Source organism: Mobula hypostoma, chromosome 4 (genome assembly GCF_963921235.1).
Source record: "Mobula hypostoma chromosome 4, sMobHyp1.1, whole genome shotgun sequence".
Classification (NCBI taxonomy): Eukaryota; Metazoa; Chordata; class Chondrichthyes; order Myliobatiformes; family Myliobatidae; genus Mobula; species Mobula hypostoma.
Window position 1 is genome coordinate 112,683,575 of NC_086100.1, and position 244,570 is coordinate 112,928,144.

Here is a 244,570-nt window from a genome sequence, read left to right on the forward strand (position 1 = left end):
CTCTACATGTTCTACGACGTTTGCAGAGACCGCCGCCTTGACCGTTAGACCTTCCATTGGTCTCATCTGCTCAATCTGCTGGAGTCTGTCTTCATATGCTGGGATAGACAACTCCCTATCACACCAAGGGTTTGAGACCCATCGGCTACCCTCACCTGGTTTAGCCGGCTTGTCGAAGTCATTGCCCGGGGTGTGGCTGCTGTCGCATGCAAACAGCTACGGGGAGCCACAGGTGAGAGCTGAGTGCCAGGTGGGGACCAAAGGTGGACAAACCGCCTTGAAAAGGACGAGACATGTTCCCCCACCAGAGGTGCTACCCCTCCCTGACACCCCATACAGCTGTAGCATGTTTGCAGCACCGTCTGGTATGGAGGTTCTAATGTCCAGGATCAGAAAAGGCTGCAGTGGGTTGTAAACTCAGCCAGTTCAATTATGGCATTCGCCACTACCATTGAGGAAATCTTCAAAAGGAGATGCTGCAAAAAGGCAGCATCCAGCGTTAAGGATCCCCACCACCCAGGAGATGCCCTCTTCTGATTGCTACCACCAGGGAGGAGGTACAGGATCCTGAAGACACACACTCAACATTTTAAGAGCAGCTTCTTCCTCTCCACCATCAGATTTCTGAGTGGTCCATGAATGTATCAACACTCACTCACTATATTGTTCTCTGTTTGCACTACCTATTTATTTTTTAAAATATTTCTTATTGCAACTTATAGTAATTGTTATGTATTGCACTGTACTGCTGTTGCAAAATAACAAATTTCACAATATATGTCAGTGATGAGGGAATTAAATGCAGCATCTCCAAGTTTGCGGATGACACGAAGCTGGGTGGCAGTGTTAGCAGTGAGGAGGATGCTAAGAGGATGCAGGGTGACTTGGATAGGTTGGGTGAGTGGGCAAACTCATGGCAGATGCAATTTAATGTGGATAAATGTGAAGTTATCCACTTTGGTGGCAAAAATAGGAAAACAGATTATTATCTGAATGGTGGCCGATTAGGAAAAGGGGAGGTGCAACGAGACCTGGGTGTCATTATACACCAGTCATTGAAAGTGGGCATGCAGGTACAGCAGGCGGTGAAAAAGGCGAACGGTATGCTGGCATTTATAGCGAGAGGATTCGAGTACAGGAGCAGGGAGGTACTACTGCAGTTGTACAAGGCCTTGGTGAGACCACACCTGGAGTATTGTGTGCAGTTTTGGTCCCCTAATCTGAGGAAAGACATCCTTGCCATAGAGGGAGTACAAAGAAGGTTCACCAGATTGATTCCTGGGATGGCAGGTCTTTCATATGAAGAAAGACTGGATGAACTGGGCTTGTACTCGTTGGAATTTAGAAGATTGAGGGGGGATCTGATTGAAACGTATAAGATCCTAAAGGGATTGGACAGGCTAGATGCGGGAAGATTGTTCCCGATGTTGGGGAGGTCTAGAACGAGGGGTCACAGTTTGAGGATAGAGGGGAAGCCTTTTAGGACCGAGGTTAGGAAAAACTTCTTCACACAGAGAGTGGTGAATATGTGGAATTCTCTGCCACAGCAAACTGTTGAGGCCAGTTCATTAGCTATGTTTAAAAGGAAGTTAGATATGGCCCTTGTGGCTACAGGGGTCACGGGGTATGGAGGGAAGGCTGGGTTCTGAGTTGGATGATCAGCCATGATCATAATAAATGGCGGTGCAGGCTCGAAGGGCCGAATGGCCTACTCCTGCACCTATTTTCTATGTTTCTATGTTTCTATAATAAACCTGATTGTGATTCCCATTCCAGCATTAATGAGTGTAACTGTTGGAATACTATATACAATTATGGTCATCACATGACAGGAAATGTGTCATTAGAAATGTTAAATCTAGTTTATCTAGTTTATCATCTGGTTTACAAGGATGCATTGAGGAATGGAGAATAATAGCAGTGAGTAGCGACTGTCTAACCTGGTGCTGTTTTCTTTAGAATGAAGAACATTGAGATTTCATTCAAGTATATGGTGTATATAGATTTTAGTAAGGCATCTGACAAGGTTCCCCAGGTAGGCTCATTCAGAAAGTCAGGAGACATGGTACTCCAACATAACTGCGGCATAATGTCCCTGTTTATTTCCCTCCATAGATGCTGCCTGACCTGCTGAGTTCCTCCAGCATTTTGTGTGTGTGAATCAGAAATAACGCTGTGGAAGATGAAATCATGAACAGTTGTAAGTATTTATTTTTAAGACCAATATACTGAGGAAACAGTTGGGGAACTGGCAAGGACAAGAAAGTACAAGAAATCTCTGCAGGTTGCTGCTTGATATAGGGAAAAGCAAAATAATAAGAAAATCTTACAACTGGACTTTTTTTCTGTTAGAACAGATTGGAGAGGATTGTTGAAACTTACGAATGGGGTGAGCCAGAGTAGATTTAACAAAGTGTAACTGATGATTGACACTTCTGGAACAATAAAATAAAATTCAGTTAGAAATAAGGTTAAATGTAATACATTTAGGTCAAATAGGGCTTTTTACACAAAGGTCTGCAAGGCTGAATAATGTCAATGGTATTGTCCAATTTAGAATCCTAACTACCATTTAGGAACTCATTGAAAGAGAGAGGATAAAGAGTATGGGAAAAAAAGCAGACACATAGATTAGGACTACTGTTATATCGAAGGCAAGCAACAACTTGGTCTGTTGAAAGCTATTTCCAAACATTAATTCCTATTTATATAGAAAAAAAACTACATATAGAAAACAATCTACGCATCAAAAGGAAGTATTTTATAGCTTATAAAGTTGTTAATTAGTTGGTACTTATTCCAGTACTAACTACTTGCATTATAGGTTAATAACATTCTTGAAATGCAATCCTTTTATATGTAAGGTTTCATCCATATTTGATAGTTTTGCAAATGTATTCAAATATACTGACTATTTCAGAAAGTTCAGAAACAGTTCACTAAGGATATTTTTAGATTATCGATGAATATTTAACAGTCTAAGAGAAATGGAATTCAAGTAGTCTCATTTGCTTAGAATAAAATACAGAAAGAGCAGAAACTCTCAGACCTAAATAAAACAGGTGGTGCTGGATATAGTCTGCATGTCAGGCCGCTTCTGATCAGAGGAGACTTGACCTGCCGAGAATTTCCAGCACTTTCAGTTTTTATTTCAGATTTCCAGCGTACGCAGTATAAAAAATCAACTTCCAAATCTGTAATCTGCACTATTTATGATTCTGGCAACAACTACGTGGAAATATCATCACATTGTTTTTCTCCAATTATGATTCACCTTAACTTGCATAGGTCTTAATTCCTAGAACTCTCTACCCAACAGCATTGTATGAGTACTGTTACCACATGGCTTGCAGCAGTTTGAAAAGGTCTGGCATAACTTATAGCTTCTTCACATAAACTAAGGATGGGTGAGGATGCCACATGATCAGTGTCATACACATCCTGTGAATGATAGCAATTTAAAAAGTAGAAATTCAATTCAATATATTGTGTCATTAAATTTTGCACAATGCATTTGTTGCTATGTAACTGTTCACGTTTTCATTCATTGCAAAAGTCCATCCACTGAGCTTAAAAAAAACTTCCATTTGAACACGGGTAATGATTATGTAATTGTTCAATATAAATTCACAAGAGAATTCAATGTTCGCTTGTGGGTTAATGTTTAAAGATTGCATAACATCTTCTAGTGTGCTTCAATCTTGCTATTTCTGTCCAAAGAAATGACTAATAATAAATAGTACAGAAAATAACTTCAAATTAAATAAAGTTTACATTTCTCTTTGTTAGAGCAACTGACTTAAACCAATCTGATGGAGCTTCTGAACAATTCAAATTTAAGTAACTTCTCCACAGAAATAAATGTTTTCCAAGGAAAGTAGGAAAATTGTGTTTTAAGATGAAATGTTACTTGATTTAAAAATGCTGCTGAAAGATGCTATATGTTTTTTTTATCTGCAAGTATTCCTATTTTGTTATAAAGAACTTGAGTCAAAAGTTAGGCAAAAAGAAGATGGTATAGCAACAGGGGACAAACAGTGCAGACCAAGTCCAGTGCACTAGCTGTTCTTAAAACATTAAGCCATCTGTCTGTAGCTTTTAGATTTCTTATTATGCCTTAGACTGCATAGATTGACATAAACATTAAATTGAAGTATATTAAAGTTCTGATCTCAGCAAAAATTATGTTGCATTTGTGCAAGAAACTAGTGACTGCGTGGAGATGCTTGGTGCATTGTTCTCAAACCTAGTAGAAAGATTTTGCTATGAAAGCTTGGACTGGAGAAGAAATGAGGTTTGATGCTTGGACCCCACAGGTTGTGATTGTGCAATAACTGGTTCTGCTCCAGATGAAACCAACTAGAGGCATACAGTTGAAGAAATCCTATCAGAATTGGTGCCTCAATGTGTTTACTGTGATTTATTTAGAGCTTTTAATAATTAATTTAATTTAAGGTTTTTGTTTGATAATTTTGAACAACTTTGCTGCAGTATAGAATCTAGCCCTGGTTTCCATTTATTTCAAGCCACTGTAAATTACTGCCTGGCAAGAAATATTTAAATTGATCATTTCCTTCCCGATCTCAACAGCGCAGTTCAGTTAGGGTGCACATGTCCTAAGTTGTTAACGAGAGACCGGAAAGGTTAAATACCTCATACTTGGTGTTTATATTCAAAACGTACACTACCTATTCGTCACTCGCGAGTGGACACAACGACAGCTATAGTATTAATTTTAAAAAGTGCCAAGAAGCAATATTTGGAAGAAATATCAAAGGTTGTTTGTAAATAAAATCTGTGACTCTAATACAGGAGCAATGCACTCTGGGGGTATTTTAACTGGTTTAATCTAAGTGGATATTTCACATCAGGAAATATCCAAATCTTTATGCTCCGACTATTTAACAGCAATGCGTGAAATAATTACTAATTATGAACACAGCCGTTTGAAAAAGACGATTATATATCACAAGTAACTGGAATTTGGGAAATGTGTTCAGTGAGTACAGTATTGTTCAGTTAACCAACCACACAGTGAACTTCCTCACATTATTTTTGCCTGGAATATACGACCTGTTAACATGTCTCGTGATCACCCTACAGTTTGGTGGATTTTGTTCTTCTAGTTTTGCATGACAGGTGCTTGAATCATATCAAGCTTTTCAGAAGGATACTTAATAAGAATTAAATTACTCCAGACTGCAGAAACACACATCAAACGATAGAGTCCATGTTTGATCTTACTTTGGGCACCCCAGTAAATTGGAGGTGGTGGGGATACTTGTGGCAAAAAAAGTCTCTTTTTGACATTGACTCTTAATATTCTGTTAATATAGATTAGAGAACGAAGAGACATTGGATTTTAAATCGGGGTAGTTTTTAAAAAGAGATTCTCTTCGCCGTGAATGTGAGAGTGAATGACGGAACCATTAATGACTGAGCCGGCAAACAAATACGATTACTAGCAGAGAGTCTTGAGTCAGAAAGTCTCATAGACTTTAAGATGTTAATCCTGAACGTAATCCTTCCTTTGCCGTGTAGAAATACTGCAGCCACAAGAGTTGTTTTGTTATTTATATTGGCGTTTAATAAAACTCAGCCAGGGTTGAATAGGACCCTTACTCTTGGATGGTAATTAATTCCTTATTTCTGTGACCCAATTGTGTTGGTATAGAGCAGTGGACAGTGGCAGTGCCCCCCTCTATCTTTGTCCAAAGACACAGCTCTCGTGCTTCAACAGCTATGGGAACTCGCTCTTTTGATGTTATTCAAGAGTTTTTCTTGGGTATCTTCTACTTCAAGGCTTCTGTTTTTTTCCTCTTTTTTTTAATTCGTGAAAATCTTCCAGCTTGGCCACCTCAGTCGAATTTAATGATTCAATGGCTTTGGGGGGCGGGGTGCTAACGTGTGAGCATAATAGCTTGGCAGTCAGCTGCCTAAACCGGGGACCAACAAACTGTAAATGCGTACAGTTACAGACTTCTCAACTGTTTGCCTTGACAAATGCAATAGTATTTACTATTCTTTAATATGTTTTATATGGCAGGATGTCATATCTTAAGAGTAATTACAGAAATATGTTTAATACATAATTACGTATTGGTTTTCTAAAGGTGTTACGGGACTCCTATTGATTTGAACGGTTTGAAGCAGGAAAGCGTGCGCTATTGTGGGGTTCCGTCCTTGTCTTTGTCGTTGTTGAAATCTCGCTGCAGAAAAATCTGTACTTTATTCAGCTATAATGAATCTTGTCTGCAGCAGTTTTTTTTGGACGAGAGACCCTCGAATGAACCATATGGCCAGGGTGACTCGAGCTGGCCGTGTTTCGCAAACAAAGAGGGGATTGAGAAGCTGAAGGAAGGCAGCAAACTTCTTTCCGGCTGATGGAGCTGTTGTCTGAAGCCAATGATCCCAGATCTCCAGGCTTTATTTGCAGCTCAGCCTGGGACGTGATGTGTCATATCATTAGAATCTTTCATATTTACTACAAGTGTGTAGACGGCCAGTCTGCAAAGAGAAGGGCGCATATGTGAGGTAGATTTAGCATCTGAAAAACCCCACCGGATAAATACACTTGAATGGGGATTTGTTAGTTTTTGTTGCAGCGTGGTTCTAATCGATTGTTGATTGAGATTTTAGGACGATCAGCAAGTAGCTGACGTTTGAATTACAAATCTGAGTTGTCTTTGAAACATTTGAACAACTCTTTTATTCCAATATAGATCACTGGAACCTCCTAATTTTATATTAACAACGCCATGGGAGCAGACGCAAACCTCCAGCGAATCATTTAGTGCAATGAAGTTAGCTGTAAAATTATATTTGGAAGTGATACAAATGCCGCTTCAGACAGATGTTCACTCCAACATCCACACATAGTTACTGCATCACACTGCTTATGTATGAAAAACATATAGTTTGGATGTTAATAATTTCAGATTAAAAAAAAGACGGGCGGTCAAGGCAAAATTTCCTGCAAAACGTAATCAGTTTCCAAGTTCCCCGGGAGAGAGAGAAAGAGAGAAGGCGACGCCTAATGGAATGACAAGGAAGTTATTCATGTGTACGGCTTCAGTAAATTGCGATGTACTACTGTGCCTCCGAATATTAATTCTGGAACAGAAACATCTGTTCGCCGGCTTCAGTTTATGATTCCTGTTGTAACAATAGCATACCACGCGGCGCCCCTGTTTCAAGACTCCAAAATATATTTTGTTAAAGTGTGCGGGTTGTGTTAAAGATCAATATTTCTTGCAGATCGACGACAGTGATCTTCACACACCGGTATGATCCTATTTTGTAGGGAGGTCCGGGATTTAGATCCAGTGACTAAAAAGAAACAGACACATATTTCTAAATCAGGAGGGAAACCTGAAGATACGCCGCTTCCACGCTACTTGTTCTTGGATAGAAATCACGTTATTAAGATGTACTGTTGTAATAGCCTAGGGAAGTTAAAGGCAGTGCATTTTACACCATTCCATGGTATGCCAGCGGTGGAGGATGTAAATAGTTGATTTTGCTTGGATGCTGTCAAACTGCTTGAGTTCTGGTAAATTAGAAGGCAATGGGCTTCTAACCGTCTACACCAGCTACCCTCTGAAAGATTACAAGGGAATCTTGATCAGATAGGCATGTAGGCTGAAGATTGCTAAACAGCTTTCAATACAGATAAACGGTATTATATTGTGTTTAGGTAATCAAACCAAGGCAGGATTTATGTGGCGAATACTAGGGCTCTAGTGAGTGCTATGAAATAGAGTGCTTGCTATGAGTGCAAAGTGCATTGTTCACTGAAAGCAGCACCTCAGGTAGGTAGAGTGGTGAAGAAGGCATTTAGCGCCTGGCCTTCGTCACTCAGTGCACTAACTATAGGAATTTGGAAGTTATGCTGCAGTTATACAAGATGTTTTTGAGGTCCTACTTGGGAGTATCGTCTACAGTTTTGGTTGGTCTGCTATAAAAAGGCACTATTAAACTAAAAAAAAGTGCAGAAAAGGTTTACCAGGATGTTGCCTAAAACTGGAGCCTGAGTTACAAGGAGAGGCTGCATAGACTAGGATTTTATTTCCTGCAATATAGGAGACTGAGAGGCATACAAGATCATGAGGGGCATAGACAGGGTGAAAGCACATTATCTTTTCCGCAGGGATGGAGAGCTAAAATCAAGAGGGTATAGGTTTAGACCATAAGACAAAGGAGCAGAAGTCAGCCATTCAACCCATCGAGTCTGTTCCGCCATTTTATCATGAGCTGATCCATTCTCCCATTTAGTCCCACTCCCCTGCCTTCTCACCATAACCTTTGATGCCCTGGCTACTCAGATACCTATCAATCTCTGCCTCAAATACACCCAATGACTTGGCTTCCACTGCTGCCTGTGGCAACAAATTCCATAGATTCACCACCATCTGACTAAAAAAATTTCTCACATTTCTGTTCTGAATGGGCGCCCTTCAATCCTTAAGTCATGCCCTCTCATACTAGATGCCCCATCATGGGAAACAACTTTGCCACATCCACTCTGTCCATGCCTTTCAACATTCAAAATGTTTCTTTGAGGTCTCCCCTCATTCTTCTAAACTCCAAGGAATACAGTCGAAGAGCGGACAAACGCTCCTCATATGTTAACCCTCACATTCCCGGAATCATTCTAGTGAATCTTCTCTGTACCCTCTCCAACGTCAGCACATCCTTTCTTAAATAAGGAGTCCAAGTGAGGTCTCACAAGCGCCTTATAGAGCCTCAACATCACATCCCTGCTCCTATACTCTATTCCTCTAGAAATGAATGCCAACATTGCATTCGCCTTCTTCACTACTGACTCAACCTGGAGGTTAACCTTAAGGGTATCCTGTATGAGGACTCCCAAGTCCCGTTGCATCTCAGGACTTTGAATTCTTTCCCCATTTAAACAACAGTCTGCAAGTTTAGTTCTTCTGCCAAAGTGCATAACCATACACTTTCCAACATTGTATTTCATTTGCCACTTCTTTTGCCCATTCTTCCAATCTATCCAAGTCTCTCTGCAGACTCTCTGTTTCCTCAGCACTACCGGCCCCTCCACCTTTCTTCGTATCGTCAGCAAACTTAGCCACAAAGCCATAATCCAAATCCAATTCCATAATCCAAATCGTTGATGTACAATGTAAAAAGAAGCGGCCCCAACACAGACCCCTGTGGAACACCACTGGTAACCGGCAGCCAACCAGAATAGGATCCCTTTATTCCCACTCTGTTTCCTGCCAATCAGCCAACGCTCTATCCACGTATGTAACCTTCCCATAATTCCATGGGCTCTTATCTTGTTAAGCAGCCTCACGTGTGGCACCTTGTCAAAGGCCTTCTGAAAATCCAAATATACAACATACACTGCATCTCCCTTGTCTAGCCTACTTGTAATTTCCTCAAAATATTGTAATAGGTTTGTCAGGCAGGATTTTCCTTGAAGGAATCCATGTTGAGTTCTGCCTATCTTGTCATATGCCTCCAGGTACTCTGTAACCTTATCCTTGACAATCGACTCCAACAACTTCCCAACCACCGATGTCAAGCTAACAGGTCTATAATTTCCTTTTTGCTTCCTTGCCCCTTTTTTAAATAGTGGAGTGACATTTGCAATCTTCCAGTCCTCCGGAACCATGCCAGAATCTATCGACTTTTGAAAGATCATCGCTAATGCCTCTGCAATCTTCAAAGTTACTTGCTTCAGAACGCAAGGGTGCATTCCATCCGGTCTGGGAGATTTATCTACCTTTAGACTATTCAGCTTCCTGAGTACTTTCTCTGTTGTAATTGTGACTGTGCACACTTCTCTTCCCTGCCACCCTTAAGTGTCCGGTATACTGCTGATGTCTTCCTCAGTGAAGACTGATGCAAAATACTCATTCAGTTCCTCCGCCATCTCCTTATCTCCCATTACAATTTCTCCAGCATCATTTTCTATCGGTCCTATATCTACTCTCACCTGTCTTTTACTCTTTATATACTTGAAAAAGTTTTTAGTATCCTCTTTGATATTATTTGCTAGCTTCCTTTCATAGTTAATCTTTTCCCTCTTAATGACCTTAGTTTCCTTTTGTAAGCTTTTAAAAACTTCCTAATCCTCTATCTTCCCACTAATTTTTGCTTCCTTGTATGCCCTCTCCTTTGCTTTAACTTTGGCTTTGACTTCTCTTGTCAACCACGGTTGCATCCTTTTTCCATTCAAAAATTTCTTCTTTTTTGGAATATACCTGTTTTGCACCTTCCTCACTTCTCGCATAAACTCCAGCCACTGCTGCTCTGCCGTCTTTCCCGCCAGTGTCCCTATCCAGTCAACTTTGGCCAGTTCCTCTCTCATGCCACTGTAATTTCCTTTACTCCACTGAAATACCGACACATCAGATCTCGGCTTCTCTTTTTCAAATTTCACAGTGAACTCAATCATGTTATGATCACTGTCTCCTAAGGGTTCCTTCACCTCAATCTCTCTAATCACCTCCAGTTCATTACACAATACCCAATCCAGTACAGCCGATCCCTTGTGGGCTCATCAGGGAGTTTCTCACAGAAATGGTCGTGTGTATTTAGAATAAGCTGCCAGAAGTAGTGGTTGAAGCAGGCACATTAGCAATGTTTAAAAGTTGTCTAGACAAGAATATGGATAAGAGTTTAGAGGGTTACAGGAAGATGGAACTAGGTTACTGGCCAACACAGTAGGCATGGATAAGTTGGGTCATTGTACCTGTATCAATGGTGTTAAACTCTATTGTTAAGACTTGCACTTATCCAGCCAATGGAGGATATTGTACCATGTACCTATGTTGCACTTTGTGTATGATAGAAAGGCTTTGGGGCGAAGGTGACCCATTCCAAAGCAGGATACCCAGCTTCTTACCTGCTCGTATGTGCTAGTCCTGTGAGGATTTGGTCGGTGGTGATTGTCCCCACCCTTTACCCTCCAAAATAAAAAGTAATGGTATTACCATAGTGGAGTATCCTGGGCAGTTGATAAAAGAGCACTTGTTGATGTTAATGCCACAGAACATCTAAGGTAAGTGGTCAAGTTCTTTTCCTGGAGGTGGTTGTTGTTTGGCACATTTGTGGCAATAAAATTATTTGTCACTTAGCATGCTATGTGCCAAGGTCTTGGGCTGCCTCATTTGCTGGAGAGTTGCAAATGAAATTGAACACTAATCCCTGGTGTGATGACTGGGATGATTAAACTCCAACAGCCATCTTCCTTTGTGTAAGATAAATCCAACCAATGCATTCCACCTCCCTCAAGCCCACTGGCTTCCAATTTTACCAGAGCTCCTTGATTCCACATGTAGACAAACAAAGTCAAGTCACTCCCACCTCTCTGTTTCAGTTCTTTCGCTCATACTTGAAATGAGGCCGTGATAAGATCTGAATCAGAGCACTTGGCAAAGCCTAAACTCAGCAGTGGCAAACAGGTCACTGGCAAGCATGAACCACATAACTGTAGTGTCATCCACACTGTTAATACTGACAGCACATTGAGTTAATGGTAAATAGTTGGATTAGATTTAATCAGCTTTTTTGTGAACTTGGGCTATATGTCAGGTGAAGGCCCGTGCAATGGAACAGGTTTGTATAGAGGCTTTTTCTGGAGCACAGAAGGATGCCATCTGTTTGCTTAACATTTCTGTGTCTGTACCATTCTGGCTGGATGTAGTTGCAATTATATCCTCCTTGTTTTTAGCACTTACACTCAGTGGCTCTTTATTAGGTACAACTGCTTGTTAATGCAAGTATCTAATCAGCCAATCATGTCGCACCAGCTCAGTGCATAAAAGCATGCAGACATGATCAAGAGGATCAGTTGTTGTTCAGAATAGGGAAGAAATATAATCTAAGTAACCTTGTGGAATGATTGTTAGTGCCAGATGGGGTGGTTTGAGTATCTCAAAAATGGCTCAACTCCTGGGATTTTCATGCACAACAGTATCTACAATTTTCAGAGAATGGTGTGAAAACAAAAAAAAACAAACAAACATCCAGGGATGCTGGATGTGAGCAAAAATACCTTGTTAATGAGAGAGAATGGTTAGACTGGTTCAAGCTGACAGGAAGGTGAACGAGGGCTGTTCCCCTGGCTCCTTTTAAATGTAGTGAAGGATGCACTGCCTCATGAAGTTATAGACTGTAGTGGTGTATGTTTCAGCTGAACAGTGGATATCCAGATTTGATTTGTCACATCGGTTCTGAGTCTATCCCATTCAGCATAATGATACAGGAGGAAGGGTATCCTGGAATCAGAGAATGTATGAAACAGGAGGCCAGTTTATTTATGCCTGTTGTAAAAGAGGTACCCAGCCTAATATCAACTTCCAGCATTGGGTCCATAGCCTTGCAGAACACAGTTCTTCAAATACATCTATAGATACTATAAACATGATTAGGTCTCTGCATCCACCGAATCCTTTTCCTCATTTCCTCTATAACTTTTCTATCAATTTCTTTAAATCAATGTCTTCTCTCCTTTCAGTAACATGTGATTTCTACGTATTCTCTCACGCCCTCTCTCCAGCTATGCTTTGGTATAGACCATCCTCGTATTTCTATATTCACTGGCATTTGGTACCCAGTGTAATCCAGAGATTAGTACCTTTGAGATCCTGATTTCTAATTTTCTCTCCAATAACCAATCTTGATGCAAATATATCTTACTGCGCCCAGTATGGTTGATGCAAATAACAAAAACTTGGTAATAAAAATTACATCAGATAGCATTCATGAAGAGAGAAACTGTGTTAATGTTTCATGTCAATGATCTTTTATCTAAACAAAGATACAAATCAGCTGGTTACCAGTATTACAAAACTATTTACAACACTAAGGGAAATGTTAGCATTTTCCATTACTTAGAACAAAGATTGAAAGTACTTACAGAAAATAAATTTTTATTTTATTAAATGTGGTCTGTACAATGTATAATTTTCCTTTATTACCATACTTAAAATATTTAATTCATATCACAGTAAATTGCAGTAATTTTCTTAAAACTTCTAAACATTGATTTCTAGCTATTTAAACAATTAAATGAAATGAATAAATGTCAGAAAAATGCAATTCTAAGATATTTCTCAATTTTCTGATTATCTAAAATATATTATTTCTGCATACAAATAAATATTTACGAGCTACACTGCAAATTTAGTTCTGATTTTATTTATTCACCCCAAGTGTTTGTTGCTCATACCTGCTTATTACAGCTAGGTTGAATCTATTCTCTTTTGGGTAGATTGGTAAATGGAAAGCTTAAATTATTAAAAGAATGAAAAAGCATGCTGAAACTGGAAAGCAGATTATCACTTTGTTCATTTCTTTCTGAGACTAGTATTCAAGACCAGCCCAGAAGTGGATGAATGAATTTTTATTTTGTCTGATGTTAGCCTTACGTAAAATAAATATGGGTAAGTATAGTTCTGCTTCAAGAAAGAAACGTTAACCAGACTGCACCCGACATGAGTTACTGCCTTTGTAGAAACAATGTTCTTTGCCATATCAGAATAATGAAAAACACAATTTAATGAGAAGGGAAACTTCACAAGACAAAAAAATTCACCAAGCCAAAATCATGAAATAGCGGCTGCAGAGAAAAGTCTACTACTAAACCCTCCTGCTGATGGGGATTTTGTTGAACTGCAGGAATGGAAGCTAAATGTTACGTTACAACATAACGGCATCTTATTGATTTATTACTTTGCAGGACTTTGGTTTGCAAGGCAGATGTGATTAGAAAATGTGCAATTAAATACAACCCCACCACTATTCTTTGCATTCAGAAGGAAACATCTTCAACAAGAAGTCAGTTCCTACATATATTTTAAATTTGGCTGCTAGAAGGCAAAAGGTTATCATTTTCCATATCCACCAGACAAAATTCTATTTGATCTTGAAATGTTCCTTCTTGCCACTCAAGATCAAGCTGCGTGTTCCTTTCAGACCAATCAGTGTAAAATTGATACATTTGTGTCAACTTAATTCACTCTTGCTGTTGTCATTCCATACATTTGTGTTCTTCTCTGCTGTTATGTAATGTTATATGTTGTTATCTTTGCCTTTTTAATGAAGTTTAAAGCATAAAAATGTGAGGCAATTCATACTTAAATGCTCCTATTCTTATACACCAACCAAATGAAATGTTTAGAAGCAGGCTGAAGGAGAATAGTAATGATAAAATGTGAAATAGTAAGGAGCAAATGGTACATGGAGGAACAGGGAAAAAGGAAACTCTGGAAAACCCAATTGTGCTCCTGAGGTGTCAGCCGTTCTTCATTTCACATGGCTCTCTATCTACTTGTTCCAGGCCATTAAATTTGGTGGACTCAGGAGGACATGCCGTTTCAACTGGAAAACAAGTATGATGCTTTTGTGGGTTTAAACTGACATTTCTGTTACACATGGGACCAAACTGGGTTGCTTGACTCTGAGACATTCCATGGTTCTGAGGTGAACTGGAGATCAGGTTGTACATCAAAAGATCTCCTGCTCTACAATTGGATCTATCACTGAATCAGAAATATTGCTGGCGGTGGGGGTGGGGAGAGAGTCCATATCTCACCCCTCAGTTTCATACTACAAAGGTCTGGGAAAAGTGAGCGTGCACTATAGGTGGCAAGTCTGCGATGTGGCTGGGCTAACACACTGTAATTCAGTCCTTTAGCTGCCTTATAACTAGTTCAAAAGATACATCTTAATTCCTCCCCTTGGTACATGGACAATCCTCCTGCTGTATGGATAGATATATATAAAGACTGAATTCTCTAAATGATTTGGGAGGTACTCATGGGATACTTGCTCCAAAGAAGGAGTAATAAATTAAGTGACTTGCCAGTGATTAATCAGTTTGGATAACTTAGCCAATCCTACACCTCTTGTGTTTCATTTACTTCAGAAATTTCTGAGGTATTAACTGTCTGAAAAATAAAAGAAAGCAGATGTTAGATTGCATTTAAATTTTCTAAGTATTCTAATTTAATCTACAAACTGTATTATAGAAATCACTGTATTATTAGACATAATCCAATCTATCCAATACATTATAACTCTATGCATTTATATTTTCAATACCAAGTTTAAAGCTGCACTTCTTCAAAGTGTTTACCAAAGCAAATCTTTGGTTAAAAATCTATACACCAAAATGTCAATTAACAGTACTTTAGAGTCACTGTTTTGCCCCATGATTAAATGACAGAGGTGTCCATTAGGTACAATCAGCAAGTTAGTTGGAACATGCTGAACAAACAATAACAGAAAAACAATGTGCTACATTTTAAGAGACTTAAGTAAACTATATTGGAAAAAGATTAATACAGAAATCCAAACACGAGGAAATCTGCAGATGCTGGAATTTCAAGGAACACACGTAAAAGTTGCTGGTGACCGCAGCAGGCCAGGCAGCATCTCTAGGAAGAGGTACAGTCGACGTTTCGGGCCGAGACCCTTCGTCAGGACTAACTGAAAGAAGAGCTAGTAAGAGATTTGAAAGTGGGAGGGGGAGGGGGAGATCCAAAATGATAGGAGAAGACAGGAGGGGGAGGGATGGAGCCAAGAGCTGGACAGGTGATTGGCAAAAGGGATATGAGACGATCATGGGACAGGAGGCCTATGGAAAAAGAAAAGGGGGGGGGACCAGAGGATGGGCAAAGGGTATAGTGAGGGGGACAGAGGGAGAAAAAGAATGTATATATGTGTATATAAATAAATAACAGATGGGGTACGAGGGGGAGGTGGGGCATTAGCAGAAGTTTGAGAAGTCAATGTTCATGCCATCAGGTTGGAGGCTACCCAGACGGAATATAAGGTGTTGTTCCTCCAACCTGAGTGTGGCTTCATCTTTACAGTAGAGGAGGCTATGGATAGACATATCAGAATGGGAATGGGACGTGGAATTAAAATGTTGGCCACTGGAAGATCCTGCTTTCTCTGGCGGATGGATTTACAAATCCACACATTTAAACAGAAATGGAGAGGGTTCAAAGGAGGTTCATTAAAATGATTCCACGATTGAAAGGCTTGTCATATGAAGAGCATTTCTCACAACACGCTGGAGGAACTCAGCAGGTCGGGCAGCATCCATGGAAACGATCAGTCGATGTTTCGGGCTGGAACCCTTTGTCAGAACTGTAGAGGGAAGGGGCAGAGGCCCTATAAAGAAGGTGGGGGAAGGGTGGGAAGGAGAAGGCTGGTAGGTACTAGGTGAAAAACCAGTAAGAGGAAAGATAAAGGGGTGGGGGAGGGGAAGCAGGGAGGTGATAGGCAGGAAAGGCGAAGAAGGAATAGGGGAAAACACAATGGATAGTAGAAGGAGGCGGAACCATGAGGGCAGTGATGGGCAGCTGGGGGAAGGGGCAGAGTGACATAGGGATAGAGGAAGGGAGGGGGAGGGAATTACCGGAAGTTGGAGAATTCTACGTTCATACCAAGGGGCTGGAGACTACCTACACGGTATATGAGGTGTTGTTCCTCCAACCTGAGTTTAGCCTCATCATGGCAGTAGAGGAGGCCATGTATGGACATATCTGAATGGGAGTGGGAAGCAGAGTTGAAGTGGGTGGCTACTGGGAGATCCTGTCTGTTGTGGTGGACGGAGCGGAGGTGCTCGACGAAGCAGTCCCCCAATCTGCATCGGGTTTCACCGATGTAGAAGAGGCCGCACCAGGAGCACCGGATGCAATAGATGACCCCAATAGACTCACAAGTGAAGTGTTGTCGCACCTGGAAGGACTGGTTAGGGCCCTGAATGGTGGCAAGAGAGGAGTTGCAGGGACAGGTGTAGCACTTGCGCTTACAGGGATAAGTGCTGGGTGGGAGATCCGTGAGGAGGGACATGTGGATCAGGGAGCCGCGGAAGGACCGATCCCTGCAGAAAGCAGAGAGGGGTGGAGAGGGAAAGATGTGCTTAGTGGTGGGGTCCTGTTGAAGGTGGCGGAAGTTGCGGAAGATAACGTGCTGGATCCGGAGGCTGGTGGGGTGGTAGGTGAGGACAAGGGGAACTCTGTCCCTGTTGTGGTGGTGTGAGGATGGGGTGAGGGCCGAAGTGCAGGAAATGGAAGAGATGCGGGTGAGGGCATCACCAATGACAGCAGAAGGGAAACCACAATCCTTAAAGAAAGAGGACATTTGAGATGTCCTGGAACAGAAAACCTCATCCTGGGAGCAGAAGCGGCGGAGACGGAGGAACTGGGAATAGAGAATGGCATTTTTGCATGTGGCGGGGACGGAAGAAGTAAAGTCAAGATAGTTATGAGAGTCAGTGGGCTTGTAGAAGATGTCAGTGGACAGTCTGTCTCCAGTGATGGAGAGCATTTGATGGCTCTGGGGCTGTACTCTCTGGAATTCAGAAGAATGACGGGTGACCTAATTGAAACCTATCAAATGTTGAAAGGCCTTGATGAGGAGAGGATGGTTCCTATGGTCAGAATAAAAGGGTGTCCTTTTAGAAATGAGATGAGGAGGAATTTCTTCAGCCATAATGGTGAATCTGTGGAATTTTTTGCCATAGACGGCTTTGGAGACCGTCTTTAGGTATATTTAAAGCAGAGGTTGATAGATTCTTGATTAGTCAGCCCATGGAGGGATACGGGGAGAAAGCAGGAGATTGGGGCTGAGAGGAAAATTGGATCAGCCATGATGAAATGGTGGAGCAGACTCGATGGGCTAAATGGCCTAACTTTGCTCCTATAACTTATGGTCTCATGAAAGTATACTTAATTTAAAATGAATGTACTAATAAACAATGTGTCCTTTTGGAAGTTAAAGAAAAATACAAGTCCCAGATTGGTCTAACTTCCAAGAGGACCACAACTTGTCATAGGGTTTGGAGGCTTGCGTGCCTTAATGATCTGAAGATCTATGTTGCCTGGAGTCAGAGCCTTATGTGTTGGCTCTTGGTAGGGTTACCATTGCCAAAGAAGTCAAAGGGTAGAAGCCAGGCTAAGAGTGGTCACCTGGTCCTCCAGGTTCGTGGGTTCAGCTTAGGGCTAACAGCCCTAACTGGTCAAAAATACTGCTCCAGAAAGATCAATGAAGATTCTTTCCATATGTGTGTTACGGTATACCCAAAAACAACACCTGGGACACAATGGAGAAGATAGCCAAGGACAGACAGATGGAGTTGCTGTCCTAAACACCAGAGGTGTAATGAACAGTCAGTAAGTAAAACCAGTCTAAGCAGTGATCTAACTTCATCCTTTTAATGTTCTCCATTTCTTTTTAAAAACAGAACTTCAGTAGTGGGCAAATTATTAGAAAAGATTCTTAGAGACAGGTTTCATGAGCACAAGAGATTCTGTAGATGCTGGAAATCCAGAGCAACACACACTAAATGCTGGAGGAACCCAGCAGGTCAGACAACATCAATGGAAAGGGTGGGTGATGAAATGAAAAGCTGACAGGTGATAGGTGGAAGAGGTAAGGCGCTGCAGAGGGGTGCAGGGAAAGGTAATGGGTGGGGAGAAGCACAGTCTGATTCGGGATAGTTAGCATGGCTTTGTGAGTGGCAGATCATGCCTCACAAACCTGACTGAATTCTTTGAGGATGTGACAAAACACATTGATGAAGTTAGAGCAGTCGATGTGGTGTACATGTATTTTAGTAAGGCATTTGATAAGGTTTCCCACATAGTCTCAATCAGAAAGTCAGGAAGCATGGGATTCAGGGACACGTGTGTGTGGATTCAAAATTGCTTCGCCCATAGAAGGCAGAGGAGGCTGTGGATGGGCGTATTCTGCCTGGAAGTCTGTGACAAATGGTCTTCCACAGGGATCTATTCTGGGATCCCTGCTCTTTGTGATTTCTATAAATTGGTTGGGTGAAGAAGTGGAAGGCCAGGTAGTAAGTTTATAGATGACATGAGTTTGGTGATATTGTGGATAGTATAGAAGGTTGTTGAGGGTTACAATGGGATATTGATAAAATGCAGAGCTGAGCTAATAAGTGGCAGATGGCATTCAACCTGGAAAAAAGTGTGAAGTGATTCACTTTGGTAAGTCAAACTTGAAGGCAGAATACATGCTTAAATGCAGGATTCTTAGCAGTGTGGTGGGACAGAGGGATCTTGGAGTGTATGTCCATAGATTCCTCTAAGTTGCCATGAAAAGTGATAGGGTTGTTAAGAAGGGCTGTGGTGTGTTGGTCTTCATTAGTCAAGGGAAAGAGTTCAAGAACTGAGCTAATGTCCTATAAAATCCTGGTTAGACCACACTTGGAATATTGTGTTCGGTTCTGGTCGCCTCATTGTAGGAAGGATGTGGAAGATTTAGACAGGACAGAGAAGATTTACCGGCATATTGCCTGGATTGGAGAGCATATCTTATGAGGATAGGTTGAGCAAGCTAGGACTTTTCTCTTTGAAATGAGGGATGAGAAGTGACTTGATAGAGGTGTACAAGACGATAAGAGGCATAGATCAAGTGGACAGCTGAAGTTTTTTTTTCCCTCAAGGTGGAAATAGCTAATATCAAGGGGCATAATTTTAAGGTGATTGGAGGAAAGTATACAGGAATGTCATAGTAAGTTTTTTTTTATTACACAGAGTGATGGGTGTGCAGAACATGCTCCCAAAAGTGGTGGTAGAGGACTTTTAAGAGGCTCTTAGACAGGCGCATATTATGATAGAAAATGGAGGGCTATGTGGGAGGGAAGGGTTAGGATTGATCGTGGAGTAAATTAACAGGTCAGCACAACTTCATGTGCCAAAGGGCATGTATTGTGCTGTAACGTTTTATGTTCTGTGTATGTACATATCCATTACAAGGCATTTCTTCCAACTTTGTCAACAATACAGTGGAAGAATGGGCTGAATTTTATTCTGTATGCTCTTTTCAAATGGCATGCGCCTTCAGTGTGATCACTACTATCAAAATTACTATTGAGTTTTGCAAACATGCCATGTTTAAAGGTGCACAATTTCATAACAAGTGTGCCTTCCTACAATAAGCTATTATTATCAGAGTTATTAGCTCAATAGAGGGGTATATTTCCATGAGTTCTCTTCAGTCCCTTCTATTGTGACAACAGAAGATCTACGAACCCTTTGGAAGCACTGAGAACAGTATCCTATGTTAAAAGGCCTGAATTATAGAATACATCACTGACTTGCTCTTATTAGGCAATTGGGAGGTGATCAGACTGTAGTTAAATATAACAGCTTATTGGAGAGAAAGATCACCAGAAACTAAATGACAAGAATAGGGCAAATTCAAAGCTACAATAAAAGGGAATCAAAAACTGAAAATCTGAAAACTAAATGAAGGCAGGCAGGTTCTATGAAGAGAAAACCAGAGTCAAGCTTCAACACAATTGAAAGAGTGCGAAAATGAGTACGCTTTAAACAGCAATGAGTGGGAGGGATGGAGAGAACATAGGAAACACCTACGATAGGGTGGAGAGCAAGATTGTCCAGGTGACACACTATCTTAGCGCTTCCTAGTTAAAAGAGGAATAATAGCAGGTACAAAAAGTGAAGAACAATGCCAAAATAACATGCCAAAAGAACTATGAGACAGAAACTAACAAATGTTGGAAACACCCAGCAAGTCAGGCAGCAACTGGAAGTGCAGAAAATATGAGTTTATGTTGCAGACAAATAGTGTTACATCAGAATTGCCCAGTTCTGATACAACCAAGGAAAGCAGATTATTTTAAATTGTTGAATTCAACATTGTTTCCCGAATACTCTGATGTACAGTACTGTTCAAGTTCTCAGAATCTGGTAACCATGTCAGATAATTTTGTGTATTATATTGTCTTAAAAATGGAAATCACATTAAATAAATAGATAGCAACTTGAGAAGATAACTTCTTTCTCATTCTGTTTTACAACTTAAACAGTCACAATTTTGTAAATCATTACATCTTAACTTATCATGAACAGTCAAATGATTTGCAAATCAGAACAGTTTGCCAGTCCTCTTTATTTATTTGGTTTAAATTGGAATGAGACTCCTAACAGACAAGTTGCTATACAACATTAACAACAATATTTTCAATTGTACAGTGGAAAGTATAAAGCATTGAACTATTGGCTCACAAAAACTGAATAAAAGAAAATGGGCCAATTCTCATGATCAGGGATAATTCACCTTTGGGCTATTGGTGTTTACTACATGGCAGGAGTAGTAGCTGCTCACTGGAACCAAATATGGGGAGTTGAATAAAAACAACTTCAATGAAACCAAAAATGGGAGGCAAATCCAACCGTAGCTGTTATACAATGATTTAATGCCGGTAACAGAAGACATTCCTTGTTCTATCTTTGTTTCAACCCCTTAATCTTTTTGATTCCTGACAACTTTGCAGTGCCACCATCAGGGAAGTACTGATACTACAGCTATTTTGGTAAATCAACCTTGCATGGCCTCTATGCCACCTTTAATTAATGTACAATAAAAATAACCAAAATAATCCGGTACATGATTTAACAGCAACCAATAATTATACTAGGTGTGAGTAAGGAAATGAATGGAAAACATTTATCATATCTTTCTCAAAGGAAAGGTGGATATCCAGTAGAAAAGTAAAAATATTATGGACCAAAGTTAGGGCAGCTGAAGAATATCCATTAAAACAACTTTTGAAAACAGAGGCATGGTTAGGATAAGATTTCAGAAGAGCTTCAGTGAGCAGTGATGTAATGAATGACGACATGAGAAATATATCAATGAAATGGGAGTGCAACCTCAGAGTAAAATAGCTGAGGCAAGACAGCAAGAGGACCCAATCATAATTATTCAAACATCTAAAGAGTAAAGAGTTATACTGGAAAATAGCAAATGTTACACTCTTTTAGAAAAAAACAGTAATTACAGATTAATCAGCTTAACCTTGATGGCAGGGAAGTTCATGCTACCATGGTCCTCTCTATGGGTTTCAATCTTGATCAGAACTTATTATTTAGCACTGAACCAAATACCTTATATACTGTATATTGCATCAACCACATTTTCCCATTGGACCTTCTCCACTACTTCAGCAACAGTATTAAGTTAATTTGTTATGATTTCTCTTTAATCAGTTGAAGTTGGATTTCTCTAACCAATCCACTCTTGTACATACAACACTTATCTGTCCATGAGTATTGGTGAAATCACAGGAACCAGAAAATTTCTAGGCTGGATGGATGTGTATGGCAGTTTGCCATAGATTAGAACCAGCTGTACAGGGCACAACTACCAAATCTGTAAAAAATTGGGGGAGTGTAGTGAATTGTGAGGAGAATTGTCATGGATTTTAAGGGGATTCAACCAGATTGATGAAGTGGACAGAAAGACAGCAGATGAAATCTAATGTGTTTCTCATTTAGGAAGAATGATAATAAACAAGTTACACAAGAGTGCACAATTTTATAAGAGATTCACAAACAAAGGGATCTGGTGGTATATGTGATTGTTCATTGACATTGAAATACAAATTGAAACAGTGGTTTAAAAAATAAATCTGGAGCTCTTGATTTTATAACTAGTGGTGTAGATTACAAGACCAAGAAAGTCATAGTAAAACACTTAGAGCAGAAGATGTCTGTGTGTGAATTCTTTTACATATCGTGGTTGTTACATACTAGCTACTACACAGGCATGTCCATGACATAGCAAGGTCTTGGTCCAGAGGTAATGGGGACCAAAATGCTTGGACTCTAGGCTCTGTTGTACTTACAGGTTATGCTGAATCTCTTACAGAACGAGCGATTTTAAAAACAAGACTAATACATGAAAAGAAGTTAATACCAGAATATTGAAGCTCTTACTTCATTGTTCACTTCAGGCAGAACAAATCTGCTTCTGGACTTTAGTTTTCTTTTTCCTTTCTGGCCATTTTCTGTTAACTTCTGGTCATCATAAGATTTTAAAATCTTTTCTAGCTCTGGTTCACACTGCCATGCATGCTTCAAGCCATTTTCTTCTCCTGGTAATGGACATATATTTCACTTATATTAATTACTGTCTGCCCAGAGTACAATTACTTTGCTTTTTTATAGAACAAACCTTGTTTAGGAATATTTTAAAATTACACCAAATTAGTATGAAACAGCTGAAGATATTTTCTTACTGAGAAAAATTCATTCGCACACATACTTATATATAAAAGCTGACAAAAAATTATATTGTGAAGTGGGAGGAGCAGGTGTAAAAAGATCTCACTATAAACATTAGTAGCCAAAACATAATTGAATTTTCAAGCTTGTTTACACATAAAATGCAAAATAAAAGTACATACAATTATATTTATTTATAAGCTTGGAATTGGCTATATGTCAATAGGAAGATCCCCACAAGGCTATACTGGGACAATGACTACACCATAATTTGATGTCACCCAAAATAAGTTTAGTATTTGTCTTTTGACATTTGCACATAAAGACCCCTTTGTCTAAAAATAATGAACAAAATGTAAACTCCAACAGCAGGTAAAACTATATAAAATTGGAATCATAACCTACCTATACGTTTAAGCTCTGAGGCACTGGATTAAATTTTCATTTTTGTATTGGTGTAAGTTTTTGTCAATAAAACTTGGAGGACATCAAATCTTATCTTCAATAAAATCTTTTCTTCTATAAATCAACAAACCTTTTCAATAAAACATGCAGGACAACAAATCTTATCTTACCTTCACAGTGATGAATCACTTTTTCCCATAGTCTATTGTTTCTAAGACAAGTCAGATTGCCTACTATTAGCAAATGTCTTTTTCCTCTGCTCAGAGCGACATTCATTCTTTTCTCGGAGTCTATAAATCCAACTTGTCGAGTCCTCACGCAAGACAACACAATAATTTCTTTCTCTGCTCCCTGGAAAGCATCCACTGTTGAAACCTGAACAGCTTTAATCTCAGCTAGGTCACATTGAGCGGTGTAATTAAGTAATCCACATAACTGCAAGTGTACAAAAAGAAAAATTGCAAATTGGCAAGTCGTTCATTAGTAAAGATTTAGTTAGTGTTGATAAATTCTTCCAACAAACTGTACAACTCTGATGATAGGTGGACATGAAATGTTAGCCCTATTGCTGTCCATAATGATCGGCTATATATCTTCATCATTTTTGTTCATATTTCTCACAAATAAATTAATTTCTTAAAACAAAATATTAAGAGCATATGCATGGTTGCAACAAGGTTGATTAGGAGTTGATAATACTCAACTTACAATGTCCAGTCTCAGTGTCACATTTGACTCGGGGTTCAGTGTTGGACCTTATACCATGCCATGAATAGATTTCCATATTTGTATCTTTGTCCTTGTCCTAGCTCATCTGCTGCTAAAACCCCCATCAATACTCTGAGCAATTATTCCAATGTACTCCCATATGGGATCCTTTGTTCAACAACTGTAAACTTGAGATCATTTTGTCCGTGACTAATTTTGAACATCCCATTCACCTGTTGTCCCCAAAAAACTGGCTCCCAGTTAAACAATAGCTTGGTTTTAAATTATTATTCTTGATTTGAAATCCCTTTATGTAATCATCCTTCATTATTTCTGAAATCTAATTCAGAAATTAATACCCCACTAGTTTCAGTCTCTTGCTCATCTTTAATTTTAATTGCTCCAGCAATCCTGGTCAGAATTTCAGCTCTGAAATAAATTCCAGAAATATCAACACCTTCCTATGCTTTTTAACACTACTTCTCAGCAAAGCTTTTAGTCACTCATATTAATATCTCACTGCCAGCCTAGTACCTGATAATGCTCCTATGAAGCTTCCTGAATGCTTTGGCAATGTCATAAAAGAAAGTAGTAGTATGCTATTGGGCCCTTTGATCATACCCGACCTTTCAATTTTCTCTCGCTTCCACAACAGTCTGGGATATAGCCCCCGGGATTTACCTACGTTAAAGCCTTCTACAACATTTCTTTTCTTTTTACTAACAATTTGCTTGAGAACTTCACTGCCTGCCTCCATGGAGTCTTCAACTACAATTTCCTTCTTAGTAAACACATCCTCCTACTTACAAGCAGCCCCTTTTGAAAATGTCAAAAACTTGAATAGACCAAAATGTAGGTAGGAATAATTTGAAGACTGGATAACATGTTGCCTGTGTGCTGTCCTCAATTTATTTAAACTGTTAATTAAGCAGTGCATCACTCTCCCACTCATCCCTTTCATCGAGAGATAAAACACTACAGTACAGAAACAGGCCCTTTGGCCAATCTAGTCCATGCTGTTATTCTGCCTAGTCCTATTGACACACACCTGAACCACAGCCCTCCACACCCCTCCCGTCCATGTACTTATTCAAACTTCTCTTAAATGTTGCATTTGAACCCACATGCACCACTGCTGCTGATAGCCTGTTTAATGCCCGCATCATCCTCTGAGTGAAGAAGTTCCCCCTCATGTTCCACATAAATATTTCACCTTTAACCTATAACCTTCAGTTCTAGTCTCATCCAGCTTCAGTGGAAAAACGCCTGCTTACATTTACCCTCTCTATACCCCACATAATTTTGTATACCTCTATCAAATCTCCCCTCATTCTCCTACACTCCAGGGAATAAGGTCCTAACCTATTCAACCTTTCCCAGTAACTCAGGCCCTCAAGTCCCACCAACATCCTTGTAAATTTTCTCTGTATTCTTTCAAAACTCATCCATGAAACTTTCAAAAAGTCTTTTTTAAATTGTGTATGGTAGTACATAATTAATGGTGTGTATGTGTCATTAGCAACAGAAAGCCACAGGGGAGGTGAATTATTTACCCTCCCTGACGGGTAAGCACTTTAGCATCTAGACACAAATTTACACGTACTTTCTGTCTATCTGTAACAAACAGAAGTTGCTTAACTCTGATTTCCAATCTCATATAACACATCTTAATCCAGTAAATGTCACATTCAGATTTTATTTTTTTCCTCAGCCACCCACACTGTAACTTATTGGAATGCATATGTTTTACCATCTTTTTTGGTAGTTATACTGACATTGCACATGGCAAATCAGTTGCTGCCATCAAAGTAATATAAAAGTACTTTCACAAAACTAATACTTTCAGCATCTAAATGCTTTACAAGTGAAACACATCAGGGTAGATATACATGTTTAGTAGTTTGCACAAATCAACCAAGACAGTGACGGATGTGGTAGAACTCCACTTCTAAAGATCAGTTCCATTGAAGTCAAATTCTATTTCACTGTCACTAAACATGTTTTCTAATCTACAGTAGTCTTGTGTTACTCTGGATAATTATTATGCTGATTCTCAGGTTTCCTAGCAACATGCCCAATTCAATCAAACTATCAATCCATGAGCATTCAAGTTAACCAATCTGAATCTAGCCATTATACAGTAGAATAGATTAGATTATGAGGACACTCAATTCTCGTTTATTGTCCTTTAGAAATGCATGCATTAAAAAAGTGATACAATGTTCCTCCAGAATGATATCACAAGAAACACAGGACAAACCAAGACTAAAACTGACAAAACCACATAATTATAACATATAGTAACAACAGTGCAAAGCAATACCGTAATTCGATAAAGAGCAGACCATGGGCATGGTAAAAAAAAAGGTCTCAAAGTCCAGATAGCCTCATCAGCTCACGCAGACAGTAGAAGGGAGAAACTCTCCCTGTCATGAACCTCCAAGCGCCGCAAACTTGTCGATGCAGCACCATTGGAAGCACCCGACTGCAGCCGACTCTAAGTCTGTCCAAAAACTTCGAGCCTCCGACCAGCCCTCTGACACAGCCTCTCCGGGGACCATCCTCTGCCGAGCGCTTTGACCCTGCCCCGGCTGCCGAGCAACAAGCAAAGCCGAGGACTTGGGGCTGAAGCAGGCATTTCAGAAGTTTCACAAAATGTTCCTCCGTGCTCTCACGTCCGTCTCCATCAAATCAGGATTGTGCACGGCACCCTACTTGATAAATAACAGACATCACCACCGGAGTGGCCGCTGCGAGCTGCATCGTGCCGCCATCTTCTCCTCCCTCAAGGATATTCAAGGATACATAAATACAATATCATATTTTAATGGTAATTATATTCATACTCCTTTTTTTTTAACCAAACCCCTTAGTCCCTTACATATTTAAAAATCATTCCTCATTTCCTTCAATTTACTATGGGCAGAACAATACAAGTATTTTAAATCACCTTGAACATCTGAGATTTGTATAATGTTATCACTCCAATCATAGATCCCTTGATTCCACTAGCTATCAGGGACTGGATGAGTTTTGCAGTGAATGTTGCTTCCTCCAGATTATGGTAGCTGCCATCCATCTGCACCTGGACAGTTCAAAACATAGATCACATTATTATGCAATGAGACAACATTTTGTACATTTTACATCAAGTTTCAAGGTTTGTGCCAACTACTGATATTTGAGGGAAGATAATTTTGCCAGCAATTATTTGAACAATGATCTCAGTTGGACTGAGTGCAAGGTTAAAATCAAATATCCCAAACTCAGTATAGGTAATGAGAATGACCTTAGCTAAACAAAATTTAATTTAGCTGTTTTCAAGAGGGGAAGCATCAATTTTCCATTAAGCAGTTACTCAGTGGCCAGACTTGCATCAGAATTTATTATTTGAGGATGCAGCAAGAACAAATGTACATGCTTGATTACATAACACTCTTGCATATACTGTATGCATGGATTCCCACAGAACTGCTTACCAATTAGGGAAAAACACATCTGTAATTAAATAAAGTATTTAAATTAATGATGGTATTCAAATGATATAAATACTCCTGGGTCAATTTAAACAAAGCCTTCATGTAGCTTCCCCAGATAAAATAGTATTATCATGCCATTGATAAAGTTTTAATTTTGATGTAGAATACAAATCAGAATAACTTATATTAATTTTGAATGGTTAAAAAAATAAAACTGCATTTTGCCCTTTGACCAAAATGCAGATCCAGATATGGACTCCATAGTGCATGGTTGCAACACAGGACCTAAATCAGAATATCACACATTCAAAACATATCATAGCTAATGTGAACACAAACTTAAAGCAAGTGCGTGAATCCACTAGCCCACACCGGAACAATTGAATGCACAATCTTCGCTTTGTTATAATTGAGACAAGTTCCCATTCTTATCTAGAGCAAAACCAGTCATAATAATCAAAACAGATCTGCAACAAGCCAAGAACGGCACATCAGCTATTATCACACTAACTACAAAAGTCAATATGTGTGGTTCAAGCATTGGAAACGCTCTAGACTCTACAACTTACAACTCAGTAGAACAACAGAATGTGCAGGTGTACACGAATTGAGTGGATGCTCTGGCAGCAATAGATATTCTACTACTGCTCTATCTCCTCTCATGTTTGTCAGTTCTAAAGTTAAACTGTTGATTAAAATGTTATAAGTAAAGAGTAAGTTTCAAGAATGTATGCACTCTTTTCAAAGAGTTTCACCTAATAGGTGTGCAATCATGAATTATCACACATACACATATGTAATAATTACTGCAAGATTGTATTTTTCTGCCGCACGACTTGTCATCGCATGTAATGCTTCGTAATGTTACGACACATTGCTGTTTTGCAATCCTGATTTATTTCAGTTTGGTTTCACTCATTGTAGGCAAGTATTCAATCCTGCAAATAATGATGGGCATGACAGCATCCCAATTGTTGTAAAAGAAGTAATGTCTCGTCACCACTGCATTCATCTGATGAGTTACAAAAATCCCCTCATTCTTTCATGAAGAACTTAAAAAAATGAGCAAATATACATAAAAATGTTTATACCAAAACTGGGAAAACAATTATCATTCTAGATTAGTCAGTCATGAAAGGTTAATTGGAAAATGAAGAAATCCCATCATTTAAATTCAATCAATTATCAACCCTCTTCCACTCAAGGCTTTGAAGTCAATTCTACCAAGGTGGAAGAACAACATAAATAAGTTGGCCAAGTGTAGCCCAGAATACTTGTCATTAGATTACATAATTAATGTTTTTCTGGACACTCTAGATAATTTCTTTGCAGTTAAGACAGAGAGAAAGATAAAACAAGGCCTTTTTATTGCTTGATAAACTTAGAGACCAGAATTTAAAATATTTTCTCCGATCTCTTTGGATCTCTGCCATTATGAATAAATTACCAAATGATTTTCTTACCAAATTCAAAAGAGAAAGATGAAAGTGCATATGGTGATGGATATGCTTGTTTGTCTATACCAACAGCTGATGGTCTAAAAACAGCAAATTAACATCTTCACCCCATAAAGAAGGCAGCAGGGGTAAAATGTAGAAACACACATTTTTTTTCAACAATAAACATCCGAAGTATTTTTTTTAAACTGAAGCCATGCGTATGATATTGGGAGTTTCTTAAATTGACAGATTACTCTAAAAGAAAGATGAGGCTAATATATAAAATATCATTGGACTATAATATGTAGCACCATTACGCACTATCAATGTTATTACAAAGTTGGGGAGGAATAAAAAAATACTCATTTTTTGCCTTGTGTAATAGGTTTAAGAAATTGTTATCAACCTGAATAAACCATTAAGATTTCAGCAACCACTGCAGAACATTTACCTGTTCATGTCCTTTGACATTATAAAAGCAAAGTGTAGGCAACCAGTCCAATAAAGGTTTCAAGTTCAAAGTAGAAAGACCATCAATAAGACTATCATCATAGAAGAGTTCATTGGTTATAGCACTTATAGTAGGATGGCATCTGTACTGAGTCCTAAGCATAATAGGTTTATGACCCTAGGTTTAAAAGAGAAAAAAAATCCACATGATTATAATATTTACACAAACAATATGCACCCACATGAATTGTTCTCAATTGCTTCCAAAGAACAGTAAAACTTGTGTGCCATCAATGCTTTGTTTATCCTGGGTATGAACACTGACAAACAGCTTTTTTTAAAATGAATTAGAAAGAGGCACTTATCAGATGATGAAAGACAAAGCATATACCATCATTAATGCAAACCTGTCTGTGTTCTAAACAGAGTTTACATATTCCTTTTGTGCTTTCTGTGCACTTGGCAAAACGAGCACACATTATAAATACAATGTTGGGTGCAGCTGGTGTTGCCCTGTAGATTCCACAGCTGAGACGGTTGGCACAGATGGCAGACTACACCAGTAAAACTGTATGAAGCTTGGATGGGACTTAGTGCAGGCAACACAGAAAACATAATTGGGATTATGGACACACAGGCAGGTTTGTGCAGATGGGATGGATAATTCTATGACTCCTTCCTCTTTAGAAGTATAACTAAAATGCATCAATTAATACACCAGATGCAAATAATAAACAACTTTTCCATTTGTTATTTTACTGATTATAACATTTAGACTGATTATGGAGACAAAATATTTTTTCAGAAATGCAAACCAGTGAATCAGGAATATAATAAACATAAGTAAATTTTAAAATGAAACACTAATACAGAATTTCATGTCATTAGATCAGTTATGCAATTTCCTCCAATAAAACTGTTGTGCAGTCTTTTGGCTGCAGAAGTTTTTCTTTGTATTATATATACTTTGATATGTAATACTATAATTCAGCAGAAAGAATGATCTATTGTGATGATAATTCTTAAAGGGTGATTCAATCGCCAAAACTTCATAATTAAAATTCATAAATTACATGGCAAAATGGAGACAAATGGTGAACACAGGACTGTATCACTAGATTCTGGAATGATTGCAGGGGACTAAAAAATCACAAATGTCCCTCCATTCTTTAAGAAAGGAGGGAGAAATAAGAAAGAAAATTATAGGCCAGTTACCCTAACTTCAGTGTTTGACAAGATGCTAGAATACATTATTAGGGATGAGGTTCTGGGGTACTTGGAAGTAAAATAGGCCAAAGTCAGCATGGTTTCCTTAAGGGGAAATCTTGCCTCACAAATATGTTGGAGATAGCAGGCAGGATAGAAAAAGGAGAATCAATTATTTACTTGGATTTTCTGAAGGGCCTTTGTAAGGTGCTGCTTAAGAAAATAGGAGCCCATGGTATTCCAGGAAATATACTAACATGGATAGAAGATTGGCTTACTGGCAGAAGGTGGAGTATGAATAAATGGGGTCTTTTCTGGTTGGCTGCCAGTGACTACTGGTGCTCCGCATGGGGCCGATTTTTTCACGCTATATGCTAGTGATCCGGATGACTAAATTGATGGCTTTGTATCCAGGTTTGCGATGATATAAAGGTCGGTGGAGGAGCAGGTAGTGTTGAGGAAACGGAGCCTGCAGAAGTACTTGGACAGATTAGGAAAATGGGCAAAGAAGTGGCAGGTAGAATTCTGTGCATGGTCATTCACTTTTGGTAAAAGGAATAAAGACCTGGACTATTTTCTAAATGGTCAGTGAATTCAGAAACCAGAGGTACAATGGGACTTGTGTGTCCTACTGCAGAATTCCATAAAGGTTAACTTGCAGGTTCAGTTGGTAGCAAGGAAAGCAAATGCAATGTTAGCATTAATTTTGAGAAGACTAGAATACAGAAGCAAGGTTGTAATGCTGAGGCTTTATAAGGTATCAATCGGACTTCTGGTACTGTGGTACATCTGGGGTACTGTGAGCAGCTTTGTTGTTGAGTACCGTCAAGTCGTCATTGACTCATGGCGATGCTATGGATAGTGTAGTTGTCCATAGGATTTTTGTGAATGGGACCTGGCCTGATTCGAACTCAGAACCATCTGTCTTGAAGTCCAGTGCTGATGCCACTACACCACCAGCCAGCCCACACAGTTTCTTGCCCCATATCTAAGAAAAAACATGCTGGAATTGGAGAAGGTCCAAAGGTTTATGAGAATGGACCTGGGAATGAAAGTATTGATATATTAGGAGCGTTTGATGGTTGAAGTTTAAAAGAATTAGGGGGGGGAAACCTATTGAGTATTGAAAGGCCTATATAAAGTGATGAGAGAGGATATTTCCAATAGTGGGTGTGTGCATACTTACTTGACGTGGGTTGATTCAGGTTATAAAGGATAAAGATGAAGGATGCGTCACTGCATCTTTGACATGAATGATATTTCAGTTTTTAGCTTTAAACATATTATAAAACAAGTTAAAGTAAATTGCGGTACCATCAAGCACATTCTGTCAAAGAGAGTCTGTTCCAAACCAGTGTCATGAACACTTTCAGAGCCTTGGATAGTAGGTGGCAATTGCTTAGGGTCTCCAACAAGGATCAACTTTGCACATCCAAACCTAAAATGAAATGGCCTATTTAAATTATAAAATTCACTTATATTGCAGCATACATTTTGAACCAATAACTCAAGTCCTGAAGAGGTCTTGAATTCTAGCATATTTCAATGGCTATTTCATTGTTATTCAACCACAATGCATTAACAATGAGAGCAATTACTAATCTAGCAAACAGATTAGCAGAATTAGTCATCAGGAAGTAATTGCATCAGGATAAGTGCATTCTGCAAAGGGAAAACTATTGTATTCACTGCTGCAAACTGCCAACTTGGGATGCACATTTGGGAAAATTCAGCGACATCTGTCCTATGAACATTTTGGAACTGTCCAATCTCTTACCACTTTGCATGGTGGAAATTGAAGAAAAATGTGCACTATGTAGTGCATATTGCATAGCCTCAAATTATTGACAGTTACTGTATAGAAGCATAGTTAAAATTTGGCAGTAACAATCTCAGAACTCTCAAATGCACAATCACGAAGCTATCCTGCTACATAACTCATGGTCATTTCATATGAATTGAATGGAAATCGGGGAACAGTTTTCCCAATGTGCAAGGAATTCAGTAACCATACATTTACATCTTTTCAATGAACTTGGAAAATTAGCTTATTCACTTTCCCCAAACATAAACACTTCAATAAAAGTGAAATTTCCTTTCTTGCCATGTATACATCTGCGCCAAGTGCATCGAGATGCAGCTCCTAAGGGACCGCGTTACGGAACTGGAGCTGCAGCTCGATGACCTTCGTCTGGTCAGGGAGAGTGAGGAGGTGATAGAGAGGAGTGGAAGGCAGGTGGTCACGCCGGGGCCACGGGAGGCAGACAAGTGGGTCACGGTTAGGAGGGGGAAGGGGAAAAGGAAGGTGATGGGGAGTACCCCGGCGGCTGTGCCCCTTAACAACAGGTACTCCTGTTTGAGTACTGTTGGGGGGGACAGCTTACCCGGGGGAAGCGACAGTGGCCCTGCCTCCGGCACAGAGTCTGGCCCTGTAGCTCAGAAGGGTAGGGCAAGGAAGAGGAGGGCAGTTGTGATAGGGGACTCGATAGTAAGGGGGTCAGATAGGCGATTCTGTGGACGCAGTCCAGAGACTCGGATGGTAGTTTGCCTCCCTGGTGCCAGGGTCCGGGATATTTCTGATCGTGTCCAAGATATCCTGAAGTGGGAGGGTGAAGAGCCAGAGGTCCTGGTACATATAGGTACCAATGACATAGGTAGGAAAAGGGATGAGGTCCTGAAAGAAGAATATAGGGAGCTAGGAAGGGAGTTGAGAAAAAGGACCGCAAAGGTAGTAATCTCGGGATTACTGCCTGTGCCACGCGACAGTGAGAGTAGGAATGCGATGAGGTGGAGGATAAATGCGTGGCTGAGGGATTGGAGCAGGGGGCAGGGATTCAAGTTTTTGGATCATTGGGACCTCTTTTGGCGCAGGTGTGACCTGTACAAAAAGGACGGGTTACACTTAAATCCTCGGGGGACCAATATCCTGGCAGGGAGATTAGCGGGGGCTACTGAGGTGACTTTAAACTAGAATGGTTGGGGGGTGGGAATCAAATTAAAGCGGCTAGGTGTGAGGAGGTTAGTTCACAACAGAGGGATGGGAACCAGTGCAGAGAGACAGAGGGGTGTAAAGTGAGCGTAGAAGCAAAAAGTACAAAGGGGAAAAGTAAAAGTGGCAGGCCGACAAATCCAGGGCAAGCATTAAAAAGGGCTAAGAGAGTTGTAAAAGAGTGCCTGAAGGCTTTATGTGTCAATGCAAGGAGCATTCGTAATAAGGTGGATGAATTGAAAGTGCAGATTGTTATTAATGATTATGATATAGTTGGGATCACAGAGACATGGCTCCAGGGTGACCAGGGATGGGAGCTCAACGTTCAGGGATATTCAATATTCAGGAGGGATAGACACGAAGGAAGGGGAGGTGGGGTGGCGTTGCTGGTTAAAAAAGAGATTAACGCAATAGAAAGGAAGGACATAAGCCGGGAAGATGTGGAATCGATATGGGTAGAGCTGCGTAACACTAAGGGGCAGAAGACGCTGGTGGGAGTTGTGTACAGGCCACCTAACAGTAGTAGTGAGGTCGGAGATGGTATTAAACAGGAAATTAGAAATGTGTGCAATAAAGGAACAGCAGTTATAATGGGTGACTTCAATCTACATGTAGACTGGGTGAACCAAATTGGTAAAGGTGCTGAGGAAGAGGATTTCTTGGAATGTATGCGGGATGGTTTTTTGAACCAACATGTCGAGGAACCGACTAGAGAGCAGGCTATTCTGGACTGGGTTTTGAGCAATGAGGAAGGGTTAATTAGCGATCTTGTCGTGAGAGGCCCCTTGGGTAAGAGTGACCATAATATGGTGGAATTCTTCATTAACATGGAGAGTGACGTAGTTAATTCAGAAACAAAGGTTCTGAACTTAAAGAGGGGTAACTTTGAAGGTATGAGACATGAATTAGCTAAGATAGACTGGCAAATGACACTTCAAGGATTGACGGTGGATATGCAATGGCAGGCATTTAAAGGTTGCATGGATGAACTACAACAATTGTTCATCCCAGTTTGGCAAAAGAATAAATCAAGGAAGGTAGTGCACCCGTGGCTGACAAGAGAAATTAGGGATAGTATCAATTCCAAAGAAGTAGCATACAAATTAGCCAGAGAAAGTGGCTCACCTGAGGACTGGGAGAAATTCAGAGTTCAGCAGAGGAGGACAAAGGGCTTAATTAGGAAGGGGAAAAAGATTATGAGAGAAAACTGGCAGAGAACATAAAAACGGACTGTAAAAGCTTTTATAGATATGTAAAAAGGAAAAGACTGATAAAGACAAATGTAGGTCCCCTGCAAACAGAAACAGGTGAATTGATTATGGGGAGCAAGGACATGGCAGACCAATTGAATAATTACTTTGGTTCTGTCTTCACTAAGGAGGACATAAATAATCTTCCAGAAATAGTAAGGGACAGAGGGTCCAGTGAGATGGAGGAACTGAGCGAAATACATGTTAGTAGGGAAGTGGTGTTAGGTAAATTGAAGGGATTGAAGGCAGATAAATCCCCAGGGCCAGATGGTCTGCATCCCAGAGTGCTTAAGGAAGTGGCCCAAGAAATAGTGGATGCATTAGTGATAATTTTTCAAAACTCGTTAGATTCTGGACTAGTTCCTGAGGATTGGAGGGTGGCTAATGTAACCCCACTTTTTAAAAAAGGAGGGAGAGAGAAACCGGGGAATTATAGGCCGGTTAGCCTAACGTCGGTGGTGGGGAAACTGCTGGAGTCAGTTATCAAGGATGTGATAACAGCACATTTGGAAAGCGGTGAAATGATCGGACAAAGTCAGCATGGATTTGTGAAAGGAAAATCATGTCTGACGAATCTCATAGAATTTTTTGAGGATGTAACTAGTAGAGTGGATAGGGGAGAACCAGTGGATGTGGTATATTTGGATTTTCAAAAGGCTTTTGACAAGGTCCCACATAGGAGATTAGTGTGCAAACTTAAAGCACACGGTATTGGGGGTAAGGTATTGGTGTGGGTGGAGAATTGGTTAGCAGACAGGAAGCAAAGAGTGGGAATAAACGGGACCTTTTCAGAATGGCAGGCGGTGACTAGTGGGGTACCGCAAGGCTCAGTGCTGGGACCCCAGTTGTTTACAATATATATTAATGACTTGGATGAGGGAATTAAATGCAGCATCTCCAAGTTTGCGGATGACACGAAGCTGGGTGGCAGTGTTAGCAGTGAGGAGGATGCTAAGAGGATGCAGGGTGACTTGGATAGGTTGGGTGAGTGGGCAAACTCATGGCAGATGCAATTTAATGTGGATAAATGTGAAGTTATCCACTTTGGTGGCAAAAATAGGAAAACAGATTATTATCTGAATGGTGGCCGATTAGGAAAAGGGGAGGTGCAACGAGACCTGGGTGTCATTATACACCAGTCATTGAAAGTGGGCATGCAGGTACAGCAGGCGGTGAAAAAGGCGAACGGTATGCTGGCATTTATAGCGAGAGGATTCGAGTACAGGAGCAGGGAGGTACTACTGCAGTTGTACAAGGCCTTGGTGAGACCACACCTGGAGTATTGTGTGCAGTTTTGGTCCCCTAATCTGAGGAAAGACATCTTTGCCATAGAGGGAGTACAAAGAAGGTTCACCAGATTGATTCCTGGGATGGCAGGTCTTTCATATGAAGAAAGACTGGATGAACTGGGCTTGTACTCGTTGGAATTTAGAAGATTGAGGGGGGATCTGATTGAAACGTATAAGATCCTAAAGGGATTGGACAGGCTAGATGCAGGAAGATTGTTCCCGATGTTGGGGAGGTCTAGAACGAGGGGTCACAGTTTGAGGATAGAGGGGAAGCCTTTTAGGACCGAGGTTAGGAAAAACTTCTTCACACAGAGAGTGGTGAATCTGTGGAATTCTCTGCCACAGCAAACTGTTGAGGCCAGTTCATTAGCTATGTTTAAAAGGAAGTTAGATATGGCCCTTGTGGCTACAGGGGTCACGGGGTATGGAGGGAAGGCTGGGTTCTGAGTTGGATGATCAGCCATGATCATAATAAATGGCGGTGCAGGCTCGAAGGGCCGAATGGCCTACTCCTGCACCTATTTTCTATGTTTCTATGTTTCTATATATTTTCATTTACTGTTACTTTCCTTGCTGAAGGCCTACTTTGTTTACCAAGTTTTGATCATGTGACTTTTAGTGCAACTTTGACTCGTGTTTTATTTGGGACCTTTCACTATATGTAACCTCAAATAATTTATATGTTGTTGCTGTAAGATAAAGCTCAATCAACAAACAAATATGCATATAATATTTCACAGCCAAAGTGTCTGGGTGCAGCTTTGAGCACAGGATTTTGCCACTCCATTGCTTCACCACATTTCTCTCTCCTTCTTCCTCACATTTGCCCCTCTCTGTTGTTGTTGTTGAGTGCCATCAAGTCATCGTTGACTCATGGCTATCTATGGATAGTGTAGTTGTCCAAAAGGTTTTCATGGCAAGATAGGGAAGTAGATTGCCAGGCCTTTCTTCCACGCAGATACTGCCGTTGCCGAGGTTGGGACCCGGCCAGATTCAAACTCAAGACCATCTGCCACTAGTGCTGATGCCACTACACTACCAGGCAGCCCCTCTCTACAGTCCCCATACTTTTGCTACCTCTTTGCCCAGAAGCCCCTCTTGTCCCTCCATCGCTTGCAATAGTTTCATTTCTCACTTGTCTCTATTAAAAGCAAAGAAGCTTCCTCCAGCATGAATTGAATACTTTGTTATTCCACTGTTGTTTAGCAGTATAATTTTTTTTAAATCATTGATAACAGTACCTTTTTTTAAAGTTGTTGGTTCTTTTCCCCCTAAAATAGTTTGACAATGCTGTCTTTTAATAAAAAGCTCCTCATTTTTAATCTGTCAAAATAGGAACTACCAAACAGCAAAACACATTTATTGCAGGACCTTTCCTTCACTAGTTGTACTAATCGCTGTGACAAATACCTATGTTATCAGCGAAAGTACTGCCCTGCGGAGAGTTGTGAGGCGATTATAAACATTAGAATGAGTTTGCAATAGACATTACCTTGCAATAGGAAGGAGAGAGGTTGGTTCTGTAATTTGACTGCATTCGTCCAGTAACACCAATGGAAAGCTCAGGTTGTTCATACACTGAAAAGGGCATGCAGCACATGTAGCTCCCACCACTCGCACCTACACAAGTGTGTGAGCAAAAACAGAAAGGGACAGTGAATAGTAGTTATATGTATATAGATTTCAATATTTCAATATTTTTAGGCATTCAATTAAGTTATAAAGTCATCACTTATAACTCAATTTTCCAAGACTACCTCATATAACTTGCTATGGAAATGGGCTAATGTTGTCCCGGTATACAAGGGTGACCACACTCACCCTGTTAACTATAGACCAGTAAGCTGAACATGTATCATAGGTAAGTTAATGGAAACATTAATAAAGAATGAGATGGAAAAGCAACTGATAAGAACAGGCTTGTTAGCAGAAAGCCAGCACGGGTTCAGAAAGACTAAGGAGCTGGTGCTAGACCTGAGGAGAGCTAAGGTACCGGTGACCCCTGTTTCCATCCGGGGGGTCAGTGTAGACATGGTGGAGGATTACAAATACCTAGGGATACAAATTAACAATAAACTGGACTGGTCAAAGAACACTGAGGCTGTCTACAAGAAGGATCAGAGCCGTCTCTATTTCCTGAGGAGACCAAGGATCTGCCGGACGATGCTGAGGATGTTCTACGAGTCTGTGGTGGCCAGTGCTATCATGTTTGCTGTTGTGTGCTGGGGCAGCAGGCTGAGGGTAGCAGACACCAACAGAATCAACAAACTCATTCGGAAGGCCAATAATGTTGTGGGGATGGAACTGGACTCTCTCACGGTGGTTTCTGAAAAGAGGATGCTGTCTAAGTTGCATGCCATCTTGGTCAATGTCTCCCATCCACTACATAATGTACTGGTTGGGCACAGGAGTACATTCAGCCAGAGACTCATTCCACCGAGATGCAGCACAGCGTCATAGGAAGTCATTCCTGCCTGTGGCCATCAAACTTTACAACTCCTCCCTTGGAGGGTCAAACACCCTGAGCCAATAGGCTGGTCCTGGACTTATTTCATAATTTACTGGCATAATTTACATATTACTATTTAACTATTTATGGTTCTATTACTATTTATTATTTATGGTGCCACTGTAACGAAAATCAATTTCCCCCGGGATCAATAAAGTATGACTATGAACTATGAACTATGAAAGGGGAAATCATATTTTACTAATACACTAGAGGTTCTATGATGAAGCAACTAAAATTTATAATAATAGAGCAGTTGATATCATTTACATGGACTTTCAGAAAGCTTTTGACAAGGTACCCCACAAGAGGTTAATAATCAAATTACAGGAAGTAGGGATTCAGGGTAAGGTGTGCAGATGGGTGCAGGATTGGCTCAAAAACAGAAAACAGTGATTTATGATGAGAGGAACATTTTCACATCTAGATGATGTTAAAAGTGGGGATCAGTTTTGGGGGTCACCGCTGTTTTAATTTATGTTAATGATTTGGGTAAGCACATAACAAATAAACTAGTAAAGTCTGCAGATGACACAAAATTAGGGGGACAGGCTGTTAACATTCAGGCAGCAGAATCGACACAGTTAGATTTAAACAAAATGCAGATAAATGGCAGAAAAAATTTAGTGTGTAAAACATTACATATAGAAAGTAGAAATATTAGATATGAATATATAATGGGGGTCTTGAGTTAGGAAGTGCACAGTATGAGAAGGATCTGGGTGTCCTGGCAGACTCATCACTATCCATAACTAGAAGATGCTCAGAAGTGATTAGGAAGGCTAATAGAATGTTGGGCTATATAATGCGCTCAGTGGAGTTCAAGTCTCAAGACATTCTCCAAAAGTTGTATAATGTGCTTGTGAGGCCTTGAGTACTGTGTACAATGTTGGTCACTGTATTTTGTGAGAGATGTGAAGGCACCAGAGAGAGGGCAAAGAAGGGTGACGAGACTCATTCCAGGTCTGCAGGGTATGAGCTATGAAGAAAGATTGAAAGAATTAAATCTTTTTAGCCTAAGTAGACACAGAATGAGAGGATGACATGATAGAAGTGTTAAAAATCATTATGGGTAAGATGGATGCCAACTGCTACTTCAAAACTAATCCATCAATGAAGACGTGGGACCATTGGTGGAGACTGGTTAAAGGGAGATTTCAGACTAACATCAGGAAATAATTCTTTACACAGTGAGTCGTGGACACATGGAACAAACTACCTAGTTGTATAATTGAGAGAGGTAGCTCAGAGACTTTCAAATCTAAACTCAATAGTTATTTCAACACACTACGTGTACAGGAATTTGACAAGCTTTGTTGGGCCGAATGGCCTGCTTTTGTCAAAAACTTGCTAATGCTCTAATATTGTAGTTGCTAAACTTACAAAAAGGAACTACAGGCAGTCCAGTATTCTTGCAGGAAAATTTGTTAGTATTATATGGGAAGAGAGGTTAAACTAGTTTGGCAGATGGATGGGACTCTGAGCAGGAGCAAGTCATGGGATAAAGCAGTAAGCCAGCGGGAGCAAGTTTAGTAATCAGGTCAGCCAGGGGCACAGTAAAGGGAGGGAAAGAAATACTCAGTTAAACTGCATTTATTTCAGTGCCTGAGGCCTAACAGGTACAGTGGATGAACTCAGAGTGTGGATTGGCTCTGGGGACTGGCTTGTTATAACCATAACAGAAACGTGACTGACGGTAGGCAGGACTGGTAGCTCAATATTCCAGAATACAGAATCCAGGCAAGTGTGTTGCCTTTTTGATAAGGGAGGATAAAACAGCAGTGGCTAAAAACAACCCTTTTTTGGGGGATTGTCCAGTGAGGCCATTTGGGAAGAATTTAGAAACAAGAAGGGGAAGGTCACTCTACTGGGGTCTATTATAGACCCTCCAACAGTCAGCTGGACATTGAGGAGCAGGTGCACATAGATGCAAGAATAATAGGGTTGCATAAGTAGGAGGTTTTAATTTCCCATGGCACTGCTGGGCCACCCTGAGTGTTAAGGGCCAAGAAAGGGTGGAATTCATGAAATGTGCCCAGGAAAGGTTGGCCAGTTTAGGTCCTTATTTCTTGGAACATAGAAGAATGAGACTTCTAGAAGTGTTTGAAATTATGAGAGACATAAATAAGGTGGATTGTAACAACTGTTACCCTGGAGAAGGGGAGTGCAAAGCTAGGATCATAGCTTTAGGGTGAGTGGGAAAAGGGACTGAGGGGCATCTTTTTCCACACGGAGGGTGGTGAGTATATAAATGAGTCACTAGAGGAAATGGATGAAGCAGGTACACCATTTGACTGTTGCCACAGTTTCTACAATTTTCTGTGCAACTCATTTTATACGTGACAGTTGGCAGATTTCAATGCCCAGTTAGGAAGGCAAAAATTAACAGAACTTTCACACATAATTATCTATGTTGGAAAATGATTAAACACTTCTCCACTGATTTGCTGTCAATGGATCTGCATACCTGCAAGATTATGCCTGCTGGGAATATTAGTAAACATTACATGTTCCTGTGGGGAACAGGAAGTCCTGATCACTATGGGTTTGACTGCACTTAATGTTAAATAGTGAAATATGAATAGGGTCTCGGCCTGAAACGTCGACTGCACCTCTTCCTACAGATGCTGCTTGGCCTGCTGCGTTCACCAGCGACTTTGATGTGTGTTGCAGGAATTTGGGCTAGTTGTTTTTTTTGTTATTTACACAATTTTATCTTCAGAAATAAGTAAAATTATATCAATCTTGTTTGCTTTTTTTTGGGTAAATGGACTTACAAATCATATAATCATAAGTTTTAGCGCACAAATTGTAGTAACAGCTACATTGAAATGGCTGAATGCAGCTGGAGCCTGGGAACCACAGCAGGGCCAAATATGCAGCTGGATTTGAGGTCCAGAATGTGGGTTGTTGTCCTGGCAACTCTGCTATTTGTAATTTTAATACTTGTTACCAACTTTCAACAGCTATGTGGTTTGAAAAGTCCAATGCAAATCCTTCCCGTAAGGGTGCATTAAATCAAGCTTGTTTTCACAAGATGACACATGCACAGAAGTTGAACACACAAAAGACTACAGATGCTAGAATCTGGAGCAATAAACAAATTGCTGGAGGAAGTCAGTTGATTAAGCAGCACAAGTTGACAACTCCTCACCCCCCACACTTCCCCCAGATGTTATATTGCATGGAACAGTGTGTAGAGTTGATGAAAAGTGGGATTTGATGGCAATACATATCAGATCATTAGCCTTATTGAAACAAAATGTCCAGGTCTTTGGTACTGATTTCTTGCATGGACCTCAAGAACGGCCTCATCCATCTGTTATTAATCCAACCACCTGGAATTCCTAAAGTCCTTTAGGTACAGGTCCCTCTTTCTTCTCAATCACCATGGTCTCTAAAATAGAGTTGGAAAATCAGGGTTCCCACAGTCATCTATGTCTGTCTGTCTAGGTACCATATCCGATGCGGACGTTGGTGACCATCCATATAGATCTATCCCTCGTTCTTTGGATGGCTTCCATTTCCTTGACATGTAGCCACCTGGCTAGGCATTTGATGTACATAAGCCGAAGTCTTCCTCTAGGTTTGCTCTCCTTGATCTTTCCAGAGAGTATGGGTTTTTCTAGTTCATCTTTCCACATGATGTGTCCTAGGAATCTGAGTTGTCTTTCTCTTATTGTTGGTATGAGTGATCGAACTGCTTGGGCTCTTCTGAGAACTTCTTCATTTGATGTGTGTGTGGTCCATGATATTTTTAACATTCTCCTGTAGTCATCTATGTACTGTCATTTATTCCAACAAGCTTGTGAAATATTTGTCCCTGGTCCCTGCCAAAAGGTACCTCTTTTTAAAGATGTGCCTTTTGGCAGGATCTCGAGACAAATATTTCAATCAATATTAGCTACCTTGAACTGTAGTTAGCCATTGACAATTTGTTCCCCTTGGATATGGAGTAACATGAGAAAAAAATGTCACATTTTGGAAATGGGTAAGGGTCAGATCCTCTATTTCTCTTTTTCTTTCCTTTTCATTTATTTAAGGACATTTCTATATTCCCGTTACAGGAGACATTTTGGTCCACTGAGCCTCTGCTGCTCCCAAATCAAGTTTTGTTTGAAACCTATCCCCTATTATTATTATTTGAGGAGACAGCTAATCTTATATTGTAATTGCACTGCAGGTTTTCCAACACATTGCTATTCAAAATGCTGGAAGAGCTGAGCAGATCAAGCATCATCTATGGAGAAGAATAAAGACATGACTTTTCAGACAAGAACATTCACCAGAACTGGAAAGAAAGGGGGAAGAACTTAGAATTCAGAAGGAAGAATCTGATAGGACAGAAGAGTGGACCATTGGAGAAAGTGGGGTGGGGGGGTGCAGGGGTAACCACAGGGAGATAATAGGCAGTGAAGTGAAGAGAAGGTGTAACAGGAGAGCCGGAATGGGGAATGGAAAAAGAGAGAAGGGGGAGGTGGAGATATTATAGGAAATTAGAGAAATCGATGTTCATGTCGTCAAGATGGAGGCTACACAGATGGAAACAGATTCCTTCTTCTTCAGCCATTTACTTTTTCCACCTATCACCTCTCAGCTTTTTACTTCATCCCCCCTTCCCCACCCACCTACTTTCCCCCTCAGTTGCCTTCACCTATCACCTGCCAGCTTGTACTCCTTCCCCTCCCCCCACCTTCTTATTCTGGTTCCTTCCATCTTCCTTTCCAGTCCTGATGATAAGTTTCAGCCTGAAATATTGAATGTTCATGCCTCTACATAGATGATGACTGATCTGCTGTGCCCTTTCTGTATTTGTGTGTTATTCCGGATTTACAGTATCTGTTGAACCACTTGTGTTTATATTTCTATTCAATACTCCAAAGTTCAAGCAGAGGTGTTGGGAGTTCTTTCGGCAGTCAAAAATTTAGCTGAAAGCTGAACTGATGGACAGATCATAGGGTAAATTCCACTGAAAGAGCTATTGGCATACTTGTTGAAAGCAATTGGCATGATTATTGAAAGCAATTGGCATACTCACAGTTTCGGTAAATTCTACAAATGCTTCCAGTTGATGTGGTGGTTACAGTATGATCAATTAGCGTCAGGAAATAGAATGTGCTGTGCATTCATGAGAGCCAGGAAATAATGAAAGGATTTTCTTTCAGTAAAATTTATATGCTAAAATAAAGTACTGACCTCTTTGAGCATTGCTCTGTTTCTGCCCAGTTTATGCTGTTCAATACACCTCCTCACATGCATTTTTTCTACTGGTGTCAGATCATCCTTGAGGAGAGCCCGTAGTTCTCGTATTTCTTCAGTATCACTACCTGCATGTAAACTAATTAAAACCTTATAAATATTTATCATAGCCAGAAGGTAAACCATTTTTCCTGAGAACACTGGACTCTTGAACATTAATGACAATTAAACAGAGATTAGTCATTCCTTCAGGGAGCAAGTAAACATGAAAGCCTAAACAATGCAAACGCCCTCTTGTGGCTGGCAAACTTACAAACAGCAGAAGGAATATTTCAAAAGTTCATCATGAACTTTGGAAACACAAGAGATTCTCTAGATACTGGAAATCTTGAGCAACACACACAAAACACTGGAGGAACTCAGTAAGTCAGGGAACCTCTATGGAGGGGAAAAAACAGTTGACATTTCAGGCTGAGACCCTTCATCAGGACTGACTATTTAATGATCTCTATGAAGAAGAACACAAATTATTGCTTCAGAAAAATTCAAACATAGTACATGCAACTGGGAACCTGATTCAGAAAATGGTATGGTGGAAAGGAGATTATTTTCAGTACACCATCTGGGCTGGGACAATCAGGAATAGACTCCATGTATCTCAAATAAATCTACACTCTCCCCTCTCCTGACTCCAGTCTCTTTCATTGCTGCTCTTATCATAGATTATCTCTCCAATTCCCAAAAGCACCAATATTCAGCCTTGCCTTCCTGAGATGGGCCTTTCCTTCTGCCATCCTACTAGCAATCTAACATGGCCTGATCTCTGGACTGCCTTCCCTTCTGTTATTGGGATCATCTCCAAGAGTCCCTTGTTGTGGCCATCTGCAGTTGGTGATTCCATCAATCATCCAGGAGAAAAATAAAATAGAGATCTGTCACAAAGTCATCAGGATATCCCTAGTTTGATGGATACCCTGTTCATTTTCACTTGCTCTGTGTACTCAGGGCCTAGCCAAGTTTGAATGGTCACCTGGTGACAGCAAAGATCATGAGCACAGCTTATATTAATACAAGACCTTCAACGTAACATTTCACACTAAGAAGAAACAAAGGCAGGTCTACAAGAAGCTTTAAAAGAGGAGATATAAATATTCCAGAATCTGTGACCAAATTGGCAGAAAATAGATTGGAGAAAACAAAATTAGAACAAAAAGATGAAAAATCCAAAATGAGAACAGAGAAATTTTTCCATGTCTGTAAATAGTGCAGCAGTCCTAAGGTTAATGGGACGAGGTGGAGGAACAGTGGTAGGGGCGGCAAGAGGTAGAAGTTCCTCAAGAGGTAGAGGTAAGCATAATAAATTTAAGCATCCAGTGTTTGAGGTTGTCAGTTGATAGATACCCACTTAATGGGTTTGATGATTTATAGATTAATGCATATGTATGCTTCAGAGTGATGAAGTAATTGTTAGAGTATCTGCTTTAATACCACCATTATTATTTCATAGTAACGCAGCAATATTTTGTGGGGGGCGGGGTGTAGATGACCAAGTAATTTGAAGAGGTAGGTTTGAGGGGAGTTTCACAAATGAAAAGAGATGATTATCTTTTTTTTACTGGAGGCATTCAGAAATTAATTCCTCAACAGTGAAGGCATAGCTGCTAATGTTGGAGCAGTTAAATTCGGAAATTATCATAATTGAGGTGGGGATGCCACTGTGAATGGGGGAAATGACAAAGGAACTGAGACAATGCAGAGGATGAGGGAGAGGATTTAAAAACGGGTGCATTGCTAAGATTAGACAGCACAACTTCGTGCAAAGAGGGCTTGATGCTACTGTAGGTAAGTTGCTGACGAGCAGAGTTTTGAATAGTAAAAATGAGGTTGAGCAGCAATGTATTAGAATAGTTGGAAATTGACCAAATAAAAGAGTTTTAGGTGCAACTGGGCATTACTACAGAGATAGAAATAAGTAAATCTTAATGGCTCAAGTACTAGTGTGAAACTTATCTTAGCATCAGGTGGCGAACAGTCTTGTTAATGGTAAATCCAAGGGGAAGGAATGTCATTAGTGATGTGGGCCAATAATGGTGATTGCTCTAATGAATGTTCATTTGGAGGAAATTTTTCCTATTTGCTGTAATGTGAACAAATTCACCGGAGAGACCCAGCAGGTTAGATATGAACTAGCATTTTGTTTGATAAAATGAGACACAACAGGCATCATATTGAGACCCTTTCAGAGGAAGAGGCTTGTTCGACCTAATATTGCATGGCATTTTATATGCTAAAGATCAAAATACAATTCTGTATTTACAATGCATCTACAATGTTTTTTTTTTGAATTACATACAACTTTCACGCCTATTCTGCCTCCCAAAATGAATGTTAGTCAATATTGTATGGGTTTTCAATTAACTATTGTTCACAGCTCTAGGAACCTGTTGTCCAGAATTGCATTCTCTATTTAATATACAGTCCATGTTCAGGCCTAGAGATTGCTGAAGTTTCTGTGGATGTGCATGGGATACCCAGATGGTATGTTGCCTCCCAGGTGCCAGGATCAGGGAAGTCTCAAATTGGGTCCACAACATTTTGGAGGGGAGACCAGCCAGATGTCTTGGTACGTATTGGTACTAATGACGTAGGAAGGAAAAGTAATGAGGTCCTGAAGAGAGAATTTAGAGAGCTAGGCAGAAAGCTGAGGAGGAGGACCTCCCAGTAGACATTTCTGGATTGCTACCTGTGCCACGCCACCAGTGAGGGTAGAAACAGGATGATTTGGCACATGATTTCGCCTGTGCAAGCAAGCTAGCTGGAGTGTTTGCTGACATCTTCAACTGCTCCTTGCTTCAGCGTAAGATCCCCTCATGTTTTACGAAGGCAACAATGATCCCAGTGCTGAAGAAGAGCAAGGTGGCATGCCTGAATAACTATCGACCTGTGGTTCTGACATCAATTGCTATGAAGTGCTTCAAGCAATTGGTTATGGTACACATCAACCACAGCCTACCGGTCAACCTCAACGCTTTGCAATTCGCTTACCGGAGCATCAGGTCAACGGCAGATGCCATCTTTCTGGCCCTTCATTCCTCCTTAGAACACCAGGAGAATAAAGACGCATATGTAAGGCTCCTTTTCATTGACTACAGCTCTGCCTTTAATACCATCATTCCAAATAAACTGATTCCTAAGCTCTGGAACCTGGGCTTTAGCACTCAGATCTGCAGCTGTATCTTCAACTTCCTCACAGACAGGACCCAAGCTGTAAAATAGGGGACAAGCTCTCCTCTACAATCACTCTGAGCACAGGTGCCCCACAAGGCTGTGTACTCAGCCCCCTGCTGTACTCACTGTACACCCATGATTGTGTAGCCAAGTTTCCATCGAACTCAATATATAAGTTTACTGATGACACAACAATTGTAGACGGTATCTCGGGTAATGATGAGGTTGAGTACGGAGAGGAAATTAAGAACCAAGTGGCATGGTGCGAAGACAATAACCTATCCCTCAACGTCAGCAAGACGAAGGAATTGGTTGTTGACTTCAGAAGGAGTAGCGGACCACATGACCCAATTTACATCAGTGGTGCGCAAGTGGAACAGGTCAAAAGCTTTAAGTTCCTCGCGGTCAATATCACAAATGACCTGACTTGGTCCAACCAGGCAGAGTTCACTGCCAAGAAGGCCCACCAGCGCCTTTGCTTCCTGAGAAAACTGAAGAAATTTGGCCTGTCCCCTAAAACACTCACTAATTTTTATAGATGCACTGTAGAAAGCATTCTTTTCGGGTGCATCACAACTTGGTATGGAAGTTGTCCTGTCCAAGACCGAAAGAAGCTGCAGAAGATCTTGAACATGGCGCAGCAAATCACACAAACCATTCTTCTGTCTTTGGACTCACTTTACACTGCACGCTGTCGGAGCAGTGCTGCCAGGATAATCAAGGACACGACCCACCCAGCCAACACATTTTCGTCCCTCTTCCCTTCGGGAGAAGGCTCAGGAGCTTGAAGATTCGTACGGCCAGATTTGGGAACAGCTTCTTTCCAACTGTGATAAGACTGCTGAACGGATCCTGACCCGGATCTGGGCCGTACCCTCCAAATATCCGGACCTGCCTCTTTTTTTTTTGCACTACCTTACTTTCCATTTTTCTATTTCCTATTTATGATTTATAATTTAAATTTTTAATATTTACTAATTTTTACTATTTTTAATTTAATATTTGTAAACCAGGGAGTGGGAAGCGCAGAATCAAATATTGCTGTGATGATTGTACGTTCTAGTATTAATTGTGTGGCGACAATAAAGTATAAGTGGGTGGTTGAGAAGCTGGTGTGGGGGGAATGGCTTCAGGTTTTTGGATCATTGGGATCTCTGGGGGAAGTATGACCTGTACAAAAGGGACAGGTTGCACCTGAACCCAAGGGGGGTGGGCAATATTCTCACAGGTAGTTTTGTTAGAGCTGTTGGGGAGGGTTTAAACTAATATGGCAGGGGGATAGAAACTGGAGTGAAGGGACTCAGGATGGAATGAATGGTAAAAAAAGCAAAGATAGCGTGCAGTCAGACTGTCAGAAAGGGCCGGTAGATGTTAGGACAAAATTGCAGCCAGTAGGATGAATGTCAGAACATTAGGGATGCAGAATCAAAAAAGGTAGCAAATAGAGTACTCAAAAGTGTTATATCTCGATGCATGGAGTATAAGAAATAAGGTGAATGATCTTGTTGCACTTTTACAGATTATTGGGTATGATGTTGTGGCCATTACTGAATTGTGGCTGAAGGATGGTTGAAGTTGGGAGCTGAATGTCCAAGGTTACATGTTGTATTGTAGGGATAGGAAGGTAGACAGAGGGGATGGTGAGGTTCTGGTGGTAAAGAATGGCATCAAATCATTAGAAAGATGTGACATGGGATCAAAAGATTTCGAATCCTTGTTGGTTGAGTGAAGAAACTTCAACGGTGAAAGGAACCTGATGGCCTCCAAACAATAGCTGGGATGCGGACTACAGATTGAAATGGGAAATAGAAAAGGTGTGTCCAGAGGTCAATGTTATAATAGTCATGGGAGATTTTAACATGCAGTTAGATTGGGAAAGTTAAGTTGATAATGGATCTCAAGGGTGGGTTTGTTGAATGCATACAAGATGGCTTTTTAGAGCTGTTTTGTAGTTTAGCCTTCTAAGGGATCAGCTATATTAGATTGGGTGTTATGTAATGAACCGAAGGTGATTAGGGAGGTTAAGGTAATGGAACTCTTAGGAGACAGTGATCACAATGTAATTGAGATCAACTTGAAATTTGATAAAGTCTGACATAGCAGTATTTCAGTAGAGTAAAGGAAATTACAGTGATATGAGAGAGGAGTTGGCCAAAGTAAATTGGAAGGAGATGCTAACAACAGGAATTCTGCAGATGCTGGAAATTCAAGCAACACACATCAAAGTTGCTGGTGAACGCAGCAGGCCAAGCAGCATCTATAGGAAGAGGCGCAGTCGACGTTTCAGGCCGAGACCCTTCGTCAGGACTAACTGAAGGAGATGCTGGCAGGGATGACAGCAGAGTAGCAATGGTTTGAGTTTCTGGAAAAATGAGGAAGGTGCATGGTAGGTGCATTCCAAAAACAGATACTCAAATGGCAAAATAGTACAACTGTAGCTCAGAGGGATGTCAAAGCTAATGAAAAGGTAAAGAGAGGGCATACAACAAAGCAAAAGTTAGCAGGAAGATGAAGGAATGGAAAGCTTTTAAAAGCCTACAGAAAGCAAGTAAAAGAGTCATTCGAAGGGAAAAGATGAAATATGAAAGCAAGCTAGCAAACAATATCAAAGTGGATAGAAAAAGCTTTTTCAAGTATATAGAAAATAAGATGAAAGTGGACATAGGACTGCTAGAAAATGAGGCCAGAGAAATAATAACAGGGGCCAAGAAGATGGCAGATGAACTAAATAAATACTTTGCATCAGTCTTCACTATGGAAGGCACTAGCAGTGTGTCAGATGTTGTAGAGTGTGAGGGAAGAGAAGTGAGTGTAGTTACTATTACAAGGGAGAAAGTGCTCAAAAAACTGAAAGGCCTAAAGTGCGTAAGTCACCCGGACCAGATGAACTGCACCCTAGGGTTCTGAAAGGGGTAGTGGTAGAGATTGTGGAGACGTTAGGAATGATCTTTCAAAAATCATTGGACTCTGGTGTGGTTTCGGAGGACTTCACTCCACTCTTTAAGAAAGGAGGAGGGCAGCAGAAAGGAAATTATAGACCAGTTACCCTGACCTATGTGGTTGGGAAGACGTTAGAGTAGTTTGTTAAGGGTGAGGTTATGGAGTACTTCTTGACACAGGACAAGGTGGTACAAAGTCAGCATGGTTTCCTCCGGAGAAAATCCTGCCTGACAAACCTGTTGGAGTTCTTTGAGGAGATTACAAGTAGGGTAGATAAAGGGGATGCAGTGGATGTTACAGAAGGCCTTTGACACGGTGCCACACTTGAGGCTGCTTCCCAAGTTAAGAGCCCATGATATTGCATGGGAATTACTAGCATGGTTAGAACATTGGCCAATTATGATGTAACTAGTAGAGTGGATAGGGGAGAACCAGTGGATGTGGTATATTTGGGTTTTCAAAAGGCTTTTGACAAGGTCCCACACAGGAGATTAGTGTGCAAACTTAAAGCACACGGTATTGGGGGTAAGGTATTGGTGTGGGTGGAGAATTGGTTAGCAGACAGGAAGCAAAGAGTGAGAATAAACGGGACCTTTTCAGAATGGCAGGCGGTGACTAGTGAGGTACCGCAAGGCTCAGAGCTGGGACCCAGTTGTTTACAATATATATTAATGACTTGGATGAGGGAATTAAATGCAGCATCTTCAAGTTTGCGGATGACACGAAGCTGGGTGGCAGTGTTAGCTGTGAGGAGGATGCTAAGAGGATGCAGGGTGACTTGGATAGGTTGGGTGAGTGGGCAAATTCATGGCAGATGCAGTTTAATGTGGATAAATGTGAAGTTATCCACTTTGGTGGCAAAAATAGGAAAACAGATTATTATCTGAATGCTGGCCGATTAGGAAAAGGGGAGGTGCAACGAGACCTGGGTGTCATTATACACCAGTCATTGAAAGTGGGCATGCAGGTACAGCAGGCGGTGAAAAAGGCGAATGGTATGCTGGCATTTATAGCGAGAGGATTCGAGTACAGGAGCAGGGAGGTACTACTGCAGTTGTACAAGCCCTTGGTGAGACCACACCTGGAGTATTGTGTGCAGTTTTGGTCCCCTAATCTGAGGAAAGACATCCTTGCCTTAGAGGGAGTACAAAGAAGGTTCACCAGATTGATTCCTGGGATGGCAGGACTTTCATATGAAGAAAGACTGGATGAACTGGGCTTGTACTCGTTGGAATTTAGAAGATTGAGGGGGGATCTGATTGAAATGTATAAGATCCTAAAGGGATTGGACAGGCTAGATGCAGGAAGATTGTTCCCGATGTTGGGGAAATCCAGAACGAGGGGCCACAGTTTGAGGATAGAGGGGAATCCTTTTAGGACCAAGATTAGGAAAAACTTCTTCACACAGAGAGTGGTGAATCTGTGGAATTCTCTGCCACAGGAAACAGTTGAGGCCAGTTCATTGGCTATATTTAAGAGGGAGTTAGATATGGCCCTTGTGGCTACGGGGGTCAGGGGGTATGGAGGGAAGGCTGGGGCGGGGTTCTGAGTTGGATGATCAGCCATGATCATAATAAATGGCGGTGCAGGCTCGAAGGGCCGAATGGCCTACTCCTGCACCTATTTTCTATGTTTCTATGTAACCTTTTAGGCAATGAGGACAGAAAAATAATATGATGTAGATGAGCAAGTAGAACTTAATATTAGCCAGCACATAGATGAAGGGAAAAGCTCACAGATGAAACATCCAGCAATTCCACATAGTTCACAAGAACTATATGCAAATGCATAAGTGGAATTGGTACAACAGTTTTGAAGAAATATCATAATTAACAATTGCAGGAAATACCTGACCAATATCATGTACAATAGCTGGAAGAAATTTAACATGCAGTATATTTATCCATCAGGACACTCATTTAGAGCATTACCAGGAGCATAATACTACCAGCCGACAATGTTAGTATTAATCTGTGGCCATTGTAGTTTATTCCAGTCCAAAGACATAAGGATTTCACTGTACCATACTTTTATTGACAATAATAGAGAACAAGAATTGTGCTTACCCATACGGCAAGATGGATTTAGCAATCTTCCGAATGCTCCCAACTCTGATAAATTTATCAAATCCAAGTTCGAGAAGCCTAATTAATGCAAACAAATTATGCCAATTTATTTTGCAACAGAAATCATGAATAATAACTTAATTTCTCTACAGTTTTGTCAAAAAAGATCATGTACCATGATTCACAGAACTGCAAAATCGAATCTATGTAAGTTACTTCCAAAAATCCCATATAAACAAGGCAAGCATTACAAGCTGCAAAAAATCCACCTGGTAAGTCAGATCCTTCCAGGTAAGGTAGTTGTTTACATTTGAATTGATCAGTGTTGCTTATTACACCTCATTGTGGCCTCCTTTACCTCAGCAAAAAAATGATGCCGATTTGGGGAAATCACTTTGTCGAGCATCTTCGCTCCATCTGCCATAGCAGGCAGGATCTCCTGGTGACCAACCATTTCAATCCCACTTCTCATCCCCACATTGACATGTCTGTTTATGGCCTCCTCTAATCTGTACAGATTAGAGGAACAGCATCTCATATTCCTCCTTGGTAGTCTCTAACCTGATGAATATTAGTTTCTCAGATTTTACTCCCCTCTGTCCCTCCTTTTTAAACTCTTATATCGCCATTCTCCAAATCTCTTTTCCCTGCATCCATCCATCACCCTCTCCACATATCTATGACCCACACAATCCTTCTACTGGTTACCCTCCCCTCCTCCTTCCCTTTATTCCAAGTCCACTGTCCTCTTCTATCAGATTCCATCTTATTTAGCCCTTTGTCATTTCCTCCTATCTTCTCCCAGCTCCTTACACCATTCTCAACTCTCTTCACTCAACCTGTTTATCACCGCCATCACCTAGATCCACCCATCACCTGCCAGCTCTTGCTCCATTGTCTTCTACGCTTTCACTATTGACTACCTCCCAGTTGGTTTTCAGTCCTGAGAAAGGATCTCAATCCAAAACGTTGATTTCCATTTCCATCCATAGATGAGCTGAATTCCTTCAACTTATAAATTTTACATGCAAGACATGCTTTAAAAAAAAAGATTTTTCTTCAGCCTCATCCCCCTTTTGCCCCCTCCCTCCATCCCACTCTGTACTATTTGGGAAAACAGAATATTAGGAAAGCTGCTGGCCCTGGTGGTGTCTCACCTGGTACTCTAAAACACTGCGCGGATTAGTTAGTAGCTGTTTTCACTATGATATTTGACATCTCCCTGCAATTATGCAGGATTCCAAACTGCATTAAAGTTACTAGAACCATTCCAATTCCCAAGAAAAACCAGATCACTGGACTTGATAATTATAGGCCAATTGCTCTGACTTTAGTAGTTACGAAAACCTTTGAATATCTGATGCTGGCCTACCATAAATTCATGACTGATACTCTTTTTGACCCACTAGTTCGCTTATAGAGCAAATCATTCATTTAATAATGTAATTAACTTACACCTTCATTACATTCTTCAACATTTGGACTCCCTCAACACCTTACGTGAGGAACTTGTTTGTGGATTTTAGCTCCACTTTCAACACTATTGCTCTAGAGTTGCTCCACAGCAAGCGAACCGAGCTAGCTGTACCCTACAGTGTCTGTCAGTGGATTATGAACTTCCTGACAGGAAGGAAGCAGAATGTATGGCTGGGCTCCTATTTGTCTAATCCAATGTCTATAAGCACAAGCTCTCCCCACAGCCTTGTTCTGTCACCCTTCCTGTTTTCACTTTATACAAATGACTGCACCACCATAGACAAATCTATTAAAATACTAAAATCTGCAGATTGTAGTTGCTTTCATCTCTAATAATGATGTAACTTGTTATCAAAGAAAGGTAGACCATTTTGCAGCATGGTGTGCTCCTAACAACCTGGAGCTTATGCTAGGAAGGCAGAGGAAATGAGGATTGACTTCTGCAGACAACCCTTTATCTGCACCACCCTCTCCCCCGGAAATCAATGGTCAGGTTGTGTCTGTGGTCAAGTCATTCACATACAAATGTATTGAAAGTACATTATAACAAGTACGTTATACTCACCACAGGGACAATCCAAGCAGAGATGAATTTTTGATGAATTTTTAATTCCTGATGAATTTTCACTCAGCCATGATTAGGAGTGTTGTGACCACCTCTATTACCATTAGAGAGGGAAGAAGTGGCAGGAAACCCAAGTCCAAGTTGCAGTGAGTGGTCCACTCAGCAGAGAAGATCATTGGCTGTCAGCTACCAACATTAAAACAACTTTTCATCGCCAGAGCGAAGAAGAAGCTGAAAAAAATTACTGCTGATTCCACCCACCCTAGCAGTCACCTATTCACCAAATCGTCATCAGGGAGACGCTACAAGTTCATCACTACCAGCACTACACATCATCTCCGAAGCTAGTTTCCTGTAGTTATCCAGCTTCTCAATAAAATTCACTCAGGTGTAATACCCTGACGGTCCCTGCACAACATCTGTTAAATGGTCTTTCCTGCTCTCTTTGTTATCTGGATGATTACTGAGTCTGTTCATATGTTCAACATTTATTTAGATTTGATTTGTACATATTATCATTCTGCTAATTGTTGATTGCTCATGGCTGTTTGCACTATTCTCTTGTAAATAGTTGGTTGCTATTGTGTTGTCTGTTTCCATATTGTCAAACCATAATGAATTCCGATATGTTTCACAAACTGGCAATAAAGTGATTCTGATTCTGAATAAAGCCATAAACTGTCTAAGGTAATGACAAAAACAATTTTGTGGCAGAGGGAGTCTCCAAAGGGGCATAACATTCTTCAGGATTCCAACAGTACTCATTCATTCATTCATTTATTTATCTTCTTCTATATTATGTATTACATTGAACTGTTGCTGCTAAGATAATAAATTCCACCTTACATGCTGGTGATAATAAACCTGATTCTGATTCTAATATACAATGCTGCAAAAGCAATGATAGTAATAGCAGACATCTCACCTCTCCTGGAACTTCCGGGAGTCTCCTGCATATCAATAGTGGCTCCCTGATGCCCGCAAATTATATACAATATCACGGAAATCAATTTTTTTGAGAGCGAGCGAGAGAAAAGCAAGAGAGAGCGCGCGAGCGACGACGAGAGAGAGAGAGGGAAGGAGGGAGAGAGGCATGGCAGAGTGTTCCAAAAAATATATAAAACGTACGTCACCCCAGACTACACTAAAGTGTACTCCTGCCTAATAGGGGTCAAAAATAATGACAGTGTTGCTCGCTGCACTGTTTGCAACAGTGACTTTTCTATTGCCCATGGTGGGTTAAGACTGTAAAAGGTGTCATTCGTTCATTAGCATAGCTAACGTTATTTAAACTAGCTGGCCAGCTGCTAAGGAGCTACTGTATTGCAGACAACCCACCTATCCCGGGAGTCACCCGCAAATTGATGGTGCTACCTCCCTGACATGAGTTTTTGCAGGGTGGGATGTCTGGTAATGGTCAGGAAACACTCTTACTTCCTATCTGTCTAGGTCACTGAGGTGCATGCATTTCCTACGAAATCGTTTTGAGAAGCAGCAATGATAAAAGTCAGAAACCATCCAAATTGAGATGCAGTTTATAAATAGGCATACATAATTTTCTGAAATCACAAACCAGGGTTGAAATTGCAGAGAAATTTGTGGCAGTGTTTTCACTTAATCAAATATCATGCATTTGGATCTAACCTACATTTGTTGAGCCATTCAGCTGATTTTTGAGATCGAACTGGTTTTTATAGCGAGTGAGAACATTTGTAATGTAAATCAGGCTGCAGTTGGCTCAGAAAATAAAATACACTGGAGGTTTAGTGGTAGTTTGACCTTGGTAGAGGTGCAGAATTCCCAGAGGTGGTGTCAACATTAAATATTAATGACTCAGAGTTTAATCGCATAATAGTGAATGAAAAAATTCTTCGCATAAAACCTGGGCATCTATCTCTAAATTTGACTAAAACATGGGTTATTACTGCAGTTCAAATACTTGTCTTTCAAGGAGGGCAGTTACATACACATCCACCCAAACTGGAGCAAGGTGAACTTAAAATTTGCCATTTGGAGCTGAATGTTAACATTTCCACAATCCTAACCTGTTAATTGCACCAACACAAGTGCTCATCAATAATAAAATTCCTTCTGTATTCTCTGTCAATAAAAGAATTATTTTAGGTACTACAAGATCCTTTAATACTCCAAAATTATTCATATCTCTCTATAGGATTTCACACTGGTGAAGATCCTTGATACGCTCAATGAAAAAGTACTATAACAGTATGAGTCAATCAATTGTGACATTGATCTTACATCAGCACTCCCATTTTAAAGGCTGATAGTCGAGCCATCACCTTGATTAAACATACGCAGCTGGACATGTATTCAGAATCTGGAGGGACACTTACATCATTGTTAATTTAAAAGGTGATCGACAACTCACAGGTTTGCTCTCAACTGGTTTCTTCTGGTTATTGGAAGGGTTCTATAGGTATTTAGTGTGCTATAGAGTTGTTTCATTTGCAAAAGTCTAAAGAGTGTAGTGTGGCAGATGCAGAATGACATTTTACTAATCTTAAGACTTCTGTAAAATCCTATTCTTCCACACACAAATAGAAATGACCTCTTGGAGCTTTGCTTCACTAGAGAATGGCAGAGAACACTCAGAGCTGGACATACACATTCTCAAAACTGCTAATTTGATATTGTGACGCCAAACCAAGCTATCGGACGATTGATGCTAATTGGAGAGATAAGAGAGACAATGGAGGAACATTCAAAATGCTAATAAGAGAGGAGAGAGGGATTAATGGAAAAGAAACACAATTCAGAATATTGACAGACCGGTTGCTTTGAACCTGAGCTGTTTTAAGTTTGATGGACAGGCGATACCCCAGCAGGGGGATAAAAAGAACAGGTTTGCTAAGGCACGGGACACACCACGAGATCACGAGATAACGAGACCCTGGAAGAGCGGTGTGCCCCCACAAGTTGGTGGGAGTTTGGAGGTCCGGTTCGCGGGAACCGACCATAGACTCACAGGGTGTAAAGGTACGATCGGTGGGAACCTGGGGTGTGTGTCCGCCCTTGCCTGGGTGCCGGGTTCACCGTGGAAGAATGGTCATATCCAGAATGGAGGGGGTCACAGTCGGTGACCACAGCGGGATAGAAGACATAAAAGGGTCCGCCCGAAAACCAACTGCGAAGACATCAAAGGTCTGCCTGAATCAAATTGCACCCCCCCTCCCTCCAACGGCACAACAGCGATTACTGCGAACTGCACTAAACTGAACTGAACTCTGCATCACTTAAGACTGATCATTTTACCCCTAGACTGCGATAGAGCTTGGTTGATTCCTATTACCCTAGTTCTGTGTACATGTGTGTATTATCATTGCTAACCTGTTGCATTTATATCCTTACGATTAGAGTACTGTGTTACTTATTTCTTTAATAAAACTTTATTAGTTCCTAGTAATCCAGACTCCAACCAGTGGTCCATTTCTGCTGGTTTGGCAACCCAGTTACGGGGTACGTAACAATATCAAGTCTAGGTGAAAATTAAATTCCCACACAAATTACTACATTATCTCTTCAGCAGGAGAAACTGTTCAACTACAATCAAACAGATGGCAAGATAACCACTTTCCCAAATTCAACACTATTTCTACTGCTACATTGTCCAAGATTGGTAACCTGCACAGATTAGAGACTGAAGAAAAATTTTCACTGTTTCACTTCGGTGTGTGCATATGTGCCTGTCTCTATGTTTTAATGCAGTGGTTATGAAAAGTCCAACTGAATTCTTGTCAAAACCAACCACATTCGTTTCATTGTTCTGATCTTTGTCTCACCCAAGTAGTACTCTGTCCACAGCAACATTGGTAGAGGCAGAGATGAGAAGTTTCCATTGAACTTGTTTGGGGCCTTCAGTTGCTTCACTTTCTTCAAAAAGACGTACAAGGAACAAAATCATAACAGCTAGCAGGTAGCTCTTCCCAGCTCCGTAGACACCTAATGAAAAAGATCATAATGATCTACTCAAGAAACAAACAGTTTAGTTTAAGAAACACACACAAAATGCTGGAGGAACTCAGCAGGCCAGGCAGCATCTATAGAAAAGAGTATACAGCTTGATGTTTCGGGCAGAGACCCTTTGGCAGGACCGGAGGAAAAAAGCTGAGGAGTAGATTTAAAAGGCGGGACGAGGAAGAGATAAATATAAGTGATAGGTGAAACCTGAAGGGAGAGGGATGAAGTAGAGCTGGGAAATTCATTGATGAAAGAGACAGAAAGCCATGGAAGAAAGAAAAGTGGAGAGGAGCACCAGAGGGTTCCTTTTTCAAAAAGAGGAACCCCTTTTTCAAAGAAAGAGGCTTCCCTTCCTCCACCATCAACGCTGCCCTCAACCGCATCTCTTTCACTTCACACACGTTTGCTCTTACCCCATCCTCCAGCCACCCTACCAGGGATAGCATTTCACTTGTCCTCACCTATCACCCCACCAGCCTCCGCGTCCAGCACATCAATCTCCAAAACTTCCGACATCTCCAATGGGATTCAACCACCAAGCACATCATTCCCTTCCTCCCACCACCCACTTTCTGCTTTCTGCAGGGATTTCTCCCTACGCAACTCCCTTATTCATTCGTCCCTCCCCACTGATTTCCCTCCTGACACATCCCCGCAAGCGGAACAAGTGCTACACCTGCCATACCTCCTCCCTCACTACTATTCAGGGCCCTAAACAGTCCTTCAAGATGAGGCGACACTTCACCTGTGAGCCTGCTGGGGTCATATACTGTGTCCAGTGCTCCCGGTGTGGCCTCTTGTATATCAGTGAGACCCAACGTAGATTGGGAGATCACTTCCCCGAGCACCTACACTCGGTCTGCCAGAAAAAGTAGGATCTCCCAGTGGTCATCCATTTTAATTTGGTTTCTCATTTCCATTCCAATATGTCTATCCATGACCTTCTCTACTGCCACAATGAGGAACAACACCTTATGTTCCGTCTGGGTAGCCTCCAACCTGATAGCATGAATATCGATTTCCTGAACTTCCGGTAATGCCCCCCACCTCCCTCCTCCTTCACCATTTCCCATCCCCTTTTCCCTCTCTCATCTCATCTTCTTGCCCATCCATTGCCTCCCTCTGGTGCTCCTCTCCATTTTTCTTTCTTGCATGGCCTTCTGTCTCTTTCACCAATCAACTTCCCAGCTCTTTACTTCATCCCTCTCCCTTCAGGTTTCACCTATCTCCTTGTGTTTCTCTCTACCCTCCCCCCACCTTTTAAATCTACTCCCCAGCATTTTTTCTCCAGTCCTGTCAAAGGGTTTCGGCCTGAATCATTGATTGTATATTCTTTTCCATAGATGCTGCCTGGCCTACTGAGTTCCTCCAGCATTTTGTGTGTGTTGCTTGGATTTCCAGCATCTACATGTTTCTGTTTATTTTAAGAATGCCAGAATTCCAACACAAAATGAAATTTATGGTAGTTCCCCCCCTCCCAAAAAATACATACAAATCAGAACATTGTGTAAAAGGTTTCCTTTAGCAATATGGAAACACTTCTTATTCTAATACCAGGACATAAAGCCAGGCATAAAAATAAAAGTGAATATAGTTGAAGAAGTATAAATAAGAATGACCACGAGGGCAATGCTGCTTTTGCAGAGAAAAATCAACAAAGGCCAGAATGTACCTTAAAAATAGTCTCATGCTCAGCATTACTTATGCACAAAGTGAGCAACACCTTTAGGCGAGAACAGACAGGCTAATGAAAACAGGATCTGGAAACTGCTGTCTGAGGTGCCCTGATCTTCTGCAGATTATATGACAACAACAGCTCATACTCTGGCTACCCATTTTACAATTTCAACCAGTCATAGGTTCACAAAAAAAAAATAATTCTTGGTAAAAATATCTATGGTATAATAGGTCTTAACTATAACTACACCATATATCTGGCATCAAATACTAAATTTAAACATGGAATCTCAAGGGGTCAACTTTTAATTGATGTTAGAGTTTTTTTTTAACTTTTTCTTTCTTTATTTCACTTTTGGTACTTAATTTAATGTCAAGTTATATTTCCCATATTCTTTCACATTATAATCTGCTATTGTAACAGATGGTTCCTGTTTAAGACTCTACGCTGCTTATGAGAAGGCAACAAAGGGTTGCAGATGATGAAATCTAATAGGATGAGATCAAATAAGGTAGGTAGGGTAGACAGTGCAAAAATGGGTCTATCAATTGCAAAAAGACAGAATGTATGGTGATATCCAAAAAGAAGGAGAGTCCTATCTGCAGGCTGAGAATAAATGGGGAAGATATAAAACAATTGAAGAACTTTTGCTACTTAGGAAGCTGGGTGACATCAGATGGCAGGTGCGACTTAGACATCAAAAGCAGAATAGGGATGGCAAAAGACACCTTTACAAGAATGAAAGGTATACTGACCAATACTAAGCTAGGCATGACAACCCACCTCAGAGTACTGAAATGTTACGTTTATCCAGTTATGTTATATAGCTCAGAATGTTGGACAATATCTAGTAACATGAGGAAATGAATTGTAGCAGCAGAGATGTGGTTTTTGAGGAGGATGCAAAGAATATCACGGACGAAATGAATATCTAACGAGGATGTCATGAACAGAGCAAACACAAAAAGAGAAATAATGTAAGAGATCAGGAAAAGGCAACGTAACTTCATTGGACATATGATTAGGAAAGAGGAGTTAGAATGCACGGTAATTATGAGAAAGATTGAAGGGAAGAAAGCAAGAGGAAGACAAAGGCAAATGATGATGGAGACAGCAGCCAGAGAATTGGAAATGAATACCAATGAAGTGATCCACTTGACCTGAAACAGGAGTGTGTGGGCCGTGGCAGTCAAAGCTCAAACTGGGCATGGCACCTGATGATGATGATGATGATGAGGAGGGTAGACAGATGAGATTAGCAAGGTTTGGGGATGGTGATAGGCAGATGGAGTGGGTGAAGAAACGGGAAGATACAGGTTGATATATGGGCTATATTGTGTATAGGAGGAACTCTCCCTTTCGCAAATTGCCCTGCTCCAAATTTAATATTCTCCTGCAAGGTTCATAATAATCTATAGCTATCTTAGAATTTAAGGAGTTCTGATCATTCTTTCCCAACTGCTTTCCCACTAAAAGGTCTTTCACCTGGCCAGGCTTATTACCCAACACCAGTCAATTATAGGCCTTCCTTTTGCTGGACTATTTATACATTGTTCCAAGAAACCCTCTTGAATCCATGTAACAATCTCTGTCTCATCTAAACCTTTTGCACTAAGGAGGTCCCAGGCTAAATTAGTGAAGCTGAAATCCCTGACTACAGGTCTTGGCCTGAAAAGTCAACTGTTTACTCTTTTCCATAGATGTTCCCTGGCCTGCTGAGTTCCTCCAGCATTTTGTGTGTTGCTACAACAACCTTGTTGTTTTTGCACTTTTCGTAATCTGACTGGCACATCAATTCCTCAAAGTCCTGATGGCAACTTGGGGGGGGGGGGGGAAGCTCTGTAGTATAATCCCATCAGTGATACTGCCTTTCTTATTTTTGAGTTCTACCCATATAGATTTGGTGCAAGAGCCCTCCATTATGTCCCCGCTGAGTGCAAGAGGCCCTCCATTACTGCCCTCTAAGTACTCAGATCAGACAGTCTACCTTGCATATAACAACTTGAAATTAATCCGCGACATAAAGTAAACTCACTTTGACTGCAGATTATTCCTGAAAATGTCACTTGAGTTTCTACACTATATATTTTCTTTCATAACAATAGTAAATTCCTTTCTATTCATCCTTTACTACTTTTTGTTAATAGATGCATACCTGAAAAAAAATGTACTGTGCTTCATTGAGAAAGTATGAATAATTAGAGCCAGATCTTCCTTGGCACATTTCAGATCTGATAGGAAATTGCAGCTTATTATCAGCATTTTGGGCATCGAGGGAGAAAGGAAGAGGAGAGCCATCCGCAGTACCACCGATGCGGCAGAGAGGGCCTCAAGATGGCTGTGGCTCAAAAGAGGGGAGCCATGGAGTCATAAGTAGCTAGCCATCTGGACACAAGCTGGGGTCTGATCAGCCCTGGCTGGATCACCTGGAGGAGGTTGTATGATGTTGAAAGACCCGAAACACCCGATGATTCCAGGAACATCACTGAAGATGTGTCCAGAAGCATCAATAGATGTATGTACACAGCTTACACCCTGAGTTCATCAGTGACAACCAGGAAAGACTGGGTGACAACCGCGAAAAGAGTGGTGACGACTGGAGAGTCAGTGACAGCCTGGAGAGACGGCAACCGGGGCAGAACGGGCTGGCAACCCAATCTGTGTCCTCTGAGAGGAGGACCCCCACAAAAGCTACAATGAATCTAAGGGAAAGATACTCCCAGGGGTGCCCGAGAGGGGGGGGGAGGATGAGCACCCCAGTCGGATGGACACAACAACATCAGACCCAGGCAATGAACAAACGACGATAAGGAAGCATGTGGCAAAATCTGCAAGAACGATCGCGGCTTGAAGATCCACCAAGCGAGGGTGAAGTGTTTGGAGGGAGCAGGAGCAGCATAACGCGCAGGTATCCAAGCTGGTGAGACGAAGGAGGGGCCAGGCCCGGAGTCACCCCATGGTGCCTGGAACCTCCAAGTATTGCAAACTAATCCCCCTAACATGAAGTCTAACAGGAGGCGGATCAAATGGCCTGCAGCTAACATGACTTCACTGTGGAAGCAGTTTGATGAAGATGTTAACCAAATTCTGGAGGCAACGGCGAAGGGAGGGGTTGATAGGAAGCTGCAAGCCATGACAACAATTATTGTCAGTATCGCAGCTGAACGGTTCGGAGAAGAGGAGAAGGAAGGCTCCAAAACATCTTACTCAAAGAACCAAAGAGCATCGAGGATCCACAACATCAGGCAAGAGATGAAAGCGCTGAAGTCCCAATACAAGGAGGCAGGAGAAGAGGAGCGCATTGGCTTGGCCCAGCTGATGTGCATACTACGAAAGAAGATCAGGGTCCTCCGCCGGGCAGAGTGGCATCGGAGGCGTCGTCGTGAAAGGGCTCGAAAACGTGCTGCCTTTATCGCCAACCCCTTCAAGTTCACCAAGGAGTTGCTGGGGGAGAAGCGCAGTGGGAAACTGGCCTGTTCGCAGGAAGACATAGACCAACATCTGAAGAAGATATATAATGATCCTGAAAGAGAGGAGTTGGGAGAGTGCGACATCCTAATAGACCCACCTGAACCGGATGTGCAGTTCGACATGTCAGAGCTGCAACTAAAGGAAGTCATCCGCAAAGTAAGGGCAAGCTCGGCTCCAGGACCAAGCAACACCTCGTACAAAGTGTACAAGAACTGCCCCAAACTCCTGCTGCGTCTGTGGAAGATCCTGAGAATCTTCTGGAGAAGGGGGAAGACCCCAGAACAGTGAAGAGTGGCTGAAGGGGTGTGGATCCCGAAGGAGGAAAATGCCACCCAGATAGATCAGTTTCGCATCATCTCCCTGCTGTGTGTCGAGGTGAAGATATTCTTCAGTGCAGTTTCTAACCAGCTGTGCACCTACCTAGCAAAGAACGCCTATATTGATACATCAGTCCAGAAGGGTGGCATTTCAGGAATGCCAGGCTGTCTGGAGCACATCGGTGTGGTGACACAGCTCATCAGGGAGGCCAGAGAGAACAAGGGCAACCTGTCACTGTTGTGGCTCGACCTGGTAAATGCATATGGTTCCATTCCGCACAAGCTGGTGCAGCTCACACTGACCAAATATCACGTCCCCAGCAGAATCAGAGACCTCATCGCTGATTATTACAGCAACTTCAGGATGAGGGTCTCTTCAGGAGCAATTACATCAACCTGGCACAAGGTGGAGATCGGCATCATCACAGGGTGCACTATCTCAGTGACACTGTTCTCCCTAGCCATGAACATGCTCACTAAGTCTGCTGAACCAGAGTGCAGAGGGCCCAGAATGAATTCCGCTCAACGGCAACCACCTATCAGGGCATTCATGGATGACCTCACAGTCACCACAGAATCAGTCCCAGGCTGCCGGAGGATTCTGCAGGGGCTCGAAAAGCTGGTGGAGTGGGCCCGGATGCGTTTCAAACCTGCCAAATTAAGATCGCTGCTGCTGTGGAAAGGGAAGGTGGAGAACAAGTTCCAGTTCAGCATCGCAGTTACAGCCATCCCAACCATCACAGAAAAGCCAGTCAAGAGCTTAGGCAAGTTTTTGACAGCTCTTTAAGGGACACAACATCCATTCAGGCAACCTGCACCGAGTTGGATGGCTGGCTGAAATCTGTGGACAAGTCTGGCCTAGCTGGGAAGTTTAAAGCCTGGGTGTATCAGCATGGCATTCTTCCCAGAATCCTGTGGCCCCTCCTCGTCTATGCAGTTCCGATCTCGACGGTCGAAACCTTAGAGAGGAGGATTAGTAACCACCTCAGGAGATGGCTGGGGCTGCCAAAGAGCCTGAGCAGCATCGCACTCTATGGACACCACAACAAACTGCAACTGCCCTTCAAATCCCTGGAGGAAGAATTCAAGGTAACAAGAGTCAGAGAAGCGCTACAGTATAGGGGCTCAAGTGACCCGAAGGTGGCTGGAGCAGGGATCCAAGTAAGTACTGGCAGGAAGTGGAGGGCAGAGGAAGCTGTTCAGGAGGCAGAGGCGAGGCTGCGTCACAGGAGGCTGGTGGGAGTGGTCGCACGAGGCCGAGCTGGGTTAGGATCCTTTCCAACTCCCCAAATGGACACCAGAGGGAAGGAAAGGCGTCGTCTAGTTCAGGAGGAGGTGAGAGCAGTAGCGGAGGAGATGAGAGCCTGCAAGGCGGTGGGAATGAAGCAACAGGGAGCTTGGACAAGATGGGAGAATGCGGTTGAGAGGAAAGTGACCTGGGCTGATCTTTGGAAAGCCGAACCACATCGCATCCAATTTCTCATCCAAGCAGTGTACGATGTGCTTCCAAGCCCATCAAACCTGCACACATGGGGCAAGGCAGAGTCATCTGCGTGCCCACTGTGCTCCAAGCGAGGAACCCTGGAGCACATCCTTAGCGGCTGCGCAAGGGTACTTGGTGAGGGACGGTACAGGTGGAGGCATGATCAGGTCCTGAAGACCATCGCTGAAGCCGTCAGTGCAGGAGTTGAGTGGGCAAAGCGGTCCCGACCCTCCAAGCAGACCATTGCCTTTGTCAGAGCTGGGGAGCAGCCAATACCTGCCAAAAGAACATCTGCAGGCATTCTGACCTCTGCAAGGGACTGGCAGCTGTTGGTGGACCTCGAAGGACAGCTGAAGTTCCCCAACCATATTGCAGCCACCACTCTGCGACCAGACATTATCCTAGTGTCTGAGTCTACTAAGCAAGTGGTGCTGCTGGAGCTGACAGTCCCATGGGAAGATAGCTTGGAAGAGGCCTTTGAAAGGAAGCTCTCCAAGTACGTAGGACTGGTCAGCAGGCTGGATGGAGAGCAAGGTGTCTCCCAGTGGAGGTTGGTTGTAGGGGATTCGTAGCCCGTTCCTTAGAGAGAGCCTTCAGCATTTTGGGCACCGAGGGAGAAAGGAAGAGGAGAGCCATCCGCAGTACCACCGATGCGGCAGAGAGGGCGTCAAGATGGCTGTGGCTCAAAAGAGGGGAGCCATGGAGTCATAAGTAGCTAGCCATCTGGACACAAGCTGGGGTCTGATCAGCCCTGGCTGGGTCATCTGGAGGAGGTTGTATGATGTTGAAAGACCCGAAACACCCGATGATTCCAGGAACATCACTGAAGATGTGTCCAGAAGCATCAATAAATGTATGTACACAGTCATCATAATTACCTAACTGACGATACTTGACATACATCAGGGAAGAAATTAAACAATACAAAGTTCGAAATAAATTTATTATCAAACTACATATATGTCACCACGTACCAAGCTGAGAATCATTTTCTTGCGGGTATAGATAGTAAATACAAGGAAACGCAATAGAATCAATGAAAAATTGAACACTACAAAGATGGACAAACAACAAATGTGCAAATACAAAAATAAAACAAAATAATAATTATAAATAAATGCGCAATAAATATTGAGAACATGAAGTCCTTGAAACTGACTCCATAGGTTGTGGAATTACTTCAGAACTGTGGAGAGTTAAGTTATCCTTACTTCAAGAGACTGATGATTGATGATTCCTGAACCTGATGATGTGGGACCTAAGGCTCCTATATCTTCTTCCTATTGGTAATTGTGAGAAAGGACCATGGATGGTGGGAGTCTTTAATGATGGATGCTGGCTTCCTGCAACAACGCTCCTTGTAGATGTATTCAATGGCGGGGAGGGCTTTACCTGTGATGAACTGGGCTGTATCCACCTCTTTATGAAGGCCTTTCTGTTCCGCTGAAGAGGATTGGCTCATGGACCTCTGGTTTCCTCCTCTTTTAGTCAATAATTAGCTCTTTGTCTTTGTGAGAGAGTGTTGTTGTGGTAGCATTCAGTCAGATTTTCAATTTCCCTAGATTGATCTTTGGGAATCTCCTTACATGATCCTACAGAACAGTCACTGAATGTTCTGATTGGAAATACAGTATTTTGAGCATCTATAGTTCATCAGGCTTCCTTGCTTGTTTAACTTGAAAGTTTGCACTGGAAGTTGCTGTTGATCAGAACTATGCATCACACTGTACAGGGCAAACAGGACAAACAAATATCAAATTGTCCAGTTTCAGGTGAACTGTTCTTCCTTGTTCCTTTTCTCTCTCCTGCTCATCTACCAGCTGTTTTTGAGCAAATCCGCATCTGATGCGGAGGGTGTTTAAATACCAACTACATAGAGTACAAGACAGGTATGTTCCAGCAAGAAGGAAGGACAAGGATGGCAAGGTAAGGGAGATGGCAAATTTAGTGAGGACAAAAAAAAGGGAAACATACGCAAGGTTTAAGAAGCTGAAAATGAAGTTAATGCCTTGAGGATTATAAAGAGGCCAGAAGAAAAAAAAAATCAAGTAAGTAATTAAGAAAGCTAGGAGGGGCCATAAAAACTCCTTGGGAAAGAGGATTAAAGAGAATCATACAAACATACATTGAGCAAGAGGATAAAGAGGGAGCAGATCATAGCACTCAAGAATAAAGAAGGGGACCTATGCTTGGAGACAGAGGATGCCTGGACATCCTAAATGAGTACTCTGCATCAGTATTTATCAAAGAGGAGGATATGGATGACAATGAGATCAGTGTGGAGCATGTGAATTTGCCAGGGCTTTTTGAGACAAAGGAGTTAGCATCAGGTCTTATTGCAAAAAAATCTTAGAGACAGTATTTGTGTGTATCTGGAAAACCATGGTCTAATTGGGGACAGTCTGTATGGATTTATGCAGGGCAGGCCAGATCTTACTAACTTGATTAAGTTTTGAGAAGGTGACATAGGAGATAGATGAAGGTAGAGCTGTGGATGCTGTCTGCACGGATTTTACAAAGTTTGTAGTAAGGTACTTGGCAAGATCCCTCATGGGAAGCTCATCCAGAAGATTAAGATGGATGGATCCACAGTGAACTGGATGTTTGGATTCAGAAATGGTTTACCCATGAAAGACAGGATATTGGTTCATGGGACTAGCTCCAAACCTCTGATTGGAGGTCTGTGGCTAACGGTGCTCCACAGAGATCCTTACTGGTAATTCTGCTGTTTGTGATCATTTATAACCAGCATCAAATCATCAGTGGCGGGGTTAGTAAATTTACAGATGATATGAAGTTTGGTGGTGTTGTGGATAGCATAGAAGACTGACAAAGGATACAGCAACATATCGATCAGTTGCAGACACGGGTGGAGAAATGCCACATGGAGTTTAACACGGCCAAATATGATGTGTTGCATTTTGGAAGATCAAATGTATAAGGACAGTACACTGTTAATAATAAGATCCTTAACACTGTTCATATGCAGAAGGATCTTGGAAGTTGAAGTTCATAGTTCCCTGAAAATAACTTCATAGGTTGAAAGGTGGTAAAGACAGTATTTGGCATGCTTGCCATTGTTAGTCAAGGAACTGAATTCAGGAGTCAGGAAACTACATTTCACCTTTATAAAACTAGTTAGCCTGCATTCAGATCTGGTTACCCTGTTATATTGAGCTGAGACTTTGGAAAGGATGCAGATATTTACCAACACAATGCCTGATTGGAGGGCACGTGCTATAAGGAGAGGTTGCTTTCTCTGACAGAGGCTGATGGGAGATCTAATAGAGGCCGAGAGGCATAGATTTCTTTTTCCCAGCATTGAAGTATCTAGTACCAGAGGACATGCATTTAAGGTAAGGAGGGCAAGTTCAAAGTAGATGTGCAGGGCAATTTGTTTAATATACATAAAGAAAGTGATTGATGCCTGGGACACGCTTCCTGGAGTAGTGGTGGAGTCAAATATGATAAAGGCATTCACTAGGCTCTTAGATAAGCACATGAATGTGTAGGAAATGGAAGGATATAGACATTGCGTAGGAATAAGGGATTAGTTTAGTTGGGCATTTGATTACTAACTTAATTAGTTCGCCACAACATTGCGGGCCAAAGGGCCTGTTCCTGTGCTATGTTGTTCTATGTACTAAATAAATTTTGCCTCCAAATTGATCTGACAAAAGTGTTAAATTCACAATTCAACTTAAGGTCAATTGGTTTTCTAAATGAATCTCTTGATGATATTGGAACATAATAAATCCAAATTAACCATAAAAGTTTAGAAATTATGAAGTTGAAAAAATACAGGAAAAAATATTCCACAATTTACCATGTATGACAGTGACTGGGAGAATGAGATCCTGGGAATTTTCTTCTTTTGCCATCATAAGAGCTACCTGTCTGAATGCAGCTCCTTGATCTGTATTCAGGTGAAACTCCTGTATCATTTCCATTGCCAACATCATTGTCCTTTCTTTACATAACAATCCACTCATTACTGCTGGCTTCACTAATGCAGGAGAAACAAACTGTTGCCTTGCAGAGTTGTTTATTGTTTCTCCTATGTGACTAGGCCTATACATCGAAAACAAGAAATTGTATTTTTTTTAAATAACACTGGCAAACACCTTAGAAAATGTAACAAGTATGTTGAAACTTGCCATTTTAGGTTTCATTTATGTTTGGTTAAAAAAAACACAGCAAGCATTAATCAACCCCCCCCCCCCACCCCGTACCCCCACCATTAAGTGAACTGGAAGATTGTTTTTGAATTTTCACAACCATCTCTGGAAAGAAAGACATTAATAAGGCATATTGTAATATTAATCTTCTGCAGCAAACAACAGCTAACCTACACACTCCCAGCACAACCAGAGATTATCAGAAATTCACATAATATGCAATAGAAATAAATAAACTGAACATTACATACCAAAATTAATATAAATTTTATTTTACAATATGGGCAATTGTTATAATTGTAATATGTAGCACTTCATGAAAGATGCTCAATATTATGCTCATCAACAGGAGAAAAATGTAAACAAATCTGGAACTAACCATAAGATCAAAAGACATAAGAGCAGAATTAGGTGAGTTGGCCCATTGAGTCTGCACTGACATTACAAAATGGCTGACTTGTTATCTCTCTCAGCCCATTCTCTTGCCTTCTCCCTATAACCTTTGACACCCTTACTAACGAAGAACCTATCAACAGGTGCTTTAAATATACCCAATGACTTGGCTTCCACAACTATCTGTGGGATTGAATTACATAGATCTTCCGCAGACTTGCTGCTTCCTTAAACTACCTGCCCTTCCATCTATCTTTGTAGATGGCTACAAAGCTATCAGTTCCACCATCCAAATCACTGACATATAACGAGAAAAAAGCACTCCCAACACATACCCCAGAGGAACACCACTAATCATCATAGCCAACTAAAACCGGTCCCCTTTACCCCCTTTATCCCCACTTTGCCTCATGCCAGTCAGCCAATCTTCTGTCTATGCTGCTATCTTTCCTGTAATAAGCAACCTCATGTGTGGTACCTTGTCAAATGCCTTCTAAAAACCCAAGTAAATAACATCCACTGACAACGGGAATTCTGCAGATGCTGGAAATTCAAGCAACACACATAAAAGTTGCTGGTGAACGCAGCAGGCCAGGCAGCATCTCTAGGAAGAGGCGCAGTCGACGTTTCAGGCCAAGACCCTTCGTCAGGACTAACTGAAGGAAGAGTGAGTAAGGGATTTGAAAGTTGGAGGGGGAGGGGGAGATCCAAAATGATAGGAGAAGACAGGAGGGGGAGGGATGGAGCCAAGAGCTGGACAGGTGATAGGCAAAAGGGATACAAGAGGATCATGGGACAGGAGTGCAAAAGGGATACGAGAGGATCATGGGACAGGATCTAACTTCTCTAACTTCCGCTAATGCCCCACCTCCCCCTTGTACCCCATCTGTTACTTATTTTTATATACACATTCTTTCTCTCACTCTCCTTTTTCTCCCTCTGTCCCTCTGAATATACCCCTTGCCCATCCTCTGGGTCCCCCGCCCTGCCTTTCTTCCCGGACCTCCTGTCCCATGATCCTCTCGTATCCCTTTTGCCTATTACTTGTCCAGCTCTTGGCTCCATCCCTCCCCCTCCTGTCTTCTCCTATCATTTTGGATCTCCCCCTCCCCCTCCAACTTTCAAATCCCTTACTCACTCTTCCTTCAGTTAGTCCTGACGAAGGGTCTCGGCCTGAAACGTTGACTGCACTTCTTCTTAGAGATGCTGCCTGGCCTGCTGCGTTCACCTGCAACTTTTATGTGTGTTGCTTGAACATCCACTGACTCTCCTTCGTCTATCCTGCCCATTACTTCCTCAAAGAATTCCAACAGATTTATCAGACAAGACATCCCCCTTAAGGAATCATGATGACTTTGGCTTATTTTATCATGTGTCTTCAAATACCCCGAAAACCCACCCTTTATAATGTATTCCAACTTCTTACTAACCACTGAAGTCATGTCAACTGGCCTATAATTCCCTGTCTTTTGCCTCCCTCCCTTAAAGAATGGAATGACATTTGAAAATTTCCAGTCTTCTGGAACCATTCCAGAATCTAGAGATTCTTGAATGATTACTACTAATGCCTTCACAATCTCTTCAGTTATCTCTTAAATAACTCCGGGGTGTAGTCCATCTGGTCCAGGTGAATTATACACCTTCAGATCTTTTAGCTTCCCAAACACCTCCTTTTTATTGATAGTAACTACACTCACATCTGCTCCTGACACTCTTTAATTTGTGGCATACTGCTGATGTCTTCCACAGTGAACGCTGACACAGAACAGTTATTAATTTTGTTCACCATTTCTTTGTTCCCATTACTACCTCTCCAGCATCAATTTCTAGCAGCCCAATGGGCCATAATTCAGCATGGTTTCCTCAATGGAAAAGCCTGCCTGACAAATCTGTTGAAATTCTTTGAAGACGTAACAAGCAGGATAGAATCAGTTTATGTTGTGTACGTGGATTTTCAGAAGGCCTTTGGCAAGGTGCCACACGTGAGGCTGCTTAACAAGCTATGAGCCCGTGGTATTACAGGAACGATTCTAGCTTGGATAAAGCATTGGCTGATTGGCAGGAGGCAAAGTGAGGGATTAAGAGGAGCCTTCGGTGACTAGTGGTGTTCCACAGGAGTCTGTGTTGGGACCGATACTATTTACGTTACATGTTAATGATTTGGATGATGGAATTGATGGCTTTGTTGCAAAGTCTGCAGACAATATGAAGATAGGTGGAGGGTCAGGCAGTTTTGAGGAAATAGAAGGACTTAAAACAGATTAGGAGAATGGGCAAAGAAGTGGCTGATGGAATACAGTGTCAGGAAGTGTATTATCATAAACTTTGGTAGAAGAAATGAAAGGGTTGACTATTCTCTAAATGGAGAAAAATACAAAAATCTGAGGCTCAAAGGGATTTGGAGGCCCTTGTGCAGAATTCCCTAGAGTTTGCAAGTTGAGTCTGTGGTGATGCGGGCAAATGTGATGTTAGCATTCATTTTGAGTGGACTATAATATAAAAGTAAGGATGTAATACTGAGACTTTATAAAGCACTAGTGAGGCCTCATTTCGAATATTATGAGCAGTTTTGGGCCCCTTATCTTAGAAAGGATGTGCTGAAACTGGAGAGGGTTCAAAGGAGGTTGATGAAAATTATTCCAGGATTAAAGGGCTTACCATATGAAGAGTGCTTGATGGCTCTGGGCCTGTATTCACTGGAATTTAGAAGAATGAGGGGTGACTTAATCCAATGGTGAAAGTCCTTGATAGAGTAAATGTGGAAAGGATGTTTCCTATGGCGGAGCATCTCAGACCAGAGGACACAGCCTCAGAATAGAGGGACGTCCTTTTAGAACGGAGATGAGGAATTCCTTTAGCTAGATAGTGGTGAATCTGTGGAATTCATTGCCACAGGCAGCTGTGGAGGCCAAGTCTTTATGTATACTCAAGGCAGAGGTTGATAGATTCTTGGTTGGACAATGCATGAAGGGATATGGAGAGAAGGCAGGCGATTGGGGCTAAGATGAAAAGTGGATCAGCAATGATGAAATGGCAGAGCAGATTTGATAGACCAAATGGCCTAATTCTGCTCCTACCTCTTATCGTCTTACTATAGTCCTAATATTCACTCCCACCTCTCTTTTACTCTTTACATAGCTGAAAGAACATTGGTATCCTCTTTTATATTATTGGTTAGCGTACCTTCATATTTAATCTCCTCTCCTAATTACTGTTCTAATTTTTGCTGTATTATATGCCTTCTCCTTTGCTTTTGTCTTTGAAAGTCTTTGTCCTTCAACTTAACATTGACTTCCAACTAATATGTCAAGTTAATTAACATGAAAGCAATATAACATAGCATTCTGTGTTCTACGTACAATGACACTATTACCACTGACAAACGTTGTATTGTACAACTGCTAGAGAAGCTAGCAAAATGTGGACTTCCCATATATTGTGCAGACGTTAATAAATAAAGAGCCTTTCTTTTATTATTGTTCTTCAATTACAGTTGCTCATTTGTTTAAAGCAGAGGTTTCCAACCTTTATTATGCCATGGACCAATACCACTAAGCAAGGGGTCTGTGGACCCCAGGTTGGGAACCCCTGGTTTGTAGAAATGCTGAAATTATAAGCTCTTCCCATCCAATACGCAATTTATTCCTTCATGCACTAGACATAAACAGAAGCTTTACCATAATTATCCAAGTGGTTCAATCAGTATATATGGAGGTACAACAACAGTAACTAAAGACACCTGCACAGGATTGCTATACAGGAGTCTCCTACTTGAAAATACTGTAGTTTGAAACAGGATGATATGGACTTTCTGCTGAAAACTTTGGCACAATGCTGGAGGAACACTGGAAATGCTCAAAAATATCTCACATTATGAGATTAATTGCATAAATTCTAATCCCAATGCTTTGGCCTTGGTATCTCTAATATCCCAGTTAAAATTACCATGCCCTTCGTCCAACTAAACTAGATAATTGTAGTTAGCAGTTTTTCCAATGGAAATCTATTTTACTAACCAAAAATCTATTGATCATAATTCCAAAAATTATTAAAGTTTCCAAGACAATATCTGCTTTAATAACCATTAATTACCAATCATGGTAATTCAACTACCAGTGCAGAATAAAAATATGAATGTCTTACATTTTGAGTAAGTACGGCATCAGAGGAAGGGAAGCTGGGTGAACATTTTCCTGCAGGTTTCTCAGAGAAGTTAGTTCAGTGCTAACATTACCAACGAACAAGGCATGAACAATCACTGGAAAAGCAAGACAAAAAAATTAGCTGCCTTCCACACAACTGTAAAGATTTTAACCAGATTTTTTAAAGCACTGACTTTATTTGATGAACAGAATTACAGACAAAAATAGCTATATATTTTTGCTTAAATTTTAAATTGACAAAAGTGATGTAGGAGATATTGCTAAAATCAATTTCCTCATCACAGCCCTGTTGGACAAATTCAGTGAAGCTGGTAAAATCAAGGAATTGGTTTTTGCACTGTCCTTTCACCTTCAAGACATTATTTAAATTGTATCATAATCAAGTAACAATATTGCTGAAAGCTAATACAGTCAAATTATATAATCTTGCAAAACTTTTGTGTATAGCAATCATAGAATACCTTTTCCACTTCAGATTAAGTGTATATTTAAAATTAAGATACTTACTTTTACATCTGCACTTAATCTCCTCAACCAATTAAGAACAAAAACATATCATGGGCTCCATTAGGGCAGCATGGTAGCGTATGGGTTAGCACAAGACTTTACAGAACAGGCAACCCAGGTTCATTGCCCGCCACTGCCTGTAAGAAGTTTGTACGTCTTCTCCATGACCACATGGGTTTCCTCCAGATGCATTGGTGTCCTTGCACAGTCCAGACACATCAGTTACTAAATTAATTAGTCACTGTAAATTGTCCCATGATTAGGCACAGATTAAATTGGGGATTGCTGGGTGGCATTGCTCAAAGGGCCTGTTCCGTGCTGTTTCTCAATAAATAAATAAATGATGCTTCTTTAGCTCAAACTAGTTAATGCAGTATCATAACATGTTATTTGATAAGATAATTGAAATTAAAAAAAAACACTTTTGTACGTCTTCCGACCAAACTGTAACTGGATGTGTATAGTAAAAAGGTGAAAACCCATGACAATGGTTACATACCTGGCTGAAGTTCTACACCAAATTAAACATTCATTTTACTCCTCCATTTTGCTCCATACCATTCTATTTTAGAAGCATGACTTCCAGCTATAGTTGCCCTTTTTCATTGAATGTGCCATAACCTTGCTGATTGAGACCTTCTACACAAATTACTCACTGAGGCATTTACTGTATGATATGTATGCATGATAGCTCATTCCTGATCTTGTCAACCAAAGATGTCAAAGCAACATATCAATAATAATGCACTGCCATCAAGGTAATAATCTTGAACAATAAGTTATTTCCACCCCCACCTCCACTACCATTCACCCCAGCCACAGACCCACAAGTATCTCTGAGCTACGTCAACAATATCAACAACCTTCTTATCATCACTGCTGAGACAAATGACCAGGAGCCATTAAAGGGCCATTGGATCAAAGCCATTCTCAGCAGCAAGACAGAAAATCAACTGGAGATTAGATTGATGGGTGGGGAAGAGGGATTCAATATTAAAGTCTGGATTGAGAATGTAGTAGGAAGTAAGGAGCTGGTTGATTGGAGGGGGCAGAATAATAAAAGATGAGAAGGCGCTGAAATGAAAAACATTGCAGAGCCTAGAAATCTGAAGAAAAAAAAATTGAAAAGAGTCCAGAGATCAAGAAGTACCTGAAGAGGAACAGTTAAGATTTTACGTGAATAATTTTTATTTAAATCAGAGCCAGGCTATGATCCCATTAGAGTGAGGAAACTATGTCCAGCATTTCACTTGTGACTAATGATAATCACTCCAGGAATAAATTGTACAGCATGGAAACAAGGAATTTGGCCCAATATGCCGATGTTGGCCAGGGCGATGTCTTCCATATTAGCCCATCGCCCAGTACTAAGGTTGCAGCCCTCTGGCCCAAGGGTTTCAACCAGCTTCAACTGCTCTCTCAAGTAGTGCATTCCAGATACTTCCACTCTCTGGGTGAAGAAGGTTCCCTCATATCCCCTCAGAATCTTTTCTCCCTTACCCTAAATCTACATCTTCTACTTTTATCTATATCTGATATGGGAAAACGTTTCCTGCAGATACCCCTCTTAATCTTATATACCTTAATCATGTCTCTTTTTAAACGTCTCTGCTCCAGGGAGAAACAAATCCTAGCTTCTCCAGTCTCTCCTCAAGATTAAACTGCTCCATCTCAGGCAACCTCTAGGTGAAGCTTTTCAATGCTACTCTTCATGACTAGAACTGATGCGCGAGACCTGACAGACTGGGGAGACCGGACAGACTGGTGCTTCGTTGAGCACTTACAGTCTGTCCATCACAAAAAACAAGATTTCCCAGTGGCTACCTATTTCAACTTCCCATTCCCATTCTGACATGTATGTCTAAGGCCTCCTCTACTGCCACAATGAGACCAAACTCAGGCTGGAGGAGCAACACCTTGTATTCTGTCTGGATAGTGTCATTGCCAATAATAAAGTAAAATTAAATTAAATAACTGAAGCCAGAACACATGCACTCTTGCCACACTTTCTTTTACTTGTGCACAAGGAGAACAACATTGTGCCCATTACCACACTGTTCTGAAGCCAGGACAGAAAACTTCTATTTTTATAAAGAATTGGTTTATCAGTGACAGATATTAACCACTGTATACGTTTGAGTTCATTATTTGGAAAATCAATTGCCAATCACAATAGAGCTGTTAAAAGTCAATAGAAACAACAAGCTGGCAACCGATGCTTCCTGGAAGATAGTAAAACAATTGTCCATTTGTTGTTGGATGTGTTTCACATCCTTCCGTTATTCCTATCTCATCTGTACTGACTACCCAATATTGTACAAGGCTTCACTCATCTGGCCTGACTACATTCTGCTGCAGTCACTCTGACCTATTTTGTCTGTAAGCAAGAGAATCTCTGGCTGTCTTACTTCAAAGGTCTCCCTTGTCTGGGTTTGACTACACACCGCCACAGCCATCCTCATCTGGATGTGGTTTTTAACCCTTGCCTTACCATAACACCTGCAGCAGCCTCAATCTGATGGCATGAACATTGATTTCTCTAACTTCCAGTAATTACTCTCTCTTCCCTCCTTCTTTCTTTTTCCATTCCCTATTTTAGTTCCCCTCTTACCCCTTCTCTTTACTCCCATCACCTCCCTCTGGTGCCCCTCCTCCTCCTCTCTCTTTCATGGTCCACTGTCCTCTCCTATTGGATTCCTCCTTCTTCAGCATCTTCCACCTATCACTTCCCAGCTTTTCACTTGATCCGCCCTCCCCCCATCCAAATCAACTTCCCCTCACCTGCCAATTTGTTCTCCTTCGAAAATCAGTTTCATTTGTGAATGAAAAGTATTCAGTTAAGATATTGCCTAAACCTTCTGTTCCACACACTGATGTCCATAAGAAGACCATAAGACAAAGGAGCAGAAGTTGGCTATTCGGCCCATCGAGTCTGCTCCGCCATTTTATCATGAGCTGATGCATTCTCCCATTTAGTCCCACTCCCCTACCTTCTCACCATAACCTTTGATGCCCTGGCTACTCAGATACCTATCAATCTCTGCCTTAAATACACTCAATGACTTGCCCTCCACTGCTGCCTGTGGCAACAAATTCCATAGATTCACCACCATCTGACTAAAAAAATTTCTTCGCATTTCTGTTCTGAATGCGCACCCTTCAATCCTTAAGTCATGCCCTGTCGTACTAGACTCCCCCATCATGGGAAACAACTTTGCCACATCCACTCTGTCCATGCCTTTCAACATTCAAAATGTTTCTATGAGGTCTCCCCTCATTCTTCTGAACTCCAAGGAATACAGTCCAAGAGGGGACAAACGTTCCTCATATGTTAACCCTCTCATTCCCAGAATCATTCTAGTGAATCTTCTCTGTACCCTCTCCAATGTCAGCACATTCTTTCTTAAATAAGGAGACCAAAACTGCCCACAGTACTCCAAGTGAGGTCTCACCAGCGCCTTATAGACCCTCAACATCACATCCCTGGTCTTATACTCTATTCTTCTAGAAATGAATGTCAACATTGCATTCGCCTTCTTCACCACCGACTCAACCTGGGGGTTAACCTTAAGGGTATCCTGTACAAGGACTCCCAAGTCCCGTTGCATCTCAGAACTTTGAATTCTCTCCCCATTTAAATAATAGTCTGCCTGTTTATTTCTTCTGCCAAAGTGCATAACCATACACTTTCCAACATTGTATTTCATTTGCCACTTCTTTGCCCATTCTTCCAATCTATCCAAGTCTCTCTGCAGACTCTGTTTCCTCAGCACTACCAGCCCCTCCACCTATCTTCGTATTGTCAGCAAACTTAGCCACAAAGCCACCTATTCCATAATCCAAATCGTTGATGTATAATGTAAAAAGAAGCGGCCCCAACACGGACCCCTGTGGAACACCATTGGTAACCGGCAGCCAACCAGAATAGGATCCCTTTATTCCCACTCTCTGTTTCCTGCCAATCAGCCAGTGCTCTATCCACGTATGTAACTTTCCCGTAATTCCATGGGCTCTTATCTTGTTAAGTAGCCTCATGTGTGGCACCTTGTCAAAGGCCTTCTGAAAATCCAAATATACAACAACCACTGCATCTTCCTTGTCTAGCCTACTTGTAATTTCCTCAAAAAATTGTAATAGGTTTGTCAGGCAGGATTTTCCTTTAAGGAATCCATGCTGAGTTCTGCCTATCTTGTCATATGCCTCCAGGTACTCCGTAACCTCACCCGTGACAATCGACTCCAACAACTTCCCAACCACCGATGTCAAGCTAACAGGTCTATAATTTCCTTTTTGCTTCCTTGCCCCCTCCTTAAATAGAGGAGTGACATTTGTAATCTTCCAGTCCTCCGGAACCATGCCAGAATCTATTGACTTTTGAAGGATCATCGCTAATGCCTCCGCAATCTCCACCGTTACTTCCTTCAGAACACGAGGGTGCATTCCATCTGGTCCGGGAGATTTATCTATCTTTAGACTATTCAGCTTCCTGAGTACTTTCTCTGTCGTAATTGTGACTGCATACACTTCTCTTCCCTGCCACCCTTGAGAGTTCGGTATACTGCTGATGTCTTCCTCAGTGAAGATTGATGCAAAATACTCGTTCAGTTCCTCCGTCATCTCCTTATCTCCCGTTACAATTTCTCCAGCATTATTTTCTATCGGTCCTATATCTACTCTCACCTGTCTTTTACTCTTTATATACTTGAAAAAGCTTTTAGTATCCTCTTTGATATTATTTGCTAGCTTCCTTTCATAGTTAATCTTTTCCCTCTTCTTAATGACCTTCTTAGTTTCTTTTTGTAAGCTTTTAAAAACTTCCCAATCCTCTGTCTTTCCACTAATTTTTGCTGCCTTGTATGCCCTCTCCTTTGCTTTAACTTTGGCTTTGACTTCTCTTGTCAACCACGGTTGCATCCTTTTTCCATTCAAAAATTTCTTCTTTTTTGGAATATACCTGTCTTGCACCTTTCTCACTTCTCGCATAAACTCCAGCCACTGCTGCTCTGCCGTCTTTCCCGCCAGTCTTCCTTCCCAGTCAACTTTGGCCAGTTCCTCTCTCATGCCACTGTAATAATGGGCCCTGGTTACTCTTTAGTCCTTAATATACATACAGAATACCTCTGGATTTATCTTAATCCTGTCTGCCAGTGATTTCCCATGACCGCTCTCTGCCTTTCAAATGTCCTTTTTTCAAAAAAAGTGTCTTCCTCCATTTTTTTTTTAATACTTGTGATAGAACTCTCTCATGATTTGCTCCCTATAGCTGACATATGCTTCCTCCCCTTTTTTTTTAAACCAACCCTCAACATGCTGAGACATTCAGGAGTTTTCTATACTTATTTCTCCTGGCTTATACCTTTACAGGGTCATGTTTGCCTTGAACTCTTGCTGTTTCTTCTTTGAATGCTATCCACTGTGCAAATGTAGACTTGTGTGCTCATAATCTACCTTTGCCAGGTCCTCTCTTTACCCCATTTAAGACCTTAATTACTAGCCATCCCTATCGTTTTTCATAACCACCTCAAAAATATATGGAGTTATGGTCATTATGACAAAAATGATTCCCCCACGTGACCAGCTACATTCATCAAGATAAAGTCTAGTAATACTCTTTCCCATGCAATTCCAATTAATATATGGGAAACTGAAATCCACTAATCCAATAAAATTACATTTATTGCATCTCTGCAATAGCTGCCTACATGTTTATTTCTGCCCTGTTGACTTGTGAGAGCTCTATAGCAAGTGAGGACATATCTCCTTTACCATAAAGAATGATTTGAGAAGTCTTCCATGACATCCTCCCTCATTAATAATGCAGCACTATCTTTGACTAACTGTGTAATGGCTCCTCTTTTTTATAACCTCCTCTACTTCATTTGAAAACTCTATACCTTGGGATATTGAATTGCCAATCATGGCCACTCTTCAATAATGTTTCCGTGGTGGCAACAGTATTGTAGATCCCTCATATTAATTAAAGGTATGAATCTCCTTTATTACTTGTATTCTTTGCAATAAAATAGATGCAATTACACTTTGAATTCTCTTACTGTTCATTTATTCTCAAGATAGCTGGTCTCACTAGAGCTTCCCACCTTTTTATATGCTGCTAGAAGGGAAAGAAACTCAGTAGCTTACTCCACCTTTTTAAACAATGTAGGCCAGTGGCCCTGGACATGTTTAAAGCTCCAATAATGGTCACTATCATAAACATGAGAAATTCTGCAGATCTGCTGGGGTCACCTATTGTGTAGTGTTCCCAATGCAGCCTCCTCTACATTGCTGAGACTAGACGCAAGTTGGGGGACCACTTCATGGAGCATCTCTTCTCCATCCACCAAAAGTGGAACTTCCCAGTGGTCAAACATTTTAATTCTGATTCCCCTACCTGTTCCAAACAAATTAGTCCATGGCCTCCTCTTGTGCTAAGTTGAGGCATCCTCAGAGTGGAGGAGCAACACCTTATATTCTGAATGGGTAGCCTCCAACTTGATGACATAAATACTGATTTCTCCTTCAGGTAAAAAAAATCCTCTCCCTCCTTCTATTCCCCACTCTGGCCCTTGCTTCTTCTCCTTTTTTCCCTTCTCCTATGATCTCCTCTTCTATCTGATTCCTTCCTCTCCAGATCTTTATCTTGCCTACCCATCTGACTTCACCTATCACCTTCTAGCTATCCTCCTACCCACATCCCCGCCCCAGCTTTTTATTCTGGCACCTTCCCTCTTCCTTCGTAGTCCTGAAGAAGGGCCTCGGCCTGAAATGTCGGCTGTTTGCTCATTTCTATAAATGCTGCCTGACCTGTTGAGTTCTTCCAGCATTTTGTGTGGTCACTATCATGTTCTACTCAAGGCAAAAAGCATTTTCTAAATGAAAAGATGATTTGGACTCCAGCAGAGAGACTTACAACATTAAGAAAATCTCATAATGTACACATCAGAAATTTTTAGGGCTGGAACTGGTTGGGAGAGAATAGAAATTGAATACAAAATAAATGTCTTACTGTCTGCAGGCCAGTTAGAAGAAGAATAGCCTTTCAGTGGGAGAAGTTCTATTTCACCGGTTGATGATGGCCCATAGAAAACACTGCATGCAATGAAAGTGTCAAATGGATCAAATTTCAATGTTTTTGATATAACCCAGAGATCATCTGTCAAAAATAAAAATTGGGAAGAAGCGATAAATTAGATATAATCGCAGTTACATATTTTCAATATTTTGTTTTAATATTCAGGACAGATCTAATGAAATAAATTGTATGCCTTTCCTTTTTAAATTACTTTTAAAAAGTACAACTTGCATTTATTTTGTTAACAACACAATTATTTCAAACTTACCATAATAAAGACATTATGACACATGGGGAATACATCAGTGAGTTCACTGGTGTTTTACAGCAGCTGATATTTTTAAATAGCATCTGTACCAATGCTAAAGAAGAGATTCTGCAGATGCTAGAAATCCAGAGCAACACACACAAAATGCTGGAGGACCTCAACAGGTCATGCAGCATCTATAGAGAGGACAAAACTGTCAATGTTTTGGACTAAGTCCTGAATTAGGGTCTTGGCCCGAAATATTTGCCGTTTATACCTCTCCATAGATGCTGCCTGACCTTCTGAGTTCCTCCAGCATTTTATGTGTTACTCTGTACCAATGCTGCCCTGATTCAAGGGATATAACTGCCTCCCTTATTCTCACCAATCAGAAAACTGAACTCACAGCTGAACACAAATCTACATGTGAAGTTAATGTTCTAAATTTTCCTGAGAGCATATCACTGGCAACCGAGAAATGTTTTCTCAAGTGAAACTAACTGAATATTCTACAAAACAATATATCGATGCAAAATTAGTATTTATTCCATTGCTGGAACAGTTTATGCACCTTTACTGTAGACTGATGAGTGCTCTTTCCTGCTCAACCAAAGATACAATTTAGTCTTACAGCAGTTTTCCAAATTCTCATCCTTTAATGATTCTTTCCACCTGCCACGATAAAATTGTTTTCTTTGAAAACCAGACGTTTTTCTAAAGATAGTCAATATGAAAAATAAGTCTTTCAATATATAAAAACAGTATATCAAAATGAATGAAAATAAGTAAAATTAAAATTTTACTTGAAAAGCAACTTAAATTCAGTAAAGCATTGCATGACATCTTTAAATAAATTCAAGTTTAATTATCATTCAACCATATATGAATACCGCCAAACAAAACAATGTTCCACTGGGGCCAAGGTGTAAAACAGAGTACCAACAGTTGTACATAGCACAAGGCACATATAAGATAGCAGTAAACATGCAGTCACACAAAAATATATAATATAGCCCAAGTCCCCGAGTGACTTGTCCTGTTGATTGATGGTGCATGATTGTTGCTGGCAAGAACAAAATTTCAGTAATCCGTAGACAAATGCATACAATCGATCCAGCTCGTCTTCTGCCAAATAATCAACTAAAATGCCTGTAACACCCAGTAAGTCATGCAGCATCTCTTGCATGAGGAAAGAGTTAAATGTTGCAGATCAGGGCCCTTACATCAAAACGGTGAAGAGAGGAAACAAGCTAGCTTTCAGTAGCAGAAACAGTAGTGGAGCAACAGGAAGAATAAAGAATATCTAAATGGCTGAGACCACTTGAATAAACTTAGAAGTAAGAATAGTGGTTGAAACACATTAAGTTTCTTTGTTTCGGTAGTGTGTTGTTAATAGCTTGGTTTAGGAACAAACCTAGCATGCTTTGGGATACCCAGAGGACTAAATTATACAGGTTTATAAGAAACTGAGGCAAAGTGATGTCAGACAATAACAGCCAATTCTGATAAGTTCAGAAAGCAAGGATAAATTACCTTCAATTGGAGAGATCAATATCAAATCTGGAAGACTAAGATGTACCCTGACAAGAGATCAGGTGCTGTTCCTCAAGGTTGCATTAAGTTTCATTGTAAAGTTCAAGAGGTCAGAATGGGAGAGGAAAAGTGACAGTTCAACATCACTCCTGCAAACTGAAGATAGATGCTTGGCAAAGTAACCAGCTAAATGTGCTTAGTTTCTCTAGTGTAGAGGAAACCACTTGGTGAGTATCAAATGCCACACAATAATTAGAAAAACAAAAAATAAATCATTGCTTCTTCTAAAAAGGCTGTTTGAATCCTTGTTTCTTTGGATCATAAACCAGCTTTGACATGGATATAGTATGAAAATTTTTTAAAAATTACGGTTTGATTCTGAATCACTAATACTAAATACAACAGAATGAAGACACACCTTATGTGGAGTTGACATTCACAGTATAATGGAACATTTTGACTTCTAATGAAGGCACCCAAACTCCGGGCATCAGTCAGCTCCAATTTTGACTGAGGCTCTAATTTCTGACTCAATTCAATGGGCTGAACATGATCTAACCACTTGAAAAATTTACACTGGTCAGTTTTTGAAGCATCACAAGTATAAAATAAACGACCCTAAAAAGAAAGAAATGCAATTCATATTTTAGAATTACATTCAAATGGAAGAAAGCAAATATCTGAACAGAGACTAAGTAACTCAAGTCATACAGAAAATACTAGATGTTTGAAGAGATTTTTAAAGTAGATCATGGGTATGGGAACGAATTTTAAATCTTTTAACATTTTAGTACAAAATCGATTAAAAATAGATTTGAGCTTTGATGTTATTTTTCACTGTTTTGAAAATCTTTACGTTTTTAGTATGAAAAATGAAAATAAAAGCATTTGATTGTACAAAAATCTTTAAGGTTTGAGAAATTATTGGTTAACTGAAAATATTACCTTATTTGGACCTTCCTTTTTAACCATGACAAGCTTGGCGGGCTGTTGATGTTGACAAAGGGGGACATAATTTCCTTCTTTTTTTGTATTGCTTGCTTTTTCTGAAGAATATTGAGACACGTCAACCTTTGACAAAGCTTTGTGAAATTTTTGAGATAATTCATAGAGCAAAACGTTGAGATGTTCTGAAAAATAAATTCAGAGCCTAATGACTTCAGTGAAGAGTAGAACCCGTTTTTGAAATGTTAGCCAAAAAATACTAGATAGGTGAACGAACATTGAAATAGACACCATACAAATTAAAGATCACACCTCGTAGCTTTTAGTCAAAACCTAAGTACTCTAGATCAATTTGACAATTATCAAAAGTTCTGATTGTAAACCATGCCTGCCTCAAAATAATCCCTTGCATCTATAGTTACCTTTAGCTGGAGAGCGCTTTAAGAATTATCTACTGTACACGTATACTTTCAGCAGTAAACCAGAACCAAGGATCAGAACTTAAATTTAACAATGATGAAACTGTCTTTCCTCATCCACTTCTATATCCCAGATTACGCATGAAGGTAATCAAACACAGACTAACCAGGAATGTAAATAACAAGTGGCTCAGATCCTAGTTGTTAAATTCAAATAAACACACCATTTCTCAAAAGTAAATTCCAGATCCTTTTTAACATCTCCAAGTGTCAGTTCATTCAGAATGCCCAATTTCTCTTAATAATGCCACATCGGAGTAAGAAAATTTGATGAAAAAGTATTATGCCACACCCGTTTTAATCCAGTAATAATGCATTGCTGGATGTGGTTCTCATCAACGATTTTAGACAAATAAAATAACACAGAGCACTTCTGAAATAACTGGCATAATGTAAATAGGTTCACAAGGGAAATCAGCTATATTCAACCCAAATGGTTGAATGGAAAATGCAAATTAAGCAAAAAACATGCATAAAAGATATATAACCTACAGGTTTTCACATTTTAAAAATATATACAGTAGGGATATAGTAATATGCTTCTATTGGTAGAAGGCTTAGAACGAAAAATGTAATTATAAAAAAGGCTTCTGAAAAATGCAAGATCTTGGGCAGTAGAATCCAATGAACATTTGGTTCATTATGAGAATGCCAAGGTCAAGAAGTGAATTTCTAAGGAGAAGAAGGTACTTGGGAAGCTGAAGATAGACTAGATGGACTACACCCCAGGGTTCCAAAAGAGATAGTTGAAGAGATTGTGGAGAGATTAGAAGTAATCTTTCAACAATCACTAGTTTCTGGAAAGATAATGGAGACTGGAAAATTGCATATATCATTTCATTCTTTAAGCAGGGAGGGAGTCAGAAGAAAGGAAATTATAAGCTATTTAGCCCAATTTCAAGAGTTGATAAAATGTTGGAGTCCATTAAGGTTGAGGTTTTGGAGTATTTGGAAGCACATGAAAAAACAGGCCAAAGTCAACATGGTTTCCTTAAGGGGAAATTTTACCTGATAAATCTGTTGGCATTCTCTGAGGAAATGATAGGAAAGATAGACGAAGGAGAGACAATGGATGTTGTTTATTTAGATTTTCAGAAGGCCTTTGACAGGGTGTCACATGAGGCTGCTTCACAAGCTAAGGGTCCATGGTATTACGGAAAGATACCAGCATTGTTATCAGTATGCACTTGGGTTGAGTTTCTGCTGGACATATTCTACAAATATTATTCTATTCAACAAGTAAAATGCAGACAAATTTTTGTGGGGAGCCCAACTGAAAAGGATTCCATTAATAGAGTCAATAACATCTGTAAGGTTAAGAAAAAACATGTTTAATGGCTAATGCTATTCCATGCATATTTCTTGGAATATTAAAGAATGTGTGTACATTACATATAGTCATACTTTATTGACATCTTGAGGGCATCCTTTCCTGAAAGCAGATCATTGACAAATGGATTCCCAATTGTGATCATGATTGCTGTCCAGAGTTTTCATCTTCTTTTGGTTGCTGAGGCCAAATATAAAAGCCCTTAATTGACCCCTTTTTTATTTGTTTAACTTCTACGAACTGGCTTGCTCTGTATTTAATAAGGAAGTTAAACATCAGATCACTGTGGGTCTAGAACTGTATTAAAACATCAAATAGAATGGCAGATTTCCTTTTTTGAAGAACAAGTGAACAATTTGGTGGCTTTGTGTCACCATACCTATATTTCATTCCAGAATTTATTTATTTAGTTGAATTGAAATATCCTAGCTGTTAATTATTCTCCTAAGATTAAACCAGTTAACAATTGGTCCTTGCTAGTGATGGTCCAAATTTATTGAAAACAACACTTAGAGACTTCTGAATTGGATTTGATTTATAATTAAAGATTATCACTATTGGGTTTGGTAATTACAGGACTTGTAAATCAAATGATAGTACTTGGCTACAATGATACTAACCAATCCACAAACAACCACTCATGACTATATTGCAAGTTTTGCATGAAATTTAATATTGTAAGAAATAAAATCCAAGAAAAAGGTTTTCAAGCCTGATTTTTTTTATTGTTTGATTATAGGATTTTTCTAACTCTATATATCCATCCTAGTTTCACGTCCTTTTATTTCCTTACTCTACAAAAATACATACCTGTTATTACTGCTATGAAAACATCTTTATAATGTGCAGCATTGAGGAAGGTGGCTGGAATAGTTACTTGTCTCTTAAGAGTTTTCACTCCTTGTGCTACATCAGGTTTGGGGAAGTGCAACTCAGAAAGTGAGGTGTTCTGCATAAAAAAAAGTAGAGACAACAATCAGAATAAAATTACTGTGTACTGTTTCCTGAAATGCCTAGAACATCCTTTGCAATATGCTTGCATTCCAATTTTGTTTGTTACTTTAATGATAATCAAAATAGAGGAAAAAATATCATGAGAAATATTAACCCCAACAACTTAATAATCACCTGAAAGCCATTACCATCATCATAAACCCTGGCAGTAGAGAAAGCCAATCCACGAACTGTGTTATTATGGTAATAGGTGCATTAAACACCTAACTTCATGTATAATTATAATGCATGTTTAACATTATAAGCTTAAACTAATTTGGCAGATGAGATGGACATAAGAATTATAAGGAAAAATAATGCATAAACAATTGGAGGAGTTGGTATCAAAAAATTTGTATGGTTTCAGAACGAATCTGAGTAACAGCACGGGACGGTCTCAGATATTCTTACAGTACATAGAGCGAGAATTTTTTTTCGTGTTAAGAGGAACATTCTTGACAAGCATGTTCTTGGCCAAATGAGGAAGGAAGCATTATTGGTTCTGGTTTTTGGAAACAAGGATACAAAGTGAAGCAAGTAAAGAAGGGCAAAAATACAAGGAATAATGAGGAAACTACAAGTTTTTAAAATAGCTATCAAAATGTCCATGGAGTACACAAGGGAAAATGTAATCAATAGAGAAGAACCAGCTCAAATGGGAAGAGTTCTGATGTGGATAAACTGGAATCAACGACTGGCTGGCAAAGCTATATAAGTGAATGATGAATTGCCCTTAAACAAGATATGAGATTCAGTAATAGTGCAGCAATGAAGAGAAGTAAGATAATTAAAGTTGGAAATCCCTGGGCGATAAAAAGATGGAATGACATACAATTGAAAAGGATGTATGAGGAGTCTAGTTGATCATCAAAATTGAAGCCATTGGAATAAAATCTGTCATAGCAAGATCTCAATCCTACTTTTGGCATTCTCGCAAGTTTTACTCCCTAGGCTGGAAACTTGTTGATGCCCTGTTGCAGACCAGATGCCAGGGTTGTTACAAAAGAAGAACTTTCTTGTCACTTTTTGCTTTGTAAAATTACCACTCTTATTTTGATACCCAGGCAATTAAGATCAGCAGCTGCAAAACTAGCCAATTCGACTGTTGGTCCTGGAAGTTAATGAGACTGAATGCCCACTTGAACTTCTAATTTGCTGTCATTAAACAACAACTTATTTGCTCACAGTGCTCCTCTTGACATCAAAAATAAGAAGGCCACAATAGCTACGAACTCATCTAGGCCTTTTCTTAAAAATTGTCCCTCTACTTCAGCTTCAAATCGCCCCCTGATGGAAGGCACCTCCTCCATGAGTTAGTGTCCCTAGCTGTCTTACAGTTTTGCATGCTCAAACATAGGGCTTAAGCAGTAAATGGAGAGCTACTCCAAAAAACAATAATAGAACTGGGCACAGTCAGAATTTACAGGAGAAACTACCAATTAAACTTTATTGTTTTTGAGGTTAATAAGAAGAATAGATAACGGGCATTTTGATTTTCATAAGGCCCTCAATCAGGTACCAGACAAAAGATCATTTTAAAAGGTATATTATGAGGTAATATACTAGCTAGATTGTGAATTGGATAATGGACTAAAAACAGAAATAGTAGATGGGTCACTGTCTGGTTGGAAGGCTGTAATAATGGGATGCCACTGAGATCACTGCTGGATCTCCGGGGATTGAGTGGAAAATGCTCCAATTTGCTGATGATACAAAGCTAGATGGCAGTATAAGCTACGAAGAGAATGCAGATACTTGAAGTTGTGACTGGGGAAGGTTACAGCGGATGGAATAAAATATGAAAAGTGTGTGGTCATACACTTCGGTAGATAAAAAAATATTTTCCAAATAGAAAATGAAAGATGTCAGTGTTCTGAAAGAACTGCATGTCCTACGTCAACCACTGAAAGTTAATACACAGGTAAAACAATCAAATAGAAGACAAACTGTACATTAGGCTTTTTGACAAGGGGGATTTAAATACAACAGTGGAAATGTCCCACTACAATTATCTAGGGCTCTGTTAAGAGTGCAATGTAATTAATAAACTGGTTGGCCTTCCAATGTCAAGATGAATATGCTCACAATAGGAGAGCAGCAAAGGTTCATAAGGTTGATTCCTGGGGTGGCAGATATGTCATACGAAAGAGATTGAACAGACCGGGTTATACGATCATGAACTGAGAAGAATGAGAGGTAACCATATTGAAACATGCCAAAGTCTTAAACGGCTTTGCATTGTGGATGTGAAGTTGATATTTCTCCTGGCTGGAGTATCTAGAGTTACGGTTCAGTGTGCAACTAAGGGGAAGCCATTCAAGACAAAAGTCAATAGAAGTTTCTGTACCAAGGTAGCTTTGATAGTTATGAGCAACAGTCGAGACAAGGGCCTGAATAGCCTACTCCTGCTTATTAAGGTTTTTTGGTACACTTTCAAGCTCAGGTCTTACTTTTATTTATCATGGCCTTCCTGTTTCTGCCCAGATACAAGCTGTTGCTTTTGCTCCTGAATGTTGATATTGTGTGTACCCAAGCTCTCCAGTGGAGAATTGTTCCTAAATTTAACTCTAATGTCCAATTATTTTCATGTCTGGTTTGTTAAATAATTCACATAAAAATATCTATTATACATAACTTATTTATTTGCCAAAAATCCCACAATTATGATGAATGACATTTCACATAAAATCTTGTGTTTATAAAATGTAAGATGCAAATCAAAAAAGAACAATTGGTTAGATTAATTCCAGAACAGAGAAAATATTGAGCAGAAGATACAGAAAAACTGCTGGAACTTCGGAGAAAGAGGGATTAATAGTAGAGCTACTGGGACTTGATGTTTCAATCCCTATGGTATGTCAGCACTCTCGATGTTGGCAGTGGGCTTGGAGTGGTGACAAGGAAGGAGGGTAGGTACGTCATCAGGGTCATCAGGTGGGCACCCTCCTTCTTTGACATTTCGTTGATAAGCCCACAATGTCTCCAGAGGGCTCAACGTTAGTCAGAGAAATAAACAGTGCAAAGTCAAACAGATATAAATATGAACAAAATTATGTGGGGTCATTACAGGATGTAGAAGTTGTATACTGTATAGTACACTGAAGAATAACTCCCAAGGGTTTTTTTTGGCATACATCAAAAACAAGAGGGAACCAAAGGAGAGAACAGAATTGATCAATGATTTAAAAAAAAGAGAACTTCTGCTTGGAGTCAGAGGATGTTGGCAAAGTATTAAATGAATTGGTATTCACTAAGAAGGACATGGAGGAGAGCGAGTTCAGTATTATGTATTCTAATATGCTAAGGCATTTTGAGATCTAGAAGAAATTGGTGTTGGGTCCCTTGAAATGTTGAATAAATTCCCAAAGCCTGATGGGATCTATCCCATATTATTGAGACAGACATGGCAGGAATAGGACAGGAACACTCGTGCTTGTTTTTGAAGAGCTGACCAAGGTAACTGATGATGGTAAAGCAGTGGACGTTGTCCACACTGAATTGGTAGATGGGATGCTGAAATGACTGAGCAACAGAAGACATTGATCAATACCCTTCCATCACAAGGAATGGTGTAATATGGACTACGTACAAACATGGTGTACCAAAAGGCCTACTCCTGTGCTGTACAGGTCTATATTGTAAGTAAAAATGTTACAGATAAATCAAATTAGTCACTTACGTTAGAACATTTCCTGTTAAGAATACAATTTGCTTTGCGTGGTACACTGTACCCATTATATATGGAACTTGTGCTTGTTGCAGAACAGGTTTTATTTTCTGTCAATATATTTCCATTCTGTTTGAGCAGTTTGTCTTTTATTAGCTGAACAGAAAGTGAATCTTTTATATTTTCCTGAATTGTAGGTGCTTTTTCATTTCCTTTCTTAAACATATGATTTTCTTCCCTGTGGTCATCATCATCCAGGGATACTGGATTGGTTGGTGCTGAAATTTGATATTTCAGCCACTTGCTAGACCCATTTTGTAAAACTGAATAAAGGTCTATTGGTTTTGAATATTTATTCATGTAAGGATCGGTGCTTTCAGAAATATTGCAATTATTGGTCATGTACTTTTCTGCAGAGTCACATAAAACCCCATGACTATTCACTGTATAAATAGTTGAGCACAGAGTGTGGGGTTCAATTACACTTGAAAAGTTGGCAAAGAAATCTGATGGAAGAGTCTGACTGGTGCTTTTGTCTGTTGCAGGCAAAGTTACAAGAGGACTTCTTAGTCTTAAAGTTGGTTGGATTCTCGACCCTCCATCCTTCACAAAACTATCAGCCGTTTCATTACCTGCAAATGACAAGAACATGGACACAAGGTAGTCTACAAGAACATTACGGGTTGTGAATATAGTTAAATCTGTCCTCACTCACTAGATAAATAAATTGCATGCAAGACTCATTTCCTTTCTTACCTTAGCCTCTGTCTTTACCCTCCTTCCCTTACACTCAAACAATGTACTAGGAACTTCTGAATAATTTTCCAAGTTATATAGTATTAACAGTGGATTCCGGCTAATTGGGTAGTATATCTTGGGCCAATTAAATAGCTGCTTCAATTAGCCGAAGTTTGATGAAAATCGTTAAAAAGGTATAAAAAAAGATAAACTACTGTTTAACTGAGTAACAAATTATGTATTTAAATGAAATACAGAACAAATTAGAACACTACTAATACAACTAGTCTTATAAAACTGCACATTAATTCCTAATAGTTATTGCCGGAGGAATTCATTGGCGTATGCTGTGTTCTTTTAGTTGACTGCAAATTTTCAAAATCTGTGCAAACACCCAGTGCAGATAATGGACAGCCATCATAACATGCTTTTGATGATAACATCTTCCAAATCTTCATTTTTGTTGTAACATTCAAGATGATTGTCGATACCTTCAAATTTTTCACAGTTCCTAACTTTTTGAAGTAGTGAAATAGTTTCATTTTCACTCTCACCAATTTCTGACATCTCCAAGCCTGAACGTTTGAAACTGCAGTGAGCAAAACAGTTCTGAATTGTCTTACCGCTTGTTTTCACCAACTATCAGTGACAGAAATCACTGCTTTTTCAACACAAGCACATGCAACTGATGCTATTTAAAAATGCTGCCTGGCCTGCTAAGTTTCTCTAGCATTTTGTCTGTATTGCTTTGGTTTTCAAGCACCTGCAAGTTTCCTCATGTCTGTATTTTCACGATTAGCTTTTGTCCCAAATAAGCAGCTACCCTGATTAACCAATGGCCCAGTTAATCAGAATTCATCCCTTTGCTATTCATCCTATCTTGTCTCCTTAGCCAATCCTTTTCCTAGACTCTCCTCTATTCCATACTTAAGTGGCATTAATTTCTTACCAAATTCCTACTATCCATCCTTTACATTTCATACACAAGATGTATATTCTGCTTGCTCAATCAAATTATTAACCACTCAATTTCCTTGCTTGGAAGCTGGCATTGTATATTAAACTGTCAGTTACCTAATTCACTTCATATAATGAACATCATCATTATATTGCTGCTAAATATCCAAATCTTCCACCCCTATGTCCTTGAAACCTAGTATCAAATCTCAATTTCCTTTCCCTCCCTCAATTCATGAACAGTATTACCCAAACCTTGAGTTCCTTCTTTTCATAACATTTGCTTTTAATCTGCCCAGTCAGGTTTCTAACTTTCCCGATGGCAGAAAAATCCAAACTAAATCTGATACAACACTGCAGTTATATGTGTGAGAAAATATTAATCTTTATTCCTTGGAGCTCCACAGAAATGTTATGTCAATGGTCAATATATAAGGCTGGAGCAGAATTAGTCCATTCGGCCCATTGAGTCTCCGCCATTCGATCATGATTGATTTACTTTCCATCCCAGGCCCATTCTCCTGCCTTCTCCCCATAACCTTTGGTGCCCTGACTAACCAAGAATCTATCACCCTCTGCTTTAAATATACCTAATGATTTAGCTTCCACGGCAATGAATTCCAGATTCACCTCTCTCTGGTTAAAGAAATTCCTCCTCATCTCATTTCTAAAGGGACATTCTTCTACTCTGAGGCTGTATTCTCTGGTCCTAGACTCTTCCACAGTTGGAAATATCCTCTCCAAGTCCACTTTGTCGAGGCATTTCAATATTTGCTAGGTTTCAATGAGAACCACCCCGCACACCAATTTTTCTAAACTTCAACAGGTATAGTGCTCAATGATAAGCTGCTCTAAAAATCCATTCTGTTGGCATTCTACAAATTCCTTCTCTTGGGATCCAACACCAATCTGATTTTCCCAACCTATCTGCATATTGAAAACTCCAAGACATTTTGCCCTTTTTTAGTCTCCCGTTGAAATTTTTACCACACATCCTGGCTACTGTTTAAAGGTCGATAACTCCCATCAGTCCTTTTAGCCTTGCAGTTTCATAACTCTACCTTCTGATCCTATGTCACTTCTTTCTCAGAATTTGATTTTTTTTTAAATCAACAAAGCCACCCCATCTTTTGATACGATGTGTATCCTTGGATGTTAAGTTCTCAGCTGTGATCTTCTGTCAACAATAATTTTGAGATGCCCACTAAATTATACCTGTCAGTTTCTAACTTTACCCTATTTCATATACTACATGCATTCATATATAACACCTTCAGTCCTCTATTCACCAGTCTTCTTTTCAATTTTGTTTCCACGTTGTCTGAAGATAAAATTCTTATTCCTTTCCAAACATTTTGTTTACTCTTTATTTTGGAGACTTCAGTAACCTCTCCTGCACGTGCCTTCTTGTTTTATTTTATCCATATTTTTGCAAACTGTTGAAACTACCCCTGCCCCTACTTACTTAGTTTAAAGCACTACTCACGGCCCTAGTTATGCCTCTCTGATGCATCAGTGTTTGAAGCTCAGATTCCACGTCATCAACTTTAAGCCAGAGCTCCTTGAGCAACCAACATTTACTGCAGATGTAGTCATCAGGAACCACTGTTGTTGCGACAAAGTTACCGGAGAGAAGTAGCTGGTAGATATGAAGCAGTCTCTTTATTCAAAAAAATGAGACACAGCAGACTTCATATTGAGACCCTTTCAAAGGAAGAGGGCTGCTCAACCCAACATTATATGACAGTTTATATGCTAAAAATCAAAGGACAATTCTATGTTTACAATGTATCTACAATGCTTTCCTGTGAATTACATATAGATATCACACCTTCACACCCAGACTACAGACACCCAAATGAATCTTAAATCAGCATTGTCTGGTCTTCCAATTAACTGCGGTTCATTGCTCTTAGGAACTCAATGTCCAGAGCTACATTTTAAATTTAATCTACCGTCCATATTCAGATCTGAAGGTTGGTAGCTGAAGTTAATGTTTTGCTGTACACCCCAAGTCCAGAATATGATATAACACCACAAAGGGGCCCACCAGCTCCCATATCATTCAGCTACAACACATAACCTGATCCTACATCCCTACTTTATTTAATTATTTGTAATTTGGCATTGTTTTAAGTTAATGGCTGTGAAAAATCTGATCTGTTTGTTAGAGTGAGTTTTTTTGAGTAGATGATTTGTTTACACTTAAATGACTTTGGCCACCAGACTTCTATTTGACAAAGTACTGCAGATTAAGTCCACAACAATGTGCTTCCTAAAAAGGTGTGAATACCAGATGCTTCTGGTGCTGTAGTTTGACCAGATGCTGTAGTTTCAAAGACAGTATTATCTATATTTTATAATTATTAATGGTTTTCTATGTTAGCACGTAAAATGCCAGATAAATGTATCGTAGACTTAACTTGCATTCTTAAAGGCTGTGGATACCAACCCAGACATGTTGGCGTCGGAAGGAAAGGACTGTGTGATATTTTGTATGTAGCTTCAATAGGAAGCATTGTCTATAACTTTTTAAGTAGTGATTGCCTTTGTGTTTAGCATATAAATATTGAGCCCACATTGAGCTAGCAGACCTTTCTCCCGAAAGTGTCTCCGTCCGTATGACGCCTGCTGTACCTTGTTGTGTCGAATAAAGAAGCTGCTTTGTATCTACCAGTGACTCTGTCTCTCCGGTGATTTCATCCACGCTACAACATTTGGTGTCAGGAGTGGGATACTTTGTGACCCCTCGTGTGGCCAGCATTCCTAGCAGTCTAAGTTGGTGAGTATTTTTCTAAAATAATGCTCACACTTGGATCTGTTCGGTTGGTGGTACACGGGATCACAAGGTATCACGAACATGGAGAGCTGAGCAGGTAGATATAAAAGTAGTGTGTGCGTGTGCATGTGTGTTTATATATGTGAGAAATCTTTGCATGTTAACCAGGTTAACTTGGTGAGACTTGGACCACCAGTTGCGAAAGGTGGTAACCAACGGTACGGTTCAAGACGCCAGAGTAGGTGCGGGTATACTCGTTCGGGGAGCTGCATTTTAGTGTATGTGTTTGCAAGTGTGATGCAGGGGAATACAGCAGGCATCATGAGTTCAGGTACTCAAAAGTGGCAGATTGTGGAATACATACTCTGCTGTTTTAACTATGTGTTGTTTAACTGGCACCCATCTTTTATATTTTGCATAGTGCAGGAATTAGTGTGGGGATATCTTAGGGAGAGGTTTTACCCAGATAGATCTGCCAGAATGGCACCTATTGAGGTCAGGTAACGTCAGGTTGAGAACCCTGATGATCCGAGCCAGCCTTTGACCTTGATTATGACTATTCATAAGCCCTTCACTCCTGGGGAGAAACAGAGCATTTTGCCGAGTTGCCCTCACTTAGTCACCTGTGGGAATTCAGGGTTCTGGCGCAAGCTCGAGAAAATGGTTGAAATTCACCAGGTGCACCCTAAAGATATACACGTGTTAGTGAAAACAAAGTGCCTGAGGAATATGTGGGACAGGATGGCCCAGGGGGTGTGGGATGGTACATGGACAACTACCGGGAGTGCCAGTAATGAAGAAAGATATCGTTCTTTTAAAGGGGAAGTGAGGCAGCGGCTGGGGGAGGCGAGAGTAGCTGGGAAACGATAATGGCAATGATTCAAAAAGCTGACGAGACAGCCATGGATTATGCAGAACGTAACTATCGAGCGTACGAGGAGTATTCAGGGTTGGATAATCCAGGGAGGGATGACCAAGTCTTCCTAAAAATGCTGAAGGAAGGCATGAGCTCAACCCACCAGGAAGTTTTAGATTTAGGCATAATGGTAGGGTCCACCCACTCTGCAATAGTTTCGTGGGCCAGTGAGATAGACCAGAGAAAAGGCAAGAGAAATCATGAAGTGGGTATAGTGAATGCAGCTGCTGTGATGTCCTGGAGGGCTTGTTTTGCTTGCTGGCAGCCAGGGCACCTAGCAAAGGACTGCTGTACCACGTATAAAACAGTGAAGGAGTTGAAATGCTACAGCTGTGGCCTATCGGGACACGGCTAGAGACAGTATCCGGGGGGAGGGAGAAAACCCAGGCGAAGGTCACAGCAGACACCCAGTCACTCACCCCAGCAGCAACCAGTCTGACTATTGATCAGATCAGAGTTAGTAACGGCGCCTCTTAAGGCAGAAAAAGATGTGGCAGCGGGCTCCACTGCCAGCTCTGCTGACTCATGGATGTACATAACGGCATTGTTAGGGGGACGGCAATGCAACATGTTAGTGGACACAGGGGCATCAGTATTGATAACAGGCTTTCCCTTACCAACAACTGGACAGGCCAGTTATATCACGGGTGTAGGAAGGAAAACAGTAAAAGCAGAAAGAAGTGAGAAGCAAATACTAGAAATCGGGGGAGTGCAGCTTCCAGTGTATTTTTTGGTACGTCCAAATAATGAGGGCACGATCCTTGGAACAGACATCCTAAGGGAAGCAGGAGCTGTTATAGATTCAGGAAAGGGAGAAATAATATGGACAAGTCATGGGCAGTGAACACATACAACCAACAGAATACACAAGCAAGATTGTGAGCAGGTAAAGAAAGACCCAGTTATAATAGGAGGGTCTGTATAAACCCCCTAACCAGGACCCTATACAAACGGACACACTGACCACTGTTCAGGGTATAGCGAAGGAACAAAAACACCAGGGGATACTCAGAGAGACTGCGGCCATTCCAGAACAAAGTTTTCCCAGTTCCTCCAAGGGCAGACATTACTGCGAATAAAGCAGCAGGGAAACAAGAGGCAATTGAAATTGCAAGTGTGCAGGAGGAAATGACAGAAGCCAGCTTAGTAAAATTATATGAAGAGGTAGAGGCAGAAGAGAAGGAAAAATGGAGGAGAAAAGGAGCAAAGGAGGGACCAGATGGGTGCTGGACACATGGGGAGGAAAGAGTTACGGTGGCCCCACCCCGTATTAGACCGATACTACTAAGGTTATATCATGGGGTGATGCATCAGGGAAGGCAGAGCATGATCACAACCCTCCGGCAGGACTGGTGGTGGCCAGGGATGGGCGGGGATGTTGAAAAATTCTGCTGTTGTATCATCTGTACCCAGCATAACCCTGGTAAGGGCAGAAAGCTGCAGCTGGCAAATCAGCCTCAGCCGAGGGGTCCCTGGGAAAACATCCAGATAGACTTCACAGGGCCCCTGCCAAAAAGCAGGGGGAAAAACTACTGTCTAGTAATCATGGATCACTTCACCCGGTGGACAGAGGCTTTCCCAACAAGGGACTGCACCGCCCGCACCGCTGCATGGATCCTAGTTCAGGAAATCCTCCCAAGGTGGGGAACCCCAGTTCAGGTGGATTCAGGTCAGGGTGCACATTTCACGGGGAAAATGATGAAGGAAATGTGTCAACTACTAGGGATTCGACAGTGGTTCCACATACCCTACCACCCCCAGAGTTCAGGGATGGTAGAAAGGATGAACCGAACAATCAAGAATGCATTAGCTAAAGCTATAGCTGAGACAGGAAAGACATGGGTGGATGTATTACCAGGAATCTTGATGAGATTGCGCGCAACCCCGAACCGCACTTTGGGTCTCAGCCCCTAAGAATTATTGATGGGGCGAGCAATGCAACTCCCTTATGGGGTAATTACGGGTTGTGGGGAGCCTGGGGCTTACAGGGATAGAACGACCCAATATGTGAAAGACCTTTGTAACCAACTTAAAAGTACAGGTTTCCCCCACCATCCAAAGCTAAAGCATTCCTATGAAGCGTTTCGTAAGCCGGAATGTCGTAAAGTGAAGAAACAATTACAATATGGGAAAATTTTGTGAGCGTTCGCAGACCCAAAAATAACCTACCAAATCATGCCAAATAACACATAAAACCTAAAATAACAGTAACATATAGTAAAAGCAGGAATGATATGATAAATACCTAGCCTATATAAAGTAGAAATACTTTTCCACAATCATTGCCTGAACTGTTTCTCCGTAGCGAAAATCTCACGCAAGTGCTCTTGGCTAAAACACGGCGCAAGCGCTCTCCAGTAACCTTTAAGCTATGAAGCTGCTGAATCATACCAAATAACACTTAAAAACACAGCCGATATGAAGTAGAAATAATGTATGTGCAGTGTAGTATCACTTACAGGAATTGGGAAGATAGCGCAGAGCACACTGATGGTGGTGTGTTAGGCTGAGTCGGAGTGGTGCAGTGGCCCCCACCCTCCGGGCTGCAAACCGATACCGATCCACGAAGCATGCAGGGATACAGCAGTAGCCGGGACACATCCAGCACATCTTTAAGAAAAAAGCCAAAACAAACAAGCTAATTAATTAGATGCCGCCCGGCACGTAAATGTCGGCCCAGATCAGAGGCAATGCAATCGTCCTCTGATCTGGGCCGACATTTACGTGCCGGGCGGCACCTAATTAATTAGCATGTTTATTTCAGCTTTTTTCTTAAAGGTGTGCTGTGTGCCTCCCGGCTACCCTGCATTCTCTGCGAATCGGTATCTGTCTGCGGCCCAGGAGCTGGGGTGGTGGGACACTGGGGTGTCATCCTCATTGATCAGGGCAGGCAGGTCATCTTCTCCTATCTCTGCCTGCCTCGATGTTGAAGGTCGAGGTTCGTCGTCTGCTGTAGCTGATGTGGAAGGCTTGCTTGACTGCTTGGCCTTGCACATTTTTCTATCATACAGTTCTTTGTAAGGACTCAAACCATGTTGCAAATATGCCCAAACCGACGTACCCTTTCAAAATTAAAGTCGTACTTTATCATTACTCATTCAGTTTCGATTGTTACCCTTTCCTCTTCCAATTACATCAGCTCTTCATCTATCAGTTCTTGGTCATGGGATGTCAAAACCTCTTCAACATCATCTTCATCAACTTCCACAAGCCAAACTCACTTTGTCCTTACTTCGTTCACCACAATCAAAACGCTTAATTATGTCTAGTTTTACGCTAACTGCAACACCCTTACAAGCTCTTTTAGGCTTCTCCAATACCTTAGAACTTATCTTGCAAAGGGCTGCTCACAGGCACACGTTAAAGCAATGCCGGCTAGAATGCAGTTCCGTATCCGGGGGGGAGCGGCTGCTCCGGGCGCGCACTGATTTTTTATCGCATGACGCCTTTTATTGCACGCTGCCTTTTTTGGTAACAGTGAAAACACCTTCTGTTAGCGAAAACAGGTAACTAATGTAGGTCTTTCGTAACAGTGAGGTTTCGTAAAGGGAGCATTCAAAAAGCGGGGGACACCTGTATTAAAGGACCGAGCGAAACAAAAACAGCAAATCGCTGATCAGAAAGAGCCAGAGGGAAAGGGTAGTCCACAGCCCGGCAACCAAGTTATGGTGAGGGTGCTGCCAGAAAGGCCAGGGTTTGCCCCCAGGTGGATAGGACCACAGACAGTACTCTTAACCAATGATACGTGTGTCTGTGTACAGACTTGACGAGGCAGCCAGTGGAAACACTGGACTCAGGTTAAAGCATACAACTCACCCTCTTGTTGCACCCACAGAGTGGGGAACCAAGTGTACCCAGTAACCATGTAATTACAGAGAACCTAAGAGAGGAACACCAGCCGGCTATGCCAGACCAGACCACAGCTGAGGAAAACATACCAGGAGAAAATGCAAGGGCAGAAAACGTCAGGAGCGTGGCAGAAGACACTGAGAAACATGTTGGAAAACCATGAATAGCCTGCTAAAGTGTGATGATGATGGTTCTCCGTAAAGAAGGCTGGTTGCTGAAGGTCGATGATTAATTTTATAGCATAGTATAGAAATTTATTGGGAAATAGACGGGGAGGGATTTTTGAGTGAAAGCAGAGATGGCCACTTCGATGGCATTTCAGACTACACACGGCATCTGAAAGCAGTCACCCCGAGTCTGAGAAGCTGGGCCCTTTTCAGCAGTTGAGCCAGTGATCGACGGAACAGTTCGGAAGGGGGTGCCACTGGGGAGAGGTCCTTACAGACATTTACATAGCCACCCCAACCCCTTCCTGTACATCAATGATAGAGCCTGTGGGTGCTCCTGGAAGGAGAGTTTCAGCAACCAGAGGATAAAGGGCTGAAGACAAAAGAATGTAATTAAGCTGCAGTCAGCCTGCAGGGAAAGAGCAGGCACACCAAAGGAGCCGCATTTCTGAAATACTTGGAACAGCCTCTCTGCTTAACATTTGGTAGGTAGGGATTAGGTAATGCTAGGATAGATAGAGGTACATAAAATTTGGGGGAAATTTCGAGACAGAACATTTTTGCTGCCCTATTTGAGCAGATCCTCCTAGGTGGGCCTTCCCCGATACAAATTTAATTTTGTCCAGGACAGCCAAGAGGAGGGACTGTTACAGTGAGTTTTTTTGGGTTGATGATTTGTTTACACTTAAATGACTTTGGCCACCAGACTTCTATTTGACAAAGTACTGTGGATTGAGTCCACAACAATGCACTTCCTAAAAAGGTGTGAATACCAGATGCTTCTGGCGCCGTAGTTTGATCAGATGCTGTAGTTTCGAAGGTAGTATCTAAATACTATAAATATTAATTGTCTTCTATGTTAGCACGGGAAATGCCAAATAAATGTATCGTAGACTTAACTTGCATTCTTAAAGGCTGTGGATACCAACCCAGACATGTTGGCGCTGGAAGGAAAGGATGGTGTGATATTTTGTATGTAGCTTCAATAGGGTGTGGGCATGTGGCCAAGTGGTTAAGGCATTGGACTAGCTACCTGAAGGTCCTGAGTTCGAGCCCCAGCCGAGGGAATGTGTTGTGCCCTTAATCACACATTGTTCTGCGACGACATTGGTGCCAAGCTGTATGGGTCCTAATGCCCTTCTCTTGGACAACATTGGTGTCATGGAGAGGGGAGACTTGCAGCATGGGCAACTGCTGGTCTTCCATACAACCTTGCGCACTGGAGAGTGAAGACTTTCCAGGCGCAGATCCATGGTCTCGCAAGCTTCAATAGGAAACGTTGTCTATGCATTGTCTATAACATTTTAAAGTAGCGATTACCTTTGTGTTTAGCATATAAATATCGAGCCCACATTGAGCTAGCAGACCTTTCTCCCAAAAGCGTCTCTATCCGTATAATGCCTGCTTGTTGTGTCGAATAAAGAAGCTGCTTTGTATCTACCAGTGACTCTGTCTCTCCGGTGATTTCATCCACGCTACAACACTGCTCTTATCTGCTACTCAACTGTGCCTCTCGCTAGTCTCTCAAATAGAGTCTCACAGTCCCACTGGCCTATCCAAAATGGCTTCCGGCACCATGGCATCCGTTTCTTCTTGCCAAGGCCTTGAGCCAAAGCCTCAGTTCCCCACTCTAAACCTGTCTAGTCATACTATGGCCACACCTCGAATGTCTCACTTTTTATCAGCCCAAATGAGACTCACATGCAACAAGACTTGCTTTTTTGACAGAAAGATCTGCTGTCACACAGATTTCACGTTGTTTGTGATTATCTGTCATTTCAACTGCAGGCCACAGTTCTTCAAGTGCATATTTAAGTAAATTTTTAATCTGACAAGGATTTCTGCCTTCACCTCACCACCCTCTGAGTGAAATCATTTTCCCTTTTCTCCCCCTTAACACTTCCTGGCATCACTTTAAATCTATTTGTTCTCATTTTTCCTCCAATATGAGGACTGTAAACAAATGGCTACCCACTCCAGAAATTAGTTATTAAACTCAGAATTCCTTGTGTATCAAGAGCTAATAGCACAATTTATTCTCTTTTCAACCCAGTGAAGCTCAGCCTTCATTCTATCATGTACAAAATTTTGTTCTTACATGGAATTTTACATTTATTTACATCAGAATTAAATAGTGCAACAATTATTACAAGTCCTGCATTTTCAGCAACTACTATCAATTTTCAGTCTGTCTCAAGATAAGAAAGTTAAGAAACCAAGAATAATGTTCAAACTACTCAGATATTTCAAATAAAAAAAGATTGTGTTAATTAGGAATATCCGAGTAATTAAAATCAGAATCAGTTTTATTATCACAGCATGTTACATAATATTTGTTAACATAGTAGCAGCTGTACAATGCAATACATAATATAGAGGCAAAATAAATCTTATTCGGTATACTTTACACAGCATACGCATATTGAATAAGTTAAAATCATGCAAAAAGCAGAAATATTATATATAAAAAACTGAGGTAGTGTCCAAGGGTTCAATGACCATTTAGGAATCGGATGGCAGAGGGGAAGAAGCTGTTTCTGAATTGCTGAGTGTGTGCCTTCAGACTTCTGTACCTCCTACCTGATGGTAACGGTGAGAAAGGGGCATGCCTTGGGTGCTGGAGGTCCTTAATTATGAAGTATAGCCACTGTCTTGCCTTCTTTATAACTACATCGATATGTTGGGACCAGGTTACAACATCCTCAGAGATCTTGACACCCAGGAACCTGAAATTGCTCCCTCTGTCCACTTCTAATCCCTCTATGAGGATTGGTATGTGTTCCTTCATCTTGCCCTTCCGGAAATCCACAATCAGCTCTTTCGTCTTACTGATGTTGAGTGCCAGGTTGTTGCTGCGGCACCACTCCACTAGTTGGCATATCTCACTCCTGTATGCCCTCTCGTCACAACCTGAAATTCTACCAACAATGGTTCTATCGTCAGCAAATTTATTGATGGTATTTGAGCTATGCCTAACAACACAGTCCTGGCTATACAGAGAGTAGAGCAGTGGGCTAAGCACACACCCCTGAGGTGCACCAGCGTTGATCATCAGCGAGGAGGAGATGTTATCACCAATCCACACAGATTGTGGTCTTCTGGTTAGGAAGTCAAGGATCCAATTGCAGAGAGAGGTACAGAGGCCCAGGTTCTGTAACTTCTCAATCAGGATTGTGAGAATGATGGTATTAAATGCTGAGCTATAGTCCATGAACAGCATCCTGACATAGGTGTTTGTGTTGTCCAGGTGGTCTAAAGCCGCATGGAGAGCCATTGAGATTGCATCTGCCTATTGTAGATCTGTGGCATTCAAGTCTGGCAATCCAGGCCTGTGCCTGATGTCGAACTATTGTAGCGATAGGCAAATTGCAACGGGTCCAAGTCCTTGCTGAGGCAGGAGTTCAGTCTAGTCATGACCAACTTCTCAAAGCATTTCATCACTGTAGATGTGAGTGCTATTGGGTGATAGTCATTAAGGCAGCTCACATTATTCTTCTTAGGCACTCAGATAATTGCTGCCTTTTTGAACTTTTTTTTTACTCTCTCCAGTTCCGCCTTGCAAGGAATCACTCTCTTTAAAGATAGGCTAAAATCGACCTCTGAGATAGAGATCACAGGATTATCAGGTGCAGCAGGGATCTTCACAGCTGTAGTTGTATTCTCCCTTTCAAAGCGGGCATAGAAAGCATTGAGTTCATCTGGTAGTGAAGCATCGCTGCCATTCATGCTATTGGGTTTTGCTCTGTAGGAAGTAATGTCTTGCAAGCCCTGCTAGAGTTGTCGTGCATCTGATGTCGCTTCCAACCTTGTTCGAAATTGTCTCTTTGCCCTTGAAATAGGCCTCCACAGACCATACCTGGTACAGGCCTGGATCACCAGACTTGAATGCCATAGATCTAGCCTTCAGCAGATGACGTACCTCCTGGTTCATCCATGGCTTTTGGTTTGTGAATGTTCAGCAAGTCTTTTAGGCACACACTCATCCACACAGGTTGCAACTGCAGCATACTCATCCAGGTTCAAAGATGAATCCCTTAATACAGTCCAGTCCACCAATTCAAAGCAGTCCTGTAGGCACTCCTGGGCTTCCTTTGTCCATACCTTCTTGGTCCTCACTATTGGTGCTGCAGTCTTCAGTCTCTGCCTATACTCAGGGAGTAGAAGTACAGCCAGGTGATCAGATTTCCAGAAGTGAGGGCGTGGAACAGCATGGTAGGCATTCTTGATGGTGGTGTAGCAATGGTCCAGTGTGTTGTTTCCTCTGGTATTGCAAGTGATCTGTTGATGGTAATTGTTTAGTGGTTTTTTTCAGACTGGTCTGGTCAAAATCTCCCAAAACAATGATGAAGGTGTTAGGATGTGCAGTTTCATGCATGTTGGTCCCATTGCTCAGATCATCTAAAGCCTGACTGACATTGGCCTGAGGTGGAATGTATACTTCTATCAAAATGACCTCGGCGAACTCCCGTGGTAGGTAAAACGGACAGCACTTAACTGCTAGATATTCCAGGTCTGCTGAGCAGAATTGGGACAGCACTGATATAATTGTGCACCAAGAAGAGTTGATCATGAGGCATACTCCTCCACCTCTGCTTTTGATAGAGTCTATAGATCTATCCTGACGGTGTATAGTAAGCCAGTTGATCTGAATCGCTGCATCCGGTACGGAAGGGGTTAATCAGGATTCCGAGAAACAAAGGACATGCACGGTCCCTCTAATTCAGCACCCTCACTCTGAGATCATCGATTTTATTCACCAGAGACCGCACGTTTGCCAGCAAGATAGTTAGAATCAGATTTAATGTCACTGGCATATGTCGTGAAATTTATTAACTTTATGGTAGCAATACATATCTTCTTGGTCCTCACTACTGGTGAGCAGTCCTCAGTCTCTACCTATAGTCTGAGTAGAGGTACAACAGGCATATAATTAGGTGGCTTCTTGTTCTCCCATTCTTTTTGTGGAAATTCATAATCAAAACTGAAAATGGGCTTTCAAGATTACATTTGACATTGAATAAACTGCCATCAGTTAATCCTGGCCTGCACTTCAACAGTGGAATGTAATCAAGAGATCAATGATGACTAATTCCATTGGCACAAGCTTGCACATCTGGCAAAATACCATGTCAGTTTCATTTTCAGGTAGTTCAATACGCAGCCCAAAATTAATATTTATGTTTTTTTTAAAAAAGGCTTCTTTTTATTGTGCTATCTTTGTTTAATATGACTAGAGGAAATATTAAACAGTTAGATTATGTTGAGATGGTGCAGAAAATATTTGGAAACGGATCTGCAAGAACCGCTTGTTGGGTAACTCACTAGAGTTGTTTCAAAGGCCAGAATTTGAAGGCTCACACCAGTGTTAAATTCTGCACTTGAATTATCACAATGCTGTTAAAGACAGCCAAAAAAATTAAACACAATTTTCAAAAATGTTTTCTCGTATTACACACAAGTAGCTTGATTGTAGATTGGATGAGTGAAATACAATACATTAAGTATTTGGTGGCACATAGTAATAGGTGACATTACAATATCTTTATAGTTAATACCTACAGAGTACATGTTTTTGTGTTTACATGTTTACAGGTGGGTTTAAACTATGTCAACAAATCTATATTCATAATGGTGGAATGATTATGCAATAGTATTCTATTATGAATTTAAAATTGTTCTTGTATATTTTAAAGATTATTTCACTTCAACTTTTTCTGTCACAGATTATCATTCAATAACAAATGACTTACCAAAAGTACATCTGCTGGCTTGCAGCTGGTGATTTGGCTCTGAATAATTAAGTTCTCCCACATTACTGTCACTTGAGCAGCTGAGCACATTGTCCACAAATGGATCCACTGAAGGCACTTGTTGCACTGGAGATTTTACCTTGTAGTGTAACAAAAACAATTGATTTTGGATTTTACTTTTCAGTTGCAAACACTTTTTAAAATTGGATATTCAAATTTAATTTTCAAAAATTGTTTGACGGAGGGAGCAAAGAATAATATTGCATAGTGAGAAATGCTTTTAGCTTCAGTGGCAAATACACAGTCTGTGCTTAAAACAATTTAAGTATTAAATAATAAACTATAAATGTACCAGTTTTAACAACACCATTAAAAATAATTCCCTAATTTGGTTAAGGGATGATACAGGTTCCTTACTCTTATGGCTCAAATCCAAATACACAACTACAAAACAGAACAAAAATTCAGATGCATTAAAAAAAAACACTAATATGCAGCCTACATAATATTAAATAATTATATTCGGCTTAAGTTATAATTAAACAGAGGACTTAATACTCTTCCTTTAAAGAAAATGATGGTGTCAGTTTTTCCTTGAAATAAGAAGCTTCCAAGTTGATATGATTTGTGATGTTGAAATGTGATTTGGGAACATAAATATGTCAATGGTGTTTCTTTATTTTGTGGAAAACAAGAATTGTTTCTTTATGGCTTAAGTAGAAGTTCGAGTCTCAAGTAAACATCTCTATTGTTTCATAATGATATAATTCAAATTAATTTAACCTTGTGAAAGTTCCACTGCATGGGTTCAAAATCAGAATGCGAAGCAGAAGAATTAAGCCGACCAGGAATGTATGATGATAAAACAGGATCCACTGGTACTAGGAAAAGAAAACGTAGGGTATAAAATGAAAGAAAAATGTTAATAGTTATTGAAAAGATTTGGTCATTAGACAGAGATCAACCTCAAATGAAAACAAAATACCTTGATCATCTTCATACCAAGCACACATGTCTTCTGTAGCAGCTTTAAAATTGCTCTCATCTTGGAGACTTGGTGCATCCATTGGTAAATCTGAAATCTTTTCAAAATTTTGCACTTATAAATCTGAATACTATTTATTTACTGACATGCAGTGTGGAATAGGCCCTTCCAGCCCTTCAAGCCAGGTGGCCCAGCAATCCCCCAATTTAATGCTAGTCTAATCATGGGACAATTTACAATGACTAATTAACCTACCAACCGGCATGTCATTGGACTGTGGGAGAAAATTGGAGCACCCGGAGGAAACTCATGCAGTCGTGAGAAGAACGTAGACTCCTTAGACAATACTATAGTTTAAAAATGAACAGTTCTAGGATTAGCCCTACCTTAAACAAGCCATTGTTTGAACTTCTTGATGATACAAAACTGGTCTCTGTTGTAAAATGTCTTGGAATTTGATGCAAAGTGTCAAAGTCTTCGTCAAGTTCTAATTCATCTGTTGGAACTCTGATCACTGTGTCACTGGTCGCTGAGCCCTTCACCTGGTACCCTTTAAATTCAGCTGCCTGTGTAAATGTGCTAAACTCTTCAGAAATTTACTATATACCACAAAGGTTTTATTTCAAAAGTAGTATCAATAACGTTTTTTTTGAAAAATGTCCATGCATTGATTTTTTTTAAAACTAAAAAAGCAAACAATAATATGAAATTATCCTGGTAATAAGGATGACTAAAACAACTGCCAAATAATAAAATAAATGTGAGGCTAATTACCAAGACTTGATTAGCCATGAGATCAGTCAGGTGACCGCTTTGATTACAGTGAACCTCACTGCCAAGGACAAGGGAAAAGGAAAGAATCTGAACTGCTTTAGGACCTATTACGACATTAAGAGTACTTTAATTTGTTGTTGCTATCAATGCTGAGTCACATTCATTACAAATAGCTTTTTAGATCAAGTCACTGAGGCACAGTGAAATTGCTCTTTCTTAAATACATCAGGGCCACCTATGTGTGAAGCTACAGGAGCTGACATAAGATTGTTAAGGTCTATTTCCCCTCGGTGTTTACAAAGGAGAAGACCATGGATGTCAAAGAAATAACAGTAATTATCTACTGAGGTCTTGGATCACATGCATATTAAGAGGAAGGAAGTATTTGCGGCCTTGAAGGGCATTAAGCTGGGCATAACCCCAGGGCCTGACCAGGTGCACCCCTAAAGCTTATGGAAGGCCAGAAGGCAAGGGAAGAAAATGCAGAGGCTTTTACAGAGATATTTTCTTCGTTATTAGCCACTAGTAAAATTCAGAAGTTTAAAGGGTGGATAATGTTATTCCACAGTTCAAGAAGTGTAGTGAGGATGGGCCAGGAAAATACAGGCTGGTGAGCCCTTTCAGCTGTAAGGCATTCATTCAAGGGAAGTCTGAGGGGCAAGATGTACCACCAGTTGGATAGTGAAGGTCTAACTAGGAATAGTCAGCATGGTTTTGTATGTGAGAGGTCATGTCTTACAAATCATTTGGAGCTTTTTAAAGAGTTAACTTGGAGATGAAGGTAGGGCAGTAAATGTTGTCTGGTGAGGTAAATTAAGAATTGGCTCGACGATAGAAAACAGAGCATGACGATTGAAAGTCAATTTTACGACTGGAGGCCTGCGACTAGTAAGGTGGCCCAAAGGTCAGTGTTGGGACCTGTTATTCATTAGTTATGAAAATGATTTGGACATGAATGTACATGGCATGATTAGCAAGTTTGCTGATGATATTGAATTGGAAGGTTTGGTTGAACATAAAACATGTTATAATAAACTACATGGACATCTTTATCAGTTAGGGAGATGGGCTGAGGAATGGAAAATAGATTTCAACTCAGATAAATGTGAGGTAATGCATTTTGGACAGTCAAACCAGAGTAGGACCTAGGCAGTGAAAGGCAAGGCAGAACGTAGGGGCCTGGCCATTCAAGCATTTTGAAAAACTCAAACAGATAAATAGAGGGGTAGCTCAAGCGGAGTGGCCTGTGGGAAGCAGCCAGTGAGTGAGTGGGCCAGTGAAGGAGTGGAGCTTTGAGGCTTTGACTCAAGAGGCAGAGGACAAGCTTGCTCGCAGTTAGTCTTTACAATGCCTCCTGAGACGGTGAGTGTCTCTCATGTGAGATGTGGCAGTCTTGGGGGAACGCCCCTCTCCCGCAGAGTCACATCTGTCAGAAGTGCATGCAGCTGGGCGAGCTGGAAGACCATGTAAGGAATCTGGAGCAGCAGCTGGATGACCTTCGACTCAATGGAGAATGAGGCAGTCATAGGTGAGAGCTACAGGGAGATAGTCACACCTAGGCTACCGGAAGCAGGTCATTGGGTGACAGTCAGAGGGGGGAAAGTGAAGGTGACTAGACAGGGAGCGCAGAGCACCCCCGTAGCTATTCCCCTGAATAATAAGTTTACCATCCTGGATACTGTTGGCAGGGATGACTGACCAGGTGTGAGTCACGGTGGCAGGGCCTCTGGCACTGAGTCAGACCCTGTGGTGAAGAAGGGTGGGACGGAGAAGAGGAAAGCTGTCGTCATTGGAGACTCTACAGTCAGGGGAGCAGACAGGAGGTTTTGTGGACATGAGAAGGACACCTGCATGGTTTGTTGCCTCCCGGGTGCCAGGGTCCGGGATGTCTCTGACCGGGTGCACGTCATCCTGGCACGAGAGGAAAAGCAACCAGAAGTCGTGATACATTTTAGTACCAATGACATAGGCAGGAACAGGGATGAGGTCCTGAAGTGTGAGTTTCGGGAACTAGGCAGGTGAAGAACAGGACCTCAAAGGTGGCATTCTCAGGATTGCTACCAGTACTACGTGACAGTGATGGTAAGAATTGGAGGAGATGGTAGTTGAATGCATGGCTGAGGAGTTGGTGCAGGGAGCAGCGTTTTAGATTTTTGGATCATTGGGATCTCTTCTGGGGAAGGTGGGACCTGTACAGATTGGATGGATTGCACCTGAACTCAAGGGGTAGCAATATCCTTGCAGGTAGGTTTGCTAGCATGGTTCGGGAGCATTTAAACTAATTGGCAAGGGAGATGGGACCCGGAGCGATAGAGCAGTGAAAGAAGTGCATGGAGTAAAGCCAGATCTAACATATAGAGAGGCCTTGAGGAAAGAGAAGCAGAATAATCAGTGTAAAAGGTAGAAAGGTAGAAGGGCTAAAGTGTGTGTACCTCAATGCAAGAAGCATCAGGAGCAAAGATGATGAACTGAGAGCTTGGATACATACATGGAATTATGATGTAGTGGCTATTACAGAGACTTGGCTGGCACCAGGGCAGGAATGGATTCTCAATATTCCTGGATTTCAGTGCTTTAAAAGGGACAGAGGGGGGAAAAAGGGGAGGAGGGTGGCATTACTGGTCAGGGATACTATTACAGCTACAGAAAGGGGAGGGAGCAGGATCCTCTTTTGAGTCCGTATGGGTGGAAGTCAGGAACAGGAAGGAAGCAGTTACTCTATTGGGGGTATTCTATAGGCCCCCTGGTAGCAGCAGAGATACACAGCAGCAGATTGGGAGGAAGATTTTGGAAAGGTGCAAAAATAACAGGGTTGTTATCATGGGTGACTTTAACTTCCCTAATATTGATTGGCACCTGATTAGTTCCAAGGGTTTAGATGGGGCAGTTTGTTAAGTGTGTCCAGGACGGATTCCTGTCCCAGTATATTGACATGCCGACTCGGGGAATGCCCTACTAGATCTAGTATTAGGTAACGAACTGGGTCAGGTCACAGATCTCTCAGTGGGTGAGCATCTGGGGGACAGTGACCACCGCTTCCTGGCCTTTAGCATTATCATAGAAAAGGACAGAATCAGAGAGGACAGGAAAATTTTTAATTGGAGAAGGGCAAATTATGAGGCTATAAGGCTAGAACTTGCAGGTGTGAATTGGGATGATGTTTTTGCAGGGAAATGTACTATGGGCATGTGGTCGATATTTAGAGCTCTGTTGCAGGATGTTAGGGATAAATTTGCCCGGTGAGGAAGATAAAGAATGGTAGGGTGAAGGAACCATGGGTGACAAGTGAGGTGGAAAATCTAGTCAGGTGGAAGAAGGCAGCATACATGAGGTTTAGGAAGCAAGGATCAGATGGGTCTATTGAGGAATATAGGGAAGCAAGAAAGGAGCTTAAGAAAGGGCTGAGAAGAGCAAGAAGGGGGCATGAGAAGGCCTTGGCGAGTAGGGTAAAGGAAAACACCAAGACATTCTTCAATTATGTGAAGAAAAAAAGGATGACGGGAGTGAAGGTAGGACCAATTAGAGATAAAGGTGGGAAGATGTGCCTGGAGGCTGTGGAAGTGAGTGAGGTCCTCAATGAATACTTCTCTTCGGTATTCACCAATGAGAGGGAACTTGATGACGGTGAGAACAATATGAGTGAGGTTGATGTTCTGGAGCATGTTGATATTAAGGCAGAGGAGGTATTGGAGTTGTTAAAATACATTAGGACAGATAAGTCCCCGGGGCTTATTCCCCAGGCTACTCCACGAGGTGAGGGAAGAGATTGCTGAGCCTCTGGCTAGGATCTTTATGTCCTCGTTGACCACGGGAATGGTACCGGAGGATTGGAGGGAGGCGAATGTTGTCCCCTTGTTCAAAAAAGTTAGTAGGGATAGTCCGGGTAATTATAGACCAGTGAGCCTTACGTCTGTGGTGGGAAAGCTGTTGGAAAAGATTCTTAGAGATAGGATCTATGGGCATTTAGAGAATCATGGTCTGATCATGGACAGTCAGCATGGCTTTATGAAGGGCAGATTATGTCCAACAAGCCTGACAGAGTTCTTTGAGGAGGTGACCAGGCATATAGATGACGGTAGTGCAGTGGATGTGATCTACATGGATTTTAGTAAGGCATTTGACAAAGTTCCACATGGTAGGCTTATTCAGAAAGTCAGAAGGCATGGGATCCAGGGAAGTTTGGCCAGGTGGATTCAGAATTGGTTTGCCTGCAGAAGGCAGAGGGTCGTGGTAGAGGGAGTACATTCAGATTGGAGGGTTGTGACTAGTGGTGTCCCACAAGGATCTGTTCTGGGACCTCTGCTTTTTGTGATTTTTATTAACGACCTGGATGTGGGGGTAGAAGGGTGGGTTGACAAGTTTCCAGACGACACAAAGGTTGGCGGTGTTATAGATAGTGTAGAGGATTGTCGAAGATTGCCGAGAGACTTTGGTACGATGCAGAAGTGGGCTGAGAAGTGGCAGGTGGAGTTCAACCTGGAGAAGTGTGAGGTGGTACGCTTTGGAAGGACAAACTCCAAGGCAGAGTACAAAGTAAATGGCAGGATACTTGGTAGTGTGGAGGAACATAGGGATCTGGGGGTACATGTCCACAGATCCCTGAAAGTTGCCTCACAGGTAGATGGGGTAGTTAAGAAAGCTTATGGGGTGTTGGCTTTCATAAGTCGAGGGATAGAGTTTAAGAATCACGAAGTAATGTTGTAGCTCTATAAAGCTTTGGTTAGGCCACACTTGGAGTACTGTGTCCAGTTCTGGTCGCCTCACTATAGGAAGGATGTGGAAGCATTGGAAAGGGTACAGAGGAGATTTACCAGGATGCTGCCTGGTTTAGAGAGTATGGATTTTGATCAGAGATTAAGGGAGCTAGGGCTTTACTCTTTGGAGAGGAGGAGGATGAGAGGAGACATGATAGAGGTGTACATGATATTAAGAGGAATAGATAGAGTGGATAGCCAGCGCCTCTTCCCCAGCGCACCACTGCTCAATACAAGAGGACATGGCTTTACGGTAAGGGGTGGGAAGTTCAAGGGGGATATTAGAGGAAAGTTTTTTTACTCAGAGAGTGGTTGGTGCATGGAATGCACTGCCCGTGTCAGTGGTGGAGGCAGATACACCTAGTGAAGTTTAAGAGACTACTAGACAAGTATATGGAGGAATTTAAGGTGGGGGGTTATATGGGAGGCAGGGTTTGAGAGTCATCACAACATTGTGGGCTGAAGGGCCTGTAGTGTGCTGTACTATTCTATCTATCTAAGTGCATAGTCTGCTCCTACCAGGGGGCCTATAGAATACTCCCAAAAGAGTAACTGCTCCCTTTCTGTTCCTGACTTCCACCCATACTGACTCAAAAGAAGATCCTGCTACATTACCCACTCTTTCTGTAGCTGTAATAGTATCCCTGACCAGTAATGCCACCCCTCCTCCCCTCACCCCCATCCCCTTTAAAGCTCTAAAATCCAGGAATATTGAGAATCCATTGCTGTCCTGGTGCCAGCCAGGTCACTGTAATGGCCACTACATCATAATTCCATGTATGTATCCAAGCTCTCAGTTCATCACCTTTGTTCCTGATGCTTCTTATATTGAAGTACACGCACTTTAGCCCTTCTACCTTACTACCTTTACACCCTTTATTCTGCTTCTCTTTCCTCAAAGCCTCTCTACATGTTAGATCTGGCTTTACTCCATGCACTTCTTTCACTGCTCTATCGCTCCGGGTCCCATCCCCCTTGCCAATTAGTTTAAACGCTCCCGAACCATGCTAGCAAACCTACCTGCAAGGATATTGCTCTCCCTCGAGTTCAGGTGCAACCCATCCAATCTGTACAGGCCCCACCTTCCCCAGAAGAGATCCCAATGATCCAAAAATCTAAAACCCTGCCCCCTGCACCAACTCCTCAGCCATGCATTCAACTGCCATCTCCTCCAATTCTTACCATCACTAATCACGTAGCACGTCTTTTCCCTGGGTTTGAGATTCCCAAACTAGAGGGCACAGATACAAGGTAAAAGGGAAAGATTTAAAAGAGACGCAAGGTAACTTCTTTACACAGAGGGTAGTGAATATCTGAAACGAGCTGCCAGAGGAAGTGGTCAAGTGGAGTATAATTGTAATATTTAAGAAGCAGTTGGAAAGGTACACAGAAGGGAAGGGCTTGGAGGATTAAGGGCTGAACAAGGGTAACCAGGACTAGCAGGGAAGGTGCTACAGTTAGCATAGACCAGTTAGGCAGAAGGGCCTATTTCTGTGCTGTGTTATTCTATGACTGTAACATAAAGAATAAATTGCAAAGGAAAGCAGCAGACTAAGACTTATCATTACACTAATTTATCAACAGAAAGGAGATTTGGGCAATGCATAAAACATGCAACCTAACTGATAATGAAAATAGCAAGAAGGAAGGGAGAGGATGAATAAAAGGGTGGCCATTTGTTAAAGTTTTAGATGCTGCTGCTACACCTGGACTTACAGGCAAGTCAGCCTCTTCAAAAGAGTAGAAAATAGTGAAGTAGAATACAGAGCAATTAACCCAAGTACAGTTACTTACTTAATACTTACTGAATTTAACTTGCTCTCAGTTTGTATTTAAAGGCAGTTTTCAATATCAAAGCATTTCAACAAATTTCATGGAGCATTATTAGATGTTAAAAAACTCAAAAGATACTTATTGGTTAGCAAAGTAAATGTTTTATATTTTAGCATCACAGATATTGTATTCCACTTACACAATAAATATACATTATCTTACCTGTAGTGCTCTAAGTGGTCTCTCAGAAACTGTTACTCTTTCAACACAGTTATCATTTAACTGTCCTTCAAACAGTCCAACATATTTTGCAGCCTAAAGTTAAACATTTCATAAAATCATTTTCATGATTTAACTAGGATGTTGCTGCCTAACACATTAATCTTGTTCTCATTGGTTAGTTAAAAACTACAAATAGTACAGAGAATGCAAGTGAACTTCAATTTTGCTGAATGGTTATTAATTAAAATAGCAAAATGAATGAAGAACATGCACTATTTTTATTACTGTAAATGATATACAGTTTGTAAGAAAGATGAAAAACATATGTGACAGTTTTCACAAAATGCCTATTATTTACTTGAATTGTTGTCACTGTAGTATTGATTAAAATATTGTAGTAGGTCAGTATGTACTCAACAAGTTGGTACAAACAGTGACATGAAATGACCAGACAAAATATTATTGCCAAAGGAGGAATACACATTGGTTGAAGCCTTGGAAAGAAAAAAAACAAAGTAATGTGGTTTATATAGATATTTTTGGTTTATTACTTTCATGTAAATTACCACTCTTTTTCTTTCTTTCAGTCACCTAGGACAGTTACTACACCTTTAGCTGAGACAAATAGCAAGTTTCCCATTCTGTGGTTCCTTGACATCACTATAAGTATGCAAAAGCAGACAGAGGTAACTCATTCTAACCACAAGTTATGTGGGCTTTACTCAATATAATCACCACATAAGAAAATGGTCGGAAATACTCATATATTTCTACAATATAGCACTATTAACTGTTGTTTTAAAATATTGAAATTTTTTTTCAAAATATGGTTGTTGTTTAACAAAATCTAGACAAACTCATAATCATAGAAGTAGAGGTTTCAGAACCAATGGCCCAAAATGGACAGCATTCTGGCATTTCCAATTACCAAATTAATGAAATCCAGAAACTTCTATCAGAGATGTCTTGCTCTATTACAGGAAGTTTTCAGCTTTTGTCAAAAGAATGGAGAGTGAAATGACTGTTTAAACTGATTACTACTAAAAATTGCTGAAAATATTAGGGGTGGTGCATTCCAGATTAAACAACTTTTTCAATGGAACGTACTGCAATAAAGAATACTCAAGTGTGTTCATTAATAATTAAAATAAATGGAATACTTTTTAGGGAAATTTTTCCTAGCTGTGAGAAAAAGAGACAAAGAAGAATGCTTTAAGAATGAACCAGTGTATGGACAGTGGACTGAAAGACTCTTTCTGTGCTGTGCGATCCCAAAACTTCACTGTTTATCCCCTTGCTTGCTGACATTAGTCCCTTTGAGAAGGATCCTACTTTAGCACCAGTGACTAATGACAGAAGGTTTCCACTCTAAAACTTATCCATTCCTTGTTATCCTCTGGAAAGTAAACAAGAGGTGTTCCTTCATCAGGGCCAAAGAAAATTCCTGGTTAGATACTGGCAAAACTGTTACATAACCGAGCCTGACATTTAATTGGAGCATAGATAGACTTATCAGAATTCATACACGAAGCCAACAATTTTAAAAGACCACAGCAAGCACCAACAAATGTAATCTAATTACTGCAGTCTTCTTTCAATAATCAGTAAAATATTGGAAATAGTAATTGACAATGGTTACAAATACCAACTACTCAACAATACCCTCACCGATGCCCAGTTTGTATCTTTTTCAGGACGACTTGGCTTCAGACATCATTACAATGTTGGACTAAATATTCAATGGTTCTTCATCTCAGGTTCTCAATATTTATTGCTTATTTATTATTATTAATACTTTTTTTTCTTTTTGTATTTACAGTTTGTCTTTTGCACATAGGTTATTTGTGCCCTGTTGGGTGCAGTCTTTTTTAGATTCTATTGTGTTTCTTGTACTTACTGTGAATGCCCAAAAAAAAATCAATCTCGGGGTTGCCTACGGTGACATAAATGTACTGTACTTTGATAATTCCAGAATATACCAGGAATAAGTCAGAAGCACGAAATGAAACAAAAGATTTTGTAAATGCTGAGTCAAAGAGAAATACAAGTTATTTTTAAGTTGCAGAGGGTTTACTTTGAACTTTGAACCAAATAACTAATTTTGTTTAGATAGATGAGTAACTGCTCATCGTACCAAGATAAGATGAGTAAATATGGCATCATTGATGCTGTACCAGACAATGATCATCTCCAACAAGAATCTAACACTTACCCTTGGCTGCATAGTAGCACAGGAGGGGGTTCCAGGATTCTGCAAACCCTAGGACTCAGGTTTCTGTCTAAATTTGTACTCACTGGAAGATTAACTGGCCACTGCTATAGATGGATAGAAGAAAATCTGCAGAATCTTTATTCCTTTTCATAGATGCTGCCTGACCTGCTGAGTTCATCCAGCATTTTGTGTGTGTTACTATAGATTTCCAGCATCTGCAGAATCTTGTTTAGGAGCTGAAGGGAATGTTATACAGGAGAGATTTAGGATTGATCAGATTGTTCTCAGAGGCAGCATGGATGAGTCAAATGAACTTCTTTGAAATCCTATGTCATTACCATTGCCAAGTCCCTTGCCATCACATACTGAAGATCACACTGACCAAAAGCTATGTATTGTGGCTACTAGAACAGGCCAGAGGCGAGGTATCCTGCTGCTAGTCGCTCAGCTCCTGATACCCTAAAGCTATTCCAGAATATACAAGGTACAAGTCAGGAGCAGAAGATTTTTTAAATGCTTTGGGTCAAAGGCCCTTCACCAGATCTGGGCAAAGAGGAATAGAAGTTATTTTTAAGTTGCAGAGAGGGTTGTGGAATGATGGAAAACAAACGAAGGAACAGCACCTTATATAGAACATAGAATAGTACGGGACAGTACAGGCCCTTCGGCACACAATGTTGTGCCGACCCTTAAACCCTGCCTCCCATATAACCCCCCCACCTTAAATTCCTCCATATACCTGTCCAGTAGTCTCTTAAGCTTCACTAGTGTATCTGACTCCACCACCGACTCAGGCAGTGCATTCCACGCACCAACCACTCTCTTGCGTAAGAAACCTTCCTCTAATATCCCCCTTGAACTTCCCCTTACCGTAAAGCCATGTCCTCTTGTATTGAGCAGTGGTGCCCTGGGGAAGAGGCGCTGGCTATCCACTCTATCTATTCCTCTTATTATCTTGTACACCTCTATCATGTCTCCTCTCATCCTCTTTCTCTCCAAAGAGTAAAGCCCTAGCTCCCTTAATCTCTGATCATAATGCATACTCTCTAAACTAGGCAGCATCCTGGTAAATCTCCTCTGTACCCTTTCCAATGCTTCCACATCCTTCCTATAGTGAGGCAACCAGAACTGGACACAGTACTCCAAGTGTGGCCTGACCAGAGTTTTATAGAGCTGCATCACTAACTTGCAACTCTTAAACTCTATCCCTCGACTTATGAAAGCTAACACCTCATAAGCTTTCTTAACTACCCTATCCACCTGTGAGGCAACTTGCAGGGATCTGTGGGTATGTACCCCCAGATCCCTCTGCTCCTCCACACTACCAAGTATCCTGCCATTTACTTTGTACTCTGCCTTGGAGTTCGTCCTTCCAAAGTGTACCACCTCACACTTTTCCAGGTTGAACTCCATCTGCCACTTCTCAGCCCACTTCTGCATTCTATCAATGTCTCTCTGCAAACTTCGACAATCCTCTACACTATCCACAACACCACCAACCTTTGTGTCGTCTGCAAACTTGCCAACCCACCCTTCTACTCCCTCATCCAGGTCGTTAATAAATATCACGAAAAGTAGAGGTCCCAGAACAGATCCTTGTGGGACACCACTAGTCACAATCCTCTAATCTGAATGTACTCCCTCCACCACCACCCTCTGCTTTTCTGCAGGCAAGCCAATTCTGAAACCACCTGGCCAAACTTCCCTATATACTCAGTATCAAAAGAATTTGGTGAATTTGAGAGAAAATAAATAATTCCTATTTGTATAAATAGAACTTCCCTGTAAAAAGGAAGCCTGTATGATCAATTCTTGGTAGGTAATTAGTCTGCTCCTTACAGAACATCTCTAAAGTTTATCTTATACACAGTGAAAATTAAAAGGCAAACCTCCTTTTAAATACTTTTTTACAAAGAATACAACTAGTTAGCCACATACCATGATTAAAACTGAAATAATACCACAACATGAAAATCATTCTGTAGCACAAGAATTTTATTTCACTTCACATTGCAGTAATATTTCACACTCATTATATGGTCATAACATTTGTAGATTTTAATAATAAATCTTAAAACATTATTTTCATAATACTGAATAGTACTTAGCTCTGTCATTATGGGCATGGATCGTGCTATTTTTGTATTATCCATCAGAAAGGCAACATGTCTATACACATCCAAAGCAAGAATAAGCTTTAAAAGAAGCAATACAGTATTTCACCGCGTGGTACAATTCTTTACAAGGAAAATATGAAACTGCAACTTGTATCCAAACTAGAAGCATCTACCATACCTCAGCCAGATAGGGGAATTCCGTGGATGAATTCCTTCGACAATGGGAAGAAGGTTCTGCTGAAACTGAGAAAAGATATTTGTAATCATTAGTGAACAATTAAGTAGCAGACTTTCAGAGACAATATATGTCATGAAAAAAAAGTTGATTTCAAAACTTTCACTTCTAAAACAAAAAGTCTAATTTCTAGAAATAAAGTTAATTTAGTTATTTTAGTTGTGCAAGCTTTCTGTACAGCAGAATTAATAGCTTTACTCATGTTGAAGCAGCAACTATTTAATATTAAATATCATATTCAATGAAAACACTTGTTCCTTCCTTTCCTAAAAATACCAATTAATTTCGGACAGAATTCTAGAGGTGCTAGAAATCCTTTGAAGTTTCACCCAGTTGATCACTCTTTAACAAACTCACACAAGATGCTGGAGGAACTCAGCAGGCCAGGCAGTTGTATAGTACAGTCAACATTTCGGGCCAAGCCCCTTCAGCAGAATGGGGGAAAAAAATGAGAAGTCAGAGTAAAAGGGTGGGGGAGGGGAGGGAGAAACTCAAGGTGTTAGGGGGAGGGGAGGGAGAAACTCAAGGTGTTAGGTGAAACCAGGAGGGGAGGGGGGAGGAGGGGTGAAGTAAAGAGTTGGGAAGTTGATTGGTGAAAGAGATAAAGGGCTGGAGAAGGGGGAAACTGATAGGAGAGGACAGAAGGCCATGGAAGAATGGGAATGGGGAGAAGCACCAGAGAGAGATGCTGGGTAGACATGGAGATAGGTGAGGGAGGGAAAGGGGGATGGGGAATGGTGACGGAACTGGACGCTCAAGATATCAATGTTCGTGCCATCAGGTTGGAGGCTACCCAGACAGAACACAAGGTGTTGTCCCTCCAACCTGAGTGTGGCCATATCGCGACAGTAGAGGAAGTCATGGATGGATATATTGGAATGGGAAGTGGAATTAAAATGGGTGGCCACTGGGAGATCCCACTTTTTCTGGTGCTTAGTGAAGTGGTCTCCCAATCTACATCGGATCTCACTCTTTATTATTTGTCAGTGACATTTGAGTTCTTCAATTATGGAAGCTATTGTTTGAGCTTGTCCGATTATTCATATTCGTAAGAATATACACTCAGTGACCACTTTATTAGGTACTTCCTATACCTAATAAAGTGACCACCGAGTCTATGCTTGTGGTCTTCTGCTGCTGTAGCTCATCCCCTTCTAGGTTCAACATGCTGCTCATTCAGAGATGCTCTTCTGCACACCACTGCTGTAACACATGGTTATTTGAATTGCTGTTGTGTTCCTGTCAACTTGAACCAGTTTGGCCATTCTTCTCTGACCTCTCTCAAGAACAAGGCATTTTTGCTCACAGAACTGCTGCTGGCTGGAATTTTTTTTTTTTTTGTTTTTCTACACCATTCTCCATAAACTCAAGAAACTGTTGTCTGTGAAAACTCCAGGAAATCATCAGTCTCTGGATATACTCAAACTACCACGTCTGGCAGCAACAATTATTCCATGGTCAAAGTCAATTGGATCACATTTCTTCCCCATTCTGATGTTTGGTCTGAAAAACAACTGCATCTCTTGATCATGTTTGCATGCTTTTACGTATTGAGTTGCTGCCACATGATTAGCTGATTAGATATTTACATTAAAGAGCAAGTGTATTGGTTGAGTTTTCAGAAGAATCACTGAAGAACAGAAGAGAGCAGGACTTGCAGGACTTTTGTTTATTCTTCTTACTAACTAAGCCAATCTTAGATATTTTGCAGTAATTATACAGGTCAGACAGCATTATTTATAATATACACATTGACTGCCTATCATTTCTTGATTAAGATCCTGAAATATGCATGCCAGCCTTAAAATGTTCCCCTCCATTTTGTAGCCCAGTGCCTGCTTTCCTTTCAATTTATGAATTAGCAATCTGTCAAAGCAAACCAGATTCTCTTTACCTCCAGCATTTTGTGAATGTTGCTCGTATTTCCAGCGCCTGCAGGTTCTCTTGCTTGTGGTTCAACCTGAAAAATTGTTTCTCTTTCCACACATCCTGCCTGACCTACTGAGTACTTTAGAGATTCTTGATTTCATCTTAGATTTCTAGCATCTGCATTTTTTCATTTTCACATAATAGTTATGCTAATACTGATGTTCAATTTATTTTATCCTCCAGAAATACACCACTGTATCTTCAGAAAACAATGTAGATGAAGGCTGCATTCAACATGCAGTAAGTGGACGGTGTGAATAGTTCTGAATGTTTACTGCTAAGCAGCTAATAGAGACCAAACTCAAAGAAAATTTAGGAATGTAATCATATGGTTATTATATTAATTGATGACATAGTTTGACACACCTCTTTACCAAGATTTTCTGGCTCCAGGAGTTTCAGAATCAAAATCAGGTTTAATATCACTGACAAATGTCATGAAACTTGCTGTTTTTCAGCAGCACTATATACAAAGAAAACATTAAATAAGTAGCAAAAGTTTAAAACAAGAAACACAGATTTGTTTCATTTACTCTGTAGATACTTCTAGAAGATCTATATCTGCTCAGTCATGCTTCTGTAGCTTGAAATTATGGACAAATACATTGTTCTCATTAATATTTAATTCACCTATCTTACATAGTAAGCAAAAATTTAGTTGCATACACACCATGTAGTATGTAGTGCCTGTTAGACTTGTACTTGTTTTACAGTTTCTCACCTTTAGCTGAAGTATAATCTGGAGGGCAGTAACCAGGATTCTGGCTTAAAATATTACAGTACTTTAAATCCTCATTCTTGGCACTCATTCCTAAACATAATTTTAAAAAGTAAATCATTCACAGTTCACAAAATCATTCTACAGTACTTATAAAGATGGGTAGTAATGTGGGATGTGAGAAGGGTGCAGAACTTTAGGGAGATATAGCCAAGTTAAGTGAATGAGTAAGGGCACAGCAGATGGAATATAACATGCAAAAAATGGGAGGTTATAATTGTGCAGAAAAAAAATTAAAAGCCAGTTTGTTTTCCCCCACAAATGGTCAGTATTCAAAAGGAATTGATGGTCAAAGGGATCTGGATGTCCTTACACACAAATCACTGAGGATGGTGTGGCGGTCTTTATTGCAAGACTATTAGCGTATAGAAGTAAAGATATCTTGCTCCAATTATACAAGACTCTGGTGAGAATGCATTTGGTATACCATGTACAAGTCTGAACTCTTTACCCAAGAAAGTGCACCTGTGACTGAGGAACTGCTGCAAATGTTCCCAGATTGATTCCTGGGATGTTGAATTTTGTCACATGACAAATTAAACAGATTTATCCTATACTCAAATTTAGAAGAATGAGAATTAAACTCATTGAAGCATTCGCAAAGGTATCTGGAACTAGGGGATCACAATCTCAAAATAATGTGTTGGCCAATCAGCACATGATAAGAATATTTCTACATCTACAGGGGGAGTGAATCATCAGAATTCTCCATCCAAAACAGCAACGTAGAATGTTAGTTAGTATTTTCAAGGGATGAACATACTGTTGAACACGAAAGGAATGAGCAAATATAGTATTGGTGCAGGAACAGGGCACAAGGCACAAGGTAAAAGACCAGCCACAGCTTATTGAACAGCAGTGAAGGCATAAGGAGCCCAATAGCTCCTCTTACTTGCATTTCTTATTCTTATGAACAAATCGTAAATTCACATTCTTACCCCCAGTAATTGCTTCTGACTTATTAAATGCTTGTTCCAGGTCCCCATTAATTGCACAGTCTACATGTTTTTGTACATTAAGCTTTTCTAAGCTTTCTATTGCAGTGCTATGTTCAGCTAAAGACTTTAACACTGAGATGGTGTCTTCTAGAGGATGAATGAAAGAGCAGCCATCAGTTTTTGACCTGCGCTCTTTCAGTTCATGTAAAGATTTCTTCCACGCATCTGAAGAATATTTTTCTGATAAACTTGCAGTGTCTTGGAGAGTTCTGGATTTAATTTCAGTTTGTTTCTCTCCATGCAAAACTACATCCAAATCCTTCTCTTCAGCAGCAGGTGACTGAGCTTCCAATTCTATGAGTTCGGCTTGATGGACTTCCATACCTTTAAGTTCGGAAAGTGCTGGAATGGATTCAGAAGAGGTACCAAGCATGTTCAATGATCTCTGTGGTAATATTTCATTTTCATTCGGATTAGTTGTTCCAATTTTCTCGAAGATACATTTACCGAGTAGATCAAAGTTTATATTAGCAAAATTATTAGCGTTCATGGTGTCCAATTCTACTTGTGCAATTGGTTGCTTAAAATGATCACTGTCAGTTGTAGAAAGCAGTTCCTCAGATGGATTATCCACTTTGATAAAACATTCATTTACCTTGCAAACATTACCCACTGTTTCTCTGACAGTTGTACAAATCGCCCTTGGTTTGGTCTTCTCAATTGTGCTTAAATTAGATGAATCTTCCTTCTCCTCACACTTCTGTTGCATTTCTTGACTATTCCAAGAACTTCCTCTACCTAAACTTTCACACAATTTTCCAGTTAAATCACAGTCTGTGAGCAATTCCATATCATGATGTGGCACCAGTCTGGGATCCACTGTTTCACAAGGAGGAAAACCAGTGTGACGGTCAGGTACATCTGTTGTATGAGCAATGCGAGGGTCAACTGTAGGCTCCTGTGGATTAATTTGAAGAGCTTCTAACGTACTACAGTTTGATCCACTTTTTCTGTCAAGAAGTGCTAAAATTTGTTCTTTGCTCCTCTTATTTTCATGTGTTCCATTATTATGGGAACACCCTACTGAAATGGAAACCATTGTAGTAAATCCAGCATCTGTTGAATAAGAAGTGTTCATTTCTTCACTGTCCTTCAACTTAGGGTAATGACTCAGTGCCAGTGTGCCAGGTAATTTAGAGCATAGTGTGTTTTCACTTTTTGAACATCTTTTATTTGTTTCTGAAGATTCCTCTTGAAAAGTAGCAGAATAACTTAAGGTTTCCTTTGTACACATAGTAGAAAAAAGGGGTGAAGTAGCATAAAGATGATGGTGTGAAGTGATTGGTTGCAGGGATTTAGTCATTTCACATAATTCATCTTTCTGCTCCAATATCAGTTTCTTTGATATCTCCCGAGGTCCTTGGAAGCCCTGTAATATTTACATTAAACAAAATTAAAATACAATATTAAAGAAAATAATTATGAACATACAAATATATTGCAAAGTTACAACAAATTCATTACTTACAATATACTTTCGTTTCAGACCCACAGGCAAGTGACATCCAGCTGGATTTTTGAGAATTACATTAGTTCTGACAGGTTTTGTGACTTCTTGACTGACAAAATTAGTGCCCTGTTCCTGAGATATTTTCTCCTCTTCAATGGTGATTAAATATCGATCGCTTTCAAATTCCTTGCCTGATTTTATCTACCAAGCAGCAGAAAACAATATCGAAATTATTTGGAAGAATGAGAGGAAATTTAATTGAAGCTTACAAAATTCTCAAAGAGTTAGGCACAATTTCTTCATTCAATTTTGAACGTGCAGAATTTGCTATCATAGAGGCCAAGTCACTGAACATATTTTGAGGAAGAAGATAAATTTCTAAAAGGAGATGACATCAAGGGACATGCTGTTGTGATGGACTACTCCATTACAATGAGATACAACAGAAATATTTTACTGTGTTTGACGATCATCCATGATTATACTGATTGACATAGCTTAAAGGCCAACTAGCTACTCTTGCCTTCATCTTTCTTTGTAATTAGAAGCCTCTAATTCCATTATAAAACATTCTACAATTTAATTGGAGTACCAAACAAAACTTCACACCATGCCACCAATGCCTGATCAGACAGATATATTATGGGGAAGTACAGCTGATGAGTAGAGACATTATTAGATCTTAGGAATTGGGTAGCTGGAGGTCATAGCATAATACAGTATGAAAACAGGCTATTCAGCCTGACCAAGCTGCCCATTTGGTCACATTTCCCATATCCCTCTACATCTTTCCTATCCATGTACCTGTCCAAGTGTCTTTTAAGTGTTATTACTGTATGGCCACTATAGTAGAACAATTCAATTTACAGATAAGGACATCAAAACTGAAGGAGTAGAGGTACTCAGGAAGTTCATACAGCAAGAGAAAATTACAGAGCTAGGAAGGGAAAAGACAATTAACAGCTTTCAAAGTGAACAGTCATAAATAAGCTCAAGTTTAAAGAGGGTAGATCATTCCAGTTTCTCAGAAAAAAATAGAATAGTCAACCTCAAAAGTAAAGATAAGGCTGAAATTTCTACATTAGATGAACTGATGCAGCACACAATGTTACGAAGGTAGAAATAGCCACTCTATTGTATGGATTGGATTGTTAGCCTGATGAAGCTAAATCTGCAGTTTCAGAATGAGCAAAGACAAGGATGAAGTCAATGGCTGAAGAACCGATTTCATGAAAGGATCTAAAAACGACAGTATTATAATATTTAGATAAGGAAAAATTCTGCTCAACCAACATAACTTACAGACAGTTGAGAGTTCAATATATGAAGTAGAATATAAATTACAAAACATTTACAAGACAAAAACAATTTGAGAAACAGATTTATTTGGCTGCTAATGTGCAACAGAAACTCTCTTACTTCTCTTCATTTAACCCAATCAACATATTCACCTGTCTGTTTCTCCACGTGCTCTTCTTACCTGCTCTTAACTGTATTTAAACTGTTTACCTCAGTAACAATGAGGTCATAAAATACAAATTCTGACTATTTTCTATGAAAAGCAGTACTGTTTTTTCACCTTCAAATAAACATTTTCACTTTGACCATTCTCTTATACCATACAAAGTGCACAAAGATTTCAAACTTTAGATGGAGATAATGACTCAATCAGGTATCATCAAACTAAACTAAATAATGTAAATTGAGGAATTGTTCATTATTGTATGTATAACTCCTCCATAAACAAAACATTCCATTACAGAAATGAAAAAATTGCTTTAAATAATAATAGATCACCTCTCCAAATTTGATATAAATGTGATCCAGACAAAGTCCTTTATCGTCATACAAAGTTGCCTGAAAGGGAAGTAAAAAGTTCTGATGACAGCTCATCAACCAGAAATGCTACAACTACTCCTCTCTTCAAAGACAATGCTGAAGTACTTTCTATGCAAAATAAGCCTGACTTTGGTCTCCAAAATTTCACTTTGCCCAAATATTTGCTGATACAAATATTATTTATGGATATTATTTATTATTTATATTATTACTCTCACAACATTAATCCACTGTCAGATACAGACAAGTTTATTTTTATTTGCGCAACTTGGGAAAAACTGTTTTTTTTTAATCATTTAGCATAAAGATATTGATCCAAGATTAAACTACAAATATTGAGAAGAGTACATGTCTTAAAGTAATATTTCTACAATGACTCAGATAACAACCGTCACGTTTTCCAATCATGTCTCAGATTTGTTCATTCGGAGCTTTATGCTGAGTTAGCTAATTGCAGATAAATCTGCAACTGGCATTGGTGAACTGTGATGAGAAAGGAAAAGTAGCAGCTAATTTCTGATACCTATCTAGTCATGCACGCTATTAGAATTAGGTACAAACACAGTATGAGAAACCTGGACACGATGTACATGTGTGGAAAAGTCCCATCAAAACTGAAAATGACATTTCAATTGAAACATTGCAAAGCAATGGACATCTGAGAGTTGGTAATTAAGCAGGAAGATGGAAAAGAATAAATAATTTTAAAAATAAAACTACAATTCTTTCATCAAAAAAGGGGAAACTGATTTCTTTCTCTGAAATATTTAGCTAACTCGACAGTCACTTTTGAACGTCAGTTTCATTCAGATGCCATCTAAGCAAACATCTACAAATGAAACTAAGTTATGCGTACACTCTCAGCAATTACACTGAACGACAATTTTTTCTGAAAGTGTTCCTTCCTCAGAATTGTTTTCTTCTTTATGGTAGACCCTTTGAAATAATGTGTTCAGCTTCAGACTACTAGTAGGAATTTGGAAAAACAAGAAATGAACTTTTAATGAATATAATGTGTTTTACTGCATAACCCTACTGATGCTTTGCAATAGTTCAACTAAGCTAAAAATGTTTTATTGATGATTTTCTTTTGTACTCATTGTCTGAGGCTTCTCGCTTAAGTGTCTATCATTGATGACCTGTTTGATTTGTGGGCCAACAAAAACGCTTTCCTTCATCTTGGCATCAGTTATTCTGGCTTGAATTATGAATTGAAATAACAAATGTAGGTAAATGTTTTTTAAAAATGGTGCCTGATAGGGAAATTTCACAGTGGTTTTCATGATCAGCAGCCCAAAATCCATAAGATACACCCAAAAGTATTCAGGAAGCAAAATCTTTGTTGTCCAGTGTTATTTAATTGAATGTTAGTTTTTTACATGATATAAGATAAGTATTACCCCATATATTATGATATTAAACTATATTTTAGTTGAAAATCTTACAGAAGTACTCCATTATTTCACTACTTGAAGATCGAACCTTATTCCCAGAAGAACTGGTCTTTAAAACGCCATCATGCCACTTCTTTGTTTTTTGTTTTTTCTGAATAGTGTACAACACCTGAAATTGAAAAACATAGCAAGGATTAAGTGTTCAAACGATTCACATTTTGTCAGGAAATGTAGGGGAGACTTGACCCAAAAGCAGAGCAGCAGAGATGATTTAGCAGTAAGATATTTTACTAATAAACTGCAAAATAACAAGCTACGAGGGGTCACAAAACAAGAGAGAACAAATACTTGATACAACAAGGCAACAAGGTAACTGAAGGCTAGGTGCAACTGGTTTAAGCTGGCTGGTTTGATGGGTGAACAAAAAACTTCAGATGAGAGCTGGGTTTAAATAGGCTGCAGGTAATGAGTTGGCAACGAGTGGCAGGTTAGCTGGGTGGAAACCGGGAGGTGCCTGCCTATGCAGGCCTAACACTCTGCACTTCAGTCTAACAACAAGTTTTTAAATTAAGATTTCTCAAACTAAAATTTACACTTGGAAGTTTGAGGCAATAACAAAGGATAAACATAACAAAAATAATTATCAAGACTTCCACATATCAAAGGAAGAAATGAAAAATTTGGCTTACTCACAATAAACTCACGGCAAGACATCTTCTTTCCCACTTTTCAAATTCCAGGTCACTTGAGCAAGCCTAATTCAGCTCTAGGCAGAAGAAGAATATAGTGTTTATAGACATAGCAATTTCATTGAATGGTGTAAAATATTTGGTGTAACAGAGACGGAGAGATTAACCTTTTGAGCTGGATTATTTTATGCAATGATCAGCTTTTCTTACTTGGAGATAGGAATCTGATAATAAAGCCCAGTTGCAGTAGGCATTAAGAATAGTACTGAGATCACCTTAGGCCCCTAGTCCTCAATGTAATCTCGATTGTTGGAATCAAGGGAATACAATGTTTTTGTTTAAATGAAAAAAGGCAAAAGGAAGTGGAATCAGATTTGAGAACCAATCACTGATGATCCTGAGCTTTCATGGGACTAGGAAAGGAACTTAGATGGCCACATGCTCAGAAGGAATAGACACAAGAACAGTATTGAGTAAGTCTCATTAACAAGATTATCTCAGAAACAGGAAAAAGGCACAAGTTCTACGCTTGGGGGAAATTTGATTAAGTTTGCTAGACAAGAAAGAGGAGACTGTGATGGAGACAACTGACTTTATCCTGTTAATATTGACACAAATGTGTCCATGATCTCTTCTTCACTGTAAAATAATATCCCACCTTCAGTGTCCCTTTCCTCTCTACTGTCTGACCTTCAGCAGAATGGTTCTGAATCAGAAGGTTGTAGGTTTCAGTTTCCGTCCAGAAATTCAAACAAAAAAAATCTGGCCTGAAGCTTTAATGAAGTATTTAGACAATATTTCAGTTTCTGAGGTATGATCTTACAGATTAGACATTAAAATACAGATCTTTTACATTATCAATTGAATGTAAAAGATCTTATGGCACTACTTTAAAAAGTGCAGTAAAGTTACCCTTAGTGTCTTGTGGAATATTTAACCAATTAATACCACAAAAAGGATTCGCTCATCACAATGATGATGGCAACAGCAAGTTGTACATAAAACAGCAAGTTGTACCTAAATATATTACCCTGCTTCCTGAATTACAACAGTGACATTTCCAACAGTACCTCATCAGCATGTAATGCTTTAGCATAACCAAGATCGTGAATGACCCTATATAGATGCAAGTGTTTCTGCTTGAAGTCCTGATAGAGCTATCACCTCCTATATTTGTGCCCATTCTGCTCACTATTCATTGTCTGACTCTCTCTAACTAGGTTCCCAGGTTTCCACTCCAACCAAACTTGCCGCTAGCAAAGGCATTGACAATATCCTGTGTAACTGTCATATCACTTTGACGAAGGTGGACTGCACATAAGCCTCTTTCCAATAATTTTCACTATTGCCCACACAAATAGTCTACTCTTATCTAACCAGTCACAGCCTGAGCTGCAATGATCTCTGTTCCTCCTTCAATGTCATTAGCTCTGAATTCCCAGGATTTATCTTGCTCTGTTCCTGTTTTTCATGCACATGTACTTTTGCCTGAGAATACACCAGATTCCACATGTAGTCTGATGACACCCTTCTCTACCTCACTACACTATCAACAACTGTAACACTGCTCCATAATTCTCAGATTACTTCATTAATACCCACTCATTCATTATGGATGAACTTTAATTTCACTTAACTGCAACTATCATTCTCAGAGTCTGCCACAAACCATTTCCTCAACTAATACCAATTTCATCCCTCTTCTTGGCAATGAACTGAGGCTGTGCAGACAATAAGAAAAATAGCACTCCTTTTGACTAAGAGCTGAGCCTAAAGTTAAACAACACAGAAACAATTCCTTCAGCCCAGTTTTTTCGTGCTGATCAAGGTGTTTCCCTGAGCCAGTCCCATTTAGCTGGCCCGTATCCCTCTAAACTTTTCTTATCCATTAACCTGTTCAAATATCTTTTAAAGTTCATATTAAGCCCATACATACTACTTCCTCTGGCTATTTGTACCATGTATTTACTCAACTATACATGATTTTCTCTAAAACCTTAAGCTTTGCACTGTCTTCAGACTCCATCATGACTCAACACATCAACTGCAGAAACTTCATGTCATTGTTACCACCAGAATAACTATTGCAATGAAAATTTTGGCTAGCTTCTCACCCTACTCTCCGAAAATGTGATTATCTAAACATTACTGCTTAGATGTCTTGCTTTGCATCATTCCTTTCAGCCACTATCGCTACATTCATGAACCCCAAATGACTTCCAGTTAGAACCATAGAACATCACAGCACAGAAACAGGCCTTTTGGCCCTCCGTGGCTGTGCCGAACCATTTTTCTGCCTAGTCCCACTGACCTGCACCTGGACCATATCCCTCCATACACCTCTCATCCATGCACCTGTCCGAGTTTTTCTTGAATATTAAAAGTGAGCCCGTATTTACTACTTCATCTGGCAGCTCATTACACACTCCCACCACTCTCTGTGTGAAGAAGCTCCCCCTAATGTTTCCTTTAAACTTTTCCCCCTTCACCCTTAACCCATGTCCTCTGGGTTTTTTTCCTCCCCTGGCCTCAGTGGAAAAAGCCTGCTTGCATTCACTCTATACCCATCATAATTTTATATACCTCTATCAAATCTCCCCTCATTCTTCTACACTCCAGGGAATGAAGTCCTAACCTATTCAACCTTTCTCTGTAACTCAGTTTCTCAAGTCCAAGCAACATCCTTGTAAACCTTCTCTGCATTCTTTCAACCTTATTAATATCCTTCCTGTAATTTGGTGACCAAAACTGCACACAATACTTCAAATTCGGCCTCACCAATGCCTTATACAACCTCACCATAACATTCCAAATCTTATACTCAATACTTTGATTTATAAAGGCCAATATACCAAAAGCTCTCTTTACGACCCTATCTACCTGTGACACCACTTTTAGGGAATTTTGTATCTGTATTCCCAGATCCCTCTGTTCTGCCACACTCCCTAGTGCCCTACCATTTACCTTGTCTGTTCTACCTTGGTTTGTCCTTCCAAAGTGCAATACCTCACACTTGTCTGTATTAAACTCCATCTGCCATTTTTCAGCCCATTTTTCCAGCTGGTCCAAATCCCTCTGCAAGCTCTGAAAACCTTCCTCACTGTCCACTACACTCCAATCTTTGTATCGTCAGCAGATTTGCTGATCCAATTTACCACATTATCATCCAGATCATTGATATATATGACAAATAACAATGGACCCAGCACTGATCCCTGTGGCACACCACTAGTCACAGGCCTCCACTCTGAGAAGCAATCCTCTACTACCACTCTTTGGCTTCTTCCATTGAGCCAATGTCTAATCCAATTTACTACCTCTCCATGTATACCTAGCGACTGAATCTTCCTAACTAACCTCCCATGCAGGACCTTGTCAAAGGCCTTACTGAAATCCATGTAGACAACATCCACTCCCTTCCCTTCATCCACTTTCCTGGTAACCTCCTCGAAAAACTCCAATAGATTGGTCAAACATGACCTACCACGCACAAAGTCATGTTGACTCTCCCTAATAAGTCTCTGTCTATCCAAATGCTTGTAGATTCTGTCTCTTAGTACCCCCTCCAACAATTTACTTATTACCGAAGTCAAACTTCCCGGCCTATAATTTCCCAGATTACTTTTACAGCCTTTTTTAAACAACGGAACAACATGAGCTATCATCCAATCCTCCGGCAGCTCACCCGTAGATACTGACATTTTAAATATATCTGCAACACACATCAAAGTTGCTGGTGAACGCAGCAGGCCAGGCAGCATCTGTAGGAAGAGGTGCAGTCGACGTTTCAGGCCGAGACCCTTCATCAGATAAATATATCTGCCAGGGCCTCTGCAGTTTCAACACTAGTCTCCTTCAAGGTCCGAGGGAATACCCTGTCAGGTCCTTGGGATTTATCTACTCTGATTTGCCTCAAGATAGCAAGTACCTCCTCCTCTTCAATCTGTATAGGTTCAATGACCTCACTATTTGTTTGCCTCATTTCCATTGACTCCATGACAGTTTCCTTAGTAAACACAGACACAAAAAAAACCATTTAAGATCTCCCCCATTTCTTTTGGTTCCATACATAGCCAACCACTCTGATCTTCAAGAGGACAAATTTTATCCTTTACTATCCTTTTGCTCTTAATATACCTATAGAAACTCTTTGGGTTATCTGTTTGGATACCTGTAGAAGCTCTTTGGATTATCTGTTTGGATACCTGTAGAAGCTCTTTGGATTATCTGTTTGGATACCTGTAGAAGCTCTTTGGGAAGTCCAAGGTGGTTTGAATCTTGAACACGAGTCTGTGCAAGGATTTTCATTGGCGTCTATTTTAGGGGCTTCGCTCCTCTTTGCATTTACTAAATTGAACAAACAAATTACTAACCCAATAATTAAATATACAATACAAATATGGTTCCAATTTCCTAAATTTTTTGATTTGAATAAATTTACCCTTCCTTGCCCTATTTTATTTAATTTCTTTTTTCAACCATCCAGAATTGATCAGGCCTTTCTTTTTTGGAAAATGAAAGGAATAAACTGTTTTCGTGATTTATTAACGGATAACTGTTTTATGTCTTTTGAACAGTTATCTAATAAATACAATTTGCCTAGATCATACTTTTTTTTAGGTATCTACAGATTAGAAATTTTTTGAATGTTATTTTGCCTACCTTTCCGATGTCACATCAAGCAGAAATTATGTAAAAAATTTTAAGTTTAAATCCCTCACAAAAGACTGTAATAGCAACTATCTACGACTTGATAATGAAATCCCTTCAGGTATATCTAATAAAATAAAGAATGAATGGGAACGACAACTTCAAGTATATCCATAGAAGAATGGGAAAAGATTCTTAAATTAGTTAACACTTCTTCAATGTGTGCTAGACATACTTTAATACAATTTAAAGTGGTTCATAGAACATATATGTCAAAAGGCAAACTAGCCCATTTTTATTCCCATATAAACCCTATGTGTGACAGATGTAACTCAGAGGTTGCTTCTTTAACCCATATGTTTTGGTCCTGCCCTCTTTTGAAAAAATATTGGAAAGACATTTTTGATATTGATTCAGCAGTTTTACATATTGATTTACAACTCCATCCTATTACTGCAATTTTTGGATTACCAATGATTGATTCTAGTTACAGGTGTCCCCCACTTTTCAAACGTTCGCTTTACGAAACCTCACTGTTACGAAAGACCTACATTAGTACCCTGTTTTCGCTTTCAGAAGGTGTTTTCATTGCTACGAAAAAAAAACAGCGCCCGATAAAAAATCAGCGCACAAAAAAAATCAGCGCGCGCCCCAAGCAGCCGCTCTCCCCCGGATTTGGAACAGCATTCTCGCCAGCATTGCTTAAACACAAGCCTGTGAGCAGTCGTTTGCAAGATGAGTTAGTTCTAAGGTATCAGAAAAGCTTAAAAGAGCACGTAAGGGTGTTACACTTAGCATAAAACTAGACATAATTAAGCGTTTTGATCGTGGTGAACGAAGCAAGGACAAAGTGAGTTTGGCTTGTGGAAGTTGACGAAGATGATGTTGAAGAGGTTTTGGCATCCTATGACCAAGATCTGATAGATGAAGAGCTGATGCAATTGGAAGAAAAAAGGATAACAATCGAAACCGAATGCAATAGCGAACTGAACGTGAAGCAACTGCGTGAGATTTTCGCTGCAATGATAAAGTACGACTTTAATTTTGAAAGGGTACGTAGGTTTAGGGGATATTTGCAAGGTGGCTTGAGTCCTTACAAAGAACTGTGTGATAGAAAAATGCACGAGGCTCAGCAGTCAAGCAAGCCCACCACATCAGTCACAGCAGACGACGAACCTCGACCTTCGACATCGAGGCGGGCAGAGATAGAAGATGACCTGCCTGCCCTAATGGAAATAGACGATGACGAGATGACACCCCAGTGTCCCACCACCCCAACCCCCAGGCCGCGGACAGATACCGATTCGCAGGGAATGCAACGGTAGCCGGGAGGCACACAGCACATCTTTAAGAAAAAAGCCAAAATAAACATGCTAATTAATTAGCTGCCGCTGGACATGTAATCGTCGGCCGAGATCAGAGATGACACAATCGGAAAACAGCACTGATCTGGGCCGGCAATTATGTGCCGGGCAGCACCTAACTAATTAGCATGTTTGTTTTGGCTTTTTTCTTAAAGATATGCTGTGTGCCTCCTGGCTACCGCTGGACCCCTGCATGCTTCGCAGCACGATATCGCTCGGTGGCCTAGAGGGTGGGGGCCACTGCACCACCCAAACCTGCAACGACTCAGTTTAACACACCATCAGTGTGCTCAGCGCTGAACCAATTCCGGTAAGTGATACTACACTGTACATACATTATTTCTATTTTATATAGACTGGGTATTTATCATATCATTCCTGCTTTTACTATATGTTACTGTTGTTTTAGGTTTTATGTGTTATTTGGCATGATTTGGTAGGTTATTTTTGGGTCTGCGAATGCTCACAAAATTTTCCCATATAAATAAATGGTAATTGCTTCTTTGCTTTACGACATTTGGGCTTACGAACCATTTCATAGGAACGCTCTACCTTTGGATGGCGGGGGAAACCTGTATTTATCATCTTCAGCCTGCCGTTTGTTAGCATTTGTTACGCTGATGGCCAGAAGATCCATTTTCTTTAAATGGAAAGATTTTGATCCCCCTACTACACTTCAGTGGTTTTCTAAAACTACAGCTTGTTTAAACCTAGAAAAAATTAGGAGTAACACGGTTAATTCCTCAATTAAGTTCGAGGAAACTTGGGAGTCTTTTACTCAATATTTCCATACATATGACTTAAGTTGATATTTTTTTAGAATCCTTTTTCCTGATACCTAATCGTTTATGGAAGGAAGAACAGAGTCAAGGACAGAATGATTATAATTGACAAATTATGGCAGCCCACTTTTTTGTTTTGTTTGCTATTTAGTTTAGGGGATTTTTGTTTTTTTTCCTTGAACAAATCTTTTGAACTTTTTCCTGTTTCAATTATCAAGGGATCGAGTGGACATATCTGGATATATTTGGAACTTATGTTTGTATATATTATTGCTATTATTGTAATCCTGTTTTCTTGGTATTGTTATTATTGATATGTTCATTTAACTGATTATAATGCAATAAAATGATTTGAAAAGAAAGGATCATCCTTCACCTTGACTGCCAAAGCAAACTCATGTCTTCTCTTAGCCCTCCTGATTTCTTTAAGTATTTTTTTGCACTTTTTGTACTCAAGCACCTTATTTGCTCCGTTTCCTATACATGTCATACATCTCTCTCTTCTTTATCAGAGTTCCAATATCCCTTGAGAACCAAGGTTCCTTATTCACTTTGCCTTTAATCCTGACAGGAACATGCAAACTCTGCACTCTCAAAATTTCTCCTTTGAAGGCCTCCCACTTACCAATCACATTCTTGCCTGAGAACAACCTGTCCCAATCCACGCTTTTTAGATCCTTTCTCAGTTCTTTAAATTTGGCCTTTTTCCAGTTTAGAACCTCAACCCGAGGACCAGATCTATCTTTATCCATGATCAAATTGAAACTAATGGTGTTATGATCACTGAAACCGAAGTGTTCCCCTACACACACTTCCGTCACCTGTCCTAACTCATTTCCTAATAGGTGATCTGATATTGCTTGAGTATAAAATATTAAATGAGATTAAAATGGCTATCCTAGTTTTCAGATTCTCCCATAATGTTGTCCATTCTAACTTTAAATCTCTTCCACCCTAAAATCCCTTGACACACCTGAACCAATCTAATTCTATCCACTAGTTTTAAAATGTTACACTACTATCAACTGCCAGAGCTCTAAAAACTGGAATTTTCTCCCTCAAATGTTGTGGATGAAAAACTCCTCTTAAACTTCACTAATCTGAACAAGCATTTTTCCACCTACCCTAATACCTCATGAAATGATCCAGTCAAATATAGCTTGATTGTGTTTCATCCTTACGTTCTTAATTTAACCATCTTACTTAAATTAAGATGTCAAGAAGAGCCAGAACTTAAAAAATATTTTGAAACAGGATCAACAGCTGCAGGGATGCCTGCACATTGGCACATCTGGTAGAGCTTCTGGCTCACAGCTCCAGTGACCCAGGTGTAATCCTAACCTCAGGTGCTACATCTGGACTTGCATCATCTCCCTGTCAACATTTGGTTTCCTCCAAGTGTTCTGGTTTTCTCCCACATGCGCGAGTTGGCAGGTTAATTGGCTCCTGTAGATTGCCCCTTGTGTGCAGCCAAGCAGTATGACCTAGGAGGGGAACATGGGGAAAATAAAAATTAGTTTCAAGTAGGATTGGTGTAACTGAGTGTTTGATGGTCAGCGTCGGCCAAGGGGAATGGTTTTATGGATTTAAAAGCCATTTATCATTTTGGTCTTGTTTTAATTGAATTAACATTTCTTATAAACCAGTTGAATTTATAGCTTAAAATAGTCAGCAATATGATAATGTGCATCTGTATATAATTAGTCTGTCACCTACCACTGGCCCATTAAAAGGACGTATGTTCTGGCACAGTGGTGGCGAACCTTTTTGAATGCATGTACCCAAATTGGCAATAATCTTCTAAAAAATTCTCACACGCCATGATAATTTTGAGCATAGATTATCATTGGTTACTGAATTAGTAACAATAACTATGGACTTTTTTTTTAAAAAAGAAAAAGGATGAGTCCTGTTGCTTATTTATGTTCATTCATTGTTTTACTATAAACGAAGGTATTACAGAGACATGGAAATAAACGAAGCATTATAGAAAACCTGTTCAAATTTTTTAATATTAATCTTTAAAAGAGACAATTGAAAACAAACATTTCTAAAGAGTATTGTTATTGTACCTCATGGATGGCACAGTAGCACAGTGGCTAGTACAATGTTTTACAGTACCAGCAACCCGGGTTCACTGCTGCCGGTAGAGTTTATACATTCTCCCTGTGACTGTGTGGGTTCCTCCGGCTGCTCCGGTTTCCGCCCACACTCCATAGACGTACCAGTTGGTAGGCTAATTGGTCATTGTAAATTGTCCTGTGATTAGGCTAGGGTTAAATTGGGGGGGGGGGTGACATTGCTGGGCAAAGTGGCTCAAAGGGCCAACTCCGCAATGTATGTCAATAAATAAATATAACATAAGAAATGTGGATGTGAAATTATAAGTTTTGGTGCACATTCATAAAAGATCAAGGAAAGGTAAGTAAATACTTTGCTCTTAGTGAGACCATTTGTTGCACTAACAATAAGAAATATTTTATATCTGGCTTGTATTTGGTTATTTTGAGGGCAATGCAGGTAGCACTAGTTTCATCAATAAGCCTACTCCTATAATTACACTTCACCAAGTTCATCTTTGAAAACAATGACTCATATGAATATTAATGATGGGACAGAGCTACATGCAAAATTTACCATTATTATCACTGAATATCTGTGCAGCTGCCTATAAGCAAACAACCTGAAGGTTGTATAATTTATACATTCTTCGATAATAAATGTACTTTGAATATCTAGTTACATTTCAAAAGAAAAAAGCACTTGCTGTATCATTCCGCAGTAAAGATGATCATTATGCATCTTTTTATTATAGGCCAGATTTAAAGAATTGATGGGTGACACTGCAAGTCATGTCCCAACTGTGCACAGAGTCTTGTCATCTTCAGAAGTTTCCGGATGACTCTGCCATAGTTGGATGCATCAGCAAGGGAGATGAGGCTGAGTACAGGGCTACGGTAGGAAACATTGTCACATGCTGTGAGCAGAATTATCTGCAGCTTAATGTGAAAAAGACTAAGTAGCTGGTGGTAGACCTGAGGAGAGCTAAGGTACCAGTGACCCCTGTTTCTATCCAGGGGGTCAGTGTGGACATGGTGGAGGATTACAAAGACCTGGGGATACGATTTGACAATAAACTGGACTGGTCTAAGAACACTGAGGCTGTCTACAAGAAGGGTCAGAGCCGTCTCTATTTCCTGAGGAGACTGAGGTCCTTTAACATCTGCCGAACGATGCTGAGGATGTTCTACGAGTCTGTGGTGGCCAGTGCTATCGTGTTTGCTGTTGTGTGCTGGGGCAGCAGGCTGAGGATAGCAGACACCAACAGAATCAACAAACTCATTCGTAAGGCCAGTGTTGTGGGGATGGAACTGGACTCTCTGACGGTGGTGTCTGAAAAGAGGATGTTGTCCAAGTTGCATGCCATCTTGAACAATGTCTCCCATCCACTACATAATGTACTGGTTGGCCACAGGAGTACACTCAGCCAGAGACTCATTCCACCGAGATGCAACACAGAGCGTCATAGGAAGTCATTCCTGCCTGTGGCCATCAAACTTTACAACTCCTCCCTTGGAGGGTCAGACACCCTGAGCCAATAGGCTGGTTCTGGACTTATTTCCTGGCATAATCTACATATTACTATTTAACTATTTATGGTTTTATTACTATCTAATTATTTATGGTGCAACTGTAACGAAAACCAATTCCCCCCCCCCCCGGATCGATAAAGTATGACTATGAACAACGCTTTTTTTCAGGTGTCATTGTCTATCACTAAAGACTCTCACGATCCAGAGCATTCTCTCTTGTTACTACCGTCAGAAGGTACAAGGGCTGAAGACCCCGACTCAGCGATTCAGAAGTACCTTCTTCCCCTCCACCATCAGATTTGTGCATGGTCCATACAAGTTACCTCTTTATTCCTTTATTTTGCACTATATATTTATTCCGTTAATTTAGAATAATCTTGTTTTAGCACCGTACTATCGCAAAATAAGGTTTATGTCATACAAGTCAGTGATAATAAACCTGACCTTGATCAGTCAATCCCAAACTTCAAACACCCAACCAGTTGCATGAAAAGTCTTGTTGCTGTTATGCGCGGTACTGCGCCTCACATCAAGCCTCTCCAACCAAAAGCGCCATCACTTCACCTGCTGTCGGCGGAAACGTTCAGGGATCTCCCAAACTCCCCGCCGGCGCTCACCCGAACGAACCTGCCGTCCTCGCTGACGCTCGCCTCCGCCGCCAGTGCGGATTGACTCAATAAGCCGAAAGCTCCAGCACCACAGCCTCCAGACGGTGAGAGGACGACAAAAAGCCCAGCAGGGCCGCAGACACCTCGAATATTCCCGCCGTGCCACGTCATCAAACCGCGACGCCGCAGGTCAGTGTGTGTCGCAGGATTGGAGAAAAAGGTAGCTTCTTGTGTTTCTTTGGCATGATATTTATTTCAATTAATGCAGCTTGTTTGTTTTATTATGATCATTTGTGTTTATTATATACGATCTTTTATATTTATTTGGTGTGTTGAGTGTATTGCATTTATCTGTCAATAGTACGTTTCGTATCCTAATTTCTTACTCTGCTGCATTTTTTAAATGCAATTTGTGTAATGTGTTTCAATTTCGACTTTTAGGTCTTGTTTTGAGGTATACGATTCTTATCGTTTTTACTTTGTTAGGTACACTGTAACGTGTTTTCATTGACTGCCATGATGCATTTAGTGCGCCGTTTTCTGTTATTGGATGCACCGGGTGTTCCACATTTGCTATGATTAAACATGTGTTTACTAGGGGTTGGTGAGGCGTGGAATCTTGGGCAGACAGGAAGAACGCGGGTCCTTTAATACGGCGGTGGCGCGCGTTATCTGTTTGCCTTCTGTGTAGTCCTATCATCTACGGGAGGACTGAACACCGACTTGTGAGCCCAGCAGCATATTCCCCTGCACCTTGGGGATTGAAAGCACGCATGTGGGTGAGCAGTGTCATGTTCTGTTTACTTGTGAGGTTTTGTGTACACTTGAAAATGCATTGTCTGAGTTTATGGTTCTTACGATCAATCCAGATATTTATTTTTGTAGTGTTTGGTACTTAAACTTTTAATGTGGATTTTTAATGTAATGTCAATATTACGGCTCGTCCATCTGTAGACTTTAATCATCAAGTAAAAACGGATGATGTTATAGATCAGCAAAGTGCTGTTCCTTCGAAGGATGTTGGGCAAGGGTGTATGAATTCCAAACGGAAACTGGGAAATAATATATATTAAGTCTTTATTCATACAGCGAACCTCTCGGAGAGAGAAAGTGTGTTTTGGAGGATCCAAGAGAATCTCACTCTCCTGACATGTTTTATGCTTCAGCATAACAATAAATAATTAACTACAGTTTCAATTCCTATAACCACCTACTTAACTTTAAAATTTTGAATATAGTCGGGTAAATTTACAGAATTACATAATTTACAATGATTACACATCCCAACTAACAGAAGCCCTTTGAGTATTCAATGCAGGTGTCTGTTCTGAAAGCCTATGAGTAAAAACTGCAGACACCCAAAATATATCCCTTTATTTTTAGTGCTGGGGAGGATGGCTCCATGATTGTACAATGAACAGGTTAAGAGACAAAACAGATCTCTCCTGAATTGTGCATTAAGTAGCAGGGATACACCTTTTACAATGTGATAATAACAGGAACTTCATCTGTTGTCTTTCCTTATGCAGTTTCAATTAGAATAATTGGTTTCCGTAGCCACAGAGTATCAGGTGGAAGTTAAATAATGTACCTGCTTTATTTTCTGAAGATTGGGCCTCGTTGTAGTTAGTCCATAATTATGCTCTTCATCACTTCATTGAGTGGTAAACAAGCCCTTTGGCCCATCTAGTTCATGCCAAATTATTATTCTGCCTATGTATTCCCATCGATCTGCACCTGGACCATAGCCCTCCATACCTCTCCCATCCATGTTCTTATGGAAATTTCTCTTAAAAGATTGAAATTGAACTCACTTCCACTGTCAGCTCATTCCACACTCTCACCACCCTCTGAGTGAAGAAGTTCCCTATAATGTTCTCCCTTAACAATTCACCTTTCACCCTGCTCCCATGATTTCGAGATTCATCCTCATCCAAGGTCAATGAAAGAACTTGCTTGCGTAGACCCTATACCCTTCATAATTTTGTAGGCCTCTGTCAAATCTCCCTTCTTTTTCTTACGTTCCAAGAATTCTAACCTGTTTCGCCTTTCTCTATAGCTCAGGTCCTCAAGTCCCAACAACATTCCTGTAAAATTTCTCTGTACTCAGTCAATCGTGTTGATATCTTTCCTGTAGGCAGGTGACCAGAGCTGCACTCAATACTCCAAATTAGGCTTCACCAACATCTTGAGCAATTTCAACATAAGGCCAATATGTCAAAAGCTCTCTTTACGATACTGTCTACCTGCGATATGTATTTCAAGGAATTATGGAACAGTATTCCCAGATTCTTCTGTTCTACCGCACTCCTCTCTGTCCTACTATTCATTGTAAAGCCTAACCTGGTTTATCCCACCAAAGTTCAACACCCCACATTTCATAGTAGTCATAGTCATACTTTATTGATCCTGGGGGAAATTGGTTTTCGTTACAGTTGCACCATAAATAATAAATAGTAATAGAACCATAAATAGTTAAATAGTAATATGTAAATTATGCCAGTAAATTATGAAATAAGTCTAGGACCAGCCTTTTGGCTCAGGGTGTCTGACCCTCCAAGGGAGGAGTTGTAAAGTTTGATGGCCACAGGCAGGAATGACTTCCTATGATGCTCTGTGTTGCATCTCGGAGGAATGAGTCTCTGGCTGAATGTACTCCTGTGCCCACCCAGTACATTATGTAGTGGATGGGAGATATTGACCAAGATGGCAAGCAACTTAGACAGCATCCTCTTTTCAGACACCACCGTGAGAGAGTCCAGTTCCATCCCCACAACACCACTGGCCTTACGAATGAGTTTGTTGATTCTGTTGGTGTCTGCTACCCTCAGCCTGCTGCCCCAGCACACAACAGCAAACATGATAGCACTGGCCACCACAGACTCGTATAACATCCTCAGCATCGTTCGGCAGATGTTAAAGGACCTCAGTCTCCTCAGGAAATAGAGACGGCTCTGACCCTTCTTGTAGACCGCCTCAGTGTTCTTTGACCAGTCCAGTTTATTGTCAATTCGTATCCCCAGGTATTTGTAATCCTCCACCATGTCCACACTGACCCCCTGGATGGAAACAGGGGTCACCGGTGCCTTAGCTCTCCTCAGGTCTACCACCAGCTTCTTAGTCTTTTTCACATTAAGCTGCAGATAATTCTGCTCACACCATGTGACAAAGTTTCCTACTGTAGCCCTGTACTCAGCCTCATCTCCCTGGCTGATGCATCCAACTATGGCAGAGTCATCCGAAAACTTCTGAAGATGACAAGACTCTGTGCAGTAGTTGAAGTCCGAGGTGTAAGTGGTGGAGAGAAAGGGAGACTAGACAGTCCCCTGTGGAGCCCCAGTGCTGCTGATCACTCTGTCGGACACACATTGTTGCAAGCACACGTACTGTGGTCTGCCAGTCAGGTAATCAAGAATCCATGATACCAGGGAAGCATCCACCTGCATCGCTGTCAGCTTCTCCCCCAGCAGAGCGGGGCGGATGTTGTTGAACGCACTGGAGAAGTCAAAAAACATGACCCTCACAGTGCTCGCTGGCTTGTCCAGGTGGACGTAGACACAGTTCAGCAGGTAGACGATGGCACCCTCAACTCCTAGAACTGGAAGGGATCTAAGTGTGGCCTGACCATAGGCTGGAGCAGTTCCAGAACGTCTCTCCAGGGTCTTCATGATGTGGGAGGTCAATGCCATGGGTCTGTATTCATTGACGCTGTTGGGGCGCGGCGTCTGCATTTGTCTGCTTTAATGTTCTTCTGCCATTTTTCCAGCTGCTCCAGGTTATTTTGCAAGCTTTGACTGAACCTTCCTAGCTGTCCACTACCACCTCCCCCCCTCCAAATCTTGGTGCCATCCACAAATTTGCTGATTGTTGATATAGATGCCAAACAACAACGGACCCAATAGCACACCACTAGTCACAGGCTTCCAGTGGAAAAGGCAACCATCTACTACCACCATACAGCTTCTACTGCGAAGCCAATGTCAAATCCAATTTACTAACTTACAGTGAATGCCAAGCAAATGAACGCTCAGGACCAAGCACCCGTGCAGGACTTTGTCAAAGGCCTTGCTAAAGTCCACCACCTTTCTTTCATCAACATTTCTGGTAACCTCCTTGGATACTATAGAGAGAGTGCAGAGGAGATTTACAAGGATGTTGCCTGGATCGGAGAGCATGCCTTATGAGAATAGGTTGAGTGAACTTGGTCTTCTGTCCTTGACGGAGGATGAGAGGAGACCTGATAGAGGTGTATAAGATGATGGGAGGTGTTGATTGTCTGGATAGCTAGAGGCTTTTTCCCAGGGCTGAAATGACTAACATGAGGGAGCAGAGTTTTAAGGTGCTTGGAAATAGGTGCAGAGGGGATGTCAGGGGTAAGTTTTTCACATAGAGAGTGGTGGGTGCATGGAATGTACTGCCGGGGACGGTGGTGGAGGCGGATATAATAAGGTCTTTTAAGAGCCTCTTAAATAGATACGTGAAGCTTAGAAAATTAGAGGGCTATTCAGTAGGGAAATTCTAGGTAGTTTCTGGAGTAGGTTATGTGGTCGACACCACATAACATGCTGTAGAATTCTGTGTTTCTAAAAACCATTGGTTAGACATCACCCACCACACACAGAGGTCTGTTGACTATCCCAATCAGATATTGTCTATCCAAATATTTATATATCTGGTCCCTTTGAGTAAATTCCAATAACTTACCCATTACTTGCGTATTTTCCAGCTTACTCTTAGGTCTTTCTTACAATATTAGCTATCCTCCAATCCTCTGGTGCCTCATGAGGCCAAGGACATTTTAAATACCTCTTCTAGAGCCCCTGCAATTTCTGCACTAGCCTCCCACAAGGGCTGAGAAGACCCCTTGTCAGGCCCTGGGAATTTATCCACCCTGATTTGCCTCAAGACAGTGAACACCTCTTCCTTTGAAATCTATACAGGGTCTGTGACCTCATGGCTGCTCTGCCTTACTCCTATAAACTGTCCATCTCTCAAAGAAATGCAGATGCAAAAAAATACATTTAAGGTCTATTCCATCTCTTTTGGCTCCTTGCATAGATGACCGTGATGATCTTCGAGAGGACCAATTTTTGTCCCTTGCTGTCCTTTTGCTCATACGATACCTGTAGAAGCCCGGTGTGCCAGGTGTTGAAGGGTGTGAGGGAAGAGAAGTGAGTGCAATTACTATTAAAAGGGAGAAGGTGCTCAAAAAGCTGGAAGACCTAAGGGTACACAAGTCACCTGAACCTGATGAACTGCACCCTAGGGTTCTGAAAGGGGTTGTGATAGAGATTCTGGCAGCATTAGTAATGATCTCTCAACAATCATTGAACTCTGGCATGGTTCCAGAGGACTGGAAAATTGCAAATGTCACTCCACTCTAAAGAAAGGAGGAAGGCATGAGAAAGGAAATTATAGATCAGTTAGCCTGACCTCAGTGGTTGGGAAGATGTTGGAGTCAATCGTTAAGGATGAGGTGATGGAGTACTTGGTGACACAGGACAAGATAGGACGAAATCAGCATGGTTTCCTTAAGGGAAAATCTTGCCTGGCGAACCTGTTGGAATTCTTTGAGGAGATTACAAGTAGGATAGATAAAGGGGATGCAGTGGATGCTGTATATTTGGATTTTTGGTGTTGAGGAAGGCAATTGTAATGTTAGCATTCATTTCAAGAGGTCTGGAATATAAGAGCAGGTATGTGGAGCTGAAGCTTTATAAGGCACTGGTGAGATCTCACCTTGAGAATTGTGAACAGTTTTGGGCTCCTCATCTAAGAAAAGATGAGGAGGTATTAGAGTGGGTTCAGAAGGATGATTCTGGGAATGAAAGTGTTATGAGGAACATTTGATGGCTCTGAGCCTGTACTCACTGGAATTTCGGAGGATGGAGGAGGAGAATCGCATTGAAACCTTTCGAATGTCAAAAGGCCTGGACAAAGTAGATGTGGTAAGGATGTTTCCCATTGTGGGGGAGTCTAGAACGAGAGGGTACAGCCTCAGGATAGTGGTGTGTCTATTTAAAACAGATGTGGAGGAAGTTCCTTAGCCAGAGGTCAGTGAATTTGTGGAACTTTTTACCACAGGCAGCTGTGGAGGCCAGGTTATTGAGTGTATTTAAGGCAGAGATTGATGGGTTCTTGATTGGCCACAGCATCAAAGTTTATGGTTCGTGGAGTGGGGCTGAGGAGGGGAGGAGAGAAAGGATTAGCCATGATTGTATGGTGGAGCAGACTCGATGGACCAAATGGCCTAATTCTGCTCCTGTCTTATGGTCTGAAGCCCTCACTTCTGCACCATCTCCTTAGCCATGTGTTAAATTGTATTATCTTGCTATTTCTGGCCTCAGTAGCACATGGCATGAGTAGCTATCTTGAGATTGTAACCCCAGAGGTCCTGTCCTTAACTTAGCACCTAAATCCTGGAACTCACTATGTCATTGGTACTGATGTAAACCACAACCTCTGGCTGCTCACTCCCAAAATGATCCCCAACACGAATAAGGATAACTTATTACTAAAACTAATAAATGTCAATCAATGGCAGTGAGCAAAATAAGACATCTTTTTGTGTGCGACCAGACAAATGCCCTTTTTTGTTGTTGTTTGAAGGTTCACTTTGAATATCTCCCCTCACATTGCCTGACCTAATCCCATTCTTGATTTCAACTTCCATTCCATTCCAGGTTCATTGCTGATCAATAACTTTCTCTTCAGGCCTCTGTGTAGATTATGGTTCTTAGTTACTGTGTCCCCTTTCAAAGCTACTATCATCTTCCCTTTTCTTGTAAAATACGTAATACATCCCCGTCTCCAATCTAGCTTTCTTCTTGGGAGCCTAACTTGGTAGCCTTATAGATCTGTTTGATGTTGTGTTCGCCATGCTTGGTGATTAGCTTGCAGATGTTACAGCACCAGTCCAGGTGACATGTTCAGTGCATGGTTGTTGGTGTTTCTCTCTGGGAGAGTGCTCGCACTTGTATAGCCACCCCCCATCATTCACTTGCCTAAGTCCTGATTGGCTACCCCTTCAGTTTAACAGCAGCTACGCACTGTGGATGTCACTTTGGTGATGAACATCTGCAAGCTAATTGCCAAGCTTTGCGAACACCACAACATCAAATGCCTTAACTGGAGCTGCCAATATTCGGCACTTTATTCATAATTCCTTTTATGAATCCCTGCTGCCACCCCAGTTTGTTTCCCAATAGCTCCAATTACGCTTGTGTGGAGTATAAGTACTTCATGGTGAGTGGCATGGTCTAATTCCTTCCCAAAATCCTTTGGCCAATTTTTCATCTCTTAAGGTGCTCCTTAAACCCATTTCATAGACAACCCAGAGCTTCCCCGACCCTGGGATGCTGTCCCTCAGCCATTTGATCTGTCAGCCACATTTCACCTACCATAATTGCTTTATATGTTTGGATTGCACACCCACCCATCATCAGAAGACCGTGAGACCAGTTTATCCCATGCTGCTTAGTGTAATTTCGTGTCCTATTGCTTTAATGGCCTGCCTTAATCTCAACTGTTGTCTAGCAACAATGCTCATCTCTGAATAGTGCTACCATCTTATCTGCTGGATAACAAGAGTCTTTAGGGGTGAAGTGAGCAAGGATGTGGAAGCAAGGGAGGCAAAGAAATGGCAGGTAGACTTAATGGGTACTTTGCATCTGTCTTCACTGTGGAAGACACTAGCAGTGTGCCAGAAGTCTGTGAGTGTCAGGGAGCAGGAGAGAGTGCTGTTGCCATTACAAAAGAAAAAGTGCTAGGCAAACTCAAAGATCTTAAAGGTGGATAGGTCACCTGGACCAGATGGATTACATTCCAGAGCCCTGAGGGAGGTTGCTGAAGAGATAATGGATGCATTGGTCATGATCTTTCAAGAATCAATTGATTCTGGCATGGTCCCGGAGGACTGGAAGAATGCAAATGTCACTCCACACTTTAAGAAGAGAAGAAGGCAAAAGAGAGAAAATTATAGGCCAGTTAGCCTAACCTCAGTGGTTGGGAAAGTGTTAGAGTCTTTTACTAAGGATGAGCTTCGAGGTACTTGGAGACTAATGATAAAATAAGTCACAGTCAGCATGGTTTCTGTAAAGGAAAACCATGCCTAACTAATCTGTTAGAGTTCTTCGAGTAAGTAACAAGCAGGGGAGGCAGTGGGTGTCATTTACTTGGATTTTCAGAAGGTGTTTGATAAGGTGCCACACATGAGGCTGCTTAACAAGTTAAAATCCTATGGTGTTAAAGGACAGATACTGGCATGGATAGCAGAATGGCTGACAGGTGGGAATCAGCGAATGGGAATAAAAGGGGCCTTTTCTGGTTGGCTACCAGTGACTGCTGGTGTTCCTCAGGGGTCAGTAGTGGGACCGCTGCTTTTCACATTGTCAGTGATTTAGTTATGGACTTGATGGCTTTGTGGCAAAGCTTGCAATGATGCGAAGAAAGGTGGAGGGGTAGGTAGTGCTGAGGAAGCATTGCATTTGCAGCAGGACTTGGACAAATTGGAAGAATGGTCAAAAAGATGGCAAATGGAACACAGTGTTGGGAAATGTGTGACAATGCATTTTGGTAAAAGGAACAATAGTACAGACTATTATCTAAATTAGGAGAAGGTTCAAACATCAGAGGTGCAGAGGGACTTAAGAGTCCTCATGCAGGACTCCCAGAAGTTAACTTATATGTTAAATCTGTGGTAAAAAAAGGCAAATGCAATGTTAGCATTTAGATTAGATTAGAATATGAGGACACTCAGTCCTCTTTTATTGTCATTTAGTAATGCATGCATTAAGAAATGATGCAATGTTTCTCCAGAATGATATTATAGAAATACATGACAAACCGACTGAAAAACTGACACAAACTACATAATTATAACATACAGTTACAACAGTGCAAAGCAATACCGTAATTTGATAAAGAACAGACCATGGCACGGTAAAAAGCCTCAAAGCCTCTCGAAAGTCCCATTATCTCACGCAGACGGTGAACCTCCAGCGCCTCAAACTTGCCGATGCAGCATCCTGGAAGCATCCGACCACAGTCCGACTCCGAGCCTCCAACCAGCTCTCCGGCACCAAGCACCAAGCATCATCTCTGCCGAGCGCTTCGACCCCGGCCCCAACAACAGGCAGTAGGCGAAGCCGAGGATTTGGGGCCTTCCCCTCCGGAGATTCTCGATCGAACAGTAGCAGCGGCAGCGAAGCAGGCATTTCAGAAGTTTCTCCAGATGTTCCTCTGTGCTTCTCACGGCTGTCTCCATCAAATCAGGATTGTGCATGGCCCCTAGTTAACACATTACGATATCATTCGGAACGGCCGCGCGCACTGCGTCGCGCTGCCATCTTCACCTCCCTCCTCATTTATTTCAAGGGGAATAGAGTATAAAAGCAAGGAGATAATGACGAGCCTTTATAAGACACCAGTCAGGCCGCACGGTTTTCAACAGTTTTGAGCCCCATATCTCAGAAAGTATGTGTTGTTGTCATTGGAGAGAGTTCAGAGGTGGTTCATGAGGATGATTCCAGGAATGAAGGGGTTAACACATGAGCATTTGGCAGCTCTGGGCCTGTACTCACTGGAATTTAGAAGAATGCGGTGGGGGGGTGTTGAATTGAAACCTACCCAATGTTGAAAGGACTAGATAGGGTGGATGTGGAGAAGATGCTTCCTCTGGTGAGGGTATCCAGGAATAGAGGGCACTGCCTCAAAATTGAGAGGTGACCCTTTAGAACACAAGTAAGGAGGAATTATTTTAGCCAGAGAGTAATTAATCTAAGGAGGAAGTTGATCATTTTTTGATTGGTCAGGGCATCAAAGGATATGGTGAGAAGGCACATGGGGTTGAGTGGAATCCAGGAACAGCCATAGTGGAATGACAGAGTCGACTCAATGGGCTGAATGGCCTAATTCTGCCCCTATGTCTTACGGTCTTATGGTGAAGAGGCAGAGTGAGTGTTAGACATAATGGGGGATGGAGGGAGTGGAGAATTGTTTATCTGCTATTTTTGCAATGAAATGAGGTAGAGGATGAAGAAATGGAAGGAGAAGAGAGAGGGTGGAGGAGAGAGAAAGAAGGATTCAAAAGTTAAGGCCAATCTTTTTGCTCTTTTGAGCAGCAGTAGTCCCTGAGGGGAATGCCCCTGCACCACTTCCTCCTAATTGGCAGAAAACATATGTCCCCCTTCTCACAGGCTGGGGTCCATGCAAGAATTCTCTGTGGAGGGGCTCTGAATATAAGCTAAATGTGAACTTTTCTGAGTACATCCTGAGTGGTAGTGTTAATCATCAATATCAGTGTCAGAATTGAAAATCTACTCAGTTTAAAGAAATAGCTCATCATGCCTTTTCAAAGGTTCAAAGGTCAAATTTAATGTCAGAGAAATGTATACAATATACATCCTGAAATGCTTTTTCGATAACATCCAACCTAAACTCACAACTTAAAAATGGCCCATGAAAAGGATAAGTGGCAGCAGTTAGTAATTAGCCCCACTCTTGGAGGGAGTAAGCTGGAGAGTGAGAGAAGTGTAAGTTGGAGTTAGTTGGGGAATGGGAGGAGTTGAAAAGGGGGAAAGATGAAGGAAAGAGGGAGGGGGAAATAAAGGAGCAAGAGAAACTGCCTTTTGGTGAATGGGAGGGCAGAGGTGGAATGCTGAAGAAGTAGGTTCAGGATATGGTGTATGAGGGAGTAGGTTGCTGCTGAAATGTGGAAATATGCAGACATTTGTTCTTATACCCTAGATTTAGAGTTCCAGATACTATGGACTGTATCTGTTTTGAAATTACATTTTCTGTATGTACTGTTTCTACATGTACTTGCAGTCAGGAAAATCGATTGAGCAGGTTTCAGAAGTTACTTTTTAAGAGTCTGTTTAGTAGTACAGGTTTCTTTTTTTTCCATAGAACAGGTTTGGCTGAGTTGCTGAAAATGTATTTATTTATTGACATACTGCGCAGAACAGTCCCTTCTAGACCTTCGAGCTGAGCTACCCAGCAATCCCCGGTTTAACCATAGCCGAATCAAGGGACAATTTGTAACAACCTACCAACTGGTATGTCTTTGGACTGTGGGAGGAACCTGAGGCACCCAGAGGAAACCTATGCGGTCACGGGGAAAAACGTACAAACTCCTGACAGACGGCGATGGGAATCGAACCCCGATCACTGGTATTGTGAAGTGTTATGCTGCCCTTCTTACGAAGGCACAGAAATGCTGGTAGACTAGAGGAGATAGATTCAAATAAAAAGTCATGGGAACCAAAATGCTTTTTTGTCATCTACAATGCAACTTCCTGATAGTGGAAGAAGTTTAAACAGTTATATTAAAAATGGAAATCAAATGTAGTTTTTTTTTGAAAACTGCTTTACCAGTGTCATTGAAAAACAGTTTACACAGACATTATCTTTTTCCCAAAAGCCTTTTGATTCCATTATTATTGGTGCTTCAGAAAAAGGATCATATCTCGAATTATTTTATTTATTTTTATACATGCTGCGTGGGCATCTCTGCAAGTTCTTATTTTGAATTACCCTTCAGAATATGGTGGTGAGCTGTGTCTTGTTGTGCCTGTGGTGCCGGTATGCCCACTGTGCTATTGTGTAGAACTTGGCCCCTAATGACGCATGCACATCAATATATTTTCAGAATAATATGACATGTCATGGAACTTGCGGGTCTATCTATTATTCCTCCTGACCTCTGCTGCTGCTTCTCAGGCCTGCTCTGTATCAGCATAATCTGAAGTGATGCCAAGATGAAGGAGATCAGCTTTTAGTTGTCAGTGAATTGCATTGTTTGCATGGACGGTGAACAGTCTGAGGATTGGTTGCCCACAAGTGTTGCCATGCTTCCCGTGCCAACATAGGGTGTTCACAACTCATTAACCTTAACTAAATCTTTACAATGTGGGAGAAAACTGGAGCACTGGGAGGAACCCCACATGGCCAAAGAGAAAATGTATAAGCATCTTACAAACAGCTGCAGGAATCAAGCTCTGATTACTGATCGCTGGCACTGTAAAGCGATTGTGCTAACAAGTTCTCAGTCAGAGATGTGTTAACTGATCTCGGCTGGTGTATTACATTCCTGTAACTAACAATACTGCTGCTCTCATACTTTGAGGTTATAGTTTATAGTTGGTTATAGTTTAGAAGACATTTCAGTTTATTGAGCTTCTCCCTCTCGAGTCCCATTTTTTCTAATTGTTTTTTCAAACCATCTATAATTGACTTATATTTCAAAGAATGGGATAGATTGGGTATTAAGCGATTTCAGGATTTGTTTGGAGGGAATCAGTCTTCTTTTGTGCAACTTTAACATTTAACCTTTCCAATACCCAGCTTTTTCGTTACTTACAGATTAGAGATTTTTTTAAGATCTCAATTACATACATTTCCTACAAGTCCAGATAAGAATATAATAGATACAGTTTTTAATCTGAAACCCTTTGACAACGGTTCAATATCTTACATTTACAGTCTGCTGTTGGAACTGAAAAAGACTTCTTTAGATAAAATTTAAGGAGACTGGGAGAAGGATTTACAGATTTTCATATCTGAAGAATCTAGAAGATTATTTTAAAATTGATTCTTCATCATTATGTGCTTGTCATTCTTTATTACAATTCAAAGTGGTACATAGAGTTCATATGTCTAAGACAAGCTCTCTCGTTTCTACGCAGATATTTCCCCTTACAGTGATAGATGTACTAATGGAGTGGCCACACTAATTCATATGTTTTGGACATGTCCGAGCCTTGAAAAGTTTTGGAAAGATGTATTTCAAACTTTTTCTGCACTTTCCAATGTCAGCTTTAAGCCCAATCCTTTGACTGCCACGTTTGGTATTGAGGACAGTGCTACAAAATTGAAGCCATCTAATTTGTGGGTATTGGCCTTTATGTCTTTTATGGCCAGGAGGGTGATCTTGCTGAAGTGGAAGGAGGCCACCCCGCCCACTCATGTTCAATGGCTATCTGATGTTATGTTGTGCCTAGATCTAGAGATTTGTTGTTCGATTTCTGATTCTAAACATGATTTTCTAATGTTATGGGGACCCTTTTCTGAGTGATTTTCATAATCTTTGAATGTTATTAAAGTATGGATCTGAGCCATTATTATAATAATATTATATGGTAAGGTATTTTTTTTCTCTTCTCTTTACCAACCTGCTCATTTTGGTAGTGGGGGTAGATTTTTTTTAAATAAAATAAAATTATTTTATTTCATTTCATAATTCAATTTTTTTCTACATGATTGATTTGGAATATGGATACTGTGATCATATTTCTGTGATTTAAATGTAATGTAATTCGTATTACTTGTATCCTTATGAATTCTGTATTTGTATTCATGCAATTTATAATATTAATAAAAATATTGAAAGAGAATACTGCTGCTCTGAAAGGCTACTTCTGTGCTGCTGGCTTGTGTTTCAACATTTTTCACTGATATTAATGGAAGTATTTTCTTCATGAATAGCTTATTGCCTTGCTGCGCTGAACTATGGGAGAGACTGAGAAAGTGGCAAGTGACGCAGCACAAACAGAATCCAATATCCAGAAAAAAGAAAAGGAGAAAAAGAAAAGGTCACGAGTTAACAAGGTGCTTGCTGAGATTAAAAAGCAGGTTGAATTTTGGTTTGGTGATGTAAACCTCCACAAAGATCGTTTCCTTCAGGAACAGATTCAAAAATCCAGAGATGGATGTGAGTAATGGCTCAAGATATAATATCAATGAGTTACAATCTAATGATTTGTGTCTTAATTACTATTTTCTGTTCCCTAGATGTTGACATATCTGTGCTGACAGTGTTCAACAAAATGAAAAAATTAACCACTGATGTAAAACTAATAGCAAGAGCATTAAGAAATTCAGATGTTATTGAGGTGAGCGAAAAAAATCTTTTTCCTATTGTTATGAATGAACATACACATCTGTACACAGGCTATGCTTTTACATTACTAACTTTTGCATTTACAAGTCATTTTTATATTCTCAGTTTTTGGTTAAGTTGGCTGGGAGAGGTGATAGTGTTGCTGAAATGATTAAATTTTGAAACAAAGCCTTCTAAGTGCTAAAGAGCTGGCAATACCATATAGCCTAAGGACAGCGGGCATCTTCCGCTTGTGGAAGGCACTTCCTCCAGTTCAACCGATCCTTTCACTTAGAAAGTATTAGATTGGAGTTTTTTGGAACTTATCTTTGCTGGTTGCTGCTGGTGACTAATGGTGTTCAGCGGGGATCAGTCTTGGGTCTGCTATTTTTTTACATTATATGTTAAATGGTCTGGATGACAGAATCAGTGGCTTTATGGCCAAGTTTGGATAATGCAAAGATAGGTGAAGGATAGGTAGTGTTCAGAAGCGCACAGCCTGCAGAAACCCTTGAGCAGGAGAATGGACAAGTTGCAGATAGAATACAGTGTAGGCAAATGTACGGTGATGGACCTTTAGAAGGCATAAAGCCATACACTATTTTCTAATATTGAGTAAATTCAGAAGTTGAGGGTGCAAACAGACAAGTCATGGTGCAGAATTCTCTCGAGGTTGAGTTGGTGGTAAAGCAATTTGCCTGCGGAGGACCACTATACAATAGCAAGGATGTAGTGCTGAGATTTTCCAACACACTGATGAAAATGAAACCATATTTGGAGGACTTTGCCCCTTATCTAAGAAACTGTGTGCCCAATAGTAAACATGTAGATGATGGAGTGGATGAGTCTAGGAACAGAACACTTTAGTTGTGGAATTCATTGCCAGTGTGTATTTAAAGCAGAGGTTGGTGATTCAACGGACAGATGCCATAATTCTGGATGTGTCTCATGCAACAAGATCATGGGTCCCTCTGTGTATTATTTGAATTTTAAAATCATTTTAAAACCAGAGATGTGACTAGAAACCTTTGACAGGGCAGAAACTACTACTGCGGGTAGAGAAACTAGGAGAATCCCAGTAGGCAGGAATGAACATGATGGATTTATTCCTAGATGCTACCTGGCCTGCTGACTTCCTCCAGCAGCTGTTGATTTTCTTGGTTGTTTGCAAACTCAGCCAATGAGTGGCCATAAATACAAACATTTAAAACATTTATCCCCTATTTAAAAATCAATAAATCCTTGGATATGGTGTTGCAGATTGTGGTCTTTGTAAATTACAAATATGTGTGCATTTTAAGACACTGACAAGGCTTTGAATATGGAATTGTGTCAGCTACCTACAAATTTACCATTGAAAATTTACAAAGGACTTTAAAAGATATATTACTAAAATGCAACTCTACCAAATCTATTTCATTTGATTGACTAAGTGAATTAAGTGCAGATAGTGGACAGCCTCAAGTGTGCTTTCAACAATTGTATTCTACAAATCTGCATTTTCATTGAACATTCCAAGATGTTTCTCCTGGCCATTTCTGGCATCTCCCAAGCTTGAAAATCAGTGAGCGACAGCTCTGAATTGGCTCAATGACATTGTTTTAAATGGGGCCTTAAATTATCCAGAATCCACTGCATTAAGCTAGGGTGGGGTAAATGTTTGTCTCATGGGGCATCTAGATCAGATGTAGAGTGAAGTGTCAAAAATTCAAAACAGCAGGCGATTGTTGAGCAAACCTTTTTGCAACAGCATTCCTCACTCACAGCCAGTAGGTAAACATCCCAAGTGAAGCAGTTTATCTAATATTACATTACCCATCCCTACTATCTTCATCAAGATGGTCACTATCAAAACCAGGGAGCACTTGAAAAGCAAGTTCAAAGCAATGTAGCTAACAATGGTTTTAAAACTGTTTTGCAGCTTAATGTAGAAGGAACAAAATTAAGAAGGCGCATGGCATTAGGAGTGCAGCCCCAAGATATTGATGACCGTACAGTTTATGTGGTATGTATGACTTCTGTCACAGAACTGCAGCCATTGGCTGCACCATGACCTGCAAAAATTGACCTCAAAGCATATCTAGCATATTTACATCGGCATTTATCCAGACATTTACCTAAAATTGCAACTGTAACAAAAACCAATTTCCCCCGGGATCAATAAAGTATGACTATGACTATGATCTGTATACCTTTGGAAAGGCAGCTAGCAAACACGTGAATAGCATCTGAAATTAAAGGTGAAATGCACATGATAAATGTCAGTGAAACAGTGAAATTCTGTAGGGAAAAGTAATTACCATTTTTGCATGTTATCAAGGAGTGAAAATGTTTTTATGGGTGTTAAGCTGACTCATGTTATTTGCTTCTAGGAGTTGCTACCTAAAAATGTTACTCACAGCTGGATAGAGCGTGTATTCAGTAAATGTGGAAAAGTGGTCTACATCAGCATTCCTCGTTACAAAACAAGTGGTGACCCTAAAGGATTTGCATTTGTTGAATTTGAAACTCTACCTGGAGCCCAGAAAGCCATTGAGGTAAGGAAATGCATTGTTGCCTTTAATTCTAACCTATTGTTCACAGGAAAAGAGGACAAGGTAATTATGGGAGATTTACAGAATATTTTGGAATCAGGTATCCAATGTGGATGAAGAAAGAACAAATTAAACAATCGCCTTATAGTAGGGTATTACCCAAGTTTAGGCAAAAGCCAAAATTCTTTAAAGGTTGAAATTTTTATCATTTTGTTTATGAGAACTCATCTGGAAGGATGGAATTTAGGATGCTGTTAGCAATACAGAGATGGGACTGGCACTAGGGTCTCAGCCCTAAACATCAACTATGCTTCCTATGGATGCTGTCTGGCCTGCTGCATACCACTTGCATTTTGTGTGTTGCTAGCACTTACGCAATGTTTTTTTCTTGGTCTTGATCCTATTTCTCCTCATTTCTTATAGAAATGGAGTAATTTAAACTACCCAGCCTGATCCTGCCCTCCTAGTACTGCAGATGCCTTGTCCAGCAAATGAAGTCCCTGATCAGACACCCACCACCCCAGCAATCCCAATTTATTTAATCTTTAGAGGAAAATCACACAGAGAACATGCATAATATACAAAATAAAGTAGCTTAATTTTTAAAAAGGAAACAGAAGAGAATCTTATTGTAAATTTTTTATTTCAAGGTATTGAATAATCCTCCAGAAGATGCACCACGAAAGCCTGGTGTTTTCCCCAAAACAGTGAAGAGCAAACCAGTTCCTGGTCTTAATTCCAGTGACTACAATCCCCCAGGTAAAGACTGTTACACAGCTTAACCAATAATGTACAATTTTGTAAACATTAATACATTTTAAGTACAATTTTTATTTAACAATTGTCTGTAGAAGAGAAGAAAAAAAAGAAAAAGAAAAAATCTCGAAAGACAGAATGTTGCAAGTCAGCCGCAGAAGTGATGGACCAATCCCATAAAGAACATGCTGAGGCGTCAGAAAAAGTGAGAGGGAACAGAATTGTGTCTGACTGTTCTGAAACTGATGTGCCAGACCTTTGCAAGCCTAGACCAAAAGGCGAAATGCGTAAACGAGAAAAAGAAGAGACAAGTCGGAGAAAGCGAAAGAGATGCAGTCCTGAAAAGGTGGAAGAACTATCCTCTGCAAAAGTGAGAAGAGTCACTGGCAGAGAGAAAGAAAAGACAGACAGTGAAAAGGACATCAAAGGTAAGTACATTTCAAATGAGTACTATTCAAGTACAATACATTCTTGCTTAAATCATTTTAATATTCTTTAAAGATGCTTCAACTGAAGATGAACATGGTTCAGGTGACAAGAAAGAGGAATCTATGTCAAAAAGCAAAAGAAAACGGAAGAAAAAGCACAAAGATAGACACAAAGTGGAAGAAGAGGTTATACCTCTGAGAGTACTATCCAAGTAAGTCATCTGCAGATTACAACTGGAACAATGAAAAAGGTTGAGGGTAAGCCCGGAAACGGCAAAAGTTTGTAAATTTAAAACACCAATATGAAGCACTTACTTGCAAGACATACAGCAAGTCTTCCATGTTGGTGCTTCAAAACTACAATAGTTGGTTTCTCTTAAGTACTGTGCTGTGGTATTGTGTAGCAGAAATCTCAACAACAGAGCACTTACTTCACACAGACAGCAAGTTCTCAGTGTTAAGAGGCCCCACCTCACAATTACTTCTACTGGAGAATGTCTTTTTGCAACATTTGAACACTTTAGGGCAGAACACAACTATGCACTGCAGTTGTGCAGCAGAATTCCCAACAAGAGAGCACTTACTTCACATACAGCAAGTTCTCAGTGTTAAGAGGCTCCACCACACATTTACTTGCATTGGAGAATGCCTTTTGTTGCCAACACTGAACATGTTAAGGGTGGAAAATATATGCCTTGTATAAGTGTCATTTCTTGGTTCTGTGTTCAGGTACTAACTGTTGCAGTGTGTGTCGTGAAATCCTAACATAAAAGCACTTACTTCAGCAAATGGCAACAGCAAGTGCCTTAATGTCAGGAGTGCTCGTCACATTAATCCAGAACCTGACGTTAATTCTAACAAGCAAATCTGTACAGTGACCGTACAGTAGAATTCCCAACATGAGAGCACTTACTTGAAACTAGATGGCAAGCACTCACATGTTAGAGGTTCTAAAGCAAGTTCTCCTGCTTCATGTTACTTCCTTTTAACAGTTTGCTTTGTCACAAATAGCTGAAAATGCACTATCCAGTTCACTTGCAGAGCAAATAAATGCACCATAGACAATAGGTTTTGTAGCAGAAATTCTAATATGATAAGCACTTATTTTAGGATGCACAGCAAATGCTCACATATTAGGATCTCTAAAAACAAGTTGGATCATCCTGCAAAGGTAAAAGCTAGGCAACTCCCCAACCTATAGTAATCTGCATTCCATTGTTCCAAAACAGAAATACAGAAAGGCTTCAGGACTAAGCTTGATAACAGGCACAAACCCTAATACAAAAATACTGTTCTTTTGCATAAATCTAATCTGTAAGCTAGAAATTCCAACATGTGAGTACTTACTAATGTGACTTGGACAGCAAGCTTCACTTGTTGGAGTAACTAGCAACAGTGTACTGCATAAATGGCTGGGTTAAAACAGGGACCCTTTTTCATTTCAATGCATTTTAAAATCATAACACCTAGACATAAAAAGTAGGGTTGGGTCAAGAATACTGGACAGTAAATCACCATTGCTGAAGTGCAATACCAGTTGAAGAAGACAGTATTGCACGATTGCAGTGGTGTTCACTGTAGCTTTTCCTTCGAGTAAAATTTCTCAGCATGATGCCCCTACATCCCCCATTCAATTTAAGTTAAATGCTTTCTTCTATAGAGTCACCACTTTCCATATTGTAACAGAAACAAGTTTCCATGTTTACCCCCAATGCAGTACATTTAGCGTATCATTAGGTTTAATAGCAGTTTAATAAATTTTAACTTGATAGCAGCTAACCGTCAAAAAAAATCCAAAAGTTCAGAAATCACATTTGTAGAAAGTCGAGTATTAAATATCCACTGCTACTTCAACATAAAAGCACTTACTTGAAGTTTATCACAGAAAGGCTTCTAAGTTGACGTAACAGGAGTCATTTCTCATTAATCACTTATGTCCAGGAAAAAAGCTACTTATACCAGGTTAATACCACTGACTTAGATGACGTGAAAACTGCTGCCACAAAACAACAAACTTCACATCATCTAAATTAGTGATAACATTCCGATCCTGAGGTTACAGAAGTCACACACAAGGAGTTTTTACCAAAGAATGCTCTTCCTGTTACGACATCCTTCTTGCATATCTTCCATCCTGCCTCTGCTCTTCCACAACTAAATGATTCCCCCAGCTTGTCAATGCCTGATATTTATATTTCTTGCAGGTAAAGTGATTTTAATGAGCTACCTTTTCTAAGGGGGCTGGACATTTGAATTTCTATTGTTTGAGCAATGTATCTAGACCTGTTTGCCTCAGAGTGGGTGGAGCCGGCATGTTAACAAGCTGAAAATGGCAGCATATGGGGCCATCAGCAGCAGACTGGTTGTTCTTAATTCAGTATCTGCTTTTGTTTAATGGCATTAAGATAGTCTGCACAATGACACATTAGCACACAATTTTTTACTAGACAATGTGGCTGAATTGATTATTGTTCTGAATATTTGCAGTTAACTATTAAAACCCAGTATCTCTTTTATCATTGAAGAGTCTCTACAATTATTTTTGTACCGACCTATAAGAGTTTGTTTTTAAAAAATGGCATGGGCAAACCTTACATAGTTTAAAATGAAATCAGTTCTAAGATGAAGAACACGTAAAATTACAGATACTGAAATTTGTAGCAGTTTGCTGGTGTCTGTGCCATAAACTTCTATGACTCAGATATTTTAATTTCACAAAACAATCAATATATTAAATGAAGCTTAGCAATGGATGATTACCATAAATGCTCAAGCTTATAGCATCATACATCTATTTAGTCTTCAGTTAGTTTTTTGTTTAGATCAATAAGCAGATGAAGAGTTTGTGACACCCACCAATGGTCTCCTGGAATATATATTGCTTATTCTGCATTAATCGTTGATTCCCCACACAAAGGGACAACCTATTTTTCACTGTTTGGGTGGAAGTAATTAGATGCTGCCCAGCAATTTTCTATGCAGAAGTAGAATTAGATCAGTTTTCTGGCATATGGTATGGACACCCATGCTTGATAAGTTTCTATGACTTCATTCTCAGTTAGCAATCCTATCAATTTAATAAAAATCTAATAAAGTTTTTGCGGAGAGCATGTGTTTTCTCAGAATAACTTTTGTTTATCCATGTGCAATAATGCAGCCAATGGAAGGTAGGTAAAGTAACAGCTGAGTTTTATTCCTCTGATTCTAAGAAACATTTGGATGATTGAATTAACTTTGGATAGGGTGCCTTGCAGTTAAGGATGCATGAGTAATCTGTGTGAGGCCAATACGTAGAATATTCAAAAGTTAGAAATGCACAAAAGGTATAGATGGCAATTGTGGCTAGTTTAAATTATTGCCCACAGTTTCTTGTCCAATGTTTTAAATTCAAAAATAAACAGTATTTGTAAAATATACACAAGAAGATACATGACTTCTATACGTTTATAGTGTAATTCAATCTATATATTGTTAGTGTTATTGGTTCTATGCACTTTTAGGGTTCGCACATTCTGTGCACAGAGCACTTTTGCCACTCTTGTGGTCAGCTGGGATGATACTAACTGTTGTGTTTGAGAGGTTTCTACACAATGCTTAGACTCTCAATGTTTAGTGGTAGAAGGACCCTAGACCGCAGTCCTTTCCCATAAGGTCTGCCAATCGTCAGCATTTCTGTATTATACTGGAAGAACAAAATTTTTTGTGGAAACTGACAAGTCTCTCACTATGTCAATAATTTTCCAATATCTCTTGATACAGGGTCTAAACTCAAATGTTGATTAATCCCTTTTCCTCCATTAATGTAGTTTGACCCACTGATTTCCTTTAACAGTTTGTTCATTAGAATTGGTTTATTATTGTCACATATACCGTAGATACAGATAAAAGTCTAATTTACTGACAGATAACTTGCTGCGTTAAACGCTCCTTTGGTTGACACCTTATGGATGGATCATGAAACCATATATTTCACTTCTTTTTGTGTCTTCTACAAGAGCAAGATGGTTGAGGAGTAATAACTGTTCGTGAACCTGGTGGTCTGATTCCTGAAGCTCTTATTCCTTCTCCTTGATGGCAGAAGTGAGAAGAAAGCATGACCTGGGTGGTGGGGTTTTCCTGATAATGGATGCTGCTTTCTGCGACAGTGTTTCGTGTGGATGTGCTCAGTGGTGGGGAGGATCAGTCAACCGTATCTGCTTTTTAACATGGAAATCAGATTTTCTGTCTTGAGCCCTATTTTTCCCCAAGCAACAGAGACAAGATCAGAACTTGGCCAACATTGCTTTCTTCTTTTCCCTCAATTTACTTTGAGTGTGGGACAAAAGGTAGCTTTCCTATTTGGGTTCTTTACAAGTCTTTGCCTGTGATTTCTTTAACGTTCTAATTATCAGCAAGAACAAGCAGTTCTCTGATACTGCATCAAGTACTATGTTAAATTTTCTAACCTACTTACTAAATAAGATAACTACCTGAAAATGATTATGAATATGTTTTTAAAAAACGCCACTCAGAGTTATTGTGAGAAAACTTATAAGGAAATCTATTTGAAAGCACAACAGTGTGTGACAACTTACCTACCTTAATTTAAAAAATTGTTATTCATTTGATTATCCATGTAATTGTTTTGCCAGGAAAGAGTGGATGGACTTAAAGCACGAATACTTGACACTGCAGAAATCCAGCATGTCCAACTTGAAGAAAACGATGTTAGAGATCAAACAGAAAAATGACAGTGAGGGAATTGAGGAGACTGACAAAACCAAACAGGAATGTCTAAATGCCAAAGGTTAGTTTTTTTACACACACTCAGTGCAAGATGCTCAAACACAGATATAGCAGTCTTTGATCATGTATATAATAGTTGCCTTGCACTTCTTTTATTTTATTCCTCAGAGGTGCAAATAGTCTTTCTGCTGCATTGTGTAATTTGGCCATGTCCCTGGGGAAATGATGATAGGAGATGAAAGATTCCATAAATGTTTGTAGGAGACCAGTTAGTAGTGGATGAGAGTTATGCTAGCTCGAAGTCTGTGACTAGTGGTGTTCTGCAGTAATCTGTACTGTGACTGCTGTTTGTGATACATATAAATGATGTAGATGTGTTAGCAAGTTTTCAGATAATTACATTGCTGGTGGTGTGGATAGTGTAGAAGACTGGCAAAGGATACAGTGGGATATAGGTCAGTTGCAGATATGAGTTGGAGAAATGGCACATACAGTTTAACCCACCCAAATATGAAGTGTTGCGCCTTGAAACAGTGTACTGTTATTGGCAAGCCTCTTAACAGTGTTAATGAGCAGAGAAATCTTAAGGTCCAAGTTTGTAGCTCCCTGAAACTGCTGAGAGGTCTTGGCCCGAAACGTCGACTGTTTATTCTTTTCCATAGATGCTGTCTGGCCTGCAGAGTTCCTCCAGCATTTTGTATGCCTTGCTTTGAATTTCTAATTTCTGTGGATCTTCTCCTGTTTATAAAACTTCATTTGGAATAGTACACTCAGTTCTAGGTGCCCACCTGTCTTTGGAGAGGACTGAGAAGGAATTAGCCAAGCTGCTGTCTGGATTTGCAGACAAACTTGGGTTGTGTTCTCTGAAGCAGCAGAGGCTGATGGGAGATGTAATCGTGGTTATAAGATTATGAGAGAGAGAGTAGCCATTGGTTTCCAAGGGTTGGGATGCATTTAAGGTGAGGTGGTAAATTTATAGAATAGATACAAGGCAAGTTTTTTTTTACATAGAATGGTGAATGCCTGGAATGTGCTGCCTGGGGTGGTGGTGGAAGCAAATGTGATGGGGGGGGGGAGGTTTAGAGGCTCTCAGATACGCAAATGAATGTACAAGGAATAGAAAAATTATGGACATAGTCTAGACACAAATGGATTAGTTTAGTTGGACATTTGATTACTAATTTAATTAGCTTGACATGATTAATGCATGATTTAAAAGGCTAGTGTGCAGTTACAGTACATGAGGAAAGACAATAGATTGCTGTGTCCATTACTAGAGGAATTAAATACTTAAAGCGGGGAGGGCATGTTTCAGGCCTTGGTGATACCATATTTGGAGTACTGCATTTGGTATCGGGTCTCTTTATTCAAGAAATAATGTCACAACTTAACTTTCTTACTGTGAGCAGAATGAAACTGGTTCCTGCTTGCTCCCAGCAGAGCAAATCCCTAAGTCCTATGCCCCTTCCAGTTTTCCTTGTAGCTTTGTAACTTCCTTTTTTCATGTGCATCAAGATCTGTGTTAGTCATGTACTGTCATTATTTAGGCTACCAATACATTTTTAGAACATGGAGTGTTGGGGGGGGGGGAAGCAAAGTATCTGGTGAAATATTAGGAGAAATACAAACTCCACAGGGGGCAAAATAATATCCAGATTACAAGAGCTCTGAGGCAGAGTTAGTATGCACTTAAGGGAAAATTTGCAAAGCTGGAAGCTAGAATGCTGAAGAACCTGTTGCCTTACCTGCCCTCGGCCACGTGATCGACCGACTATGATAATCGACAACATTGGCCTTCATTCACAGCGCCAGCCGACCCAGCAGTGGGGATGGCTGACCTTCAGACGCAGAGGAGCCCAGCCTGGACTTGGTCTATTCCTCAATGCGTGGAAGTAGGGTCTGAATACTTTTGAGGTTCATAGATTGCTGATGACCAAGGAATTTAAAAAGTTAACCCAGATAAAGGAGGAAGTGTGTTACTGAGGTTATAGTCAGAGCAGCCTATTGACTATTGCCTAATTATTTTAATGAAAGTTAGATTGGCAACACATGCAAACACGAGGAAATGTGCAGATGCTGGAATTTCAAGCAACACACATGAAAGTTGCTGGTGAATGCAGCAGGCCAGGCAGCATCTCTAGGAAGAGGTACAGTCGACGTGTCGGGCTGAGACCTTCGTCAGGATGGCACGGATGAGAAGTGGGATCAGAGGGGGGAGGGGGAGGGAGGCTGCTGGTGTCGGTGACGAAGGGTCTCGGCCCGGAACGTCGACTGTACCTCTTCCTAGAGATGCTGCCTGGCCTGCTGCATTCACTAGCAACTTTCATGTGTGTTGCTAGGCAACACACGACAATGTTGCACATCTGAGCAGCCTACTGATATGATCTAATGCCCAGTAATATTGACAATTTACAGGAGGTGAAGATCAATTTGAGTATTTGCAACTGTATCTCAAGAATGGGATTCCATTTGGAGATGCACAAAACTTGGGAGACAATAAAATGTGTCTATTATGATCTAATATTGTACCTATCCGTAAGATATATTTTAACATATCTGTTCTGATATTCTAAGTTTGTTTCTAGATATTTCCTGCCATGGAAGTTTATGTTGGACTGCAACTTTCAAATTCATAAATCAATCCCAGTGCAATTAATAGGCAGCACAGTGGTGCAGCAGATAGCAATGATGCAAAATGTTCCGAATAATCTGAGTTGGATTGCAGTCTAGAGTGTGGATTTTGCATGTTCTTATGAGCTTGTGTTTTTCCCCTGGGTGCTGCAATTTCCTTCCACATCTCAAAGACATGTTGGTTGGTTGGTTCCTTGGCTACTTAAGAGGATCATTGTGGAGTTGGTGGGCATGAAGGAGAGGATAGATTCCTAGATAGAAAATGGAATGCACTCAGAGACAGTCTTTAGAATGTACGAGGGAACGGAAGAACCTGGAGGAAACTCGTGCAGTCGTGGACAGAGTGTACAATGATACAGTGGCGGGAATTGAACCCCAGTTTGTGTCACTATAAAAGTGATTGTGCTGTCCCACTAATTTATAAAACAAAGAAATAAAGCAGATTTTTTCCCTTTGGGCAGCAAAGAATAACGATTTACATATGTTTAAACTGTGTAAGTCTTTACCACAAGCAAACAGGTCTGAGCAATTTCAACTACAACAGCTTGAGTGCTTTATAATTCAAACTAATTTAAATGTGTGAGGAATGTGAAGTTGTTGCCATTATCTCTCCACAGACTGCCAAAGGTGGTAACTGTATTTGTGATTGTAATGCAATTTTAAATTGCCATCATTGATGTGAACACAGACATTTAAACATTTCAGAATTGAGAATCTCTGGAAACTTACTCGATATTAAACTTATCAAGTTCATCTTCAAGTACTTGCTGGCATCTTGACATTTGGGAACCTTTTGTAGCTAAAGAAATATTGATATTACATTTACAATGCCCATATGTACAAACCTGATTGTGTTTTAGCAGGATCAAGCAAGCTGTTTCTAGCTAATCCTGCTAAAGATAAAAACTAGTAATATATAGGGCTCTAAAATTTCAGACTGAAGACATCCTTTTTCCTCTTTTCCTGCCACTGTTGTTGATGGACTTGCATTCTCTATTTCCCCATAAAATCTCCATTCTGCTCTGGCTCAGTTAAACAGATAGAAAGTGGGTTGGGCACCAAAACCATCCCATTGTACGTTGTTCCAGTGAACATTTTTTTTAGCATGTTCATTAGGATGATGTAGGCTTTACATGCTGAGCTAGCGTTTAATTGCTCACCCTTAGTTGCTCTTGAAGGGGGTGGTGATCTGCCCTCTTGAACCATTACAGTACTTGAGGTGTGCGGATACGCAATGTGCACAACATGCTGGAGGAGCTATGGAAAACCATTGGAGAAAGGGAGGAAGGAGGTGAGGGGGTTCGGGGGGGGAAGAAGTCAGAGTGGGAATGGAAGGAGAGAGAATGGGGAGGGGGGGATTTTTTTTACTGGATGGAAGAATCGACATTCGTGCCATCAGGTTAGAGGCTACCTAGACTGAATCTGAGGCAATGCTCCTCCGCCCTGAGAGTGGCTTCATCAAGGCAAAGGCGGCCATGGACGGACATGTCGAAATGGGGATGGGAGTTAAAATGGTTGGTCGCTGGGAAATAGCACTCAAAGCAGTCCCCCAGGTCGAACCAATGTGGTGAAGGCTGTTCCTTAAACTTCAGGTGTGCATGCATCTTCAGTATGCCATAAACATGAGAGGCATAAATTGGAGATACAATGCCAGCCCACTAGTGAAGACTTAAATGAATACATTAGCGAAGTAAGTATCACTTTGTTGACATCACTATTTCTGGTTTCTTGTCTCTATTGGAACCTCCTTGGGTTGCATTTTAAGGCAGGGTAATTTTAAACTCAGCTATGACGTCCATGCTTAGATAACGTCTTGAAACCACAGGAGCCCTCAAAGTAAAGCCAGCTAATCATAGAGTAATGCTGCATGAAAACAGGTACTCTTTCAAAACGCATCCATCATGACCACAGTGCTTGCTTTTGCTAGTCCCATTTGCCAGTGTTTGCCTCATATCACTTTGAACCTTTCCTATTCATATACTATCCAATGTCTTTCAAATGTTATTGTACCTGCCTCAACTAATGCCCCTAGCAGTTCTAAAAATTCAGCAACCTCAATATGAAGGTTGCCTCTCACAGCCCTTTAAACTTTCTCTCTCATACCTTAGACCCATGCCCTCTTGTTTTTGGTTCCCTTTCCCTGGAAAAACCACTTGTGTGCATTCACTTTCTCTATGCTTCTCAAGATTTTATACACCTCAGTAAGGTCAGTCTTCAGTCTTTCAAATGGTGGTTCCCCAGGAGTCGTGGGTAAAAAAAACTGGGAATATTTTGCATGAAGCAAATATTTTTGGTCTACTCTCTAAAGTTTTAAGATATTTTGATTTTCTTTTGGAAATTTTAATTTAAAATTCAGCTTGTGCCTGTGTTGCCAATTTGCATTTTGTCTCTTGTTTACCATCTCAACTATTTCAAAGCAGAATCCCCAGTAAAATATGTACACCTGTCATTTAAAACTTAAACACTCTCCTTTGTTAGGTGAAATAGAATTCCCTGCAAGCAGAAAAGATGTGTAATTGAGTAGCCTTTGAGTTACCTGCCAGATATCAGAGAAATTTCTGTTTTGTTCAGTAAGTTAAATTAACTCAGATGAGGTTATCTTTTGAACTCTGAAGTTATCTTGATTTAAACTAAACAAGATCACAGTCAGATTTGAAATCTTTTATCAAAGTTTGTTTTTTTTTGTTAGAAAATCTGTCTGTGATTCAGTTGTGCACAGTAGGTGGTTGTTTGGTTTGTGCTTTTGTTAACTAGAGGGATATTCTATCCTGTCCTGATCTTAGTAGCTGCCATAATTAGGTTTGGAGAGGTAAGCACCTCCAAATAATAGATCCATGTATACAAAAAGTTACAAGCTATCTTCATGGTGTTCTTGGGATGATTTTAGTAAACAGAAACATGACATAATTTGATAATGAATGTGAGACAGTCAGTGTCCCTGTCAAGCCTGATGGCAGGCTGGTTGTCGACTCTCCCCTGACTTGTGTGCTGTGTAGAACTCTGCCAAATCTATAAGCAAGAACAAGAGCATAAAAGGGATGACATTGCCAAGCAGTGGAGGCACATGTGTCAAAACATCCCTGTTGATGTCACCACCTTCTGCTCACCGCTGGTCGCAGACTGATCAGCACCTGCAAACAGTTTGAATTGGTGTTGAAGGCCAGAGCACCCAATGAAGGGCGATACCATGCTCTTGGGCAACTGACCCAACCAGTCCAATGCCCCCCTTCTCTGACTACCTAAAGGTATTGGGGTCTGGTTCAGAGTGGCTGAGGCATGTAACAAAATTAGGAAAGTAAAACAAAAATTGCGTCTGGGGAAATGATGTTTTGTGTCAATAACTAGGAAGAACCAGATAATGTGCAGTATGCTCTCAGGGCTGCTGTACTTGATGCTGGGGTGTCCTGTTCCTTGCTTTTCTGCCTTGGTAGCCACCCATGGCATTTTCTAGTTTATCTGGAGGACCACAATGAAGCAACTGGTAGGTCACAATGCAAAAGTTGACAGAATAGAGTGAGAAATGTACTCAATGGAGCCCTGATTTGCATTTATGTGAGGCTATATCATGTGGTGGATGGATCCAAAGTATCTGGGCACCAAATATTACTACGTGCTAACATTCTGTGTCTCTCTCTGCTGTTGCAAAAGATATACCTGGCCCTGTTACTGTGCAACATCCCAGTTAGCAGATTTTACCACATGACCTGTCCTTTGTGCAAGAGTTCTTCCAAGTGAACACTTTTGACCACAAACTCAATCTGTCAATTTGTGAAGGCCAACCACTCTATCAACTGGTGTAGCAACTTTGAAGGATCTGTCGAGTGGCCCCAAGATCCATCTGTTTCTTCACATTGCTAAGAATTCTGTCATTAACCATGTACGCTGCCTTTCCATGCCTACCTTTCTGAATAAGCCTACCATAGGGAAACCTGTTGAATGCCTTACTAAAACTATATATACTATATCCACCAACTGACCTTCATCTACTTGTTTTATCACTTCCTCAAAAATGTCAGTCAGGCTTATGAGCCATGACTTGCCTGACTGACATATGTCATGAAATTTGTTGTTTTCTGGTGGAAGTACATTACAATACATAATAATAAAACAATAAATTGCAAGTATATATTAAAATGAAATTTAAAAGTAATGCAAAAAGAGGAGGCGGGTCAAAATGTATTTAGTGTTCATGGGTTCATTATCCATTCAAAAATGGAAAGAGTAAGAAGCTGTTTTGGAATTGTTGAGTGTGTTTCTTTAGGCTCCTGATAGTATCAATCAGAGGAAGGCATGTCCTGGGTGATGGGGGTCCTTGATGATGGATGCCGCCTATTTGAGGCATCATCTTTTGAAGATGTACTCAATGCTGGTAAAGCTAGTGCCCGTGATGAAGGTGGCTGAAATTATAACTTTCTGCAGTTTTATTCCGATCCTTTCCAGTGGGTGATGAAACCAGTTTCCTGCATTTACGAAATCTATTGTGGTTATTGTAGGACTGGTGTTTATGAGGTATTGTTGATCCTCATGGGCCAGGGAACTCTATTCCATGCTGTTTTGTTTATAACTGAGATCACTTCCAAAATATTTCTAGATGGGAATTAAGAGCAGTATCATAAACAAAGGAGATGCTGGAAATCTAAGGAACACATACAAAATGTATGATACAAAATATTGTATCATTTGTTAATGTATACATTACTAAATGACAATAAAAGAGGACTGCGTGTCTTCATAATCTAACAAAAATGCTGGAGGAACTCGGCAGGTCAGGGAGTGTCTATATGGAATTGAATGAACAGTTGACATTTTGGGCCCAGGCCCTTCATTGGGACAGTATATCTAGATATCATTAAGTGCTGTATGTCTGGTTATGTTCATAATCCAGGTCCTTTATGGTATACTAGCAGGCATACTCACTCACGTTATACCTGAGCATCCATTAGATCAGCTGTTGCCCAGGATCAGATGTTGAAAACCCTGTGTTACATGGCTATGCTAATCACTTGAAAAGTTCTGTGGGATTCTGGGGAACATTCAAGGGTAATCTTCAGAGTTTGCAGAACTTGCATTCTCTGAGATAATTATCTGGAAGAGTAAGTGAATTAGCATGCAAATAGTTTTGCAAAACAAAAGACTTTGAAATTGTGCTTGGGATGTAAAGAAGGGGTTGGGTTGATAGATTTCTTTGAATGTGTTACTGTAAAGTATTTTGAATTTCAAAGCTATTGATGACGGCTACATTATTCTTTTCTCTTACTATAGCAAAGGTTAACGATGAAGGAACCTGTCCCTCTGTGAAGGTTAACACCCTGGGGCCACAGTTTGTGAGTGGAGTCATTGTGAAGATCACCAGTACTGAACCCCTGCTGGGCAGGAAACAGATCAAGGTATATGTGTGCCCTTGAGGTAGACTTTCTTTGATCCAATTCTTGGGACAACCTTTTGTCTTGTAACATTAGTAAGTGTTGTTTCTAAGATACTTTCTTGATCTTTAATCTATTTCTACCCTTTAAATAAAAATGAATTTTGGTCTCTTTTTCCTTACTACGTTAACATTTAATAAAAACAAATGCACTCACTTGCTAGCTTTTCATGAACTGCCCTTTTATTTCTCCCTCAGAAAATCTGAATGCATCTTGTGCACACCATGCTGATGACTGTATAAAAATAATTACTCATTTTTCAGATTGACTCATTTAGGTCAACCATCCTTACAGTCGGAGAAAATTTATGACATGGAAGGCGTTTATTCAGCTAGTGTCTGTGTTGGAACCCATAGAAACCTAAATGCTGATCATAGAAGACAAATCAAACATATTGATTTTTGAATGAATGTAAGCTATAAGAAGATAAACATAATTCCTAAGAGCAAACTCAAGAAATGAAGGGTCTTGACCCAAAATGTTAACTGTCTAGTTCTCTGCATAGATCCTGTCTGACCTCCTGAGATCCTATGACATTTTGAGAATTCGGTAAAGGCTAGTATTTCTGTAATTCAGCTATTTCATGACTAAACTTCTACCTTGGGGCCATTTTTCTGCACACTCCCCATAACCAGAGGTCATGGGTTAAGGCTGAAATGTGAAAAGTTCAAGGAGAACATGAGGGGAAACTTCTTCACTTAGAAGGCCGTGAAGAATGTGGAACAAGCTGCCAGCACAAGTGGTGCAAGCAAGCTGGATTTCAATGTTTAAGGGAAGTTTGGATAGCTACATGAATGGTAGGGGTACGGAGGGCTATGGTGCCTGTACAAGTCAATGGGCGAAGTCAGTTTAAATTGTTTGGCACGGACTAGAGGGGCCAAAGAGCCTGTTTCTGTGCTGTACTTTTCTGTGTCTCTAGATTGTGATTCCCTTAATGTCCTGAGATCTATCCATGTCTGTTTTGAATAAACTCATTAACTGAGCTCGGTAGCTGTCTGGAATAGTGAATTCCAAAGATTCCATCTGCGTGATTTATCTGCATCATGGTTTCAGAACAAGGGTCAGGTCATTGGACTGTAACTACTGGGTCTAGACCCTTCAGCTAGAGAAACAGGCTCCCTGTACTGACCTTAGAATTTAATTCCATTGAGAGAGCTAAACTAAAAGGAGGTGAGTCAGAAGAAGGGTGCATTCTGAAGTATGAACTCTGTTTGCATTCCTGAACTGCTGAGTGTTTTCAGCACTTTGATTTCATTCCATTCAGGTGGCACAGGAGTGCCTCGTAGTTCCAGTGTAGAGGATTCAATCCTGAGCTGTAGTGCTGCCTATGTGGAGTTTACACAATCATCCTGTGATTCAACAGTTTTTCTCCAAGTGCTCCAGTCTTTACATACATCCCAAAGGCATATGAGTCACTACAGTAATTGGCCATTGTATTTGATAGGAATGTGAGGAGAATAAACTGGGATTAGTGCAAATCGATGCATAATGGTTGGCATCAATTCAGTGTCTGGAGAGTCTTTTTCCATGCTGTATAACTCCATGATACTACACTTGTGTGTTGGCGCGTGGCCAAGTGGTTAAGGCGTTCGTCTAGTGATTCGAAGGTCGCTAGTTCGAGCCTTGGCTGAGGCAGCGTGTGTCCTTGAGCAAGGAACTTAACCACACATTGCTGTGTGATGACACCGGTGCCAAGCTGTATAGGTCCTAATGCCCTTCCCTTGGAGAACGTCGGTGGCGTGGAGAGGGGAGACTTGCAGCATGGGCAACTGCTGGCCTTCCATACAACCTTGCCCAGGCCTGCGCCCTGGAAACCTTCCAAAGTGCAAATCCATGGTCTCATGAGACTAACGGATGCCTATATGACTCCACGATTCCTAGCTGAAGTGATGAGTGCCTGATTTCGTACTGGGGTTCAATTTTACCAATGGCAGGAATGGTGATATTATAACAAGTATATTCTTTCAATACTGATTTCTGCCCACTGTTCTGAAAGTTCACATGTATAATTGCTGTTTGAGGATAAAATTGAGCTGAGAAGGCTTTTCCTTCAACATGTTTCCTTATAAAATAGACGTTTAAGAAACAGTATCTTGCATCATAATCATCAAAATTAAGAATATGCTAATCTTGGATATCAGCGTGAGAGTGGCTCAGAAATAATACATGACCATTTGGTGAGATATTCCAGTAATAATGTGGATTCTTGAAGAATAAGATGAAGAAAACTGAAAAAAGCAATGGAACTAGCAGGGAAAAATGCTATACATAAAAAATGTTGGAGGAACTTAGCAGGTCAGGCATCGTCTATAGAAATGAATAAACAGTCAATATTTGGGGCCGAGACCCTTCCTCAGGACTAACTGCAATTGTCTTTCAGTTCATAAGTGAATGTTGGACTTTGGAAACTGCTTTCACTTCTCTCTAATGCAGTGTTTTTTTACATGAAGGATGCTTTGATGAAGTTGTCTGAAGTTTCGTATGTGGACCTCCTTGAAGGTGATACCGAGGGACATGCTCGGTTTAAAACTCCTGCAGATGCCCAATCTGTAATGAAAGCACATCGAGAAATACAGAGTAAATACAATTGGAAACTTGAACTTCTCTCAGGTCAGATTCAATAACTTAAATATCTAGGTTTACATGTTTATAGTTTATGCAAAATTTTTGTGAGCTATTCTTGCAGTTTCAAATATGTCAAGGAAGTTATGAATTAACAATAAAAAGGTGCTTGCAGTAAGATGAGCAGTAGATAGAGAGGAAAGGTGGATACTGAATGATGTGGTTCATTCCCCAGCAATGTTAGCTGACTACTGATAGTGTAGAGTGGAAGCTATGCATTTCCCCCAATATAAATAAAGGTTTTGTTTTGTTTGTGTTCCCTGAAAAAGGACAGCCAGATAAAGGCAAGAGTAGCAGTCAACCATGTTTTGTGTTGAATTATATGATCTCTGGCAAGCCAGCTGCATTACAAATACCGTAGAATCCTTGGGATGTTTGAGTAGTAAACAAATTAAATTCCAAAACTAGATAAGGCCGTACTTCTATCTATAGATGTGCATGCAGTTCACTGGTGTTTATTGTTTTGCTGAGGAGGGTTACATTGAAAATGCTAAACATTTAGAGTGTCTAATGAGAAAAGTATTTAATTTTGTCCAAGCTTTTGTTTATTATTTTAAAATCAGCTTTAAGGATTATAAAAATTATCTTCAAAAGAATAAATACGGTGCAAAGCTCTTTAGAATTAGAATCAGACTTAATATCACTGGCATATGCCAACAACATTTGATTTGTGACAGCAGTACAATATAATACAGAATTTTAAAAAAACTGTAAATTGCAATAAGAAATGTATACTATATACTTTTGTGATTGGACTACTATATAGGGTATGTATATGTCTGTATGTATAGTGTGTGCGCACGCACACACGCACTAAGCAAGTAGTGCAAAAAAGAGTATAAATACTGAGGTAATGTTCATGGATTTATTGTCCATTCAGAAAACTGGTGGCGGAGTTGAAGAAGCTTTTTCTAAAATGTTCAGTGTGTGTCTTCAGGCTCTTGTACCACTTCCTTGATGGTAGTAATGAGAAGAGGACATGTCCTGGGTGATGGTGATCCTTAATGATGGACGCCGCCTTTTTGAGGCATTGACGTTTGAAGGTGTCTACAATGCCAGGGAGGCTAGTGGCCAAAATGGAGCTGGCTGTTTGGAACTTCCTGCAGCTTTTACCAGTGCTGTTCAGTGGTCCCTCCACAGTATACAGTAATGCAACCAATTAGAATGTTCTCCATGGTATATCTGTAGAAACTTGCCAGTATCTTTTGTGACTTCTGAAATCTCATACTACTAATGAAATATCACTACTGTTGTACCTTCTTTGTAACTGCATCAGTATATTGGGCCCAGGATAGATCTTCAGAGATGTTTACACCCAGGAATTAAACTGCTCATCCTTTCCACTGCTGATCTCTTGATAAGGATTTGTACGTGTTCCTTCGACTTCCCCTTCCTGAAGTCCACAATCAATTCCTTGGTCTTACTGATATATTGAGTGCAAGGTGGTTGTTGAGACACCACTCAACCAGCTGAACTATCTCACTCCTGTACGCCACCTCATCACCATCTGAAATTTTTCCAACAATAGTTGTGTCATTGGCCAGTTGGAGCTGTCCCTGGCCGCACAGTCATGGGCGTGGAGAGGGCAGAGCAATGGGCTAAGCGTGCATGTTTGAGGTGCACTGGTGTTGCTTGTCATTGAGGAGACGTTTTTCTAATCCGCACTGACTGTGGTCTCCCAATAAGGAAGTGGAGGATCCAGATGTGAAGGGAGGTACAGAGGTTCTGGTTTAGAGCTTTTTGATTAGTACTGAGGGTATGATGGTGTTGAATGCTGAGCTGTAATCAATAAATAGCAGCCAGGTGTAGGTATTGCTGTTGGCCAGGTGATGGAAGGCTGAGTGGAGAGCCAGTGAGATTACATCTGCTGTCTTACCCCTCTGTTCTGCTCACCTGTGCATCATCTCCCTCTGCTGCCCATCCTCTTTCCCTTACTTCCATGGCCCACTCTCCTCTCCTATCAGAGTCTTTCTTCTTCAGCCCTTGCCTCTTCCACAAATCACCTCTCAGCTTCTCACTTCAACCCACCCACCAACTTACCCCTCACCTGGTCATCTGCCACTGATACTCCTCCTGCTCCCCCACATCACCTTAGTCTGGCTTCTTCCCCATTTTTTCCGGTCCTGATGTAGGATTCCAGCCTGAGGTATCTACTGCTTATTGTCTTCCATAGATGCTGCTTCCTCACAGTTCATCACAGTAGATGTGAGTGCCACTGGCCAATAGTTGTTGAGGCAGCTCACTCTGCTCGTCTTGGGCACCGGTATAATTGTTGCCCTTCTGAAGCAGGCTGGAACCTCTTGTCTGCAGCATTGAGAGACTGAAGATGCTCTTGAACACTGCTGCCAGTTGGTTGGCACAGGTTTTCAGAGCCCTACCAGGTACACCTTCAGGGCCTGAAGTCTTGAGAAGGTTCACCCTCTTCTGACAGCAGCCTCTGAGACAGAGGTCACCAGCTCACCAGATGCTGCAGGGATTCGTACAGGTGTACTTTCATTCTCCCTTTCAAATCATGCACAAAAGGAGGCATTGAACTCATCTGGGAATGCAGCATCACAGCCATTCATGATGTTAGGTATTGCTTTATAGGAAGTAATGGCCTGCAAACCAAATATATAGAGTAACAGAGAGGTCTTGGAGTACATGTTGGCAGATCCATAAAATTGGCAAGATAGGAAGATCTAACACTGCAGGCATGGATTGTAAGTGAAGGAAAGTTGTGATACAATGTAAATTCCTTCTCAGACAGTTCCTCAAATCAAGTAGAAATTGCTTTCAGCCCTGGTTTATGGGTTCTGAGGTTGCGCATGAGACAAATGTGGGAAATTCTGATTCTGCCACACAAATGTGGCAGAGGGTAGTTAGTGAACCAATGCATGGATGTCCACTGGTTAAGTTCTATATAGGATTCTGGTTGCCAGGGCTAGAAATTTGTTTTATCGAAAAAAAGTTTGATTATGTTAGAATTTTAATTTGGATATGATTTTTTTTTAAATGAAAGACCTCTACAGGGAGAACTAACGTACATTGACAGATGTTGGTGACTAAAGTGTGGATTTAAATTAATTAGCGAGGAGTTAAGGAAATTTCTTTCTCATTCACAGAATAGTCAGAGTGAAGAACTAATTACGTGAAATCCAAATCTTACTTAAAGCTTGGTTGAGTACTTGAAGAATCTGCAAGACTACAAACTGAGAGCTAGGAAGTACAAGGAAGCCCCAAAAAGCACATTTTTTGTTGCTGTGGCCATAGTGGTCTGAATGGTTTCATTCTGTGCAACAAGTTTCTCAGGTTTTAGCACAGAAATGCTCAGCAAGGCAGAAGTATCTCTACTTAGGAAGACAATTTAAGTTGTGACTCTTCATTATTATTGGATTCTGAAATGTTTGCTTTCTTCTTGTCAACAGGTGATGGTGAGCAGCGTTATTGGCAGAAGATCTTAGTAGATAGGCAAGCAAAATTAAACCGACCACGGGACAAAAAGCGGGGCACTGAGAAGGTACTTACGTGATTGCTTTTGATACGCCGGGGACATTCAGAAAGTGTAACAATTTTATGAATGCAAAGTTTTGATTTTAAGTATTTTTCCCTTCTGTCACAACAAGCTGAGAAATGTGAATATGTTTTTTAAAAAAAACTTTTTGTATTGCAGTTGATTGGCAAGGCTGAAAAAATTATCGTGGCCAAGACGCACAAAGCTGGCAAGCACATACTTTTCTCTGAAGAAGACTAAGAATGTCATACCAAAATATCTTCTTTCTTTTGAAAGGATATTTTCTACTTTCAAAAAATTAAGTTTTATACTGTGTATTAATACTATTTACAGTATTCCAAAAGATGTTCAGTTATACTTTTAAGAAATGCAGCAATATGTTTGCAATATGTAGATTGTATAAATTTGAACTTGCTGTATTTTCATTGTTGCTGTAGTCCCACAATTTAAAATCTACAAATCATTTTCCATAATGTTCCTGTGTTACTTAATCCTGAATCCTGAAGTTCGATTAATCCTGAAGGACAGTTAGATAATATTTTAGATGTATGATCCCAGAAGTTTTTGAATTTTGCTTTGAGAAATAGAATTTAGGGTAAATAAGATACAGATTGTGATTCTGTTTTTAAAAGTCAAAAATATGTTTTGCATTTCGTCAAGGTAGATTTACAGATTTGGAAATGGATTGGGAAGAGATTTACAGAATGTATTTGTTTTTTGAGTAGGTACCAGTGAACATCAGTGTAAAAACTCCAAAGATTTGCTTTTTTAAACTTTATTAGTCAATATGTTGTGCAAAATAACAATTAGGAAATCAAATTTAGGACCTAACCTGTACAGTATCTGAATTGACCGGTTTCACTCCTTTTTGTAACATCTCACTTCTTGGAAAATATACATATGCAGTTGTGTGATTGTATAGTCCAGAGTGATCCCTTCCGTAGTTGATAGCTCAATAATACTCACTGGAGGTTTGCCTGTGAAAAATAGCTGAAGGTGAAGACACTGAAGACTCGAAGCTGGATGCAAGCATACAGATTGCACCTGTTAAAGGGAGAGTAAAGAGACTCATTTCATATTTGCATTATATTGGATGAGCATAAACCCCAACCGCTGTACTCTTAATGTCAGATAATGGCATGGATCCGGAATGGGAGCGTTTTGATCTGTAAGCACATCAGATGCTCACTTCTCACATCTTTGTTGAATAAGGTGTCTGAATATAAGCTTAATTCTATTAAAATTTGCATTCCTAGAATTACTCCTTTTGTGCTCTGTTTGAAAAGGACGAATCTTTTGAGGCAATTCTGGTGCCTGTAAAATTAGGGTTTAATTTCAACTGTTTAGTGGAGAAGTACCTAACTAGCGAACTACTTACAATGCCTGTAGAGTATTCTTCCCCCAACCTTTTGTACACCTAAACTAAAAATTCAAAAACTGAAATGTCAGCACTTTTAAAAGTACTCATTCCCTCCCCCCTCCCCCCCCACCCCCATGCCTTTGCTCAGTAATTAGTTGAAGCATCTCTTGCAGCTATTACAGCCAGTAGCCTTTTTGGATTAGTTTCTATTAGCTTTGCACAACATGAATGACTGAATATTTTAAAATCTTACATCTGTCCCACAGTGTGAGGAAGTAAAAATCTTTACATTATAGCTCCGTCGTAATGTACAGACATGTGAATTTAAAAATCTAATAGCTTGGAGAAAGAAGCTGTCCTGAAGCCTGTTGGTCCTGGCTTTAATGCTGCAATACCATTTGACAGATGGAAGCAGCTAGAACAGTTTCTGGTTGGGGTGACTGGTCTCCCTCATGATCTTCCGGGCCTCCTTTACACACCTGCTGCTGTAAATATCCTCAGTGGAGGTAAGTTCACACCCACAGATGTGCTGGGCTGTCTGTACTGCTCTGTGCATTGCCCAGTGTTCAAGGCTAGTGCAGTTCCTGTACAGCCAGTCAGGATGCTCTCAATGGTGCCCCGTAGAAGGTCTTGAGGATTAGGGGGCCGATGCTGAACCTCTGCAGTTACCTGAGGTGGAAGAGATGCTGTTGTGTTTTTTTTTGCCACACAGCCTTTGTGTACAGTCCAGGTGAGATCTTTGGTGATGTGTATATACTGAGGAACTTGAAGCTACTCACCCTCTCAACTGCTGTCCCATTGATGTTGATCAGGGAAAGCCTGTCTCCATTACTCCTGTAATCCATGATGGGCAAGACTTGCCCATTCCTCACTTGCAAAGTTGCTCAAGCTGTGCCAGTTCAGTTGGGGAGTAACAGTGGACAGTAATCTTGAGGTCTTGCCAGAAATGTTGGTTGAGGTTAAAGTTAGAATTATGACTAGGTCACTCAAGGACATCGATTTTTCTTCATTTGAAGCCACTCCATGTTTGCTCTCGTCCTGCTGAAAGACAAACTTCCACCCCAGTTTAAGTTTTCTGCCAGAGGCAAGCAGGTTTTTATCCAGGAACTCTCTGTATTTAACAGCGCTCATCTTCCCATCAATCCTGATCAGATTTCCAGTCCCTGCTGTTGAGAAGCATCCCCATAGCATGATGCTGCCACCACTATAGTTTGCAATTGGAATGGTGCTACCTGGCTGATGTGCTTTATTAGATTTACGTATGCCACATGTACTGCTTAGTGTTATGGCCAAAATGTTCCATTTCAGTCTGATCCAACTACAAGACATTCTTCCACATCCTTACAGTATCTTCTAAGTGACATCTTGCAAAGTCTTTATGGGCAAGGATATGCTTTTTTAGTCAGGGTTTCTACATGCACAAAATGTGTACTTAAGGAAAAGTGGCTAAGCCTTCAAGATTGTGAGACATGAATTTCATCTCCAGTTGCAGCCACTGACTTTTGCAGCTCACACAGAGTGACTGTTGGCATCACAGTAGCCTCTCTTTCAAGTGCCATTCTTCAGCAACTGCGTTTAGAGGGAAGGCCTGACCTAGGCAGTGTGGCTGTCGTTTCATATTTTTTCCACTCTATCACGATGGATTACTCGAAGCTCAGAGGTACATTCAGTGCTTTTGAGGTAGCCTTGTATTCTCCCTCAGATTTGTGCTTCTCTATTATCATTTCTCTAACTCCTCTTTTGTTTTCATTTTGTTTTGGTCTATTGAAAATCTACCATGCTGTTTGACCTGGGGGGGGGGTCAAGTGACCCTCCAATTCTCTGCATCAACAAATTGGGTAAGTTGGTAAGGTAGTATACAGTATTGCAACTGAGGAATGTTAGCATAGAAATTTCAAAGGGGGTGAATACTTTTTCAGCCTCATAATTTTCATTTTGGATTTTCAGTAAATTGACAAGTTTTAGAATTTTTCTTTCAATTTGATATGATACAATGTTTTGTAGATTAGTTCAAAAAATCCTACTTCAATATACTTTAAATTTAGAAAATAAGATGGTAAAATGCAGAACTAGTTGTGGGAGCCGAATCCATTTTCAAGGCACTGTATACCAACACTTTTTAGCATTGTTTGGCTGTTGTGAAATTTCTCCAATATATTGGTAGTGTTTTTTACATATCCAACAATAAGATTGCTTCAGTAAACAGTTCTGGAATGTAAATGTGATTCGTCCTTTGAGGCTTTTTCAGCTCCTCCTTTTCCTGGAGTCAATTGACTTTTTATTGGGGTACAGATTCATGCATCCATGCCATATGAGCCTGCAGTTCACAGCTACTGCATACACCAGCAGGGGAAGGAAATAATTCAGAATGGAGAGTAACTCTGTCCTGAACCAGCTACTCTTCCTATTAAAGTTGCCCAGTGATATTCAGTTTTTTTGAATTGTTGTCTTTTCTATTCCTGCCAATATGTCACTCTTGACCTGGGATTGAATGTGAAATATTTCTGTGTGGCTCAACATTGTTAGCAGATTGAGACACAGGAGTGCAAATTAATGTCCATTTGCAGTAGGTATAGTTAACAGAAGCTGCATTTTTCCTGTTTCCAGTGCATTCGCCCTACCTTAAGTGTAGTACAGGTCAAACATGCTTTCTTGTGCTGTTAGAACTCTTAACAGCCACCCTAAAATATAAGTAAATTGATCTTCAGAAACCTCTAGGCACAGGCACAATGAAAATACACCCACTGGATACAAATGTAACAAGAGGAAGCAGCAGGGACAGTTGCCCAAGGCCACCTAAAGTGGAGAATTTTGATGTGACCATTTTAAAAGAACTCTTTCCCTGTGAGGTATTAATATGCAAGTCTTGTCTCTGTATGGGGTGAGGCACTTTTAATGCAGGATTGAGTCACAGCATGTGGTCCACCTCCTCTTGATGAATGAGGACCACTAACACTTAAGTGACTAATCTACTTTCAGAAGATACTTAATTGGAATTCCATTCATGCAATTCCTCAAGCAAATGCTCAATCGTTTTCTATCTTTGGCTTTTCACAGCTAACAGTCACTTCCTCTTTCACACCTCCCAAATTCCTAGATTCAAACTTACTTGTGAGGTCAAAAAATATAAAATGTAATTGATGTTTTATATTCAATTCATTTAGTGTTTTAAAATACATTTTCTGTTTTTCTCGTTTCAAATAACAAATGTAGAAATGAACTTTAATGTTTTAAAATGGATGTAACTTTTAAATTTGTTGTTTTTTCTCTCAATAGTAACTGTACTGGTCTATTTTACTATGCTTTTTCAACCTACTGCAGCTACGTTCTCTTTTTATAGAAGTAATTTGTCCAATTTGCTGACACTGTTGATAATTCCTGTTCTTCATATTTTTGCAGTACTTTAAATTCAATATTATTACGGACATGTAATGGGAATTCAGAGCATCAGACATGTAAAGTAAGGTAACTCATTGGTACTCAGTTTGGGTTGCTGGCAATGAACAAATTAAAGAACGAAACAGATTTGAGGCTTAAACATTAGTTTACACTAAGTTCTTTTTCTAGCAAAGGAAAGGCTGAAATTTCTGCAGACTGCTTGGAGTGGGTCACCAGACAGCCCTATCAAGAAAATAATGTGGGATCATATTTGGATGAGGGCCATACTGAAGAAAATGACAGAAGAAATGATGATCAGAAGAATTTGGTTAATTCCACAGTTTTAATTTGAGATACCACAATGCAATTGGTGTTTTGAGGCTTGCTTTCATTAGTCAAACATTTTTAAATGTGATCAATACATATCTCTATTCCTTCACTTGAATACAAACATGTCTCTTCAACTGAAGCATTTGTACATGCATAATATGGATATATTTGATTCCAGATTATTTATGGATCACCAAACAAATGAATGCATTCAATAAATGAATGAATTCAATAAATGACTCTGTATTCTCAAATTGTTTTTTTATCTATGATGCCACTTTCATAACATTTTCTTTTGTTTTATTTCATAGAAATTTGAAGAAAATATTGCTTCTATGTTACTGTTGCATGCTTGCAAATGGAATTATTTGTTTGCCCTAGATGCTACTGAACTATTAAGTCTTGGGAAAAAAACTGCGAAAATGATTTTCAATAATACTTTTCCTCATTTTTTATTTTTCTTTTTTTTATATATATGACAGTCTACTTTCCTGCACACATTTAGAATTTATTCAAAACAATGTAAACTCATTAATTGTATGCATTTGGGGAGAAAGAGATCAGAAGATTAAAACCAGTTGAAAAAAGGGGACTTGGTCAAAGCCATAGAGTTAGACAGCATATAAATAGACACTTTGGCCCAACTCATTCATGCTGACCAAGGTGCCTTCCTGAGCTAGTCCCATTTGCCCTTCTCTCGTCCTTCTAAACCTTTCCTATCCATGGACCTTTCTAAATGCCTGAAATTACTGCTTGCATGTACGGAGGTACGGTGGAAATACTTGTCTTGCACTGTCTGTACAGATCACTTCATAGAACAGTCCATTGAGGTGGTCCAAGGTAAACCAGTACAAGGTCTCCATCACTTTCTCTGGCAGTTTGTTCTACATGCTCACCATCAACTCTGCAGAGAAAGCTGCTGCTCAGTTTCCTTTTAAATCTTTCGCTTCTTACCTTACACCTGTGCCCTCTAGTTTTAGACTCCCCTATCCACCTGATCTATGCCCCTCATGATTCAGGATGTAATTAAGCTCTACAAGGTCACTTCAGCCTCCTTTGCTCCATGGAAAATGGTCTCTGCCTGCCTAGTCTTTCCTTGTATCTCAGCCCTCCAATCGTGCCAACATCCTTGATCCTTTCTTGCACCGTTTTGAGCTTCATATCTTACCTGTAGTGCGCACAATATTCTAAATGTGTTTGCACCAGTATCCTATACAACTGTAACAAGATGTCCCAATGCTTGTACTCAGTGGCCTGTTTGATGAGGTTTAGTATGCTATATATAATGCCACCTTGACTACTGAGGTTGCTATCTTGAGGGAATTATATATTTGCACCCCTAGCTCTTCTGTTTAACAGCACCCCTCAGATCCCTAGCACTCACTGTGTAAGTCCTGCCCTGGTTTAACTCAGCCATTTTTCTGCCCACTTTCTAGTTGATCCAGATCTTGTTGTAATCTTAGATAACATTCTTCACTGTCCACAACACAAGCAATTTTGGTGTCACCTGGATTCTTTTGGGCAGCATATCAAGAAAGGATGTGCTGACTTTGGACAGGGTCTGGAGGAGTTTTACAAGAATGATTCTGGAAATGAAAAGGGTTAAATAATCAGTGTTTGATGGTTAACTGGTTGAAGTTTACAATGATGTGGTGGTGGGGAGGGTGGATCTCATGGAAACCTACTGATTATTGAAAGGCCTGGATAGGGTGATTGTGGAGAGGATTGTCCCAGTAGCGGGAGAATCCAGGGCCAGAGAGCACATCCTTAAAATAAAGGACCTCCCTTTAGAATAGAGATGAGGAGGAATTTATTTTTTATTGCCACAGATGACTGGAGGCCAAGTCATTGAGTATAAACAGATGCAGCTATAAAGAAGGTAAGACCGTGGCTATATTTCACTAGGAGTTTGAGGAGATTTGGTTTGTCAACTAAAACACTCAAAAACTTCTACAAATGTACTGTGGAGAACATTCTGACTGGCTGCCTCACCATCTGGTATGGGGGGGGGGGCGCAGCGGCTACTGCACAAGATCGAAGTAAGTTGTGGAGACTTGTAAAATTAGCTCCATCATGGCTACTGACCTCCAAAATATCCAAGGCGTCTTCAGGGAGTAGTGCCTTAGAAAGGCGGCGTTCATTATTAAAGATCACCACCACCCAGTACATGCCTTTTTTTCAACACACATCAAAGTTGCTGGTGAACACAGTAGGCCAGGCAGCACCTCTAGGAAGCGGTACAGTCAACGTTTCGGGCCAAGATCCTTCGTCAGGACTAACTGAAAGAAGAGCTAGTAAGAGATTTGAAAGTGGGAGGGGGAGATCCAAAATGATAGGAGAAGACAGGAGGGGGAGGGATGGAGCCAAGAGCTGGACAGGTGATTGGCAAAAGGGATATGAGAGGATCATGGGACAGGAGGCCTAGGGAGAAAGAAAGTGGGGGGAACCAGAGGATGGGCAAGGGGTATGGTGAGGAGGACAGAGAGAGAAAAAGAATGTGTGTACATAAATAAATAACGGATGGGGTACGGGGGGGGAGGTGGGGCATTAGCAGAAGTTTGAGAAGTCAATGTTCATGTCATCAGGTTGGAGGCTACCCAGATGGAATATAAGGTGTTGTTCCTCCAACCTGAGTGTGGCTTCATCTTTACAGTAGGAGAGGCTGTGGATAGACATATCAGAATAGGAATGAGACGTGGAAGTAAAATGTGTGGCCTCTGGGAGATCCTGCTTTCCCTGGCAGACAGAGCGTAGTGTTCAGCTAAACAATCTCCCAGTCTGCGTCGGGTCTCGCCAATATATAGAAGGCCACATTGGGACCACCGGACGCAGTATGTCACCCCAGCCGACTCACAGGTGAAGTGTCGCCTTACCTGGAAGGACTGTCTGGGGCCCTGAATGGTAGTGAGTGAGGAAGTGTAAGGGCAAGTGTAGCACTTGTTCCGCTAACAAGGATAAGTGCCAGGAGGAAGATTGGTAGGGAGGGATGGGGGGGATGAATGGACAAGGGAGTCGCATAGGGAGTAATCCCTGCGGAAAGCGGAGGGGGGAGGGAAAGATGCAACTTTCACCCTCCAACTTTCACCCTGCCCTCAAGTTTACCTGGTCCATTTCTGACACCTCCCTCCCCTTTCTAGATCTTTCTGTCTCTATCTCTGGAGACAGCTTATCTACTGATGTCTACTATAAGCCTACTGACTCTCACAGCTATCTGGACTATTCCTCTTCTCACCACCTCTTGCAAAAATGCCAACCCTTCTCGCAATTCCTCCATCTCCACCGCATCTGCTCTCAGGATGAGGCTTTTCATTCCAGAATGAAGGAGATGTCCTCCTCTTTTTAAAAAAAAAGATCTCCCCCTCCCCCTCCCACTTTGAAATCTCTTACTAGCTCTTCTTTCAGTTCATCCTGACAAAGGGTCTCGGCCCAAAACGTCGACTGTACCTCTTCCTATAGATGCTGCCTGGCCTGCTGCGTTCACCAGCAACTTTTATGTGTGTTGCTTGAAATTCCAGCATCTGCAGATTTCCTTGTGTCGTGCATGCCTTTTTTTCATTGTTACCATCGGGAAGGAGGTATAGTAGCCTGAAAGCATACACTCATCGATTCAGGAACAGCTTCTTCCACTCTGCCATCCGATTTCTACATAAACATTGAACTCATGACCACTACCTCACAGTGTTTATTTCTGGGTTTTTTTGCACTACCTATTTTAACTATTTAATAGACATATACCTACTGTAATTCAGTTTTTCCTCTATGTTAATTTATCATGTATTTCATTGTACTACTGTTGTTAAATTAACAGATTTCATGACGTATTCTGGTGATATTAAACCTGATTCTGATTTAAAGTCGAGGTGGTTAGTTTCTTGATTAGTCAGGGTGACCAAAATTACTGACTGAGTATTGAAAGGCCTGGATCAAGTGGATGTGGAGAAGATGTTTTCATTTGTGGGAGAATCTAGGACCAGAGGGAACAGCCTCAAAATAAAAGGGGACCCCTTTAGAACAGAGGTGAAGAGGATTTTTAAATTCAGAAGGTGTTGAATCTGTAGAATTCATTGCCACCAAAGGGTCAGAGTCCAAATCATTGGGTATATTTAAAGCAGAGGTTGATAGTTTCTTGATTATCAACAGTACCCAAGGTTATGGGGGAAAGACAGGAGAATGGGGTTAGGAGGGAGAACAAATCAGTCATGATGGAATGACAAAGCAGATTTGGACTTACTAATCAAGCATTTGTCTGCAGTCTCCCATCGCTGAAAGACTTGTGTGTGCCCAAGACAAAGAAGTGAGCAGGATATTATCACTGCAGATGTTGCTCACCCAGCAAACTGCCTTCTCCAAAAGCATCCTTCTGGAAACACACTTAAAACAAAATCCTCACACCATCTTTAAAGTTTCTTCCCACAGGCAGCTAATCTGCCCCTAGGTCTTTCTGGTTAAAGGTGCTAACAATATTCTTTATGAATGCAAACTAATCTCATATTTTGCTGTTCATTCTGTCCTGCTTTTCTACAATGCAGAATCTTTATATCCACCTTGTCATTCTATTCCTTCACGAGCTGATTTAAACAAATATTGTAAGCATCAGGGTCTGAGACAGAATGTTTCTCTATGTCTTAGATTGTCATACCTCATGCCACAGAGTCATAGAAAAGTACAACACAGAAAGAGGCCCTTTGGTCCATTTAGTCTGTGCTGAACCATTTAAGCTGCCTACTTCCATTGACTTGCATCAGGACCATAACCCTATCTACCCCTACCATCCAAACTACTCTTAAGCATTAAAGTTGAGCTTACGCTGGAAGCTCATTCCACCCTCGCCACCCTCTGATTGAAGCAGTTTCCCGTCATGTTCCACTTAAACTTTCCACCTTCAGCTCACTGCCTCACGGGGTTTGTTCGACTCTGTGCTGGACTAACGCTGTGCCGTGCATCGGGTTGACTTCTGGATCAGCTGCAGTGGTGAACTTCAGTTCTGAATGCGGTTTGCTTGCTTTACTGTTTGCACAATTGTTTTTTTTCTCTGCACATTGAGCGTTTGAGGGTCTTCATTTGTTTTTAATGGGTTCTATTGGGGTTCTTTGTTTCATGGCTGCTTGTAAGGAGATGAATTTCAAAGTTGTATAAAGTATACTTACTTTGATAAGGAAATGTGTTTTGAACTTTGAAGTATGCTCTTTGGCTGGCAAGGACCTAGTCATCCGGTACAAATAGTTCTCAGTATTGCTGTACTTGACATACGTGGGGCCCATAGTTCATTCCACTACCGTAGCAATGATTCAAGCTATCTTCCATTTCATCTGAAGATGGATTTAGTATAAGGCCATAAGGTATAGGAGCAGAATTAGGCCATTCGGCCCAGTGAGTCTGCTCCACCATTCGATCATGGCTGATTTGTTATCCCTCTCAATTCCAATCTCCTACTTCTCCCACAATGCACCAGTCTCTGAATAACCTGGAAAGTGTACCCAGCATTGCCATTGTCCTGATGGCCACTTTTGTTGTGGCTGTATCAGGTTGTACAAAGAACTAATGTATGCAAGTACCAGGGGGTCACAACTATGCCCAATATAACCAGGGCATATGGCGGAATAGGCTGAAGCAAAACACTAAAGTGAAGCTGAAGTTGGGAATGTGGGAGCGGTGTTTGCTCTCAATGATGAAAAAGAGCTCAATCAGCTGTGAGGTTCTCTTCACATTGCTGTATGCAGCACAGGTGTAATTCCTGTGCCACAACAGTCCACTGTCCCCATTTCATCTGGAGATTCAAAATGGATCATATCCTTAGAATTTCTCCAGATGAAGGTGTGGAAAAAGTACACAAAATAGCCCTCATCCTGATAGCCATCTTTCTGTGTGGCTCCTAGATCATGGGCCCAAATATTTACATACAGAGAGGTTCTACATTTCCTCAGTATGAATGATGGATCTAGCCTCACTGGCACAGGACGTGTTGAATCTGTCCTGGCAATACTGCTAGTCTTTTATGGGAAAGTTCTTTTATTTATTCATTTATGGGATTTGGGTGTCGCTAGCTAAGCCAGCATTCATTCCCCATTCCTAGTTGCCCTTGAGAAGGTGGTCTTCTGAGGTGTAGGTACACCCACAGCGCTGTTAGGGAGGGAGTTCCATGCTTTTGACCCAGTAACGATGAAGGAACAGCGATATGTTTCCAAGTCAGGTTGGTGAGTGACTTGGAGGGGAATTTTCAAGTGGTGTTGTTCCCAGTTATCTGCAGTTCTTGTCCTAGATGGTAGTGGTCATGGGAAAGGAAGGTGCTGCCTTAGGAACTTTGGTGTGTTGTTGCAATGCATCTTGTAGATAGTACATACTGCTGCAGCTGTTTATCGATGGTGGAGGGATTGGATGCTTGTGGAAGGGGTACCAGTCAAGTAGGCTGCCTGCCTTGATGGTGTCAAGCTCTTGAGTGTTGATGCAGCTGCACTCATCCAGGTAGGTGGTGAGTATTCCATTACACTCCTGACCTGAGCTTTGGTCATCTGGTTCACCAGCGTCCTTTAGGGGAGGAATGCTGCTGTCCTCACCTGGTCTGGCCAATATGTGACTCCAGACCCACAGCAATGTGGTGGATTCTTAAATGCCCTCTGAAATGGCAGAGCAAGCCACTCAGTTGTATCCAACCGCTAAAAATTGTTCTTACAGGGAAACATCTTTGCAGATCCTTCCTACACAGTTAGTGTCCTGCCCACAACTGCCAACAAGATGGCTGATATAATGAAATGAGCAACTGCATCTCTGTGGACTGTGCATCTGCAAAGCAGTAAGTCTGGAAAAGGATTTAAAGATCCTTGTTGAAGTTCATCCTGAGCAATTGCCTAACAGAGGACTCTGATCTCTGACCTCTTTCCTGGAATGCATACTGCAACGGACACTGGTAGTGCTGGATTTTCATCAACACAGTGAAAGTCTACCTCAAGCAACACACACAAAAAATGCTGGTGAACACAGCAGGCCAGGCAGCATCAAATCTGTTTTGAAAGCGTTCAAATCTCTTAGTACCTCTTCTTCCAGTTAGTCCTGACGAAGAGTCTCAGCCCAAAGGTCTACTCAAACTCGTTGGTTTTCCAGTCAACAAGATGCCCATAAAGAAATGGCTCTGTCTGATATATATGCTAGAGGATACACTGAAGAACAGTGTGGCCACCCCAAAGCTTTATGGGAAGGACTGTAACCCAAGGTTCTGCGGAGGCTAAACGTTGAGAAGCTTCTCAGAAATTTGGTTTATGCTATCCCAAGAGATGACGCAGATCAGCTTTATTGTCATATATACAACAAAACGTTGAAACATACAGTGAAATAAATCATTTGTGTTAACGATCAACAGTCCAAAGATGTGCTTGATGCAACCCACAAGTATTACCATGTTTCCAGCGCCAACACAGCACGCCCACAACTTACAAACTCTAAACCGTCCATCTTTCCCTAGTTCAGCATTCCCCAAGCATACTGATAGAACTGATTAACACCTCTATCCACCAACCCACCCCACCCCACCAACAGGACTTTATCATTTCCTGTCAGTCACCTTATGTTCAGACATTCCTGTGCCTGATGTCACTTGTGACATACAATCAATCTTAGTCTACAGACTAGCAATGTATTTATGTTTACTGTGTATTTTTATATGATTGTGTTCTTTATCTTACTGTGTTTTTGTGCTGCATTGGATGAGGGTAACAATTATATTGTTCTCCATTACACTTGTGTACTGGAAATGATATCTTTTTGAAAATGATTTTGAAAGATTTCCAATCTTGAATCTTTTGGAATGTGGGAGGAAACTGCCGCTCCTAGAGGAATTCCACACAGTCATACGGAAAACATACAAGCTGCTTACAAATAGTAGTAGGAATTGAACTCTGATCTGGTCACTGGCACGGTAATTGCAATGCTACTATACAGCTCTTGTGCATAGAATGTGTAACACTACAGACTATAGGCATGATTACAGAATAAATGTATAGATACAGGTAAATTGGATATAAAGATGGATGTCCACATTTTCTATGAATATAAAGTTTATTTTTGAATTTAAAAAGTGAATGGTTAAATTCACTCCTAGCCATATCTGTTTGTATCTCTTCTTCATATAGATTAGTACTTAGGGAATGATACTTTGTATAAAAAATATCATTTTTGCTTTGCAAATTCTCATGTGATAAAAGTATTGACGATGATATGTAGAATTAAGTTTTAAAGATCAGGCCAATCAGATCGCTGATAATTTTTTTTGTTGGATGCTTATTAATGTATCTGATATCTGAGAGTTGTTGAAACTGGAGATAACAGCATATGCTATCAATATCATAAATAATGTGTGGCTGTTATTATCAATCATTTTTGATAAATATTATAGTTTGATGGAGTTAGGACAGCCGATAATAAATTGCATCACTCGCAAAATCACAAACCTCATATTGCCCCAGTAACTGCGATTTTAATTTGGATAAAACAAGACCCTTTTCTCATCCGAAGGATTCTGTTAGTTTCACCTTTTACCCCATCCCAAATGATGAACTGCAAGAGTTCATTTTCTAAGTAGGAGAGAATGGCTATTAGCATAGCAAATACATGACAACAGAAAGGAGATTACACCAAAAGGTACTGCTGTTCTGTTAATGAGTATGCATACAAGGAGTCACTTTATCCATTTGATCCCTATTTAAAAATGCATGCTATGCACAAGATTTAAGTAACGAGCATCTACACAGAGATAGGATTAATTCCAGCTAATTAGCATTGTGCTTTGTTTAAACTGAAATAGTTGAATCTCTAAGATAAATGCCAGAAATTCCTGAGGTATGTGTGTTTGTGTTAAAATGGTTAATGGTAGTTTTGATTAGCATCCAGAGACAAGAATTGCAAGATGAAAGTTCAAGGCATAATCAAAGTAAATGCTGCAGACGTGAAAGACACAAGACAAGTCTGGTGAAGCCAGGGGAAAGGCTTTGTGGGAGGGAAGAGAGCAATCTGCATTCTTGGCACCAGCAGGCCCTGTGGATCAACCCCACAAAACACATGTTGGGTGCAATGTTCAAACAGGCAACATTAATGTCTATAGCAGGGTTCCCCAATTAGTTTTCCACAAGGGCCAAATTATGCCAAGCATGCCAAGCCAAGGGCCAAAACGTGCAGGGTTTTTTTTCATTGCGCCAGTAAGTTGTTTTATGGGCAGATGTTGTTGTTGCCGTTATTGCCATTATTATTATTTGTAGTAGTAGTAGTAATAATTTAGGCCTAGGATTCTCAAAGCCTGTGTTGTGGGTCACACAAGAAAAAAAATGTACTCTTGAAACAAAATAAGTCCAAAACCAACATTTAATTATGACTCTAGCTATCACAATTCACATTGAGAAATCATCTGGGACTTAAAATACATGCGTGTGTGTGCGTGCGCGTATACACACCCACACAGTAAACATGGCGGTCTTCACCACTTCTCTTCCACACAAAGAGTTTTAGTAGTACTGCCTTTTCCACTGTTTCTGTAGCATTTGAATTATGAAGTGTAGCTATAAATGAAATTATCAGTATTATTGTTGTTGTAATATTATTATACCACAATAAGATTGACAAATGGACAAAAATAAATTGACTCACTCACCATTGTCACTGACAATGGCACCGTCTTTAATAGCTCCACAACCATTTTCTTCGTTTTCTCATCGTGACTTAAAACTTGGTCAACCATATCAATTGCACAGGTTTTAATCAACTCGGCATCAGCCAAATGGCCTACTCCTGCACCTATTTTCTATGTTTCTATCTTAACATATTTGCAATTTTTTGTTTACGTTGATCTAATTTTGCAAGGTAGTTGGCATTAAAACTGGCAGCATGCATAGTGTTGAAGTGCCTCTTTAGATTTTCTGATTTGCAGACAGCTACGGACTGCATGCATGTTAAGCATATCGGTTTAGCATTGGTATGGTCTAGTAAAATAAAACGAAACTTATCAGTCCAGTCAGATTTGAATTGACAGTTTTCCTGGTCGACTTTGCACTTTTTTGCACAGGCCATGTTGTTCTTGGTTTAGGGTCCGTGACTTACTGCTGGTAACAATTTGCTTGGATAACAGATTCGCTTCTTAGATGACAGGCAGGTAGCTGGTGCGTGCCGCTGTTTAGTCGAGGACCATAGAGAGCGCGCAGTAGGTCTCGCGCTCTACGGAGGCGTAGGTCAAGTGTACGGTGTGGGATGAGGTTAAAATAAATTAGAGCAGTGTGCACTTTATTTACATGTTATGACAGGTGCATTCACGTAAGTGCCAATGGGTCAGCGCGTCCAGACCTGGCCCACGGTTCGCTTATTGGGGTTGTCTGGTCTATAGGCTCTTTTTACTTAGATTAAGAGAGATAAATACAAAAGGACATGGCTTTAGGGTGAAAGGGGAAAAGTTTAGGGGGAACATTGGGGGAAGTTCTTCACTCAGTGGTGGGAGTGTGGAACGAGCTGCCATCTGATGTGGTAAATGCGGGCTCACTCTTAAGTTTTAAGAATAAATTGGATAGATACGTGGATGGGAGAGGTCTGGAGGATTATGGACTGGGTGCAAGTCAATGGGACTAGAGGAATAAACATAGAAACATAGAAAATAGGTGCAGGGGTAGGCCATTCGGCCCTTCAAGCCTGCACCGCCGTTCAGTATGATCATGGCTGATCATCCAACTCAGATCCCTGTACCTGCCTTCTCTCCATACCCACTGATCCCTTTAGCCACAAGAGCCGTATCTAAGTGCTTCTTAAATATAGCCAATGAACTGGCCTCAACTGTTTCCTGTGGCAGAGAATTCCACAGATTCACCACTCTCTGTGTGAAGAAGTTTTTCCTAATCTCGATCCTAAAAAGCTTCCTCTTTATCCTCAAACTGTGACCCCTCATTCTGGACTTCCCCAACATCGGGAACAATCTTCTGGCATCTAGCCTGTCCAATCCCTGTAGGATTTTATACGTTTCAATAAGATCCCCCTCAATCTTCTAAATTCCAATGAGTATAAGCCTATTCGATCCAGTCTTTCATCATATGGAAGTCCTGCCATCTCAGGAATCAATCTGGTGAACCTTCTATGTACTCCCTATATGGCAAGAATGTCTTTCCTCAGATTAGGGGACCAAAACTGCACACAATATTCCAGGTGTGGTCTCACCAAGGCCTTGTACAACTGCAGTTGTACCTCCCTGCTCCTGTACTCGAATCCTCTCGCTATAAATGCCAGCATACCATTCGCCTTTTTCACCGCCTGCTGTACCTGCATGCCCACTTTCAATGGCTGGTGTATAATGACACCCAGGTCTCGTTGCACCTCCCCTTTTCCTAATCAGCTACCATTCAGATAATAATCTGTTTTCCTGTTTTTGCCACCAAAGTGGATAACCTCACATTTTTAGTTTCGGCACAGACTAGAAGGGCCGAATGGCCTGTTTTCTGTACCATAGTGTTCTATGGTTCTATGGTATTTTGTACACAGAATGCATTAATTTAGTAGCACTATGAAAGTATTGACTTGGTAATACAATGAATATAAATAAAGCCAGGAATACAAAAATACAATAAACACATGCCTCATATTTTTTGTAAGTACAATTTATTTTGAAATTAAACTCCGAAGAAATCAATGAAAGCTGACTTTATTTTATTGAGATACAGTGTGGAAAGGCCCTTCTGGACCCTACAGCCATGCTGCCCAGGTTAATTCTAGCCTAATCACAGGACAGTTTGCAATGACCAATCAACCAACCAACTGGTAGGTCTTTGGACTGTGGGAGGAAACCAGAGCACCCGGAGGAAACCCATGCAGCCACATGGAGAACATACAATTTCCTGACAGGCAGCAGCAGCAATTGAACTTGGATCACCTGTACTGTAAAGCATTGTGCTAACCACTACGTTACCATGCCGTATCTGTAGCCTCTTTCAATGTAATTGTGCAGGGTTCCAATAGGAATTTTCAGCTCTTTTGTTTTTTGGGCATTGAGGGAGAGGTTGTTATCTTGGCACTACTGTGTCAGGGTGTCAACCTTTCCTCTGTAGTCTGTCTCGTCACCGCTAGAAATAAGGCTCTTCAATGTCATGTCATCTGCGAATTTGATCAGCAGATTGGAGCTGTGTGTGGCAGCACAGTCATGTGCGTAAAGGGAGTAGAGGAGGGGACTCAGGACACAACCCTGGGGGGCACCTGTGCTGAGGGTCAGAGGGGCAGAGGTGAGGGAGCCTATCCTTACCACCTGTCGGCGATCTGATCAGCAGTCCAGGATCGAGCTGCACAAGGTGGGGTGCAGGCCGAGATAAATGCTGAGCTATAGTCAATAAGCAGCATCCTGCCATAGGTATTTGCATACTCCAGGTGATCCAAGGCTGCGTGGAGAACCACTGAGATCATGTCTGCTGTAGATCGATTGTGGTGATAGGTAAATTGCCGTGGGTCCAGGTTCTTCCTGAGACAGGTGTTGATTCTAGTGGTGACCAGCTCTCAAAGCATTTCACCACTGTAGGTGTAAGATGGGATGTTACCCAGATGAGCAAGAGATTACTAGGCCTGGTAGTAACTAAGACATGTATGGGTATTCTATCTGCAGATGAGCTGAGATAGTCAGAGTGAAATTATCTAACAAAGGTACAAGTATCCTGGTGCTTGGGAATATATGAAGTCTGAAACCTGGCCCAGCTCAGTCAGATAAGATGTTAACAATTTGTTAAATATCTGACTGACAAGGCCAGGGAGAGAAAAATAGCCAGTACCTAATGAAGAAAATTTCCATTGGAGACTGAAGAAAATGGTTTCCATTTCTCCCAAATTTAGTTAAGAGAACATTTCTATGTTACATACTTCCTTAGAAGGCTAAGGAAATTTGGCATATCCCAATGACTCTTTCTAATTTTTACAGATAAACCACAGAAAGAATCATATTGGGGTGTATCATCAACCTGGTATGGGAATTGCTCTACTCAATACCACAAGAAATTGCAAACAGTTGTGAAAGCAGCCCATCGGGCAAACCAGCCACCCCTCCTCCCCACCCCTACACTGACTCCATCTCTATTTCCTGCTGCCTTGGGGAAACAGCCAACATAAGCAAGAACCCCTCTGCCCTCATCATTCACTTCTCTCCCTTTTCCTATCTTGCAGAAGATTTAAAAAAACTTGAGAGCATGCAGTACTGGACTTGAACACTGCTTCTAAACATCTATGATTAACTTCTTGAATGGTCCTCTCCCATGCTAAAAGATGAACTCTTAAAATCAGATCTCTGAATCTACATTGTCATGGCCTGGATGGTGAGGGTCTGGATCATGGATGCTTTTTGTCCCTCGACAGCGCTCTATATAGATGTGCTCAGTGTGGGAGGGTTTTACCAATGATGGACTGGCCCATATCCACAACATCCATTACTTTCTGTAGGCCCTTCCATACAAGGCTATGTGATGAATGAAACTGAAGGAAGAAAGTATTTTGTTGTAGCACTGAACTATTTCAGAAATATAGGCATGGGAAGAGAGGTTAGAGTGAGTGCTAGTCCAGCATTTACCATAGAGATGTTGAACAAAGCAATCCCACCTGAATGGATGCTAACTGAAGGGAATTCTGGAAATCCAAACAACACATACAAAATGCTGGAGGAACTCAGCAGGCCAGGATGCATCTATGGAAAAGAGTAAACAGTTGACATTTCAGGCTGAGCCCCTTCATCGGGACTGGAAAGGAAGAGGAGAGTCAGAGTAAGAAGGTGGAGGGGAGGAGTGGAAGAGGTCGTAGATGATAGGTGAAACCAGGAGAGGGGGAGAGGTGAAGTAAAGAGCTAGGAAGTTGATCGATGAAAGAGACATAGGGCTGGAGAAGGAGGAATCTGATTGGAGAGGACAGAAGGCGATAGAAGAAAGGGAAGGGAGAGGAGCACCGTGGGGAGGTATGGAGATAATGTGAGAGAGGGAAATGGGAATGAGGAATGGTGAAGGGGGAAAATTACTGGAAGTACGAGAAATCCATCCATTACTGTTTAAATAGGAGAAGTCAGTTCACAAGTAAATTGGAGAGAAACAAGATACTGGAGGAATTCTGCGGGTTGGGGAGCATCTGTGGGGGGGAATGGATAGGAGCCATTTTGGGTCGAGACCATTCATCTGGACTGGTCTGAACCATCAGTCCAGATGAAGAATCTTGAGCTGAAATGCTGCTCCATAAATGCTGCCTGATTCAATGAGTTCTTCCAGAATTTAGTTTTTGCTTCAGATTCCAGGATCAGGTATTTCCTGACAATCAGATTAATGTCCTCCAAAAATGCCTTTATAATTTACTTCAGTGGGAGTGGCAAATGATTCAGAGTGATTGTGATATTGTTAGTCATATAAATATAGATGCTGTAGGACTCATAGTAAGTGGTGTTGACATTTCAAAATGAGAAATGGGCTTTTTGGAACTGAGATTTGAAATTTCTGAGGTGGGTGACTCTTTATGTTTCTCTGTTCTAGAGAGCTATGCAGGTCCAGCCATGGAGTTGATTCAAAACAGAGATCAATAGATTTCTGGATAATACAGGAACCAAGGGATATAGGAACAGTGCAGAAAAAATGGCAGGGGGTAAAAAAAAATCAGCAATTGTGTATTTCTTATATTCATATATGAAATTAAAAAATAATTCGTGTGATCTGATTTACATGAAAGGAAATCAAAGGGCTAAGTATAGCTGCAGAAGATTCTAATACTCTATTCATTTGTTGTCTTTGCACGGCAGTGCCTCTACTTCCTTAGGAATCCGTGGAGATTCAGCATGACATCTAAAACTTTGACAAATTTATATAGATATGCAGTGGAGAATGTATTGACTGGCTGCATTATGGCCTGGTATGGTAACGCCAATGCCTTGAAGGGAAAATCCTACAAAAGATGTTGGATTCAGCCCAGTATATCACAGGTAAACCCCTCTCAACCATTCAGCACATCTATCATCAGAGATCCTCACCACCCAGGCCATGCTCTTTTCTCACTGCCACCATCAGATAGAAGGTACAAAAGCCTCAGGACTCACACGACCAGATTCAAGTACGGTTACTACCCTTCAACCATCAGGCACTTGAACGAAGGGGTTAACTACAATCAATTGGCCATCCATTGAGGTGTTCTCACACTAATGATCTCACCTTAAGGATTCATTATCTTGTTATTTCATATTCTTGTTATTTATTACTATTTATTTATGTTTGCATTTGCACAGTTTCTTGTCTTCTGCACTCTGGTTGCTGGCAATCCTAAATAAAAGGGAAGATGCTGGAAGAGTGATCAATTTTTACAGGAACACAACTGAGAGTGTCCTGACCAGCTGTGTGACTGTCTGATCAAGTGTAGTATTGATGTGGATCTCTGAGGACGGCAAAAGTGAGGATGGGAAAGGGACTTGATGTGATCAGAGGCCGATAAGAGCTTAACGTGTTGATGCAGGGATGTGTCTTCATGCTGATTGGGAAACCAATCTAACATCCCTTTCCAGCAACTAATGCCCAGTTACAGTCTGAAACACCATCACAGTGGCAGTGAAGGATCTCAGAGAAGGAATCCCCCTCAACAGGGACGCCTTCATATGGAAGGTCCCACTTGAGTGTTGCAAATACGAGGCAAACAACGTCTACTGTGTCCAAGACTTCACTGGTAATGGCTTTTTCCATGCCACATTCAAGTATGTGACAGGATGGCAGAATTTTCGAGAGAATGGGAACGGGGCTCCACTGTCATTGCTGTAGGCAGAGTTGCTCTTCACCATTCCCACCCAGAAAGGACATGTGTTCACTGTGCACATGGTCAACCCATATTGGTGCAGCCAGTGCAAGGGCTCACTGGGGAAGGACTGCGGCACAGGGTTCATCTCCAACTGAAGAAGGAGGGGCCAGGTTGGGAGAGGAAACTTCTCAATTATTCTAGTAGTTAGTATACCAGCCCAGAGTGCCACATGAATAACAGCAGTGCTACTACTACTACTACTATGTCGACTCAGGCCTAGGGGGCCGGCGTCGGGCAAAGTGCCACCGATCTACATAAATGTAATAGAAGAATACAGAAAGCATTGACTACGAATGTAAAGAATAAAAAAGGCATTGAACGATTATTCTTGTACAGCAAATATTTTTAAAATTATGAATAAAGTTTACTTTGTTTAAAAAAATTGCAAGGCAACTGACTGCAAAATCCTACAAAGGATGGTGAGGACTGCTAAGGGGATCATCGGGGTCTCCCTTCCATCCATCTGAGATACTTACCAGGATCATTGTGTATGCAGGGCCCTTAACATTGTTAATGTTCCCACCCATCCTCTACTATCAGGCAGGTGATACCATAGCATTAGGATAAGGAATGTCAAAATGGGGAACAGATTCTTCCCAGGCAATGAGACCACTAAACTCCCTGCCACCACCCAGGTCGCGCTATGTATAAAGAGCAAGTAGTGTTATATTATTTAGTTTTTAACTTGTGATGTAATTGCACCTTATTATTTGTTAATTAATTTGTGGTAATATTACTTTATGTAAATATTAGGAAGTTTGCAGATGCTGACTTAGGTGTTGTGTGTGAGTTATCTGTACTGTGTTGTGCACCTTGGTCCAGAGGGACATTGTTTCATTTGGCGGTACACTTGTATACAGTTGAGATAACAATACATTTGAATTTGAACTTGAAGTGTTCAGTAAGCTGATTAATAACCCATTATTAAAAATTAACTTTTTTTTAGTAATTGTGCAGAAATTTTATCAACAGGGGCAAAGCTGTGTTGAATTTTCAATGAGCCCAGAGCATCTCGGGATTACTGCCTGTGCCATGCGACAGTGAGAGTAGGAATGCGATGAGGTGGAGGATAAATGCGTGGCTGAGGGATTGGAGCAGGGGGCAGGGATTCGAGTTTTTGGATCATTGGGACCTCTTTTGGCGCAGGTGTGACCTGTACAAAAAGGACGGGTTACACTTGAATCCTAGGGGGACCAATATCCTGGCAGGGAGATTAGCGGGGGCTACTGAGGTGACTTTAAACTAGAATGGTTGGGGGGTGGGAATCAAATTAAAAAGGCTAGGCGTGAGGAGGTTAGTTCACGACAGAGGGATGGGAACCAGTGTAGGGAGACAGAGGGGTGTAAAGTGAGGGTAGAAGCAAAAAGTACAAAGGAGAAAAGTAAAAGTGGCAGGCCGACAAATCCAGGGCAAGCATTAAAAAGGGCCACTTTTCAACATAATTGTATAAGGGCTAAGAGAGTTGTAAAAGAGTGCCTGAAGGCTTTATGTGTCAATGCAAGGAGCATTCGTAATAAGGTGGATGAATTGAAAGTGCAGATTGCTATTAATGATTATGATATAGTTGGGATCACAGAGACATGGCTCCAGGGTGACCAGGGATGGGAGCTCAACGTTCAGGGATATTCAATATTCAGGAGGGATAGACATGAAGGAAGGGGAGGTGGGGTGGCGTTGCTGGTTAAAGAAGAGATTAACGCAATAGAAAGGAAAGACATAAGCCGGGGAGATGTGGAATCGATATGGGTAGAGCTGCGTAACACTAAGGGGCAGAAGACGCTGGTGGGAGTTGTGTACAGGCCACCTAACAGTAGTAATGAGGTCGGAGATGGTATTAAACAGGAAATTAGAAATGTGTGCAATAAAGGAACAGCAGTTATAATGGGTGACTTCAATCTACATGTAGACTGGGTGAACCAAATTGGTAAAGGTGCTGAGGAAGAGGATTTCTTGGAATGTATGCGGGATGGTTTTTTGAACCAACATGTCGAGGAACCAACAAGAGAGCAGGTTATTCTGGACTGGGTTTTGAGCAATGAGGAAGGGTTAATTAGCAATCTTGTCGTGAGAGGCCCCTTGGGTAAGAGTGACCATAATATGGTGGAATTCTTCATTAAGATGGAGAGTGACATAGTTAATTCAGAAACAAAGGTTCTGAACTTAAAGAGGGGTAACTTTGAAGGTATGAGACGTGAATTAGCTAAGATAGACTGGCAAATGACACTTAAAGGATTGACGGTGGATATGCAATGACAAGCATTTAAAGGTTGCATGGATGAACTACAACAATTGTTCATCCCAGTTTGACAAAAGAATAAATCAAGGAAGGTAGTGCACCCGTGGCTGACAAGAGAAATTAGGGCTAGTATCAATTCCAAAGAAGAAGCATATAAATTAGCCAGAGAAAGTGGCTCACCTGAGGACTGGGAGAAATTCAGAGTTCAGCAGAGGAGGACAAAGGGCTTAATTAGGAAGGGGAAAAAAGATTATGAGAGAAAACTGGCAGGGAACATAAAAACGGACTGTAAAAGCTTTTATAGATATGTAAAAAGGAAAAGACTGGTAAAGACAAATGTAGGTCCCCTGCAGACAGAAACAGCTGAATTGATTATGGGGAGCAAGGACATGGCAGACCAATTGAATAATTACTTTGGTTCTGTCTTCACTAAGGAGGACATAAATAACCTTCCAGAAATAGTAAGGGACAGAGGGTCCAGTGAGATGGAGGAACTGAGGGAAATACATGTTAGTAGGGAAGTAGTGTTAGGTAAATTGAAGGGATTGAAGGCAGATAAATCCCCAGGGCCAGATGGTCTGCATCCTAGAGTGCTTAAGGAAGTAGCCCAAGAAATAGTGGATGCATTAGTGATAATTTTTCAAAACTCGTTAGATTCTGGACTAGTTCCTGAGGATTGGAGGGTGGCTAATGTAACCCCACTTTTTAAAAAAGGAGGGAGAGAGAAATCGGGGAATTATAGACCGGTTAGCCTAACGTCGGTGGTGGGGAAACTGCTGGAGTCAGTTATCAAGGATGTGATAACAGCACATTTGGAAAGCGGTGAAATGGTCGGACAAAGTCAGCATGGATTTGTGAAAGGAAAATCATGTCTGACGAATCTCATAGAATTTTTTGAGGATGTAACTAGTAGAGTGGATAGGGGAGAACCAGTGGATGTGGTATATTTGGATTTTCAAAAGGCTTTTGACAAGGTCCCACACAGGAGATTAGTGTGCAAGCTTAAAGCACACGGTATTGGGGGTAAGGTATTAGTGTGTGGAGAATTGGTTAGCAGACAGGAAGCAAAGAGTGGGAATAAATGGGACCTTTTCAGAATGGCAGGCGGTGACTAGTGGGGTACCGCAAGGCTCAGTGCTGGGACCCCAGTTGTCTACAATATATATTAATGACTTGGATGAGGGAATTAAATGCAGCATCTCCAAGTTTGCGGATGACACGAAGCTGGGTGGAAGTGTTAGCAGTGAGGAGGATGCTAAGAGGATGCAGGGTGACTTGGATAGGTTAGGTGAGTGGGCAAATTCATGGCAGATGCAATTTAATGTGGATAAATGTGAGGTTATCCACTTTGGTGGCGAAACAGGAAAATAGATTATTATCTGAATGGTGGCCGATTAGGAAAAGGGGAGGTGCAACGAGACCTGGGCGTCATTATACACCAGTCATTGAAAGTGGGCATGCAGGTACAGCAGGCGGTGAAAAAGGCGAATGGTATGCTGGCATTTATAGCGAGAGGATTCCGAGTACAGGAGCAGGGAGGTACTACTGCAGTTGTACAAGGCCTTGGTGAGACCACACCTGGAGTATTGTGTGCAGTTTTGGTCCCCTAATCTGAGGAAAGACATCTTTGCCATAGACGGAGTACAAAGAAGGTTCACCAGATTGATTCCTGGGATGGCAGGACTTTCATATGAAGAAAGACTGGATGAACTGGGCTTGTACTCGTTGGAATTTAGAAGATTGAGGGGGGATCTGATTGAAACGTATAAGATCCTAAAGGGATTGGACAGGCTAGATGCAGGAAGATTGTTCCTGATGTTGGGGAAGTCCAGAACGAGGGGCCACAGTTTGAGGATAGAGGGGAAGCCTTTTAGGACCGAGATTAGGAAAAACTTCTTCACACAGAGAGTGGTGAATCTGTGGAATTCTCTGCCACAGGAAACCGTTGAGGCCAGTTCATTGGCTATATTCAAGAGGGAGTTAGATATGGCCCTTGTGGCTACGGGGGTCAGGGGGTATGGAGGGAAGGCTGGGGCGGGGTTCTGAGTTGGATGATCAGCCATGATCATAATAAATGGCGGTGCAGGCTCGAAGGGCCGAATGGCCTACTCCTGCACCTATTTTCTATGTTTCTATGTTTCTATTCAAACATATATCGTAGATGTGCTGCTCAATAAATGAGTAAGAACTCTTAAGTGTATTCACAAACATGGATGGTAACAGAGTGCTGCACCTCTTTGATGAAGAACTTATTGGGAAATTTCTCATAGAGGTTGTGGCTGTGGGAAAGGTGGAAAACTGACTGGCAGTTGTGTTCATTTAGATACTGCCACCCACACAGGGTAAAGTTGCCAAGATGCTTCACAATAAGAACTTGACAAGGAACGGATACCAAGCCATAGCATGAGCTGTGTAAGTTTAATGGCAGACTGCTCCACGATGGTTTGCATGATGGGCAGAGCCATGTGTAATGTATAACTTTTCTAAACTTGCAACATGTTTAGTGCCCATCCAACACATGCTCAATCAAAAAAACCATCTTGTTCTTTCATTTTTGAATAGGTAAATTGATTTTAAATCAGTTTATTATTGTTACAGGTACCGAGGTGTAGTGAAAAACTTGTCTTATCATTCTTACAGATCAATCTGTATGACTTTCAGTGGATTAAGGTAAAATAATAACAGAGTGCAGAATGAAATATTACATTTACAGAGAAAATGCACCACAGATAGACAATAAGCTGCAAGGTCATAGAATGACAGATTGAGGTCAAGAATACATCTTATCATACTAAGGAATTGTCCATATGAATCAATTTGTTACAGAAGTGTACTACAAGGTAAAACAATAACCTTGCAAAATAAAGTGTTAATCTATAGAGAAAGTGCAGTGCAGGTAGGCAGTAGACAGTACGGTGCAAGGTCACAGTGAGGGAGATAGTGAGGTCAAGAATCCAATTTATTTGACAAGGGAACTGATCAATAGTCTTTTAGCAGTGGGATAGAAACTGTCTTTGAGCCTGTTTTTAGGCTTTTGTATCTTCCTGGACTTATTTTGGATTTATCTTTATCTCCCCTCTTTCTCTTTGAAAAAGTTCCCATTGTATTCAGAGATTTGTGCTTGATGTTGATTTTCCAGTGTAAATATTTGCTCAGTATCTGAGCATTTCAGGTTCTTCTTGGGCACTGTGGCAAGAGACAATGCCAGACAACAGACTCAATGTACTATAATGTTATCAACACAGTACATGGAATAATAGAAGCTATTGTTCAGACTTTAACACAAGCAGCTTGCAGAAAGAGTCCAGAAGCCTTAAAAGAGGATGTGAGAGATCATACATAAGGATTTACCACAGAAAAATATTTTCTTGTAGATTTAGAACTAATTGATCTGAGGATGGATGAAATATTAGGTTTGAAGTTCATAAACACTTATCTTTCCAGTCTTGATAAAGGGTCTCAGCCCGAAATCTCAGCTGTTTATTTATTTTCATAGGGGTTGCCTGTGCTGCTGAGTTCCTCCAGCATTTTGTATCTGTTACTATAGGTTTGAAGTTCAGCTGTGTGTTGAACAGAGTCATGTGCTTTTTAACAATGTGGCTCAGTCTGAGCAAGCTTCAGGAGGAAAGGATAGAGTCAGTAGAAATGGAAGAAAGAGTTTAGCGGTAACATTTTCCTGATGATGAGGCTCAGTCTGATATGTGAACCGTTTATTCCCCTCCATTGTTGCTTCTTGACTTGTTGAGTTCCTTCAGCATTTTTGGTGCATTGGACAAGATTTCCAGCATCTGCAGAATCTCTAGTGTTTGTAAAACTTTCATCCTTCTCTTCATTACATACCGGTAACTACCTCAGTCAAATAGTCATTGATGTAAATGCTTGGATGGGAAACATTGGCAACTGAGGCCATTCTGCATTCCTTCCCATTCTCAAACATGCATTCAGGAATAGGACTGCTCATACTGACCAGGATTCTGTGGGCAACTGCAGCAAACGTCAAATAGGATTAAGCAGGAGAGTACAAACCTTCCTTATGCAAGCAAAAAGCAGAACGCTGTATGAGCTCAAATAGGCTAAGTAGCATCATCGGAGGGAAATGGACAGTCACCATTTCAGCTCAAGATCCTTCATCTGGACCTGGTTTTTGTTCCTTGTTTAAGAAATGTTGAAATGCAGATAGAGGGAAATAAAATTTTCATTTGCTGAAAGCAATAAATTAAAAAAAAACATGATGTGGGAACAGAGTCATCAATGTAGTTGAAATGGATAGCCTTAGATGACTGGGCCTGAAAATACTGTGCAAACCTATCTCGTTATGTGCTGTATATCACAGTTTAGATAAACCACATGTATTATTTTTAGGGAAAGGTTAATTTTCTTCAGCATGTGTTTAGCTCCTAACATAGGTAGACATAGACATAGATACAGAATAGTACAGCATATTACAGGCCCTTTAGCCCACAATGTTATGCCAACCCTTAAACACTGCTTCCCATATAAACCTCCACCTTAAGTTCCTCCATATACCTGTCTAGTAGTCTCTTAAATTTCACCAGTGTATCTGCCTCCACCACTGACTCAGGCAGTGCATTCCACGCCCCAACCACTTTCTGAGTAAAAAACTTTCCTCTAATATCCCCCTTGAACTTCCCACCCCTTACCTTAAAGCCATGTCCTCTTGTATTGAGCAGTGATGCCCTGGGGAAGAGGCGCGGCTGTCCACTCTATCTATTCCTCTTAATATCTTGTACACCTCGATCATGTCTCCTCTCATCTTCCTTCTCTCCAAAGAGTAAAGCCCTAGCTCCCTTAATCTCTGATCATAATGCTTACTCTCTAAACCAGGCAGCATCCTGGTAAATCTCCTCTGTACCCTTTCCAATGCTTCCATATCATTCCTATAGTGAGGCGACCAGAACTGGACAAAGTACTCCAAGTGTGGCCTAACCAGAGTTTATAGAGCTGCATCATTACCTCGTGACTCTTAAACTCATCCCTCGACTTATGAAGGCTAACACCCCATAAGGTTTCTTAACTACCCTATCTACCTGTGAGGCAACTTTCAGGGATCTGTGGACATGTACCCCCAGATCCCTCTGCTCCTCCACCCTACCAAGTATCCTGCCATTTACTTTTTACTCTGCCTTGGAGTTTGTCCTTCCAAAGTGTACCACCTCACATTTCTCCAGCTTGAACTCCATCTGCCACTTCTCAGCCCACTTCTGCATCCTATCTATGTCTCTCTGCCATCTTTGACAATACTCTACACTATCCACAACACCACCAACCTTTGTGTCATCTGCAAACTTGCCAACTCACCCTTCTACCCCCACATCCAGGTCGTTAATAAAAATCATGAAAAGTAGAAGTCCCAGAACCGATCCTTGTGGGACACCACTAGTCTCAACCCTCCAATCTGAATGTACTCCCTCCACCACGACCCTCTGCTTTCTGCAGGCAAGCCAATTCTGAATCCACCTGGCCAAACTTCCCTGGATCCCATGCCTTCTGACTTTCTGAATAAGCCTACCGTACAGAACCTTATCAAATGCCTTACTAAAATCCATGTAGATCACGTCCACTGCACTAGCCTCATCTATATGCCTGGTCACCTCCTCGAAGAACTCTATCAGGCTTGTTAGACACGATCTGCCCTTCATAAAGCCATGCTGACTGTCCCTGATCAGACCATGATTCTCTAAATGCCCATAGATAATCATAGTCATAGTCATAGTCATACTTTATTGATCCCGGAGGAAATTGGTTTTCGTTAAAGTTGCACCATAAATAAGTAAATAGTAATAAAACCATAAATAATTAAATAGTAATATGTAAATTATCCCAGGAAATTAGTCCAGGACCAGCCTATTGGCTCAGGGTGTCTGACCCTCCAAGGGAGGAGTTGTAAAGTTTGATGGCCTCGGGCAGGAATGACTTCCTATGCTCCGTGTGGCATCTCGGTGGAATGAGTCTCTGGCTGAATGTACTCATGTGCCCAACCAGTACATTATGTAGTGGATGGGAGATATTGACCAAGATGGCATGTAACTTGGACAGCATCCTCTTTTCAGACACCACCGTGAGAGAGTCCAGTTCCATCCCCACAACATCACTGGCCTTAAGAATGAGTTTATTGACTCTGTTGATTCTGCTACCCTCAGCCTGCGGCCCCAGCACACAACAGCAAACATGATAGCACTGGCCACCACAGACTCATAGAACATCCTCAGCATCGTTTGACAGATGTTAAAGGACCTCAGTCTCCTCAGGAAATAGAGATGGCTCTGACCCTTCTTGTAGACAGCCTCAGTGTTCTTAGACCAGTCCAGTTTATTGTCAATTCGTATCCCCAGGTATTTGTAACCCTCCACCATGTCCACACTGACCCCCTGGATGGAAACAGGGGTCACCGGTACCTTAGCTCTCCTCAGGTCTACCACCAGCTCCTTAGTCTTTTTCACATTAAGCTGCAGATAATTCTGCTCACACCATGTGACAAAGTTTCCTACCGTAGCCCTGTACTCAGCCTCATCACCCTTGCTGATGCATCCAACTATGGCAGAGTCATCAGAAAACTTCTGAAGATGACAAGACTCTGTGCAGTAGTTGAAGTCCGAGTAGTTGAGATCCTATCTCTAGGAATCTTTTCCAACAGCTTTCCCACCACTGACGTAAGGCTCACTGGTCTATAATTACCCGGACTATCCCTACTACCTTTTTTGAACAAGGGGACAACATTCGCCTCCCTCCAATCCTCCGGTACCATTCCTGTGGACAACAAGGACATAAAGATCCTAGCCAGAGGCTCAGCAGTCTCTTCCCTCGCCTTGTGGAGCAGCCTGGGGAATATTCCGTCAGGCCCCAGGGACTTAGCCATCCTAATTTATTTTAACAACTCCAACACCTCCTCTCCCTTAATATCAACATGCTCCAGAACATCAACCTCATTCACATTGTCCTCACCATCATCAAGTTCCCTCTCATTGGTGAATACCGAAGAGAAGTATTCACTGAGGATCTCGCTCACTTCCACAGCCTTCAGGCACATCTTCCCACCTTTATCTCTAATCGGTCCTACCTTCACTCCCGTCATCCTTTTGTTCTTCACATAATTGAAGAATGCCTTGGGGTTTTCATTTACCTTACTCGCCAAGGCCTTCTCATGCCTCCTTCTTGCTCTCCTCAGTCCCTTCTTAATCTCCATTCTTGCTACCCCATATTCCTCAATAGACCCATCTGACCTTGCTTCCTAAACCTCATGTATGCTGCCTTCTTCCACCAGACTAGATTTTCCACCTCACTTCTCACCCATGGTTCCTTCACTCTACCATTCTTTATCTTCCTCACCGGGACAAATTTATCCCTAACATCCTGCAAGAGATCCCTAAACATCGACCACATGTCCATAGTACATTCCCCTGCAAAAACATCATCCCAATTCACACCCGCAAGTTCTAGCCTTATAGCCTCATAATTTCCCCTTCCCCAATTAAACATTTTCCTGTCCTCACTGATTCTATCCTTTTCCATGATAATGCTAAAGGCCAGGGAGCAGTGGTCATTGTCCCCCAGATGCTCACCCACTGAGAGATCTGTGATCTGACCCGGTTCGTTACCTAATACTACATCTAGTATGGCATTCCCCTTAGTCGGCCTGTCCACATTCTGTGAAAGGAATCCGTCCTGGACACACTTAATAAACTTTGCCCCATCTAAACCATTGGAACTAATTAGGTGCCAATCAATATTAGGGAAGTTAAAGTCACCCATGATAACAACCCTGTTATTTTTGCACCTTTCTAAAATCTGCCTCCCAATCTGCTCCTTGGTATTTCTGCTGCTACCGGGGGCCTATAGAATACAGTACCCCCAACAGAGTAACTGCTCCCTTCCTGTTCCTGACTTCCACCCATACTGACTCAAAAGAGGATCCTGCTACATTACCCACCCTTTCTGTAGCTGTAATAGTATTCCTGACCAGTAATGCCACCCCTCCTCCCCTTTCTCCCCCCTCTCTATCCCTTTTAAAGCACTGAAATCCAGGAATACTGAGAATCCATTCCTGCCCTGGTGCCAGCCAAGTCTCTGTAATGGCCACTACATCATAATTCCATGTATGTATCCAAGCTCTCAGTTCACCACCTTTGTTCCTGATGCTTCTTGCATTGAGATAGACCTTCTACCTTACTACCTTTACACCCTTTATTCTCCTTCTCTTTCCTTAAAGCCTCTCTACGTTAGATCTGGCTTTACTCCATGCACTTCTTCCACTGCTCTATTGCTGCGGGTCCCATCCCCCTTGCAAATTAGTTTAAACCCTCCCGAACCATGCTAGCAAACCTACCTGCAAGGATATTGCTACCCCTTGAGTTCAGGTGCAATCCATCCAATCTGTACAGGTCCCACCTTCCCCAGAAGAGATCCCAATGATCCAAAAATCTAAAACGCTGCTCCCTGCACCAACTCCTCAGCCACGCATTCAACTGCCATCTCCTCCAATTCTTACCATTGACTTTACACCCAGGTTATATTGAGTTTGCACTGTATTTTCAAATGCCATATACTGTTCTGGGTATTATTTATTCATTTACTTTTGTATTTTCAGTCTGTCTTCTTTTGCATATTAGTTGTTTGTTGGTCTTCGTGTACAGTTTTTCATTGATGCTGTTATATTTCTTTGCTCTGTTGTGAAGACCTGCAAGAAAATGAATCTCAGGGTCGTGTATAGTGACATATACTGTATGTACTTTGATATACCATATGTCTCAATACACCACAGTTCCTTCACTCAGTCACCAGTGATCTTTATCAGTCAGGACTGGGAGCATATTTTACACCACCCTACTCCAGTATTACCAGCATCTTAGCCATTCATCTATGAAACATTACCCAATCACGGAATGGTTGCTTTATCTTGTAGAACAGGGGACAACTGGAAGAAACTATGAGGGGATGGTGTTGCCTCCTTGGGCAAGAGCTTACTCATCAAAATGCCATTTACTGAGTCTTTGACTAAGACTGTATTTGGAACTAGAGAAAATGACAGCAACTTCATTCCTAATTCCCACTCACTTTCCCTTAATCCTACAACAGGAATTATCAGATGGAGTTTATATTAGCATATACTGCTTACATCCCTCTCACCTAACTACTAACCTATCCCTGTGCCTTCCTCCTATCAGCTGGTCAAGAACTCTCTCCTGGTCGTTCAGTCATGGAAGAAGAAGAGGAGAATGAAGATACGGCAACACAATCACTCGTTTTATCACCAGCCAGGAGAGTGGTACTCTTATTACAGAGGAATGTTTAGATTGGGGTTCTGCTCATTACTTAGGGCAAGTGAAATAGTAGCAGAGGTACCAACTGCACCAGAGCTGAGGTTGCACGTAGTTGTATTGGAAAGATTGCAGTCATGGACTTGGAGCAACCTGCAGAGAAAGTTGAAGGCACATCCCTTTCCAATTTTGGGAGTATCGACCGGAGGTGCTGCCTTGAGAAGACAACACCTTTGACTTTGGTGCCCACTATAATGTTGAAGATTGATTTTAAGAGAGAAAACACTGCAAGTATTCAGTGGAGAATGAAACAGTTAAAATTTAAGGTTAATAACCTTACTGAATTTTGATGCTTCTGACTCTAAAATAAGACAAACTCGATAAAGTTCGAGAGAGTCCTCCTGAACAAGTTGAGCACTCCCAATGTCTAATGTGTTTTCTTGATCACTGCTTCAGAATGTCGGGTGAAGGAGAGGTTGCTGGTGATATGGATGCCTTGGAAGCTGAAGCTGCTGACCACCTCTCTGCGCAGGCTCCATTGAGAGGGTAGTGTTGCTTCCTGAGGTCAACAACAGCTTTTTCGACTTGCAGATCGTGCGGGCTACTGTAGGTCTGAAATCATGGCACAGGTTCATGATGTCATCCCTGTACTCTGTCACATCACTATTGTGATGCCCTATAATATGCTTTGTCATTTTAGTCAGTAACGATGTGACCTCACCACCAGCCACATCATCCCTTCTCTATCCCTCTCTGCTTTCAGTGACTCTTTGGTTTGATCTTCACTCCCCACCTATCCCTCCTCCTCCTTTGTTACTTCCCCTGCAACTATAGAAGGTGTAACACCCGTCCCTGCACTCCTCCCCTCACCTCCATCCAGGGACCTACACAGCCCTTCCAGGAGAGGCTCAGACTCGTCTACTCCTCCTCCAACCTGTTTATTACACTTGGTGCTCTTGATGCTTTACATCGGGAGATGAAGTACAGACTAACCGACCAGGCATCTGCACTCTATCCGCCATGGCCACCTGAAGCTCCTAATTGCCAAACGTATTAATTCCCTTCCTCTTTCCCACACCATCCTGTCTGTCCTCAGCTTCCTCCACTACAAGGGTGAAGCAAAATGAACTCATAGGAACAACACTTCATATTCTACCTGGGTAGTCTACAACCCAATGGAGTGAGCATTAATTTCTCCAAATTTAGGTAATTTGCTTCCCTTCGTCCCTTTTTGTCTCTCCTCCAGATCTACTAAGTTCTTCCTACATCAATCCTTCAGTAGACTTATGGATAATGAGCCTTTGACTTCCCCAGTAGATATCAGATCTGTAGATCAAGGACTTTGGCCATTGGACTTTGACTTCTAGACTTCCTATTGAGCTTCAGGCTTACCTCTACAGTATCAACTCCAGGACAAGCTGATGACAGAATTCCAAATTCCAGGCCTTGAACTCCAGTCTGCTGGCTGACTTGTGTACTTGGGGAGGGGTTGTCATTGGCGCTTGTGTCCACTGCTGACATGGCATCCATCCTCACACGTCCATGTTGCTGACGTTCAGGCACAGAGTGGAGACCTAGCTTGCAGATGTCCTTCGTCTCATGTCGACATTGCTGACCTTTGGATGTGGAACAGCAACCTAGACTGCATATGTCCTTTGTCCCACATCCACATCGCTGGCCTTTAAATTCAGAGTGTGAAGCAGAGGCCTAGACTCTGGGCTGGCCTCTAACTCCTCCACATCACTGTCCTTAAACCCTAACCTGACCTTTAGCTCCCCCTCACATCCTTGCCCCTAATCCCTAAACTAATCATTAGCTCCTTCTCTGTACCCAAAACCATCCCTGTGAACTGAAAAAAAAACGGCTGCGGTAAGTCCGAGCCATGACATCAAAGTTCAAAGTGCATTTTACTGTCAAAGAATGTATACTTTATACAATTTCAAGATTCGTCTCCTTACAGGCAGCCACAAAACAAAGAAACCCAACAGAATCCATTAAAAGTAAATGAAAACCATCCAAACATCTAATATGCAGAGCAAGAGAGAGAAGAAAAACAAATCATGACAACAATAAAGCAAGCAAACTGCTTTCAGAACTGAAGTTCCAACACCAGGTGTCATGGCAGTCAACCTAGATGTCCATTGGTTGCTGGCCCATAGCCTGAGTCCAGCACGGAGTCGAGCAAACCCCGTGGATCAGTGAGCCATACTGGCCTATCTCCCGCCATCAACCCTGACGCCCTAACAATTTCAATCTGGCCCAGCCCTTATTTTGTCCAAAGTTCGGTCGTTCTTCGCCCATGGTCTTGGGCTCCGTCACTTTGATATGGCCAGCACCCGTCCTTTCCAATTGAGGTTGGCTCTTAAATCGATCAAACTGACGTGTTCTTGCCTTGTCTTGGCTCTGCCATGTTGAATTCCCTGCAAGTCCACTCCAGCAACTCCAGCCTGGACATGCAGCAAATGTCCTGTCCCAGTGAGACTCCAGTCACACCGCAAAAACACCAGATTGTACAGCTGACTCAGCTCAACTCTGACTGTTTTCAGCAATCGGTTCCAAGAAAAATGAAGTGTGAATAACAAAGGGTTAGTTGCTTTTTTCTCTCTCTCATTAGCCACCAGTAGGTTGTTACTCAAACCAGTAAGTAACGCCATCTTAAACCAGAGCTGACGGGACTCACAGCTTGGTGCCAACTTGACAGGAAGAGATTCCATCCTCTACCTTCTTTTCCTATCAGGTTCCATCATCCACAGCCATTTTTGGCCTCCACCTATCACCTCTCAGCCTCTGTCGCTACTTTCACTCTTTCCTCCTCCATCTACATATTACCTTCCCTCACCTGGATCTACTATCGGTTACCAACTCTTGCTTCACTTTTTCCCCTCCTCTCTTTAGAATGGATCTCCACTCTACACTTTCGGGTCTGATAAAAGATCTTGAGCTGAAACATTGTCCAGCTGTATCCTCCACAGAAGCTGTCTGACTTGTTGAGTTCCTCCAGTAGTTCGGTTTTTGCTCCAGGTTCTAGCATCAGTAGTCTCTGATGCCTCCAAGAGTAGCTCACAGCTGAAGACCAGGTTGTTTCCCACCATTGAGAGGAAGTAGCAGTCCTACATTCTTAAATTCTGTTTCTATTTGGTGTATTGCTCCAGCCAGTTCTTGGCAAGTGCCTTGGCTCCTCCCAGCCAGATTGCCACCACCTTCAGGTAGTCAGACCTGAAGGAATCTGGGTCAGTTGCCGAAGAACGTCTTCGCTCTTGCTGAAATTTGCTTTGGCTCCAGTTCAACCTATGGACAGATGCTAATTGCTCTGTGGTTTGACAATGGCTCTGAGCAGAATCAGAATCAGGTTTAACATGTATTCTTATTTATTTAGAGAGACAGCACAGAATAGTCCCTTCCAGCCCTTCAAGTCATACCACCCAGCAACCCCCAACAACCCTGATTAACCCTAACAGAATTATGGGACAATTTACAATGACCAATTAACCTACCTGGTACATCTTTGGACTGTGGGAGGAAACCAGAGCACCTGGAGAAAGCCCATACATTCCACGGGGAGATGTATAGAGACTCCTTACAGAGGACACCGGGATTGAGCTCCAAACTCTGACGCCCTGAGCTGTAACACGACTGTGCTAACTGCTATGCTGCCATGGAGCCCATGTCCTTAACATGTGTCATGAAATCTGTTGTTTTGTGGCAGCAGCACAGTGCAATACATCAAAATATTACATATTAAAATAAATTAAATAAATAGTGCAAAAAGAGAGAAAAATATTGAAGTAGTTTTCATGGGTTGGATCATTCTGCATTCAGAAATCTGATGGGAGAGGGGGAGAAACTATTCCTACAACATTGAGTGTGTGTTTTTAGGCTCCTGCACCTCTTCTCTAATGGTAGTGATAAGAAGAAAGCAAGCCCTGCGGGTCTTAATGATGGAGGATGCCTTTTTGAGGCATTGCCTTTTCAAGATGTCCTTGATGCTGGGGAGGCTAATGCTCGTGATGGAACTGGCTGAGTTTGCAATCTCCTCCAGTTTTTTTCCGATGCTGTGCAGTGGCCCCTCCATACCAGATGGTGATGCAACCAGCTAGAATGCTCTTCACAATGCATATGTATCGATTTGCTGGAGTCTTTGGTGACATACCAAATCCCTGCAAACACCCAATGAACTATAGCCCCTGACGTGCTTTCTTCATAACTGCATCAGTGTGTTGGGCCCAGGACAGATCCTCAGTGAAGCTGACATCCAGGAGCTTGAAGCTGCTCACTCTTTCCACGGCGGACCCCTCGACGAGGACTGGTATACGATCCCTTGATTTCCCCTTTCTCAAGTCCACAATCAATTCCTTGGTCTTACTGACATTGAGTGTAAGGTTGTTGTTATCACACCACTCAATGAGCCAATCTATCTCACTCCCGTATGCTGCCTCGTCACCACCTAAGATTCTGCCAACAGTTGCGCTATCAGCAAATTTACAGATGGTGTTACGTACCCCGTAACTGGGTTGCCAAACCAGCAGAAATGGATCACTTAGTTGGAGTCTGGATTACTAGAACTAAGAAAGTTTTATTAAAGAAACAAGCAACACAGTATTCTAATCAAAAGGATAATGAATGCAACAGTTCAGCAATGATAAACATACATGTACACAGAATTCAGATAACAGGATCAATCAAGCTCTATCGTTGTCTAGGGGCAAATGACCAGTTTCAAAGTGACACAAAGTTCAGTTCAGTTCGCAGTAATCGCTGCCGTGGGAGATGGACAATGTGGGGGAAGGAGAGAGAGAGCAAAAACGAATGAATATTCAAACTGCTTCCACACACAGACCTTCGCAGTCAGCTGTCGGGTGAGTCCTTTGTGATGTCATCTGAGGTCACTGACCGTGACTCCTCCGTTTCCAGATACGATCGTTTCCCTGCGGTGAACCTGGCACCCAGGCAAGGGTGGACACACACCAGGTTCCCGCCGATCGTGCCTTTCCACCCTGTGCGTTTATAGCCCAGTACTTCCCACCGACTTGTGAGAGACGCACCGCTTCCAGGGTCTTGTTACCTCGGGTGTGTGTGTGTCCTGCCTTAGCGAACCTGTCCCTTTTTATCCCCCTGCTGGGGTATCGCCTGTCTATCACTTCAAACAGTTCAGGGTTCAAAGGGGGAGCCGCCCTTGACAGCTCCCTCCTTCTGTTACTCTCTCTCCCGTCCCTTCATTACACATCTCCAAATGCTGCTCCATTGTTTTCCTTATCTCTCTCTCTCCTGAAGACAGGTGGAAGACCAACTGCTGATCACACAGGACAGCTAACATCTTAATCTATGTGTATTCTTGTCACAATGGTATTTGAACTGTGCCCAGCCACACAGTCATGGGTGTAGAGAGAGTAGAGCAGTGGGATAAACACACATGCTTGAGGTGTTGATTGTCAGCAAGAAGATGTTATTTCTGATCCACACTGACTGTGATCTCCCAGTGAGGAAGTCCAGGGTCCAGTTGCAGAGGGAGGTACAGAGGCTCAGGTTTTGAAGCGTGTTGATTAGTACTGAGGAGATGATGGTTTTGAATGTTCAGCTGTAATCAATAAACAGCAGTCTGATGTAGGTATTGCTGTTGTCCAGGTCGTCCAAGGCCTAGTGGAGGGCCCGAGAGATTGCTGTAGACCTTAAGCAAATTGCAGCGGGTCCAAGTCCTTGCTTAAGCCGGAGTTATTGTAGCCATGACAAAGCTCAGAAAGCACTTCATCACAGGAAATGTGAATACAACTGGACGGCAATCATTGCAGCATCTCACCCTGCTCTTCTTGGGCACCGGTAAGACTGTTGCCCTTTTGTGGCAGATGTGAAGTGGTAAGAGACTAATGATGCCCTGGAACACTCACTTCAGTTGTTTGGCACAGGTTTTCAGTGCCCTACCAGGTATACTATCGAGGCGTGATGCCTTACGAGGTTTCACTCATTGAAAGATGTTCCGATGTCAGCTTTTGAGACAGAGATTACAAGGTCACCAGATGCTGCAGAGATATGCACTGGTGCAGTTTTATTTTCATTTTCAGAGTGCAGAGAAGATAGTGATATTATCCATGTACAGGAAGACCTTGACTTGAGTGTCCTAAGTTTCTGGGATCATCACCTCTCAATATGCACTGTTCCTCTGAGGGATTCGGCAAATAGCTGACTCCAGATTTAAAGGGGAAGATTTAGATTGCTTTATTATTAGAGTAGCGGCATCCAGTCTTGTATTCAGGCTCAAGGGCACCTTCTATCCTGCTGTTATAAGACTATTGAATGGTTTCCTAGTACAATTAAATGGATTCTTGACCTCACTATTTACCTTGTTATGGCCTTGTATAATGTCACTCGGTGACTTTGAATTGCCCTAATCACTGAATGGGTGCGCGAGAAAAAGGGTAACTTCACACAGGTCCGTGATTGAAAATTAAAGCAGCGTTTGAACTGTGCCCAGTCAGTGAACGGGATTCAATAACGGGTGAATAAAGATAAGGCAGGGGCAAGCGGAGCAGACATAGTTTGAATTGCCAGTGTGTCAGGATGAGGAGGCTTTCCTTTGGTTGATCAGGCTTGGGTGAGGGAATTATTCGGTAAGTTTCTTCTTCTTAATTATTCTTCATTCCTCATCTGTTAGAGCACAGTTAGTTCAGTGAGAATGGCCCCAGGGTACAGTTAGTGTGGTGAGAATGGCCCCAGGGTACAGTTAGTGTGGTGAGAATGGCCCCAGGTCACAGTTAGTATAGTGAGAATGGCCCCAGGGTGCAGTTAGTGTGGTGAGAATGGCCCCAGGTCACAGTTAGTATAGTGAGAATGGCCCCAGGGTGCAGTTAGTGTGGTGAGAATGGCCCCAGGGCGCAGTTAGTGTGGTGAGAATGATCCCAGAGTGCAGTTAGTGTGGTGAGAATGGCCCCAGGTCACAGTTAGTGTAGTGAGAATGGCCCCAGGGTGCAGTTAGTGTGGTGAGAATGGCCCCAGGTCACAGTTAGTTCAGTGAGAATGGCCCCAGGGTACAGTTAGTGTGGTGAGAATGGCCCCAGGGCGCAGTTAGTGCAATGAGAATGATCCCAGGGTGCAGTTAGTGTGGTGAGAATGGCCCCAGGTCACAGTTAGTGTAGTGAGAATGGCCCCAGGGTGCAGTTAGTGTGGTAAGAATGGCCCCAGAGGCAGTGTTTTGTTCTTTGTGTGAGATGTGAGAATTCTGAGAGACATCCAACCTCCTGGTTAACCAGATCTGCACCAGGTGCACTGAGCTACAGCTCCTCAGAGAACATGTTGAGGGACTGGAGTTACAGCTCGATGATCTATAGGAGCTACGGGGGGAGGGGGGGTAGTCACCCTTACGTTGCCAGCGGCAGGTAAGTGAGTGGCTGTCAGGAGAAGAAAGGAAAATGGGCAGCAAGTATGGAGAACTCCTGTGGCTGTTCCCCTCAATACAAGTAAACAGTTTTGAATACTGTTGTGGGGGAGGTGACCAACCTGGGGGAGCCGTTGCAACTAGGCCTTTGGCGCTATGGCTCAGAAGGGAGGTGAAGAGGACTGCAGTACTGATAGGAGATTCCATAGTCAGAGAAATAGGGACAAGGTCCTAAGGACGCAGTAGAGACACCTGGATGGTATGTTGCCTCCCAGGCGCCAGGGACAGGGAGGTCTTGGATCAGGTCCAAGGCATTTGAAAGAGGAAGGGTGAGTAGATAGAAGTCTTGATATATATTAGCACCAAAGACATAGGTAGAAAAGGCCAGGAGGTCCTGAAGAGGGATTTCAGGGAGCTAGGTAGAAAGCTGAAAAGCAGGACCTCCAGGATAGTAGACTCTGGGTTGCTGCCTGTGCCACGCGCCAGTGAGCATAAGAGTAGGAGGATTTCGTGCAATACTTTGCCACAGGCAGTCATGGAGGCCAAGTCCTTGGGTATATTTAAGCCAGAGGTTGATAGGTTCTTGATTAGTCAAGGCATGAAGGGTTACAGGGAGAAGGCAGAAGATTGGGGCTGAGAGGGAGATGGATCAGTCATAATGAAATGGTAGAGCAGACTTGATGGGCCAAATGGCCTAATTCTGCTCCTATATCTATGGTCTTATGGACTGCGGTTGGGCTGATTGGTTTTGGAGTGGACTGCAGGTAATTGAATCATTTCCTACAGATGCTGTAGATCAGTTCTGCACCAGCGGGAAACTTTATGGAGGCGAGGTGCCACACTGTAGTGAGAAAGATTGAAAAAATCTTGAGAAAATTACATGTTTACAGTTACTGTTTCATAGATTTGCTAAGTACGCCCACAAAAAAAGAATCTCAGGGTTGTATTTGGTGACATGTATTTGGCCAATCTCATTTCATCAGAGTACTCAGATAATAAATTTTACTTTGAACTTTGAATATGGTCTTGCTTGACACCACAGTTTTTAGCGAGATTGGCAGTTTGGGACCCATTGTTTGGGATCATGCCGAATACACCTATGGACCTAAATCAGGCATTAGTGAATTAGTGTATGCTATGTTTTGTGACTTCAACACATTAAACTAGTTCAAACAAAGACACAGAAGTCTGAAAATGTAGATGCAACTTCGAGTTTAATTTAAGTGAGGCACACATGTACCATGTGGTAGTGTGATGACACATGAAATTAATGTTTTTATCTATAACCCATAATTAATTGTTTAAACAAACAAGAACGCTTCATCACCAAAATATATAGATATATAAATATATACACACAAGATTACTCAAATATAACTGAAATATTAAATACAGATATCCACAGCATAGTAAATTTTAAATTGCTCCATTCAGGCCTAAAGATTTAATCATTGTGGAGGATATCCTACTCTTGTGGGATAACGTCTTTCCTGACAAGAGGGGTCACTCTGCTGTGGCTATGAAACAAGTCTCAGGTTCTGGGGCCTCCTCTGTGATGGTTGAAGAAGTTGACCCTGAGACTGCAAGAACTGGTTTTGACAGCTTTCAGAATCAGAATCAGGTTTATTATCACCGGCATGTGACGTGAAATTTGTTAACTTAGCAGCAGCAGTTCAGTGCAATACATAATATAGAAGAAAGAAAAAAAATAAGTAAATCACTTACAGTGTACATATATTGAATAGATTTTTTAAAACGTGCAAAAACAGAAATACTATATATTTTTTTAAAAAGTGAGGTTGTGTCCAAAGATTCAATGTCCATTTAGGAATCAGATGGCAGACAGGAAGAAGCTGTTCCTGAATCACTGAGTGTGTGCCTTCAGGCTTCTGTACCTCCTACCTGATGGTAACAGTGAGAAAAGGGCATGCCCTGGGTGCTGGGGGTCCTTAATAATGGATGCTGCCTTTCTGAGACACGACTCCCTGAAGATGACCTGGGTACTTTGTAGGCTAGTACCCAAGATGGAACTGACTAAATTTACAACCCTCTGCAGCTTCTTTCGGTCCTGTGCAGTAGCCCTCTGCCCCCATACCAGACAGTGATGCAGCCTGTCAGAATGCTCTCCACAGTACATCTATAGAAGTTTTTGAGTGTATTTGTCGACATGCCAAATCGCTTCAAACTCCTAATGAATTATAGCCGCTGTTTTGCCTTCTTAATAACTACATCGATATGTTGGGACCAGATTAGATCCTCGGAGATCTTGACACTGAGGAACTTGAAGCTGCTCACTCTCTCCACTTCTGATCCCTCTATGAGGTTTGGTATGTGTTCCTTCATCTTACCCTTCCTGAAGTCCACCATCAGCTCTTTCATATTACTGACATTGAGTGCCAGGTTGTTCCTGCAGCACCACTCCATTAGTTGGCATATCTCACTCCTGTTCGCCCTCTTGTCACCACCTGAAATTCTACCAATGATGGTTGTATCGTCAGCAAACTTATAGATAGTATTTGAGCTATGCCTAGCCACAGTCATGTGTATATAGAGAGTAGAGCAGTGGGCTAAGCACATACCCCTGAGGTGCGCCAGTGTTGATTGTCAGCGAGGAGGATATGTTATCACCAAACCATACAGATTGTAGTATTCCGGATGTGAAGTCGAGGATCCAATTGCAGAGCGAGGTACGGAGACCCAGGTTCTGCAACTTCTCAATCAGCATTGTAGGAATAATGGTATTAAATGCTGAGCTATAGTCCATGAATGGCATCCTGACATAGGTGTTTGTGTTGTCTAGGTGGTCTAAAGCCGTGTGGAGAGCCATTGAGATTGCATCTGCCATTGACCTATTGTGGCGATAGGCAAATTGCAATGGGTCCAGGTCCTTGCTGAGGCCGGAGTTCAGTCTAGTCATGACCAACCTCTCAAAGCATTTCATCATTGTCGATGTGAATGCTACTGGGTTATAGTCATTAAGGCAGCTCACATTATTCTTCTTAAGCACTGGTATAATTTTTGCCTTTTTGAAGCAAGTAGGAACTTCCACCTGTAGCAGTGAGAGGTTGAAAATGTCCTTGAATACTCCCGCTAGTTGGTTGTCACAGGTTTTCAGAGCCTTACCAGGTACTCCATCGGGACCTTTCGCCTTGTGAGAGTTCATTCTCTTTAAAGACAGTCTAATATCAGCCTCTGAGACGGAGATCACAGAGTCATCAGGTGCAGCAGGAATCTTCACAGCTGTAGTTGTGTTCTCCCTTTCAAAGCGGGCACAGAAGGCAGTGAGTTCATCTGGTAGTGAAGCATAGCTGCCATTTATGCTATTGGGTTTTGCTTTGTAGGAAGTAATGTCTTGCAAACCCTGCCAGAGTTGTCGTGCATCTGATGGCACAGGAAAAGCTTCTTCCCTGAGGCTGTGACCCTGCTGAACCTCACATCACAGCGCTAAGCAGTATTGCATCCGTATTGTACTGTCTCAGTACTTTTATATTTGTGTGCTGTAGCACTTACTTTTTATTCATAGTTATTTTGTAAATAACACGATTCTTTGCATTTCTGGTTAGATGCCAATTGCATTTCATTGGCTTTGTATCTGTACTCGGCACAATGACAGTAAAGTTGAATTTAATCTAATCTAAACTAATCTAAAATATTGTACTTTGAAATTGCGGCGTATGGGTGTCCAGGGATGGGAAGCAGCTTTGGTGAAAGGGTTTGCCATGTCCTTTCTGGGGCAGCTCAATTACCTTTGGTCCCTGCCGGACACTCAGCTCTCACCCTTGGCTCCAAGTGGGTGTTTGCATGCGGCAGCTGCCATACTGCGGTACACTGCTTCAATCTATGGGCTAAACCAGGAGAGGGTAGCCGGTGGCCTCATACCCTGGTGAGTTAGGGGCATGCCTGTCCCAGCATGTGACGTCAGCTCCGGCAAGCTGGGCAGATGAGGTCGACAGTGAGATCCAACGGCCAGGGAGGTGGTACTGCGATGCTCCATGGTCATCTGCTACAACCAAGGAAGACCCCAGTTTGTGACGCTTTTCCGTACCACTTTACTTGGACTTCTGAGCCAAGAAAGTGGAACTGTCCCAGAGCAATGGCTTTTCAACTTTAAAAACTCTCCCACACAGGTTTCCTGTCATCGTTGGCCATGACGGATCACCTCCATCACCATCTTCAGATTCAATTTCTTGTAGGCATTTACAGGAAAATAAAGAAATACCATAGAATTTATGAAAATCTGTACATAAACGAAGACTGATAAATAACCAATGAACATAGAACATGGAATAGTACAGCACAGTACAGGCCCTTCGGCCCACAATGTTGTGCCGACCCTTAAACCCTTCCTCCCATATAACACCCCACCTTAAATTCCTCCATATACCTGTCTAGTAGTCTCTTAAATTTCACTAGTGTATCTGCCTCCACCACTGACTCAGGCAGTGCATTACTCGCACCAACCACTCTCTGAGTAAAAAAACCTTCCTCTAATATCCCCCTTGAACTTCCCACCCCTTACCTTAAAGCTATGTCCTCTTGTACTGAGCAGTGGTGCCCTGGGGAAGGGGTGCTGGCTGTCCACTCTATCTATTCCTCTTAATATCTTGTATACCTCCTTCTCTCCAAAGAGTAAAGCCCTAGCTCCTTTAATCTCTGATCATAATCCATACTCTCTAAACCAGGCAGCATCCTGGTAAGTCTCCTCTGTACCCTTTCCAATGTTTCCACATTCTTCCTATAGTGAGGTGACCAGAACTGGACATGGTACTCCAACTGTGGCCTAACCAGAGTTTTATAGAGCTGCATCATTACCTCGTGACTCTTAAACTCTATCCCTCAATTTATGAAAGCTAACACCCCATAAGCTTTCTTAACTACCCTATCTACCTGTGAGGCAACTTTCAGGGATCTGTGAACATGTACCCTCAGATCCCTCTGCTCTTCCACACTACCAAGTATCCTGCCATTTACTTTGTACTCTGCCTTGGAGTTTTTGTTTCCAAAGTGTACCACCTCACACTTCTCCGGGTTGAACTCCGTCTGCCACTTCTGAGCCCACTCTGCATCTTATCAATGTCTCTCTGCAATCTTCGACAATCTTCTATGCTATCCACAACACCACCAACCTTTGTGTCGTCTGCAAACTTGCCAACCCACCCTTCTACCCCCACATCCAGGTCGTTAATAAAAATCACGAAAAGTAGAGGTCCCAGAACAGATACTTGTGGGACACCACTAGTCACAACCCTCCAATCCGAATGTATTCCCTCCACCACGACCCTCTGCCTTCTGCAGGCAAGCCAATTCTGAATCCACCTGGCCAAACTTCCCTGGATCCCATGCCTTCTGACTTTCTGAATAAGCCTACCGTGTGGAACCTTGTCAAATGCCTTACTAAAATCCATGTAGATCACATCCTCTGCACTACCCTCATTTATATGCCTGGTCACCTACTCAAAGAATTCTATCAGGCTTGTTAAACATGATCTGCTCTTCACAAAGCCATGCTAACTGTCCCTGATCAGACCATGATTCTCTAAATGCCCATTGATTCTACCTCTAATAATCTTTTCGAACAGCTTTCCCATCACAGATGTAAGGCTCACTGGTCTATAATTACCCGGACTATCCTTACTACCCTTTTTGAACAAGGGGACAACATTCGCCTCCCTCCAATTCTCCGGTATCATTCCCATGGACAACGAGGACATAAAGATCCTAGCCAGAGGCTCAGCAATCTCTTCCCTCACCTCATGGAGCAGCCTGGGGAATATTCCGTCAGGCCCCGGGGACTTATCCGTCCTAATGTATTTTAACAACTCCAACACCTCCTCTCCCTTAATATCAACATGCTCCAGGACATCAACCTCACTCATATTGTCCTCACCAGCATCAAGTTCCCTCTCATTGGTGAATACCGAAGAGAAGTATTCATTGAGAACCTCGCTCACTTCCACAGCCTCCAGGCACATCTTCCCACCTTTATGAGTAAAATAAGACAATGTATGCAAATAAAAAGACACTGAGAAAATTAGTTTTGGGGTCTATAGGTTCAGATGGAGTTATCCGTGCTGGTTCAGGAGTCTGATGGTTGCAGAGCAATAACTGCTCCTGGATCATGTGGTATTGTGGATCGTGCCATCCCTGTAGCAGATCGTGTGGATAGTGGATATCCAAGGTCAATGATGATGGGGATCCTCCCTGCTTTCTTTTGGCAGCCCTCCATGTAAGTGTGCTCAATGGTGGGGAGGGCTTTTCCTCTGATGCACTGGGTTCCTGTGATCCACCACTTTCTTTAGACTTCAAAAGAGTTCTGTAGAAATCAGTCGGTCAAGCAGTATCTGAGTATCTGTGGGATGGGGAGGGAGGAACTATTGATATTTCAGATTGAAACCTTACAGCAAAGATGTCATTGCTGATTCCTCAGAACCATAGAACCATATAACAACTACAGCACGAAGCAGGCCATCTTGGCCCTTCTAGTCCGTGCTGAACTCTTACTCTCACGAATCATTTAATAAAAAGGACATTCTGTACTGTCAAAAGTGCAAAATAGATATGAGCTGTCAATATATGTCTCTTAGCAATAAATTTCATTACTCTTCACAGAACAGCCATTATGCCTTTAATCTGGTGGTTTTTCATTGCGCTATTTTAATTTTTTTTCTATATTATGTATTGCATTGAACTGCTGCTGCTAAGTTAACAAATTTCACATCACATGCTGGTGATAATAAACCGGATTCTGATTCTATGGCATCTTATGAATGTGAATTTGCTACCCATTCTGGTTTAGATGTGTTTAGGTCTATGATACAGTTAATAAAGACGTTGTAATGTGATTAACCATTCTATCGCTGCTTTAAACTGACGGGAACAATGCTGATTGTGGCTGTACTTGACGTTGGACTCCTCGACGGTAACGTGGCTGCCAATCAGGAATACAGATGCATTTAAGAAAACAGCATTTTCTGCTTCTGTTACTGACTATCTTGCTGGCAAAGATAAAGTTCCTAGTAAATTAAATTGAAGATCTCAGAACTAGCGTGCTGTATCAGAGGGGCATTAGGACCGCTTGCATCCTTTGTTTCAAGGAATCCTGGTTAACCCTTTCCATGCTGGGTGCAGCGATTCAGATTGATGGGTTCACTATACACCGTCAGGACAGGACTGTCAAGTCTCAACAGCAGAGGTGGAGGTGTATGCCTCATGAGCAATTCCTCTTGGTGCACAAATGTATCAGTGTTGTCCCAATTCTGCTCACCGGACCAAGAATAACTCGCAATTAAGTGCCGTACCTTTTTCCTGCTGCGGGAGATTTCAGTGATCATTTTGGTAGTGGTGTACATTCAGCCTTAGGCCAATATCAATCAGGTTCTAGATGACCTGAGCAATGTCATTAACATGCACGAAACAGTAGACTCTGATGCCTTCACCATAATTTTAGGGGATTTTAACCAGGCCAGCTTGAAAAAGTCACTAAATAATTACCATTAACAAATCACTTGTACTACTAGAGGAAACAACACACTGGACCACTGTGACACCATCATCAAGAATGCCTACTGTGCTATTCCACACCCGCACTTTGAATGTTTGATTGCCTGATCTACTCCCTGAGTATAATCAGAGACTGAAGACTGCAGCACCAGCAGTGAGGACCAAAAAGGTTTGGACAAGGGAAGCACAGGAGCACCTACAGGACTGTTCTGAATAGGTGGACTGGACTGTATTCAGGGATTCATCTTCAAATCTGGATGACTATTCTGCAGTTGTTACCAACGTCATTAAAATCTCTGCAGATGAGTGTGTCCTGCAAAAACTTGCTGTACATTCCCAAATCAAAAGCCATGTATGAACCACGAGTTCATCATCTGCTGAGGACTAGATAAGTGACATTTAATTCTGGTGACCCAGTTTTGTACAAGAAAACCAAGTTTCACTTGTGAAGGAAGAATTCCGACTGAGGTTGGAGGCAACATTGGACTCACGTCAGCTCTGGTAGGGTTTGCAGGACATTACTTCCTACAAAGCGACACCCAACAGCCTGAGTGGAAGCAATGCTTCACTACCAAGTGAGCTCAATGCCTTCTAAGCCTGCTTCGAAATGGACAACATAACTACAGCTGTGAAGATCCCTGCTGCACCCAGTGACACTGTGATCTCTGTCTCAGAGGCCGATGTTAGGCTGTCTTTCAGGAGGGTGAACCCTTGCAAGGTAGCAGGTCCCAATGGAGTACCAGGTAAAGCTCTGAAAACCTGTGCCAACCAGCTGGAGGGAGTACTCAGGACATTTTCAATCTCTCACTGGTATGGTCGGAAGTTCCCACCTGCTTCAAAAAGGCACCAATTACACCAGTGCCTCAGAAGCGTAGTGTGAGCTGCCTTAATGACTATCAGCCAGTAGTGCTCATATCTGTGGAGATGAAATGCTTTGAGAGGTTGGTCATGGCTAGAATAAACTCCTGCCTCAGCAAGGACCTGGACCCACTGCAATTTGCCTATAGCCACTATAAGTCTATGGCAGACGCAATCTCAATGGCTCTTCACATGGCCTTAGATGATCTGAACAGTACAAACACTAATGTCAGGATGCCGTTCATTGTCTATAGCTCAGCCTTTAACACCATCATTCCCACCATCCTGATCGATAAGCTACAGAACCTGGGCCTCTGCAATTGGACCCTTGACTTCCTAACTGGAAGATTATAATCTGTGCAGAGTGATCATCCTCCTCAGTGATGATCAACAGTGTCACACCTCAGGGGTGTGTGCTTAGCCCACTGCTCTACTGCCTCTATGCCTGTGACAATGTGGCTAGGTATAGCTGAAATGTCATCTGTAAATTTGTTGGAGGAATCTCAGATGGTGATGAGAGGGCGTACAGGAGTGAGATATGCCAACTAGTGGAGTGGAGTCGCAGCAACAACCTGGCACTCAACGTTAGTAAGACCAAAGAGCTGATTGTGGACTTCAGGAAGGGTAAGACAAAGGAACACCTACCAATCCTCATAGAGGAATCAGAAGTGGAGAGAGTGAGCAGCTTCAAGTTCCTGGATGTCAAGATCTCTGAGGATCTAACCTGGTCCCAACATATAAAGAAAGCAAAACAGCGGCCTTACTTCACTAAAGAGATTTAGTATGTTCAATAAATATATTCTAAAACTTCTATGGATGTACCATGGAGAGCATTCTGACAGGCTCCAATACAGTCTAGTATGGCAGGGTAGGGGGGTGGGGGGGTGGCAGGGTCTACTGCAACGGACTGAAAGAAGCTAAAGAAAGTTGTAAAATTAGCTTGGTTACTAACCTTCGTAGTATTCAAGGCGCGGTGCCTCAGAAAAGCTGTGTCCGTTATTAAGGACGCCCATCACCCAGGACATGCCCTCTTCTTACTGAAGGCACACACTCAGGAATTCAGGAACATCTTCTTCCCCTCTGCCATACGATTCCTAAATGGACATTGAATCAACCCATGAACACTACATCACTTTTTAAAAGTATATATTATTTCCGTTTTGCACTATTTTTAGTCTAACTAGTTAATATACATTTACATACTTCATGTAATTGATTTTTTTCTTTCTATATTATGTACTGCTGCTGCTACATTAACAAATTTCACGACACATGCCGGTGATAATAAACCCGATTCTGATTCTGAAATCACTTTATGTAAGTTGTATGACCTGTTGACAATTAATACCCAATACAATCGGGGCTGCACAACGCTTTACAGTACAGACGACTGGGGTTCAATTCCTACCACTGCCTCTAAGGAGTTTGTACATTCTTCCTGTCACCGCGTGGGTTTCCTAGGGGTGCTCTGGTTAATTGGTCATTGTGAATTGTCCCATGATTAGGCTAGGATTAAATCGGAGGATTACTGGGTCAAGGGGCAGGAAGGACCTATTCCGCGGTGTATCTCAATAAATAAAATAAAAATAAATAGTACGTGTCCTTCCTGGCCTATAATGATGAACAATTGGAAGGATAGTCACATAGAAATGAAATACATGTGAGAAAGAATAATTGTCTATTCATTTCCTGAGGAGATTGAGGTGAATGAGTAACCTCGCCTCCCTCCATTCTAACTAATTTTTACAGGACCACTGTTGGGAGTGCCCTAACCACCTGCAACACTCTCTGGTATGGGAATTGCAAGGCATCTGACATCAAGTCCTTATAAAGGACTGAGAGGACTGCTGAAAGGGTCATCTACATCTCTCTTCCACACATCCAAGATAAGGTACACAGGCCCCTTAGCATTGTCAATGGCCGTGAGACGACTGAACTCCCTGCCACCACTCAGGTCTCAGCATGTATGAAGCACCAGTCATGTTATACTGTCTACTTTTTAACTTGTGTCTCAAAAGCACCTTATTATTTGTTAATTTACTTGTGCTAATACTACTTTATGTGTTGTGTGTGAATTATATGTGCTGTGTCGTATACCTTGGTTGGCAGGAATGTTGTTTCATTTGGCAGTATACAGGTGTGTGTTTGATTGACAATAAATCTGAACTTGAAATTGATTCATTGAGAACTCAACAGAACATACTGAGCCAACAAAAAGACAGATGTAAACCATTTGTTACAGGTATAATGTAATTTATGAAACTGCCCCAGTGCTCAAGAGCTAGTGGAAGATGTGATCATAACCCAGTCCTTTAAAAATGGGAATAGTCAATAATTACAGGTTTAGTACAAATTCAGTTCCGTTCTGATGAAGGATTTTTGACTTGAAATGTTAGCTCTGTCTCTCTTCCCACAGATACAGCCTGACCTGCTGAACATTTGCAAGTTGGTGTTTATTTTAAATTTCCAGCAAGTGCAGTTTCTTGGACCCAGACGTCAATGTTTGTGGCAGCACAGTAGTTAGCAGTTAGTGTAATGCCAGTGAACACTGATCAGGATTCAATTCCTGCAGAGTTTGTAGTTCTCCCCGTGACCGTGTAGGTTTCCTTCAGGTGTCCCGGTTTCCGCCCATGTTCCAAAGACACAAGAATTAGGGTTAGTAAGTTGTGGGCATACCATGTTGTGCCAGAAACATGACAACAGTTGCAGGCTGCCCCTTCACATGCTCAGACTTTGCTGGTCATTGACGAAAATGATGGATTTCACTGTTCCTAACCGGAAGACCACAATCTGTGTGGATTGGTGATAACATATCCTCCTCGCTGACGATCAACACTGGTGCACCTCAGGGGTGTGTGCTTAGCCCACTGCTCTACTCTCTATATACACATGACTGTGTGGCTAGGCATAGCTCAAATACTATCTATAAATTTGCTGACAATACAAATTGTTGGTAGAATCACAGGTGGTGACGAGAGGGCGTACAGGAGTGAGATATGCCAGCAATAACCTAGCGCTCAACATCAGTAAGACAAAAGAGGTGATTGTGGACGTCAGGAAGGGTAAGATGAAGGAACACATACCAATCCTCATAGAGGGATCAGAAGTGGAGAGAGTGAGCAGTTTCAAGTTCCTGGGTGTCAAGATCTCTGAGGATCTAATCTGGTCCCAGCATGTTGATGTAGTTATAAAGAAGGCAAGACAATGGCTATGTATCATTAGGAGTCTGAAGAGATTTGGCACGTCAACAAATACACTCAAAAACTTCTATAGATGTACTGTGGAGAGCATTCTGACAGGCTGCATCACTGTCTGGTATGGAGGGGCTACTGCACAGGACTGAAAGAAGCTGCAGAAGGTTGTAAATCTAGACAGCTCCATCTTGGTCACTAGCCTACAAAGTACCCAGGACATCTTTAGGGAGCAGTGTCTCAGAAAGGCAGCGTCCATTATTAAGGATCTCCAGTACCCAGGGCATGCCCTTTTCTGACTGTTACCATCAGGTAGAAGGTACAGAAGCCCAAAGGCACACACTCAGCGATTCAGGAACAGCTTCTTCCCCTCAGCCATTCGATTCCTAAATGGACATTGAATCTTTGGACACTATCTCACTTTTTTTTCAATATACAGTATTTCTGTTTTTGCACGTTTTAAAAAATCTATTCTATATATGTAATTGATTCAACCAACACACATCAAAGTTGCTGGTGAATGCAGCAGGCCAGGCAGCATCTCTAGGAAGAGGTACAGTCGACGTTTCGGGCCGAGATCCTTCGTCAGGACTAACTGAAGGAAGAGCTAGTAAGAGATTTGAAAGTGGGAGGCAGCGGGGGAGATCCAAAATGATAGGAGAAGACAGGAGGGGGAGGGATGGAGCCAAGAGCTGGACAGGTGATTGGCAAAAGGGATATGAGAGGATCATGGGACAGGAGGCCCAGGGAGAAGGAAAAGGGGGAGGGGGGGAACCCAGAGGATGGGGAAGGGGTATAGTCAGAGGGACAGAGGGAGAAAAAGGAGAGATAGTGAAAGAATGTGTGTATATAAATAAATAACGGATAGGGTACGAGGGGGAGGTGAGGCATTAGCGGAAGTTAGAGAAGTCAATGTTCATGCCATCAGGTTGGAGGTTACCCAGATGGAATATAAGGTGTTGTTCCTCCAACCTGAGTGTGGCTTCACCTTTACAGTAGAGGAGGCCGTGGATAGACATATCAGAATGGGAATGGGATGTGGAATTAAAATGTGTGGCCACTAGGAGATCCTGCGTTCACCAGCAACTTTGATGTGTGTTGCTTGAATTTCCAGCATCTGCAGAATTCCTTGTGTTTACGCATGTAGTTGATTTATTTGTTTATTTATTTTTTTTGTTTTATTTATTATTATTTTCTCTCTCTGCTGTATTATGTATTGCATTGAACCGCTGCTGCTAAATTAACAAATTTCATGTCACATGCTGGTGATAATAAACTTGATTCTAATTCTGATTGTTTCACTGTGCATGTGTCAAATAATAAAACAAGTCTCTAAGCTATCAGGAAGGTCTCAAAGCTCTACGCTTCTTTTTGGATTCCAGACCTAATCAGTTCCCCTCTACCACCACTCTGCTCCGTCTAGCGGAATTAGTCCTTACTCTTAATAATTTCTCCTTTTGCTCCTCCCATTTCCTCCAAACTAAAGGTGTAGCTATGGGCACCCGTATGGGTCCTAGCTATGCCTGCCTTTTTGTTGGGTTTGTGGAACAATCTATGTTCCGTGCCTATTCTGGTATCTGTCCCCCACTTTTCCTTCGCTACATCGACGACTGCATTGACGCTGCTTCCTGCACGCATGCAGAACTCGTTGACTTTATTAACTTTGCCTCCAACTTTCACCCTGCCCTCAAGTTTACATGGTCCATTTCCGACACCTCCCTCCCCTTTCTAGATCTTTCTGTCTCTGTCTCTGGAGACAGCTTATCCACTGATGTCTACTATAAGCCTACTGACTCTCACAGCTATCTGGACTATTCCTCTTCTCACCCTGTCTCTTGCAAAAACGCCATCCCCTTCTCGCAATTCCTCCGTCTCCGCCGCATCTGCTCTCAGGATGAGGCTTTTCATTCTAGGACGAGGGAGATGTCTTCATTTTTTAAAGAAAGGGGCTTCCCTTCCTCCACTATCAACTCTGCTCTTAAACGCATCTCCCCCATTTCACGTACATCTGCTCTCGCTCCATCCTCCCACCACCCCACTAGGAATAGGGTTCCCCTGGTCCTCACCTACCACCCCACCAGCCTCCGGGTCCAACATATTATTCTCCGTAACTTCCGCCACCTCCAACGGGATCCCACCACTAAGCACATCTTTCCCTCCCCCCCCTCTCTCTGCATTCCGCAGGGATTGCTCCCTACACAACTCCCTTGTCCATTCGCCCCCCCCCAACCCTCCCCACTGATCTCCCTCCTGGCACTTATCCGTGTAAGCGGAACAAGTGCTACACATGCCCTTACACTTCCTCCCTCACCACCATTCAGGGCCCCAAACAGTCCTTCCAGGTGAGGCATCACTTCACCTGTGAGTCGACTGGGGTGATATACTGCGTCCGGTGCTCCCGATGTGGCCTTTTATATATTGGTGAGACCCGACGCAGACTGGGAGACCGCTTTGCTGAACATCTATGCTCTGTCCGCCAGAGAAAGCAGGATCTCCCAGTGGCCACACATTTTAATTCCACATCCCATTCCCATTCTTACATGTCTATCCACGGCCTCCTCTACTGTAAAGATGAAGCCACACTCAGGTTGGAGGAACAATACCTTATATTCCGTCTGGGTAGCCTCCAACCTGATGGCATGAACATTGACTTCTCTAACTTCCGCTAGGCCCCACCTCCCCCTCGTACCCCATCTGTTACTCATTATTATGCACACATTCTTTCTCTCACTCTCCTTTTTCTCCCTCTGTCCCTCTGAATATACCTCTTGCCCATCCTCTGGGTCACCCCCCCCCGTCTTTCTTCCCGGACCTCCTGTCCCATGATCCTCTCGTATCCCCTATTGCCTATCACCTGTCCAGCTCTCGGCTCTATCCCTCCCCCTCCTGACTTCTCCTATCATTTTGCATCTCCCCCTCCCCCTCCAGCTTTCAAGTCCCTTACTCACTCTTCCTTCAGTTAGTCCTGACGAAGGGTCTCGGCCTGAAACGTCGACTGCGCCTCTTCCTATAGATGCTGCTTGGCCTGCTGCGTTCACCAGCAACTTTGATGTGTGTTGCTTGAATTTCCAGCATCTGCAGAATTCCTGTTGTTTGCTCTTTAAGCTAACCTTTTGACTAGTTTTGGTGAAAAATATCAATAGATATAACATACTCATGATCAAATATCAATGCATCCTTTATGCTTACTTATTATTGTGGGGCTGGGGAGAGGGGTGGTGTGTTTGTATTCTCATTGCCCCAGATGCAGATGACGCTGAATGGTTGAGTGTATGAACATTTCAGGTTCAGTGGTCTTGCCCTGGAAGTAGAATAGAAGAGTGACCTCCTGTGGAGGAAACTGGACGTCTAAATCACAAACAAGAGAAAATCTGCAGATGCTGGAAATCCAAGCAATACACACAAAATGCTGGAGGAACTCAGTCTTGCTGAAGGATCTCGGCCCGAAACATCGACTGTATTCTTTTCCATAGATGCTGCCTGGCTTGCTGAGTTCCTCCAGCATTTTGTGTGTGATGCCTGGATGTCTAAATGCTTCTGAATGTGATTTTCAATCTTGTGTTTTGAAATGCTTTTATGACGTCATTCAGTAAGATCATGACCTAACTTTTAACAGTGCCTCTTTCTTGCAAAACCTCATATCCCCTGATTCCCTTAATATTCAAAATCTATTGAATATACCAGTGAATGTACAAAGATTACTCATGCATTTTGTGAAGAAACTTCTTCAGTCCCTAGAATGGCTGACCCTTGGTTTTAGATGGCCTGGCCAGGTACAATGATATTCCTGAATCTATCTTGTCAAACTGAGTCAGAATTTGAAATGTTGTCACTCTACTTGTCTTTAGTTGAAAACTCCATCAGGAAGTAGGCATTATAGAATTTCTTACAGGCCTTGCAAGAGAAGGACATGATGGATGATTCTCCTAGAAGACTGTGAAAATTAATTGGCTGGTCATCTCATAATCAGAACCCACCATCAAGGACCAAGCATTTGGCTGGCAGAGAGACTATGTGGGAGATCCATGTTCCAGTCCCACACCTGTATTACTCCATAACTCTTCCTACGCTACATCGACCACTGCATTGGTGCTGCTTTCTGCACCCATGCCGAGATTGTCAACTCCATCAACTTTGCCTCCAACTTCCACCCTGCCCTCAAATTTACCTGGTCAATTACCCTCCCCTTTCTCGAACTCTCTGTCTCTGTCTCTGGAGACAGATTATCCTCTGATATCTTTTATAACTCCCCTAATTCTCGCAGCTACCTGGACTATACCTCTTTCCAACCTGTCAGTTGTAAAAATGCCATCTCATTCCCTCAACTGCTCTGCTGCATCTGCTCTCAGGATGAGGCTTTTCATTCCAAAACTAATGAGATGTCCTCCTTCTTCAAAGAAAGGGGCTTCCCTTCCTTCACCATCAACGCTGCCCTCACCTGCATCTCTTCCATTTCACGCATGTCTGCCTGTGTTCACCAACAACCCCACCAGTCTCCGCGTCCAGCACATAGTTCTCCATAAATCCCCTCATCTCCAATGGGATCCCACCACCAAGCACATCTTTCCCTCCCCACCACTTTCTGCTTTCCGCAGGGATCGCTCCCTGTGTGATTCCCTTGTCCATTCCCTCCTCCCCACTGATCTCCCTCCTGGTACTTACTCTTGCAAGTAGATCAAGTGCTACACCGGCCCCTATACCTCCTCCCTCACCAACATTCAGGATCCCAAACAGTCCTTCCAGGTGAGGTGACACTTCACCTGTGACTCTGTTGGGGTCATCTACAGTATCTGGTGCTCCTGGTATAGGCTCCTGTATATCGGTGAGACCCGGTGTAGATTGGGAGAGCTTCGTCAAGCACCTATGCTCCGTCTGTGAGAAGAAGTGGGATTTCCTGGTGATCATCCTTTTCAATTCTGCTTCGCATTCCCATTCTGACATGTCAGTCCAGGGTCTCCTCTACTGCTGTGATGAGGCCACACTCAGGTTGGAGAAGCAACACCTTATATTCCATCTGGGAAGCCTCCAATCTGATGGCATGAACATCGATTTCTTGAACTTCTGGTAATTGCCCCCCCATTCCCATTTCCCTCTCCCTCTCTCACATTTCCTTACCTGCCTATCACCTCCCTCTGATCCTCCTCCCCATTCCCTTTCTTTCATGGCCTTCTGTATTCTCTTATCAGATTCTCCCTATTCCAGCCCTTTATGTCTTTCACCAAATGACTTTCCAGCTCTTTACTTCACCCCTCCACCATTCCCAGTTTCACCAGTCACCTACTACCTTGTACTTCTTCCTCCCCACTCCCCCTTCTTTATTCTGACTTCTCATGTCCTTTCTCCAGTCCGGATGAAGGGTCTCAGCCTGAAACACTGACTGTTTACTCTTTTCGACCTGGCCTGGCCTGCTATGTTCCTCCAGCATTTTGTCTGCGTTACTCTGTCCATGAGCTTGAGTTTCTCAATACCATCCAGAATGCTCCTTCAGCTTAAGTGGTCCTGGGGTAGAGATTTCCAGAATTCAAAGACGATGTTTTATTTTCTTAAGGAGGCTTTGAACACATCCTTGAAACATTTTTCTCTCTGTCTCCTCATAGTCTCTTCCTATAACAAAGCTCAGGAAAGAGTATCTATAGTATTTTGGCTGCTAGGTATATGAAGCAGATTTCATGTCCTCTGTAGTTAGTACTTAGAGTCTTAAGGTCAGAGAGGATGCTGATACTGGTTTGTTAATCCTTCTAGTGGGTTGGAGAATTTTGCACAGAAACTGTTCATTGTGTTATCCCAATTCATGAGGTGCCCACTGCAGGTAGTCCAGGTCCAAGAAGCACATAGCAGGGATAACTGTTGCCTAGTAGACCAAGGCTGAAGTTTTGATCTTCAAGCACTCTTAGCTCTGCTGGTACTGTTGAAATGAGTGGTGAATTTTATCATTGATATCTGCCTTGGCCGGGAGATAGCTCCTGATATATGGGAAGTAATCCATCTTTTCTACGGTCTTACTGTGAATATCTATTGTCGGAGAGTGGAATGATGCAACGGAGGATGGTTGGTAAAGAACATCTATCATGCAGTTGGTGAGTGTAGGCCCACCTTCTCATACACCAGTGAAACTATAGACATTGCAAGTGTTGTCTACGTACTGCTGCTCAAATACTGATTTTGCTTCAAGAGCTTTCCATCACTTGTGGAGATTATCCCCATTCATGAGGCTTGTTTTGATGGAGATAATTTGTGACATTGCAGCAAGATAGACTGAGAATAATGTTGGGCAATAACAGATCGTTGCTTGACGTTGCTCTTCACTGAAAGGGCTCACTTGTAGACCTGTTGGTTAATATATGACCTTGCCTGAGGAAGATTCTGCCAATGGATTTCCCCATGATGGAGAGCAGGGATGTCTATCTGTAGTTACTGCAGTTGGTATTGTCACATTGCTTCAACATGGTCACAATTATAGCATCTCTGAGATCCCTGATATATCTTCCTCTTCTTAGATGTGGCTGAAGGGGATGTGAATTTGTGAATGATGCTTTTTACTCCTGAAATAATATCACTCTCAAAGCATTGTTATTTTTCAATCTCTCACCATTTATATAATACTCTGGCTTTATATTTTTACTTACATTTTTCCACATGACAATATTTTCCATCCATGCTTATTTATGTAACCTATGAGGCCTAGTCGCATCCTGCTCACAGCTCCACACAACCACCAGCTTTGTTTTATCAGCATACTTGGATCTACTACACTTGATACCCACGTCCAAATCACTGATGTAGACTAGGAACAGCTGGATCCTCAGCACCAATCCTTGTTTCACCCTATTATACACAGCATCCCAACTCCTTTGCTATGAAGAGTTTATTCCCCTCCATAGATGCTGCCTGACTTGCTGAGATCCTCCAGCATTTTGTGTGTGTTGCTTAAGACTGCTAGCATCTGCAGAATCTTTTGTGTTTATCCTTTGGTCCACCTCTCAGTTTTCTGTTTGCTAATCAATTCTTAGCCTGCATCCACACTACGCCGGATAATTTTGAAAACGCCGGTTTTGAGTAAAAACAATAGGCGTCCACACTAAGCGTTCTTCAAGATATCTCTCTCCATATTAGACGGATATTTGGGTGAATCTCCTCTACTGGGCACGCGCAGGACACACAGAAAACAAGCGAAGAGGAAACGATATACTTGGTGCATGTTTGTCCAGTTACAGAGTAGAAAAACTTAAAAGGAATTCGCGCAGGATGACTTAAAACTAAAAAAAACAAATACTGGAGCGTATGGAGGCAACCGACAGAAAGTTCACAGATAGTATGACCCGGCTGACGACGAACATTGAAAAACTGACTAACTCTGCTGCATTAATAAAGCACCTTGTTAAATGTATAAAACATGTCTGCATCAGCATTATCTTGTATTTCCATACAATGTTACATTAGGCTGTTACACATCTATTGTCAGAGAAGTACTTGCATAAAAGGGTAAACCACCTTCATACAAGCAAGGACAGAAAACAGGGCAAAGTGAGTATACTTATTTATTCAGTAAGCTACGGGTCAAAGTATTTGGTGAGTACATAACTCCTCTGGCTTCAGTCTCGTTGCCGTCTGTTCTGAAACTGTTAGGTGGTGGCGTTCAAGAAAACAACGAACATCTGTTCCGGCACGTCATGACGGCGTTTTTAAATAGTCAAAAAAGCTCACTTTGCAATTTAACTCTCACGCCGTTCACACCGACTGCGCGTTATAACAGCAGTATGGCAGTGCTTGCGCAGTACCAAGCAGAAGCAGAAAAAGCATTGTTGTTGTGTTGTCATGACAACGTTTTTAAAATCTCTCCATTTACCCGGTACACACTACAATGGATATTAGGCATTTTCAGATTTATTCACTCTGGAGACCCTTTTGGAAAATCTCCGTTTTCGGGGGGTGAAAACGCCGCTTTAGTGTGGATGGAGGGTCAAAAACGAAGAGAAAAAGCTTCGTTTTCAAAATTATCCGGCGTAGTGTGGACGTAGCCTTAGTGAATGCAGGGATATCATTCTCAAACCCAATTGCTCTTATTTTGTTTAATAATCTATCATGTGGCATCTTACCCTGCTATTGTTTTCTAAGTCCCCTGTACCACTTTGCAATGGATTCCAGCAGCACGTTGGTGCGGATAGCGGAGTTGATACCTTGCATCTACAGACACCCAGGTTCAATCCTGACTTGCGGTGCTGACTGTGGGGAGCTCGCATGTTTTCCCCGTGGCCATGTAGGATTCCTCCAGACACTCCAGTTTCACTTCCCCACATTTCAGAGATGTGCAGGTTGGTATTTGATTGACTATTGTAAATTGTTACTGCCATGTAGGTCAGTAGAGAACCTGGAGGAAATCGATGAGAATTTGGGGAGAGCAAATTATGTGATAAATGCAGGAATAATGTAAATGGTGGTTGATGGTCAGCAAAGACTTGGTGGGTCAAAGAGCCTTTTTCTGTGCTGTATCTCTCTATCATTACTCTTCCTGGTACTGATGTCAATATGACTGGTCTATAACTCTTCATCTTCCTTCCGATGAAGTCAAATCAAATCAAGTTTATTATCATTCAACCACGCATGGATATAGCAGAGCAAAACAGTGTTCCTCGGGGGCCAAGATGCAAAACACATACAGCACATTCAAAATAGCGAGCAAAAAACAAACACCATCATGCAAAAAAACACATATATAGCCCAAGACCCTGAGCAACATGTCCCGCAAATTGATGGTACAGTACCTGACAGTCCAGCCGGTCATTCCACTGATCGAACCCTGGAGGGCAGCACTGACAGGAGAGACTCTGCCGCTAAAATTGGTCGTCCTTTTTGACTGCTGTTCTGGGAGAAGATGGTGGCGTGCATGGATGCAGCAGCCACTCCAGCTCCAACCAGCAGTGGAATTTCTTGACCTGTTTGTCTTTTCTATGCTCGATAAACACTGCTGAACATAAAGAGCACTAAAATCTCCAAGTCTACCTCGCTAATGAGTGGAACAACAAAGTGACTGTGCAGTAACAGACCAGGGGAGCGGGCTTTTGCTCCATGCCATGGTCTACTACAGCTACTCGGGGAAGCGGCTGACGGAAGTGATGTGCTCAAACACAGAAGCGCAGTAAGTGCACCGGCATTAAAGTGAGACTTAAAGCGGATCGCTGCAGGCCTGTGTTGATTCTGCTCGCTAGCGCCCGTTCAGTGGAAAATGAACCGGATTACCTACATCGGCGTCTGAACCACTGGGAGATGAAAAACTGTTGCACAATCACTCTAAGAGGAACTTGGCTTCAAGGCACCATTCCAGACTTGGCCATCCAACTAGAATGCCTCAACTCCTTCTGGGTGGACAGAAATGCTGTGACCTCTGGAAAGACCCACGGAGGAGGTCTGCATTTCTACATTGATAAGAACTGGGGTGTGAACACCTCAAGAGTAATGGCCCTCTGCTCACCACAGTTAGAGTTTTTAATGGTGAAGTGCAGGCCCTCCTACTTACCGAGGAAGTTCACTGCCACTCTGATTATTGCTGTTTGTATCCCCCACTATGCTAGTTCTGGGGAAGCAGTGCAGGAACTCTGCAGTGCCATCTGCAACCTTAAAGCCACTCACCCCGATGGTGTCTTCGTTGTTGCTGGTGACTTCAATCACACCAACTTAAAAACATCCTGCCAAGGTTCTACCAGCCTGTCAACACAACCAGAGGAGACAATATATGGCCCAACGTTTTAATTCCAATTCCCATTCTTGTACAGACATGCCCTCCTCTTTTGCCCCAATGAGGCCACCCTTAGGGTGGAGGGACGACACCTTATATTTCACCTAGGTAGCCTCCCACCTGATGGCATGAATATTGATTTTTCCCTCTGGGGGAAAAAAATTCCCTCCCACTCCCCTTCCTCTATCTTCCACTCAGGTCTCTTATCTCATCTCACCTGCCTATCACCTCCCCCTAATGCCCCTCCTCCTTTCCCTTTCTGCTATGGTCCACTCTCCTCTCCTATCAGATTCCTTCAGCCCCAACCCTTTACCTTTCCCACTCACCTGGCTTCACCTATCAACTTCTAGTTATCCTCCTTCCCCCCCCCCACCTTTTTATTCTGGCATCTACCTCCTTCCTTTCTAGTCCCAAAGAAGGGTCTCATCCCAAAATGTCAGCTGTTTGTTCATTTTCACAGATGCTGCCTGACCTGCAGAATTTCTTGTGTTTAATATATTAGACCTGTTTTATACCAACGTTAGTGGAGCCTACAAGGTTGTCCCTTGCCCTCAACTTGGATACAGAGACCACGTATCTGTTTTGCTAATGTTGGCATATCGACCAGTAGTTACACGTGAAGCCAATTCACTGGGAATGAGTTGTAACCAGACATTGAAAGTGAATCTGTAAGTTATAGAATTGGTTCGGTGGAGATTGATGTTACTTGCGCTGGTTCAAGAGCCTTATGGTTGTAGTCGTGGAGTTATGGAACACTACAGCATAGAAACAGCCCCGCAGGCCCGTCTAGTTCATGCTGAACTATTATTCTGCCTAACGCCGTTGACCTGCACCCAGACCATAGCCCTTCATTCATCTCCCAGTTATGTACTTGCCCAAATTTCTCTAAAATGATGAATTTGAACCCACATCCACACGTCCGCAGGCAGCTTCTTCCACCCTCTCACCACCCCCTCATGTTCCCTTTAAACATTTCACTTTTCACCCTTAACCTCTGGTTCTATTCTCACCCAACCTCATGGAAAAAACCTGCTTGCATTTACCTAATCTATACCGTTCGTAATTTTGTTAACCTCTGTCAAATCTACCTTCATTCCCCTATGCTCTAGAAAATAATGTGATAACCTATTTAGCGTTTGACTATAACTCAGGTCCTCAAATCCCGGCAACATCTTTGTAAATTTTCTCTTCACTCTTTCAATCTTATTGATATTTTTCCTGCAGTTAGGTGACCAGAACTGGACACAATACTTCAGATTTAGTCTCAACAACATCTTCTACTACTGCAACATAATCCCTTTGTTCTACTGCACTCTGCAGTGCCCCAACACTCACCATGTAAATTCTCTCAAAGTGTGACACCTCACTCTTGTCTGCATTAAATTCCACTTGCCATTTTTCAGCCCATTTTTCCAGCTGGTCCAGATTATACACAAGCTTTGATAACCATCTTCACTGTCCACTACACCCGCAATCTTGGTGTCTTCTGCAAATATGCTGATCCAATTTACCACATTATCATCTAGACTGTTGATATAGATGACAAACAACAACAGACCAAGCACTGATTTCTGTGGGACACCAATAGTCACAGGCCTCCAGTCAGAGAGGTAACCATCTACTACCACTCTCTGGTTTGTAGGGTAAGATCTGTTCCTGAATCTGGTGGTGTGAGAGCTAGGACTCTTGTACGTCATGCCCAGTGGTAGGAGTGAGAAGAGGGCATGGCCTGGATGATGGGGATCTTTGATGATGGATGCTGCTGTCATGTGGCAGTGCTCTATGTAAATACATTCAATGGTGGGGTGGGACTTGCTTGTGATGGACAGGGTTGTATCTACCACTTTCTGTTACCTTTTCCGTTCCTGGACATTGATGTTTCCATACCAGGCCATGATACAACCGGTTATGATACTCTCTATTGTGCACCTATGAAATGTTGTTGTTGTAGTGTGGATGAAATCACTGGAGAGACAGAGTCACTGGTAGGTACAAAACAGCTTCTTTATTCAACACAACAAGGTACAGCAGGCATCTTACGGACGGAGACGCTTTCCGCAGAAAGGTCTGCTAGCCCAATGTGGGCTCGATATTTATATGCTAAACACAAAGGCAATCGCTACTTAAAAAGATATAGACAATGCTTCCTTTTGAAGCTACATACAAACATCACACCTTCTGACTTCATCCTTTCCATCCGACACCAACATGTCTGGGTTGGTATCCACAGCCTTTAGGAATGCAAGTTAAATCCACAATACATTTATTTGGCATTTTACGTGCTAACATAGAAGGCAATTCATATCTATGAAGTATAGATAATACAGGTTTTCCTCGCCATCCGAAGGTAGAGCGTTCCTATGAAACGGTTCGTAAGCCGGAATGTCGTAAACTGAAGAAGCAATTACCATTTATTTATATGGGAAAAATTTGTGAGCGCTTGCAGACCCAAAAAATAACCTACCAAATCATGCCAAATAGCACATAAAACCTAAAATAACAGTAACATATAGTAAAAGCAGGAATGATATGATAAATACACAGCCTATATAGAGTAGAAATACTTTTCTACAATCATTGCCGCACTGTTCTCCGTAGCGAAAATCTCACACAAGCACTCTCAGCAGAAACACGGAGCAAGCGCTCTCAGCGGAAACACTCTCTCCAGTAACCTTTAAGCTATGAAGCTGCCATATCATACCAAATAACACATAAAAATACACAGCCTATAAAAAGTAGAAATAATCTATGTACAGTGTAGTACCACTTACCGGAATCTGGAAGACAGCGCCAAGCACACTGACGATGTGACGATGTGATGTGTTAGGCTGAGTCATCAGAGGTTGGGGTGATGCAGTGGTCCCCAACCTCCGGGCCGCCGATTGATACCAATCTGCGAAGAATGCAGCGGTGTAGTGGTAGTTGGGATGCACCCAGCACATTTTTAAGAAGAAAGCCGAAATAGATAAGCTAATTAATTAGGTGCTGCCCAGCATGTAATCAATTAGCTTGTTTATTTTAGCATTTTTCTTAAACATGTGTTGGGTGCATCCCGGCTACCGCTGCATTCTCTGCGGCAATGTATCGGTCCGCGGCCCGGGGGTTGGGGTGGTGGGACACTGGGGTGTCATCTCATCGTTATCTGTTTCCATCAGGGCAGGCAGGTCATCTTCTTCTATGTCTGCCTGCCTTGATGTCGACGGTCGAAGTTCGTCGTCTGCTGTGACTGATGTGGAAGGCTTGAAAAATGACTGTATGCTTGACTGCTTAGCCTCACGCATTTTTCTATCATACAGTTCTTTGTAAGCACTCAAACCATCCTGCAAATATGCCCTAAAGCTACGTACCCTTTCAAAATTAAAGTCGTACTTTTCTGCAATCATTGCTGCGGAAATCTCACACAGTTACTTTACGTTCAGTTCCTGGACGATTTCACTTTTGGTCTGTTCGCTACTGCATTTGGTTTCGATTGTTATCCTTTCCTCTTCCAATTGCATCAGCTCTTCATCTATCAGTTCTTGGTTATGGGATACCAAAACCTCTTCAACATCATCTTCGTCAACTTCCACAAGCCAAACTCACTTTGTCCTTACTTCGTTCACCATGATCAAAACGCTTAATTATGTCTAGTTTTACGCAAGTATAACACCCTTAAGAGCTCTTTTAGGCTTTTCCGATACCTTAGAACTCATCTTGCTAACGGCTGCTCACAGGAACGTATTTAAGAAATGCCGGCGAGAATGCTGTTCTGAATCTGGGGGAGGAGCTTGGCTGCTTGGGGCGTGCGCTGCCTTTTAACACGCGCTTTTTTCAAGCGCTGCCTTTTTTCGTAACAGTGAAAACACCTTCTGTTAGCGAAAACAGGTAACTAATGTAGGTCTTTCATAACAGCGAGGTTTCGTAAAGAGAAAGTTCGAAAAGCGGGTGACACCTGTACTGTCTTCGAAACTACTTGTAAACTTTACACTTCCATCTGCTGCGCCTGGCTAGTATCCCGATATTCACAGCTTTTAGGAAATGCATTGTTGTGAACTCAATCCACAGTACTTTGTCAAATAGAAGACTGGTGGCCAGAGGCCAGAGTCATTTAAGTGTAAATGAATCATCTACCCAAAAACTCACTCTAACAGTTGTCAAAATTTTTGGTGAAATGCTGAATCCAGGCAAACCTCTCAGAAAGTAGAGGTACTGTTGTGCCAATAAGGAAATCAAGAATCCATTTGCATTGAGTGGTACCAAGGCCCGGGTCTTAAAGCTTAGTGGTGAGTTTCATGGGGATGCCTTTTGACTTGGGAACACAACAATAAAATGGTAAAATCAACACTCCTTTCAAACTCAAGTTCATCTCACCTGTCCTCATTTCCTTGTCAATGGCAGTCATTGCATTCTAGGAAAACATTACAATCAATAAAAAATGTCTACCCAATCATATAGTTTTTTTTAGGGGATTACCATGAAAGTTAATGAGAAAAAGGCAGTAGATGTTGTCTATATGGGCTTTACCAAGGCCTTTGACAAATTCCTGCATGGGAGGTTTGTCCAGAAGGTTCAGTCATTTGGCATTCAGTACAAAGTACTGGATTCAGCATTTGTTTAGCAGCAGAAGCCAGAAAGTGGTTGCAGAGGGTTGCCTCTCTGATTGGAGGCCTGTGACTAGTGGTGTGCCACAGGGATCGGTGCTGGGTTCATCATTGCTTATCATCTGTATCAATAATCTGGATGATAATGTGGTAAACTGGATCAGCAAGTTTGCAGATGACACCAAGATTGGGGGAAAGTGGACAGCGAGGAAGGCTATCAAAGATTGCAGTAGGATCTAGACCAGATGGAAAATTGGCTGAAGAGTGTCAGATGGAATTTAATGAAGTGTTGCATTTGGGAGAACAAATCAAGGTAGGGCATACACAATGAATGACAGAGCACCAAGGGGTGTGGTAAAACAAGGGGATCTGGGAATAGCAGAATTTCAATTCCTTGAAAGCAGTGTCACAGGTAAAGAGACCTTTTGGCACATTGGCCTTCAAAAGTTATGTTATGTTGAATTTGTATAAGATGTTGTTGAGTTTAAATTTGCAGTATTGTGTGCAGTTCTGGTCACCTACCTACAGGAAAGATTCAGGATTGTTTAATATCATTTCCTGTACACAAATGTAAGGAGAACAAAATAATTGATACTCCAAATCTGATGCAGCATGAAAAAACAAAAAAAAGATAAAGAACACAATAGTAACAATAGTAAATACACAACAAATATAAATAGATAAGATAGTTTATATCCCATAGATTGTTTGTATGTCCGTAAAGTGATGCTAGGCTCTACATAAGGTGACTGACAGGAAATAAAAAAGTAGTGGTGCAGTTAGTAGGTGGATGTATTGATCTACCTTACTATTTGGAGAAAGTAAATGATTTTGTGTCTGGTGGACCCATTGTAGAGCCTTCCTGTCTGCCACAGTGCAGTTTCCGTACCAAGCAGTGATACAGCTTGTTAGGATGCTCTCTACTGCATGTAACCCCCTCACCATAGGTTCGTAATGAGCTAGTTAGTACTGTGAATGCAAATTAACAGTAACATATCTCAATAATGCATGGGGAATAATGATGAAAAGGCCATTTCCAATAAATAGACACATCTAGGATAAATATGATTCAGGTACACACTAACATAAAAGTTTGAATGTGCCTTTAAGGGAAAATGAGGCTGCCACTTGTATGAACACTGACACACCCATGCACATTTACTGTTCACCAGGAAGCAATAATTTAGCTCACACCAGTATAAACTTAGATTAAAGTTGTATTGACAAAATATTTTAAACTATAACAACAAAATAAAGGAGAAGGGCACATTACATATATATATTAGCCTATAGCGTGCACATAATCATTGGAGCTCATTGTTGCATAATCAATCCGGTTTGCTTCACTTCGCTTACGCATGGTACTGACCAATTTTGCCTGAAAACACAGGTCAAGTGAAACATAAGTAAATATCTGTGCAACATCCAAGGACAGAGTGTCGAACTTTCTCCAAGGTCGTGTGATAACTAGCTAACTAAAAGTTATCTGTACTTTCTCTGTGAGACCCAAGTCTACAGGAGGATTTTCCAACAGTAGTATCTGTCCTTCCAAATGAATTCATTTTCTTCTGCTATGTTTGTTGTCCATTTCCATTTTCCTTTTCCCCAAACATCCTGCATTCTCTCCAGAAAATGGCTACCCCTGATCCCTCTAGTATGTTCCTGGGCATCTTATTGGACAAAATGTTAACAAGACCAATACTTTTGGCTATTACAACAAGCCTAGCTTAATCAACTGAATTATTATTTTAAACAGCAAAAAAAAGATTGTATAATTAAAGGAACACATTACATTTTGAGAAGATCTGCAGAAAATAAAATACCCAACAGCATAACTGTATTAATACAATAAAGCTTGGTCTTAAATCAGGGTATTACATGCGCATCTGTAGATTGACATTAGTATAGATGTGCAAAGTCCAGCTGTCTTCAGCCTCCTCAGAAAGTAGAGGCACTGGAGAGTTGTCATGACTGTGAAGAGTGTGTGATGTGGACTCCCAGGAGTCTGAAACTGCTCGCAGTTTCCATTGCTGTGCTGCCAATGTAAAGAGGCATGAGTTCTCCTGAAGTTGATAACCATCTTAATTATTTTGTCGTTATTAGAAAGGGGGTATTTTCCTGGCACCAAGCCCCAAGCTCTTCCACCTCCCCTGTAGCCTCGTTGATGATGAGCCCCACCACTGTTTTGTCATCCGCAAACTTGACAATGTGATTGCTTGGTTGCTTGGCTGTTTGTCCGTGCAGTCAAGTGTGAGCAGAGTGCACAGCCCGGGGGGGGGGCAACTGTGTTGAGGATGATGGGGAGGGCGTGCATCCTGTCTCTCTGAGGTTCATTAGGAAGTCCAACACTCTGTTGCACAGTGGTGTATTTAGACTGAGGAGTAGGAGTTTGTTCACCAAGGTCTGTGGGTTAATGGTGTTGAATGCTGAACTGAAGTCCAGAAACTTGTTACATACACCTGTTAGGGTGCATTCTCCGCTTACCTTATAGGGTAACTGGAGGATGCACCCTAACAGATGTATGTAACAATTTTGTACCATTATCAGCCATTCATAGCACTTCATGATGATTAGTGTCAGTGCCATGGGGTGTTAGTTATTTGGTCCTTATAAACTTTCTCTAAACTCTTTCAATCTTATTTAGATAACAATAAGATTGAAAGTGTTCAGGGAAAATTCAAAAGAATGATGCCAGGACTTGAGGACCTGAATTATAGGGAAAGGCTGAATAGATTAAAATTTTATTTTTCACTGGAGTGTAGGAGCATGAGGGGAGATTTGATAGAGGTATACAAGATTTAGAGGGGTACAGAGAGGGTAAATGCAAACAGGCTTTTTTTTAGATTTAGATTATGAGGACACGCGGTCCTCGTTTATTGTCATTTAGAAACGCATGCATTAAAAAATGATACAATGTTCCTTCAGAAGGATATCACAAAAAAAACAGGACAAACCAAGACTAAAACTGATACAAAATCACATAATTATAACATATAGTTACAACAATGCAAAGCAATACCATAATTTGATAAAGAACAGACCATGGGCACGGTAGAAAAAAGCCTCAAAGTCCCGATCGTCTTATCGTCTAACGCAGGCGGCAGAAGGGAGAAACTCTCCCTGCCATGAACCTCCAAGCGCCGACAACTTGTCGATGCATTGGAAGCACCCGACCGCAGCCGAGTCTGAATCTGTCTGAAAACTTCGAGCCTCTGACCAGCCCCTCCGATACAGCCTCTCTCTCTGCACTATCCTCCGCCAAGCGCTTCGACCCTGCCCTGGCCGCTGAGCAACAAGCAAAGCCGAGGACTTGGGGCCTTCCCCTCCGGAGATTCTGGACTACACAGTAGTAGCAGCAGCGAAGCAGGCATTTCAGAAGTTTCACCAGATGTTCCTCTGTGCTTTCACGTCCGTCTCCATCAAATCAGGATTGTGCACGGCACCCTACTTGACAAATAACAGACACCACCACTGGAGTGGCCGCTGCGAGCT

The 244,570-nt window shown here is 41.4% G+C and overlaps 2 protein-coding genes across 15 annotated transcripts; one reads left to right on the forward strand and one right to left on the reverse strand.

Annotated features, from left to right (window-relative positions):
• Positions 1-12,930: 12,930 nt before the first annotated feature.
• On the reverse strand, positions 12,931-139,136 carry LOC134345552 (5'-3' DNA helicase ZGRF1-like). Of its 6 annotated transcripts, none has more exons than XM_063046380.1 (31): positions 138,999-139,136; positions 136,120-136,262; positions 127,987-128,059; positions 127,382-127,462; positions 125,858-125,917; positions 124,079-124,261; positions 122,551-123,979; positions 121,556-121,645; positions 118,849-118,913; positions 114,342-114,434; positions 106,819-106,915; positions 106,617-106,714; positions 105,834-105,972; positions 90,690-91,309; positions 86,828-86,966; positions 84,209-84,393; positions 83,682-83,881; positions 82,302-82,444; positions 81,418-81,564; positions 73,885-73,999; positions 68,997-69,241; positions 58,044-58,203; positions 52,203-52,280; positions 43,966-44,107; positions 37,753-37,880; positions 32,047-32,170; positions 29,528-29,704; positions 27,109-27,243; positions 23,621-23,885; positions 22,758-22,915; positions 12,931-14,927 (listed from the first exon to the last, which is right to left on the reverse strand). In XM_063046380.1, exons 3-31 carry the CDS (start codon positions 128,005-128,007, stop codon positions 14,877-14,879), a joined length of 5,568 nt encoding a protein of 1,855 aa, XP_062902450.1. In that variant the 5' UTR covers positions 128,008-128,059; positions 136,120-136,262; positions 138,999-139,136; the 3' UTR covers positions 12,931-14,876. The 6 variants fall into 6 exon arrangements, with proteins under 6 accessions (XP_062902450.1, XP_062902451.1, XP_062902449.1 ...); XM_063046381.1 differs by having other exon boundaries at positions 82,302-82,402; positions 138,936-139,130; XM_063046379.1 differs by having other exon boundaries at positions 138,936-139,130.
• A 16-nt stretch (positions 139,137-139,152) lies between these two features.
• larp7 (La ribonucleoprotein 7, transcriptional regulator) lies at positions 139,153-180,731 on the forward strand. Of its 9 annotated transcripts, none has more exons than XR_010017720.1 (15): positions 139,549-139,758; positions 152,465-152,690; positions 152,771-152,871; positions 154,780-154,863; positions 155,231-155,395; positions 156,043-156,151; positions 156,244-156,576; positions 156,650-156,788; positions 161,208-161,362; positions 169,195-169,319; positions 171,806-171,965; positions 175,385-175,476; positions 175,630-178,668; positions 180,230-180,295; positions 180,398-180,731. XR_010017720.1 is itself a non-coding variant. In XM_063046387.1 (14 exons), the coding sequence occupies exons 3-14, from the start codon at positions 152,489-152,491 to the stop codon at positions 175,708-175,710; spliced, it is 1,746 nt and encodes a 581-aa protein (XP_062902457.1). In that variant the 5' UTR covers positions 139,180-139,199; positions 139,578-139,758; positions 152,465-152,488; the 3' UTR covers positions 175,711-180,731. The 9 variants fall into 9 exon arrangements, 4 of the variants coding, with proteins under 4 accessions (XP_062902459.1, XP_062902457.1, XP_062902456.1 ...); XR_010017722.1 differs by having other exon boundaries at positions 180,230-180,290; XM_063046387.1 differs by adding an exon at positions 139,180-139,199 and having other exon boundaries at positions 139,578-139,758; positions 175,630-180,731.
• The last annotated feature ends 63,839 nt before the right edge of the window (positions 180,732-244,570 follow it).

Excerpts from the sequence above, each read along its gene's own strand:
- LOC134345552 (XM_063046380.1), bottom strand. The coding sequence starts at position 128,007 with ATGTCTTGCCGTGAGTTTATT. Across the intron at positions 124,262-125,857 it reads TTTATATCAAATTTGGAGAG|ATAAAATCAGGCAAGGAATT; the intron begins GTGATCTATTAT and ends GCTGCTTGGTAG. Across the intron at positions 106,715-106,818 it reads TTGGTATGAAGATGATCAAG|TACCAGTGGATCCTGTTTTA; the intron begins GTATTTTGTTTT and ends TTCTTTTCCTAG.
- larp7 (XM_063046389.1), top strand. The coding sequence starts at position 152,489 with ATGGGAGAGACTGAGAAAGTGGCAAGTGACGCAGCACAAACAGAATCC. Across the intron at positions 156,152-156,243 it reads CAGTGACTACAATCCCCCAG|AAGAGAAGAAAAAAAAGAAA; the intron begins GTAAAGACTGTT and ends AATTGTCTGTAG. Across the intron at positions 175,477-175,629 it reads AAAAGCGGGGCACTGAGAAG|TTGATTGGCAAGGCTGAAAA; the intron begins GTACTTACGTGA and ends TTTGTATTGCAG.